This window comes from Geotrypetes seraphini, chromosome 17 (genome assembly GCF_902459505.1).
Source record: "Geotrypetes seraphini chromosome 17, aGeoSer1.1, whole genome shotgun sequence".
NCBI classification, from domain to species: Eukaryota; Metazoa; Chordata; class Amphibia; order Gymnophiona; family Dermophiidae; genus Geotrypetes; species Geotrypetes seraphini.
The window spans coordinates 45,576,526-45,864,883 of NC_047100.1; the positions used below are offsets into that span (position 1 = coordinate 45,576,526).

A 288,358-nucleotide genomic window follows, 5' to 3' on the forward strand; every position below is an offset into this window, starting at 1 on the left:
TGTATGAGATGGATTTGCATGCACTGCCTCCTTGAGATGCAAATCTATCTCATGCATATTTATTGTGGATATCCTGAAAACCTGACCTGGCTCCGGCTCTCGAGGACCGGAATTGCCTACCCCTGGTCTAGTGCAGTGGTTCCCAACCTTGTCCTTGAGGACCACCAGGCCAATTGGGATTTTGGGATAGCCCTAATGAATATGCATAAGGAAGATTTGCATGCCTTTCACCTCCATAATATGCAAATCTCTCTCATGCATATTCATTAGGGCTATCCCAAAACCCGACTGGCCTGGTGGTCCTCCAGGACTGTCGGGTTTTCAGGATTTCCCCAATGAATATGCATGAGATCTATTAGCATACAATGAAAGCAGTGCATGCAAATAGACCTCATGTATATTCATTGGGGAAATCCTGAAAATCCGACTGGACTGCGGCCCTCGAGGACCGACATTGGACACCCCTGCCTTAATGAATATGCATGAGAGAGATCTGCATATAATGGAGGTGCCAAGCATGCAAATCTGATCCATGCATATTCATTACGACTATCCTGAAAACCTGACTGGCCTGGTGGTCCTCCAGATTAGGGTTGAGAATCTCTGGTCTAGTGCAGACATGGGCAACTCCGGTCCTCGAGGGCTGGAATCCAATCGGGTTTTCAGGATTTCCCCAATGAATATGCATTGAAAGCAGTACATGCAAATAGATCTCATGCATATTCATTGGGGAAATCCTGAAAACCGATTGGATTCCGGCCCTCAAGGACCAGAGTTGCCCATGTCTGGTCTAGTGTATTAGGACAAAGATGGTGAACAGTATGACAAGGTGTGGAAGAACATTGAATGAGAAAACATGGTATGGGACAAATCACATAGCATTTGAGATTAGAGGGTCAGGGCACTTTGTTAGGTTAGGAGAATTTGGATTGCCTTCCTGAAGTTCTTTTCCAGGCGTTCTCAAGGTGAAGGGAACGTGTAATTGCTTTTCATTTTGCAAGTGGAGTGGTCAATTAGGGCAGAAGTTTGGAGGCCATATAGGCTGGTACCATGTCATGGAAGAGTTTGTAGGCCATTACTAGGCCTTTGAGTATACATCATTTGTCAATCAGTAGCCAGTGGGCAGCACGCAACTCCAGGGCGATCAAGTTTTGTATGTGGAGGTTCTTCAGGAGTTGGATAGCGGCATTTTGTACTCGGAATCGATGGAGTTTTTTTTGCAGCGCGCCCATTTAGGAGTTGTCCATAGGGGAGAAGACAAAGGCATAAAGTAGTTGAATGAAGTCTGGCTTTGAGAAGAATTGTCTGATTTTCAATAGTTGTTGGAAATAGTAGAACGAGGCGGATACTACTTGGGAGATATGGTCGGAGAACGTCAAATATCACCCCTAGGCTGCATACTTTGTCTTTGGCTGAGAGGGTGGTTAATTCCCAAGAGATCGACAGGCGGGTAAGTTCACATCATCTCTCCATATCCAGAGGAGCTTGATTTTCTCTGCATTTATTTGCAGTTTGTTTTGGGACATTCAGCTTTTTATTTCTGAGAGGCAGTCGTGTAGTTTGTAGCATCACAGAAGCTCACTGACACTAGAAATACAATATTCTTTATGGCCCAAAGGGCTGACTGACATCCAAGCTACAGACTTGGAGAATAACAAACTGAATGAGACAGTAGGCAGACGCAAAAATGACAGGGCGGGGGTCCAGAATGACACACCTATCTATTGGAAAAGATATTATCAAGGTAAGAACCTAATCTCTTTTTCCAGTGTAATAGGTGTGTCATTCTGGACAAGTGGAATGTACAAAAGCAGTTCCAGAATTAGGGCAGGATGACTACATCAACACGTAGCAATGAGGACCCTCCCTGCCACCACATCCACTCTTTAAAACTTAGCAAATGTATGCAGAGTGGACTAAGTCGCCACCCTACAAATCTCTGCTGGAGAAACAGCCCTAGCTTTTGCCCATAATAAAGCTACTGTTGGTCGAATGTGCTCGTACAGAAACAGGAGACTGTTTCCCACAAACAATATATGCTAATGAAATGGCCCTTCGGATCCATCTGGAAATCATGGCCTTGGAAGCTGGCACCTCTTGCTTAGCTGGACTAGTCAGCACAAAAAGATGGTCAGAGAGCCTAAACTTGTTGGTGTCCTCCAGATATCAAAGAAGTGCACTTCTAACATCCAACTTCTTTAGAGTCCAGTCCTGTTTCTTGGACTCTAAGGGAAGCCACAGTGAGTTCCTTGTCCAAGACCACAGAAATCAGAGCTGAAAGCAGCTCCACATGTTCTTGGGTTCACCAATGCTAGAAAGTCTCCCATGCTCTAACATATGCCGAGACCATAGAGGGCTTCTTAGACTTGAGAAAAGTGGAAATGACCACTACTGAGTATTCTTTACGTTCTAACGCTTCGCGTTCAAGAGCCATGCCATAAAAGCAAAGTGATCCAGATCTTCGATGAACACTGGACCTGTGAAAGAAGAACAGGATGCACCTGTAGCCCGAGACCGGGATCCTTCTGAAGACGTACCAGATATGCATACCAAGGTAAGTGTGGCAAGTCTGGAGCTACTAGAATGACCTTTCCTTGATTACTTTCAATCCTTTGAAGGATATGACCTATCATGGGCCATGGAGGAAAGACACATAAAAGTATATTCTTTGGCCATGGCTGGACTTGAGTGTCCAGATCTGCGCTTCCGGGCTTGGACCTTTGAATGAAGAACCTGTCCGTCTTTATGTTCTATGCTATTGCCATGAGGTCGAACTGCGGCCAACCTCAACAGCAAACAATGGCTTGAAATGCTGATGCCGACAGCATCCACTCTCTCAGATCCAAGGTCTGTCTGCTGAGGAAGTTTGCTTGTACATTGTCCACTCCTACTATGTGCGCCACTTAGAGCAACTGCAGGTGATGTTCCGCCCAGGTGAAGAGCTGGTGGGCTTCCAGAGATAGCTGGGCATTCTTGGTGCCGCCCTGGTGATTGACATAGGCTACCGCTGTAGCATTGTAAATTCACCAGAGCCAGCTGAATGGCTTAGAGTTCCAGTCAGCTGATCGACCACTTCCTCTGGGAGGGCAATGTTTGACGGTTACAATAAGCTCCCCAGCCGATGAGACTGGAGTCTATCATTATTACTATCCAGGAAGCTATGTGAACGGACATGCCCTTGAAAAGGAACTGAGAGCGGAACCACCAATCCATGCTGGCTCGGGCCTCTAGTTGGAAATGTTGTTCCAGCACATGGAAATGCAAAAACTTCCTGTGCTCTTGAAAAATGGGAATGTGCACATAGGCCCTCCATCAAATCCAGGGAGGTGAGAAATTCCCCAACGCCACTGACACAATCACCAACCTCACCATCTCCATCCAGAAACGGGGCATCTTGATGGATGCATTCACTGCATTGAGGTCTAGAATCAGCCTCCAGTCTTCTAAGCCTCACTTGGGCACTATGAAGTATATCGAGAATCTGCTGGAACCTGAGTCTTCCTCTGGTACAGGCTCTATGGCTTTCAGATCCAGCATTCTTTGTACTATTGCTCGAACTTTGACCACTTTGTCTGGCTTTCCAGCTGGATATTCCAAAAAGAGATCTGGGAGGGGATGAAAGAACTCGAGTTTATACCCCTCCCGTATAATGTCCAGCACCCAGCAGTCTGTAGTGATCTCAGCCACAGCATTCCAATAAGCCAATAACCTCCCTCTGATGCATGGAGGCATAGCATCAAAACTGCTTCTTGGGAGCTATTGTGGAGCGGGATCCTGAAGATTGGGGGCACCTGGCCTCTCCAAATACTTGTCTCGAGCTTTGAAATGATCTCTGGCCCAAAGGTCTTTTCGAAAATTGGCAATATCTTCTGGAGGCCTACTTTTGATGGAGCAGAATCTCGCCATGGCTTTGGCCACTCAAAGGGGCTCCTCTGGGACCTCCCAAAGGTCTGTGAGCATTTTTGTAAACAGGTGGTCTGAGTTTTTGTACTTCTCATAAGTGAGCACTATGTAGCAGAGGACTGTGGAGTCTATCTTTAATTCCTGGAGGGATTCCGTGATCACCTCCAAAAGTGCTGAAGGCTTAAACAGCCTGCATATAGTCAGGTCCTTTCCAAGATGAGGGGCCGCCACCAGATATGGATCCAGTCCCCCTAGACATGAAGCAGCCTATTCTGCTAGAGCAGTGATTCCCAACCCTGTCCTGGAGGAACACCAGGCCAATCGGGTTTTCAGGCTAGCCCTAATGAATATGCATGAGAGAGATTTGCATATGATGGAAGTGATAGGCATGCAAATTTGCTTCATGCATATTCATTAGGGCTAGCCTGAAAACCCAATTGGCCTGGTGTTCCTCCAGGACAGGGTTGGGAATCACTGTGCTAGAGGACCCTGTCTGGGAGAGTAAAGGCATTGGAAATAGGGCCCTCTTCATCCCAGTCTTCCTCAGACTGGATCTTCCCATCTTGATCATGGCACTGTTGCTGTTGAATTGCACTCTTGGGGGTGAACCCCTGGCACCAGCATAGCTGTGATCCCCGACGGTTCCATTTGGCCCTTATTAATCATGTAAACTTCAAACATCATAATGATGAATTCAAAGGGTACTCCTATCCAAGTCATCTACACAGCCCCTACATACACTCACAAGCTCCTTTCTGGGGTTTTGCGGCAGTGCCATGACAGCGCTGTGCTGGAGACGCACTTGAGCTCCCGGCTCAATCTTGGTCTTTCTCCCCTGGTCCTCGCACCAGCTGGGTATTAAAACCCCACGAGGGACTAGGGAAGGCTAAGCCATTGGCGCGTAGCATGTGGGACATGGCCAATCCTCAGATGGCCATCCATCATGAATCTGGCATGAATCCAAGGTATCCTGGCCTGAAGAGTCCATCACACCTGTTTTTAAGCAAAATCGAGGTGTTTTGAAGCACAGGCTTTTATTTTCAAATTTGAAAAAGCAAGATGAGCACTGTGGCTGTGATTTTAGCACCAAAAACAGCCCAGGGGAGTTACACTGGGATCCAAAAAACTACCAATATTGGGATTTTAGAGGTGGAGGAACTTGATGGCCTAACCTCAAAACCCACAAAAATTCAATTTTAAAGACTCTCCAGATTTTGCTATACAGGCTGTCAGCCAACAGGCTGTATACGGGAGGGGTATAAACTCGAGTTCTTTCATCCCCTCCCAGATCTCTTTTTGGAATATCCAGCTGGAAAGCCAGACAAAGTGGTCAAAGTTCGAGCAATAGTACAAAGAATGCTGGATCTGAAAGCCATAGAGCCTGTACCAGAGGAAGACTCAGGTTCCAGCAGATTCTCGATATACTTCATAGTGCCCAAGTGAGGCTTAGAAGACTGGAGGCTGATTCTAGACCTCAATGCAGTGAATGCATCCATCAAGATGCCCCGTTTCTGGATGGAGATGGTGAGGTTGGTGATTGTGTCAGTGGCGTTGGGGAATTTCTCACTGTTCCATGTTGTGCTGGGAGCTGCATTTTGCTGAAGCTGTAGATAGCTTACAGGGAGAACTTCTGCCTCAACAATCCTGGAATTTGGACTGCTTGCGTCTTCAAGCTGCCTCTAGGGCTCAACAAACCGGTCAGAGATCTTAACTCTCACCAGACCTTGTGCACGCAAAAGGGGGGGGGGGAGGAGAGCAAATCGGCTCCAATCCTGGAAAAACCGCCATGGAGCCACTCAGCCTGCGCTCAAGCCCACTGCAGACAAACCTGGGGTGAGTCTTGTTCCCAAGGGATCAGTCCTTGATCCTTGAACCTTTTAATGCAGGCTAAGGGGGTGCACTGCAAAGCAGTCTGCCCCTCGGAAGCAGACTCTCAGCATCAGAGTCTGCACTCTCCCACAGCCAAAGATGTCCTACAATTTGGATCCCGGGCAGCTCCAAAACGCCTCACAAAACTGGTCAGCAAAAAAACAAATTTAATTGAGAATAAGAATGAGCAGAAAAGACAGACTCCTACCATCTCTCTTGTAGAGAGACAACTGAGAAATTGGAGCAAAAGAATGATAAGCATTCTCCAGGAAGTGACTACCCACAGGTTCAGGAATGCACCAGTTTGCCATCGCCAGTAAAAAGAAAACAAGGCACTTGCCAGTATCCTATAAAAAGGAGGATAAAACCTATTGTTCCAATTTTGAAGAAACAACAGTAGGGCCCTGAACTATCTAGTTTGGAATCAGGTTGCCCTTTCAGGTCTGCAATCTTTGCTTGAAATCGTTGTTACAGCACTAATCACAATGGAAGAGGGTTAGAATGCGATTGAGCCTTTATTGCAGGTCTCTAGGGTTTCCCTCATCCAGGCCGATTGATTGGAAACTACCAACAGACCAGCTGACGTACCTCGGGCTAAAGCCAGTAGAACGTCAGTGCGCAGCTGCAGTCTGTTTCCACGGCGACGGCGTCTTTCAGTTTATGCAACGCTGCAAACCGGCAGCAGGGATGCCCCACGCCCTCCTCTTCTCAGGCTGCGCGCGGAGGATCCTGAGGCCCTGATTGGCTCAGGCGCCTAAGGCCCCTCCCCTTTGCCTTAGGCGCCCCGGACGCTCGGTGCTTTTCCGTTCGCGCTATGGACGCGGTGCCGGTGTCTGTATTGCTGCCCGGGGAAGCGGAGGGGATGGTACGGAATTTACACGTTTTCCCTCTGCAGGAAATTGGCTCTAAAGGGTGAGAATCGAAACATCGGGGTCTCAGATGAGGCGTGGAGATGATGATTTGGAAGTTTGCTTAGGAGTTAGATTCTTTGTTTAGCTCAATCTGTTTATTGAGGTATATCAGAAAACAAACATTTTAGCACTATCAGGGTGTGAGAGATGAGTTTCCTGGAACATGATGACATCGGGATTAGAGAATGAAACGGTGACAAAATTCATCACCGTCCCCGTCCCGCGGATAACCGCGGGAAATAATCCCATGTCATTTTCTAGTGTCTATTTCGACCTCAGTCCTTCTACACCAGCATTCTTCAAAGCAAAGCTTGCGGGTTAGAGGTTGTCGCCATTCATACTCTGATTCTTCCCTCTCTCTTTAAAGAATGACATGAAGATGGTTTCCCACGGTTATCTCACCGTGTCATTCTCTAATCGGGATTTAAGGGAGGTAAATAATTGGCCACATTTTTACGCTTGATACAGTGATTAAGACCATTGACACGGAGGGGTCCTTTTAGCAAGCCGCGTTAGCTGGGTTAGCGCGTCGGACATTTTATCACACGCTAACCCCCACGGCCGGCTAAAAAACTAACGCCTGCTCAATGCAGGCCTTAGCGGCTAGCGCGGCAGTCGGTTTAACGCACGGTATTACGCGCGTTAAACCCCTACCACAGCTTGATAAAAGGACCCCTGAATGTTAGGATTATGTAAACTAGTCGTGCAGCTATAACAGATAGGAAACACACATTATGCTGAATACGGAAATTAGCTATCAAAATTAAATGCATGAGGCGATCCTGATATTTGGAATGTAAATAACATAAAACTTTTGGAACAACTTGAAAAAAACTAAAATGTCATATCTAAAAAAAGGACAAAAATAATGAAATTGCTCCACTTATTAGGCTGAGAATATTATTCCAACGAAAGAAAAAGCCTCCAAAAAAAGGCAAACCATGCCAGAGATATGACATTTCAATACAAAGAAAAAATCCGGGTGGGTTTGAAGCCTCTAACGGCTGACCACGCTGTATAGCGTCTCCAGAGACGACAAGGCAATCTAACAAAATCATTCTATGCCTTACACAGCTGTGAAAAAAGAGCAGTAGAAGCAAAAGCACAATATGATCAGTTAGTGCATTTTTACAGAGTCGATATCAAGCTCTTATTATTGTGAGTGACCAGCATCCGGGCAGGGTAAAGAAGACCGAATCTGGTCCAGATCTCTTTGAGGTCCTGTTGTTGTCCTAAAAAATGCTTCCTGCAAGCCGCAGTCAATTTAGCCAGGTCTGGAACAAACAATATTTTCCTGCCGTGATAAAGGACCTGTTTTTTTTCCTTCCCTGCTGAAAGAATTTGGAGGTTATGTTGGTAACGCAGCACCTTAGCCACTATTGGTCTGGGCGTTTTCTGATTCAGGATAGGCCTCGATGGAACCCGGTGAGCCCTCTCCAATTCCAGGGGTGGATCAAACTAGATGCTCAATAAAATTGGAATAAGATTATTGACAAATATAATTGTGTCTGTTCCTTCCAATGATTCTGGGATCCCCAAAATTCTAATATTGCTGCGGCTTCTGTTTGCCAAATCTTCGACGTCGATTTTTAGCACTGCAATGTTGCGATCATGTTTAGGAATGAGGGAGACATTTTGAGCATGCTGGGCCTTAAAGCTTTCCAGCGCATAAAGACTATGGCGGGCATCTGTAAACTGTGCATTAAGTGTTTCAATCTCATTCCTGATTAATTGGGATTCTTCCACCTGCTGTGACATAATATTTTTGAAAGCGTGCATTTTAGACAGTAAGAGTTCTAATTGAGAATCAATTGATTTTGGCGGTTGTTTTTCAGGGGATGAGACCTCATGATTAGGCCACTTACTGCTGGGCGCTCGATGACATATTTCGGTAAAGGTGGAAATCATTTCTAGTTAGAATGCTGGGCTGCATCCACACTGTGGTTCCATCAGTGATGCCACCCATATATGGGTCACTCAAACAAAGGCATGCGACCTGCATGAAGACAGCCTCGCTTCTAACCCAGAACCTTAGCGGAGTGCACCAACTAGCAGAGAGAGAGTCACTACCTGATTTTTAAAAAGGGCATGTAAGCTAGATAGGTTAGTGTATCATGGTGCAAAGTCCAACTGGTCTGCGTAAACAATAATGAAAGCAAAACAAAGAACAACTGCAGACATGGGTACAAGATGCAGGCTTAGTTTATTAAAACAATTAGGGTTGCGGTTTTACAAACCAGGGGACCTGACACGGTCCATGTTTCAGTTAACACGCCTTCTTCAGGGGTCCCTAATTTGAAAGGTATCAAATGAAACCGCAACAAAAATAAACTTGTGCCTTATTCAGATAAAATGTCGCTGGAGCAAAGAGTCCGTGGAGTAATTGCAATCTTGTACCCCGTCTGCTGTTGTTTTTTGTTTTGCTTGTGAACATCAAAGACATAAACTTGGATTGGGGATTTCTGGCTATATGATATGAAGGAGTGAAGACAATCGGAGCGTTTTCCCAAAATTCAGTCCATTTTTTGGTCGATTTTAAGCCATGTGATTCATCAAGGCAAGGTCCATTTAACGTAGCTTATTCCTATGCCAATAGGTTATAGTAAATAAATATTGCCTTGATGAATGAAATGAATCACATAGCTCATGACTGACATAAAATGGACAGAGTGAGTTCTGGGAAAGTATTCTTCAATTGTAGCTCTGGGAAATAGTGATATCAGCTTTAGAGGCTGAAAGACAAATTGATCCTAGAATATGGAGGAAATAGGGACTAGGAAAAGGAAGGAGGGTCTGAAGTTGAGCTTGTGAATGGGTCAGGACTCCTCCGTTTTCAGAGACTGCTTGACAGGATGTTTTTTTTTCTTATTGTTTTAGGTGGTTCAAACAGCATGAATATATTGAGAAACTGAATATGCAGGCCATCTTAAACGCTTCAGCAAGCCAGGAGGAGTTCATCAAGGAGTTTTTGGGAACTTATGGAAAGGTAATCCTCTTCCAGTAGGGCTGGCAAATGTCCAGCTCTTACAACTGTTTATACCAGGTTGCCTGCTACATTTAAGTTTGGGAATTCTAGTTAGGTGGAGATTTTTTGTGTTTTTCCATAATCATATTACATGTGTGTGTGTGTGTGTGTGTCTTTCCCTCGCCACTCAGAATTGTTATAATAATAATAATAACAGTTTATATACCGCAATACCGTGAAGTTCTATGTGGTTTACAATAGATTAAGCGAGGTACAAATTGATTGAATTTAAGAGGGGGGAAGAGGAGAGTTAATAGGACCGGAAATGCGTTGTTGAGGAGAAAGAGATTAATAGGACAGAGGAATCACTATGGCGGAGAAAGAAGACGAGTGGGTCAGTTGTCTAGATACTTTAGGAACAGTTGAGTTTTTAGACGTTTTCTGAATTCCTCATAAGTAGTGGGCGAAAGCAGTTGATCTAGGTCTTTACCCCACAATGCTGCTTGATGTGAAAGAAGGTGTTCATTGTTATGAGACAAAAATATCCTTGTACCTACCCAACTTTGATAAAATTAGACTCCACTAGCTACATCAGTCATAAGAACATAAGAATTTGCCTCCGCTGGGTCAGACCAGAGGTCCATCGTGCTCAGCAGTCCGCACTCGCGGTGGCCCATCAGGTCCACGACCTGTCACCCCTCTTTCTCCAGATTAAAGCAAAATTTCTAGAGTTCAGAAAAAGTGTTGGGTTGTTCCATGCAATGAAACCTAAAAGAACCCTAAAAAGAAGGAGGCTGATTATATTTGACACGCTTTAAGTGGGCAGGAAAGACTCTTTCCCACTTAAATCACACTGAATGGGGCAGTTGAAAATATTCAATTTCAACTGGGCAGTGCCATTGAAATTGGGTTCTGACCACCCAAGAACTGCCCAGTTAATCCCAGGGTGGTCCAGGGGCAGAATTGGGGAGGAACCAGGATTTATGCAGGCACGAGTCATTTACAGTGCAGGTGTCTGGTCAGCTAAGTGGCTAGATAGGACCACAGAAAAGGTAGTCCTGACTAGAGCCACCTAGCTATGCTGGTGCCAGCACTAAATACTGACTGATGCCTACACAAATTCTTAGTTACCACCTGATGCTTCCCCCCCCCCTGTCAAATATCCTTTCCAGTTGTACTCCTTGGGTCCAATTTAACCCCTCTATTTACACTTTCCAGTCTTCCATTCTCATACCCCCTAATCCCTCCCAGATCCCTTTACACTCCTAGGACTTACCCAGAGGGACAAGACAGGTCCAGTCTCATTCTGCTTCTACCCCATTTTGCTCCAGGTTCAAAATGGTAGTGCTGACCCTAGCGGTAGTCTTAATGATACTACTGCTGGGGGATAACCTTCAAAAAGGACAATTTAAATAAAGTCAAAATAAAAATTTTGCTGGAAACAGATTGCAACATGAAATCCTTACAGATAGAAATTCCATATATGAAGGGAAAAAGAATAGTAGTGGGGCTATACTACTGTCTGCCTGGCCAGAATAAACTGTTAGATGGTGACATGTTAAATGGAAACTAACACATAAGAGATTTCAATTACCATAAAATCTATTTCTAGTGCAATAAGTGTGTCATTCTGGACAGTAGGGCATTCTCCCCACGCTCGTGAGCTGTGCAGAAGGAATTATGCACCTGTCTACTAGAAAAGATATTGGTAAGAACCTAATCTCTTTATGATATGTAGAGCTCAAAAGAATATGTTTTCGTGTTGTCGAGGAAAATGAGTGGATAAACGGTGGGCATAAAGAAATGGAGAAAAAAAGAACTCATTCAAAAATGCTAAAGAGCTGCTAACCCTCTCAACAGAGTATCCACACAGATGCACTTGTGCAGAAAATCACTCTATTTTTATTAGTAATTTGAATATAAAATCAATCACATCAAATTACAATTAGTATCAGCCTTATTTTGAGAAGCTAAATCAGCTATAATATTCTGCACAAGGAGGAATCGTACCATGCAAACACTACACAGCACTGTACAGTGATACAAAGCATGAGTCCTGACTTTCTATTCTAGCTTCACTTCTTATATACTCTAAACCAGTGTTTTTCAACCTTTTTACACCTATGGACCGGCAGAAATAAAATAATTATTCTGTGGACTGGCATCGGTCCGTGGGCCGGCGATTGAAGAACACTGGGCTAAGTCGTGGGCCAGACCCCGCCCATCTCTACCCAATCTCCACCCCAGACCCCGCCCCATAATAGTACTAATTGCACCTTGCACGTCCCGTGCCTCATCTGGAAGCCTTCTCTCTGACGTTGCAACGTCCGAGAGAAGGTTTCCGGTTCAGGCGCAGGATGCCCGTAGGAGCCACTGCCCGTGGCTTTGTGCACTGAATCAGTGAGGAAGAGGGAGCTGGCTCAAAGATAACGCCGCATCGATCGCACCATGGACCGGCGGTTGAAGAACACTGTTTTGGGCCTGATGCACATGCTGGCCCTGTGGACCGGCAGGAAATTTCTGTGGACCGGCACTGGTCCATGGACCGGTGGTTGAAGAACACTGCTCTAAAATGCTTGCTTTGTGCCTACTCATACATCCCCTCCCTTTAACAACTCCTTAGCAACCATCTTTGTCCTAGTTCCTCTTTCATGCCTTTCTTTTCGTTTTTTTATAACTTTCCCAAGGCCTGTTCTTTCTTTCAGCCCGTCTTTCCTTGTGCATTGACCATACTGTGTAGATACCTCATCTGTTGCTTTTACACATTCCATTCCAGAACTGGCTGCCTCAGTTCCTTGCTTATCTTTGCAACCTTCCCATCCTGTCTATATACTCGGAGCTAGCATGTTGCCCCCAGACCTCTCTTCCTGCACATACGGGACATTTGCTGACGTCCATCTTGTTAAGCCAACAGAAAACCCACCTCATCAGCCCCCGCTTGACTGCCGTCACAACTCCTTGCGATGGGTGTCACAGTAATACTAGTGAGTGTGATTGACGCTAAGTCCGTGCCAGGGTTGCATTGAGAAAATCTGGATGAGTTTCAGACTAGAAGTCAGTTTAGAGAGGCAGCCTTTCCAAAATGCATCAGAAAAGATGAGCAAAAGCAGAATAAGATCATAACTACAATGAGGCCAAGCACAAAACTGAAAAGGTCTTTGCCCCAGGGTCCTAACGAATAAAACCATCCCGTTATAGTGTCCCACCAAGTCTCTACCTGTATACCATCCTGAAAATCTAACCTAGCTAAGTCAGCAATCTTCTTAATAGCATTGGTTATAATAATAGGCCCATTTCGTATCACCGTGCAACATTGGGTATCATTAATAAGATCACAGATGCCTCCAGAGGCAGCAAGCATATGATCTAATGTTCTTTTGTTTTGCATGGTCATGTGTGTAACATCATGTAATTGTTGTTGCATTGCTAAAAAAGCTTTCTTATATTCTATGGATTGCTTATGAAACAAATATTATAAACGCCTAATAGCCATTCCCAGTTCAGCAGTGACAGCAGGAGTCTCAAAAATAGGAATCCATGAAGTCCAAGAAAGGGCAGAGGGACCTTAACAACTTGGGCCAATCAGAGCCTCAGGCCCCTCTGCAATGCATCCCAAAATGCACCAGGGAGGGGAAGACTCATGTTAGATGACACAGGCAGCTGAGAGGAGGGAATCTGTGTCCCTCTGGGTCATCTATTTAAGGTAAGGTGGGAGAGGGTGGCAGAGATGGGAGAGGTGGGGTCATTTGTCAGCGGGTAGAGTGGGCATCTCTCCTGCTGCAGGAGGAGAGGGTTCGGGTTGTGGTGGGGATTTTAGGGCAGCAGGAGAGTATGATCAATTTCTCCCGCTACAGGGGAGGGGGTCGCATCGCATCGCAGCAGGGATTTTAGGGCAGCGGGAGAGTGTAGGCATCTCTCCCGCTGCAGGGGATGGGTTGTTGGTTGACAGTGCAAGAAATTGAACATCTCTCCCACTATTGTTGTGTTGTTTTTTTTTTGGGGGGGGGGTTCTTGACGCATTTTTTCTGCGCATGTGCCCATTGCTATCACCAGCGATAGGCACATGCAAATCTAGTGAGTGTTCGTTGCTGTCTGCCGACCTCATTTGCATGCGTCATTTTTTGAGAATGTCTTGCTTTTTTAGATTTGCTATCAAAACGGCTGCGTTTTTAACGCGGATTTTTGAGAATCTTGGCCTTAGTTCCTTACAAGTAATTCACTTTTTCTAAGGACAGCAATTCATCAATCAGAAAAATTACCCCCTCCCTCCCCTCTGAAGCTGAGCATTTTAGCTTAATAAGGAGCCTGAAGTGTGGCATGTATCCAGTGGAGCTTTACAACCCTAGAAGATACTGCTTGATTCAGTGCATGAAGATAATAATAATAATAATAACTTTATTCTTATATACCGCCATACCCATCGAGTTCTAGGCGGTTTACAACAATTAACAAATGATCTGCATTGACAAGCTTATTTACAACATGTTACAAGCAGATTTACAAACAAATTACTAGCAGATTTACAGTAGATTACAACAATTTTCAATTTACAACAGTCAGCAATGAAGTTACCACAATGACATTCCTCCAGAGAAATTTATATTTATATACAGTCTTTTGTAGAAAATAAAACTATATTGTCCTAGTTGCACTGATATCTCGCCTCCAGGTTTTCAGGAGAAGTAGAACTTATCAGTTGACATTAGTTAAGGATCATAGAGTTAATCTAGTTTGCACTAGTTTCTTCCTGTGGATCTCTGCCTATTTCTTCACTTTTTTTTCAATTTATATTCTCTCTTCTTATCTGTGTAGATCCCAATTCTCATCCATGAATTGATCTGTGTGGAAGTCTGGAAGCAAAAAGTGTTTTCTAGGATCTGCCAGCTGCAGGATTTTAAACCCAAAAGTACCTTTCCAATCTATATAGTGGTGAGTACAAGGATCTTGTTGAACAGAACCTCTTCTTTCTCCCCATAGCCCCCACCCAAAGAAATCTCTTTAGATCCCACTGTCCAAAGCTGGATTTATGCATACTGGTCCTTAAACTAAGAAGTGCCTCTCAATTAAGTAGGAAGTACATTTTAGGTTTAATAATTTTGCATTCTAGTGAAATGTGAGGCCCCGGTGCCATTCTCATATTTTCATCACAAATTATAATAAAACCATTAAAGTGAATGATGGAACTGTTTTTGTATTTTTGTCCCTTTATCATGGCCTTTTGGAAATCAATTTGGTCCCAAATTAATTGTTTATTAGAGAATCATGTAGCATTGTCATATGATACGATTCTATTCGGTACGTCAATGAGAACAAGGAGTCAGATTTCATCAAACAACAATAAACTTTTATTGATTATGACAGGAGTCGCCATTCAAAATATCACAAGTAATTGGAAAAACTGCAGTAGATTAAATTATATCTTCTGGTGGAATTCGTTGTGTCACATTTATAAAATGGAAAGCATAATTGCTACTCAAAAAGGGAATTATAATAAATTTAAAAAGATATGGGGGCCATTGACAACTTACTGTAATGAATAGATACCATTTTCTATTGAAAATATATTTGCAGATGGGGGGAGGAAGTTGGTTTGTAGTTTACTGTGGGTTTGATCAAAAGAAAAGAATATTTATATTTGTATATTTTGGATTGAATGTTGAAGGAAAGGGTGGGTGGGAAGGGAATAAATTTATATATTGATGTTATATTAGAAAGAAATTCAAGTGATGTATTTAATTTCAAATGATTGGATAAGGCCCAACTTAGTACAGGAAGAGGCAGTCGGAACGTACCGCAAGTGATTTCTTGCACTCGCCGGCGCTCCGGATGCTCTCTCCTGCGTCTCCCGCTGCCCTCTCCTTGTCGGCAGTTCATGGTCGGAAAATACCGCAAATGACCGGGACCGCGAACCACCGACCGCGAATGACCGGGGGAACACTGTCATCTAAATAATATTACTTCATGCTTCATTTTGAACCAGTATTGAGTTTTTTCTTCTTCCCTCCTCTCTATGCAGATGCATCATGAGGCAACAATTATCAACCTCCTGGAGACTGTCTTTTATCACCAGGTAAAGGATTCAGTTACTTAACCCTCCGTTGTCTCATGTACAAAATAAAAAAGTTCTTCACCCAGAGAGTGCTAGAAATCTGGAACGCTGTTCCGGAGGCTGTTATAGGGGAAAACACCCTCCAGGGATTCAAGAACAGGTTGGATAAGTTCCTACTGGAACAGAACATACGCAAGTACGGCTAGACTCAAATAGGGCATTGGTCTTTGACCTAAGGGCCGCCACTAGGCACGATGGACCACTGGCCTGACCCAGCAGCAGCAAATCTTATGTTCTTATACCAGTGATTCTCAACCACTGTGTCACCAAGAGATGGCAAGTGTGCTTTACTTACCTGTGCTTACAAGCTGAGAAGAGCAGAGAGCCAAATACTCAAAATCCCCATTATGATAACTACTGCTACTGGCCTCAACTAGAAATGGTACAGATCTGCTATTCATAGGCTCTGTTGTTGTTTTTTTGGTGGGGGGTTACAAGGTTTCTGGGTTTTGTGTTACTCTGTACAGTATCTGGCAGTGGAGGAATAATGTTGTGTTTTTAATGTGAAGTGACACCAGAATTTAAATTGTATATTTGGTTTGTATGGGAATCTGTAAAGGGAACATCCTAGTAATGTACTCTAGAATGGGTAAATGTTTGTTGATGTTGACAGTGAGTTAGTATGAATTTGTCTACCATTCAGTCCCATATCAACATTTTTATATAGTCCAGATAGCACTCAACTTGTATTTCTTTATAAAAATGTAAAATTTACAGGAATTGGGAAAGAACGGAACTCTAATGGAATTATAGAAATACGTATGAAGAGAGGTTAGAGGGCTTAGTGTACCAGAGAGGGAAAGAAAAGTTACATTTTAGAGAATAGCCAAGTTTTCAGATGCTTACGGAATAGTTGAAGGGAGCTCAAGTTCCGAAGTGGGGAGGTAAGATTATTCCAGAGCTCCGTGATTCTGAAGGGGAGGGAAGACCCTAGTTTACCAACATGGGATATGCCTTTTAAAGAGGGGAAGGATAATTTTAGTTTTTGGGCGGATCTAGTGGAATTTGGATTTGAGGAATTCCAGGATAATGGAATAAAAGGAGGGAGGATGCCGTGTAGGATCTTGAAGGTTAAGCAGGCACATTTAAAGTGGACCCTGGAGATTACAGGAAGCCAGTGGAGCTTGGATAGGAGTGGTGAGACATGGTCAAATTTACTTTTTGAGAAGATAAGCTTAGCAGCGGTATTCTGGATTAGTTGGAGTGTATGGAGGCTTTTCTTTGTTAGGCTTAAGTAGATAGAATTGCAATAGTCCAATCTGGAAAGGATGGTAGATTGGACGAGGACGGCGAAGTGTTTTTGATGGAAGCAGGACCTTACTTTTCTCAGCATGTGAAGGCTGAAAAAGCATTTTTTTATCAAGGAGTTAAGGTGGTCGTTGTTGGATAGTGAAGAATCAATGGTGATGCCCAGAACTTTGCTACAGAACTCCAACTGTAGTGAGGAGCCTGAGGACAATGGGATGGAGGTGGGTAGTTGGTGTAATTTAGGGCCGAGCCAAAGTAGCTTCGTTTTGGACTCATTCAGTTTCATTTGAACAGTGAGGGCCCAAGATTGGAGGTTCGTTATGCATGAGGAGATGTTCGCTGCAAGATTAGTGAGGTTCGAGTCGGTCTTGAGGAGGACCAGGATGTCATCGGCATAAGTGTAAAGTGTTTCTAGGGGGGATAGATGGAGGAGTTTCAGGGAAGACATATAAATGTTGAAAAGAATGGGAGATAGGGGGGAACCTTGCGCGACTCCACATGTCGGTTTCCATGGGGAGGATGAGGTGCCATTCTTGGTAACGGTGTAAGAACGGGAACGTAAGAAGTTCGAGAACCAATCAAGGACTGTAGAGCTAATGCCTATCTCGGAGAGTTGGAAGATTAGAATGTCATGATGGACAACGTCGAAGGCTGCAGAAAGGTCGAATTGAAGGAGAACAGCACATTTATTATGAGAATGAAGTTGTTGAACCTTAGAGATTAGTGAGGCCAAAAGGGATTCAGTGCTGAAGTTGGGTCTGAAGCCGTATTGATAGGGTAGGAGAATAGAGAATCTTTCCAGGTAGGATGAGAGTTGGGAGGATACGATAGACTCTAGCAATTTGGTTAGGAGAGGAATATTTGCTATTGGGCGATAGTTGGATGGTGTGGAGGGATCCAGGTCAGCTTTTTTCAGTAGGGGGGTCAACGCAATATGTCCCATTTCTGGGGAGAAAAGGCCCAATGATAGGGCAGAGTTTATAAGTTTGGTAAGAGATGAGATGGCCTGTGCGGGAATTTTCTCAAATAGGTAGGATGGAAATGGGTCCAAGGTACATTTGCGGGATTTCAGTTTCAGGCAGAGTTTAAGGACTTGTGGTTCGGAAACTTGCTCAAAGGCAGTCCAGGATCTGTTTACTGGGATAGGGTAGGAGACATTTGGGGTAGGGTTGGGAATGGCGGACACCAGAGAGTTGAAGGAGGCTGCAGGCGGGAAGGAGCTTCTTAAGGTGACCTTACTGTTGAAGAAGTTTGCTAGGACATCGGACTTTGCAAGAAAAAAAAGTAAGACAAAATTATTAAGCCATAAATAAAATGGAGAGATATTGATTGATGACCCTCACAAAAAAACACTGTAACAAGAAGGTGAGTGCTTTATGGTTAATAAACAAAATGGAAGCATACCGAAATAAATATTATTTTCCTTCTTACTGTAAGTTTTGTTTAATTTTGAATTTTCGATAAATACAATTTTATATTATGGTTTATTACTGTTTTAGTGTAAGGGGACACCAAAATTAATTAGTGTTTAGGCATTTAAGGGTCTTGGGACAAAGACAATATAAGACCCAACTCTAGAATGCTCTGGTTCCATGAGTGGTCAAAGGAGTCCTGCTAAATATACCAAAACAATACTCTGTCCCTCTCCCCATAATAGTATAAATCAATGTTATACATATGGATGAAAAGCAGTCAAGAAAAAAAAAACCAAAAACGTAGATCCGTTGACAGTATAAATATGCTACTATAACGAAAAAAGAACAGCATTCAGTATGTAATACAAATAAAGATCAAGCATCCAAGCTTACCTAACGGGAGAGGCCCCAACAGGACCAAAATGAAAACAAGGAAATCAGGGTCCTGGACTCTGATGGGCCCCGAGAGACACAATACAGGACCTCTTCCCTGGTTGCCATAAAAGATCTGGGTTGTTTTGCTTTTATGGCTTAGCTCTTGAGCGCGCAGCTTTAACTTTAAAAAAAAAAACCAAAAGGGAATTCGGAGCCTGTCATAGCTAAAGCTTCTTAGGTCTACCAAGTCGTCCTTGGTGTCGACTTACGCTAAGGCGTAGAAGACCTTTAGATCAGTGTTCTTCAACCACCGGTCCATGGACCAGTGCCGGTCCACAGAAATTTCCTGCCGGTCCACAGGGCCAGCACGTGCATCAGGCCCAAAATAGTGTTCTTCAACCGCCGGTCCACAGTGCAATCGATGCGGCGTTATCTTCGAGCCAGCTCCCTCTTCCTAACTGATTCAGTGCACAAAGCCATGGGCAGTGGCTCCTACGGGCATCCTGCGCCTGAACCGGAAGCCTTCTCTCTGACGTTGCAACATCAGAGGGAAGGCTTCCAGATGAGGCACGGGATGTGCAAGGTGCAATTAGTACTATTATGGGGGCGGGTCTGGGGTGGAGATTGGGTAGAGATGGGCGAGGTATAAGCCGTATATGGCCGTTTGGTGGAGGATGGGCTGGGGAGGGCTTCAATGGCTGGGAGGGTGTAGATGGGCTGGAGTAAGTCTTAACAGAGATTTTGGCAGTTGGAACTCAAGCACAGTACCGGGTAAAGCTTTGGATTCTCGCCCAGAAATAGCTAAGAAGAAAAAAAAAAAAAAATTTAAATTGAATCAGGTTGGGCAGACTGGATGGACCATTCGGGTCTTTATCTGCCGTCATCTACTATGTTACTATGTTACTATGTTAGGTCTGGCCCACGACTTAGCCCAGTGTTCTTCAACTGCTGGTCCACGGACCAATGCCAGTCCACAGAATAATTTTTTTATTTCTGCCGGTCCATAGGTGTAAAAAGGTTGAAAAACACTGCTTTAGATCACTGGAGTGACCAAGAACAGGTGGACCCTTCTTCGACAAAGGCAGGAGAGTCGGGGCGGAAAGGTAGAAGAATCGGGGCAGCAAAAGCAGGAGAGTCGGGGCAGCAAGAACAGGAAAGGCAGGCAGGGTGGCAGAGAGGCAGGAAGGACGTGAGCGACTGGTCCTCAGCTGTCGCTTCTTCTTGATCGGTCATCCCAGTCGGTGTTCCTGAATTTTGTTTAGTGAATCGAGGCCCTTCCTACTTTGCATGCTGTTTCCCCTCACTTGCATGGGCGGATTGGATCAGGTGCGGGAGGAAGGTTAGTGAATCGGGTTGGGGTCGCAAAGTGGTCGGGATACGATCAATGGGCTTAATGAATCTAGCCCTAAGTGTCTCAGGATTAAGTGTCTGAATACCATCCTCCCACTACCATCAGTGGCAAGATATGTATACTAGTAGATGATCCAACACTTTTTTCTTTATAGCTCCAGAACTTTGGAATACCTTCCCTGAGTTTCTTCAAGAAGAACCTGAGCATAAAAGGCAGGGTATCCTTGAAAACTCATTTTTATTTCTTGGCCTTTGGCCCAATGGTATTTTAAGATTTGGGGAAGGAAGTGCTGCCACACAGAGACCGTATGTATGTTTCCACTTATATGTTTTGGTTTTTTTTACTGAAAATTCTTGTCCAGCCTAATGAATTTGCAGTTATCTGTCTATGTACGGTAATTACATTCTTTCTTATTCGGTTTGATTGTTTAGGTAATTTTAACTATTTACAATAGGAGTTCCTTTCTGTTTGCTTTTAATTGTAAGTTTTTGTGTGTAAACCATTCTGAATTTTATTTTTCTAATCATTTTGTTCCATCTTTAAAATCACCACACAACAATGGTAAGAAAAATGATTTTTAATTTTAGTAATTAAAACATGTCAGTTCTGAGAATTTACTTCTGCTGTCTACATTTGCCACTGTATGAGTATAGAAGGAAATGTGAGGGGGAATGGTTTATACATAAGAACATAAGAAGTTGCCTCCACTGGGTCAGACCGAGGTCCATCTCGCCCAGCGGTCCGCTCCCGCGGCGGCCCATCAGGTCTGCGACCTGTGAAGTGGTTTCTGACCACTTTTATAACCTACCTCAAGTTCTATCTGTACCCCTCTATCCTTTTATCCTCCAGGAACCTATCCAAACCCTTCTTGAACCCCTGTACAGAGTTCTGGCCTATCACTTCCTCCGGAAGCGCGTTCCATGTGTCCACCACCCTCTGCGTAAAAAAGAATTTTCTAGCATTTGTTCTAAACCTGTCCCCTTTCAATTTCTCCGAGTGACCCCTAGTGCTTGTGGCTCCCCTCAGTTTGAAGAATCTGTCCTTATTTACTCTCTCTATGCCCTTAAGGATTTTGAAGGTTTCTATCATGTCCCCTCTAAGTCTCCTCTTCTCCAGGGAGAACAGCCCCAGCATTTTTAACCTGTCAGCGTATGGAAAATTTTCCATACCTTTTATCAGCTTAGTCGCCCTCCTCTGCACTCCCTCGAGTACCGCCATGTCCTTCTTGAGGTACGGCGACCAGTATTGAACACAGTACTCCAGGTGCGGGCGCACCATTGCGCGATACAGCGGCATGATGACTTCCTTCGTCCGGGTTGTGATACCCTTTTTGATGATGCCCAGCATTCTGTTTGCTTTCTTTGAGGCTGTCGCACATTGCGCCGATGGTTTCAGTGATGAGTCGACCATCACCCCCAAGTCCCTTTCCAGGTTACTCACCCCTAGCAGTGTTCCCCCCATTTTGTAGTTGAACATCGGGTTCTTTTTCCCTACATGCATGACCTTGCATTTCTCCACGTTAAAACTCATTTGCCACTTTTTTGCCCAGTCTTCCAGTCTCGTTAGGTCCTTTTGTAGGTCTTCACAGTCTTCCGTGTTTCTAACCCTGCTGCAGAGTTTGGTGTCATCAGCAAATTTGATAACCTCACATTTTGTCCCCGTTTCCAGATCGTTAATAAATATATTGAATAGTAGAGGTCCCAGCACCGACCCCTGCGGAACTCCGCTCGTGACCCATTGCCAATCTGAGTATTGGCCCTTGACTCCAACCCTCTGTTTCCTGCCCGCTAGCCAGTGTTTGATCCATCGGTAGATATCCCCTTGCACCCCGTGGTTCCACAGTTTTTTAAGTAGCCGTTCGTGTGGTACCTTGTCGAAGGCTTTTTGGAAGTCAAGGTAAATGATGTCTATGGATTCACCCTTATCCATCTGACTGTTTATTCCCTCAAAGAAGTACAGCAAGTTCGTGAGGCACGACCTTCCCTTGCAGAAGCCATGCTGGCTCGCCTTCAGTTGTCCATTGTTTTCTATGTGTTCGCAGATTGTGTCCTTTACCATTGCTTCCAGCATCTTTCCAGGAACCGAGGTCAAGCTCAGAGGCCTGTAGTTTCCCGGGTCACCCCTTGATCCCTTCTTAAAGATGGGCGTGACATTTGCTATTTTCCAGTCCTCTGGGATCTCCCCAGTTTTTAGGGAGAGGTTACATATTTGGCGAAGTGTCTCTGCTATTTCGTTTCTCAGTTCTTTTAGTACCCTTGGGTGGATGCCGTCCGGGCCTGGTGATTTGTCGCTCTTTAGTCTGTCTATCTGTCTGAGGACATCCTCTTTGCTTACCTCTAGTTGTACCAGCCTTTCGTCGTGTTCTCCGTTTATAATCACCTCGGGTTCTGGGATATTGGATGTGTCCTCTCTGGTGAAGACTGACGAGAAGAATTTGTTTAACCTTTCAGCTATCTCTTTTTCCTCCTTTTAAACTGGGAAGGTGAGGGAGATGCTGGACGGGGACCCTGGAGTAACTGTTTGTGAATTAGATCATGGGAGGGGCTCACTGAAAGGGGAAAATGCTGGACCAGGGTTGAGGCAGGGTGAAGAAATGATGGGCCTGGAAAAAGAGGAGGGGGGAGAGAGAGAGTGTGGACAGAAGGGGTGAGGAAAAGAAGAAGGGAGGAATATTGGACACGAGTGGTGTGGAGGGAAGGAGACAGATGGGATGAGAAGGAGAGACATGGGATGGGTGGGCACTTGAGAAGAAAGAGAGAGATGGTGGATGTGGACCTGGGGGGGTGGGAAAGGAGGAAGAGATATGGAATGGGAGGGCAGTTGATAGAAGGAGAGATGGTGAACCTGGGAGTGTTGGGGAGGGAGGGAGAGACGATAGATGGGAGGGAAGTCTGGAAGAAAGAGAGAAGTCAGAGCTGGGGATGGGAAGGAAGAGAGAGGGAGAATTATTGAGTCTGGGGGTGGAAGGGAGGGAAATATGCTAAAAATAAGATGGCTGAAGGAAAGAGATGCTGCATCAAGGAGTTGAGGAAAGAAGAACAAGAGTAGAGAGGGAATAATGTTGGACCGGGGAGGTGGGAAGAGAGAGGAGGAGAGACAAATCCACAGAGGGGCAAGAAGGAAGAAAGGTGAGACAGGAAAATGCTAGGGGTAGAAAGAAAGGGACTGGGAGATGTATGTAGCCCACCTCATTCTCAATGCCTGACATGGGTGGAGAGAGGGAGAGGAGATTCTGGAAATGATTGAACCATATGGGAAAGGTCAAAAGGGAGTGGCAAGAAAATGAGTGAGGGATAATGGTGAATACAGAAATAGAAATGTGGCAATGAGGAGTAGATGGAAGGAAATAGGAGACTGGGAAAGGAGTGAGTTGGGAATTGGAAGAGCTAGGGACTGAGAGGAGATGGAAAAATCAATAGTTGAAAACTAAAAAGAAGGGTTGAGTAAGAGGGTGAAATTTGAGCAGACTAAGGCAGAAAAGAATCAAAGGGAGGAAAGAGCTGACAGGGAAAAATCATTATATTAGAGACAGTCATAGTGAGGAAGTGGAACATAAGAACATAAGAATTGCCATCTCCAGTTCAGACCCTGGGTCCATCAAGTCCGGTGATCCGCACACGCGGAGGCCCCGCCAGGTGTACCCTGGCATAGTTTTAGTCCCCATATCACTGTATGCTTCTCAAGGGAGATGTGCATCTAATTTACCCTTACCCATATCACTCTATGCCACTCTTAAGGAGATGTGCAAGAGAGAAGAAAAGATAAATGGATAGCAGGCACCGTTAAGATAATTAGCAGACAGACAAGAAAGCAGAAAGAAAAACTGGGACCAAGATAATGGGAAAACCAAATGTTCACACAACATAGGTAGAAAAAAGTGTCTTATTTTGAATTTATTAACTGGAGCTGTTGGTTGTGGGATATGTGCATCACAGAGAAGCAACTTTTCCACTGTGATAATATTCCATATGTAAACCTAATTTATGTTCAAAAACACATACTGGTATTTCTGACAGAGGAATTTTCAGCTGTTTCTGCTTTGTAATTCCTATAATATTCTAGAGCTTATGGTAATACTGTGGAACCCAGAATATAAGACTGAAGAATGTCATTCAGATTTTCTCTTGCTATGCAGGATGTGTGTGAGTCAGCTGAGGATACAGTTATGGACTTGATCGATTATTGTCACAGGAAGCTAACCCTATTAGTGGCTCGAATCAGTACAGACACCTTGACTGAAGACAGGCTTATTCCTGGTGAGCTGAGCGTCCCATCATCTTTGCAGGTCTGTATAACAGATAAAGCAAGATCTGAAACAGAAAAGTTTTAAACTGGCACCTAAAATTCATAAAATGCCTTCTTGTCGTTTGTCTGTCTCTTTTGTGTTTTGATGTACAGTGCTGCGTATGTCTAGTACCGCTATAGAAATGATTAGTAGTCTTGATAAATATCAATTTGGGATGTATTGTCATTAGAGATGACTTGGAAAATGATGACATAAACTATCTTTCTAGTGTAATGGGAACATCATTCTTGAATATACGGCTTTATGCTCCCCTGGTTGCAAGAGCCTCATTTACATTTTTCGACTCTTCCTCCCTCCCTCTGTCCTGAATCTCCTCAGTTTTTCTCTCTACCCGAGAGATGGTAGAAGCATGTTTGTTCTGCTGGTGTTTCTATTCTTTTAAGTTGCGTTTTTTTAATCCGATTGTTTCCAAGTTTTATTTAAAATTTGATAAAACGCTTATAAAAATTTCTAAGTGATTTACATTAAAAAGTTAAGACAAAAATCACATAACCAGACTGATACATAATAATCACTTACTGGAGAGTTAAGGAAGGAGGGTAGAACTACAATTGTGATAGGAAAGTAACATAAAAAGGGTAAAAACATTAGGGAGGGATTAGTAGCTGCCTAGGGAAGGCTAGTTTGTAACTGTGACTGTGCTAAACTAAGGATCTGTAGTTTATCTCTGAATTTAAGTCTCAAAAGCGTCATTATAAAGAAAACTTGTGAAGCTTTCTAGTGCTGCAGAGAATCCCAGTTTGCGGGACAGCTGTGGCTGCGAAAAGACACAGCCTCGGTGGACACAAGTCTGTAGCCAAGAGCCAGCCTGCATTGCAGGACACTTACTTGGCCAGTCCGCACTAACGGTTCGGGAGCTTAGGGACCGTTTCCTTGGGAGTATATCTCGTTCCAGGTTTTGTCCGCAGAAAGCATGAGTGCAGTCTAAGCAACCCTATGGCGGTATTGCACCTGGATTGGGTCTCAACTGCATTTTTCTCCCCCTTTCCGTGCGTATGGGTTTCAGTGGGGGTTGAGGTCCCAGTCCAAAAAGCAAGCTATTCGGTTTCCAGGCTTGTCTGAGGCAGGTCTTCTCAGGAATCTGACTGTAGTTTCCAGCTCTGATAGCTCCCAGCACCCACTTGGCACAGTGAGTAAGGCTGTCTCAGCCTGTGAGACAAAATCAGGGGAATCTTTAGAAGTTTGTTTTTTTTTTTCTTGGGCTAGGGACAGGGTCTCCCACCTCTAAAATCCTATTCCTCAAAATTTTTTACCTTTATTTTGGCTCCCATAGGCCGTTTTTAGCACCAAAATCTTGGATTTCCTGATTTTGAAATAAAAGGTTCTGTCTGTCTCAAAACATCTCAATATGACTTAAAATTAGTCTAGATGGACTCAGGCCAGGATATCCTGGATTCATGCCAGATTTGCACTGGATGGTTGGCTGAGGAGCATCTGTGTTCCACATGAAGTACAGCACATGGGGTGGAGGGCATAAACCACCAGAGTAGCCCCATCAAGTTCCTCTCATGGTATAGGGTTCCAGATAGCTTGAGCTCTAAGTAAAAAATCCTGGTGGGCGCTGGAAAATGGTAAAAGTGTGTCCTCAGCGAAGTGCAGCTGCGCCCTTGCTGGAAAACCCCAGAAGGGACAGCAGGAACACCCACAAGAGCCCTTGGAGCATCTTGGTCAGGGTTTCACGCCAGAATTTATCAGCATTATGTATGAGGCATACTTAAATTACAGCAGCTGCAGAGATTCCTCTGGAGCAACGTCTGTAATAGCCAGAGGATCTTCAGTCTAAGATTGCAATTCCCCTGTAACAGGACCATACATGAGGAGGATTCAGATGAAATGAATTCTCTCTCCATTCCTTTACTTTCCTAGTCGAGGTCCTCAGTAGTGGGTGAATCTGTCTCACACCTGGGAGGGCTAGGTCACAATCAAGTGGCAGACCTGGATCTTGGAGAAGACCTCACTGTGCGCATGTTTAAACCCTCAGCGCTTTTGGAAGTAATTACCGAGTCCCTCCAAGAATTAAAGATAGAGACTCTTAATGCTCAGTGCTCAGACCACTTGCTTTCTCTCCCATCTAGACGTTACTAAGATGTTGACAGATCATTAAGCGGTCCAGAGGAGGGCGATGAAAATGGTAGGTTTGCGCCAAAAGACTTATGATGAAAGACTGGAAGCCCTGAATATGTATACCCTAGAGGAAAGGAGGGGCAGAGGAGATATGATTCAGACGTTCAGATACTTGAAAGGTATTAACGTAGAACAAAATATTTTCCAGAGAAAGGAAAATGATAAAACCAGAGGACATGATTTGAGGTTGAGGGGTGGAAGACTCAAGAGCAATGTAAGGAAATTCTTCTTTATGGAGAGGATGGTTGATGCGCTTCCGAGGGAGGTGGTGGAGAGGAAAACGATGACAGAGTTTTAAAAAAGCATGGGATGAACACAGAGGATCTCGAATCAGAAAATAATGGTATATATTGAAGAACTAAAGCAAGTACTGGGCAGACTTACACGGTCTGTGTCCGTATACAGCCATTTGGTTGAGGATGTACTGGGTGAGTTTTGATGGAGACTTCAATAGATGGAATCTAAGCACAATATCGGGCAGAGCTTTGGGTTCTGGCGCAGAACTAGCTAAGAAAAAGGAAAATTTAGATTATATCAGTAATTTAAAGAGAAGGTAAGGTTGGGCAGACTGGATGGACCATTCGGGTCCTTATCTGCCATCATCTACTATGTTACTATGTAAGAGGTCATTTGAAAATATGTTTATTAAAGGATCAATGCATACGAGAAAATACAGAGTATGACCATACAATAGGGACATCATGTACAATGATCAAAGGTGCAGGCAAAGAATGAACAAACATGAATAAATCCACAACATATCAACTCCCATGCAGATCCAATTTTGAAATGAAACCCTCCCTTCCAACCCCTCCCCCCCACCCTGTGCACCCGGGACCTCTAACCAGCCCTAAAAGGAGCTCCAATAATCCAAATAGGTTATAGATTTCCAGCTCGCTGCCCCCCGGCGATGCTGCCGTTCCCACCCAGCCATCAGAGACATATGAGCCCGCCACTGTTGCACTGTTGGCCGCGTTGTACCAATCCAGTGGCGAAGAATTAGTTTCTTTGTGATTCCTAAGGCCACTAAAAGAAAGCGCCGTCCAGGGTCGCTAACACCCGCTTCCACCAGGGGACCTGTGACACCCAACAGCAACGTCTTGTAAGACCAGTCTATAGATAATCCTATAACGTTTTCCAGCTCCCGAAGCACAGAAATCCACAGGGGCCCTACATGTGAGCATTCCAAAAAGTGATGTACCAGGGTGTCCCGACGGGCCGGACATCTGGGGCAGCAGTCATCAGGCCATAGCCCCATTTTGTGTCCCTTACATCTCGTTAAATAAGATTGGTGCAGAATCTGCAGATGTACTTCCCTCAAACTCACATTAGGGGAGGCAGAGGCACATTCCTGAAAACACCGAACTAATTCATCAGCAGTGACCTGCTCTCCCAATGCTGAAGTCCAATCCATTGCCATAACATCAAGAAACCTATCAGACCGTCTTTCCCTCCCCACTTTATACCACTCTGAGAGCGTGTTAAGGTCAGATGGGGCGGACAAAAACTGGTGATCCAAGGAAGTGAAAGTGGGCAAGCTGCCCTCCGGCGAACGGAGCGCCAAACAATAACTGCGCATCTGCAGGTACGCAAACATAGACCCTGCGGTCCAACCCCAGCGGTCCCGACATGCCGTGAAAGAGGGAACCGATCCTGACCCCACTTCAACCACCTGCCCCACAAAGCGACACCCAGACGTCCGAACTGAGGCAAAAAATGCGTGCAACGAACCAGCAGGAAACTTAGGATTACCCACCAATTCCGTAAAAGGCGAAGGACCCACCGCGCCCCCCAAGGAAGACCGCCACCAGCTCCAGGCCATTCGTAAGGGTCGAAGCATAGAAGGGCAGGGTCCCGCCCCATGCCACAGGAGGTTAAAAACTGACACCGGAGCTGACAAAATGTACCAGAATCCAACCGGGGCAAACCTGGCAACTCCCGTATATAATTCATGCACCCATCTCAACAAAGCAGCCACATTGTAAAGACGCAAATCGGGCAAATTCACACCACCGTGCTCTCGCCCCCTAATCAGTTTGTTATAGCCAATTTTCACCCGGCGGGAGCGCCATACAAAGGACGAAACGACCCCCCGATAAGCCTGCACATCCTTCTGTTTAACCCAAAGGGGCACCATTTGTAGTGGATACAGGAGTTTCGGCAAGAGGACCATTTTAATAAGGGCAACGCGTCCCAGGGGCGAGAGGGGAAACTCCATCCATCTCCTACATAGAGCTCGGACAGCATCTAATTTATCAAGTACATTCTTCCGATATACCACCCCCGGATCCGCATGCAGATATATTCCCAGATATTTGAGCGTACCCTTAGACCATTGCAACGGAAAGGAAGAATCATGCTGCAAAACACACGGTGAGCATGTCATCCGCAAACAAATTAATTTTAAATTCTTGGGAACCCAACCGAATACCACGCAAGTCGGGGCTCTGACGGAGCTTAGCCGCAATAGGCTCTAGAGCCAAGACAAAAAGCATCGGGGAGAGGGGACAGCCCTGGCGCGTCCCTCTCTCGAGTTCAAAAGAAGAGGTAAGCTCCCCGTTAATCAAGATTTGGGCCGTAGGATGAGCGTATAATGATCGAATCCCATTCAGATAGCTCCCCATAATGCCGAACTGAGGAAGAACCCAAAAAAGATAATCCCACAACACTTTATCGAACGCTTTTTCCGCGTCCAAACTAACTACTAGAGCATTCTGCTGTCCCGGGTGTTGCCCAACAAGTTCAGGATTCTGAAGCACCGAAAGCGCCCTCAGCACATTAGCAGATGAATAGCGGCCCGGCACAAAACCTGCCTGGTCCGAATGAATTAAATTGGGCAAAACCCGACCCAGGCGAGCCGCCATAATAGCAGCAAACAACTTGATATCTTGATTGAGCAGAGAAATAGGTCTATAGGAACCCAGCTGATCTTCCGCTCGACCCGGTTTCGGTAGAACCACAATATTAGCGTGAGTTAGTCTATGCGGAGGCAGTTCACCTCTACTAAGAGCCCCACACAGGGCTTGAAAGGGGCCCACCACTCGTATCCCCAACAACTTATAATATTCAGAACCCAGTCCGTCCGGCCCAGGGGCTTTAGCCAATTTTAAGGCCCGAATAGCTTGTTGGAACTCCAACCCTCGCACCGGGGCATTTAACACCTCCCGCTGCTCATGTCCCAGGGACGGAAGCTGTAGGTCCTTAAAGAAAGTCGTCCTCTGTTCAGTGTCACAGATCCCCTTATCATATAGAGCCCTATAGTAGTTAACAAAACTCTGCTGTATCCCAGCTTGGGCAGTTATCTCTCTACCATCAGGCGCCCGAATCTTTGAAATTATTTGCTTCGGGGCCCTGGAGGTAACCAAAGATGCAAGCAGTTTCCCTGCTTTGTTACCCCAGCGGTGGAGCCGATATTTATACAATCTGATATCTCTGAGGGCTCTGTCCGCCAGCTAGCCATTAATTTGCCTACGTAGGTCAAAATATTGAGATCGAGCTGCCGTGGCACCCGGAGCATGTAAACTCCCACGCAGCGCGGCCAAACTTTGTGTTAAGTTTAACAGTGTCTTATCTTGGGCTCTGCGCTTGCGGGCAGTGTACTCTATAATTTTACCCCGCAAGACCGCCTTGCTCGCCTCCCAAAACACCACCTCTGATACATCAGAAGCAGGGTTGTCGTTCACAAAGAAATCCCATTGTTGTTCCAGAAAATCCTTAAACTCATCATCTTCATATAACGTGGGATTCATACGCCAACTGGTAGTCGACCCCCGGGGCCCCGGCCTATCTATGAGCTCCAGCCAAACCAAGTGGTGATCTGACAAAACACCGTCTTCAATCACCACTCGTGGAGTATCCGCCAGCAGAGAAGGAGCCACCAACAGGTAGTCCAAACGGCTATGAACATCATGCACTAGAGAGTGAAAAGTGAAGTCAGATTCAGTAGGATGCAGTGTGCGCCAGACATCAATCAGACCCAGTTGGTGCATCACAAAGTTCACCCCCTTGTGATCGCCTCCTTTCAGTCGGGGCTTAGGCGGCTTGCAATCAACAAGTGGGTCTGCAGTGATGTTAAAGTCCCCACCTAGCACCAATTGGTATTCAGAGAAAGGCGTCAGAGCCGTTACTAATACAGAAAAAAAATCTATGAGAGTATACATTAGGTGCATAAAGAGAACAAAACACATATTTCTTCCCCCAAAAAATTCCTGCCCAGATCACATATCGCCCCTCAGGGTCCTGTATTACTTTGTGCATAGTAAAAGGATGTTTTTTATGAAAGAGGAGAGCAATACCTCGCTGTCTGGAGTTATAGGAAGCAAAAGCTACTTCCCCTACCCACTCCCTCTTCAGTTTAACATGTTCTGTCACGCTGAGGTGCATCTCCTGAAGCATCAAAACATCTACTTTTAATTTCTTACAGTATTGAAATAATTTGCTGCGCTTCACCGGGGAATGCAAGCCATCAATGTTAAAGCTGGCAATCCTAACAGAACTCACAGTAGCAGCTGGTAAGAAGTAAGTTCCCCCAGTAACAACAGGCCTGTGGGGCAGCAGCGCCGGCCTCCCAGCCAAACCGGCACGCCACCCATTGAATCATCAAAACATTGCTGGTCATAGACCCCCGGGTGCTCCCAAGATACAGCCCACCCTCCCACCCCTCCCCCAACAAAACTTCCTGTTCCTTCAGATAAACCCCCCACCCCCCACAGATATCTCCCTTATCCAGTCCCCCCTTCCGTAATCCCTCCCCAACCCATAACCACACTCTCGTCCACACTCTCATAACACCAACCCCTGCAGGAAGCAAACACAGATACTCTCACTCCCCTCCCCAAAACTCCCCCTCCCCCCCATCTACCCCCGTGACCTTAAAACAAATACCAGAACTGTCCAGAACCTGCAAAAAACAAAGCTATGTGCAGGGACACATAACTAGAGACATACAACTGGAGACCTGGAAGAACAACAACACAGACCCCCTCAGAACCAAAGTAAGTTCCCGGGGAGGGTAGGCATTCCTGCCGTAAAAATCTCCATTGAAAGTGCTCCCCGAGAGGTCCCCTCCAACCAAAAAAAAAACACCAGAATCAAAAATAAAACACAGTCTCTCACAAACAGTCCCACACGCTGAGACCGGAGACATCAGCAGGGACCCCAAGGGGCTTCTCCCCTCGAGATAGAAACGTAAAGATGAAGAGGGGAACAACACAGCTTCGTCAGGTCCAGATCATCCAGAAGGTAAAGATCGGTCGAGTCTTCAGATGAGGCCTACTGGGCGGGAAGGCTCTCGATGAAGCGCTTGAGTTCCTCCGCCTGGGACACAGTGAAGGTGCGATTTTCATGGGTCAGGCGCACCTTAGCTGGATATAAGAAAGCAAATTTTATTCCCCTTGCGACCAGCTGCGAACAATATGGTGTGAAGGTTCTGCGCTGTTCAGCCACCTTAATAGAGAAATCTTGGAAGATCAAAATCTTGGCACCCTCATATTCTAGATGCCGGGACTTCTTAAATAGCTCAAGCAGACGGGCTTTGATAGCATAATTATGAAAGCGGGCCAGCACAGCTCTCGGTCTACCAGCGCTCTCGTGCTCTCGTCGCTGTCCCACCCGGTGGACTCGTTCCACCACCACTGGGCCCGCATGCTCCAGGAGGCCCAACTCCTTCGGCAGCCACTTCTCCACAATATGGAGGAGCTCAGGGTCCTTAACAGACTCTGGAATTCCGATGATCCGGAGATTCTTCCGTCGGGCTCTATTTTCCTGATCTTCAACTTTCTCCATGAGCTGACCAACTCGAGTTTCCAGCAGGTCTAGCTTCCCGTCTGCTACCCCAGCACGATCCTCCTGGGCTGACATCCTCTGCTCCACGTGCTGCAACTGAGCAGCTTGTCCCGTCAAGGTGTCCTTCAGTTCATCCATAGAGGCATGCAGTTTAGCTAGTTTGTCATCTAGCAACTGTGACAAATGCCTCATGGACACCTGCAGCACATCGTCGGATCGATCCATCGGGACGTCGGTTTGCGTGCCGGCCATCTTGCACGCTGGGCTCCCACACTGCTTCGCCGGCCGAGAAACTTTCGGCGGCATGCCCCGCGGCCAAAACTGCGTTCTGCGCCTCCCCGAACCGCAACAATGTGCCCCTGCAGTAGCGCCTGCACTGGCGTTCAAAAAATTGAAGTTTCACCCGACATGGGCGGTGATTAGGGGGGAGAAACCGGGAAGTCGGAGCGGAGCTCTGTGCACGGACGTCCGCTCAGGAACCCGCCATCACGTGACCCCGTAAGAGGTCATTTGAAGTTGCGGCGTTGGTGTTGAACGTGGCAGCAGTGGCTTCGTATGTCGCACGCGCTTGCCACTCTGTTATGTCATGCTCTGGGAGCAGATGCAGACATAAAACTACAGTTCCTTCTGTCAGAAGTGGATTATGTTGCAGATGCTCTATATGATCTGTTTAGGTTTCTGAACAAGGTCTCTACTTATGCTATTTCTGCCCGGAGAATGCTCTAGATTCATCTTCAAAGGTTACTGTGAGCAAATTATCCTTCTTTAGCAACTCTCCAGACCGGTATAGCTATTGATCTTACAGATGGTGCTTCCAGTGGATATTTGTAAGGCTGCCGTTTGGTCTTTCTTGCATTCTTTTGTCAGGCCAATCAGTGGGTCCTGGAAGTGTTTCGGGATGGTAATGCTCTGGAGTTTGTCCACTCCCTGCCAGATCATTTTCTAGCTTCTTCTTGTCAGGCAGAGTGGAAGAAGCAGATGCCAGTCTTCTCAGTTGGGGAGCTCAGTGTCTAGGTCACTCAGCTCAGGGCACCTGGTCTATGGAGGAGGCGTCCTGGTCGATCAGTGTTCTAGAGACCAGAGCCATCCGTCTGGTGCTGTTAACCTTCCACTCCTTCTTGACCGGCAAGTCGGTCCGGGTTCTGTCGGACAATGCTATGGCGGTGGCCTATGTCAATCGTCAAGGGGGCACCAAGAGTACTCTGGTGGCGCAGGAGGCAGCTTTGCTCATGGTCTGGGCAGAGTCTCATCTTCTGAATATCTCGGCCTCCCTCATAGCAGGAGTAGAGAATGTTCAAGCGGACTTCCTCAGTTGTTACGCGCTAGATCCCGGAGAGTGGTGTGTAAGCCATGTGGCCTTTCAGTTGATAGTGCAAGCTTGGGGTCAGCCCCCCATGGACCTGATGGCCACGAGTGTCGACGCCAAAACACCCCGCTTCAGTTGTCGTAGAGACGGTCAGGCCGAGGGTCTATATCAGGGGTGTCAAAGTCCCTCCTCAAGGGCTGCAATCCAGTCAGGTTTTCAAGATTTCCCCAATGAATATGCATGAGATCTATTTGCATGCACTGCTTTCAATGTATGCTAATAGATCTCATGCATATTCAATGGGGAAATCCTGAAAACCCGACTGGATTGCGGCCCTTGAGGAGGGACTTTGACACCCCTGGTCTAGATGCTCTGGTTCAACCATGTCCAACGGAGGGTCTGTTGTATGTGTTCCTCCATGGCCATTAGTGGGCAGAGTTCTTCTCCGCATTGTTCGTTATCCAGGCCTTGTGATTCTAGTGGCTCCGGATTGGCTCAGGTGCCCATGGTATGCAGACCTGGTGAGGCATCTGGTGGCAGATCCTCTGCCTCTGCATAAGGAAGCCACTCAGCGTTGAGCAGCAGCGCCAAGTCACACTCCTGCTCGTGCCGCTCAACAGCCGAAGAAACTCGATCTGCGGCAGCCAGTTAGCAGCGGGGCAGGATTTCGGAAAGTTTGCTCCTGCCCGCTGAACCTCCACCAGAGATTGACAGAGGTATGAGGATAGAGCAGGGCAGGGGGCAGAGCCTGGCAGTGGCCTGCCAAATTCTGGGAGGGGGACATTGGCTTGAATATAAACCATTTTTAGGCTCATCGAGATAGAAGAAGAGATTCTCTTTCTCAAAGGACCCTCAGCCACAAGAAGGCATCCGCTCAAACTCAGGGGCGGGAAATTTCATGGCGACACCAGGAAATATTTCTTCACCGAGAGAGTGGTTGATCCTTGGAACGAGCTCCCGGTGCAGGTGATCGAGGCAAACAGCGTGCAAGAATTTAAGAGCAAATGGGATGCCCATGTGGGATCCCTTAGAGGTTTAAGCCAAGGGAACCTGTCACCAGGAGTGGGATCCCTAGGATAGTAGACTTGGGGGTGGGTCAGTAGAATGGGCAGATCTGATGGGCTTTGGCCCTTATCTGCCGTCGTCTTCTATGTTTCTATTTTTTGGCCCCAAAATCCAGGTTTATATTCGAGTATTATGTAATATTTTAAATAAATGACTTTCCAAGATAGTGGCAGAGACAGGTGCAATCATCTGTCCTGCAAAACTATTCTTGTTGATGGGCAGTAGGGCAAAGTTGGAAATTCAACCTGTTTCATATGAACTAGCTCTCAGTGGAATGTTAGTGAACAATAAAGCAGAGAAAGATTAGACTTGTTTCCTATATTCCTATATTTGTTCTTCATTTATTTTTTCTAGGAGTTGAAGTTGCAGGCGGAGGCTTTGGAGTTTGATATTGCATTGAAGGCAATGGTTGTGCTTCGTTATATTACTGATAACATAGACAGGTAATCTTTATCTGAAGGCTTTGGTGTATATTTCTCTATTGACTTGATGCTGAGACGGAAGTCTGGCACTTGTTTGTGATGACTGTCATACTTGGTCCACTTTACTCTGCTTTCCCTTGTTCTTCTCACTCATGATTCCTCTGCTTACTCTCCTACATTTCCTTTACTGTGTCTTTATAGGGTCACCTGGAGGGGGGAGGGGGGTTACGGGGCAGGGATTCTCAGTTTAGGTTGAGGACCCTGGCTGGTGAGGGTCCCCAAGCCCTGCCAGCTGAAGGACTCTGCCTACATTTTCCCTGAGTCACTGTCACCTCACTGGGCCTCCACTTCTGCCATGCATGCTCAGTTTTCACAAAACAAAGCGTGCAGTGGGGGAACAGGCCTCTCCTGAGCATGCTCAGTTTCATGGAAATCGAGAACGCGCAGAGGGACGGGCCACTCCCATCCCTCTGCGCATGCATTAGGGCGGAGACCTGGCACGGTGATGCTGGCCCAGGGAACATGTAGGCTGTGGGTGGAAGAGTTTACATAGTAGTAAATGACAGCAGATAAAGACCTGAACGGTCAATCCAGTCTGCCCATTACTTATTCTCATTAAAAATACATTAAATTAACTTGTCTCTTCTTTGATAGTTCTGGGCCATAGACTAAAGTCCACCTGGAGTTGTCCTAGGTTCCAACTGCTGAAGTTGCCATCTAAGCATGATATCTGGTGGCTCTGACTAATTAAGGGCTGTTGAATATCAGCAGTCGGCACACTGAACTCAGTTGAAACAGGCAGGATCCTCTCCTACCCGATTAATTTGCTTTAAATATTGTGCTTGAACTTTTCAGGGATAAAGTCAAAGACATAGTTTTACATATCAAGTACAGTGTCTGAACCCTATAAGAATTCTCTAATCAGCCTCCAGATCAAACATCTTCATTTCAGAGGGGACAACAACCATTATATAAAAGAGCTTAACCACAGCAATTCTTCCAATAATTATATCCCTGCAGGCAGTTCCAGCCCTACACCAGATCACTGCAGCAATGTACAATTATTCAATTGTATTCTCTGCATTAGAGACAAGTGAATACAAACAACAGCCTGAAACGTCACAAAAGTCTGCCAAGCTTGTCCCATCACCATGTCCTTGAGCCAAGCACTTGTTATGGATTTCCATCTTTTCCTCTTACCTCCAGGGTCCTACATATGATAATTCAAAACAAAGCCCACGTGATTTTATAGTGCTTTATTGGCTGAGACAAATATGGTTTCCTGGCTCCCCGCCTTTGCACAGGATCACCCTCTAATGCTGGGAACACATCTCTAACTGATGACTTCTACAGGAGGATTGAATATTACACCCCAGTCTCAAATAGTTGTAGATATCCCAGTCTGCGAGAAATTAAAGAAATCCTCCTTGCTGTCGGGAGATTATGCACTAAAAATCCTGTCATCTTAAACAGAATTGATTTACGTGCTGGTGCAGAGAGAGCCTTCAGGATCCCATAACATACTCTATACCCACCCTTTTGGTGCACCTCTTTCATCACAAGGAGGCCTCAAGACCAGGTCAGTCTGTTTGCATCGTTTAGCTATCACAGCCTGTCTTGCTATATGGATTCTAAATAGGTTTCAGTTCATCTGATGATGGCTTGTTTCATGTGAGAACAATGAAACATAATGGCTCCAATACACAAACCAGCCTCTTCTTGGGATCTCAGCATAGTCCTCACTGTGTTGATGGAACCACTCTTGCTTTGAACCTTCGGTTGAAGCACCACTCAAAATTCAGAATAACTAGCTGAAATTTCATCAGCAAGAAGAGTTATCCTAGGACAAGCAGGCAACATATTCTCACATATGGGTGACGTCATCATGACGTCACCCATATGTGAGAATATGTTGCCTGCTTGTCCTAGGTAAGGACAGTTTGAAAGTGAACTGTCACTTTAAATTTTTTAAAGTGCTTGCAGCTATCCGCACAGAGCATGCTTGACTGCCTTCCTGCCGGAAGAGGCTCGAGGTACCTCAGTTCTTTGTTTTCCGCGGAGCAAAAAGTCTGTTTTTGACTGAACTCTGTTCAGTCGGCGTTGCCTTCCTGCTTCGCATAATTGTCTTCCTTTTTCATTTGTTTTTCTTTCCTTTCCTTTCGTTAAAGTCAAGTGAGTAGAGAAAACTTTATTTTCTTGTTTCCTGTTTTCTCGGGGAGGGGGGGAGGGTTTCCTTGGTGAGTTTCGTGCTTCAGAATTCAGTTTAACTGTATGGCCGCAGGGGCATGCTTTCTTTTGAATTGCGTTGTGTATATACAGTGGTGCCTCGCATAACGGACGCCTCGCACAGCGAACGCTGCGCACAACGAACTTTATGTCTTGATCCGTACAACGAACTTCGTTTCACACAACGAAGTGGCCCGAGCTGCATCCTTCCGCGCAGGCACTGCGCTTAACTGCCCTCTCTCCGCCTGGTTCCCTCTTGCCCCCCCCGACTCCCCGACACGATCGGGGCAAAAAGGAGCCCAAGCCCTCTTGCCCCGCCGATTCCCCAACTCCCCACACAATATCGGGCCAGGAGGGAGCCCAAGTCCTCCTGGCCACGGCGACCCCCTAACCCCACCCTGCACTACATTACGGGCAGGAGGGATCCCAGGCCCTCCTGCCCTCGACGCAAACCCCCCCTCCCCCCAACGACCGCCCCCCCCAAGAACCTCCGACCGCCCCCCCAGCCGACCCGCGACCCCCCTGGCCGACCCCCACGACACCCCCAACCCCCTTCCCCGTACCTTTCTGTAGTTGGCCGGACAGACGGGAGCCAAACCCGCCTGTCCGGCAGGCAGCCAACGACGGAATGAGGCCGGATTGGCCCATCCGTCCCAAAGCTCCGCCTACTGGTGGGGCCTAAGGCGCCTGGGCCAATCAGAATAGGCCTGGGAGCCTTAGGTCCCTCCTGGGGGCGGGGCCTGAGGCACATGGGCCCAACCCGACCATGTGCCTCAGGCCCTGCCCCCAGGAGGGACCTAAGGCTCCCGGGCCTATTCTGATTGGCCCAGGCGCCTTAGGCCCCACCAGTAGGCGGAGCTTTGGGACGGATGGGCCAATCCGGCCTCATTCCGTCGATGGCTGCCTGCCGGACAGGCGGGCTTGGCTCCCGTCTGTCCGGCCAACTACAGAAAGGTACGGGGAAGGGGGTTGGGGGTGTCGTGGGGGTCGGCCAGGGGGGTCGCGGGTCGGCTGGGGGGGCGGTCGGAGGTTCTTGGGGGGGGCGGTCGTTGGGGGGAGGGGGGGTTTGCGTCGAGGGCAGGAGGGCCTGGGATCCCTCCTGCCCGTAATGTAGTGCGGGGTGGGGTTAGGGGGTCGCCGTGGCCAGGAGGACTTGGGCTCCCTCCTGGCCCGATATTGTCGGGGAGTTGGGGAATCGGCGGGGCAAGAGGGCTTGGGCTCCCTTTTGCCCCGATCGTGTCGGGGAGTCGGGGGGGCAAGAGGGCTTGAGCTCCCTTTTGCCCCGATCGTGTCGGGGAGTCGGGGGGGCAAGAGGGCTTGAGCTCCCTCTTGCCCCGATCGTGTCGGGGAGTCGGGGGGGGGGGGCAAGAGGGCTTGAGCTCCCTCTTGCCCCGATCGTGTCGGGGAGTCGGGGGGGCAAGAGGGCTTGAGCTCCCTCTTGCCCCGATCGTGTCGGGGGTGCCAGGGACCACACGGAGTCACCCACCGTACCACCCGATTCGGGTAAGCGCAGGTATCGGTGGGTGGCTTATTTGCGGGGGGGTGACTTATTTTACATTTTTTTCTAAAAAGGGGGGCTGTCTTATTTGATGGCCCTGCCTTATCATCGGGGAAACACGGTAGAAAAAAAAAAAAAATGAACAGTTAAGTCCCAGTTTTTGCCGCTGAGACTCTGCCCTCTCACTGTAAAATTAGACTCTACTTAGTCTGTCTTTAAATTTAAAAAATGTGTGTTGTTTTAAAAAACAATTATGTTTTTAGATGTATCTAAATAAAAATAATAACCAAAAATTTATCTTTTTTTATGTCATCTTAGCATATTTTATGCTACAGAACGAATTATTTTTTTTAACATGTATTGTTATGGGAAAACGCGTTTCACACAACGAACGTTTCACATAACAAACTTGCTCCTGGAACGGATTAAGTTCGTTGTGTGAGGCACCACTGTATTACAAAGTTCCATTTTGATGCCATTAAACTGTGTTATGAAACCAGTCAAAGAATGTTGTTATATCGTGGTCACTGAAAGGCATTACATTTAAAACCTCGTTCTTTAGCACTCTCCAGACCAGTAGAGGTTAACTTTACGAATGGGTATATATCTAATCATGACCAGCAGGTGGAGACTGAAAACAAAACTTTGGGACAGTATATCCTAGCCCCTCCTCTCTATTTCCCTCAGTCTTCTTTCAGTCTCCAGCAGGTGTTGAGTGATCTGTACCCATCTCCCTTGGTAGGGCTGTTGGAATTTGTTTAGGGGGTTTATTGTCCCTGTTTTTAGCCGGACGGAGCTTGGGCGGACTCTGTTTGGGGGTTCGTCCGACCTCGGGGGTGTCAAACCTGGCGGGTCACGAGCGGGGTCCCTCCCCCCACTTCCTCCACCTCCCCACATTTTTTTAGAGGAGCCTCAGCAGTAAGCCTTGCCCCCTAAATCAAGCAAGGCTATTGCTTTGAGAGCCTGTGGAGTCTGTTCTGTAAAAAAAAAAAAAAAAAAAAAAAAATCCTGAGGTAGTGCTGGTCTGGAGGGTTGTATCCCTTTAAGAAAACTGTATTTTACTGTAATTTTTCAACTAACCGGCACTTTTTTACAGCTAGGTCGCGTATGGAGCAATGAGCACTTCTAAAGGGAAAAAGTGCTCATTGTGCTCCAGACGCGAGGCACTCGCGGCCGGCCTGTGCAAGCGGTGTTCAGGCCGGTGCGGTGGAGGAGCTCCGTCGGCAGCGGCTGCAGGCGCCCAGAGCTCCCCGCCGATGGTCTTCTCCGTCCGCCCACGGAGGGATTCCCCAAACCGCCGACGGTCGGGTTTTAGAGGATTCCCTCTCAGCTGATTTTTTGACAGCTGATGCCGGCTTGCCTGCTTTAGCGGCTGAGACTATTCAGGTTTCTCAGCCGCTTCAGGCTATGGAGGGAGTTTTTTTGGCGGGAAAACCGCCATCTTCTCTGTCTGGCCCCTCCATTTTGTCTTCCACCTCAGGTGACCTTCCCCCTGTTTTGACTATGTTTTGACCCTTCTGAGGAGTTCCAGGACTCTCTGGAGGGGACGGAAGCTGGCGGCGGGTTGTCGGATTTCCCGTTCTCCAGTGACGAGGCGTCCGTGGTGCGTCTTTTTCAGAAAGATGAGCTGCCTGACCTTATTCAGCAGGTTTTTTCGGTCTTGCGTTTTGAGGACGCGCCGCCGGAGACTCCGCGTGTGGGGGACCCCCTGTTGCGGGGGATCCGTTCCGTTTCCCGCTCTTTTCCTATGCATCAGGATATTCGGGATATTATTCTGGAGCAGTGGAAAACGCCGGAGACGCCGTTTCGGCTGGCGCGCAGCATGGCTCGCCTGTATCCCATTCCTGAAGGGGATCGGGCTACGTTAGCTTCGCCGGTCGTGGATGCGGTGGTCTCGGCAATTTCCAAGCGGCATACCGTGCCTGTTGAGGGCGGTTCTGCCTTGCGGGACCCTGAGGAGCGCAAATTGGAGAGCATCCTTAAGCAAAATTTTCAGGTCTCTGCCTTTGGGGTCCAGGCGGCTATTTGTGGGGGACTGGTCGCTCGCGCCGTGTTTCGGTGGGCGGAGCGGGTCTTGGATCGAGAGTCTGACGACTGGTCTCTGGTGGATCAGGAGGTAGCGAAGATTGAGATGGCGGCCTCTTTCCTCTCAGATGCTCTATATGACTTGGTGCGGATCTCGGCTAAGTCTATGGCTTTTGGCGTGGCCGCAAGGCGTGTGTTGTGGCTGCACGCTTGGGCGGCGGATGCTGCGTCCAAAGCTAAGCTTACTAAATTTCCCTTTCGGGGGTCGTTTTTGTTTGGAGAGGACTTGGATAAGTTGATTCAGACGCTGTCGGACTCGAAAGTTCCCCGTCTGCCGGAGGACCGTGCCCGCCCGGCGTCTCGGGGGGGTGCGGCCCGGGGGCGTTTGCGGGATTTTCGCAAGTATCGCCCTGGGCGTGGGGCTGCTTCTTTCCAGTCTCCGGGATTTTCCCGGGGTCGGTTCTTCCAGCGCATGCAGCCCTTTCGGGGGGCCCGTCGGGGGGCAGGGAATCCCTCCGCCGGTTCCCCCGCTTCCCGTCCTGCACAATGACGCCTTGCCGGCGCCCCCTTTGGTTCCGGTGGGGGCCCGGCTGCGCGAATTTTTCCCCAAATGGGCCGAGATCACGTCCGATCAGTGGGTCCTGGAGGTGGTGCGGGACGGTTATGCCCTGGAGTTCGCCCGCTCTCTGCCGGATTTTTTTCCTCGCTTCTCCATGTCAGACTCCGGGGAAGACGCAGGCTTTTCGCCAGACCCTTCAGCGCTTGCTAGATCTCAGGGCAGTTGTTCCGGTGCCCCCTCTGGAGTGGGGCACGGGCAGGTACTCCATTTACTTTGTGGTGCCCAAGAAGGAGGAGACCTTTCGGTCCATCCTCGATTTGAAAGGGGTCAACAGGGCTCTCAAGATTCCCTCTTTCCGTATGGAAACTCTGCGGTCGGTCATTCTGGCGGTTCAGCCGGGGGAGTTTCTCACTTCTCTCGATCTGACGGAGGCCTACTTGCATGTTCCCATTCGGGCCTCTCATCAGCGTTTCCTGCGCTTTGCGATCTTGGGTCGGCACTATCAGTTCTGTGCGCTTCCCTTTGGGCTGGCCACGGCTCCTCGGACGTTCACCAAGGTGATGGTGGTCGTCGCGGCAGCCTTGCGGTCGGAGGGCATCCTGGTACACCCCTACCTGGACGACTGGTTAATTCGGGCAAAGTCGTTGCAGGAAAGCTCCCGGGTTACTGCTCGGGTGGTGGAGTTTCTCCGGTCGCTGGGCTGGGTGGTCAACCTTTCCAAGAGTCGGTTGGTCCCGGCTCAGCGTCTGGAGTACCTAGGGGTGCTGTTCGACACCTCCTTGGGGAAGGTCTTCCTCCCAGAGGGCCGGGTGAGCAAATTGTAATCTCAGATTCGCCTGCTTTTGGCGTCCCGGTGTCCTCGGGCGCGAGATTTCCTCCAGGTCTTGGGGTCGATGGCGGCGTCCCTGGACGTGGTGAGGTGGGCGCGGGCCCACATGCGTCCTCTCCAGTATGCTCTGCTCCGGAGGTGGTCTCCCCAGAGGCACGGGATGGATGTTCCGGTTCCCCTGCGAGGCTTGGCGCGCTGCAGTCTGCGTTGGTGGCTCCAGACCCCTCACCTAGTTCAGGGGGTGGGTCTGGATCTCCCGCAGTGGACGGTGCTCCTGACGGATGCGAGTCTCCTGGGTTGGGGGGCTCAGTGTTTGGGTCACTCAGCTCAGGGCACCTGGTCCGCGGAGGAGGCCGCCTGGTCGATCAACGTGTTGGAGACCAGAGCGGTCCGTCTGGCGCTGTTGGCTTTCCACTCCCTGTTGCTGGGCAAGTCGGTCAGAGTGCTGTCGGACAATGCCACGGCGGTGGCTTATGTCAATCGTCAGGGGGGCACCAAGAGCACCCAGGTGGCGCAGGAGGCGGCTCTGCTCATGGTTTGGGCGGAATCCCATCTGCTGGACCTCTCGGCCTCTCATATAGCCGGAGTAGAAAATGTTCAGGCAGACTTCCTCAGTCGTCACTTCCTAGATCCAGGAGAGTGGTGTCTCGGCGCCGAGGCGTTTCAGTTGATAGTGCAGGCTTGGGGGCAGCCCCTGATGGACCTGATGGCCACGGGTGGCAACGCCAAAGTGCCCCGCTTCTTCAGTCGTCGCAGGGACGGTCTGGCCGAGGGTCTGGATGCTCTGGTCCAGCAGTGGCCAACGGAGGGGCTGTTGTATGTGTTCCCTCCTTGGCCGCTGGTGGGCAGAGTGCTTCTTCGCATTGTTTACCATCCGGATTTGGTGGTGCTGGTGGCGCCGGATTGGCCTCGCCGTCCGTGGTATGCGGATCTGGTGAGGCACCTGGTAGCGGATCCTCTTCCTCTGCCTCTCTCGGACGACCTTCTGATGCAGGGTCCCATTCCCATGTTCGACCCGTCTCCCTTCTGTGTTACGGCGTGGCTCTTGAAAGGGGTCGCCTTAGCAAGAAGGGATATTCAGACAAGGTGATCTCTACACTGTTGGGGTCCCGGAGGCTTTCTACCTCTCGGGCTTATGTGCGGGTTTGGCGTCTCTTTGAGGAATGGTGTCGGGCACGGGGAGTGACCTCTTTTCGCGCTTCTCTGCCTAACATTCTGGAGTTCTTGCAGGATGGCCTGGATAGAGGCCTGGCTTGGTCTTCTCTCCGGGTTCATCTTGCGGCCCTGTCGGCCTTTCGAGGGTTGGTGTCAGGTCAGCGTTTATCGGCTCTTCCTGATGTGATTCGGTTTTTGCGGGCGGCCAAGTTGCTTAGGCCTCCCCTACGGCCCTCGGTTCCCTCTTGGGATCTTAATCTGGTTCTCTCTGTTTTGGTGCGTCCGCCTTTCGAGCCCTTGGACGACTGTTCTTTGAAGGACCTTACTTTGAAGGCGGTCTTTTTGGTGGCCATTATTTCTGCTAGGCGTGTTTCTGAGCTGCAGGCTTTCTCTTGTAGGACTCCCTTCTTGGAGTTTTCTAGGGATCAGGTCGTCTTGCGGCCTGTTCCTTCCTTTCTGCCTAAGGTTGTTTCTCCTTTTCATGTCAATCAATCGGTGGTTCTCCCGGTCTTGGGTGGTCGGGAGGGCTCTTCTGAGCAACGGCAGCTGCGCAAGTTGGATGTCGGTCGGGTCCTTCGCTCTTATGTGCAGCGGACCCAGGAATTCCGGAAGTCCGATCATCTCTTTGTCCTCCTGGCGGGTCCTCGTCGGGGAGCTGGCGCTTCTAAGGTTACTATTGCGCGCTGGATCAAGGAGACGATTGCTTCCGCTTATCTTCTGAAACAGCAGCCTGTTCCGGAGTTTCTCAAGGCTCATTCCACTCGGGGTCAGGCGGCTTCTTGGGCTGAGTCGTCGCTCGTGCCTCCTGTGGATATTTGTAAGGCTGCGGTTTGGTCCTCCTTGCATTCCTTTGTTCGTCATTATCGGGTTGATGTGCAGGCGCGTCGGGACGCGGTGTTCGGTGAGCGTGTACTAGTATCGGCCCTTCGGGGGTCCCGCCCGTGAGAGGGACTGCTTTGGTACGTCCCATTCGTAAAGTTAACCTCTACTGGTCTGGAGAGTGCTAAAGAAGGAGAAATTAGGTTCTTACCTGCTAATTTACTTTCTTTTAGCTTCTCCAGACCAGTAGAGGTCCCCACCCTGTCTGTTGTTGTTGTTGTTGGGGCTGTTGCGCGGGCAGTTTTTGGTTTTTGCTGCGGTTTCTAGTATTTTTCTAGGGCCGGGGAGAATTGAAGAACAGCGGCTGTGGCTCGGCTGGCTTAGCTGGCGAGCTGTGGGGACATTCTTCCTTCGGGAATTTCTCCTCTGCATTTTCCAACAGCATTTTGGGTTTGTTATTTGTTACTCCTTTCGGAGTATTGTTTTTTCTCTCTGTTGTTTTCCAGTTCTTGGTTCTGCTTGGCTATTCGGCAGACTGAGGGAAATAGAGAGGAGGGGCTAGGATATACTGTCCCAAAGTTTTGTTTTCAGTCTCCACCTGCTGGTCATGATTAGATATATACCCATTCGTAAAGTTAACCTCTACTGGTCTGGAGAAGCTAAAAGAAAGTAAATTAGCAGGTAAGAACCTAATTTCTCCTTACCTGTCTTTTTCCATCTCATTCAGTTTTCTGTCCCCTAGGATCTACTTTTATGTCTCACCTGCCTGGAGAGCATTTTCAGTGCCTCCTATGTGGATGAACGATCCCCAGTACCAGCTCAGCACAATCCTATATTGCAGGTCTTATATTGCAGCGCCCTGCAGGCTTGGTCCCTCCTGCTCACCATCTGCCCCAGCTCCCAGGTGGAAAAGATACTGGTGACGTAAGTGACAGACTACAGTCATTGAAGAATTTGTACAGGTTCGTGAGGGGCGTGGCTTAGCGCGAGGCACGAATGGAAGTGTAGTCGCAGAGCTCCTCACCATCTAGGCACAAAATAAAAAAAAATAATTTTCCTTCTGGATAATTTCATCAAAGAAATAATCGACAAAGAAGAAGAACATAATATAAATCAGATGACCTCTTTAACTGAAATTAAAACGAAGCCTGAGGTAACTGGGAGCTGAGAAAGCAAAGTACCGTTTTTTTTTATCTATAACGATACTGTGAGATTTGAAATGCAGCGCTGAAGCAGCCTGTGAATGAAAAGCCGAAAGAGAGAAATACCGGCTTTAGAAAAGTGAGTCTTTTATAAAAAAAAGATAAAAATAACTCAAAGTTAATTGAAATAACAGAATACTTGAGTAAATTTCGCTCTCCTCTATCACAGCTGCGATTGGGCTTGTGAGAGGAGCTGCAGGAGGATTGCCGATTTTTTTTTCTAAGCATTGAAACGGCGCGATATTGAAGATAAGTGACAGATCGGTGTACCATCGGAGACAAATAAATGACAGAGGGAAAAAAAGTTTAAATAATATGGTGAGTGACTGACAGCGAAAGGATTTGGAGAGAGAAAGAGAGAGCTGACAGTTTGAATCTACCCCCTTTAAAAACTGTGAAAAGACTCAAAACTGCAGATTTTATTTCACTGCTGAAACGGCAAGACATCGAAGAGCTGGAATGGTGAGGCAATAAAGAAGATATGCTGATATTGAAAAGAATAGTAGCTAATTAAATAAAATTTGCTGATTCTACCAAAATGTCTTTAAGCTAATGTGAAATGACTGTGAGGAAAGGCTGATATATTGAATTGGCAAACGGAAGGAAAATGTTTCAATACAGTTTTAAATTAATACTGCTAAAGCTATAATTATTAGAAAATTTATGTAAAAGTAAAAATACTAACTAAAAAAAAAAAAGTATAAGAAAGATTATACTCTTAATGTGAATGTTGTCAATAGAATTCTTAAGTGTGGCAGTTTAAAGCGGCCATTTTCAGCTTAATGAAGAAATGGAACACAGAATAACTAACTGAACTTCTGTCTGAAACCTATCTATTTGTTCATTTTTCTTCAATAATAGATAGATATTGAGATATATTACAAACAAGAAACTGCTGACACTGAAAAAAAAAAAAAAAAAAGACTGAGAAGAAAATAATTTTTAACAGCTTTTCTCTGACTGATACAGAGAGATAGTGAAGCCAAGCTGGGGAAAAACTGACCAAAAAGAGGAAAGTTTCAAAGCGGTACTAAAATTAGTACTTTAAAAAACTGAAGCAGCAAGACATCGTGGCAATTAAGAGAAGCTGAAAAAAAAAAAAAAAAAAAAGACAATTGCTTCAAATTGCTCAAAATAAAGGAAAATAATTCTATAAAGTGTTGCTCTCCTCAATCGGGGCTGCGATTGGGCTTGTGAGAGGAGATAAAAATAAATAAATAAATACCAAGAATTTTTTTGTCAACGCTGAAACGGTGTCTCATTGAGAGAGAGAGTGAAAGTCAGGAGAGATTTAAGAGAAGGAAATGTTGTTGGACTGAATGTTCCCTCCTTCATTGAAACAGTAAAGTGAGAAAAATAAAAGAAAAAAGGAAAGATTTTTTAAACTAACATAAGAAAAGGGCTTAAAAAGAAAATTTCTACTTCAAAAGATAAAACTAAATCTTGGAAGAAAAGAGATTAAAAACCTAAGAATATCAAATCTAAACCTAAGAGACTAAATATAAGAAATAAGAATAACCAAGAAAAAGAAAACAACAACATGACAAGTACCAGACAAAACAAAAATGAGGCTGGTACATCTGCAAAAAGACAGAAACAAGACCAAATAACACCAAGCAAAATACCACTTCCTATCGAAGAATCAGACACATTAAGCAAAGCTGAAGTCATGGAAGAATTAAAACAAATCAAACAAATGCTTAAAGAAACTATAACTAATATGTCTGAAATGAAAGAAGAAATTTTAAATATACATAGACAAATGGAAGTTAACAACAAAAGAACAACTGAACTAGAATCAAAAATGGAAACTATAGAATGTGAATCAAAAAGATGTAAAAACGACAGCCTAGAATTAAATAAATTAAAAGACCAACTGGAGGATTACGAGAATAGAGGAAGAAGAAAGAACATCAAACTCTTTGGAATACAAGAAAATTTAGAGGGAAAAAATACTATCCTTTTCCTTGAAAATTTAATTCCAAAAATTCTACAATTAGACTTGAAACAACCAATTGAAATTGAAAGGGCGCATAGAATCCCAATTAAAAATTTAGAAAATAAAAACAGACCAAGACCAATCATTTTCAAAATGTTGAGATACCAACAAGCACTAGAGATACTAAATGCTGCAAAAAAAGATAAAAACTTAAATTATAAAGGATCAAGATTATGGTTTTTACCAGACTTCGCCAAAAACACAGCAACTAAAAGGAAAAGACTACTAGATATGAGACCTCTACTCAAAGAAAAAGGATTTAAATATGGTCTATACTACCCGGCGAAAATGAGAGTGTCATCTGGAGACAAGTCCTTATATTTTGAGGATCCCGAAAAACTAAAAGAGTTTCTCTCTAAACCAGAACCTATGATATATTAACATAATATATTAAGATGGTTTTGAAAACTCTATGAAAAATTAGAAAATATAACATATCGAAATATTTGAAGAAATGGAGGAAAACAATACAAAGAAAAGACAATAATAATTATATGAAAGAAAGAACAGAATATAGGAAAATTATTAAATAATACACTGCATATATGTTTAAAATAATTATATGTTGAAATCATAATACTAAGGAAATACAAATTAACATATTGTTAAATGGAAAATGATACATTAATAAAATGTTATGGAAAATGATTAAATAAATATAAAAGATCAATATAGATAGATAGAAGGGAAATTTGTTTAAACAATTGAAAATTGATTGCCTGGAATGGGGAGAATGTTAGGATTACAGTTCCAATGTGTATCCTTAAGCAGCCAATGTATTGGGTGGGAAAGGGAGGGATAAGGAGAATATTTATTAGAATAATTAAGGGAGATACATTAGGGTTAAATATGTGTGTCATGAAGAAAATTTTTTGGATATTAAATATGAAAGAGGAGAGGAAGAAAAAGATAATGAAAAGTATTAAAATATATAATGTCTTTTAAAATATATTCTATTAATGTCAATGGCCTGAATCACGTAATTAAAAGGAAAAAAATATTAACATTTTTAAAAAAACAAAATGCAGATATTTACTGTCTGCAAGAGACCCATCTTAATATGAAGGAATCACAGAAATTATCAGGTGGATGGATAAAAGAATGTTTTTTTGCTCCAGCAGTGGGTAAAAAAGCAGGGGTTGCAATCCTTATAAATAAAAAATGTATGGCCAATATAAAGGTAAAAAATTCAGATCCACATGGAAGATGGATACATATCGATATAGGTATGGGAAATGATACCCTGACGTTATTTAATATATATGCCCCTAATTCGAATCAATCAGAATTTTTCAAAAAGCTACAAAATATGTTATTACCACTGGCTGCCTCTAATTTAGTGGTGGCTGGAGATTTTAATGCTGTAATGGATCCATTATTGGATAAAAAACCAGGTAAAAATATTAAATCTTTAGGTCTAGATAATTTAGTTCGATCATGTGATTTGAAAGATATATGGCGTATTCTTCATTTTAATGATCAGGAGTATTCATTTTGTTCACAGGTTCATAAATCATTTTCAAGAATAGATTATATTTTTGTTTCAACAAATAAAGTGCAACAAGTGATTAAAGCCTCCATTGATCCTATTATCATTTCGGATCATGCGGGAATATGGATAGAATTACAATTAGATCAATTAGAAAATAATAGACCTCTTTGGAGATTTGATAATGCATTGCTTGTGGATGACAAATTTTTGGAAAATTTTAAAACACAAATTAATGAATTTTTTCAAATAAATTTAGTGGAAGATACATCTATAGAGAATGTATGGGATGCATTTAAAGCAACTATGAGGGGTAATATCATATCATATTCAGCTTTTATTAGGAAACAAATTAAAAAACAATATATAGAATTAGAAAAAGAAATAAAAATATTAGAAGCTAAATTGATAAGTAAATGGGAATATGAAACTTTGCAAGCTCTTTTGAAAGTAAAAGGTAAATATAATGAATTAACTTCAAAAATGATAAGAAAAGATTTGTTTTCCAAACAAACGGTGTATTATGGAAATTCTAATAAGGCGGGAAAATTATTAGCAAATTATCTTAAGGCAAAAAAAAGGAGAACTAATATTAATGGAATAAAAGATGATAATGGTATAATAACAAATCAAACAAATATAATATTAAAACAATTTTTAAATTTTTATAAGGATCTATATTCTTCCGAACCTTATTTGGAGAAACAAAAAGATGGAAAAAAATTTCTAGATTTAATAAATGGACCTAAGATTCCTGATCATATAAAACGAAGTTTAGAAGAACCTATATCATTAAAAGAATTAGAAACAGCATTGAGATCTCTTAGAGTTGGATCCGCTCCAGGTGGTGATGGTTACACAGTAGAATTTTATAAAACATTTCAAAATATCCTCTCCCCACATTTATTAAAATTATATCAGACACAACTTATAAAAGGTAATATAAAAGGTACTATGGCTGAATCAATAATAATTGTTTTGCCTAAGCCAAATAAAGATCCTACTTTGGTTTCGAACTACAGGCCTATATCTTTGATAAACGTTGATAATAAACTTTTGGCGAAAATTTTGGCTTTGAGATTAGCCAAAGCTCTCCCACATATTATAGATATGCATCAAACGGGTTTCGTTGCTAAAAGACATTCCTCCAATAACTCTAGACTATTATTTCACATGCTAAACTTATCAAAAAAAATGGATGAACCGGCATTTACAGTTTCATTAGATGCTGAGAAAGCATTTGATAGGGTAGAATGGAATTTTATGTATCAGGCTTTAGAATGGTTTGGTATAGGTTCTGGATTTATACAAATGGTAAAAACATTGTATAGCTTCCCGATTGCAAGATTAAATATTAATAATAAGATATCTGATGGTTTTCAATTGCAGAGGGGAGTTAGACAAGGTTGTCCTTTATCTCCTTTGTTATTTGATGTTGTATTAGAACCCTTATTGTTAGCAATACAGCAAACGAGGGAGATACAAGGAATTCCATATTCAGATATGGAATATAAAATTTCGGCTTATGCTGATGATATTTTGCTTTATTTGAGAAATCCAGAGTCTACCTTATCTTCTTTATTGGAATTAATTGATAAGTTTGGCAAATTTTCAGGTTATAAAATTAATTGGAATAAATCTGAAATTATACCCTTGAATGTTTACTGTGTAAAAGGATTATTTGATATTTTTCCATTCATATGGAAAGAAGAAGGATTTAAATATCTAGGCATTCAAGTTAAAAAAACAATTGAAGATACTGTAAAAGAAAATGAAAAATATGTATTAAAAAAAGTAACGGAGTTATGTGAACAATGGAACCCATTACATATATCTTGGTGGGGCAGAGTTCAAACTATTAAAATGATGATGTTGCCTGTGGTTTGCTACCAAATGAGTATGATACCTATTTATTTTCAGGGGTCCTTTTATAAGAAGCTTAATAGAATTTTAACAAAATTTCTTTGGCTTGGTAAAACACCTAGAATAGCTTTAGTAACCTTACAAAAATCAATTAAGGAGGGAGGGGTAAATTTTCCAAATTTCTATAGGTACCATCAAGCCTATATTCTACGTCAGGGTATGTATTGGATCCTCCCAGAACTTATAGATAATGCACCAGATTGGTTATATTTGGAATGGCGCCTTATGTTTCCCCTAAATTTAGTTCATTTACCAAGTATTAATATACCTAAAAGATACAGAGAAAATAAAATAATAATGGATACTTGGAAAACATTGAGATTTATTGATAAATTAACACCCATCCCAATATATAAATCAACTAATCAATCCATATGGATAAACTCCAAGATCAAAGTAGGCGGAGCTCAAATCCTTTGGAAGAACTGGATTATTGCAGGAATTAGATCTCTAGATGATATTATTTCAGAAGGTAAACTGCTGGATTTTTCACAATTGCAACATAGATTTGGTCTTAATAAAACACAAAGTTTTAAATGGTTGCAATTGAAGCAGGCCATTCAGGTTGGGTTCCCTGAATGGAAATCATTAAACAATCAATATAGTTTAAAGTTCTTATGCTTTAAAGCAGACTTCCTAGGACATCAAGCCGCATTGTGGTATAAATTAATATCTGGATATTTGAATAAAAAACCAAAAAATGGTCTAAGAGACATTTGGAGCATTGAGATTGGACATCAAATTAATGCATCTCAATGGCCACTAATTTGGTCTTGGAGAATGGGATGTACAGTGTCAGCGTCTATGAGACAAACATGGTTCTTTTTATTACATAGAGCTTTTTGGACCCCTACTCGTTTACAAAAACTAGACAGTTCTAAGTCTAATAGATGCTGGCACTGTAATCTAGAACCAGGGACATTAGATCATTTATTATATCATTGTCCTTATATTAAAATATTTTGGAATTCAATTTGGCCACAAATTAATAAATTAATGGAAAATCATATTGCAATATCATATGATACAATTTTATTTGGAACAATGATGAGAAAAAAAAGTCAAATTTCACCAGAAAATAATAAACTTTTATTAATTATGACAGGGGTTGCCATTCAACATATAACTAACAATTGGAAAAATTACAACAACCTAAACTACACATTTTGGTGGAATACAATATGCCATGTTTTTAAAATGGAAAGAACAATAGCAATACAAAAGGGGACATATAATAAATTTATAAAAATATGGGGGCCATTGACAAAATACTGTAATGATTAAATAATAGAATACTTTTTCTTCTTTTCTTCTTTTAGAGATTTTTTTTTTTTTTATGACACACATATAGGGGGGGTAAGGAAAACAATTTATATATATATATTATAATATATGATACAAAATGTAACAAATGATAAAAAAAATAATAGAAGGGTGGGGGGAGGGAAAATGAATAAAATTTATCCAGAATATATTGTATTAGATATAAATATGTTATTGAATAATTATCAATTGTATTCTAATATGTTGTATACTTTTATAAAATTTGAAAATATTATATTAAAGCAATAAAAGGGTGGGGGGAGGGTGAAGGGGAAAATCAAATTCAGACATACATTGTGTTAGATATAAAAGTGATACCATGCATTTATCAAATGTATTTTATTATTATGTACACTTTTTGTAAAATTTGAAAATAAAAATATAATGGAAAAAAAAAAAAAGAAGAATTTGTACATTTGATTTTCATATGGACTGATATGTTGAAGAATGATTAGTATTATCTTTGGTTTTTTTTAATTTATTCATTTTGAATTCTTACAAGTGAATTAAACATAATACAAATGATTTTCACATATCACTTGTATTTACAAACAAATAATCTTGTAATATAAAATAAATACTCCCTTTTTTATCAATATTCCTAATTCCATATGATATACATTTCCCACCCCACCCCCACATATTTGGATATTTGGAGTATTGAGATTGGGCAGACAATTTCTGCATCTCAATGGCCACAATTTTGGTCCTGGAGATTAAGGTCTACAAAGTCAGCATCTATGAATCAAACGTGGATGTTTTTGTTACATCAAGTTTTATGGACCCCTACGCGCTTACAAAAGATAGATAGCACTAGATCCAATAGATGCTGGCATTGTAGAATAGAAGTTGGGACGTTAGATCATTTGATTTTTTTTTGTCCTTGTGTAAATGCTTTTTGGAAACTAATTTGGCCCCAAATTAATAAATTATTAGAAAACCATGTAGGACTCTTATATGACACTATATTATTTGGTACAGCAATGAGAACTCAGAGTCCGATTTCTGCAAATAATAACAAGTTATTATTAATATTGACAGGGGTCGGCATGCAACAAATTACTCAAAATTGGAAAGATTATACTAAATTAAATTATACATTTTGGTGGAATTCAGTTTGTCACATATATAAGATGGAAAAGATGTTAGCGATACAAGGGAATCTTCATAATTTAAAAAAAATATGGGAACCATTGACTAATTATTCTAATGATCAGATATCATAGCACATAGATATCTTTGTTTTTTTGCTTTTGCTTTATGTATGTTTACTTGAAAACCGCTGTGACTTCAGGTGGTATATTAAGCTTTTAAATAAATAAATGAAAATATGCCAATTAGGTGCACACAAAGGGACTCATCCTCCAGCAAAAGTTTTCTTCACAATCACCGTTCCAAATATTCCTGACAAGGAACCTTGTTTTACCAATATCTTGGGATAAACACAGCCATTTTCTTCTACCACTACTACTATTTTTTCACTTATATAGTGCTGAAAGGCATATGCAGCGCTATACATTTTGACATTTAATAGAAGAGCTTACAATCTAACTTGGACAGATAGTCATGTCACATAGGGTTAAAGATGCAGAACCCAAGGTGAGAGGAGTTAAAAGCAGTCTCGAAGAGGTGGGCTTTGAATTTGGCCTTGAACACTGCACAAGTCCACATCAAACAGTGGTTAGGAACAGCAGGACATCGATATTTAATGGCTTTAATATCTCCAACACTAGCCAGTTTCCCACAAAATTCAAAGTTCCAAAAAACTGAAAAAGCAAAAAACCAAAAGAAAACCTAAACACCCCCAAAAATGCAAAAAAAAAAAAAAAATATATATATATATATATAAATATATATCTTTAAGCAGAGCATATAGGGGTGAAAATTGCATAGTTCAGCAGATACAACCTAGATTGACCACAGTCAAAAACAATACAGTGTTCCCCCGGTCGTTCGTGGTCGGCGGTTCACGGTCCCGGCCATTCGCGGTATTTTCCAATCGCGAACCGCCGACAAGGAGAGGGCAGCGGGAGTGGCAGGAGAGAGCAGCCGGAGCGCCGCGAGTGCAGGAAATCACTCGCAGTACGCTTCGACCGCCTCTTCCTGCACTAAGTCGGGCCTTATCCAATCAGGAGCTGCTTTGACACGCAGCTCCTGATTGGATAAGGCCCGACTTAGTGCAGGAAGAGGTGGTCAGAGCATATCGCAAGTGATTTCCTGCACTCGCGGCGCTCCGGCTGCTCTCCTGCTGCCCTCTTCAGGCTCCCCCATGAAAAACCGTATTTGTGTTTTTTTGAGATTCGCGGGGGTTCCTGGAACGGAACCCCCACGAATATCGGGGGAGTATTGTACTGGGCTCAATGAAGCATGTGCCAAACCCAGCAAGGGATTTCTTTTGTCCTTGGTTGCTCCCATCTCTGTTCTCTCTTCCTCATGGTCCTCCCTCACCTCTCCTCCATCTCTCTTTTCCCTTCACTTGGGTCTGTAGTACACTGTTAAATGAGTATTTTGCTTGCCCTCTTTTGTATTCTCTGATTGACACTTCAGTTGGTTTCTCTACAGTTTGCCCCTGAGTGCTCTCAATCGGCTGCTGACTACTCATAATGTTCCCTGCCTGCTTGTTCAAATGATTGAGCACCATCCCTGGCGTCGCTATGAGAAAGGTACGGAGCAGTTCATTTTCATTGTCCCTTCAGCTTCTGCCTCTCCCCGACTCCTGTTCACGTTTACTAGTTATCTCTGTTGTCCCTCATGTTCCCTTTTTCAGTTTTTTTTCATGAATGCTTTTTTTCTTTTCTCTTTCCTTCACCACCTCTTGAATTATTCTACTGGCTCTAAGGTGTGAATGCATATTTTGTAAAATATATCAAAACACAAGTGTTTAAGCCTGTTACATTAACAGGTGCTAGAGTAGATGTGTTTGTCTGTCTTTCTTTCTTTCTCTCTCCTTTTCTGCTGTCTGTCTGTCTTTCTTTCTTTCTGTTTCTCTCCTTGGCCGCTTTCTACACTCAGGCCCAATTGTCCCTTTATATTCCCTCCCTCCTTCCTTCCTATGTCCTTAGTGCCACCAGTGTCTCCTTCCTATATCCTTAGTGCCCCCAGTGCCTCCTTCCTATGTCCTTAGTGCCCCTTCCCATGTCCTTAGTGTCCCCAGTGCCCCTTCCCATGTCCTTAGTGCCCCCAGTGCTCCTTCCTATGTCCCCCCTCACTGTCTTCCAGCCTTTGTCCCACCCCCCTCCCCTGAAGCTAGCCAGCCTACCTCCCTCCCTATCTGCTGCGCTAAAGCCAGCCTGCCTGCCTCCTTCCAGCGCCGAAGCCTGCCCCCCCCTCCATACCGGCCCGCGCTGCTGCTACCTACCGTCTGGCCTACCGCCGCTTCAAACACCCCCCTCCCAGTCCGCTGCTGCTGCCGCCCGCCAAAACTAAACCAAAAGGAAAAGGGTCCGCCACACACAAACCACTGAACATGTCGAACACTGCCACGGAGCTACGGATCACGGAGGTAGAAGTACGCATGCACGCTTAGGGTTTTATTATTATTGATGGATAGAGTACAGATACATGTACACCTTTGGAGCAGGTATAAATTTATGTCTGAGAATTTGTAGGCTACCTATGATTCCACTGTCAAATAGGGTCCTTTCTGGGCATTTCATAGAGGTGCCTTTTTATAACATTACCCTCTATCCTCCAAATTCTGTACATGGCACCTTAAGCTGTTTGCACAAATCAGTGTCCATAGCGAATTTGCACGCACGACTTATTTGATTAATTGGCCTAATCGGATCAAATAATTGGCAATTAACACCTTGTAAATTACATTAATTGGCACAAATTAAAAGTTATGCACATAACTTGGAAAGTGCGATTCTATAAAAAGTATGCACTAGTTCTAGTACATGAATTTGAAAAGGGGGCTTGGTCAAAGGAGGGCCATGAGCGGATCATGGGTGTTCCGAAAAGAAGTCGCACCATGGAGCAATACAAGGGCATTATGATATTCTTAGTCTTGTTAACCATCTCTTTTTTAATAATTCCCAGCATCCTGTTTGCTCTGGGGGGGTCAGGGGATGTTAGTTTTAGGGGGGGAGGGGATGCAGAAGAGCAGGATTTAGGGGGGGGGGAGGGGATGCAGAAGAGCAGGATTGGTTTAGAGCTATTGAGGGGCTTGGTAGCTATGTTAACCATCTGCTGTCTGGGACATTATTTTGCAAAACTTGAAAAACTGAAGGTGGACAAAGCCATGGGCGCTCAGAGTTTCTGCTGGGTCCTCTTAAAGATTTATTCAGTAAATCCTTAGAAAGGAGAGGTTCTATAGGGCTGGAGAATAGTGGATGTAGTCCCTTTTCACAAAAGTGGTCATAGAGATGAAATGGGAAACTATAGGCTGGTAAACCTCACTTTGGTTACTGGAAAAATAATGGAATGAGCGCAGAACCATGGGATCGTCCCCAGGATCAAGAGTCATCATAGACTCCAAAGCGCCTGACTGTGACCCGGTATCCCCCGACAGGGAGGGTGCATCCTGAGACAAAAATGGTATAGTAAGAGATCCATTATCATCTGAATCGCCCTCTGAAAGGTCTCCTAGACCCTGGCTAGATACAGTCAGTGATGTAGATGCAACCTGGGAGTCTCTGCCCCCTCATGCTGTGTCTGAGATACTTCCAGACTTCTCTTTGAAAGGACGGCTCCCCTGAAAGGCTTGCTACATCACATTAATTCTGGGGAAAAAGCCTTACTAGGCAGTGCTGAGTCTCCGGTGGATAACTCCAGCTTGCATCTCTTGGGCTCTGCAGCTTCTGTGTCCCTCCATGCCAGGATGGCTGCTGTTCCGGGGACCAGAAAGAAAAATGGCCTGAACCAATGGGCTTTCCACCTGTTCCTCAGCCCTAGAGCACAAAGGGGAGGTTAAGTCAGATGCTTCCACCCCTCCCCTCCCTTCACTTGCTGCGCAGTATGTGGCGCAAGGACGCTCTTTGGGCTCATAACCTGTGCAATCCAGGCATGAATTAGGGACCAAGGAGTCTGAGGACTCCATCCCTGCCTTTTTTGAGGCAAAATGAGGTGTTTTGAAGCTTTGGAAGGACTCAGAAAAAATATCGGGAAAAATCTAAGATGGCCACTAGCAGTATTTTGATACCAAAAAATGCTTAAAAACAAAAAATTAAACCCCCACGATTTTAGAGGTAGGGGAACATGCAGAAACCTTGAAGATTCACATTTACAGATTCTCTTCCCCCCCCCAATTCTCCTCATAGGCTGTAACAGCCTTACTCACTGTGACCTGTGCTGGCAAATGTGCTGCAGCCTGCCTCAACTCCAAAGATAGTTGGACCAGGGAGAAGAAATCGTTGCCTTCAAGCCTTCTAGAAAGCATCCTTCCAGTGATGAATGTTCAGGCTGCCAGTCTGACTGGTGTGTGACTGAGCTTCTACCCTGCGGACACAGAAAAACCAAGGGGGAAGGCAAAACACAGCCGGCACCCTGTGAGACACTGCTGAGCCTCCTAAGGATACCTAACATCCTGTGCTCAAACTCCTGCAAGCGGTAGATGAGCAAGCTACAAAGGGAGGGCCCTGAGCTCCAAAAAATGCTTCTGCAGACTGGCTAACAGATACCACAAGGTATCTGTCAGCTGCAGACTGTAGTCTGCTTCTTCATGCAGGCAGAGTTGAACCCTCAAACAGGGGAGCTCTTAGCACCAAAAAAATGAAGAAAACACCCCCAAAAAACCGACTAAAACAAATAAATAAGCAGAGCAGAACAGAAACACTCCTTCAGGCTTGCGTGCAGAAGGAAAAAACTGTAAGGGGCAGCAAAGTCCTCTGTGAACTAGGAGGGATTCAGGAAAAATCTAGAGTGGATTCCTTCTGCAAGGCTTGTGGCTACAGGGAAATTACCGCTTGTCCAAAAAGACACACCTACTGCATTAGAGTTTTAGTGCCAGATGTTAGACCATTCTTTTAACTTTTGGCAGATCTTTTTTCATGTTTTCCACTCCCTCTGGGGTATGCACTCTTTTACAAATCTTGGTATCACACTAGGGCAAAAGGGTAAACCTTACCTTCTAACCCTTTGACAATGTTGCTCACAAACATATTAAAAGAATCAGCCCTAGCACCAATCCTTGAGGCACTCCACTACTCACCTTTCCCTCCTCTGATTGAATTCCATGAATCACTGCCCTCTAGTATCTGTTTATCAACTAGTTTCTAATCTAGTTCACCACTTTGGGTCCTAACTTCAGCCTGTCAGTGTTTATTCAAGCGCCTCCTTTGAGGATCCATGTCAAAGGCTTTGCTGAAATCTAAGTAATAACTGAAGTGAGGCTTACGGGCCTGTAGTTTCCCGCCTCATCTCTGTGACCACTTTTGTGAAGAGGGACCACATACACTCTTCTCCAATCCCACAGAATATCTCCTGTCTCTAAGAGGCAGTGCTTTAAACGGACTGCTTGTGGCCAGCCCCGGCAGGGCCTTTCCTATGCCATGTTGGAAGTGACGCTGCAGAGGAAAGGTCTGCTGGGGTGCGAGGGAGGGGGTGTTGTCAGTTTGGGAGCACGGGAGGCAATTTTTTTTTTTGTCAGTTGGTTGAGAGTGCCAGTTAACTAGGATTCTACTTTATAAACATTGTACAGTATCTGTAACCCCTTATCCCCAGAGCCTGTGAATGCTGCTTTTGCAGCATCCATGGGCCTGGCTAATCTGGAGAGCAGAAGCCAGACCTGCAAATTGAACCCTGGTCTCCTCAGTGCAGGCAATCAAACCATCACTGAACTTTTAGAATGAGATGGTGCTTGCCAATTTTATCTCGCTCCCTCATTCTCCAGTTGTCGTTTACCTGCGTGTTAGTTTTCTCTGTATTGCTTACTCATTGTTTGTATTGCTGTCTTAGGCCAGCTGAAGAAATATGAAAATGGACGATGGTATCCAGTGCTCCCTGAGGACTATCTGAAAATAAACAAACTGGACGGGCAGGTGTGGATTGCCCTTTACAATCTGCTCCTTCGAACTGAATGCCAGCAAAAATACAACTTCAACAACTTTAACAAGGATCAGCTCTTAAAGGTGTGGCACTGAATAATGCTGGAGCAAAACTTGTCTCTTTTCCCTGGCAATTCCTGTGCAAAGCCATTTCTTCTAAGAATGCTGTTGTTTCTTACTGTGACTGCAAGATAACTTTTTTGTTAGAAACATAGAAAGATGACGGCAGAAAAGGGCCATAGCCCATCAAGTCTACCCACTCTATTAACCCTCCCCAAACTACCCCCCAAGGGGTCACTCACAGGTGGCATCACCTCTACACAGCCCTCGTAGAGATCCGACGTGGGCATCCCATTTTTTCTTAAAATCTTGTATGCTGCTGGCCATGATCACTTCCTCTGGGAGTTCGTTCCATTGGAGAAGTACTTCCTGGTATCCCCATGAAATTTCCCGCCCCTGATTCTTAATGGATGTCCTCTTGTGTTGTTGTTGACGAGGATTGAGTCAGGTGCCCAAGTGGATGGCTCTGAACCTGATGTAAAGTTCTGAAGATGCTCTGTGCTTCCCATATGCAGCTGTCATCACAGTCCCCTCAGATTTGTTTTTTTCTGCTCTGTGGAACAGACTTGAAAAAAAAATCTATCTTAATTCTTTTTTTTTTAATAATTCTTTATTCATTTTAAAACTGACAAACAAGTGATAAACATTATAACAATTATAAGAATACAATACAAATAAGATATACAACACTTGATATTCTTATTCATATAATCCCTTAATGTAAAAATTATAACCCCTCCCACCCACCCACCAGTCTTTTAAAGAATATAACCATAATAAACCCAAATCAAATCATTATTTTAAAATCTTAAGCATCCAATTTCCCCCCTCCCCCCAACTAAATAGATGTAACAATCAAAAAGGAAAACAGTGTTCATTCATTACAATAATTTTCTAATCTATCTTAATTCTTGATAAGAAGTTTAATGTGTATGTTCTGGTCCAGCAGGAACCTATCTAACTTTTTCTTGAATCCCTGAAGGGTGCTTTCCCCTATTACAGCCTCCGGAAGAACGTTCCAGATTTCTACCACTCTCTGGGTGAAGAAGAACTTCCTTATGTTTGTACAGAATCTATCCCCTTTCAACTTTAGCGAGTGCCCTCTCGTTCTCTTCACCTTGGAGAGGGTGAACAATCTCTCTTTCTCTACTAAGTCAATTCCCTTCAATATTGTGAACATTTTGATCATGTCCCCTCTCAGTCTCCTCTTTTCAAGGGAGAAGAGGCCCAATTTCTCTAGTCTCTCATTGTACGGCAACTCCTCCAGTCCCTTGACCAATTTTGTCATTTCTCTCTGGATCTTTCAAGTAGTACTATGTCCTTTTTCATGTACGGTGACCAGTGTTGGATGCAGTATTCCAGGTGGGGGCGTACTATGGCTTGGTACAGCGGCATGATAACTTTCTCAGATCTGTTTGTGATCCCCTTCTTAATCATTCCTAGCATTCTATTGGCCTTTTTCACCGCCGCCACGCATTGCGCGGACGGTTTCATTGACTTGTCTACAAGTACTCCTAAGTCTCTTTCCTGGGGGCTCTCTCTGAGTATAGCAGCGGACATCCTGTATTTGTGCATATGATTTCCATTACTGACATGCATCACCTTGCACTTATCCACGTTGAACCTCATTTGCCATTTTGCTGCCCATTCCTTGAGTGTGCTGTGTACGCCTTTCAGCTCTCTAGAAATAATAAATAGTAGTAGTTCTCAGGACTTGCCAAGTTTTTCTGGCTTTCAAGATATCCACAATGAATATGCATGAGATACATTTGCATGCAGTGAGTCCATTGTTTGCAAATCTCTGTAATGCATATTCATTTTGGGTATGCCAAAAACTTCACTGGCTGTATGTGTCCTGAGGACTGAGTTTATGGTTTATTTGTTTCAAGTCCACTTTTTACAAAGCAGATCACAAAATCCCATACTTAATATAAATAACAAACACAAATAAAATCAAACAGAAAAAAAATACATCTTCTCTTATCCCACAACAGAATAAATCATTTTTCAGCACCTGTACTTCATTTCATTCATTCAAATCTCCTTGCTGCCTTATATTTATCAATCATTTAATTTTTATTTTTTTTATATCTTTTTAAAATATAAAATATGCAAAGTATTTATTGTTATTATTAAATGGACTTATCTTGAATCCGATAAATTTGTTGTAAATCTACAGGTCTATGCGGATCCTAATCTAATTAATGTAAACCGCCTAGAACTCGCTGGGTATGGCGGTATATAAGAATAAAATTATTATTATTATATAGGCCGGAAGCCTGTTCCATTCTGCAGGAGTTGCACATGAGAAAATGGCCACTCTGGTTGGTTGTAATCTTCTCTTATGGTGTGACCCATGCTTGGAGTATTGTGTGCAGTTCTAGTTGCCCCTTTTAGAGAAGGGAAACCAAAATGATAAAAGAGATGGAACACCTTCAGCTTAAAGAAAGGCTTCTGCTTGGAAAAGAGATGGCTGAGAGGGAATATTGAAGAAGTTTATAAAATCACGAGTGGATTGGAACACTGAAATAAGGGAAAGTTGTTTAACCTGTCAAACACTAAAATGCAAGGATTCTCCATGAAACTAAGAACCAATATACTGAAAATAAATTGTCAAATAATTTTTCATACAACACGTAAGGTCCATTTTATTCCTAGGAGGGGCTTACCTTTGTAAAAGCCTGTGTTGCTGGAGGACATGCACAAGGCAGCTATCATTGTGTGTTTCAAAAGAAGTTTGAACAAGTTTCTGGAGTAAAAGTCCACAAATCTTCCCTCTCCTCCCCTTTTATCAAGCTGCGCTAGAGGATTTTAGTGCAGGCCAGTGAGGTAATTCAATGCGTGTCGGAGCATTTACCGCACCAGCTCACGCTAAAAACCTTTAGTGCAGCTTGATAAAAGAGACCCTTTATTAGCTAGATCAGTGGGGTCTCCAACTCAAACCCTTTGCAGGGCCACATTTTGGATTTGTAGGTACTTGGAGGGCCGCAGAAAAAATAGTTAATGTCTTATTAAAGAAATGACAATTTATAGATCTTTCCTTTTGGCTAAGTCTTAATAATAATATTGTCATTTATAGCTAAAGAGACATATGATCAAAAAACTGTTTCATTTTACTTTTGTGATTATGATAAACATACCGAGGCCCTCAAAATAGTACCTGGTGGGCCGCATGTGGCCCCCGGGCCGTGAGTTTGAAACCACTGAGCTAGATAGATTTGGGAAAGCCATAATTTATCCCTTTAAATGAGCTAGGAAAAGTTTAATCTACTAGATACTCCTGACCAGGACTCTCAGACGGAATATGGCTCATCTTCTGCTCATTTGACTCTTTAATATGCATTTTTCCTGTTTAGCTCCGTGGTTTTCTGACAGATGTCCTCATTGATCAGTTGCCAAACCTAGTGGAGCTGAAGCATTTCCTGGGCCACCTCTCTCTAAGTGTGCCTGCCCCATCCAAAAAGGATCTTGTGCTGGAGCAGGTAGGCATCTTTCAAATGGCCTTTAATACATATAGATTCACTTACTTGGATTTAGAGATGTTTTCTGACCTCAGATACACATAGAGACATTGGATTTAGCTCCCACTTTTCTTAGTAGTTTGAGGTGAGTTAGATATTTTCCTGTCCCTGTAGGGCTTACAATTTAGGTTTGGTACCTGAGGCAATGAAGGCCAAGATCACAGGAAGTAATAGTGAGATTTGAACCTGGCTTTCCTGGTTCACAGCTTGCAGCTTCCATCAGATGTCTCCACCCAAACTACCAAATAAGGGAGAAATTGCTTTATTTAGCAGTCTGATCTCTCTTAGCGCATTATAGGATAAGAACGTAACATAAGAATGTAATATTTCTATGAAATTTATGATTATAATATTTGTGGGAAGGATGGGTGGGGAGGGAATAAATTTATGTATTTAAGATAATAATAGAAAGAAATTCAAGTGATGTGTATGAATTTATGATGATGTAATATTGTGCACTTGTTATAAGATGAAAAATGAATAAAGATTTTTGAAAAAAAAGAATCGCCATACTGGGTTAGACCAATGATCCATCTAGCCCCAGCAGAAACCCAAACAGTAGCAACATTCCATGCTCCCGATCCCAGGATGATGTTCCGCATGGGGGTCGGGTGCTGCCATTTTCCAAGATGGAGGTGTGGAGGCAGGAACAACTGGCTATCATTCCTGCCTCTTGAAGGTATTCTTGGGGAGAGGCGCTGGAGGAATTGAGGGATGCCACCAGACACCAAGGATTATATTTTTTTTAATTGTTAGTGGAGCAAATGAGGCTGCTCAACTACCAGGGAAAGGGGGGGGGGTTAGATCAAGGGACCACAAGATTATTTGGGAGCAATGCAGATCCAGTGATTTCTTTGTAACATGTCTCACTTCCTGCTCACATACTGACAAGAAGAGAAACATTTTGGCAATGAGCTGCGTATTATGGCACATTCTTAATGGAGCAAAAATTTGCATGCTCATTGTTTACTGTATCATTGTAGTATATTTTGGAGCTAATTTTGCAGCAGAAGCTGCACATTAAGCCAACGGCTTATAATGCTACTAGATGGCAAGGCATTGTAAGTTAGGTGACGATAGGCGTCCTTCTGCCGCTTAATTGTTTTAATTGGTGATAAAGGGTATTGACCGCGCCAATTAAAGGCTATTTCCGAGATGTGTAGTCTGCTCAACAACAGATTCCTCTTCGATTCCACCATGTGGGCATTCGAGACTGCCAACCAGGCCCCAACTTTGATATTTTAGCAGCAATCTGGGCTGAGGATCTGCAGTGTGCTCTTACTGCTCAACAGGTGCAGCAAGTGGTGAAAAATATGAGGAAGGTATCCTCCAATATCCTGCACTGGGAACTACAACTTAAGATTATTCTCCGCCTTTATATCGCACCCATGCGAGCATACCGAATGGGTATCACTCCTGTACATCATTGTCCGAAATGTACTCAGGCTCACGCCTCCTTGGGTCATATGTTTTGGTCCTGCCCTCAAATTCTCCATTTTTGGCATCGTTTGGGTCAATATACTACTACCCTCTGGAGCCGGCGGTGGACTCCAACTCCCAGAGCACTTTTTGAATTCTATACTTTTGCTTCTCTTAAACCTAAAGGAATGTCAGCCTTTGTGGCTAGAGTGATGTTGCTTGGCAAGAAGGTCATTCTGTTCCAGTGGTTGGCCAGTGAAACTCCAACTTACAGTCAATGGAGATCGTTGATGATAATACATGCCTCTTTGGAGCGTAGACATTTTGCAGATCTTGAAACTGGCCCTGGCCAGCGTTTCTGTTTGATTTGAGAATGCTTTTGGATGAGTCTTACTCCTACTGCTAGGCGTAGATTATTGAACTCATAACTTGGTTAATTTTTTGCTTTCTGTACTCATGGACTGCTCTGATTTGTTTGGGGGGATGGGGTTGGGGGGGAACTGGGGGGGGTAGGGGATTATATTGTGCTTATATGTAAGTGACCTGTTATGTTTTGCTGGAATGCGCTCCCGAGAGAGGTGGTGGAGAGTAAAACTGTGGCTGAGTTCAAAGAAGCGTGGGATGAACACAGAGGATTTAGAATCAGAAAATAATATTAAATATTGAACTAAGGCCAGTACTGGGCAGACTTGCACGGTCTGTGTCTATATGGCCGTTTGGTGGAGAATGGGCTGGGGAGGGCTTCAATGGCTGGGAGGGTGTAGATGGGCTGGAGTAAGTCTTAACAGAGATTTCGGCAGTTGAAACCCAAGCACAGTACCGGGTAGAGCTTTGGATTCTTGCCCAGAAATAGCTAAGAAGAAAAAATTTAAAAATTTAAATTGAATCAGGTTGGGCAGACTGGATGGACCATTCGGGTCTTTATCTGCTATGTTACTATATTTGTTTACTTGCACTTTGAAATTTAATAAATAATAAATAAAGCCAATTAAAAAGTCATTAGAAGATATAGGCATCTGCAGGCATCTACAAAAAAGGCCACCTAAATCCCATCTATAGAGGCGCCTACGTCAAAAGTAAGCATGGCTTGCACCAGAAGTAGACATAGTTAGGTGCCTCTGTAAACGTGATTTCTTGTCCTAAATATAGGCCTGTAAAACCCTGGCCTACATTTTTGGTGCCTAGTTTTGATGTGGCCACAAATCTGCAAACAGTGCCATTTCTTGACACGCAAAAGGTGCCTTTTTTTGTAGGTGGCCGCCAATAACGGTGCTGTTTGCAGAATCTGGCCCTTAGTGATCGTTAATCCTTCTTGGGTAATTGCTGACAGACTGACTTTCTTTTGATCAGATTCCAGAGATTTGGGACCGCATTCTTAGGGAAAATTCTGGGAAATGGAAGGCCATTGCAAAGCATCAGATGGAGCAGGTTTTTAATCCTTCAGAAGAGGACTTGCGCCATCAGGCCCACCAGTAAGAGCACCCTTTCAGTCACCACTTCCAGGATACCTATGAGAATAAAGTTTCTTTTTGTGTGAAATGAAGCTAAATTTAAATCCTACCTACATTTGCAAACCAGATCTTTGACAATAACATACTTTTGGTACTTTCTGGTTCATAATATATAGATTTTTGTTTGTTTACGTTCTTTATCTGTGAAAGGTCCATGCCTGGTTGCTAGCCCATGCTACCACAGTTAACCAAAGCAGTTCTGCTTTAGTTATCCCTGTGGAGATCCTGTTCATTCTTTTTTTTTCTGACAGTACCTTACTGGATCAGACCTATGGTCCATCAAGCACAGTAGCCCGCTCTCACGGTGGCCAATCCAGGTCACTAGTACCTAGCCAAAACCCAAGGTGTAGCAATATTCCATGCTACCAATACAGGGCAAGCAGTGGCTTCCCCCATGTCTTTCTCAATAACAGACTATGGACTTTTCCTCCAGGAATTTGTCCAAACCTTTCTTAAAACCAGCTACGCTATCCGCTCTTGTCGCAACCTCTGGCAATGCATTCCAGAGCTTAACTATTCTCCGAGTGAAAAAAAATACCTCCTATTGGTTTTAAAAGTATTTCCATGTAACTTCATTGAGTATCCCCTAGTCTTTGTAATTTTTGACGGAGCAAAAAAATCGATCCATTTGTACCCGTTCTACTCCACTCAGGATTTTTTAGACTTCAATCATATCTCCCCTCAGCCGTCTCTTTTCCAAGCTGAAGAGCCCTAACTGTTTTAGTCTTTCCTCATAAGAGATGAGTTCTATCCCCTTTATCTTGGCCGCTCTTCTTTAAACCTTTTCTAGTGCCACTATATCTTTCTTGAGATAAGGAGACCAGAATTGAACGTAATATGCCAGGTGAGGTTGCACCATGGAGCACCCCTACAGTAGATTTCTTTTGCGACGTTACTCCCAGTATCAGATCAAATTTGATCACGTTATGATCACTGTTTTCCAGTGGACCCAACACAGTTGACTCCTGTACTATGTCTTGCAATCCACTTCAGCCCAAATCTAAAATAGCACCCCCTCTTGTAGGTTCCCGGACCAGTTGCTCCAAGAAGCAGTCATTTGTGACATCTAGAAATTTTACCTCCCCGATGTAACATTTAACCAGTCAATTACCACCAGGGTAATTTTTCCCTATCTGTCCTGGTGGGCTCACACTCTATCTAATGTACCCGGAGCAATGGGAGATTAAGTGACTTGCCCAAGGTCACAAGGAGCTGTGTGGATTTGAACCCACAACCTCAGGGTGCTGAGGCTGTAGCTCTAAAAACTGCACCATACACGTGTCGGACCATGTTTTTCCAACCACAGACAATCAGATACAATGTTTTTGTATTGATGTGCTAAGCCTGACTGGAACCTGATATACACACCTCTGTGTTGCTATCTAAATGGTTGAAGATGGGGTAGTTGATGGGGGGGAAGGGGAAGAGAATCAAGGGGTTGATGGCATTATATCTAGTAGGGAAGGTTGGTATTCTTAAAGATTGTGAGCCTGCATGCATCCAGTGTTGCTCAGGGACCATTCTGTGATAAAGCAATGAAACATTTGTTGAAGGGAAAATTGTGATTGGAGAGTAGAGATTGACAGTATCACATGGTCAGACTATACACCAGTATGGCTTATGTGGACAGGGATGGCAAAACAGAATGGAGTTAAATTTTGGCGATTGAATAAGTCTTCTTGAAGACCAAAATATTATTGAACAAATTCAGACTGCCGTCAGGAATATTTCTAGTTTAATGACCTATGAAACATTCTCCTAAGGTCATTTGGGAATGTTTAAAAATAGTTCTTCAAGGTTAAATTTAGTGTTATTACATCTCATAAGCAGAAAGAAAAAAGAGCAAAAGAAATTAAATTGAAGGGGACCATTCAAGAATTAGAAGAGACTTATCGGAAGGAACAGGAGGAAAACCAGAGCCTTAGGAAATTAGATGCATCTTGGAGTCAACTTAGTGCTTTGCAGATAATAATAATAATAAACTTTATTTTTGTATACCGCCATACCAGTGAGTTCTAGGCGGTTTACATCAAGAAAAGCTGGACAATTAGCGAATCATATAACTACACCACATATCCATATCATAAATACAATACTAAAACAATTTTTAAAAAAAACAAGATTTGTCTGGGTAACCTCCAAAATCACCTGATCAGATCTTTGGAATTTCAGTCTCCTTTTTTTTTCCAGAAAGCTCTAGCAAATTTTTTATGGTACACATGATCTTATAATCCATATGTGTAATTAGAATGCCTAAAACAGATAATCAGCTTTGTTTTATTCCTCTTAGGTGGGCAGAGACCTATAACATGAATGTGATGGAGTCACTAATGTCAGAGAAACCTAAGTGTGGCTTCTGTGGCTCAGAGGCAACAAAACGCTGCTCCCGCTGCCAAAATGAATGGTACTGCACAAGGTAACTAATGAATGCGGATGCCATCTCTGGAATGAATGAAAATCCACAGAGACGGCAGTGTGGTGTTCCTAATAGTATGGCTGACCACAGGGATGTGGAAGTTTGCAGATCATCTGGAGGATGATGAGTGGGTGGGAGGTTCCTTTGGAAGTTGAGTGTCGTGTCTGTCTATGTAGGCCATCTTCCTGCTGCCACCACTGCTGCAGTCCCTCCGTTCCCCCCTCCCCCAACACACAAACATACAGTACACATCCTTCTGCACTGTGCGGGCTCTGAAGTGCTGCCCTGTCCCACTCTAAGGTTGCCAACTGGATCCAGATTTATCTGAAAGGGTTGATCCAGTCCTGGGTTTACTTCATTGTGTGCAGAGACTTGTATTCTTGCTTTACTTAGGGAATGCATTGAGGAAATTATAACTACAAGTCCATGCATACAATGAGGTAAACTGGATCAACCCTGTTGGGCAAATTTGGATCCACTTTGTAACCCTATATCCCCCCCCCCCCCTACGGCTTCAAAGCAGACCCTGTCAAAGGGGAACAGGACACATCAGTGCTTCAGTGTTGCCTTACTTATAGACCCAAGCTTAAAGAAGAGTGAATGGGACCTTAGCATTCCAAGCAGGATTAATGAATTCATGTTTGAATCTTCTCGTTTCTCCATTTCTTACTTACTATCAGTTTCGAAAAGATCTTAAAACCCACTTATTTAAACAATATAATATATATTACTGATTTTCATATTATCATGTAGTTATATTGTACTTTTAATCTATATTTTAGTCTATATTGTGTTTTTTTTTATTCATTAGTTTTAATGCTTGTATTAGTTACTTAGAATGTTATTATGTATAATGTTATTAGTATATTGTATGCTGAGTACCTATTGGGTAAACCGTTATGAACTGCTGGTTATATAAAAATAAATTATTATTATTATTACTGCATGTATTTTGTGCAGAAGGAAGTGTAGTGTAGTGGCAGGCCACAAAGCAGGAAGGGAAGAGGGGGATATGCTGAATACAACTTGGGAATAGGGAAAGGAATATACAATTCTAACCAACTGGGGGGGGGAAGGAAAGATGCAGACCACTTTGACAGGTTGGAGAGGGGAAGAGGATACAGAAGGGAAGGGCGGATGCTGGCCTTCGAGGAGGAGAGTAGAGTGGAGAAGGGGAGATGCTGGCCAGTCGCTGCTTGGCTGGCTTGGACCTTCTCTCCGATGTCAGAATTGATGTCGGGGGGGAAGGCTTGTGGCCGGCGGCATGCAATCACTGCACACGCCTGGCCCTTCCTTGCCCGGAGTTGCGGCGGCAGGGGATAATTTAATGGAGCTGGTGGGGGGGGGCAGGCAGGCTTCGGCATGGGTTGGCTTTGAGGAGTGGCACAAAGGCTGGAAGGCAGTGAGGGGGGGCACGAACTTGGGACACAGAAGGAAGGGAGGGGGCATGAACGTGGGACACAAGGGAGGGAGGAAGGGACATAGGACGGAGGGAGGGAATAGAAAGGGACAATTGTTGGACCTGAGTGTGTGAGTGAGAGGGAAAGAGATGGTGCACATAGGGAAAGGAAGAGGAAAATTGGGCTTAGAGAGAGAAAGGAGTGAGGTAGAGATGCATGGGGAATAGAAGGATGAGAGGGAGAAATGTTGGATATGGTGGTTGAGAGGGAACAGAGGGATAGATTTTTTTTTTTTTTTTGTTTTATAAATCTTTATTCATTTTCTTATGTTACAAGTGTTTTAAATAAATTCATTATAAACTTGAATAATCACACTTGATTAACTTACAGATTAATATCAAATTTAAAATTTCTTTAGAAAATCAATATTTTATAAAGTTATAATATTATGTAAGAAATTTAAATTAATATAATTATTATTGAATATAATAATTTCCCCTCCCTCCCTCCCTATCAATACTGAATGAGAAATCTTTATTCATTTTCATATGTTACATCAACAATATAAATTCATACTAATATTTCAGAAAACTAAATTTATATAATTCTTAGTTAATATAATAATATCCCATCCCCTCCCCCCTCCCTTCTATTCAGTAATACATGAATAAAATTTTTAAATGCTATTCTTTCCATATTTCATATTATACATATTATACAGAGGGATAGATTGAAGGGGATGCAAGGGGGAGGAATGGTGGGCATAGTGATGGAGGGAGAGATGTGGCATGATATTGGAAAGGAGTGATAGAAGGAGAAATGAGCATGGAGCTGATGGTTTGTTGCTATTGTTGATTCCTGGTTGGATTATATTAGATTTTTCTTGTATTACTTTATAATAAAAACAGATTTGAACATAAAGTCATCTGTTTGACATCTTTGAAAAAACCCCGAATATAAATGATAATTAACATTTTATCCCAGGACAAGCAGACAGCATATTCTCTACATGTGGGTGACGTCACCGACGGAGCCCCCTAGCGGACGTTTTCGCAAGCAGACTTTCTCGAAGACCTTCAGGCTTGTGACTGGCCCGCGCATGGGCGCGTGCCCCTCCCACCCTGCCTAGGCCATGCGTCTCCTCAGCGTGTCCTCAGTCCTACGTTTTCCGCGGAGCCAGAAGCACTGCTTCCTTGCTTCGCCCGATATCGTTGTCCTTCTAGCACCGCAGCTTGTTTGGTTAGTTCCTGTTGAGTCGCTGTGCTCACGTCTTTCATTTCATTTATTTTCATTTTTTCCAGTTCGTATAATTTTGACCAGGTTCCCGGTCTTTCTCTTGCCGCCTGGCCTCGCGGGGCTGCATCCATCTTGTTTTCTTATGTCCCGGCCTCGTTCCGGCTTTAAAAACTAAGTGCAACCAGGTTATCTCCATCACCGATTCTCATCGTTGGTGTGTGGAGTGCCTGGGTGCTAAGCACCGCGCTGAGTCATGTCCCCGTTGTGCAACTTTGCAACCGTGGGCCCTTAATCGCAGGGTGGCTAAGATTCTTCAACTCTTTGGCCCCATGGATCCTGCAGGACAGGCCTCGAGCTCGGCCTCGGCGCCCTCATTGGGTGCCTCGGCCTCGAAGTCCCCATTGGCCTCCTGCTACTCCGGCCTCGGGTAAGTCTCATCTTTTCTCCTCAGGTGTGCCGGCAAAGAAGCCTACCTTGGAGTCTCATGTCAGAGCCGCCTCATCGGCGTCTTCGAAACATCACTCTAAGTGTGCCTCCTCACGTAGGGAATACTCTTCCTCGAGGTCGCCCCTGAAGGAGCGCACTGCTGCACCTCCGACTCACCTACCTATGGTCTCGGTGCCTATGTTAGAGGGCATGCTTAAGGCTATTATTACCACACAACTTTCCTCGATGGTGAGCCAATTAGTCCCGACTTCGACATTTTTGACTTCAGTTTCGACCCAGTCGCGGTCTGACCAGTCTGAGCGTCCCCTCGTCTCTCGAGGCCTCACCCATAAGACTCGTCGGGTTCCCTCGAGTGATTCTTCATCCCCTGAGTCGCCGGTGACCTTTTGGGGGTCCAAGCCAGGGGCCCGTTTTTCCCCCGCTACTGCGGCGAGACTTCCCTCTTCTAAAAGACCCTTGCCTCTTCTCCGCCCTGTCGGGGCAGGTCTCTGACCTCAAGGCCATCCAGACACACACTTGTCCTCGAGTTGGACTCTAGTATATGTTCCCCATCGAGGAGATTGCCAGCCTCTAAGGTGCTTGCTTCAAAGCTGGTTGGAGAATTCTCCTTTACCCCTTCGTCTCCGGGGCTTCGCCAGTGGATCCCTCGAACCCCGGGGTCTTCCCCGGTCCATCTGGCACGGGGCCATTCCTCGACGCCCCCTAGATGCCTTAGTCGAACCTCTTTGGTCTCCCGTTCACGGGACTCTGAGGCCCCGGCATACTATTACAGGGAGGTTTCTCCCTCTTTCTCAGCCGCACCCAGGTCCCAGTCGGAGTCTCCCCCAGAAGATGAATCTTCTTCTCGGACCTCCTCCTTTTCTCGTTTCATCTCTGACATGGGCAGAGCTTTGAACTTGGATCTTCAGTCCAACGGTATAGAAAAATAAAGTTATTATTAAAGCACCTACAGAAATATGATTCTGGTGCCGATTCTTAGGCGCTGGTAGGCACCTTGAAACTCAGTTAAACATGTTGTTTAAACAGTGTTGTTTTTTACTGAGCTTGCACACCTACCGCCACCTAAAAAACTGGTGCCATTTAGAGAATCTGGGCCTTAGCGCCTATCTTGAAATTAGCTATTTGGGGGACATTCCTGGAATGGAATCGGAACTTGGCCAGTTAAGTGCAACTATAAAGAGAACCACATAAATGTCAGTTCTATCTTTAAGTGTGTCCCAAAGTTGGTCAAATGCTGAATATTGTACTTAACTGGCTAAGCTTTAGCCAGCTCCACAAACCCAGAAATTCATTGCCAAAGCCCAGACCCAAATAATTTAGCTAGCAATCTTTTCAATAATCCACATCAAAACAATTTTATTTTAAACTGCGGAATAAAAGCATTGTATTGTATGATGTGTAGCTTGCTTTGATATATAATACAGTATATGCGTCTGTCTCTTTGCAGAGAGTGCCAGGTGAAGCAATGGCAGAAACACAAGAAAGCCTGTGAATTGATGGCTGAAGCCATGAAGAATGCGAAAGAGGAGCTAAAAATGAAGCCCTAATAAGAAGGCGCCATGAGACGTAAACAGCGGCCATTTTCTGTCGTTGGTTTCTAGGTGCAGACGGAAACACTAATACTTGCCTGCCTCACATTTTGGCATTTCCTTGCCTGGCATAGGGCTGAATGTAATAAGGCGTGTGTTACAATAATATATTAACACACATACCCCCCTTTATCAAGCTGTGCTAGAGGTTTTTAGTGTGGACTGGTGAGGTAAGTGCCTGCCACGATCAGTTTATGGCTGCTGTGGCCTGACTTTAGGATCCCACGGCAGCATAGACAGGCGACGGAAATGTAGGCCAGGGTTTTCCGGGCCTACATTTCAGCTGACTTATCTTGGCTGAATTTAGGCGCAATTCTGTAACCGGCGCTGTCGAGTGATTGACACACAATCGGTGACTGCTTTTAAGATGGCCACCGCCATAGGCGCCAGTTACAGCATCCGGCCCTATATATATGGATATGATGTTTTTATATCTGTTCGTATTACACTTGATAATATATTGTTATGTAGGTTTTTATATTGTAAGCTGCTTAGTCATAGGCAGGGTATAAAATTTAAAAATAAAGTAATAAAATAACGTGTATGGCGACAAAGATTTCAATATGTATACTTTGGAAGAAGGTGACGGGGGGAGTTATGATAGCGACATTTAAATACCTCTGTGATTTTGACTGGAGTTGCCATTACTAATAACTGGAAAGATTTTAATTGTTGGTGGAATTCAGTATTAGCGGTACAGAATGGAAATTATAACAATTTTATTAAAATATGGGAGCCATTAACATCTTTTTGTCATGATTAGATGCCATTTTTCTATTAATTATACACCATTTAGTATTGGGTGGGGGGAGGGTTTCAAGTATATGATCTTATAATGAATAATGGGCTTTGAGGGAGGGTGGGGAGAGGGTTATATTTGTATTTATAGGTTATAATGATAAGATGTTCAAGTGCTCAGATTAATTGTGCTTATTATTAATTTTTTTTTTTTTTTTTATTTATTCATTTTTTAATTCTTACAACAAGTGAATTAAACATAATATAAACAATTTTCACATATCACTACAAACATTTTTGTACACTTGATGAAAGTTTAAAAATGAATAAAGAATTAAAAAAAATAAAATAAAATACCTCTGTGGCAGAAATGCACAGGACAATGTAACGTAAGAACATAAGAGTTGCCGTACCGAGACAGAATGAAGATCCATCAAGCCCAGTATCCTGGCCAAAACCAGGTCACAACGTAAGTACCTGGCAAGATCCCAAAGAGTAAACCAGATTTTACACTGCTTATCCTAAGTCCATCTTAATAATGGCTTACAGACTTTTCTTTTAGGAAATTATCCAAACCTGTTTAAAACTCTGCTAAGCTAACTGCTTTCACCATGTTTTCTGGCAATAAATTCCAGAATTTAATTACATGTTGACAAAAATATTGTCTCTGCTTCACAGCTTCATCGCAGGTCTCCTGGTATTTTTGGAAAGAGTAAATAAGCGACATAATCTATCCATCCCACTCAGAATTTTATAGACCTCTATCATATCTCCCCTGAGCTTTCTCTTCTCCAGGCTAGAGAGGAGTCTCTGAATTGAAAGGATGCTCTAGAACAGGGGTATCAAAGTCCCTCCTCGAAGGCCGCAATCCAGTCGGGTTTTCAGGATCTATTAGCCTACAATGAAAGCAGTGCAAGCAAATAGATCTCATGCATATTCATTGGAGAAATCCTGAAAACCCAACTGGATTGCGGCCCTCGAGGAGAGATTTTGACACCCCTGCTCTAGAATGAAGGCATAGGATGAAGACGAAAGTTTCAAGTTTTTATTAATATTTGATGAATCGCTTATTCAGTTTGCTAAGCGATGTACAACTTCAAAAAACAGAGATGCGAAGACTAACCAAGTAACTTCAGACTTACGAATCTAAAACAGACATGAGTCAGGCGGGTAGAAGGGAAAAGGAGTAGTGTAAAGAAATATTTATTTATGGAAAGGTGGTGGAGAAATTAAGTCTGTGCCTGAATTCGAGAAAGCATGGGACAACCGCATAGGATCTCAGTAAGATGGCATGGATGGACAGACTGAAAAGGTCATATGATCTTTACCTGCCTTAATTTTTTTCCATGTTTCTGTTGGTAAGGGAAAAGATGGGTAAGACAGTTTGAAAGGTGTATTTATTTTGTATTACTCAGTGGCAGCTTAAGGGGTAAGTCAGTGAGGTACTCGAGCTTAAGAGATGCTGAAAGCTTGCTTCATGGAAGGAGCTTGTTACTTCACGCCTCTCACTGTGTTAGGCTGGTGCTGCTAGCCCTAAAGCCTTAAAAGATGAAGAGAGGCCCTGAAAAGGTAATAGAGCACGTAGGTTAGGATGGAAGAAGTAGAACGAGTAATAAGACCTTAAAAAGGTAGCAACAAACTCAGAAAGCAGGTTAGGTGGAGTGTGTGGCGCAGTGGTTGGATCTACAGCCTCCGCACCCTGGGGTTGTGGGTTCAAACCCCGCACTGTTCCTTGTGACCCTGGGCAAGTCACTTAATCCTCCATAGCCCCAGGTACGTTAGATAGATTGTGAGCCCACCGGGACAGAGAGGGAAAATGCTTGAGTACCTGATTGTAAAAACCGCTTAGATAACCTTGATAGGCGGTATATAAAATCCTAATAAACTTGAAACTACTGCGGCTGTAATATCCAACTGAAAAGGAATAATGGTCATATTTTTGGTTTAAGAAACTGAGCCTCCTCCCCCTAAAAGAAAATTTGGCAATGAAGTATTTGGCCTGGAAAATAGGGGGTGATGTAAAATCTGAGATGCACATGGCCTGAAGCGCTGAAGTTAACAGGAATTCCAGGCCCCAAGGAGGTTACTCAGTGTTTCCTGGACTGGAATTACTCCATGAAGCCAGTTCTATTCTTAGATTCCCCTGATACTTTCAACTTTTTGTCTTGGAAGCCATCTCGCACAAGAAATTACTGGACTCGAGAAAAACATTAGCTGCATTTCCCAAATTTTACAGCAGGCAAAACAATGTGGTCATGGGCGCTTTAGAAGCCATAGAATATCAGAATGGCTGCAGCACTGTACAGACACATATTTTTAAAAAACCTGTTTCTACTCCAGAGGACTTACGTCTAGATATGACACATAAGAGCAGTGGGGGTCCATGTTGGTAGGGGCACCGGCACCCTTCCTCTGTCTCCCCGTCTCTTCCACATTCCTCCATGCACATGCCCCCTGCCCCCCCTCATACCTCTAGATCAGGGATCTCAAAGTCCCTCCTCGAGGGCCGCAATCCAGTCGGGTTTTCAGGATTTCCCCAATGAATATGCATTGAAGCAATGCATGCACATAGATCTCATGCATATTCATTGGGGAAATTCTGAAAACCTGACTGGATTGCGGCCCTCAAGGAGGGACTTTGAGATCCCTGCTCTAGATGAAGTTGTTTGTGGCGGTCAACGTGCTCTTTGCGACCCCGTTGGCTCTCCCGCTGACATCACTTCTGGATGCCATGCATAGGAAGTCCATTGAACCTAAACTTGCCAAACAGAATACACTTCTCCCTCCGTATTCGCAGTTTTGATTATTCATGGTTTTTAGCTTGCTGGCTCCTCCCCCCCAAATTACGTCAGCTTGCATAGAGAAATTGCTGATTCCAAGCGTTTACAGAGAAAATTGCCGATTCCCAGCACTTTCTTCACCGTGTTTTGCCTCTCCTTCAGGAACAGGCCAGGTCTCCCACCATGTTATTCGCGGTTTCACCATATTCACGATGGTTTTTAATAGAAAACAGCGAACAACATATGAAAAAGTTATTCACGGTTTTTCTGTATTCGCGGGTCTGTTAATCCCCTATCACAGCAAATACGGAGGGAGAAGTGTACCAATAAAAATTGTCAATTAATATAGAAAGAGTACTATATAAGCCAAAATGAGGAAGTACAAAAATGGAACAGAAAAATGAAATCAACAATGAACCGAAAGAGAGAGACCTCAGTACTGGGAAACTGCAATGAATCACATCCCTAGCAGTAGACCCCTGGGCAGACAACTCATGTTTAACTTGAAGACTATAGCCTAAATGAGTTTGCCCCTTACGTCATCATGTCTCCTCTATGGTGAAAAAATAATAATGTGAGAAATCTTTTTATATACAATGTACTCGCCTCCTGATCACATTTTTTGTTAATCATTTGAGCAGCAAAGAAAATTTAAGACAGTATTTGTCTGATGAGGAGACTACATTGTATATAAAAAGATTTTTCACATTATTATTAGATAAAATTTTGGCCTAAAAGATATAGCTTCTGTTCTAATCTCTTGTATAATTTATTCATATTTTGTTAACTGAGTCGAGCCCTCCTGCTGGGATGAATTGATGTCTAAAATCAAAGATTCGATTCGATTATTTTTTCGCTTATTTAGTATTATTTTTTCACCATAGAGGAGACATTATGAAGTACGGGGCAAACTCATTTATGTTACAGTCTTCAAGTTAAACATGAGTTGTCTGCCCAGGGATATGATTCATTGTAGTTCCCAAGTTCTCTCTTTCAGTTCATTGTCGATTGATTTCATTTTTTTGTTTTATTTTTGTACTCTCCTCATTTTGGCTTATATAGTGAGGATTTTTGCTCTTTCTATATTAATTGATGATTTTTAATGGCATTCTGGTGCCAATGGGCTCGCAAAGAGAACGTTGTTGACCACCGCGAGCAACAACTTGAACTAGAGGTACAAGGGAAGGAGCGTGGGGGAGGGGGGCGCCTCTCACCCTCACTCCACCACTGCATAAGAGAAATGTTATTGGCCATGATCTGACAGCTTCCAGAAGGTGGACTCGGAACACAGCGTGATGCAGGTAGCCCGTAGGCATTTTGACCTATCATTCATTTCAGTGCCCTTTGCCATTCCAAAAACTCATTGGGCCTTACTTTCACTCACCAGCTGAAATACTGTTCTATTTCATTCCCTTCTACAATTTCCAGGTCCTCCTTTCCTTCTAATGCCCTCATCACAAAGGGCCAGGTATACATTTTCCCCATAGGGGAAAAGGAGGCTATTGTATAACTGGGCACCTGGTATGAACCTATTCTATAAAGAAATACATTCTCCTGGGTTAAAATGGAAAAATACACACCTATAAGCTATTTGCTTGCATTTATATTCCGCTGTAGAGCTGGCATAAGTGGATGCATCTAAATTCTGCTGATATGTGCCTGTTTGTATTCTATAAGTTAAATTCACTCCTGCCCAGGCTCTTCCTACCTGTAAAATATATAGTATGCTATGTATGTGTGATGGGGTGTGCGTCCTATTACCAGAAAACCTGAATTTAAAGTGAAAATGCATTACTCAAAAACAGCATGGGTTTAAAGCCGGGAACAGAAACCATTGTTGAAACTCATTTGTACATAGATTTACATATGGACACTGCAAAGATACCTGGGAGCTCGCTACTCACCCCGAAGGAAAAAAGGAGTTAGAAAACAAGACTCCCAGAGTTAGTCACATGGAAAGGAAGAACAGACATGTCAGGAGCTCAGGCAATTCTTGAAGGGATGAATGCTGGAATTTGCCTAATCTTTGATAAACTGAAAGGATTCTAATGTGGTCAAGGACTTTGCCCTATGGGAGCCATAGTGGGCGCAAAAAGGTGGATGATATGTGCATATGATAGAATAGTACTTGGGTGGTTTTTGGCATTAGTGCACATATTTGCCAGTATTAAATAGGTGCATAGCTGTCAGCATTTACTTTGTAGAATTGCCCTGAAAATGTCTGGCCTATATGGTGTTCCAGAAATATGTACAAGCATTGGCTCTTTCTGTTGCTGCAGCAAGGTTTTCCTTTGGATGAGTCCTAGAGAATGACGTGACAGAATTTATCCCCATCCCCATGGATAACCACAGGAAACCATCCCCATGTCATTCTTTAAGGAGAGAGGGAAGAATCAGAGTATAAATGGGCCCAGCCACTGACCCTCAAGCCTTGCATTGAAGAATGTTGGTGAAGGACTGAGGTTGAGATAGACACGAAAGAATGACCTAGGATGGTCTCCAGCCATTGACCCTCAAGCTTTGCATTGAAGAATGCTGGTGTAGAAGGACTGAGGTTGAGATAGACACTAAACAATGACATAGAATGGTTTCCCATGGTTATCCATGAGGACAGGGATAAATTCTGTCCTAGTATGGAATATGTAATCACAAACTAACCCCTCCCCCTTTCACACAAATGTAGTTTGTTTTTTAGCCATGGTGGTAACAGTTCTGATGCTCACAGAATTCTGAGCATCAGAGCTGCTACCACTACGGGTGGCGCTAAAAAGCACTCCACAGTTTTGTAAAAGGAGGGATAAAATAGAAATACATAGACAAAGGTTAAATTGAACCACCAAGAAGCTGGACTCTGCATACAATGCAACACCACAGAAACAGTGACACATGTCTCCTAAAGCAATAAATAAATAGAAACTTTTTTTTCTACCTTTGTCTTCTCTGGTTTCTGCTTTCCTCATCTTCTTGTTACTCTCTCCCTTCCATCCACTGCCCTCTCTCTGCCTCTACATGATATCTTCTCTCCCTTCCATCCACTGTCTGCCCTCTCTCTCAGCCTCTATATGGCATCTTCTCTCCTATGCCCCTTCCAGAAACTATATGCCTCCCCCTTCCATCTCTCCCTTCACCCCCATTGGTCTGGCATCTCTCTCCTCTCCTACACATCTCTGCAATCCCTTTCCCTTTTCCCCCTCATTTTCCTTTTCAATTTATTTTCTGCATCTGTCTAGATTACGTTCTTACTACCCTATCAACCTACAGCTCACCACCTCTTTCCCTCACCCCCTCCAGTATTTCAGTAACTCAATCCTTTTCCTCATCATGTGCCCTCCTTTTATTTATCCCCTCCTTCCATCATGTGCCCTCTTTCTCTACCCCTTCCATCTAGTATCTTCTCCTCTCTCTGTCCACTTCCATACAGCGTCTGCTCCCCTCTTTCTCTCCTCCCCATTTCCTTCCTGCATTTGCTCCCTTATCTCTCCCATCCAGCATACGCTCCCCCTCTACCCTCCCCACTACCATCCAATGTCTGCCCTTTCTCTCACCATCCACCCCTCTTCAATTAGCATCTACCTCCTTTCTTTCCCTCCAATCCAATTCCATCCAGTATCCTTCCCCCTTATGTCTCTCTCCCCTTTCCCTGCACACCAATTCCATCAGCACCACCCTTCCATACCACTCTGCCCCCTTTCTCTCCCTCCACCACTCTTCCATACCAGCAGTCATGCACCCTTCTCTCCCTTCATGCAGCAAGGTCCCATGATGACTGTAGCTGCCGGTCCACCCCACTCTGACGTATTTGCTCTGGAGCAAAGTCAGCAGCCGCGCTGAGGTGCAGGAAGGTCCCGCAATGACTATGTCTGCCGGCTGTGCTCCGGAAGAAGTAAGTTACGTTGGAGGGGGTGGACCCGGCAGACGCAAGGAGTTGCAGCAAGGTCCCGCGATGACTGTATCTGCTGGGTCCACCCCCTCCAACGTAACTTACTTCTGGAGAACTGGAGACAAACTGGAGAAAAAAGAGCAAATTTATCAAATAATTAAAATGGTCCATCAGAGTTCATCAGAGATCACCAAAGGTGAAAAATGTGCATAAATAGTCTTTCAAAACAGAGTCAACATGGGATAAAACCAAAAGATGGCTTAATGTTGATCTGTTGTAGAAACATTTCAAACAACGATCATCTTGTACAAAGGTGGCTTTATTTGCTCTATAAGGGGATATACTGTAAATCATCACGTTGTCAATTTATATTGCACTTCATAAGAATAGCCTTACTAGGTCACACCAATGGTCCATCTAGTATACTATGCCGTCCTCTTGGAGGCCAATTCAAGTCACAAGTACCTGGTAAAAACCCAAATAGTAGCAGCATTCCATGTCACTGATCCAGGGCAAGTGGTGGCTTCCCCCATGTCTGTCTCAACAGCAGACTATGAACTTTTCCTCCAGGAACTTGTCCAACCTTTTTTTTTAAGCCAGCTACATTAACCGCTCTTACCACATCCTCCGGCAATGCGTTCCAGAGCTTAACTGTTCTCTGAGGGAAAAAAAATTTCCTCCTCTTGGTTTTAAAAGTATTACTCTGTAACTTCATTGAGTGTCCCCTAGTCTTTGTAATTTTTGATGGAGTGAAAAATCGATCCACTTGTACCCGTTCTACTCCACTCAGGATTTTGCAGACTTCAATCATATCTCCCCTCAGCCGACTCTTTTCCAAACTGAAGAGCCCCAACCTTTTTAGTCTTTCCTCATACGAAAGGAGTTCTATCCCCTTTATCATCTTGGTCGCTCTTCTTTGAACCTTTTCTAGTGCCGCTATACCTAATTGGAGATAAGAAGACCAGAACTGAATGCAATAGTCAAGATAAGGTCGCACCATTGAGCGATACAGAAGCATTATAACATTCTTAGTCTTGTTTACATAAGAACATAAGAACTGCCATCTCCGGATCAGACCCATGGTCCATCGAGTCCGGCGATCCGCACACACGGAGGCCCAGTCAGGTATACACCTGATGTAGTTTTAGTCACCCATATCCCTCTATGCCTCTCGTAAGGAGATGTGCATCTAATTTGCCTTTGAATCCTAGCACAGTGGATTCCTTAATAACCTCCTCTGGGAGAGCATTCCAGGCGTCCACCACTCGCTGTGTAAAGCAGAACTTCCTGGCATTTGTCCTGGACTTGTCCCCCCTTAGCTTCAAACCATGTCCTCTTGTCCGTGTCGCGTTGGACAATGTAAATAATTTATTTTCCTGCTCTATTTTATCGATGCCTTTCAGCATTTTGAACGTCTCGATCATGTCCCCTCGCAGCCTCCTCTTCTCAAGGGAGAACAGTCCCAGTTTCTTGAGTCATTCCTCATATTCCAAGCACTCCATACCTCTTATTAGCTTCGTTGCTCGTCTCTGCACCCTCTCCAGCAGTTTTATATCCTTCTTTAGGTTGGGAGACCAATGTTGGACACAGTATTCCAAGTGTGGTCTGACCATTGCTCTATAAAGCGGCATTATGACTTTCTCCGATCTACTCGTGATTCCTTTTTTTATCATGCCTAACATTCTGTTTGCTTTCTTTGCCGCTGCCGCGCATTGTGCTGACGGCTTCAGGGTCCTATCTATCAGTACACCCAGGTCCTTTTCTTGTTTGCTCTTACCCAGAGTTGCGCCTGACATTCTATACTCGTGTTCCTTATTCTTACTACCTAAATGCATTACTTTGCATTTCTCCACGTTGAACTTCATCTGCCATTGCTCTGCCCATTTCTCTAACTGATACAAGTCGCTCTGGAGTTCCTCGCTATCCTCCTGCGATCTGATTGCCCGGCATAGCTTTGTGTCGTCTGCAAACTTAATGATCTCACTGGATACTCCTTCTTCCAGGTCACTGATGTAAATATTAAATAGGATCGGCCCAAGAACCGAGCCCTGGGGCACACCACTAGTCACTTTCTCCCAGTCTGAGAACTTCCCATTTATGCCCACTCTCTGCTTTCTGTTTTCCAGCCATTTGCCTATCCACCTGTGTATATCTCCCTCTATTCCATGGCTTTGTAGTTTCCTGAGAAGTCTTTCATGTGGAACTTTGTCAAACGCCTTCTGGAAGTCCAAATATATTATGTCCACCGGCATTCCACTATCAATTTGCTTGTTCACGGTCTCAAAAAACTGAAGTAAATTCGTTAAACATGATTTCCCTTTCCTGAACCCATCCCTTTTCTAATAATTCCTAGCATCTCGTTTGCTTTTTTGGCCGCCGCCACACATTAGGTGGAAGGTTTCAGCGTATTATTCACGATGACACCAGATCTTTTTTTTTTAACGCTGACCCTAGCATCTGGTAACTATGATTTAGATTATTCTTCCCAATGTGCATCACTTTACATTTGTCCACATTAAGTTTCATCTGCCATTTGGACGCCCAGTCTTCCACTTTCCTAAACTCTTCCTGCAGTTTTTCACATTACTTGTTATAGCAGGTACACTAAATAGGCAATTTTTAATCTGGCCTCCTCACCACACCTTAACAATGTAATATATTCTAAAAAAACAAACAAGTATCTAATCAAAGTGGATTATGCTTAAAAACCAATTTATGGCTCTTCTGCTCCAAATGAAGCCGTTTCAGTGTTTGTGCACTGGAGTGATACTTCATAAATCCATGAAGGGGAACTTTGTCACCAGTTGTTGTTTTTTTTTCTAGGTTGATCCTTTTCATGAGTTAGACATTATTTTAACATTCTCCTTCCTCCTTGCCCAGCCCTCTACACAAAACTATGAAACTCTTAGGGAACTAACACAGTGCCTGCATTACACATTATGAAGACAAGGCGATGGCCTGGAGCAGCGTGAAAAGCAACTGAAGTGGATGCAAAACTGTAGATTCCGATGCCAAGTTTATTAAAAAGTGACTATCCCGCACCTAGGGGGTTGCCTTCAGGGTGGTTTAGGATCTCCCTCCTTACCTCCCTAGGATTCCCCATTCCTCCCCCTACAATCACCCATCAGAAAGGCCACCATCTAGACTTAATATCCTTCTCCTCCAAAGACCCCCGTACTTTCCCCATATCCATTACCAAAGAAACCTGGACTGACACCATTTTTTCGGACCACCTTCTTGCAAACTTCCAAGTACTCTGGAGCAACACGAAACCCAACGTAAACATCAACCACAGAAAGGAGGCTCCTACCACAACCTTCAGACCCACCCTCAACCTCACTGAATTCTGGACTCACTTCACACTGCTACCTACCCCCGACACTAATAAGGACTTCACCGAATACTGGAACAACTCCTGTAATATGATCCTTGATAAAATTGCAACGCTAAAGAAAGGCAAAAAAAGACGACACATGGATGGCATGACATGAAACTAACTACACTAAAAGGAAAGAATCTGGACCAAAACAAAAAAATGAGAAAGACAAAGGAATCTGGAGATCCAAGATTCACGAATACAAAAGAATCTTAAAAGAAAAACTCCATGCTTATTACTCATCCAAAATAGGTTCTCCCTCAACTAACAGCAAGGAACTCTTCAAACTAATCAACACGCTGTTCGAAGATAACCATCATAAAAGATCCCCCTCCACTCAACTCCCAACTGCTGAATCCTTTGCTACTCACTTCATGACAAAAATCCTCAGGCTAAGTGCTCCCATCCAAAACTCCCTCCCCAACCCCCCCCCCCCTTCCCCACCATTAACCGCCACCCTGATTTCATCCCTGCTGACATGTGCTAGGATCACTTTGATAAACCCAACTGGTTCCACTTCCTTCAACTATACAACAAATATTCCAGTTCTTACTGCCGCCTCGACAACTGCCCATCCATCATCATGAAATCGGCACGATTGGATCTCACTACAGATGTCCAATGGCGAATTCCCAACTGATCTCGGCCACATCCTCATCACCCCTATCATAAAGAACCACAAGGACCCCATATCTTCAACCTCCAACTACAGACCAATAGCCAGCATCCCCTTCTTCACCAAACTGATGGAAGGTCTGATCAACACCACCCTAACAAACTACCTGGATAAATTTTCTACCCTACACGAATACCAATCGGGATTCTGCAAACATCACAGTATGGAAACCGCTCTAGCCTCCATCATGGATCACATCTTGTACATACTTAGTGCAGGGAACCAAGCACTAATCCTCCAATTTGACCTCAGTAGAAATCACGGGAGTAAGGAAGCCGCTCAGTGTTGAGCAGCAGCGCCAAATCGTGCTGCTGCTCGTGTCGCTGAGATGGACTAAGTGGATCCGTGCAGCCAGTTAGCAGCCGGGCATGAGTTCAGAAAGCTTGCTCCTGCCTGCTGCACCTCCACCAATGATCGGCAGAGGACCTTCTGCACCTCCACCAGATTGGCAGAGGTAGGAAGATAGGGCAGGGAGGAGGAGGGGGGCAGAGCGACCTTAAAAAATTCTGGGAGGGGGCATTAACCCGAATATAAACCAGGACCCCCACTTTTGGGCGACTCAGAACCTCTTGGTAGTACCCCTTGGTGATGGTTGATGATCCTACATCACCAGGGTTCTCACTTGGTCAATGACGATCTCATTTCTGGATGTTGAGGGCCTACCAGAACGTGCTTCACTCTCCACTGATGTGCAGCCATCTCTGAAGCTATCTATTCATATATTCCTCTTGAGCAGACGGTAGTTGTACCACTCCTTTATCTGTGTGTTGCCTATTGCTTCATCCCTGAAGACCTGTTCAGTCTTGCAGATCGTTTCCACTTGGGAATCTCCAAGCTTTGCACAAAATTGAATGCAGTAGCGTTGTTCAACTTTTTCTGCCATTTTGTCAAAAACGAAAATCCAATGGTGCTCACTTATACTTCCTTACTCATCAGCGGTCTGCCAGCGACTGACAGCTTCTGTAGGTGGGAAAAAATTCAAGCATGTGCATTAGGGTCGCCTACGTACGTGCACCAAACCACGTCTCCCTAGCTTTATTTGTTTATGCAAGAAAATTTAAGGTCTGATATTTTTTGAACAGATCCTAGTATATCTTTCTGACCTAACCCTGCATAGAGTGAGTTATAGTAGTCAAGTTGTTGGATCACTAATGAGTGTACATGAATGTTCAGAGCTTCTGGAACCAATATTTAATCAATCAATATATAAACAAATCAATATAATCAGATGCAATTTTAAAAATTGAATTCTTAACAACCTTAGAAATTTGTGAGTGGCATGTTAGTTGAATCTAAGATTACACCTAAAATATGTCATGTTTGTTTGTCCAAGTGAGATTGTAAACTCTTCTGAGCAAATGTCAAAATGTACAGCGCTGCGTACATCTTTCAACGCTATATAAGTGATAAGTAGTAGCAGTGCTTGATACAAGTGGGATTGGCGTATCTCCCAATATCAAAGAACCAACAGAGTTTACTTTTACCTAAAGGGAGGATGAATGATTTTCAAACAGCCCATTTACCTGGATAAAACATTTTGGGGAAACTGTCATTATTATTGTATATATAAAACATAAGTTTAATATTTAAAAGCTAATGATGGCTAATGTATTCTTATAAGTTCGTTCTGGGAAGATGTTTCAGTGCTCAGTACTGCTCAATTTGATAATCTACTGGAAAGGAGCCATGAGCTTCAAAGTTCAGTGAAGTGGCCCAAAGTGGAAGGTTTTGTCTAGGGACCTACACCTGGCTTTGTGCCCAAAGCTAGATCCTAGCTAGAAAAGTGACAGCTCTAGGTCTTTCCCTCCTCATACACTCCCTTCCGAGCCGCAGAGATTTTCTGTGAATTGGGGGGATGGGCCACAGGTGCCAACATTACAAAAGAGGATGTTTGTTTTGTTCACTGATTTATTTCTAAATCTGGGCCTTATTTCTGACTCACTGGTAGGTTGAGACCTGGGGGCAGGTTTCATCTTTGTGACTCGGATTCCCTGATCTCCTATTTTGGTTAATGAGGAAATCAGAGATGCCATGGGTGGCATTGTATTATTTATACTAGTCTTTAAACCCGTTACATTAACGGGTGCTAGAATATATGTCTGTCTGTCTTTCTTTCTTTCTGTCTCTCTCTCTCCCGCTGTCTCTCTCTCTCTCTCCTTGGCTCCCTTTTTCTGTCTATCTTTCTGTCCCTCTCCCTGCCCCTGTGTCTTTCTTCCTTTCTGTCCGTCTCCCTCCCTCCTACTGTCTGTCTGTCATTCTTTCCCTCCATTTCCCTGTGCAGTAGTATTTCCACCCCACTTCCCTGTGCAGCAGCAACAGCATTTCCCTCCCCCCCCCGACTTCCCTGTGCAGCAGCAGCGGTATTTGTCTTCCCCTCCAAGTCCCTGTGCAGCAGTTGCAGCATTTCCCCCACCCCTTCCCTTCTCTTACCGCGATCTTGCCTACTCCATTTGGCCCTTCCCCCACGTTCTGGCCTGCTGCGATCTGGCTGCTCCGTTCGGCTCCTCGCAGCTGGAGTCCTCTTCTTTGTCGCCCCCCCCCTTCCCTTCCCACGGTCTTGAGCTTCGGTCTGGTCTGGCCTGCTCGCCTTGCCGTATTTTTTTTTTTAGTTGAAAGGTGCGGCGGTGGCTCCTCTCATGATCCCCACCTGCGTCGGAAGTCCGACGCAGGTGGGGATCGTGAGAGGAGCCACCGCTGCGTCTTTCAACTAAAAAATGCAATACGGCAGGGAGCAGGCCAGACCGAAAAACAGAACCGTAAGCCGCGCATGCGCACTCCTACCTGCGGGTTGCTACAGCTCACGGAAAACCGGCGCACGCATAGGAAGTGCGCATGCGCGGCTTACCGTTTTATTATATTAGATGTTACATATGATCATTTTATATGTATCTATTCATATATTCCTCTTGAGCAGACGGTAGTTTTTGACCAGCGTGGGGGATTAGCGCGTGATGAAAAGTCACGAGCGTTAACCTCGCTAGCATGCCTTTGTAAAAGGAGCCCATAGTGTACATTCTATTATTTTATTTATTGAAAAAAAATGATTGGGGTGCCAAATACAATCAAAAGTGGCCCCCCCCCCCGAGTACAGTGAATTGGGGGGTACTTTCCGGTCCGATTTCCCCTCACCTGTGGCCTGAAGAGGTTTCCTATTCGGGCACAGGGGGATGAGAAGTCTCACCTCAGCAGAGACAGTCTGGGGTGCTTTTTTTCTGCTCTGCCGAGGGGAAGCCTGCCCAGAATTTTTTTTTTTTTTTAAAGACAAACTCCGAAAACAGAAACGAGAGGGAGGGAGGAAGGGAAAGTGAGCGAGAGAAAGCCTCGGCGGAGAGGGAGATGCCAGGGGCCGCTTTAAGCGCTTGCGCCTAACTTTGGCGAGAACGTTTAAGCTAGGCGGGGCCGCCGCAGCCCGGTTTAGCGACTCGGGAGCTCGGAGCGGCGCTGCCTCCCGGAATGGCCGGCCACACGGAGCTGATCGAGCTGCGGAGCCTGGAGGCGGGGGAGCAGATCGAGCTGATCCGGAGGCCCAGCCGCCTGGAGCGGGCCAACGCGCTGCGGATCGCCCCGGGGAAGGTACCCGAGCTCCTGCGGCTGCTGGGCTCCCCGAGCGACCCCCGGCTGACGGGGGACCGGGGCGAGGGCCACCGCTTCCAGCCCTGCACCCACACCCGGCAGACCTGGTGCGACCTCTGTGGGGACTTCATCTGGGGCATCTACAAGAAGAGCCTGCGCTGCATCCGTGAGTGGAATGGGCAAGGGCGGGGGAAGATTGTGGTGAGAAATCAGTTAGCTTAGCAGGGTTTAAAAAAATAAAAAAGTTTTCCATAGGCCATTATTGAGATGGAGAAGCAGCATAAAATCTGCTCTACCGAGTTTCCTGTGTGTTATATTAATTTGAGGTCCAAGAAACGCACTAGTTCTTATTTTTGGGGATGTATTATTTTGTTCATGTACAATGATCTTTCCCTTCTCTCCCCCACATGTGCATCATCTTTCCTCCGCTGTCACCCCTCCCCTTGTGCTTTCCCTCTGCAGCTTCTTTCTAGCCCTCCCTCTCATCCCCCCCATGCAGCAGAACCCTTGCACAGCATCTTTTTCTATCAGTGCCTCCCTCCCATCCCCCCCCTGTGCAGAACCATACCGACATACCTCCCTCCAAACTGCAGCGTCGGCAGCACTCAAAACAGGCTGCTTCACGGTCTTCTCCCGCTGGGGCCTTCCCTGTGCCGCATCAGTGATGCGGCGGAGGGTAGGACCCGGTGGGAGAAGGCCGCAAAGCAGTCTGGGAGGGTCAGCAGGGTACAAATGGGAGGGAGAGATGCTAAGATGCTGCACAGGGTGGGAGCGTTAGTGAGTGTTGGGGGGGGGAAGCGCTGTTGCCGGCAAATCCAGGGCTGGAGTCGGGGACTTTTGGAGGGGCTGTGGGGCGATCTAACTAGGGCTTATTTTTGTGGTAGGTCTTATTCTCAGGGAAACAAGGTACTTGGGACCTGGTTGGCCACTGTTGGGAACAGGATACTGGGCTTGATGGACCTTCCGTCTGTCCCAGTATGGCAACTCTTCTATTCTTAGTCCTAAATCTCTCCAAACTCAAAGGGCTCCTTTTACGAAGCCACGTTAGCGACTTTTAATCACGCGCTAATCCCTGCGCTACCCAATAAACTGCCACATGCTCAAGAGGAGGCGGTAGCGACGAGCAGGCGCGTTAAACCACTAAAAAGGAGCCCAAAATGTCTGCTTTTAAGTATGCCTGAAACATGTGGCAGAGCAGTTTGGAGGGCTGGCTGGATTTCAAACTCAGGGTCCCTTAAGGTTACTAAGCTGTGCTAGCTGCTAACCTGCCTAACAGCAGCTTAAAATGGCAGAACTGCGCTAAAAAAAAAAAAAAAAAGGGTGAGGCGGGTTGAGGGGGCAGAGAATGGGCATTCAATAAGCTGGCAGTGAGTTTTTAGAATTTTTTTTTAAAGTTCAATATTTTTATTATATTTTGAAAAAAGTACATATTTTTAAACCAATAACAATCAGAATGCTGCCGTCCGTCTCAAAACATCGGATCATGCAAGCCCATATTACAAGAAACTACACTGGCTGGTAGAAGCAAGGCTCTTTTTCAAGTTTGCCTGCCTCTGCTTCAAAACCATAACAGGTTCATCCCCAATCTACCTGTCGCACCATTTTGAATTTCCAGGCACCACTTGAACACGTAATGCCTACCTGTTTGCTTTTCCATCCTTGAAGGGCTGTATCTACAAGAGATTTCTTGATAGATCATTATCATTCCAAGCAGTCAAATGGAATAAATATTTAACCAACTTCATTTCAAATGCACCCTCCTTCCAAACCTTCAGGAAGTCAAACCAATCTCTTTGATAAATTTCTCCGACTCCTTTCCTGTCTTGTTGTATCTATGAAATGCTTCCGGATAAATCTTGACATGCTAATGTAATTGGAAAGTCTTTTTTGTAACATCGCTGTCTGTATACAGTCTCTTCCTTGTGGTATTGCGGTATACAACAATAAAGTTATTATTAATAAAGTCATGTATACATTAACAATGTTATCAGGTCTGTGTAATAAGATTTCAAGTCCAAAAGAATTTAGGGTAACACAGAAGAAATCTTTAGATAGTTGTCAATGGGCATCTTTAAGTGAATGGAAAGTAGATTCAGTTTGTATTTTTTTTAATAAACAAACTGAGTTCCACCAAAAAGTGTCGTCCAGAAGAGAAGAAGCAGTTTTCCAATTTTGTAATATTTGTTGGATACTAAAGAGTCAATTAGAGTTTTAGAATTTTACCAGGACTATGGCTTGTGTTTTGTTGGTTTTCTTTTAATCTGGCAGTGTGCTTTCTTTGGAGTTATCTCCTTTGCAATGTATAGGAGAATCTTCAGTATTAATACCTTCCCGACTGTGATATACAGTACATGTAATTTGCATCACTTTAACCCAGACAATTGGTTGGTTGGAGCAGAGCCCTGCTCTCCAAACTATCGTTCCTAAATTCTAAGCATGCGGTCAGCTACCCTGAGCAGAATTTGGAAAGTCAGCCCAATAACATATGATTGTGAACACCGAAATAACTGGTTATAGTCCTGAGAAGTGGCGTTTTGAGTCCCCCATAGAACTGTGAGCATGTTATAACATGGGGGAACCCTCCATTTACTCTCATAAAATCCATTCTCTGTTCATTTGTTTCTCAGGGCCTTTCCCTCCTGCTTCCTTGGGCCCAGTGGCTTAGTAAGGGAGTTGCGGGGGATGTAGACCGCCCCAGGCACCAAGTCGGTAGGGGCACTGGCACCTCTCTGACCTGCTCTGCCACACCGTGCCACCCTTATGCCATTCCCCCCTGTATCTCCAAATTATCTTTGCTAGCGCAAGCAACTTCTACCTGTTGCTCGCACCAGTCTGGTTTCCCTCTGAATCACTTCCGGGTCACAGGGCCAGGAAGTGACATCAGAGGGAGATCCAACACTGGGTCACTGTTTGGGCCATCAGCTTACCCTGGATCTGTCCAAGCTTGGACTACGGAACCAGGAGGCTTTAGTCAGAGCTTATTAGAGATTTCCCCTCTCTTTCCTCTCCCACAGTCCAGACAAAGTTCACTGGCTCTCTGTGGTCTGATTTTGAGCCGCTCAGTAAGCATTCGTGTCCCGCATTGCTCAGGATTCCCTCGCTCTCTGTGAGGCTGTGACTGTTGTCATCAGGGCGTTCTTCCTGGCCCTACCAGCCTGGAAAGCCATCATGTTCTCCCACACACAGATGCACATGGCACCGCCAGTGGCTCAGCCTTTTACGTACTGTCTGAGTGCAGTACAAGTATAATGGTTATTTCCCTGAAATTGCAGTTTTAGTGACTCTTTTTGCAGGGGGCAGCATTTTTCTGTAAATTGCGCTTTCTAAAATTGATATAAAGCACTGATAACATCTCAGAACAGTCTGTACACGAACGAACCCGTTCGGTTTGCTTCTGGACATTCATCTTAGGTAGAATTATTAGATTGCAATGTTAACTTTGTGTTACAGTTTTGAGAGTAACCAGCAATTGAACGTAATTCAACGTTACATTGGTGTCTTCTATCCCGCCAATACCTTTCAGTTCTAGGCGGTTTACAACAAGAAATTAGCCTGGGCATTCCCAGAGAGATTGCAAGGTTGATAGCTATAGTTTGCGTTTGGATCTGGGAAGGGTCGATATGGTTCGGTTAGATCATTTGACAAATTTCTTGAATAGTATGGTTTTCAGTTCTTTCCTGAATGTTTTGTAGTTGGGCGTCGTGGTCAGCAGATCTGAGAGGTGGCGGTCTATTTTCGCTGCTCATGTGAATACTGACTGGTGTGTCCATCCTCTTCTGGACTTTCCTGCTTCTTTCACGTGCTAGATTGACCTTTCTTTTTCCTCTCTTGGATCGTCTGCCTTTCCCTCTGGCACTAAGGATAGGCTAGGAAAAAAGCATTTGGCTGAAACTTTTAGATGCAGTAGCAACTGGAACTCCAGTCATGGTCCGTGGGCTTGTCGTGCCACTGAGGCTTGCACACATTTGAGAAATTGAAAACTATGCCGTCGGTAGTTTCACTCCCAGCAGAGCCTCCCAAGGTGGAGAGGTTTCAGAGGAGATGTCAGACTAACGATGTACCACCCATCTAGGCAGCAGCAGCAGCTGGGAAGTGTTGGAGGCAGAGAATCGCGTTTGATGCAACAATGGCGACAGCGCTGAATTTATACTGCGGAGAAGAAAGGCCCGGCAATCTACTTCTGTATTCTGCCACGAAAACTTGATGATGGCCATCAAGTCGCTAGGACTCGAATCCGAGTCAATGGCACCTATAAAGCAACTGGAAGAGAAATCAGCATTAGGCCTGTGAACTGTGGCAGAAGGGACCTAGACCGCCTCGGAATTCCATGATTTATTCCTGTTCCTTGGGGGAACTCTTAAGAAACCCACTCTCTTGTATTTGCGTTTGATACTCAGTGCTTGCCCTTTCCAAATCTATGCTTGAGTTACCTATTCTTTTCTGGTATACACCACCTTGGGTGAATCTCTTCATAAAGGTAGTTAAGAAATCCCAACAAATAAATATGAGTTATTTCCCTGCCTGTATTTCCCTGCCTGGTCTCCCTACCTAAAGAAGGATATAAAACTGCTGGAGAGGGTGCAGAGACGAGCAACTAAACTAGTGAAGGGTATGGAGAAACTGGAATATGAGGATCGACTTAAAACACTGGGATTGTTCTCCCTTGAGAAAAGGAGACTGCGTGGGGATATGATCGAGACCTTCAAAATACTGAAAGGAATCGACAAAATAGAGCAGAGAAGATTATTTACATTGTCCAATTTGACACGGACAAGAGGACATGAAATGAAGCTAAGGGGGGGCAAGTTCAGGACTAATATCAGGAAGTTCTGCTTCACACAGAGAGTGGTTGACATCTGGAATACTCTCCCAGGGGAGATTATTGTGGAATCGACAGTCCTAGGCTTCAAAAGCAAACTAGATGCATATCTCCTTGAGAGAGGCATATAAAGATATGGTTGGATATAAAATAAGCCAGGTGTATACCTAGCAGGGCCTCCGCGTGTGCGGATCGCCGGACTTGATGGACCGAAGGTCTGATCCGGAGATGGCGCTTCTTATGTTCTTATGTACTGGCAGTTTAGATATAGCTGAATAATGGAACATAAAAAGATTTGGCCGAAGTCGTGGAGATGGGATTTGAACTTTGGCTCCAGTCCAAACTTTCTCTTCTGACTACTAATCGACAAGGGTGGTTTGAAAAGTTGGATGCAAAAACAGGTTAAACAACGTAGTCTCCATTGAGGGCTATACACTAGAGAATGACACGGCGACAAATTTGTCTCCGGCCCTGCAGGAACTCAATTTCTCGGCTCGTCCCCATGAGTTTTGCCCCTGTCCCTTCCCCACTCCTGTAAGCTCTGCCTTAACCGCACAAGCCTTGAACCACTTTATGATTTTAAAGTGGTTGAAGCTTGTGCAGATGAGGACGGAGCTTGCAGGAATGGGGCAGGGATGGGAAAATGAGTTCCCGCAGGGACAGGGTAAAATTTGTCCCCATGTCATTCTCTACGATACACTTAGTCCAGCGAGTTTCCTTTTATTTTTTTTATAGCAAAGGAAAAATAGCTTATGAAAAATCTGGAAACTCGTTGGATTAAGGGCGCTAACCCCACGCTACACGCCAAAAACTAACGCCAGCTTAATGGGGGCGTTAGCGTCTAGCATGTGCAGCGAGCGCTAAGCCCGCTAGCGCGGCTTAGTAAAAGGAGCACTAAGTGTTTAGCCCTCGATGGAGATGACGTTGTTTCACCAGCTTTTTTATCCAGCTTTTCAAACCACCCTCACGCTCTTCTATTCCTGAATTGGCTCTTTGACATTGCACAGAGTTCTCAGCTATGTTGTGATCTAAAATGTACTGTCATGCTCTACATCAGGGGTGTCCAACCTGCAGCCCCGGTCAAAGGCGATGCAGTGATTTCCTCTGCTGCGCCCGGGTGTTTACCGTCTTGCCGGCTCCCTCCTCTGTCTTGCTGCAGCGTTTGCGCGGCCCCAGAAACATTTTTTTCGGCCAGTGCAGCCCAGGGAAGCCAAAAGGTCGGACACTCCTGCTCGACATTATACCCTGTTCTACTTTATTGTGCAAGCTCTGTTACGTTTTATTATGTATGTAACCCATTTCGAGCTCTTCTGGGAGGACAGGACATAAATCCAAATACTGTAAATGAGTTCCCAAAGAAGGGCCCGATTTGGTAGAATCTTTTCTCATTCTATGTCTATAGGAAAAGCCCCTAAATGAGAAAATTTGACTTCCCGACCGCTGAACATTTTCATTTGAGGTTTCAGAGTTCTCAAATTCTTTGCGATGTAGGACTGCAATTCGATGCTTGAAGTCAGCTCATTTTTATAACTCTTTCTCAAACATGCACCAGCAGGATGGTACAGTTACACGGATCAGTGTTGTGAAATGATTTCCAGGCCTGAGGCCACCGTGAAAAGTCTGCAGTGCTCAAATTGCTTTCTGTTGGACCCTTTCAATCTGCTTAAATGTTCCCAATTGTACTTACACTGCTGTTTAATAGACTTTGAGGTGGAAGACTTGGTTATTTTTCTGGTGTAAAAAGGTGCTGAAACAGAATTTCTTGCTTTATCTTTTTGAATTATAAACCATATTGGGTTATTATCACCCACCTACTTTCACCAACTGGAAAAAAAACTGCAGAATCTATTGCCAAAGGATGTAGCGAAGATTACAAATGTACGCCCCCCCCCCCCTCCTTAATCAAACTGTGCTAAAGGTTTTTTGCGTGGGCCAAAGAGTTATGTGCTTCTTTGAGTGTTGGAGCATTTACCACGCCAGCTCGTGCTGAAAACCTCTAGCACAGCTTGATAAAAGGGGCCTCTAGTTTGGACAAGTTCCTGGAGGAAAATTCCAGAACACAGTAGCCCGGGAGACTTAGGAAAACCATCACCTATCCTTGAAAATAGCTTTTGGACACTAGTTTCCATACTGCTTTGGCCGACACCTCATCAGCGCTTGACCCAGAGTTTCAGCACGTACTGTACCTGCTTTCAAGACAGACTCTTGATAAAGGCACAGACGCCGAAACACTGCCAGTGTCGAGTCTTTGAGCCATAGTGGCATATCTACAAATATTTTTGGAACCATACCCCCTTGGCTGAATATTTGACATCTTATCCTCACGACTCCTTTGCTGTGTGTTCTTGCTCCCGTCGTTGAGGCCTGTTTTTGGCTTCCGGAGCAGTTATCACGCCAGCTCGTGCTGAAAACCTCTAGCACAGCTTGATAAAAGGGGCCTCTAGTTTGGACAAGTTCCTGGAGGAAAATTCCAGAACACAGTAGCCCGGGAGACTTAGGAAAACCATCACCTATCCTTGAAAATAGCTTTTGGACACTAGTTTCCATACTGCTTTGGCCGACACCTCATCAGCGCTTGACCCAGAGTTTCAGCACGTACTGTACCTGCTTTCAAGACAGACTCTTGATAAAGGCACAGACGCCGAAACACTGCCAGTGTCGAGTCTTTGAGCCATAGTGGCATATCTACAAATATTTTTGGAACCATACCCCCTTGGCTGAATATTTGACATCTTATCCTCACGACTCCTTTGCTGTGTGTTCTTGCTCCCGTCGTTGAGGCCTGTTTTTGGCTTCCGGAGCAGTTATCACGCCAGCTCGTGCTGAAAACCTCTAGCACAGCTTGATAAAAGGGGCCTCTAGTTTGGACAAGTTCCTGGAGGAAAATTCCAGAACACAGTAGCCCGGGAGACTTAGGAAAACCATCACCTATCCTTGAAAATAGCTTTTGGACACTAGTTTCCATACTGCTTTGGCCGACACCTCATCAGCGCTTGACCCAGAGTTTCAGCACGTACTGTACCTGCTTTCAAGACAGACTCTTGATAAAGGCACAGACACCGAAACACTGCCAGTGTCGAGTCTTTGAGCCATAGTGGCATATCTACAAATATTTTTGGAACCATACCCCCTTGGCTGAATATTTGACATCTTATCCTCACGACTCCTTTGCTGTGTGTTCTTGCTCCCGTCGTTGAGGCCTGTTTTTGGCTTCCGGAGCAGTTATCACGCCAGCTCGTGCTGAAAACCTCTAGCACAGCTTGATAAAAGGGGCCTCTAGTTTGGACAAGTTCCTGGAGGAAAATTCCAGAACACAGTAGCCCGGGAGACTTAGGAAAACCATCACCTATCCTTGAAAATAGCTTTTGGACACTAGTTTCCATACTGCTTTGGCCGACACCTCATCAGCGCTTGACCCAGAGTTTCAGCACGTACTGTACCTGCTTTCAAGACAGACTCTTGATAAAGGCACAGACGCCGAAACACTGCCAGTGTCGAGTCTTTGAGCCATAGTGGCATATCTACAAATATTTTTGGAACCATACCCCCTTGGCTGAATATTTGACATCTTATCCTCACGACTCCTTTGCTGTGTGTTCTTGCTCCCGTCGTTGAGGCCTGTTTTTGGCTTCCGGAGCAGTTATCACGCCAGCTCGTGCTGAAAACCTCTAGCACAACTTGATAAAAGGGGCCTCTAGTTTGGACAAGTTCCTGGAGGAAAATTCCAGAACACATTAGCCTGGGAGACTTAGGAAAACCATCACCTATCCCTTGAAATTAACTATATCATTCACACTACAAGTACACTAGAAAATCACTGTTGTGTGTAGAAACTTTCCACCCAAAAAACACCACAAGTCCACTCCTCATTCAAAATAATATCTTGAAAAAATATATATGTTTAAAAAATATGATGTGCTCAGATGATCTAGGGTGACTGCTATTTACCTGGATACAGGTTCAGGAGAAGTTCCACAGGATGAAAATTCCTCTCTTACGCAGAAGAGAAGATTGAACTGCAGAACTAATTTCACTGATGCGGCTCGGTGACCTGCAGGAAGATTTGAAGCGCTGGAAACGAAATGGGGTGTACAAAAATTTCTGGACTCTGGTTTCAACCAGCTGGGATGCCCTGTGTCTCGAAACATACGTTGCAGCATTTGTTAAGCATTTATCACTAGGGTGATGGGCATGTTTCAGCTGCCTGTATGGCTAATGATGCAAAACAGATTTGTTGGACTCCAAATTTAAAAGCTTTATGGTCAAACTATTGTTACACAGTGTCCCATTTGTTTCACTAATACTCCATTTAAAAGTCAACCAGTGCCAGCTGGTGTTATACCTAGGCCACAAGGACCGTTCATGCATTTGTAGACATGATTATGCCATGTAAAGGTAAAACCTTCTCTCTTAGTATTTGTAGATGCATTCTCCAGCTGGACAGAAGCATTCCCAGTGAAGCGAGAAACAGCTGGTCAGGTTGTAAAAGCACTGTTCGAACAGATTGTTCCAAGATATTATCATTAGCGATAATGCCACACGTTTTTGAAATTCATTAATTGATTTAATTTCCAAATAGGCTATGATGCAGTGGAGATACGTATCTGTGTATTCCCCCACCTCTAATTCTTTGGTTAAACGGGCCAATGGGTTGATAAAACAACAACTCCGTAAGCTAATGGTTGAGCTGAATGATAACCCACACAGGAAAGCTAGGGACCTCCCTACACTTCAAAATCACTGAGCTCTGGAACAACCTTACCTCCCCTCTTCGGAACTTGAGCTCTCTCCAAGTTTTCCGCAAACATCTGAAAACCTGGCTTTTCTCAAAAATCGTAAGCCTCTCTCCAACTTAGGTACCAAAAACTCTCATATCTGGCATCCCAAGTCCTCTAAATATTCGTCACACTTCTACCTCTAACCCTTTGTTGTAGTTCCTTCCTATTTCATCTACTGTAAACCGCACCGAGCTCTACGAACGTGGAGATGATGTGGTATACAAACCTAAGGATTAGATTAGATAATTGGCTGAAATGCCTACCGGCTTGTATGTACATTCTCTGAAATAGACCTATTCAGAGGTTGGGCCTGTCTCCACATGAACTCCTTACTGGAAGGCGTATGAGAATTCCCAAATTATTACAAGACCAAACTGATGCATATGTTTCTTACTTTGCATGGTATAGTAGACCCATAACCAAAATGCCACAGCGTAGGCAAGGGTTACCACCGGGCCATCGTAGCCACATCAGTATCTCAACCGGCTATACCTTGTCACACTTTTACAATCTTTTTATCAAGGACTCCTTGAGTTTGAGTGTTGCAAGTTAAAAAAAAAGGTGTTCATGTCCAGGTGGCAAAGCATGCCATGAAATGGAAGAACCGCCAGTCACACTTTAAAGATAAGTGCAGAAAGTTTCCGTTTCAGACAAAAATGCACAAGTATTTTCAGCCAAAGGCCAAATCCAGTTTTTGGGTTGGTTTTGGTGTCCAAACCGAAATTTAGTCAGCCTTTAAAATCCAATATCATAATGCCTCTGTATCGCTCCATAGTGAGACCACATCTTGAATATTGAGTGCAGTTCTGGTTCACATCTCAAAAAAGATATAGTGGAACTGGAAAAGAGAGAAGGGTGACCAAAATGATTAAGGAAAGGTTAAAGTGGTTAGGGTTCTTCAGCTTAGAGAAGAGATGCCTGAGGTGAGAAATATTTGAGGTCTATAAAATTCCTGAATGGAGTGGAACAGGTAAATGAGAATCGATAGTTTACTCTTTCAGAAAATACAAAGACTGGGGGACACTCCATGAAGTTACATAATGACACATTTAAAATAAATAGGAGAACGTATTTTTTCACTCATTGTAAACTTAAGCTTTGGGATACTGCTGGAACAAGTGGTAAAAACAGTTAATGTACAGTAGCTGGGTTTAAAAAAAAAAAAGTTGGGACAAATTCCCGGAGGAAAAGTCCATAATAAATAGAAAAGTGGGGAAGCAACATTACACATCAACCAGAGATAAAATAAACGAGGTTTTATTCCAACACAATGAAACAATATTCTGAATGAAACATTATAACATTAAATCCAATCTGTATAATAGACCCTAACATCAAATCTAGATACAGATTGGATTTAATGTTACAATACACTTCCCCCTCCCCATTCACGGTTTCAACACTCGCGATTTCACATATTCGAGATTTTTGGAGGGGGAGAGGGAAAAAAAAACAACAAACCCATAGTTTATGACGTTCCCGCCTCTCTCCAGCCTTCCTCCTGGCATCCCGGCCTTACCTGGTGGTCTAGCAGGCTTTTGGGGCACGAGCGATCTTCCTACGCTCCTGCCCTGTGTAGATCGCCAACAGGAAATGGCTGCTCGAGAGACTACGGGAATTCACGGCAGTCATTTCCTATTGGCGATCTGCACGGGGCAGGAGCGTAGGAAGATCGCTCCTGCCCTGAAAGCCCGCTAGACCACCAGGTAAGGCTGGGATGCCAGGAGGAAGGCTGGGGTGGGTCAGAGCCGGACGAGAAGTTATTCGCGGTTTTTCTCAATTCGCGGTCCGGCTCTGCCCCTATCCCCCACGAATAACGAGGGAGAAGTGTATTCCATTCAGAATATATATGGTTTCATTGTGCTGGAAAAAGCTGGTTGATGTGTAATGTTTCTTCCCCACTTTTTATGTTTATTGAGTTTTTCATGGGGTTGTTTTCTTTGTGTTTTGGCTTGTGGAAAAGTCCATAAATCAGTATCTTTGTATTTAGATTTGGCATTCTTTTCCTTTTTTAATTGATGTATACCGCACATGGCTATCCCTCCTCCTCTCTTATCGGATCTTGAATGAGAAAAAAGTTCAAAATCTGAAGGAAGTGCTTGAAATAAATAAGCTTCTTCCTCAGTTCGTAACCATGTCTCTGTAAAGCATGCAATCTCCACACCCTTATCCTCTACTAAATCCAGAATAGCAGCCATTTTAGTCTTTATGCCCTACAGTTTACTAACAGAAATTTTACCTTCCTATCTGTTGCCTTTCTAATCCTTTGGCCACTGAGCTTTCGATTTAACATTTATTGAGATTACACCCTACTTCCAGCTAATTCTTACATCCACCTTACCTCGGTGGATGTAAGCCTATTCCCTATTATTATTGGTATTGAACACATCATACCAACAGCACCCAATAAACAAATAAGATAAGATTTTTAAATGAATTACACATATCTTTTTTTTTTTTATTTTTTCCATCTAACAATAATCAAAATCTGAAGTTAATCCCCTGTCACCCACCCTAAGGAGCATGACCTCCTTTTAAATGCTCCCAATCAGAGGCTTACATTAAGTGGCCACTGACCACTTTGAAATTCGCAGCTGTGTTGAACCAGCTGATAGAATCCCCAGGAAGAGCAGCATTTGGGAGAGATGAAGGAAAACATAGTTCCTCAGAACCTGATGTGCTTTTTCTCAAGTGACTTGGCACCAATGGACAGCCTTAGCGTGGTCCATCTATGCTGCTGTGTTGAGCCAGCCCCAGGAAGAGCAGCAGTTGGGAGAGATGAAAGAAAACACAGTTCCCTCAGAACCTAGTGTGCTTTTTCTCAAGTGACTTGGCACCAATGGACAGCCTTAGAGTGGTCCGTCTATGCTGCTGTGTTGAACCAGCTGATAGAATCCCCAGGAAGAGCAGCAGTTGGGAGAGATGAAGGAAAACACAGTTCCCTCAGAACCTGGTGTGCTTTTTCTCAAGTGACTTGGCACCAATACACAGCCTTAGAGTGGTCCGTCTATGCTGCTGTGTTGAACCAGCCCCAGGAAGAGCAGCAGTTGGGAGAGATGAAGGAAAACACAGTTCCCTCAGAACCTGGTGTGCTTTTTCTCAAGTGACTTGGCACCAATGGACAGCCTTAGAGTGGTCCCTCTATGCTGCTGTGTTGAACCAGCCCCAGGAAGAGCAGCAGTTGGGAGAGATGAAAGAAAACACAGTTCCCTCAGAACCTGGTGTGCTTTTTCTCAAGTGACTTGGCACCAATGGACAGCCTTAGAGTGGCCCGTCTATGCTGAGATGAAAGAAAACACAGTTCCTCAGAACCTGGTGTGCTTTTTCTCAAGTGACTTGGCACCAATGGACAGCCTTAGAGTGGTCCGTCTATACTGCTGTGTTGAACCAGCCCCAGGAAGAGCAGCAGTTTCTCCGTTACTAAAAGACGCCCACTGGCTACCGATCGGCCATAGGATTATTTTCAAAATAATGTTACTCATTTTCAAAACATTAGCATCTAATGAACCACAATTTATTTCTAGATCTTTAATCCCACACAATACCCAACGTTCACTTCGATCATCTGATCAAAATCTGCTTTCAGTACCCTCTTTGAAAACCAATGGAATTTCAGATATAATGGAGTTACATGATCATGGATGTGTGCGTGACCTAACAGCCGAATTGCCGCATTTTGTAATATATTTTGCAAATACTGCTTGTAAACGTTTCAGTTGCCCAACTGTTATTCCCGCATATACCAAGTTGCCATAATCCAATTTAGATAGAACAAAAGCATGGCTTAAAGTATGTAATGATATCCAGGAAATCTCGAATATTTCTAATCTGTCTTAATGACCCAAATCCTTTCGCAACTGTAGATGAAACCTGATTCTTAAAATTCAAATGACAGTCAATTATAATTACCAAATACTTAAAATTATCTACTATCTCTATATGCTGATGGTGTAATGAAAGATCTAGTTTTGGTGTTACCTTGTCACACAGGATTCTATCAGCAGGTTCAACACAACAGCATGGATGGCTGTCCATTGGTGCCAAGTCACTTGAGAAAAAGCATACTAGGTTCTGAGGGAACTGTGTTTTCTTTCATCTCTCCCAACTGCTGCTCTTCCTGGGGCTGGTTCAACACAGCAGCATAGACGGACCACTCTAAGGCTGTTCATTGGTGCCAAGTCACTTGAGAAAAAGCACACCAGGTTCTGAGGGAACTGTGTTTTCCTTCATCTCTCCCAACTGCTGCTCTTCCTGGGGCTGGTTCAACACAGCAGCATAGACGGACCACTCTAAGGCTGTTCATTGGTGCCAAGTCACTTGAGAAAAAGCACACCAGGTTCTGAGGGAACTGTGTTTTCCTTCATCTCTCCCAACTGCTGCTCTTCCTGGGGCTGGTTCAACACAGCAGCATAGACGGACCACTCTAAGGCTGTTCATTGGTGCCAAGTCACTTGAGAAAAAGCACACCAGGTTCTGAGGGAACTGTGTTTTCCTTCATCTCTCCCAAGTTTCAAGTTTATTTATTCATTTGATGAATCGCCTATTAAAATTGCTAGGCGATGTACATAATCCAAGTAGAGAATAAAACAGAGAAACTAACATATTAACAATATAATTACATAAAATACAAACACGAGGTGGGAGGGAAATAATTAAAAGTTACAATCTTAAATTTGGTAGAAAAGGTAAAAACAAAAGGTAAGGGGTTGTAAAACCAAAGCACAGTTTAAGAAGGATCTCTAAAGCATATAAAAGTTTCAAGTATTAAAAGCGTCATTAAATAAATAAGTTTTAAAAAATTTTTTAAATGTTACGATGTCCTTTTCAGTTCTAATATATTGAGGGAGGGCGTTCCACCATTGTGGTCCCATCACTGTGAACATGTCTGATCTCCCACGCCTCTGACTTTGTGTGTCCAAGTGACCTTTCATTAGTACATATTTATTGAAATTATTATAAGTTAAAACTAAACGTAAAACATAAAATGAATTGGTCCGATGACGAATTGGAGCATAAAGCCAAGCACGATGAAAAGTAATTGAGTGTGTGGTGGCCCCGCTGAGGATCGGGAAGACTGATATATATGATATCAAGTTAATGAGGTGCAATACGGATGCAAGATTATGGGGTCCTTTTATCAAGCTGCGGTAGGGGGTTTAACGCGTGTAATACCGCGCGTTAAACCACTAGCCGCTAACGCCTGCATTGAGCAGGCGTTAGTTTTTTTAGCCGGCCGCGGGGGGTTAGCGTCTGATGAAATAGCGCGACTTGATAAAAGGACCCCTATATCTAGCATTCTCAGATTTAGGTCAAATCTAACACCTACACGTATATACAAAATACAGACATTGCATTAAGTACAGATGAAAAATATTACACTACAATATATATAGAAGCCAGATATTACATATATACAATATTTAAGAGTATCTGTGAAAATTCAACATATCTCAAATAGAATGATTTTATTTTTTACAAGTCACACGGCTTATGAAAGTACCTACAAAAACAAAGACATAAACCCCCAGAAAGCCCATGAAAATGCAAATAAAAGAAGAAAAAGGAGGAAAGAAAGAGGTGCCGAGTGAGGATCTGCTAAGGGGAAGAAAAATTCCATTGGAATCTCTTACCTGCTGGCATCCAAACTTGGGAAAAGGTAAAACTTGGGTTCAGTGGGTTATTTCATTGTTCTTCTCGTTTACTTTTTTAGTTCAGTGCTCTGCTTTTTCAGCAAAGTCAGTGTAGCCTTTAGAGTTAGGGTTTTTATATAAAATGTGTTTTAGTCTAGATTAGTATTTTAGGCTGCATGTCAGAGCATAAATTAAGATCAGATTAGGGCACAGATAGCAGTTGTGGAAAGTCTTTGTTTAGTATTTAACATTAGTTTAAAATACAGCTAGAAAAAAGTAGCCGTACAGAGCATATATATACAATATACACTTCTTCCTCTGTATTCGCGGTTTCAGCATTCACGGTTTTTGGCTTGCTGGCTCCTCCCCCCAAATTACATCAGCTTGCATAGAGAAATCGCTGATTCCAAGCGTTTCCAGAGAAAATCGCTGATTCCCAGCACTTTCTTCACCGTGTTTTGCCTCTCCTTCAGGAACAGGCCAGGTCTCCCACCATGTTATTTGCGGTTTCACCATATTCACGATGGTTTTTAATAGAAAACAGCGAATAACATATGAAAAAGTTATTCACGGTTTTTCTGTATTTGCGGTTCTGTTAATCTCCTATCACAGCGAGTACGGAGGGAGAAATGTATCTATATTTTTTCAAAGGTCTTTTCAGTCAGGCAGTTAGAAACTGCTCTTTTGTTTAGTTGCATTTCAGTTAAACAATAGTGCCTGATTAAAGGGAAAAGTCAAAAAGGTCAGGATCAATGCAGGGCAACTCATCCAGGAGGTGTAGTTGTGAGAAGTTCCTTCCCTAACCATGTAAACCGTGTCGAGCTCCATCTGCGGAGATGATGCGGTATATAAACCCAAGATTTAGATTAGATTAGATTAGATTAGAAGACTTCCAGAAATTGCTTACAAATTTGGGAGAAGGGAATCCTGAGAACATAAGCAATGTCTCTGCTGGGTCAGACCAGAGGTCCATCATGCCCAGCAGTCCACTCACGGGTCGGCCCATCAGGTCCAGGACCTGTATAGTAACCCTCTGTCTATACCCTTTTATCCCCTTTTTCTTCAGGAAATCATCTAATCCTTTCTTGAACCCCAATACCGTACTCTGTCCTATCACACCCTCTATCTATACCCTTCTATCCCCTTTTCCTTCCTAATCCCTTCTTGAACTCCAAAACTGTACTCTGTCCTATCACACCCTTTATCTATACCCTTCTATCCCCTTTTCCTTCAGGAAACTATCTAATCCCTTCTTGAACCCCAATACTATACTCTGTCCTATCACACCCTCTGGAAGCGCATTCCAGGTGTCCACCACCCTCTGGGTGAAGAACTTCCGAGCATTGGTTCTGAATCTGTCCTCTTTTAATTTTTCCGAATGCCCTCTCGTTCTTTTAGTTTTTGAAAGTTTGAAGAATCTGTCCCTTTCCACTTTCTCTATGCCCTTCATGATCTTGCAAGTCTCTATCATGTCCCCTCTAAGTCTCCGCTTTTCTAGGGAAAAGAGCCCCAGTTTCTCTAATCTTTCAGCATATGAAAGGTTTTCCATACCTTTTATCAATCGTGTCGCTAAATAGCTCAACTCAGGAACTTATTTTATTTAAAGTACTTGCTCACTTGGCAAGGGAGTTTTAGGGTTAGGGTTCTTTTTTCTTAACATAGGAAGTCTCCGTTAGTGTACATAGGCTAGCAGTTTAAGGGGCTATTTTTAAATTGCTATAGTATCAGTATAAAACACAGCTAATAGGCACAGGCAGCTTCAGTTTAGACTTTAATCCCAGGACAAGCAGGAAGCATATTCTCACATGTGGGTAATGTCATCCACGGAGCCCTGACGTGGACAACCTTGCAAGCAGACTTGCTTGAAGAACTTGAAAAAGTTTGCAACTGCCGCACTGCGCATGCGTGAGTGCCTTCCCGCCAGTGCAGGGCGTGCATCTCCTCAGTTCTCAGTTTTCCGCGGAGCTGAGAAGATGTGTTTCGATGCTCTGTGCTAGACTCAGTTCTACTTCGTGCCTTCTCTCACCGCAGCTCTTGTTTTATTTTCTTCAGGGTTGCTATGTTTCTTGCAAGTTATTATTATTTTTTTTTATTTTGTGTGTGTACCAACGTTGGACCTACCGCGATATCAGCATGCGGGCTTGATTGCGTTGTGGCTTTTCTAGTCTGGGGCTCCATCCTCCCTTTTCTCCGGACGCCAAGTTTCGGTTCAGCAACTTGGATGGTGTGACTAAGCCTTTCCATAAGGCCCTTACCCTGACTTCAATCCTGGTCTCGACTAGTCAGGTCTCCTGCGGGGCTTCCGTCCTCTACCTCGTCCTCAAGTTTACTTCACCTTTTCTCGACTGAGAAATCCTAGTCCAACTGCTTATTTGAGCATGAGCAATTGCTTCCTTCTACATTGTCTAAGCCTTCTACGGCATTCATACCTACTAGACGTTTTTGTTTTTCCTCAGAAGGTGCCTCCTTTTCACCTCTCAGTCTTTTTCAACACCAGAGCAACACCTTCATTGGTCTCGCTCTGTCCTTTCCTCTCCCTTGGGGAATAGTTTTCATTTTTTTTTCTGACCATTGGGAGTTCTTTCTATCATATTTCTGGATCATCTCTGTGTTCATTGCAGATTACTCTCTCCATTTCAATCAGGGCCACCAATCCTTTCTTCAGGAGAGTATTCTTCCCATCCGTCGCATTGCCTCTGTCCATCAAGCATGTTCCTTTGGAATGTTAGAGCATAGCAATTTTTCCCCGTCCTTCTGTATTCCAAAGGAATTGGGGAATCTGCGACCTATTTTGGATCCAATTTTTCTTTCAGACCACTCCTTTCAAATGCTATCTCGGGCATACTTACCGTATATCTCCTTCTGACTCAGCATGTTTCGTTCTGCTTTCTGGATCTCATGAGGCTTACATTTCCCCAGCCTCTCGCAGTTCCTCAGATTTGGGTGGGATCAGAGTGCTCCCTTCAACCTGGCTTCATCTCTGGAGCGTTCACCAGGTGCCTAGTTGTAGTGGCTGCAGCTCTGCGGAGCCACAGTTTTCAGGTGTTCCTTACCTGGATGACTGGCTCATCACAGTTTCATCTCTCAGGAGGTTTTTTATAGTGAGACAACCGAAGTCCCAGTTATGCCCCTTTCAGATTCTGCAGTTCATCAGAGCTGTCTCTGGTACTGTGCCACTCAGAGCCTTCCCTCCTCATCAACGTCAGGGGGCTCTTTTTCAACTCTGCTGCAGTGTGTTTTTCCTCACTTCAATTTCAGCCAGTCACATGATGGTTCTTCCAGGTCACATGGCTTCTGCCGTTCATTTGACTCTTTTTGCCAGATTTCACCTCGGAATTCCTCGGTGAGCCCTGGCATCTCAGTGGCCTCAGGCTTTCGACCCACTCTCTCAATATAGTCTCTTCGCTAGTGGATACTATCTCCCACTTTCTCCAGAGGCTTGCTGTTACAACTGCCTCTTCACTGGTTAGTCTTCACGACAGACTTTTCAAACTCTGCTTGGAGGGCTCTTCTGATGGATCTCTTTGAGTTTCCCCACTACCACTGCATCAGTTCTGCTCCGAGATATACTTTCCTCACCAACTGTAGGCAGATATTTTCTTGTGGGAATGGACGCTTCAGTTCTTCTATGCGTTTCATCTATTCCTTCTTATGACATTTGTCGCATTCAACCAGGAACATGCCACCCTCATTCTAATAGCTCCTCGGTGGCCCGGGTACCTTTGGTTCTCCCTTCTCCTTCAACTGAGTAGCAGGAAGCCTTTTCTTCTACCTGTTTTTTCCTCTCTCTTTTCACAGAGTCAAGGGCCTCTCCTTCACTACTTGCAGTCTATGCACTTGAATATTTTACTGTCAGAAATGCACTTTTCTGTTTGATCTTCCTCTCATCACAAGGAGCTTCAGTCTACCTCCTTGTGTTCACTTTTGGATTATTTCTTCCATTTCTCTGCCTCAGGCCTCAACTCTTCCATTCGAGTCCATCTCAGTGCAATTGCTGCCTTTCATTAGCCTATTGAAAGGGAACCCCTTTCAGCTCATCCTGTGGTTTCCAGATTTATGAAAGGACTTTTCAATGTCAAACCACCTCTCAAACCTCCTCCAGTGGTTTGGGATCTCAATGTTGTTCTTGCTCAATTGATGAAGCCTCATTTTGAACCAATGGATACGGCTCATCTTCAATATTTCACTTGGAAAGTGGTTTTTCTCATTGCTCTTACGTCTGCTCGCAGGGTCAGCGGACACACCTTTCACAGTATTCCATCATGACAAGGTGGTCCTTCGTACTTATCCTAAATTCTTACCTAAAGTGGTTCCAGAATTTCATCTCAACCAATCGATTGTACTTCTAGTGTTTTTTCCAAAGCCTCATTCTCATCCTGGAGAAACAGCTCTGCATACTCTGGACTGTAAGCATGCTTTTGCTTTCTACTTGCAATCTGCTCCTCAACTTTTTGTCTCCTTCGATCCAAACAAGTTGGGACATCTAATCTCTATTAGCTAGTAATTAGTTCTTAGTCTAAGAAATCCTTGGAGGGTAAGCTACCAATTACAACATTACAAAATAATAACAAAAATTAAACATTACCATAGCCTAAAATATAACTAGCAATCTTAGGGGACCTTAGTGTACATATTCCAACTCCCTTAGCAACTTAACAAAGAAATCACCAATATTAAGATGCAGTCAGCAGTCCAACAGCAAAATGGGGGCTATCCAGTGTTTTGCACTTAGTGTCATATGTTTGATTATCTCCAGCTGGTAAGAGATCTTATGTGTGTGCTCAGTGTAAAGAGGTCCTAGCAGTCGGAACGGGTCCGATCTCTTGAGGCTAGAGCAGCAGACTTGGAGGAACTGAGGGAAACAGGGAGATACATAGAGGAGACCTACAGGGACATTGTAGAAAAATCCCACCTCCAGTCTGGCAGCTTCTGTGCTGCCTTGGAGGAGAGAGGTCTTCTTAAAGGAGAAGATCACCTTGGTGAAGAAGGAGGCAATCCTTTATCCAGGACCTAGCCACCAAGGGATGTAATGTCCTTTCACACCGAAGATGTGTGTCCAAGGGTTTTTTGCCCAGGAGGGAAGGGTTAGGACGGCCATTATAATGGGAGATTCAATCATTAGGTATGTAGATAGCTGGGTGGATGGTGGATATGAGGATTGCTTGGTTACTTGCCTGTATGGTGCGAAGGTGGCAAACCTCATACGTCACCTAGATAAGATTTTAGACAGTGCTGAGGAGGAGCCTGCTGTCTTGGTACATGTGGGTACCAATGACATAAACAAATGTGGTAGAGAGGTTCTGGAAACAAATTTAGGCTCTTAGGTAGGAAGTTAAAATCCAAAACCTCCAGGGTAGTGTTTTCTGAAGTGCTCCCTGTTCCACACACAGGATCCAAGAGACAGGCAGAGCTCCAGAGTCTCAATGCATGGATGAGGCAATGGTGCATGGAGGAGGGTTTTAATTTTGTTAGGAACTGGGCTACATTCTTGGGAAGGGTGAGCCTATCCCACAAAGATGGGTTCTACCTTAACCAGGGTGGAATCAGGCTGTTGGCATCAACATTTACAAAAGAGATAGAGCAGCTTTTAAACTAGAAACTGGGGAAGACCAACAGCTTCTCAAAAGTATGGTTCAGAACGAGGTATCTTTAAAAGATATCATAATAAAAGGGAAATGTCGAGGGGTTGTGTGCACGGAAGATAGTGGCGCTGAGGTTCATCATGGGGGGGGATGTATGGAGGTTAACTATGCTGATGTTTAGTGGGGAGAGTGGGGGGGCCTCATCCTATTAAAGATTACAGCCCTGGTGGTCATCAGGAGCTGAATGGAGGATAGCTGCGCCATCAGTCGGGTGGTGGCTCAAATATAAACTGAGACCCCCATTTAAAAATCTCAGTTTATATTCAAGTATGTATGATAGCTTTAAAAAAAAGGAGACTGATAACATAAGGAGAATGGTAAAATATAAACTTAGAGAAGCAGCTGCAAAGGTCAAAAATTTTACATCAGGCGTAGATGTTATTTAAAAAATACTACCCTGGAAGCCCAGACTAGATATATTCCATGAATTAAAAAAAAGGAAGGAAGGAAGACCAAATGGCAGCCAGCGTAGTTAACAAGTGAGATGAAGGAAGCTATTACAGCTAGAAGAGAATCCTTCAGAGAGTGGACGAAGGATCTGACTGAAAATAATTGTAAGCAGCACAAAGAATGGCAAGTCAAGTGCAAGGCACTAATAAGGAAGGCAAAGAGAGACTTTGAAAAGAAGATTGCGCTGGAAGCAAAAACACAGTAAAAACTTTTTAAGGTATATTAAAAGCAAGAAGCCAGGAAGAGAATTGGTTGGACCACTAGACAACCGAGGGATAAACAAGGCTATCAGGAAAGACAAGGCCAATAGCAGAGAGATTAAATGAATTTTTTTGCTTCAGTCTTCACCAAGGAAGATGTATTGGAGTTAATGATGCCAGAAATGGTATTCAGCTCTGATGAATCAGAGAAACTCAAACAAATCTCTGTAACACTGGAAGATATAATGAGTCAATTTTATAAACTGAACAGTAGCAAATCACCTGGACTGGATGATATACATCCCAGAGTGCTAATAGAATTGAAAATTTTTCTCTACAATCCAGCATAGTACTGGAAGATTGGAGGGTGGCCAACATGATGCCAATTTTTAAAAAGGGTTCCAGAGTTGATCAGGAAATTATAGATTGGTAAGTCTGACATCAGTGCCGGGCACAATGGTAGAGACTATGATAAAGACAAAATGACAGAACATTTATATAAGCATGGATTAATGAGTGAAAGCCAACATAGATTTAGTCAAGGGAAATCTTGCTTCACCAATCTACTGCATTTCTTTGAAGGGGTGAATAAACATGTGGATAAAGGTGAGCCGATTGATATCGTGTATTTGGATTTTCAAAAGGCATTTGACAAAGTACCTCTTAAAAGACTTCTGAGAAAATTAGAGAGTCACGGGATAGGAGGTAATGTCCTATTGTAGATTAATAACAGGTTGAAAGACAGAAAACAGAGAGTGGGTTTAAATGATCAATATTCTCAATGGAGAAGGGTAAATACTATAGTGGAGCTGGGACCACTGCTTTAACATATTTATAAATGATCTAGAGATGGGAATAATTAAAAAGTTTATATACTGGATATAGCCTATGTGGTTCACAAAAAAAACATGCATAAAAATTTGACAATACAGATGTAGTGGTTATAAAGGCAAATCATACATAACTTTAAATGACACCAAGTTGTTCAGAAGTTGTTAAATTGCAAGAGGATTGTGAAAAATTGTAAGAGGACCTTGTGAGACTGGAAGACTGGATGTCAAAATGGCAAATGTCGTTTAATGTGAGCAAGTGCAAAGTGATGCATGTGGGAACGAGGAACCCGAACTATAGCTATATGATGCTGGATTCTGTGTTAGGAGTCACTGCCAAGAAAAAGATCTAGGTGTCATTGTTGAGAATACATTGAAACCCTCAGCTCAATGTGCAACAGCTGCTAAGAAAGCAAATTGAATGTTAGGAATTATCGGGAAAGGAATGGAAAACAAAGATGAAAATGTTATAATGTCCTTGTATCGCTCTATGGTATGGCTGCACCTCAAATACTGTGTGCAGTTTTGGTCGCCGTATCTCATAAAAAATATAGCGGAATTACAAAAAGGTACAGAGAAGGGTGACAAAAATGATTAAAAAAACCAAAGATGGGATGACTTCCCTATGAGGAGAGGTTAAAGCGGCTAGGGCTCTTCAGCTTGGAGAAGAGACGGCTCAAGGGTGATATGATAAAAGTCTTTAAAATACTAAGGGGAAGATTCTCAAATGGTCGCAGTAAAATCCAGCGGACTGAAGTCGCAGCCACTACTGTAATGATTTCAAAAAGGCGAGTCATTCTTTAAAAAAACCACATTTGCTTGGAGTTTCTCCTCCCCATCACCCTCGCCAGCCTGGTACAAGGGCTTTCCTGAGGTGGTCAATTTTGTCTGCCCTTAAATGTATTCTACTGCAATGGTTGGAGCCAGCAGCTCCGACTCTTTCCTTGTAGAGGATCCAAATGATTACTTTGCTTGCTTGGGAACGTCGGAGTGTTCTGGACCTTTCTTCTGCACGTGGTCTCCGTTTTACGGCTACCTGGGAACCCTTCTGGAACACTATGACTCCGGTGGTCAGGAGTCGGATTTGGAATTGCTAATTGTGTGGCTCTCCATATCTGTACTTCCCCTTTGTTTTTAGTAGTGGGACTCCGGACGGGGGGGGGGGGGGATAGGTGGGGGATGGGTGGGTGTTTGTATATTTGAAAATTGTTTGAGCTCTGTTTAAATGGAATGATTGGTTGAATTGTGCATTATCTTGGTTCAATAAATATCATTTAAACATAAAAAAACATGCATGCAAATGAGGTTGGCAGAGGGTGTGGCGGGAAGAAGTTGGCATTCCTCTCGCTGCTGAGGGAGGGGGGTTGCTCGATTGCGGCAAAAGTTTTTGGCAGGTCTGAGCTGTGAGGCCTTACTTTCCTGTCAATGCCTGAGCCAATCAGTACTGAAGCACTGACCAGAAAGTAAAGCTAGGATAGCTCAGATCTGTCGGAAAATTTTGTTCACAAACGTGGGACAGTGAAGTTAGGGAATCACTCAGTGATAATAGAGAATCGCCCTGAGTGCTTGTTTAAATATTAATTACCTCGCATGGGAGTGTCGGAGACTGCTAGGAAGTTTGGAAAATAACACGGTAAGCCGTTTTGATAATCCATCGCTAAAATACCTGAATGCTAAACCGACTGGAACCAGTTTAGCGACCGTGTTAAAGTTTTGAGAATCTTCCCCTGAGTGGAGTGGAAAGGGTAGATGTAAATTGCTTATTTACTCATTCCAAAAATACAAGGACTAGGGGGCATGCGATGAAGCTACTAAGTAGTAGATTTTAAACAAACCGGAGAAAATATTTCTTCACACAACGTGTAATTAAACTCTGGCATTCGTTACCGAAGAATGTGGTGAAATCAGTTAGCTTAGTCAGGTTTAAAAAAAAGATTTGGATAAATTCCTAAAAGGGAAGTCCATAGGCCATTATTGAGATGGTCTGGAGAAATCCACTGCTTATTCCTAGGATACGCAGCATAAAATATGTTTTACTACTTGGGATCTAGATAGGTACTTGTGACCTGGTTTGGCCACTGTCTAGGCTTCAAGGACCTTTGGTCTGTCCCAGTATGGAAATTCTTAGGTTCTTAAATAAGGAGAAGAAAGAAAAAAAAGAAAAGGAGACAAAATAAAACCAGAAAATCTATGGCTAAGGAAGTAAAATAAACCAGATCCAAATGGGATGGTGGGGGGGGGGGAGTAGGGATGGGGTAGGGAAGTATTCAAAGAGAAGGTGGTAAAAGTCGACGGCAAAAGCTATGACACACATTGCAACAGTATTTAAAAAATTCTTAAATTATGATAAAACTACATTGAACACTTGAATTATGACCATATACCATATGCCTCTTTTTTTCTCCCTTAGCTCCTTCCTTTTATTTTTCTCTTTTTCCTTCTGGTTTTTTTCTTCTTTTATTTGTCTTTTCATGGGCTTTCTGCTTTTGTCTTGTAGGTACTTTCATAAGCTGTGTGACTGTTAGAAGAATTTGATTTTTTACAATCATATTTGAGGTATGTTGAATTTTCACAGACACTTAAATATTGTACAGGTTTCCCTCCATTTTTGAAGTTTTAGAATTTCACAATTTTGGTTATTCGTGAGTCTCCAAACAAGTAGCCTCCCTCCCACCTTCCCAGCTTATCTTTGAAGCCCTGGTGTTATAGCGGTGAAGTGGGACGGGAGCAATCTTCCTACGCATCTACCCCATGCAGATCCATGATCAAAAATGGCTGCCGCAAGTTTCCGCATCAGTCTTGTGAATTTCCGTGGTCTTGCGAAACTGCTGCGGGAACATGAGGCACCCATTTCTGACAGCAGATCTGCAAGGGCAGAAGTGCAGAAAGATCGCTCCTGCCCAGCTTTACCGCTACACCATCAAGGCTTCAAAGGTAAGCTGTGGAGGGGTCCAGGAAGCAGGAGGGAGTCAGGGTGGGGAGCCCTAAAGTTATTCGTGACTTTTTTAATATTTGTGAGGGAACTGTACCCCTAACCCCTGTGAATTTATGTAAGATCTGGCTTCTATATATACATTTTTTGTTAATTTTTTTCATATATACATACGGTATATGTAATGTCTGGCTTTAATACATATGTGTAGGTGTTAGATTTGAAACATTTTTTCATATGCATATATATTTAATGTTCACAATCTGTATATATGTTTAGGTGCTAGGTTTTAAATGGTTATAGATATGCCTAACAACCGGATGCCAATACTGCCATGACTTGTGTGCATATACGTCTAATGTGCCTTCCCATGGAAGCACACCTATTTCCCCTATATCCTTACTATTTGGTTATTGCATTGGGAAGCAAATTTTTGGCATTACAGTCTCAATCTCAGTATTTATTCATTTAGCGCATCCTCCCAAAAGAGCTCAGAACGGGTCATAGGAGTACATCCACAGAATAGTTAAGACAAATATGGACAAAACGTATTTGGAAAGTGAGTTGTAAAATGATTGAGTTATGGAGATAACCTATAAACCACCTAATCCCAAAAACTAGTTCAAAAAGTTAATTAAAGTAAGAGATCAAAGATCAAAATACAATCAAATAATATACAAAAAAAGAGAAATACAAATACTAAAAAAGCAATCGCGTCTCCTTAATGGCCTACTCTAGACATTTCTAAAAAAGAAACAGAGCATAAGAAGTAGGAAACTGGGCACTAACCATTTATGGCTCTAATACTTAGGCCCCGAGCTCATGAAACCTCAGAGATCATTCTTTGTTTCGTGACCCTAAACCAAAGACTTTCCCTAGACACAGTAAGGTGGCTGCAAAATAGGCCGATGACGCTTTCGAGAGCACACCATTCTGAAGGTAGAAGGCAACAACCCGTTTCTCAGAACATGACTTTGCGTGGAGAGCAGACTTTTGCAGCAACGAATCTGTCAGTAAATACTGTGCATAGTTTGTATGCTTGCAGTCTATCTGTGTATGCCCTTGCAGATGTGTTCATGTTGGCTTGGGTCTGTAGGTCTGCGTAGGCGTATATTATTTCATCTCTATAACAAAAGCTTTGAGGGATGATGATACAGACTGTTGGAGCCCTTGCCAGGAAATGACTGAGTCGGTTGCTTATCTGATCAAAGACAGCCACAAGATGCAAAGAGAAGCGGTTCATGGGCAGGTGAAAGAACGCAGGCAAAATAGACCTCATCTGTAAAATCGAGCTGAAAATAGCCTACTTCTACCACGATTATTTCTGTGGTGGTACCAGACACACACAGTGCTGTGTAATAAACGTGCAAGAGACACTAGTTCTAGAGATGCCCTGCAGAAAATAGTTTCTGCTGCAGCATTCTGGATGAATTGCAGACTGAATTAAAATATGTCATTTCATTATTTCTGTCATTTGTTTAAATTTCCTCCTTCCCATTTTTGGACACCTTCAGTGGCTGCAAATACTGGAAAACTCACTGAAGTGTCTCAAACACGGATGGTGAGACTTAGGAGAACCGAGCTGTAAGGCTGAGGGTGATTTTTTTACTCATTCTAGGCCGGATTCTCAAAACTCACTGGTAAAATCCGGCGGGTCGATGTATTGGCTGTAGTGGGAGCGATTTGTCTTTTACTGACAATTCTCAGCATAATAGCATACAAATTATATGCACGCTATTTGTGCGGAAAATCACTGGTAAAGGGGGGCTTGCTCAGAAGAGTAATTGCTAGGTACAGCTCCTTCCTCCTGTCAAGGCTGCTCTCCCTGCCCCAATCAACTGAGCCACAGGTCTCCCTGAATTCTGACAGGAAGAGTGCCCCTCTCGTCGACACCCTCCGTCGCCTGCCTCTACCTGGCCCCCTCACACCCTGTACAAGATCGTCAGGAGGGATGCCCACCATCTCCTGCCTTGGTCGCCAATGCCTAAGCCCGCCCCCACCCGTACAGCCCCGTGCCTTTACAAACCACACAATGATGTATACTGGTTACGGGCTCTGCAAATTAGTAATCAGAAAGAGCAGGAATGAACTCCAGCAGAGAAACAGCTGAACACCAAATTCAATTCAAAACATTTGCCTCAAACACCAGTACTATTAGGCGATCTGAGCTGAATCAGTGGGTTTACACAGGGATTAAAACTCTTTATTTCCCAGTACTTAATACCTCCTTTTAGCAACAGGAGTCAAAAAAATCCAGTTTAAATTCTGAAATACACATCAAAAGTTCTATCACTTTTTCTGTGAAATAATTCCAAACTTCAGGACAATGAAAAGCCTACATAAAAAGCAAAGTCTTCAAGGCTGCTTTAAAATTTAATTGTAAAGATATAGATCGAACATCTGGAGGGAGGTTATTCCAAAGTAAAGGAGAAGAGCAGAAGGCTGGTCCCGAGAGGTATCTAAGGGGCACCTGGAGGAATCACCAAAAGATTAGAGAGTTAGCTGATCTAAGCGGAGACTTAGAGGAGACATGATAGAAACCTTTAAGATCATGAAGGGCATAGAAAAAATAGACAGGGACAGATTTTTCAAATTAAGGGGATCAATAAGTACAAGGGGGCACTCAGAGAAATTGAAAGGGGAGAGGTTTAGAACAAACGCCAGGAAGTTCTTTTTCACCCAGAGGGTGGTGGATACATGGAACGTGCTACCAGAGGATGTGATAAACAGGAGCACGCTACAGGGGTTCAAAGAAGCTTTGGATAGGTACTTGGAAGACAAAGGGATTGAGGGGTACAGATAAGAGTAGAGGTAGATTATAGGGATGGGATTAGAGGTAAGTTACAAAATTAATCAGGGACCACTGTTTAGGCACTAGGCCTGATGGGCCGCCGCGGGAGCGGACTGCTGAGCAAGATGGACTTCTGGTCTGACTCAGCGGGGGCAACTTCTTATGTTCTTATGTAAGCATATGAGACACACTATAAGTAGTTATGAGCGAGGCCAGACAAGTAGGGACCTCAGAATAAAAAGCACAGCAAGAATTCAGGCAAATCCTAAACAAAACCAGGAGCCAGCGCTGTTCAAACATGTTATAGGGATATAATCGCACTATTTTCAATAAGCTGAAACCAATGGATTCAATAAGCTAGAAGTCCTTCTAAAAATTAGTTACAAAAGTCCGGTGGACTCAGAACCAGGGCATGACCAAAGTACAAAAGACTGTTGTCTACAAATGGTTTCAGGGAAACAAATTCTCCTTAAGAACATAAGAATTGCCATACTGGGACAGACCGAAGGTCTGTCAAGCCCAGTATCGTTTCCAATAGCGGCCAACCAAGGTCCCAAGTACTTGGCAGAACCCTGAATAGTAGCAACATTTGCGATGTCATAATGGCTCATTCCACCAATGCCTAAGAGCCAACCTCATCTGTGATGTCACAATGGCTTGACTGTCCTATTCTTGGCTTACATAAGAACATAAGAGTTGCCATACTGGGACAGACTGAAGGTCCATCAAGCCTGGTAACCTGTTTCCAAGAGTGGCCAACCCAGGTCCCAAGCACCTAGCTAGATCCCAAGTATGGTAGTAAAACCGATTTTATGCTGTTTATCCTAGGAATAAGCAGTGGATTTCTCAAAGCAATCTCAAGAGGGGGGCGCTGTTGAGCCCACGTGTGATGGCTGCTTGAATGTGGAGCTCCTGCACCCGATCGAGTATCGAACGTTGCTAGGCAGCACTCGCGGTTACAAACGCGCTAAATTTTACAACACAGGCAAGTTTAAACATTTTACTTTCGAAATCGCTATTCTTTAAGGGCAGAAATGGCTGATAAAAAGATCAGCAAGAGACATAAACCGGACCCCCCGTCGCCATCGAAGGTGCCGCTGCCGGGACCCGAAACCGGAAGTGCCTCCGAAATACTCGCCGAACTTCGCGAACTAAAATCCCTGGTCTCTGACACTAAATTAGCTACTGAAGAGATCAATGAAAAACTAACAACCCTCACTAATGATTTTTCTCAACTGCAAACTCGAGTAGTAACCCTGGAAAACAAGATGGATGCCACCACTCAGCACATGGCTGAACTGAGAGCCCAGACTAGGAGAATTGCTGCCTTGGAGTCAGAGCTGGAGGACAACAATAACAGATCTCGTCGCTGCAACATTCGTCTTTTGGGGCTCAAGGAAGGGTCACATGAGCGAGATCTGGTCAGACACCTGGAAGAGCTGATACCTAAACTTCTGGACCTTACCTTTCCTAGGGAATTTGAAATAGAAAGGGCACACAGAGTGCCTTCATCCAAGAATCCGAATGACCGTTATCCTCGCCCTGTGGTTCTTAAACTTCTCCGATATCAACATGTGCTGGATGTAATGCAGCGGGCAAAAATAAGAGCCCCTATTATACATGAGGGAGCCACCATTCTCTTCCTGCCTGATCTGAGCAAAACCACTGCAGCAAGGAGAAAGAAACTGCTCTCATACCGGCCACAATTGAAGCAGCTTAATGCTAAATTTGGTATGTTATATCCGGCCAGGATGAGAGTTACTCTTCATAATCAAACTAAAGATTACATTAATCCGGAAGATCTAGCTGCCTTTATTGAACTGCAGTCTCCTACACCAATTCATCAGGTTTGAATGTATTTGCCATGCTGCCAGAATGTCTCATCTCTGCCTGTATATGGTATGATGTCTGCTGTCTGCAATTGTTCTCTAATGTTCTGTTAAATATGTTTTATTATTATTATTGCTGCAGGAATTAACTTATCATTTGATGCTAAATTATTTAGCTGCATTGTAATACATGCTTCCTGCACATACAGTACACTGCTCCGTGATATGGGTGCTCCACAGTAGCAGCTGCTGTTACACTCTCACAGTGCACATAGGAATGGTTATGTTTGACTTTAGGTCAATTCTTAGGTATATTGGTCCTATTCAGATGCAGCTCACAAGGTATGCTAACATGTCTTTTTTCTTTTTCTGGTTATGCGGTGTGTCATATGAAATGAAATGTTTAGATCTCTATTTGAAGCAGGTTAATGTCAATCTTTCAATTACTCGCAGAGAAAATTTCCATGTCTCTTAATATCATTTCTCTGAATACTAAAGGGCTGAATAATTTGATTAAACTGAAGAAAATACTAGCATACCTAGACCAAATGAAACCTGATGTCATCATGTTACAAGAGACACATTTAGATGGTGTGGCTTCTGACAAAGTCCGTTTTGGGTGGGCTTTACCTGCATACTATTCTCCTGCTATTGATAAAAAAGGTGGAGTCCTGACTCTGGTCCGTAACACACCAGACATTACTGTTACGTCCTCTTCTCATGACTTGCATGGTAGATGGGTTAAGGTAACCATTGAATGTGGTGGGCATAAGATACTCTTACTCAATTTGTATGGCCCAAACACTGACACTCCTGATTTCTTTAATGCCATTACCTCAACGGTTCTAATGGATTCGGATTCACATTTGATCCTGGGCGGTGATTTCAATATGGTCTTGAACCCTGAAATTGACAGACGCTCTCAGTATAGATACAAAAAAACCAAAGCATGGTTCGCTCTCCAACATATGATTTCAGAGCTTCACCTGACTGACATCTGGAGACATAATCATGGATCTGACCGCGCTTACACATTTTACTCTAACCCACACATGTCTTATTCCCGTATAGACTTTTTTCTACTCAATAGGTCGCTATGCGACTCCGTTACTTCTGCAGAAATTTTACCCATATCAGTGTCAGATCATGCAGCCATATCATTGCAGATCACCTGTAAAGTACAACAGTCTCCACATAGACAATGGCGATTTAACTCTTCCCTTCTACAAGACCCTCAATTTAAAATATCCATTCGCAAAGCAATAGAGGAATTTTTCTCTTTCAACTCACCGGAGCATACATCTTGGATTACGTGTTGGGATGCCTTCAAAGCCTACATTAGGGGAATCATTATATCCTACGCAGCTACTACACGGAAGAGACAGATGGCTACCTCCTTGAAGATGGAGAATGATATCAAGAAGCTGGAGCTAGTTCATCAACGGGATCCAACAGATGTCAGTACTCTTCATAAACTAGCGAAGGCTCGTTTTTTATATAACTCCATGTTAAGTAAATCAGCTGCAAATTCCGTGTTTCTTCAATCTGCCTCATACTTTGCAGACAACAACAAATGTGGTCACTTACTAGCCACATATCTCAAAAAAAAAATTGACAAGAAAAACATCACGGCCATAGAACTAGATAATGGTAAAATATTAACTACCGACCAGGACATATCTCAAGCCTTTAAAAGCTTTTATGAAACATTGTACACCTCAGAATTGGATAAGAATGAACCTATTCCACAGTCTTTGGAAGAACTACCCCATCCTACAGTTTCTCACGAAGACAACCTTAAATTAGATGAACCCCTGTCTATCTCAGAGCTCTCTCAAGTGATCGACTCCATGGCGGTTCGTAAGGCTCCAGGGCCGGATGGCCTAACTGTAGAATTCTACAAAGAATTCCAGGATGTTCTTAATCCTTATTATCTTCAATTCCTTCAATCTATCATTGAATCAGGTCAAGTTTGTGGCTCGTTTACAGAAGCTCATATCATTGTTCTACCTAAACCTGATAAAAATCCACGTTCGGTGTCCAATTACAGACCTCTGTCTCTTATAAACGTGGACGCGAAGATTTATGCCAAACTCTTATCCACTAGGCTACAGGGAGTCATAACCAAACTCATCAAGACAGATCAGAGTGGCTTCATCACTGGAAGGTTTGCAACCGATAATTCCAGAACATTTGCACATATCATATCTCAATCCCAAGATCATACAAAAGATCTTATAGCAGTGGGTCTGGATGCCGAAAAGGCCTTTGACCGTGTGGAATGGTCATTTCTTTTTAGTTCCTTGGAATGGTATGGCTTCTCTGAAGAATTCATCAAGAAGATCAAGATACTATACTCCTCTCCCTCAACCAGAACATTTATAAATGGAACCTTATCTTCTGTATTTCATCCGACTCGAGGTACCAGACAGGGGTGTCCACTATCCCCTTTGCTGTTCGACCTGGCTCTGGAGCCTTTATTGATAGCTATACGTGAAAATAAATTCATAGAGGGTTTCACAAACAAATCATCGGAGATCAAGATATCAGCATATGCTGATGATATACTCCTATACATCACTCCAGCCTCATTTCCTCATCTAATCTCCACGATCCGTCATTACTCAGCCCTATCTGGTTACAAACTGAATATGTCTAAGACAGTGGTTATGCCTATTAACTGTCCAGAGGCTAAGCCAGTTGTAGAATCATATGGTGTACAATGGTCTGCTACTAAAATGAAGTATTTGGGAGTGTTTTTTGGACCCACTTTGGAGGAAACCATTCAACTCAATATTGATTACCTATTACAGATAGTGCGTCAGGCAACAACTGCCTGGTTCCCATTAAAACTATCTTGGTGGGGTAGATTGGAGTCGATTCGCATGATGATTGTACCAAAAATTAATTATGTCCTAAATATGTTGCCGTGCCTTTTGCCCCGTTCATTTTACAACAATGTGGATTCTCTCCTCACGCAATTCATCTGGAACAAAAAACAACCTCGTATAGCTCTTAACAAGCTCAAATTGGCTAAGAAAGATGGTGGAGTAAATTTCCCAGACTTTTTCAAATATCACAGCGCTTTTATCATACGGCACTGGTTTCATGGTCATATTGACAATAGTCTTTCAGAGATACCAAGTTGGATTGAATTAGAAACTCGCTTGTTTGGAGCATCACGACTGAAATTCCTTCCTGGTCACTCTGTATCCCGTAAAGATAAAAACGATCAAATTTTACGGTCATATAAGATAGCTCTCCAGGTCCTCGAATCTAACATGTCTCTGAAATGGGATCAATCCACTGAACTTCCCATCTGGAATAATCAGAGATTTCTGATTCAGTCAAAACCCTTCCTTTGGCCTCTTTGGCAAAGAGCTGGCATTGAGACAATAAAGGATTTGACAAATGCAGACGGTTGGCTGTCCTTCCAGGACCTCTCCAGAATATGGAATATTCCTAGGAATCAACATTATGCCTGGCTCCAACTCCTACACTGCTTGCGGGCGGCTGTTCCTGACCTGCAGGTCCTTGGGGACACACCAAGCCTACGTTCATTCCTTGACAAGCCCTCATTGCTCACCCATAAGGCCTCCTTCTGGTACAAGGTTATTCAATTGTCAGAGGACAAACCACCTCTCTCTTCAGAAGTAAAATGGCTATATATACTGAATTTACCTTCTGATGCCATTGACTGGAACAATGTTTGGTTGACCTTACATAAATCCATAAAATCCGCCTCAGTGTTACAGTCCATCTTCTTCTTGTTACATCGAGCTGTGTGGACTCCTGCTTTATCTCACAAAATTGATATCTCTTCTTCCTCTAAATGTTGGTCATGCGACAGTGAAGATGGGTCTTTGGAACATTTGTTGTTTCGCTGTAAACACCTTGTCATTTATTGGATTAAAGTGTGGGACACTAAATGCAATATCCTAGACATAGTTGAACCACTCAATATCAAAATTCTTATATTTATGTCTCATGGTCTGCAAGCACAGCTAGATAAATACGAGGGACACCTTTTGACAATTATGTTGTCTTTAGCAATCCAAAATGTACTCTTTTGTTGGAAAAATCTAGATAAAATTGAGTATCATACTTGGTGGAACTCCTTGTGTCTTCATGGTAAATATGAACAAGTGCTAGCTGAAAAAATGAATGCCCTTAGCAAGTATAAAACTATTTGGTCTCCTATTCATCAATACTGTTTGAAAATGTAATCTTGTATTAGTTCATTGATATCAGTTAGTGATGTTCCTGCTTAAAGATGTTATGTCATTTACATCACTGCTCGGAAATTGGCATACCCATAATGTTTTTGCATACTTTTGTTTGTTGCTTACTTGTATTTGACTTGAATGTATATTGTACTACAAATATGACCATGTACTCTGTAATTGCGTTTATGTTTTGTTTCCTTTGCATTACGCCTTATGAAACTTAATAAAACTTTTTGAACACTAAAGCAATCTCAAGAATGGCCTACGGACTTCTCTTTTAGGAAATCACCACCATACTTCCTGCCTGGCTACCCCACTAGATTCCCTGAGATCATAAACTAGGCCTGGAGGGGCCTACTTTTTCTTTTGAGAATAGGCTTGAAATATGTATCTGTTCATTCTCAAGTGTCCTGCTATAGAATTACCTTCCAAATACCATTCTAACACAAAATAGGGCAGAGTAACACGAGACAAATTTCTCCAAGTATCCCTAATGCTGAAGCCTGATCAATATATAGCAGACAATCAAAAGGCATTTGAGAAATCCCTATGGAAATACTTAACTTCACATTCCCTGGTAGATTTCTTGAATCCTCAAACATCAAAATTTAATTTGAGATAGACATGATCTGAACGCTCAACTCCAAGCTTCTCAATCAAACTTTTATTTTATTTATTCGATTTTCTATACTGTTCTCTTAGGGGAGCTCAGAACAGTTCACATGAATTCATTCCGTTACTCAAGCATTTTTCCCTGTCCTGGCGGGCTCACACACCTTTCAGCTAGGCATGGCCTCCTATTACAACTGCCAAATGTATCTGATGCTACTAGGTGACCTAATTGCAGACACTAGCAACGCCTAACTAAAATCCGTGCACAGCTAAATTGCTTTTTAATTGGTTATATGGTGTGGTGATTGGCCACACTGTTAAAAACCGATTTAAAACAATTTTTTTATTACTAATTAAGGCCTTCTCTTACTCTTCTATGAATGTCAGAGCAGCGTCAGGGCATTTAGTGCTCCAGGATGCGGTAGAAACCTCTACCGTGGCTTAGTAAAAAAAAAAAATTATTTTTGCATAACTGTAGAAATATGGAATGAGAAAGAAAGTTTAGAATCCAAAGTTACACCCAGTGAATGAATCAATTTCCTTAGGGGAACTTTTTCTCTATCTAGAATAGGCTGAAAAGATGTTGGCGTATCTTTGCTTAAAAAACAAAATGACCTTGCATTTATTATAGTTTAGGAACAATTATTTTTCTCGAACCATGAAGAAATACTCTGTTAACTTATTAGAAAGAGACAGCTGAGATGGACTGTCCCAAGAATCACAAGTTATTAAAAGCTGCATATCATCCACATAGATATATGGAGATATTCCTAGCTAAGGTTACCAGATGTCTGGGAAAATCTGGACATGTCCTCTTTTTGGGAAACTGTCTGGGTGCCCGGACAGTTTTTAAAAATTGGGGGTTGGGGGGGAGGTCTGTCCAGATTTAGCTGGTTCTCCCAACTCCCCCATCTACCTCTTCCCCAGGCTGGCTGCTGTAGTTTAATCTTTGGGCAGTCAACAGCAGCGACATGAGCCCACTTCCACTGGCCTGCCCCGGAAGCCGCCTCTCTGCAGTGACTTCCTGTTCCCGTGTAGGCGGGACTTTCAGAGAGGCGGCTTCTGGGGCAGGCTGGCGGTAGCAGGCTCACCTCGTTACTACTGCTGCCGACTGCTCAATGATTCAATTACAGCGGCCAGCCCGGAAAAGAGGTAGGTGGGGGAGTCGGGAGCTAGAGAGCAGCGTTGGAGGAGAGAGGGGAGGGGATTGGAGAAACAGCGTGGATGGAGGGAAGCAGGGAGGGGGGCTGACAAATAGCATGGAGAGAGGGAGGGCTGGAGAAATAGTATGGAGGGAGGGCTGGAGAAGCATTATGGAGAGAGTGCTAGAGAAAAGAGCATGGAGTAGGGTAGTGCTGGATAGGAGGGGAGAGACAGAAACAACAGGAGAGGAGGTTGGAAGGAGAGAGAAGTCACCCACCGGAGGGGGGTTGGGGGTTGGAAGGAGAGATAGAAAGAAGCACCCATGCAGGAGGAGGGTTGAAGGGAAGGAGAGAAAATTTAAATAATCCTCCCCCAAAATGTCCCTTAGGCATTTAATTATAGCAATGAAAATGTGGAATAGCATTTTAGAAAGGACGTCTACTCAGAATACAGATCTCCTTACAGACGGCTCAAAAAAGCACAGTTACTTACCGTAACAGGTGTTATCCAGGGACAGCAGGCAGATATTCTTTACGCATGGGTGACGTCACCGACGGAGCCCACGGTACGGACCTTTTTACTAGAAAGTTCTAGTTGGCCGCACCGCGCGTGCGCGAGTGCCTTCCCGCCCGACGGAGGAGTGCGTGGTCCCCAGTTAGTATAAGCCAGCTAAGAAGCCAACCTGGGGAGGTGGGTGGGTCGTAAGAATATCTGCCTGCTGTCCCTGGATAACACCTGTTACGGTAAGTAACTGTGCTTTATCCCAGGACAAGCAGGCAGCATATTCTTTACGCATGGGTGACCTCCAAGCTAACAAAGAGGGAGGAGGGATGGTTGGCCATTAGGAAAACAAATTCTGAAGTACAGATTGGCCGAAGTGCCCATCCCGTCTGGAGAAAGCATCCAGACAGTAGTGAGTAGTGAATGTGTGAACTGAGGACCAGGTGGCCGCCTTGCAGATTTCCTCAATGGGTGTGGAACGGAGGAAAGCAACAGAAGCGGCCATAGCTCTTACCCTGTGGGCCGTGACAGCACCGTCTAGTGACAGACCGGCCCGAGCGTAACAGAACGCGATGCAAGCTGCAAGCCAGTTGGATAGCGTCCGTTTAGAGACCGGTCGACCCAAACGATTCGGGTCGAAGGTCAGGAAGAGCTGAGGGGACAAGCGGTGAGCCCTTGTACGATCGAGATAGTAAGCTAGGGCACGCTTGCAGTCAAGACTGTGCAATGCCTGTTCCCCGGGATGTGAATGAGGCTTCGGGAAGAACACAGGCAAAACAATGGACTGGTTGAGGTGGAAGGCTGAGACCACCTTTGGAAGGAATTTTGGATGGGTGCGCAGAACCACCTTGTCATGGTGAAAAATAGTGAACGGTGGATCGGCAACCAGTGCATGAAGCTCACTAACCCTCCTGGCAGAGGTGATGGCAATGAGGAAAAGAACCTTCCATGTCAAAAATTTGAGCGAAGTTGTGGCAAGAGGCTCAAAGGGAGGTTTCATGAGGGCAGACAAAACCACATTCAGGTCCCAGACGACCGGAGGAGGCTTCAGAGGTGGTTTGACGTTGAAGAGGCCCCTCATGAATCGGGAAACCAGAGGGTGAGCCGTGAGAGGTTTTCCTAGGACAGGCTCATGGAATGCCGTGATGGCACTGAGATGGACTCTGATTGAGGTAGACTTGAGGCCTGCGTTGGACAGGGAGAGTAAGTAGTCCAGGACAGTTTCCACCGCTAAGGAGGTGGGATTGTGATGATGACGGAGGCACCAAGAGGAAAACCTGGTCCACTTCTGATGGTAACATTGGAGGGTGGCCGGCTTCCTGGAGGCGTCCAAAATGAGACGGACAGGCTGAGACAGATTTCCTGAAGAGGTCAGCCCGAGAGAAACCAAGCTGTCAGGTGGAGGGAAGACAGATTGGGATGTAGTAGAGACTGATGTTGCTGTGTAAGTAGCGTAGGAAACACAGGTAGAGGAATGGGCTCCCTGGAGCTGAGTTGAAGTAGAAGGGAGAACCAATGTTGACGAGGCCACCGGGGAGCTATGAGGATCATGGTGGCTCCGTCCCTGCGGAGTTTGGACAAAGTCCGCAACATCAGAGGCAGAGGAGGAAAGGCATAGAGGAACCGATCCGTCCAGTCGAGAAGGAATGCATCCGGGGCCAGACGATGAGGAGAGAAGAGTCTGGAGCAGAACTGGGGCAGCTGATGGTTGTGAGGAGCTGCAAATAGGTCTATCTGCGGAGTGCCCCAGCGAGCAAAGATGGAGTGGAGCGTGGGAGGATCCAAAGTCCACTCGTGAGGTTGAAGGATGCGGCTGAGATTGTCGGCCAGGGAGTTCTGTTCGCCCTGGATGTAGACAGCCTTGAGGAAGAGACTGCGGGCCGTGGCCCAGGTCCAAATGCGAAGAGCCTCCTGACAAAGGAGGCGAGATCCGGTGCCGCCCTGTTTGTTGATGTAGTACATGGCAACTTGGTTGTCCGTGCACAGGAGCAGAACCTGAGGGCAAAGAAGGTGCTGGAAGGCCTTGAGAGCATAGAACATGGCTCGGAGTTCCAGGAAATTGATGTGATGGAGACGCTCCTGCGGGGTCCAAAGACCTTGGGTGCGAAGGTCTCCTAGGTGAGCTCCCCATGCATAAGGGGAGGCATCCGTGGTGATGATCATGGAATGCGGGGGCAGATGGAAAAGAAGGCCCCTGGAAAGATTTGAGGAGTCCAACCACCATTGTAGAGATCGCTGAAGAGACGATGTCACAGAGATGGGATGAGAAAGAAGATTCGAGGTCTGTGACCACTGGTTGGCCAGAGTCCATTGAGGTGTTCTGAGGTGGAGTCGTGCCAGGGGAAGCACATGTACCGTCGAGGCCATGTGGCCCAGGAGGACCATCATTTGTCTGGCAGAAATGGAGTGATGAAGGAGCACCTGACGACACAGGTGTAGCAGAGTTCGCTGACGATCGGAGGGGAGAAACGCCCTCATTAGTGTGGTGTCGAGAACCGCTCCGATGAACTGAAGTCGCTGTGTGGGAAGCAGATGCGACTTGGGGTAGTTGATCTCGAACCCCAGCAGATGGAGGAGAGAGATGGTATGATGAGTGGCTTGTAGCACAAGTGGAGACGTAGGTGCTTTCACTAACCAATCGTCCAAGTAGGGAAACACCTGGAGGTTGTGAGACCTGAGGAAGGCCGCCGCCACAATGAGGCATTTGGTGAACACTCTGGGAGATGATGCCAGGCCAAAAGGTAGCACCTTGTACTGATAATGGCGATGGTGCACCTGGAACCGTAGGTAGCGACGTGAGGATGGATTGATTGGGATGTGAGTGTAGGCCTCCTTGAGGTCCAGGGAACATAGCCAGTCGTTCCGAGAGAGATGAGGGTACAGTGTGGCAAGGGAGAGCATTCTGAACTTCTCCTTGACGAGACACTTGTTGAGGTCCCGGAGGTCGAGAATGGGACGCAGGTCTCCTGTCTTTTTTGGAACTAGAAAGTAACGGGAGTAGAATCCCCGGCCCCTTTGTTCCAGAGGTACTTCTTCGATGGCATTGAGGAGAAGGAGGGATTGGACCTCCCTCAGGAGGAGGGGGGTTTGAGTTGAAAGAGAAGCAGACTCTACGGGAGGATTGTCTGGTGGAAGAGTCTGGAAGTTGAGAGAGTAGCCGTGGCGGATGATGTTTAGGACCCACTGGTCCGATGTGATGACCTCCCAACGGCTGATGAAGATGCGGAGCCTGCCTCCGATTGGCTGAGGAAGAGGCAATGAGGGTGGAAGACTGGCTAAGCCCTGGAGAGAGGAGTCAAAAGGGCTGAGAAGGTTTGGCAGGAGGCAGAGCCTTGGCCGGTTGGTTAGACTGGGCACGAGCCTGGGCGTGCTGGTGTTGGCGGGCCCGCCTGGGTTGCTGTGGAGGTGGATTGAGCGGCCTAGCGGAGAACCTGCGCTGGTATGAGGTCTGTGGCCTGAAAGGGCGAGCAGGTGGAGCCTTTTTCTTAGGTTTAATGAGAGTGTCCCATCTGGTCTCATGGGCAGAGAGTTTTTGCGTGGTGGTATCCAGGGACTCTCCGAACAATTCATCACCAAGGCATGGGGCGTTGGCTAATCGGTCTTGATGGTTGACATCCAGATCAGAGACCCTGAGCCAGGCTAGGCGGCGCATGGCCACGGCAATGGCAGATGCACGGGAGGTGAGCTCAAAAGAGTCGTAGATAGAGCGCACCATAAATTTTCGTAATTGAAGCAGGCTGGAGACATGCTGTTGGAAAAGTGGGACTTTATGCTCTGGCATGTACTTTTGCATGGCGGAGAGTTGCATTACCAGATGTTTGAGATAGAATGAAAAATGGAACGAGTAGTTGTTTGCCCTGTTGGCAAGCATGGCATTCTGATAGAGCCGCTTGCCAAACTTGTCCATAGTTTTGCCCTCTCTGCCAGGAGGGGTGGAGGCATAGACACTAGAGCCCTGAGTCTTTTTTAAAGTGGACTCCACCAGGAGAGACTCATGAGGGAGTTGGGGTTTATCAAATCCTGGGATTGGTATAACCCTATAGAGGCTGTCTAATTTACGGGGAGCCCCAGGAACAGTCAACGGGTTCTCCCAATTTTTATAAAAAGTTTCCCGTAAGATATCATGCACGGGCAACTTTAGGAACTCCTTGGGAGGTTGATCAAAATCTAATGCCTCCAGGAAAGCTTGTGACTTCTTAGAGTCAGATTCCAGTGGCAAAGACAAAGCACCCGACAACTCCCTGAGAAATTTTGAGAAGGAAGATTGTTCAGGTTTAGATGCGGTATCGGGTGCCGAAGGCTCTTCGTCCGATGACGATGCATCCTCCTCGGTACCGGTGGGGGATTGTTCCCATAGGTCCGGGTCTCTGACATCGGTATGTGCGTGTCGAGAGACTGGAGTGGAAGGCTCGGCATGGTGAGTTTTAGACAAAGATTTGCCTGAGCGTACCGAGACGTTACCGGGTGATGTAGACCTGTGTCTGTCTCGGTCCCGAGAAGTACGGTGCCGGTCAGAGTCGTGAGGAGACCGGTGCCCTGCCCGGTCCCGAGGAGGATCGGTCGTCGTCAAGGCCATAGCCTCGGCATGGGAGTGGAGATGCGGTGCCGAGAGAATGGGCATGGAGGAGTCCATAGGTACCGAAGGGGTGGATACCGGTTGGACGGTATGGGGCTCGGGCCGGTCTGGTACCGAGAGCAGCGGTGCCAAGATAGAGGGTAAGAGCTGCTTAAGTTGCTTGTGGAGTTGTTCCTGCAACTTGTCCTGGAGGATGGCCGCAATGCGGTCATCCAAGGGAGGCACCGGAACCACTTTTTTCTTCTTTGGTTCCATAGGTGCCGCTCTACACTCCGGCGATGAGGGGGCCAATGACGAGGCACTCACCGAAATCGGAGTGGAGCGTTTTTTGGCTCGGCGTGGGGCCGAAAGGACTGGTGTCGTCCCCGAAGAGGGAGGGCGCTCAAGGGTGGAAGGCTTCTTAGCCGGCTTACCTGGCGCCGGGGGCGCCGATGTGGACTCAGGCGGTGTCGAAGTGGTCGGTGTCGATTTCGACGGTGCCGCAGATGAAGAGGTCGAATCCATAGTCGGGCCGGTGCCGAAAAGTAGATTTTGTTGGATTTGACGATTCTTCAAAGTGCGTTTTTTAAGAGTGGCACAGCGGGTGCAGGAATCCGCCCGATGATCCGGTCCCAAGCACTGTAAGCACCAGTTGTGTGGATCAGTGAGGGAGATCGGGCGTGCACACCGCTGGCACTTCTTAAAACCGGGCTGCGGGGGCATGAATGGGAACACGGCCTCCGCAAAATCAAACCCCAAGGCCTGGATCGTGCTCACAGGCCCCGCCGGGGCAGGAACGAAAAATAAATCAAAAGAAAGAAATTTTTTTTTTTTTTTTTTTGTAATAGAAAGAAAAAAGCACCCGAAGGTGAAAAAATCGAAAAAAGAACGTGAGCGGGAAGGCAAAAAGGAGTATTTCAACGACGTTGAAAAACACACGTCTTCTTCGCTCCGCGGAAACGAAGAAACTGGGGACCACGCACTCCTCCGTCGGGCGGGAAGGCACTCGCGCACGCGCGGTGCGGCCAACTAGAACTTTCTAGTAAAAAGGTCCGTACCGTGGGCTCCGTCGGTGACGTCACCCATGCGTAAAGAATATGCTGCCTGCTTGTCCTGGGATAATACATGAGAAATGGACATCTATTTGCTGGTGATGTCCAGCTTGAACATCCATTTCAAAAAATACAACGTCTACATTTTGAATGGGGAATAAGGGGTACGGGCATCTTTGTGGGAGCATTGGTATGATCACAAAGACATTCATGTAGAGTAGAGGGTTATTTTGAGAACTGTGGGTCTGAAGCCTTGGGAGTGATCTATTGTCTTGACTTTCACAGGCCCTTTTTTTCAGTCCGCTGCCCTCTCTATCTCAGTTTATTGTAGATATTATGAAATAGAATCTAGTGTGCTGTGGTGAGATTCCAGTTGTGCCATCAGGGAATGGCATATAGTGAATGCTACTGCTGGCGTCTCTCCTCCTTTCAGCCCCTGGTGTACCTCCATAAAGGTTCTGCCAGTACGAGAGCTCAGGGCTGCCCCCGCATGGGCCTCCGAGCCTGCGTGGATGTTGGCATGTAACATCATTTCATTGACATCTGGGCATGCTCAGGCCCATGCAGGGCAGCGCTGGGGGTGGAGCGGGGCAAGAATGGGGCAGGGTCACACGTCCTCTTCTTTGTTTTCCGCAAAATACATTTGCTCTGTTAGTGTGTCGGAGCTAAAAAACCAGTTTGCAAGGCACTGATTTAACTCGAACCCATGCAAATCAGAGGCCATGTGGTTTTACAAGGACTATTTCTCAGTGTTGCTTGCACCACCAGTTTCCAGGATAAATCTTCATAATCGTAACCACAGCAATTACAAGTTGCTCTATCCCAAATGAAGTTCAACGATACGTTGTCCTCACCTGGATTTCAGAGCTCTGTTATTGCATGGTTTTCTTCCATCGCACTTTTAGCATATGCTGTGGTGAATCCTCCTCCACCGTCATCCCGCTGTCAGTCGATGGACCTAAGGGCTGTGTCCTGGGACCTCTTCTTGCCTTGGTGCTCTAATCTCCTCCCATGGTTTTCAGTATCACCTCTATGCCTACGACTCGCAGATCTATCTCTCTACACCTGAAACCTTGACAGATATTCAGTCCCGGTTTTCAATCTACTTGTCTAACATCGCTACTTCGAAGTCGCACTGCCATCTAAAACTAAACAAGTCCAAGACTGAGCTCCTTATATTTCTACAGTACCCTCCCTGAAAATAATTAATACAAGACGTAACGACGTTCCTCAGTTATGGAACTTTATGCCTTCTTTTCTCAGAAGCGTGCCATCTTTGGACAAATTCAAGTGTTCCTTAAAAACTTTATTATACAAAGATGCTTTTGAAGTTTAAATCTCTGTTCGACTCGTCTTCCTTTATCTTCAAGGATAAGAGCCTAAAGAGACCGTGCTTTTTTTCCTTCCTTTAATCCTAATTGACCTTTCCCATATATGTTACTTTCCTATAACTAATGTAGTTCTTCCCTTTTTTTTCCCTTCTATATCAAGTTAATTCTTGTCTGAGTTGGTTTAAATTTTAAGCTGTAAGATAATGATTATATTTTTATTATGTACATTGCCTAGAAGAAATATAGGCGATATTATCCAATTTTAAATAAACCTGAAACCTCTACCTAAACCTGTCTCTTCTCTTTCCCTCTTCTCTATTTCTATGAATAACACCCTCATCCTCCCTGTCTCGGCTCGCAGCCTTAGGATAATTTTTGATTCATCTCTCTCCTTCTCTTCACATATCCAATAGACTGTTATTTCTTTCTCTACAATATCGCTAAAATCAGACCCCTTCTTTCTGAGCACACTGCCAAGACCCTCATTCATACCCTCATCAGCTCTTGCTTCATCTCTCCCGCTGTTGTTATTGGGGTTTGTTTGGTTTTTTTTAGGGGGGGGGGTCATTTATTCTGTACATGTGCCCATCACTATAACCAGTGATGGGCACATGCAAATTTTGTGAGTCTTCACTACTTTCCGTCAACCTCATTTGCATGAGTGTTTTTTGGAGAATGACTCGCTTTTTTAAAATCGCTACTATAACGGCTGCGACAGCAGTCTGTCGGATTTTTACGTGTTTTTTTTTTTTTTTTTTTGAGAATCTAGCCCTATGTTTTAGACATTGTTTCAGATCTTTCATTGAACCATATCCACTTCATTCTTTTCTTGGTTGGGCCGAGAACTTTTCAGCACCCCCTTGTACGTCAGTAAAAATACTCAAATTACAATACAAAGTATGTTACAGTCTGCATTGACCAGCATTTAGAATTAAGAGTCTGCCAAGCATGTTTAAGAAATGCCATAATATTCAGGCTGGTATATCAAGATAAATATAAGGGAGGAAAAATTATATGAATGTTTCTGGCATTTCATTGAAAAACTTGTTCATTAAATTTTAACAATACTGTCTTTTGTTCTTTCTAGACAAGTCAGTTAATTAATGAACTTTACCATTTCCTTTCTTTTTCCCTGAAGGCACAGATTCTATTTTGATCTGAAATAAGACTCCTGCCCCCACAGCTGGATGTCAGATGCTGGCATCCGTGGAGGCTTCTCTCCCAGAGATAATAGAGAACGGTCCTAAAAGGCAAGCAGAGCCAGGATCCTGTTCAGTCCAGGTGTTTGTTGCCTTCAAAATTGGACTCCCTAGGCAGCTGACTGCATTGCCTGAGTCACAACAGGTGACTGCCTTCCCCTCTTTGCTTCCTGCTAGCTGAAAGGGTCTGGCTCCCACGTGTCCCACAGAACAGTCAGCCTCATGTTCTGCGCTGGTGCAAAAGCACTGGTGTCAGCAGTCAGGAGACCTCTCTTGGTGATGTGTTTAGGACTTTCGGGCCAAACAAGCAAGTTTGAAAAAACAAAACAGGATGTGATGACTAAATGCATTTTCTGATCAAATCTAAAAATGTTCGATCCGAATTGAGACAACAGGCAGCAGAATCAATAATTAACCATGATTTTTTTTTTTTCTTCTCTTTTATGAGTTATTTCCCTGTACTGAGCCCCAAGCATTTACTTTTGTAATAGGTATTTATGAAAACCGCCATCCTCAACCACATATAGGTTCCAGAAAATACACATTGGAAACAGACACGCTCTTGTGAGTGAAGTAAAGCCAGGCATACAGCATAGCACTTCCTCCCCTGCCTCCCAGACAAATAGCAGATGTAATAATAATAAACTTTATTCTTGTATACCACCATACCATTTCGTTCTAGGCGGATCACATTCTTAGAGAATACAGAGTATAATTGATGTTTAATTTACAAATTTTTCAAAAAAGGTGTAATAATACTGAGTCTGGGAAATTATTGTACTTAACCAATTGTTCAATTTGCCTGCCCAAAATACAAACGTTTTATCAAGAAATCTTTTATAATAGCAATGTTTTATTGTAGGAAAGGCAAAGAAATTGATTCTTCGAGCAGACCTTTTTATCCCATATAGTTCAAACCGTGAAGATAGGTAAGCTGGAGCCAAGCCGAACAACGTTTTGAAGCAAATACAAGCAAATTTAAATAACACCGTAGCTTCGAAAGGCAAACAGTGTAGCTGCTGATATGGGCTAATATGATCATATATATGGACACTTTTAGTTAGGGTTACCATATTTGTGAAGACAAAAAAAAAAGGACAAATAACTCCACCCACAGCCCAGCCCACATGCCACCCATTTCCTTGGTCCCCCTTTCCATCCTCTGTAATCTTATAGTGCTTCTCTTTCCTTCCTTCCAATCACCCTCTCCTGTGAGTGTTTCCTCCTTTCTTTTTCTCTCTCTCCTTCCAATCCCAACCTCCCCCCACGGGTGCCTCCCTCCCTCTCTCTCTCCTTCCAACCTCCTCTCCTGCTGTTTCTATCTGTCCACTCTCATTCAGCACTACCATACTCCATGCTCTTTTCTCCATCATTCCCTCCTTTCCATAATTCTTCTCCAGCCCTCCTTCTCTCCCTGCTGTTTCTCCAGCAACCTCCCCTCCACTCTCCCAATACTGATTCTTCAGCCCTTCGGCCCTCCCTGACCGCCAATGCTGCATACCTCCCTTCACAACCTCTCTCTCTAACTCCCGCCTCCTCCACCTGACTCCTCCTCAGCCGCTATCATTCAATCTTTGGGCAGCTGGCAGTGGCAACGAGGTGAGCCTGCTACTGCCAGCCTGACCCAGAAGCTGCCTCTCTGCAGTGACTTCCTGTTCCTGCGTAGGCAGGTCCTACAGAAAGGCAGCTTCCACGGCAAGCTGGCAGCAGCAGGCTCACCTCATTGCTGCTGTCGGCAGCCCGAAGATTGAATTACAGCAGCTGGGGAGAAAGTAGGTGGGGGAGTCAGAAGAACTGGTTAAACCCAGACAGACTTCCCAAAATCCATCCAGATACTCAGACAGTCCTCTAAAAAGAGGGCATGTCTGAGTTTTCCCGGATATCCAGTAACCCTACTTATAGCATATGGGTGATATCTACTTGGATGCTACTGTTCTGAACAGGAACCATTTTCTGTCGTCTGTGTATTGAAGTCTAGGTAGGACTATTTGAGTAGCTGGCTCCCTCCAGAAGGGAATCCACTAGATCGATAAAATATAATGGTTTGGACGGAATGGGTCCTTTTTCTCCTCTTTTCTGCCTTGGGCTGTGTGGAGGGTTGACTCTTAAGTACCAGAACAGGATAAAGGAAAAAAAGGAGCAATTTGGATCTTAACTTTTTTCTGCCTGAAAGGGAAACATAAAAACATAAGGTTTTCCATACTGGGACAGACATCAAGCCCAGTATCCTGTTTCCCAACAGTGGCCAATCCAGGTGACAAGTACTAGGCAAAATCACAAGAGAATCAAACAGATTTTATGCTGCTTATCCTAGAAATAAGCAGTGGATTTTCCCAAGTCCATCTTAATAATGGCTTATGGACTTTTCTTTTAGGAAATGATCTAAACATTTTTTTAAACCCTGCTAAGTTAACTGCTTTCGCCACATTCTCTGGCATTGAATTCCAGAGTTTAATTACACGTTGAGTGAAGAAATATTTTCTATGGTTTCTTTTAAATCGACTACTTAGTAGTTTCATTGTTGCCCCCTAGTCCTTGCATTTTTGGAAAGAGTAAACAAGCGATTCATGTCTACCCTTTCTACTCCACTCAGTGTTTTATAGACCTCTATCATATCTCCCCTCAGCCATCTCTTCTCTAAGTTGAAGAACCCTAGATGCTTTAGCCTTTCCTCATAGGGAAGTCTCATAGTCTCATCCCCTTTATCGTTTTTGTCACCTTTCTCTGTAGTGTTTGTACTTCTGCTGTATTTTTTAAGATGCACTGACCAGAATTACACACAGTATTTGAGGTGCATTTGTGGGTGCGGAAAGGGGGGTGGCGTTTGCAGGCAAAGGCTTGCAGAGGAATTGCAGGCAAGGGATCCATTTGGAAGTATTGAACTGACGTTTGGTACCAGAAGTGAACTCTTTGGGGAAAAAGAATTGCAATTTGGGTGTTTAGTGAGGAGGTTCGTGCTTAGACAAAGCAGGGCGTTTGGAGAGACTTACAAACTAGAATCCCCAGGATTCATGGAACCTGTTGTTAAGGGACAACGAGAGAGAGAGAGAGATTCCTGGAAGTATTTTTCAGGGCCAAGAAGAGCTTCTGCTGAAGAGTTGGTGGATGGCAGAACCAGAGTCTTGCCAAAGGTTCATAGACAACCCCGCGAAAGACAAAGGCGCGCGCCGACAACTGAGCGCAAGACGGAGGTGCGCGCCGAAGAAAATTACAGTTTTTAGGGGCTCCGACGGGGGGTTTTGTTGGGGAGTCCCCCCAGTTTACTGAATAGAGATTGCACCGGCGTTGTGGGGGGTTTGGGGGGTTGTAACCCTCCACATTTTACTGTAAACTTAACTTTTTCCCTAAAAACAGGGAAAAAGTGAAGTTTTCAGTAAAATGTGGGGGGTTACAACCCCCCACAATGCCCCCACAACGTGGCGTGATCTCTATTAAGTAAAGTGGGGTGGTTCCCCCTCCACGACCCCCCCAGAGCCGTAAAAACTGTAATTTTCTGCAGTGCGCACCTCCACGCTGCGCTCAATTGTCTGCGCGCGCCTTTGTCCCGGCGCACTTTTGACCTGACACCCTTGCCAAATGCTCCCAAAAGTGCCAGGAAGAGGAGTCAGGATGGAGGATAGAGTATAGGAGCTATTTTGTGGGACTGGTTTTTCTAAGATCATCACTAGATGAATATTCCAGATCTGAATCTATTCTGTGAGAATGGTGTACAATACATAAAGCAATTAATACTTTAAATAAAACAATGCATTGTGGTGCATAAAACCTGAAGGAATGGTATAGTTTAAGGGATGAAGAACTTATGTGCATAACAGAAGAGCAGGGCTTGGGGTGATTATATGTGATGATCTTAAGATGGCCAAACAGGTTGAAAAGGTGACGGCGGAAGCTTGAAGGATGCTAGGTTGCATAGGGAGAGGTATGGTTAGTAGCTGCACCATCAAAAAGATATAAAAAGGCTGGAGTTGGTCCAGAGGAAGGCTACCAAAATGGTGTGTGACCTTCGTGATAAGGCGTATGGGGATAGACTTAAAGATCTCAATCTGTATAATTTGGAGGAAATGCGGGAAAGGGGAGATATGATAGAGGTGTTTAAATACCTACCTGGCGTAAATGCACATGAGTAGAATCTCGTTCATTTGAAAGGAAGCTCTGGAATGAGATGGCATAGTTAAGAGGTGATAGGCTCCGGAGTAATCTAAGGAAATACTTTTTTACAGAAAGGGTGGTAGATGCGTGGAACAGTCTCCTGGAAGAGGTGGTGGAGACAGAAACTGAATTCAAGAAAGCCTGGGATAGGCACGTGGGATCTCTGAGAGAGAAAGAGATAATGGTTACTGCGGATGGGCAGACTAGATGGGCCATTTGGCCTTTATCTGCCATCATGTTTCTATGTTTCATTAATAAAGCTCTCACCAACACTAAATTACAGACACGCATACAAAAAAAAGAGAGAATGGCTAATTCTCCATTAGAGAATGACACGGTGACAAAATTCATCACCGTTCCCGTCCCCGCGGATAACCGTGGGAAATAATCCCATGTCATTTTCTATTGTCTATTTCAGCCTCAGTCCTTCTACACCAGCATTCTTCAAAGCAAAGCTTGAGGGTCAGTGGTTGTGGCCATTCATACTCTGATTCTTATGTGAGCCAAGGTTAATGAAGCCATTGTGACATCATTGATGTGATTGGCTCTTAGGCACTGGTGGAATGAGACATTATGACATCACAATATCTGCTCTGGATACCAGAGACTGTCATTCTTCAGTGTCTGTTTCAACCTCAGTCCTTCTACACCAGCGTTCTTCAAAGCAAAGCTCGAGGGTCAGTGATTGTGGCCATTCATACTCTGATTCTTCCCTCTCTCCTTAAAGAATGACATGAAGATGGTTATCCGCGGGGACGGGAATGGTGATGAATTTTGTCACCGTGTCATTCTCTATTCTCCATTAGTGGACCCCCTCAGTTGCCTTTTCAAAACCAGAAGTTCTTCATTTCTTTTTAAAATGCAAGTGCTCCTCCTGCAAATTCACAGGACGACCATTCCACAAAACAGAAGCTTTCCCCCAAAATGCTCAACTCTCTTGTAATGTCAACAGTTGAGAACCTACAGACCGTAATGTCCTAATCGGGAAATATTCTCTCATCAGGCATGCCAAATAAGGGGGCTGACGGTCATAAGAAGCCCTGTGGATTAGAACTAAAAAATGTATATACTGGCCGAAATTTTAGCGGCAACCAATGAAAAGTCATAAACAATGGCAATACTGAATTATATTGTTGGATTCTACCCAACAAGCGAAGCCCAGCAATTTGCAAAGTGCACAATCGCCAAAGTAGATATCGAGGCAGTCCCACATACATGACATTTCCATAATCAAGTGCAATTTCATCAAAAAAAGGACGCTCTGCCTGCACCATTCATAATACAGTAAACCTGTGCCCTACCTCCTATGAAACCTGTTTCTCAAAACTCAGGTCTGAATTCAGGACTACCCCCTAAAAAACGAAAACTATCACACAATTGCACATACCCTTTCAAAAAGGTGCAGGAGAAGCCCCAGTCGTGGCCTTCTTCAAGTTCAATATCAAGTGATGTTGCTGCATAATAGACAAATTTGGGCTAGCAGAATCACAATAACCAACTAACAATATATCATTAGCATATACATAAACCCCTATCAAATATTCCTAGATCTTAAATATCAGTGGCACTAAAAGCAAATTAGGCGAGAGGAAAGATCCTTGATCATCTCTTCCTAAAAACAATGTAAGCCACCTCAACAAAGTCTTTTGTAATTCCAAGAAGGACAACATTTGCAACAACAGTTGATGATTCAACACATCAAATGCTGCCACGAAATCCAAACAGCCAATGCCACCTGACCTTTATATATATATCTTCATCTGCATATCACACAATCATATCCCAGAGGAGGTTATTGCGGAATCCACCGTTCTAGGATTTCAAAGCAAACTAGATGCACATCTCCTTACGAGAGGGATATGGGTGACTAAAATTACGCCAGGTGTACACCTGGATGGGCCTCCGCGTGTGCCGAAGGTCTGATCCGGAGATGGCGCTTCTTATGTTCTTATGTGCCCTATTCCAAAACCTGACTGCACAGGATTTAAGACTTCAATTTCAGAACTAAATCCCCCATTTGGTTCAACATAAACGGAACTGCACCCACCTACCTCAACAACCATCTAAATCTCAACCGCACTTCCAGAATAAAGAAGAACCCAGATCCTATTCTCCTACCCACCGCTCAAGGGAACTCAGCGAAAGAAGATGTATGACGGCCTCCTAGCAACGCAGGCAGCGAAACTGGACCCCTGTATCTCCAACCTGTTGTCAACTACAAGTGACTTTAAATCATTCTGAAAAGAAATCAAAATCCTGCTATTCAAAAAAAACGACCCTAACAAGTAACCAACCCTAAACTCCTCTTCCCTACTAGTATTCCTCAATTCTCCTCCCTTCCCTAACCTCTCCCCTCTGCCTCCTCTATTTAACCTCCCCTAAATTGTAATTCCCCTGCTTCTACTGTGTAAGTGTCCCCCAAACTGTAACTTCCTGGAAATGCCCAGTTATCTTATACTGTAATCCGCTTAGAACTGTAAGCATCCCCTAAATTATAACTTCCTGGAAATGTCCAGCTATCTTATACTGTAATCCGCTTAGAACTGCAAGGTACAGGCAGAATAGAAGTCACTAATGTAATGTAATGTAACACAATCCTCTCCACGATTTTAGTGGTCAGGCATAAATTAGATGTAGGTCTCTACTTTGCCACGTCCATAACATCACTCTTTAAGAACTGGGCAAAGCACTGCTGGTTTCCAAAAGGAGGGAACCAAAGCTTCCATTAAGCCTCTCTGCCCCTTGCCAAACAGTTCTTCCCAAAAGCCTAACTCTGATCTCTTAATCTGGGCAATAGGAACAGGGTTCAACGATAAAGCACTCTTCAGGTGAATCATTTTGAATATCAGGCCCATTATATATAATATTTCTTCTGCTATTATTAGTTGCATACTCTCTCTCACCTCCATAAACTCTGTTATGATTTTTCTGCAACCTAACACTTCGGGGGGGGGGGGGGGAGTTCCCACTTTTTTTGTGTGTAATCAGCTTATTTCTTTTCCCTTCCCAATAACATGCTGTAAGTTTGCCTCTGATTACTGTTTACATTCTGTCCCCCTCATATCTTTTGAAAATTCTCCCATGCCTCTTAGGGCTCTTTTTTCAAAACCTCACTAGAGATTTCCACACGGAAAATCCGACAAATCCCATTCAATTCCTACGGACTTCATCACATTTGCCGTGCAGGAACCCTTAATTTGTAATATTCACCCTCAGTATCTAAGTTTTGAGCTAGACTTTCCATTTCCATCCAGCAGGGGGAGGCATCTGACTAATATTTATTTATTGTGCACTTTTAACAGTGACTATCAATGAATAGACAATATGAGAATGCAACCTTTTTTGCTTTGGATATAGAAATCTTCACACATTTAAAGCCCCATAATCTTTCAATATTTTTTTCAAAATTAACTGCAAAGGATTCAGTTTCAAATTATTTCCAGAGATAATATCCAAAGACGGAGTTAAAGCAGTTAGGCCTTCTCAGAGTAGAGTTGCCAGATTTTATGATTATAAAATCCAGACACATGGCCCTCCCCCAGGCCCACCCAGTTCCACCTTGTTCCACCCAAGTCACGCCCCATTCAACCTCAGCCTCGCCCACGAACTTCTTCTCGAGCTCAGAGCCACATTTGGAGGATACTCTATATACTTTATCATGCCCAAGACAGACCCAGATGACTGGAGACCCATCCTTGATCTAAAGTCAGTCAATGCAGCACTGAAAGTGCCCTGATTCTGTATGGAGACCATTTAGTCAGTCTAGCATCAGTGGCTCCAGATGGAGCTCCTCTCGTATGAGGAAAGACTAAAAAGGTTAGGGCTCTTTAGCTTGCAAAAGAGACGGCTGAGGGGAGATATGATTGAAGTCTACAAAATCCTGAGTGGTGTAGAACAGGTACAAGTGGATCAAGTTTTCACTCCGTCAAAAATTACAAATACTAGGAGACACTCGATGAAGTTACAGGGAAAAATTCAGAGATCCAAGATGGCTGTTACTGCCCGACTACTAGCAGATGTCTGGTTTGGGCAAATTCCTGGAGGAAAAGTCCATAGTCTGTTATTAAGACATGGGGGAAGCCTCTGCTTGCCGTTGGATCGGTAGCATGGAATGTTGCTACTCTTTGGGTTTTGGCCAGGTACTAGTGACCTGGATTGGCCACCGTGAGAAAGGGCTAATGGGCTAGATGGACCATTGGACTGACCCAGTAAGGCTATTCTTATGTTCTTATGCACTTAGGGGTCTGCTTCAACATGGCAGAGGACCATACATTTTTACCAGAGCTGTGCAAACTGAAGCTAAAATGTCAGATTTCAGAGATTTTGACAATGCTAACTCTTACCCCTTGGCACTATCTACAAGTGCTACAGTTGATGGTAGTGATCATAGAGGTTGTTCCTTGGGTGAAAGCTCATCTCCGTCCTCTCCAGGATGCACTGCTGTCCCACTGATCTCCACAGATGGACTGTCTCCAGAAGTCTCTGACCTGGACAGCAGAGGTGCATCACAGTCTGTGTTGGTGGATGCCAGAGTCATTGGCAAAGACTTGCCTCTCCGCATATCCTCTTGAGTGATCCTGACGACAGATGCCAGTCTTTATGGCTGGGTAGGTCATTGCAAGGGTCATCCAGTCCAGGGTCACCCTCCAAGAGGAAGTAGCCCATCAACAGATTGTAGCTGCGACCCATTCGGCTAGCACTGAAGATATTGGAGAATACCCTAGAAGGCAAAGCGGTGAGGGTTTTCTTGGATAATGCCACGGCTGCGGCATATGTCAGCTGTAGGGAGGCACCAAGAGTGACCCATTGAGAATGGAGGCCCAGTTGTTTCACTGGGCCACAACCCTCCTGCAAGCTCTATCAGCAGCTGCTGGATCTTACCGTTAAGATGGTTTTCCTAGTAGCTATTGCCTTAGGAAGAAGGGTCTTGGAGCTGCAGACGCTGTCGTGCAGAGAGCTTTTTCTCAGATTTATGGAGTCTGGAGTCTCGCTGCGCATGGTGCTATCATTTCTACCGAAGGTAGTTTCAACCTTTCACGTAGTTACCCTTGTTCCATTCAGCAGGTTCAAAGAAAAAGGATAAAGTTTTGATGTTGCTAGATGTCAGGAGAGTTCTCCATGATCTTGAGGTTATGAATGAATTACATCTCTCAGATCATCTTTTCATACTAACCAGTCCTCTTTCTTCTCGAAAAACATTGAAAGGTTTCCATGGCAAAGCTTCTTCAAATTCTGAAACATCTCGCAGGACCAATTGTTTAAATGTCAGTAATCCTGGATCTAAAAGTCCAGGAGAGAACCGATGTGATGGTTCTTTAACCACTGATCGACCCACTTATTCATTAGACTGAGTGTCAAAATAAAACTTTAGTTGCAACTTCCAAATAAACTGTTCTAATTCAACCCTAAATTAAAATGGATCATGGGTGCTAGAAGGTATGAATGAAAGTCCTTTCCTCTATTGCTGTTAGACACCTAGAGGACAGATTAATCACTACTGATTACAACAAAACTGTGATCTATCTCCTTGGTCCCTCTGTCCCAAGTGCACCATCCTCCCCTCTTGAACCTTCTCTTCCCCTCTATGGGGTCATCCGTCCGAATCACCCATCCTAGCCTCATCTCCACTACTAGAATTTTAACAATCTTCCAACTCTGTACATCAGCATCTTTTCTCATCCAGGGATAAATGTAACCTCCTTTACAGTCTTGTTCATCCCTGTGAAATTTTATTTATTTTTTGTTGTTTCAACTCATGTTTCAATCTTTCAAGTTTGATCTTAAGGTCCTGTAACTGAGTTTCAAAAGATGTTTCATTTCTCTGTGTAACCAAACCTTTTTTTAAAACCAGCTACATTAATCACTCTTACCACATCCTCTGGCAATGCATTCCAAAGCTTAACTATTCTCTGAGTGAAAAAATGTTTCCTCCTATTGATTTTAAAAGTATTACTCTGTAACTTCATTGAGTGTCTCCTATTTTTTGTAAATCTTGATGCAGTAAAAAACAAACACACAAATCAATCCACTTGTACCCGTTCTGCACCACTCAGGATTTTGTAGACTTCGATCATATCTCCCCTCAGCCATCTCTTTTCCAAGCTGCCCTCCTGCCCAACAAGAGCAGGAAGCAGGGGGCATGGCTGGGGCAGGGTAGGGCGGTTTTGAGGATGTAATGGAGCGGGGATGGGTGGGCCTCAGGATGGATCTAAGGTCCGGATTTTCAAAACAGAAAATCTGGTAACCCTATGTGCACAGATTCATACAACTCTTACTAACTAGCACCTCCTCCCTCTCTCGCCACCCTTTTCTTGGGTCTCTGTATCCAAAGCTGTACCAGTTATTGAAAGCTGTTTACGTACTTGTTCTTCTTTTTATGTCAAATTACCGTACCATGATTGCACTGACCTTGTCATGCTCCTAAGTTATTTGTACTCGTACCCTCGCCACTCATGTACGGTCTTCTACTTAATTCCTGTTAACCACATCGAACTTCATGGTGTATTGCGGTATACAAATAAAATGTTATGTTTTATGTCCACCATGTCTCTCTCTCTCTTTCCCACCCCGTTTCGTAATTTGTTTTTCTAGTCCCTCTCCCCCCTACCTCTGGTCTGCATTTTCGCATCTCTCTCATCCCTCCCCACCCCTGGGCTAACTTAAAACAGCTCTAGGAGGTCCCACAGTCTGGACATCTCTTCTCCTCTGACACAACTTCCTGTTTCTGCTTGGGCAGATTGTGGCAGAGGGAAAGCTTTGGGACAGTCACTGGCAGCTTGTGAGAAATGACTACTGCACCAGGGCCCTTCTGAAAAGGAACTTTTGGATGTTGAAATGAGACTGGGAGATGGACAGAAGAGGAAAAGATGTCTGGACTGCAGGGCCCCTTGGAGCTCTGGGGCCCAGGGCAGCTGCCCTGTTTGCCTTCCCTTGACACTGACCCTGAACACTAAACCTTCTGAAATCACATCCAGAGCATGTTAATACTGCTCTGTAGTGCCCCTACAGCAGGGCTACTCAATTCTGTCCCTCAAGGCCCTGCTGGCAGGTCAGATTTTCAGGATAGCCACAATGAACAAACACGAGAGACATTTGCATACCGTGGAGGCAGTCCCTGCAAATCTCTCTCATGCAAATTCATTGTGGATATCCTGAAAATCTGACCCACCTTTGGACTTGGAGGACCGGAATTGAGTAGCCCTGCTCTACATTTTTAGTACTGAGACTCCCAAACAGCTCTATCAATGCATCTCAATCCTGACTAGCAACACACTCCTGAAAAGCCCCACATCACAGTTCTACCCATCACCTCTCAGACTCCGAGTCTAGGAGAAAATGAAAGCTCACTAGAATGGTTGGAAAGGAAAGAGTTAAAGGAACACGCTTCCTCCCTCCCTGATTTGATCTTTACAGTATAATATTTAAATCTGGATTTCATGTGGAATTGCTGTCCCATGAGCTCACCCACTGTGCCAAGCTGATGCAAGCAAACAGAGCCAGCTGCTGTACTGAAGACCAGGCTGTTAATAGGGTCTTTGTCTTAGCATAACCTGGAGCAAAACGCAATGTGTCTGTCACATGGGCTACGTGAAGATCAATCAGCTCTTTTCCATCTCCTCACTTCATTCTGCGTTTCTCTGGAACTAGATGTTTAGGGTAGATATTGAGAGTTCCGCTTGCTCAAAAGCTGTGGGTTAATGATGAGTCATCTTTTATTTCTATAGAACAAGTCTTCTGTCACATGGTTTTCAAATTCTGGTACTACTCCAACAAATCATACAAAAAAATGACTGAATATACCATAACAGCACTAACTCCCCAGGACAAAGCGCAACAACCCTACATATTCTAACAGATTCTAGTACACCAACACGATTCCTCTTCGGAGAGAGATGAGAAAACAGATCCCGGCATAAAAACGATGAGTGTGCTTGCAGAATCCCTTACACTACTCATACTGGCAGAAATTTCTAGACAAAAGACAAAAATCAAAATGGAATTCCAAGAAGGCAGAGTCTGCCTACCATGCAACGACGGAAAATTAGAAACAAATGCATTTCCTTCTGTCAAAAGCTGCCGAGTAAAACTAGTTCCAGAAGGGAGATTTTAGGCCAGTCTTGGATTTCTAACAACCTGGGGACCTGTACAACTGATTTAATGGATTACAAATATATGTTTGAAACCAGAACTTGTCAAAAAATACCTTATTGGAGCTGGGTAACATGACAACTTTGGATTCTGTGGCAGAAATAAAGACTCCACATTAAAAATGATTTTCTTTCATAGACTGTTCATTGCCACCTACAACTTCTACTTTACCACTGGCAGTCAATCTGCAACTTTTTTCAAGTCTAAGATTCAAAGAATTAAGGATCAATTACCTCCTTATGACCCTCTCGGTATTGTTCAATCCAGTGATGGATTATCCATTCCAGCAGATAGGATCTGGTAGAAATTTGATCAAATTCAAATTAAGGATACCAAACACATACTTTTTAAAATATGAAAAATCTTTTTGCTGTATAGATCCTTATTCCCCGTATTTAATTAAGTCAGCATCTCCTTTATGTTTTGCTTCACTCACACAATGATTGAATTATCAGGTACCATCTGGTGTTTTTCCGTCCTCTTGTGGGGTCGTTTTGACACCTATACCTACAACTAGCCCAACAGAGATCAGCAATTATCGTCCTATTGCTTCCATCCCGTTATATGTTAACGTAATGGAGGGATACATTACAGAACCTACTGCCAACAATTTGACATCTATCAATTGCAGTCAGGATTTAGGAAAAATTACAGCACAGAGACTGTAGTGTCAACCTTGGTAGCCTATGGTAAAGAATTTCTCTCTAAAGGCCAATGTGCCATTGTCACTCAATTCACTCTCAATAGTGCCTTCGACTTAGTTGATGATAGCTACCTTAAGCCATATTGGAATTCAAGGATGGGCATTGGAGTAGCTTAGTGGGTTTTTTTTAAGGAACGACTTTACATCATGAAGAAGGGAAAGAAAATTGGAGACCCCTTAGTGGGATGCCCCAGGGCTCTTCTCTTTCTCCCTCACTCTTTAACTTGCTTCTCCAATCTCTAGGTGCTGGTCTTGATCAAACTGGTTTCCAACACCATATATATGTAGATGACATCACAGTTATCCTTCCAGTATCATATTTATTTATAGTCTAAGTGGTTTACATTCAGCTACTCAAGCATTTTTCCCTATCTGTCCTGGTGGGCTCACAATCTATCTAATGTACCTGGGGCAATGGGGGGATTAAGTGATTTATCCAGAGTCACAAGGAGCAGCGTGGATTTGAACCCACAACCTCAGGGTGCCGAGGCTGTAGCTCTAACCACTGCGCCACACATTCCTTATACAGAGCCTAGGTGCCCTGTTATAGGATAACTAGTTCTCACTGCCCTGAGATCTGAGGTTGACTGGAGATTGAAATTTTGCCCTCTGTGGGTCAGTGTTAATGGCACTAGCAGCAATGGAGGGAATTCAAGCGCAGGCTGGATGCACACCTTCTGGCATATCATATTGAGGGATATGGTAAAGTCGGGTCTCCATAAAGGAGTACCTAAATGGGCCGCCGCGTGTGCGGAGCACCGGACTAGATGGACCTCGGTCTGATCCGGTGAAGGCGTTTCTTATGTTCTTATGAATAGCAGAGTAGCACAGAATTACTGGTACCAGTTAGCTCTGTTTGTTACTAACAATTTGGTGGATCCTGGTTTTGACACTGTAGGAATGAATTTGTAGTTCCATTTTCTTGAAAAAGGCATCCCTGTTTTAGAGACGTAGTTAATTAGGAATGATTGCTAATAGGACAGACAGAACTAATAGAACCAATCTGAACTGAAAATAAAGAAAATCTGGATAAATACAAGAAAAGGCCATATGAACTGCAGATCTTATTCACTACTTTAGCTTCCAGGTTCTATACAAACGTGACTGACTTGGACATATTTCGCCAAAGGGGCTGCTTCAGGGTGAGAGGTTACTGTGAACATATGTCTATGCATACAAGAACATAAGCATTGCCATATTGGGACAGACTGAAAATCCATCAAGTCCGGTATCCTGTTTCCAATAATGGCCAATTCAGGTCACAAGTACGTGGTAAGATCCCTTAAAAGAGTAAAGCAGATTTTATGCTGCTTATCCTAGAAATAAACAGTGGATTTTCCCAAGCCCATCTTAACAATGGCTTATGGACCTTTCTTTTAGGAAATTATCTAAACCATTTTTTTTAAATCCTGGTAAACTAACTGCTTTTACCACTTTTTTTTGGCAATGATTTCAGAGTTTAATTACACATTTAAGTGAAGAAATATTTTCTCCGGTTTGTTTTAAATTTACTACTTAGAAATATGTATAGACTGAACACTGAATAAATATGGCATTGCATTGTCCCTATGGGTGAATGTAATGACGCCATAAGATGAAGAACTCCAGCTTGATAAGTTTGATTTGTAAATGTTAATTTTGTTTGATGTACATTTGGTTTGTCTTTATCATAAGTATGTTATTTTGTACATTGCTTTGATTTTAAGCGGTTTATACATTGTAAGAATATATAATAAAATAAATGAGTAGCTCCATTGATGCCCACTAGCCTTGTATTTTTGGAAAGAGTAGACATGTGGTTTATATCTATCCATTCTTCTCTCAGTATTTTATAGACCTCTATCATATCAGCCTTCTCTTCTCTGAGGTGAAGAGCCTTTCTTCATAGAGAAGTCATCCCATCCTTTTTATCATTTTTCGTTGCCCTTCTCCGTACTTTTTCTAATTCCACTGTAGGGCTCATTTGTCAAAAAGAATAATGTCCATAAAGTGGCATAAAGGGGCAGATGGATGTTTTTCCCACCAAACCTCCCAATTCGCTCTTTTTAAATGTATTTGGTGGACGGATTTCTTTGGTAACATAGAAACATAGAAACATAGAAATAGACGGCAGATAAGGGCCACGGCCCATCAAGTCTGCCCACTCCAGTGATCCTCGCTATCTATCTTTGCGGATAGATCCCACATGTCTATCCCATCTGGCCTTAAAATCCGCCACACTGGTGGCCTCAATAACCCGAAGTGGAAGACTATTCCAGCGATCAACCACTAGTGTCACTGTGCAGTTTCCCGCCCCTGATTTTCCACGAATGCCCCCTTGTTGCCGCGGGACCCTTGAAGAAGAAGATGTCTTCTTCCACCTTGATGCGGCCCGTGAGATATTTGAATGTCTCGATCATATCTCCCCTCTCTCGACGCTCCTCGAGTGAGTAGAGCTGCAAATTCCCCAACCTCTCCTCGTACGGGAGCTCCCTGAGTCCCGAGACCATCCTGGTGGCCATCCTCTGGACCGACTCCAGTCTCAGCACATCCTTGCGGTAATGCGGCCTCCAGAATTGCACACAGTACTCCAGGTGCGGTCTCACCATGGATCTATACAGTGGTATAATGACTTCAGGTTTACGGCTGACGAAACTCCTGCGTATGCAACCTATGATTTGCCTTGCTTTGGATGAAGCTTGCTCCACTTGGTTTGCCGACTTCATGTCTTCCCTGACAATCACTCCCAAGTCTCTTTCTGCTACAGTTCTTGTCAGGATCTCGCCATTTAGGGTGTAGATCTTGCATGGATTCTGGCTTCCCAGGTGCATGACTTTGCATTTTTTGGCATTGAAACTGAGTTGCCAGGACCTAGACCAGTGCTCCAGCAGAAGTAAGTCATGCACCATATCGTCTGCCATTGCTTTTTTGTCTGTTGTGCTTTTGCTCACTACATTGCACAGTTTGGCATCATCGGCAAACAATGTTATTTTACCTCGAAGCCCTTCTGTCAGGTCTCTTATATAGATGTTGAACAAGATCGGGCCCAGGACGGAGCCCTGTGGCACTCCACTTATCACCTCCGACATCTCGGAGGGAGTGCCATTCACCATCACCCTCTGAAGCCTACCTCCAAGCCAGTTCCCAACCCATTTGGTTAAAGTGTCGCCCAAACCTAAAGAACTCATCTTGTTCAGCAACCTGCGGTGTGGCACGCTATCAAATGCTTTGCTGAAATCCAGGTAGACGATGTCCAGGGACTCACCAACATCCAGCTTCCTCGTCACCCAGTCAAAGAAGCCGATCAGGTTGGATTGGCACGATCTCCCCTTAGTAAATCCATGTTGACGGGGATCCCGCAGATTCTCCTCGTCCATGATCCTATCCATTTGGTGTTTGATTAGGGTTTCCATTAGTTTGCTCACTATTGAAGTGAGACTCACTGGTCTGTAGTTTGCCATCTCCACCCTGGAGCCTTTCTTGTGTAGTGGAATGACGTTAGCTGTCTGCCAGACCATCGGGACGTTACCTGTACTAAGGGAGAGATTAAAGAGCGCGGATAGTGGTTCCGCCAAGACATCTCCCAACTCCCTGAGTACCCTAGGGTGTAGGTTGTCAGGCCCCATTGCCTTGTTGACCTTGATTTTTGACAGCTCGCAGTAGACGCTGCTGGGTGTAAATTTGAAATTACTAAACAGGTCTACTGATTTAATCCTTGTATGTGGTTGAGGGCCAATTCCCGGCACCTCGCGGGTGAAGACTGAACAGAAGTATTCATTTAACAGTTGGGCCTTTTCCGAGTCCGTCTCCACATGGTCTCCGTCTGGTTTTCTGAGTCGTACTATCCCACCCGAGTTCTTTTTCCTGTCACTAATATACCTGAAGAAGGATTTATCTCCCTTCTGGATATTCTTTGCTAGAGACTCCTCCATGCGGAATTTGGCCTCTCTAACTGCCGCTTTGACGGCTCTTGATTTGGTCAGATAATCTACTCTGGAGTCCTGTGTCCCTGATTGTTTGTAAGAGATGAATGCTTTTTTCTTCTCTTTGATGAGGTCTGAGATCTCCATAGAGAACCACTGAGGCTTGTTGTTCCTACTCCGTTTGCTTACTGATTTAACATAGCGGTTTGTTGCTTCCTGTATGGTGGTTTTCAAAGTTGACCACATTTCTTCCACGCTGTCGGTATCTGCTTGGGTTTGTAGCGCCTGGTGAACGAAGTCTCCCATGTCCTGGAAGTTTGTGTCCTTGAACTTGAAAACCTTGGTCAATGTGGTAGATTTCATGAAACCTTTCCTGAGATTGAACCATATCATATTGTGGTCACTGGAGGCCAAAGTTTCACCCACCGAGACCTCTGTGATACTTTCTCCGTTGGTAAGTACCAGGTCCAAAATTGCCTGATCCCTTGTTGGCTCAAATACCAGTTGCCTGAGTCCTGCTCCATTCAAAGAGTTTAATAGCTTCCTGCTGCTGCCGGAAGCAGAGGAAAGCGTGACCCAATCCACATCGGGCATGTTGAAGTCACCTACCAATACTGTGTCCCCCCGTAAGGTGATATTCTCTATATCACCGATTAATTCCAAATCTAGGTCTTCTTGATGTTTTGGGGGTCTGTATACCACGCCAAGATACAGGCATTTGTCCTTCCCTCTGGCCAAATTTACCCAAAGGGATTCCCCAGTGTACTGTACATCTGTGAGTCTGGTGACCTTAATGTCATCTTTAGTATATAATGCTACCCCACCTCCCATTTTGCCCTCCCTGTCCCGACGAAGCAAGTTGTAACCTGGTATGACCATGTCCCACCCGTGGGAGTCTGTGAGCCAGGTCTCAGATATCGCCACCACATCCAGGTCGGCATTCCTCATTTCTTTCTCCAAATCTAGGATCTTGTTTCCCAGACTGTGGGCGTTGACGTACATTGTCTAGAGTGTGCTTAAATCTGATGGGGGTACGTTGGAGGCATAGCTTGGGTGGGACTAGAGCAAGCTTATCATTTGGACATTTTGCTGCAATAATCAAACATTTTAGAAAATGTCCAGGGCACAGTGTAGATGTTTGAGGCTAGGCCTGTTTTAACAATGAATAAGAGCTAAAAAGATGCCCTTTTTGACCAGATGACTACTTGAGGGATGCACCATGGAGGGGAAGGTCCGCAGTTTTGAAGAAGCAGGCCTGCTGGTCAGAGGGAGTAGGCATCCCTCTGGCCTGCCATCATAAGTAAGGTAAGGGAGAGGGGGTGGGGAGTCATTGGAGGGAGTGAGCATCTCTCCTGCTGCTGGGGGGGGTGTCTGGTGGGGGGTTGCTTGACGTCGGTGGTGAGAGGGAGTGGGCATCTCTCTCACTGCCAGAGGGTGCATTGCTTGGCAGCAGGAGAGAGTGGGCATTTCTCCCACTGCTGGGTGGAGTTTGGGAAGTCGTTACTTGACGGCGGGAGTGGGCATTTCTCCTGCTGCTCGGGGAGGGGGTGACTTTCGCTGCTTGATTTTGTTTTTGCATTTATTCTGCACATGTGCCCTTCGCTATCACCAGCAATGGGCACATGCAGATTTAGTGCATTTTCGCTACTCTTCGCCAACCTCATTTGCATGAGCATTGTTACAATAACGGCTGAGACAGCGGCCCATAAGTTTTTAATGCAAATTTTTGAAAATCTAGCATGACTAGAATTACACACAGCTCAGCTGATAGAGATTCCTCTGCTATGATTAGACAAGGTAGTTGGTGGGTATGTCTACAAAACTTGCTTTTGTACGTTTTTTACGTGGACGTTTTTATTTTTGAAAATGGGCAAAAAAGGTAGACGTCCTAAGGACCAAAACTTATACCTAGCTCATTTTCAAAAATAAAAGATAAACGTTTGGAAGCTTAAGAATATAAGAACATAAGAATAGCTTAACTGGGTCAGACCAATGGTCCATCAAGCCCAGTAGCCCATTCTCACGGTGGCCATTCCAGGTCACTAGTTCCTAGCCAAAACCCAAGGAATAGCAACATTCCATGCTACCGATCCAGGGCAAGCAGTGGCTTCCACCATGTCTTTCTCAATAACAGACTATGGACTTTTCCTCCAGGAACTTGTCCCTCCAAACCTTCCTCATTTCTTAAAACCAGCTACGCTATCCGCTCTTACCACAACCTCTGGCAACGTGTTCCAGAGCTTAACTATTCTCCGAGTGAAAAAATATTACCTCCTTTGAAAATGGAGGCCATAATTTTAGGTTGAGGGGTGGTAGACTCAAGAGTAATGTAAGGAAATTCTTCTTTACAGAGAGGGTGGTTGATGCCTGAAATGCACTCCCAAGGGGAGGGGGGGAGAGGAAACAGTGAGAGAGGTCAAAAAAGTGTGGGATGAACACAGAGGATCTAGAATCAGAAAATAAGGTAAATATTGAAGAACTAAGGCCAGTACTGAGCAGACTTGCACGGTCTGTGTCCGTATATGGCTCTTTGGTTGAGGATGGGTTGGGGAGGGCTTCGATGGCTGGAATGGTTTATATGGGATAGCATGAGCTTTGACGGAGACTTCAGTAGCTGGAACCTAAGCACAATACCAGGCAGAGCTTTGGGTTTGGCCCAGAAATAGCTGAGAAGGAAAATTTAAATGAAATCAGTAATTTTAAAGAGTGGGTAAGGTTGGGCAGACTGGATGGACCGTCATCTACTATGTTACTATGTAAAACATCCAACCTCAGACTTAGGCACACTATCAATTACGCCCCTCTATGTGTGTAATATATATACACTGTTAGTATCAATCATAATGAAGTATAAACAGTTCACATTCAAATGAAATTATGTGTTGAGTTAGGATAAAAACTTGTATCTTATAACTTGTACTGTAATTATGGCAAATCATAACCTAACTGTATATTATGTATGTTTAACCTGTAACACATTCTGCGCTTTGGGGACAAGGGGACAGAAAATTAATTCAATCAATCAATCAAAATATATACAAAAAGTTTTAAACCATATATACAGAGTAATTTCTTGCCCCTGAAACAGTCCCTTGGGCAAAACATGGCTGTGTTAGAAGCTGGAAGCTAAAGTGGTGACTAGAGTCTGCTCTTCTTAACTACCCACATTGGATCTTGCAAACTGTCGGCCGCTGAAACGTTCTCAGCCCAACCAACAAAGTTGAGGCAGTGTCCATCAAGAGCTACACGTTTAGTCCAGCAATTTTCCACTTTTTTCATTCCATATATCATCTGGGAAGGTAACTGGGTTCTTTCAGACTTGAGTGTAGACGGTGGTTTAGCGAGGGTGAAAGGTGCCCAGGGCAGTGGCGTTCCCCCCCCCCCTCATCTGCTCCTTCCCCGTGTGCCCCTTCCGTGAACTAAGTGTACAGCCCTTGATGGAGACAGCCCTAACTTTGTTGGTCTGAAATCTTTTTAGCGGCCCCTCGTAATGCTTGAGAGTGACAGTCAGACAACCAGAGGTGGAATTAGTCTAAAGATCAGTCTGTCCATATGACATGAAGTCCTGGGTATCCTCACCAAGGAGAATGCAAGGAATTTGGGTGGATCTAGCATCAGACTTACCAAATCTGACCTACCAACAGTCGGAGTTTCAGGATCTAAGTGTTTTTCTAGAATACTAGCATAAAGTGGTGTTAGTACGCCTAAAAAGAGGCATGTACATTTACATCAGATCTATGACTGGAATAAATGGACATGCCTAAATGTGGAATTTACCCACAAAGGGTATTTTAGAAGTAGCCCGTGCAAATGTTGGCCTCACTTATGACATGATCCCCCTTTAAATACCGCCTTTGCATGTACATGCAAAGCCATTGTAGCATATGATTACGGTATTCCTGGTTGTGCACATACCGTAACTATAAGTGTGCACTTAACCCACATAAATGGCAGGATTGTATATGTTCTGGAAGTGGTGCTTAAATGTCGGCATCCTGTTCTAGGAGACAGGGTTGATGGCGGGTGTCTGATTCTTTTCTCTTTAAACACAGACTGTAAATTCACCTGTCACTATCGCTGCCGGGCCCTCATCCAGCTGGACTGCATTGGGCCAAGTTACCAGAGCATTGACCAATGCGATGAAAATGAGCAAACCCTGGAAAAAGACACCAATGTGGTAAGAAGACCTGTAGACAAATATATATTTGTACTGTGTGAAACTCCTTCGTCGCAGCTTCAGCCTAGAGAGTTGCACGGGGACAGAAATCCCACCCATCCCCGCCCGTCCCCGTCAGGATCCTCTCCATCCCCACCCATCCCCGTCAGGATCCTCTCCATCCCACCCGTCCCCGCCAGGATCCTCTCTGTCCCAAGTTTCCAAGTTTCCAAGTTTCCAAGTTTAATATATATTTGATTGATCGCTTTATCAATTTCAAAGCGATTAACACATGTTTAAAATTACAATATTTAAAACGTACAAAGAACAAACAAACACGACAAAACAATTTAATTGCAGGACTAATTGGAAACATTAGGGTAAGTAGGGGGAGAAATTACAATATATTTGAGCAGAGTAAAAAAAACAAATAATGGAAAACACATATGGGTCCCGTCAGGATCCTCTCTGTCCCCACCCGTCCCCGCAAGAAATTACCTTCATCCCCATAAAAAGCAGCAATTACTTCTGACAGGATCATCAATTCCACAGTTTCTTTTGTGTTCGCGCTGCTGTTTTCCTTGTGGAATCTCTTTGGTGGAACCCTTTTTTTGTTTTCTGTTCAGGTAATTAACTTATAAACCCCTCTTTTACTAAGGCTGACGTGTCCATTATATTATATGGACGAACCCTGCTTCCAAAGCCTTCCATCCCCTTGGGAGCCCCGTTGGCTAGAGGGGGGTCCCCGTGGGAGTCCCGTGGGTTAGGGGGGATTCCTACGATCCCTGTTCCCATGCAGACCTCTACTTCAGCCGTGTACTGTCACATATTAATAAGACATTGGAACTGCGCAGGAGCTACGGGAATGTCTTAGCTACGAACTGTGGGGAAGCTCTCAAGACCTGCTGTCCCAGTTTCTCCCACCATTCCTTATAGCACATTTCTTGATGTACTGAGCAAATTCTACGAGTTTTGATTTGGCCTCTTATTGACATACGGCATTGCCATGGAATATTTTATCACTAATGTTGTGGGAGAAGCTGCATGCACAGCCATTGGCATGCTACTCTACTGCACGACTTTTTGCATCAATCCCCCCTCCTCACAGTACAACTATACCACTGACCTCAGAAAGAAACTGTTTTATGTCTGTTGTTTTGAGTATATTTTAATTATGTATGTTTACAATTGTGATACACCTTGAACTGTGGAACGGGTAGGAATAGAAATATTTTAAATAAATAAAACGATACTAGATCTTTTATATTTGTCTAGTTACATTCTCTATATTCTCGAACTGATGTTAATTAAAATAATGCTACGAGATAGGAAAGAATCTGTTGACACTTTTTTCCATCTTCAAAAATTTAATTAACATTACAATGTTGGAAATAATTCACCCTGAATTGACTCAAGGGGACTTGATTAATAACTCTAGGTTGCGATGTGCACTTAGTGAAAGCCCTTTAATGGAAAACTTAATGCTGTGTAGCCCACAGCTGGGTCCCTGCTTTTGTGATGCATCCCTTGATATTAAGTTCAGCCCAGAGGGCAGTTTTCTGTAGTAGCTGGTAATATGATTACCACAGTTTCCTGACTCTGCATCCATGTCTTGTGCTCAGGAAAGATCTGGTTGTCCCTTTGTAGAGGGGGAGAGGATGGCAGGCTGCTTGTCTGGAAACTGCAAGGGGGAATGGCATTCTAGTCTTGGAGCTGGGTTTTGTACTGGAATCTGATAAAGAGGCTCCTGAGAAAATGAAAGAGTCATGGGATAGGTGGCAGTTGTGTATTAGGAATTGGTTATTGGATAGAAAACAGAGGGTAGGGTTAAATGGTCATTTTTCTCAATGGAGGAGAGTAAACAGTGGAGTGCCGCAGGGGTTTGTGCTGGGACTGGTGCTATTTAACTTATTTCTAAATGATCTGGAAATTGGAATGACGAGTAGGTGATTAAATTTGCAGATGACACTAAACTGTTCAAAGTTGTTAAAACGCATGCGGATTGTGAAAAATTGCAGGCAAACCTTTGGAAATTGGAAGATTGGGCATCCAAGTGGCAGATGAAATTTATGTGGACAAATGCAAAGCGGTGCTCATGGGAAGATTAAACCGAATCACAGTTACCGGATGCTGGGGTCTACCTTGGGGGTTAGCGCCCAAGAAAAGGATCTGGGTGTCATCGTAAACATATACGATGAAACCTTCCGCCCAAGGTGCGGTGGCTGCCAAAAAAGCAAACAGGATGCTAAGAATTATTTAAAAAAGGGATGGTTAACAAGACTGTTATAATGCTCCTGTATCGCTCCATGGCGAGACCTTATCCGGAGTATTGCATTCAATTCTGGTCTCCTTATCTCAAGAAAGATATAGGGCTCCTTTTACTAAGGTGTGCTAGTGTTTTTAGCACACACAGGATTTTAGCACACGCTAAACCCGCGCTACGCTTCTAGAACGCACGCCAGCTCAATGCTGGCGTTAATGTCTAGCGCACGCGACAGTTCAGCACGCACTATTCTGCACGTTAAAACCCTAACGCATTTTTGTAAAAGAAGCCCATAGTGGCGCTAGTAAAGGTTCAAAGAAGAACGACCAAGATGGTAAAGGGGATGGAACTCCTCTCGTATGAGGAAAGACTAAAACGGTCAGGGCTCTTCAGCTTGGAAAAGAGACGGCTGAGGGGAGATATGATTGAAATCTACAAAATCCTGAGTGGAGTAGAACAGGTACAGGTGGATCGATTTTTCACTCCATCAAAAATTACAAAGACTAGGGGACACTCGATGAAGTTACAGGGAAATACTTTTAAATCCAATAGGAGGAAATTATTTTTTCAATCAGAGAATAGTTAAGCTCTGGAACGCATTGCCAGAGGTTGTGGTAAGAGCAAATAGCGTAGCTGGTTTTAAGAAAGATTTGGACAAGTACCTGGAAGAAAAGTCCATAGTCTTATTCAGAAAGACATGGGGGATGCCACTGCTTGCCCTGGATCAGTAGCATGGAATGTTGCTATTCTAGGGGTTTGGCCAGGTACTGGTGACCAGTGTTCCCGCTAAGCTGCGCTGGCGTGCGCTGGCGCACAAAATATTACATCGCAGCGCACAAGTTTCACGTCACAGCGCACACTCGAGCGGAGGTGAGAGGAAGCGGCGGCGGTCTGCCCTGATCGCCTAAGATGCAGCAGCGGCGGCTCCTTTCATGATCCCCGTAAATTACGGGGATGCCGCCGCTGCTGCATCTTAGGCGATCAGGGCAGACCGCCGCCGCTTCCTCTCACCTCCGCTCGAGTGTGCGCTGTGACGTGAAACTTGTGCGCTGCGATGTAATATTTTGTGCGCCAGCGCACGCCAGCGCAGCTTAGCGGGAACACTGCTGGTGACCTGGATTGACCACCATGAGAAAGGGCTACTGGGCTCGATGGACCATTTGTCTGACCCAGTAAGGCTATTCTTATGTTCTTATGTAAGAGGAAGGCCTGAACTTTAGGGTATTCTGGGCCCGAAAGCTCTTATGTCACTTTTCACCGTCTCCCATGTAGTCTGCCCTAGGCTGCCTATCTCGGATGAACCATGGAGCTAATCAGACTGCTGTGACCAGGGTTATGGAGTCCGAGTTGTAAGCAATTTTGGATGAAATGGGAATCCAGGTCGGTAAAAATGTACCAACTCTCTAACTCCAGCTTCAAAAAAACATTATAATATATGGTAAATTTATAATTTTATTCTTGTATATACTCATCTTTATCCTGGATCTAAAGTTATATATACCAGTACTTTTGATCCAGAACAAAAAATGTAAAATCTAACACCCCACCCCCTTTCACAAAATCGTAGCACAGTTTTTAGTGCCAGCCATGACAGTAACAGCTCCAACGTTCATAGGAATTCTAAGCGCATCAGAGCTGTTACCACCGCGGCTGGCGCTAAAAACCATGCTATGGTTTTGTAAAAGGGGAGGAGGGGTAATATCGGTAGGAATCGGAGTCGGAAAGTAGAAAAATAGGTTTGGTGTATTATGAAATATTAACCTCCTCTTTTACTAAGGTGTGCTATGCTTTTTAGCGCACAGTAAACACGCGGTAACGCGTGCATGTTATCCTATGGACGCGCGTGCACCTTAGTGAAAGGGGGCCTTAATGTTTGACCGAAGATGCAGAGAAAAGACTAGAAACGTGCTATTCCCAAACAGACTACTTCCTCTTCTTGTTCCTCTTTCCGTTTCTCCCTACAGTACTTCGTTTTATTGTTTGGCATAGTGTGAATCACTTTGATGTGTCTGTGGTGAGACTTGCAGTAGAACAAGTGCTTATACAGAAATAAATAAAATGTCTGATTATATTGCAGATAAATTTGCAAGCGCCTCCGCAACAGATCTGGTGATAAGTGGTAGAACTGTGTTCCAGACCTTTTCTACAGAAATTCAAGGCATTAACCACCCCCACCTCCCTTTTCTGAAGCCATGTTGGGGGTTTTTTTTAATCACCAGCTGCGGTGGTAACAGCTGCGACACTCATAGGAATTCTTTACGCTTCGGAGCTTTTACCGCCGCAGCCGATGATAAAAAACCCTAACACAGCTTCATAAAGAGGGGGGAAGGGGGTGTTAAATTAGTCCAATAAAAAGAAAATTGCCTTTATTCTTCCCATTTCTATTTATTTTAACATGCACACAATGAGCCAAGTTCGCTGCTAGGTAAAGAATGACATGGGGGACACATTTTTCCCCGTCCCCGCCAATTTTCCCCGCCATTTTTCCCCATCAATTTCCCTGTCCCATCCCCATTGGTTTTGTTATCGTCCCTGTCCCATTCCTGTAAGCCAGGGGTGTCCAACCTGCGGCCCCGTGAAATATTTTGTGCGGGCCCGGTTTAGGACAATGCAGTGTTTTCCTCTGCTGCCCCCGGGTGTTTACCGTCTTGCCGGCTCCCTCCTCTGTCTTACTGCAGCGTTTGTGTGGCCCCAGAAACAGTTTTTTCGGCCAATGCGGCCCAGGGAAGCCAAAAGGTTGGACACCCCTGCTGTAAGCTGTGCCTTAACCACACAAGCCTCAAATGCTTATGATTTTAAAGTGTTTGAGGCTTGTACAGATGAGGTTGGAGCTTTCAGAAATGGGGCAGGGACAGGAAAAGAACTCGCTGGAACGGGACAGGGAAAATTTGGCCCCCGTATCATTCTCTGCTGCTAGGACTTGACTTGCGAAGGCTATGCCATTCTGTGACTGCAAATAATTCCTCATTTATGGGGCCTCACTTATAGAATGCTCTCCCTGGAAATCTGCGATTTTGTATATCGCTCCCACATTTTCAACTACAGTAGTCATAAAGGTGTCAGGTCAAAAGCGCGCCGGAACAAAGGCGCGCCCAGACAATTGAGTGCAGCGCGGAGGCGCATGCCGCTCAAAATTACTGTTTTTAGGGCTCTGACGGGGGTGTGTGGTTTACTTAATAGACATCGCGCCGCATTGTGGGGGTGTTGTGGGGGGTTGTAACCCCCCACATTTTACTGAAAACTTCACTTTTTCCCTGTTTTTAGGGAAAAAGTTAAGTTTACAGTAAAATGTGGAGGGTTACAACCCCCCAAACCTCCCATAACGCCGGCGCGATGACTATTAAGTAAAGTGGGGGGGTTCCCCAACAAAACCCCCCGTCGGAGCCTCTTAAAACAGTAATTTTGAGCGGCACACGCCTCCGCGCTGCGCTCAATTGTCTGGGCGCGCCTTTGTCTTTCGCACCATTGTCTATGAACCAGTCATAAAAGCTTGCACAAATAGGTGTGTGTTTGAAAAATGTTTTGTTTATTGTACTAGAGATGGACACAGTACATCATCCTAGTGATGGTGATATGAGGATTTGAAGATTGTGTGTTTGTATTCATATGCTTTATTGTGCGAGTTATTTATTTATACATAGGCTATAACTGTATAAAATAAATAATGCTGGGTTTTACTAAACGGCGCTAGAGAATTTTAGCATGGGCCAGTGAGGTAAATGCTCCGCCGCTCATATATGAGCGTTGAAACATTTACCTCATCAGCCCACATTAGAAACCTTTAAAAGGAGCCCTAAATAAATAAAGTTCAGAAATTAAATACTGATTTTCTGTAAAACACAGCTTGGTAAAGAGGTCCCCCTACACTTTGGTACCTGAGGCGACGGAAGGCCGAGTGACTTGACCGAGGTCACAAACAGCATCAGTGGGACCTGGCTCGCTTGGTTCTCAATCTATTACTCAAGCCATTAAGTTCCTCCCCCACTCCACTATATTATGGCAATGAACAATATAACCAGCTCCAGGATGATTCACTGACAGATTCATGCCCCCAGGCTCCCACAGAACATTTATTTCTCCTAGGCCTGTCCCCTCTTTGTTCAATAAACACACTCTTCTCTAAGGGAACAGATTCTTTCCAGGGGGATGGGAAAGGATTTCCCTTCAAGGCCCAGAAGTCTGGTCAAGCATAGACACAGATAAGTGGTGCTCTGACTCAACTGAAAATACACATAAAGTTTCTGCTTTATCTTATCTATCTATATTCTCCATCTTTGCTTACATCCTATGCTGCTTACTAAAATGTTTTACCATGTATTGTGTTGACATTGTAAGTTAGCATGCATTGCAATACTTTGATTGTAATTTTAATATTTTTACTGCTGTAGTTGTCTAGTGCTTATATTTTATTTATTTATATTTTTAAAATTTATACACTGCTTAAATCTAAGTGGTGTACATATCAAACATACATAATTATAAAAACAAACAACATAATAACCAATCAGGTCAGTGAACCCGCTATTTGCAAAGTCACACTGCAGACTTCAGAGCATACCCTGAAGAAAGCCACAGCATGGTGGCTGAAACGTTGGTTTCTACCTGACAAAGATGCAGCGAGACCCGGAAACTTGCAACAAGCACAATGCTAGCTGCGGAAACCCTGAGAGAAAAGTGTCTATTAAATGTTGGAAATGCTTCTTGGTGCAAGTAGCGATGGATGAATCCGTTGCAGTAACAGTAAGACACTTGAGCAACTGGATACGTGATGGAAGGACGTTGAAGATGGTAGGAGTCTGATGAGCAGATAAGACTCTCATTGCCATATCAAAGGCAGACAAGATGCAAAAAAAAAATGTCATTTAACAGTACACTTCTCCCTCGTCATTCGCAGGGGATAACGGCAGAGCCGGACCGCGAATGGCGAAAAATCGTGATTATCCGGCTCTGACCCACCCCCCTGCCGCCTTCCCGGTCTTACCTGGTGGTCTAGAGGGCTTTCGGGGCAGGAGCGATCTTCCTACACTCCTGCCCCGTGCAGATCGCCATGAGGAAATGGCTGTAGGGAGTTCCCGACGTAGTCTCGAGAGACTACGGGAACTCCCAGCAGCCATTTCCTCATGGCGATCTGCACGGGGCAGGAGCGTAGGAAGATCGCTCTTGCCCTGAAAGCCCTCTAGACCACCAGGTAAGGCCGGGAAGGCGGCAGGGAAGGAAAAAATATGGGGTTTTTAAAAGTTTAGACTGTTTTTTTTATTTTCCCCCTCCCCAGAAAAAAAATCGCGATTATTTGAAACCGTAAATGGAGAAACCGCAAATGGGGAGGGGGAAGTGTAGTTCATTGAAATCCAAAAGCAGTTTCTGCTGGGTTTTTTAAATCATTGAATTCAGTTGCCAATTGTTTAAGATGTGTTAAGTTTTTATATATTGATACTAGCCTCAAATGTTTAGAGAATGAAATTGGGATAAAGTTTGACTCTGTCAGCTCTGTCCCCATCCCCACCTTGTCCCTTGCTCCATCACCATCCTGTCCCCATCGCGTAGACTCTGTGTCAGTCCCTACCTTGCAGTTAACCGTGGGTACCTATCCTGTGTCATTCTCTACTTGGAAGAAAGGCTCTTGCGATACCATTTGTATTTAGCCCTGTCAAGCCTACAGGTGCCATACTTCACAGTTGCTAAAAATGCTGTCAGATTATTTACAGGATCTGACATCCCCGATCATTCCTCGTATCTGTTGATGTCAATTCTAGGAACCATTGTTCTGTTCTCTTAGGCTTCCGCAGGTGGCATCATGATTGTAGCAGTTTTCCGGGTCTGTGTAGAAAGAATTGACAATTCAGCCATCATGCTGTGGCTTTCTTCAGGGTATGCTCTGAAGTCTGCAGTGTGTCTTTATATATAGTGGGTCCACAGACCCGATTGAGAACAGGGCAATTTGTGGGTTAGAAAATTGGGGGGGGGGGGAAGTTTGTTGGGCTGACCTAATTGAGAACATGGAAGTCTGTCGATAATGAATTTGAATTTTGGCGGGGGAAAGTTTGTGGACCCAATTTTTTTTTTTTTTAATTCTGGAGAGAGAGTGTGAGGTCCCACTGTTAAATTCTGTCAGAAAAGAGGCTGGAACTTTTGAGATGGAGGAAAAAGGCGTTTGTCCTCGGCCCCAGTCCTTTTTGCACTAGGTTTCTTTTGGATGAGAGTTTGCCATGCTTTGTTTATGGAGAGCCCTTTATCTGCATTGAAGTTATTGGGGTGTCTTGCAATTTCTATTGCCTCTTTGATTCTTCTGGGCCACCAGTGGTCTTCTTTCTCCAGGACTTTTGTCACAGACATGGCAAGACCTGGAAAACTGCTACAATCAACTATTGTTCTGCTCTCTCCCGGTGCTGGATATGCAGAAGGATAGGAACTGTATTAATCCTGGGGAGAATAGGATACTTTGCAGCTTGGACCAGCATAAGAATGATGAAAGATGACATTGTACATAAGCTTTTGAAACCTCAGACTGCTGCTGCAGAAGCCATTTGATCATAGCTCTTTTAAACTGGAGTGAATGGTGCCACCACACTGGGCCCTGGCAGTAGGAGCATTGGCTGAGATGGTTGCATCACAGGACCACCAGTAAGAAGAGGAGGAAAAGCAGATCCATTCATGTACCACTCTTTTTTCCTCACCCTTTCTGAGATGAAAAATTTGCTGGTTTTTCCCCTAAAATAGCTGAACATGTTCTATGTAACAGTAATTTAAAAAAATATAGGAAACTAAAATCCCAGAGACTGATTTTTTTTCCAATTGCAAAGATTGATTTAATCAAGTTTTTCCAGTCTTTCTGTGTTTGACATACATCCTCAATCTGTTCCATTTCCTCTTTGTTTATTTTTCATCTTTTCAAACAGTCTTTTTTTTTTATATTGAAGTATTGCTCCTTGTCTTCTCTTTCTCAAGCAGACACCCTCTCTCTCTTCCATTTGTAAATTTTTTTTACTTCTTTTCCTCTCCTCGCACTCCCCCCTTCCCCTTTTTCTGGACTCACAATTAGAGAATGACACTGGGACCGTTTACCATGGTAAACCGCGGTCACCGCAGTAAATCCACAGGAATGGAGACATTTGCAACTGGGTTACCGCAGGAATGGGGACAAGACCTTTTACCGCCCCGTGGGAGCGGTGAAAAGTCTTACTCCTGTGGTTTAAAAAAAAAAAAAATTGCACCTGTTTCAGGCTCGGCATCTCCTCCCCAGCTCCTCTTGCGCCTATTTTACCTTCAGGAGCCAGCCATGCCACAATGAAGACAGAAGGAACCCAAAACCAAAGCCTGAGACCAATGTGATTTGAAGAATAAAATTACCAGACAACAAAAGGCAGGAAAAAAAATGTATTTTATATTTTGTGATTAGAATATTTCAGATTTGAAATATGTATCCTGCTAGAGCTTGTATTAGACATAACTAGGGACCACAAAACCCAGGCTGTGCTTCTTTAACTTAGCTTAGGGTTTTCTCTGACCAGGGGGCAGTTGCCCTAGTTGCTCTCCCCTAACACTATTCCTGTCATGTGTGACTGTGGTATTCTGTTAGCTTGATTTTTCTATGTAGCATTCTGTAGAAATTTGGTTTGTTCAGTTTTCACAATAGTGGAGGGGATATTAGTGAAAGGGAGGGGAGACAAGGGTTTTGTTGATCCTTGCTCTGTATTATTTGTGTTTATAAAATGACAATTGTACAGAATAGTCTCTTTTTATACTTTAATAAAATAAGTTCAGTATAAAATCATAACTATTCAAGGCTTGTGCGGATGGGATATGACAGTTTGCAGGACGGGGACCAAGCTCATGGGGACAGGATGAGTTCACGGGGACGGGGCAGGAATGGTGATAAATTTTTTTCCCCCGTGTCATTCTCTACCCACAATTACCAATCCAGCCTGCACACCCTGTTCTTTCAAAAGTGTCCTTCACTGAAGGGGCGATGCTCAAAACCTAATGCTTGCGCTAAAGATGTTAAATGCGGTCATATAGTACCCTGCAGCAATACTTGAAAAGAAAAGAAAAAAAAATTAAAAGCTGTCAGTTGCTGTGACGACCTTCGCCACCTACTCGAGAGTGTAGGCTGAGTCCTCACAGTTACTCTGATCAGTCGCAGCCTACCCACAAGTGTAGGCCAAGTATCCTGGTCCCTCTTGGACTCTCACTTTGGTCACTACCAAGTACCCTAGACTCTCTAGTCACTCTGGCTACATCTGAATAGGTTGGCTTACCGAGTGTTAGGCAAAAAGCCAGCATTCATCTCCAGGGAGCTCATGACAAGCTCTTCTCTTCATGGAAAGAGTCCAGAAGTCCTTTGGAAGCCCCCGTAGTCAGAGTGAGTCTAAAAATCATCATCAGAATAAAGTCTTTTCCCCTCCTGTGGATAGTCTTTCATCCGCCAGGCTGGTTCCAACTTCCCTTCTCTGTCCACTTTTCTCCAAGAGTCCTTTATGCTCCAAAACCAGTCCTAGTGTGGGACTAGGAATCCTGGTCAAACCCAAACTGTCTTCATGTAAGGACTACCATGACCCGCAAGAGAGTTGTGGCACCCTTTTTGTGAAGTTCACAGCAATACCCTGTAAGGTGCCATTTCTGGATGGCCAGTCCATCACTTTGTGTTCTAGGCAGAGGATTTCCATCCATTATTTTAGTGGCTCCCATACACTGAATTCTCTCCAGTGCTGCCTTTAAAAATGTGCAAATGGAAAGACCAATGTGCTGGGCACTGTCATTAGTTGCATCATTTGGCCTTTGTCTTCAGCTCCTGGAGCATTCATTTTTCAACCTCCAAATGAAACTTATTGAACTCCAAGGCAGCCTTTAAATCTTTCAGCAAATGAGGAGAGTGCTGGAGTCTTGGCGAGAAAGATGGGCTTTGGTTTTAGGGAGAGTTACAGATTTCCCCAAGGGAAGACTAGGCAGTTACTATCCCTGACACATCTCACACTTTTTAACAGTTTTCCGTGTGTTTAAAAGAATGAGGACCGGTTCTGCATTTTCCATGTGTCTTCTTAAGGCCCGCATTGGCTCTGGGTGGGGGGGGGGGGGGGGGTAGCGCGCGCCCCCCACGCTACGTTTCCTGTTCGGACGCCCCACCCAGGCAGCTGTTTTGGCGGTGAGATCAGCTCGAGCCCGGCTGACGTCACCGGAACGCCCTGGCTCCCTCTTCTGCCGCAGCAGAGCCGAGCGCCTTTCAATCTTGCAACGGACGCCGGGTAGCGCGAGGCAGCAAAAGGAAGCGGCGGGCGAGCGGCCTTTGGGGGCATGTGCGAGGTGGAGACGGGCATCCCGGCCTTCGAGATGACGTGGAGCAGCACCACGAGCAGCGGCTACTGCAGCCAGGAGGACGAGGACTCGGAGCTCGAGCAGTACTTCACGGCCCGCACCTCCTTCAGCCGCAAGCCCCGCAAGGAGAAGGTGAGAGGGGAGGCGGGGAAAAGGCGCCAGCGGGGGGCGCTAGAGAGGCCATTTTTAAAGGGTGCAGAAAAGTAAACAAGAAGAGAATTACATTACCTTAATTAGGATCAATTGTAAGTTCTTGTTAAATTGTGTTTATCTGTTGTGAAAACTGCCCTCAATATCTACATTACTTGTAAATCTAGTTTCTTGTCATTTCGTATTAAACTTTGTTTAATTGATGTGAACCGCCTCGAACTCCCTGGGTATGGTGGTATACAAGAATAAAGTTATTATTATTACATTAGTGGTTTCTATTCCGCCATTACCTTGCGGTTCAAGGCGGATTACATCCAAACTAAAAACAAGAATTACATTTCAACTTTGAAGTAATAGAATAAACGATGAGATAAAATGTTAAGGGAGAATTATGGGTTTTAGATAATGTTTGGTCATTAGAAAAAAATTTGAGAGTACTAAGGGTTTCTATATGGTTCAGTCGATGATCTGAAACAGTCAAAGCATAGAATTTTGTTTCTGCAAATTGGCACTTAAGGAAATAAGGTTGCAGAGCGCAGTGGTTAATGCTACAGCCTCAGCACCCTGAGGTGGTGGGTTCAAACCCCGTGCTGCTCCATGTGATCCTGGGCAAGTCACCTAGTCCCCCCTCCCCCATTGCCCCAGGTACATTAGATAGATTGTGAGCCCACTGGGACAGACGGGGAAAAATACTTGTTAATTTAAACAGTTCTTTTTTTTTTAATTCTTTATTCGTTTTTAAACTGTCATCAAGTGTACAGAAATCATAATAAACACTATTAATTAGATCACTTGTATCCTATAAATATAAATGCAACCCTCCCCCCAAGCCCATTATTCATTATAAGATCATAAACCCTTCCCTTCTGAGCTCAGAACAGTATAGAAAATTGAATAAACAATCAGAATTTAGGAAGTTGGTTGGTTGGGCTGAGAACTTTTCTGCACCCCTTTGTAGTTGGAATAAACTGCTACTGTATATGTGTAAGTGGAATTCATCGCTGTTTAACATGGGTAACAATTTTACCTCTTTTACAAAACCGTAGTGCGGTTTTTAGTGTCAGCCAGGGCGGTAACGCCTCTGAGGGTCATAGAATTCTGTCAGCATCGCAACTATTTTGTGAAAGGGGGGTTTAGTGTTGAAAAAGGAATTTGTAGTCCATTAATTTTAAAATACAGTTGAATAAATAATCATTTTGTGAGTTAGCTTATGTCATTATTTTGCTTTTCCTTACGCATCTTTTTATTTCATGTAGGATAACTCTGTTTTAAGGGATATGGTTATGCAAAGTAACTTCATATTACAGAAAATGTACAATGATGATCTCTCTATCACTACAATGCAATAACCATGCTAGAAATAAAACTTGTGATTTAGATTCTAGTACCAACTGCAGTCCTTTAGGCTTTTTGTAGAGGGGAGAATCAATATCCGACTTGTGCCTGGAAAACTTGTGCCTCAAGTGTCTGGGGGTCACGTCCACAATCGCCTTCATCTCTCACCTCCTCCAGCACCGGACACAACCGCCATCTTACATCAAGCAGTCACCGCCAAAAGAGGTGCTGAATTTCACAAGAGTTCATTAGATTAAATACACACGCACAAGCCGCACTGCCTCCAATGGTTACCTTACATTCTGGAACGTTGCCCACCTCATTGCTGTAACCTCACGTAAGTGCTTTCCTGCGTTTTTATGCGATTGTCCTCTCCACTCCACTTCATAATCGCGTATAGATGCAGGAAAGCGCTTGCATGAGGTTATAGCGGTGAGGTGGGCAACGTTTCTGAACAATGGCAACATACCAAGAGCCTCAAAATAGTATCTAGCAGGCCGCATGTGGCCTGTGGGCCACGAGTTTGAGACCGCTGAGCTATACTGTACTTCAAAATATTTGATAAACTGTCAAATGTTAATAGTAGACACTGAATGATAATTTAAAGGCTGATGCAGAAAACCACTTGCCGATGGAGAAATATATTGTTTCTAAAGTGAGCACAAGAAAGTTTTGCCTGCCGTTGGGGTTAAACTAATAAGTAAATTTGAAGCAAACAGATCTTGCATCCTGTACGCACATCCTTATTTGTGCACAAAGGGATTAGAGCAGAGAGCAGGTCTCTTCTTTGCAGGGCAGTGGCTCCAAATGGCTGAGTTTGTCACAGTGAACATCAGCGCTAAGTCGTGTGGCGTATGATCTAGATCTTGTAAATATAATGCCAAGTAGTCCTTGGCATTGTGCCAGAGAGCTTAATTTTGAGGTTCATAAAATGTAAAGTATTGGAAAGGTGTGCTTGAAAATTCCTTTTAATAAAGCCTGTAGCACCCAGTATGTTAGGAAATATTTCTGTATCTTTGTGCCATATTTTCTTGGTCTCTGGCTTTATTCATGTTCACTTGGTATAATACATTTAGTTTAAAGATCAGAAACAATTTGGTGTTTCATACATGTGATGCTAGGGGAAATACAAGGGGGCTGGGATTGAGAGGTATTAAAATTTATTTATTCTATACCGTTCTCCCAAGGGAGCTCAGAATGGTTTACATATAAAATATAATAAAATATGGCAGGGCTGGAAATATTTAAAGAATTGAATGGGCAGATGAGGAAAAGAGGGGATTGGAATACTACGGAAGGGTGATGAGGTAATTTGAGATGGAGGTAGGTAGGATGTGAAGATTTGAATCTCCACAGTTTCTAATGGAAACTTGTGCTATTGAGTTTGAAAAGTTGTTCATGTTTCGCAGCAGGGCCAGGGAAGATTGTAAAGGAGAGAGGCAAGGTGAAAGGGGAAGAGGGTTTGGAAGAAAAAAAGAAATGATGCAGTTAGAATACAAGAGTAACTAGGGCTACAGAGTTAGGAAATGGAGGTAGAGTGGGAGCAAGAAATCCAGTGGTAGAGAAGCATGAAGATCTGGGATGTGGAAGGGAATGTACATGCTGGAGATAGTGTTGGAGAGTGTGAAAGTAGGAATGAAAAGGCCAGAAGTGAACAAATTTGATGTGTTAATTGAAAGGAGATGTAAGAGTTAGATGTGGTGATAAGGGGGTTAAAGAAAGAGGATGTTGAGTTGTGTGAGAATCGCAGGATGATAATGGGAGCATGAGGGCAAATGATTAGGGATTAAAAGTCGGAGCAAGGATAATGGGACTGGTCGAACTTGATAAGGGATGACTGGAGATGATGGAATTAGCAGGGTGGAGACAAGGCAAATATTTGAAACAGGGTTAGAGTAAAAGGTTAGGGAAGTGTATTACTATGAGGAAATGGGGAGGATGGAAATATTGGGACAAGGAAAACTGGAGGGTGAAAGCAACACCTGCAAGGGTGGTAGACAGGTGGATATAGTAGGTTTTGGGGGAGTTTTGGAGGGCTCACCATACACTGAAAAGGGGGGTTATGGTGAAATGTGTAAGTTCACAGCTGTTCCCCACTGCTCTGTTGGCATGTCTGTGTGGCTGGTCCATTAAAATGCTAGCCCCTCATGTCTAAATGGGCTTATTTCGGATGTTTTGGTTTAGAAAAATGGCCAAAAATGATAAGACAGCCTAATGGAAAATACCTGCTTACTATTCAGTGTATTGTAAATCGCTTTGATATCTATGAAACAAAGGAGGTATATCAAATAAAGATGACTATAACCAGTAATATAGATGTGCAGGAACACTTATGGATATCATAGGGTATAAGCAAAGATGAAATACACAGATAACAGCGTAACAGGAGTTAAAAAATGAGACTACAGTAATATAACAAAGTTGAATGCAAAGTCAGAAAGTTGCTCACATTTAAAAGGTGCACTTGAAACCATTTGAAATGGACGTATCTTTGATAATGCTAATATAGCATCCCATATTCAGTTTAAAGGAATATAATTTTGTTCTCTCTTCAAAATTTTAAATAAAATTCTTTTTTCTTTAATGTGTACTTTAAATTCCTTAAAATAACTTGCAAAACAGACTCTCCAGTAAAAATTGGGGGGGGGGGAGAAATTGCTAAATCAATTCTAAACTTTCAGAAAATTCATAACATAAAATTTTATCTGTATACCGCAAAACCTTACAATTTTATGCGATTAACAAGATAAAGAGAACTAAAATAGAAAGCATCAATCCTCAAGAATTTTACAAATAAGTTTTCAATAATTTCCTAAAGTGTTAATAAGAAATAGAGCTGCCTAGAATCCAAAATTGTGGAAGAAAGGTGAGCTTAAAGGTATGTTTGTGTTCTTCCCGTGTTGTCTTCGGTCACTGCATGATATGACTGCTGCCTGTCTAATTATTTTGCGTTCTAGCCATAGTAGCCTGATCACTTGTAAGCTATTCCTTATTTGTTGGCCTTATTGCCTTCCTTGTTGATTCCCAGTCTTTGTTTAAATAATTTGAGCATATACTGTAACATAACACTAATCTTCAAACACACAATTTCAATGTAAGAACTGCATAAACATCCAACCCTCCCTCTCTCCACCCTACCAACTATATTACATAAATAAATAACTATGTCACATAAGGTGCACTGAATTCTGAAATGTTCATGTCTAATTGAGGAATCTGCTTTGGGCTGTGGGTATCATTGCATTCCAAAAGGATCTCAATTTTGGCAAAACTGAGACTCTATAGATGCTAAATCTTTAATAGAGACACCTTCTAAAGATACTACTGTTATCGGAATATGCCAATGCGGGAGACTCTATGAAAATTGTATTCCCTGCCTTCCCATCAGGATGGCTCAATGTGAAAAGCCACAGTATCCCTTTTGGTGCTGGAAAATCATGAAACTGTATTAAATAATAACAGGCTACAGTCTCCAATTGCATTTCCACATAGCGGAGAAGCGAGTGCCCAGTGCTGCCCAGAAGAAGCAGGTCTTTGGATAAGTCTAAAATAATCTAATCTAATCTAATCCTTAGGTTTGTATACCGCATCATCTCCACATTCGTAGAGCTCGACGCGGTTTACAGTAGGAGAAATAGGAAGGAACTACAACAGAGGGTTAGAGGTAGAAGTGTGAAGCAAATTTAGAGGACTTGGGATGCCAAGATATAAGAGTTTCCTTGATTCCTAAGTTGAAGGGAGACTTACATTTTTTGAGAAAAGCCAGGTTTTCAGATGTTTGCAGAAAACTTGGAGAGAGCTCAAGTTCCGAAGAGGGGAGGTAAGGTTGTTCCAGAGCTCAGTGATTTTGAAGTGGAGGGAGGTCCCTAGCTTTCCTATGTGGGAATAAATGACCAAGAGTGGCATGAGGTGGGAAAACGATCTCCCAATCTTAATTTAGTGCAATAGGTGTGTCATTCTGGACAAGCAGGTAATCTCCCCATGGCCCTGAACCTTTGCAGAAGGAAACCACTCTGGATTTTTTCTGCAACCTTCCTACTTCAGAGAGCTCTACTGCCACCTACAGTTTTTCCATTCTGAATGCTAGCCTGAAGGAGTTTCTGCTCTGCTCTTTTCTTTATTTTATGCAAGTTCATTTTGGATGTTCTTTGGTTTTTCAGTGCTTGGAGCTTCCTTGTTTGTGGGGTCAGCTCTGCCTGCTTGGAGAAGAAGCAGACAGTGATCTGCAGCTGACAGGCTAATCCCTCTTGTGGTACCTGGTTTTGTTTTTATTTATTCAAATTGTCAAAATATAAACAAGTAAATCTACTTGAATACAGCTTAGAAATGTGATAAAATAATACAAAGAAAAAAACTGGTTGGTCAATACACAGCCAATCTTACTAGGAAAACAATATTAATTTAATCCACAATATGTATATGATCCAAGAATAAAGAAAACAATAAGAAGAATTATACTTATATCATTAGGACAGAGTAGAAAGAAGAAAGACAACCCTCAGCAGCTGGTTCATTAAACTGCAGGTAATACTATTGAACCAATAGTCGCGCCTCCCCCCTCTCTAGCCACAACAAACTCTGACAATTGTTTCTATTTTAAAAAGGAAATATTTCCTCTCTGAGACACAGCAATTAGCAGGAAATTTCGAAATAAAAAATGCACCCAAAGCCAAAACCCTTGGTCTATAGACCAAAAAGTATTTTATTCTCTTCTGTATCACTTGAGATATGTCCGGAAACATTTGGATTATTGAACCAAAAAAGTATTATTCATATGTAAAGTAGGTTTGAAGAATTACTAAGTACTGTAGTCCAGAAATATTTTTTTTCAAGCTGAGGCAAATCTGATCAATTAGACATCTAATAACATGGAATGCTTTACAAATCCTTCTGATTGTCTTAGTGATCTCACATTTGAGTTACTGTAATTCTGTCCTAAAGGGTATCTCTGAGAAGGACATGAGCCGCCTCCAGCTCATACGGAATACAGCAGTTAAGCTTGTTATTAGATTGCTGTGAATTTTGATCATGTGAGCCCATTGCTACCAATCAAATTTAAAATACTTTTAAAGGATAATTTTGTTTTTTCAAGCATCATTTTTCTATCTACACACAATTATTCCTTCAGGTGCCATCGGTTCACCAGGTCTCCACCACTTCCCTTAGGAATACATGGTGGCCGGTTGTGGATCTAGTTCTCTGGAATAAGCCACCAAGTACTCTAAAATATCTCCTCATTAATAAGGTGTAAGCAGCAACTTAAAAAGCTTATTTGTTTCCAATTGCTTTTCCAGAGGTTGACTGCTGGGCCCTGTGGGTTGGTTTTTGAACTGGGAGCCAGAAAAATTGTCTGGGAGATTACATTTTATTTTTCTTTCTTTTAAGTAATTGGTGTGTTTTCTTTTTTGTTGTAAACCAGCGTATGAATATTGAATCCCTAAGCGGATAAAGAAATAAACCTGAATCTGAACCTAAAAGAACAGTACCATTTAGAGTTTTGATTTTCCGAGTGTACACTTGGAGAACCTAAATAGCTAAAGCCACAGAGGAACAGGAGTAGGCAAGTGTCAGTGTCCTCCTGGCAAAATACATAATCAGTCAAATTGCCTCTGAACTATGAAAAAAATAGTAACACTTTAAAATATTTTAATGGCATCCTATGACTTAACTTGAGCAGTGGGACAGTAAACAGAATATGGATGAAAATTTCCTCTCATCTTCAGGTGCTCATTCAGGTATACTGTATTTGTTAGATACAGGATCTAGTTTCTCATGATGCTGGAAAGCATGTGGGCAGATATTGGAGGTGGGGGAGCTTTATCAGGTAAGTCTGAGGAGGACTATTTTGTTTATTGCTGAGCAAAGGAATCCTTTTAACTAATTGCACGTAGAGTAAAAGAAAATCTATTTTCCTACATAATGATAATTGAAAGCTACCAAGGTATCTCAAGAAATTGTTGCTTTTGGATAGTTATGGGAAAGATGGCTTGTCCTTTTACTTTCCCAGGCCAAGATGGGGGGTAGCTGCAGTGCCCTTTTCCTGTTGCTGAGAAATGACATGAGAAAAGGGAAGTTGGAAAGTGTCTGTATCCTGTGGAAAGGGCTTGGGAGGAAATAGGACAGGGTGGGTCTGCCTGCCCCAAGAGAAAGTTTGTCCTGCTGTAAGAACACAGACATCCGGTTGGCAGAACAAAGGACAATGGTCTTTCTCTCCCTTGCACTCCCCCTCCCAAAAAAAGGGTCAGGGTATCTTTATCTAACTCTACCACTCCAGAAACTGCAGAGCAGAGTTAATTCTTATGTATATATGCAACCTGCTCAGAATTGGAGACGGTGCAGGATATAAATATTTTTAAATACATGAACACCAATTAGTTTTTAGAAAGAGAGAAACCTGAAAACAGGTATTTTTAAAAGCAAAATTTGACATATGCGCAGAGCTGATTTGGGGAAGCCTGAACAGCTGAGCGGCAGGGGAAGCCCCAAAGCAGCCTCCTACAACTCAGCTGTTGGGGCTTTTTTCTTTTAATGATACAGATGTGCATGTGTTACACATGCACAATATCTGTCCCATCAACCCCCCCCCCCAAAAAAAAAAAAATGCAAGCTTACACCTGACCCCTGAACCGACCCTTCCCCACTTTCCCAAATCAGCAGGAGGGATGTCCATTCCTGCTGCCACCGTGAACCCCTCCCCTTCCCCACTCCCCTTCCAAAAAAAAAATAAAAAATTGGCAGCAGGGTTGCCCACTCCCTCATGCCATCGGATGCCCCCCTGGGCTCCTCAATACCCACCGAACTTGCCTGTACCTCCTCGCAGGCCTTCCCCTTCCCAGTGCATCCCGGGATGCATGGGGAAGGGCCTAAAGCTCCGATTGGCTCGGATGCCTAAGGCCCCTCCCCTGGGTCCTTAGGCATCTGAACCAATCTGGGCCTTAGACCCATTCCCATGCATCCCAGGATTCACCAGAAAGGGGACGGCCCACCATTTTTAAGCAGCGGGCCTGCAAGCATCTCCTGCTGTCATCTAGTTTTGAGCTATGGGAGAGGTTCGGGGGGGGGGGGGGGGAGCCTCTAGCTAGACTTGGGTTTTCCAGGTCGGTAATACCAATCTGATTCTGGCATGAAGTTTCAGCCATTGATTGGATGGCTGATTTTAATATCAATGACCTCATTTGCATATCAATGTATCAAAACTACACTCTCAAACCATTTGCAGCACGGCAGACGGAAACCACCAAGCGTATAGTTTAAAGGCCACCATGTTCTAACCCGGAGCTATAATGAAAGATCACCTTTACGTTCTGAGGCAGCTTATTAGAAGTGAAACGCTAGCCATCATCCATGTGTGATGTGCTTTTTTCTTTTTAAATGAGCATTGCTCCACTGTGATCATTTGAGCACTAGTTGCTTCCCGGTGTGTTGTTGGCAAATTGGAGACCCCTTTGCATTGTACACGGCTTTTTCTTGGTGAAATATTACACGAGGAGGTTTTTCATGCCAGTGATTTAAGTTTACCCCGCTTATTTACAACTCTAACAGTTGATTCGGTGGAGGAGGGGTTCTGAGACTTTTTCCTACCGCGTGGTAATTTTCACAGTAACTGCCTTTAAACTATGCGCTTGGTGGTTTCCGTCTGCCACATTCCCAGGGAATATAGAAATATCTTTTAAACAGCCCCGCATGTTTTACATGGTTTATGCGTTTGCTGTGCTGTAAATGGTTTGAGTGTGGTTTTGATATTATTGTTTTTCTCAAGTAGGCTTGTGTTTGTTGGGCATATAAATCACGCGGTGAGCCATTTTGTGCATTGGGTTGGCAAATTCAATCAGTCACTAAACTGGTCAAACCAGTTTTGTGACGATTGGGGACACTCTAGCCCTGTGTTTAAAAAAAGACTCCAGAGCATATGAGCCACCTTTTCCAAAATAGAGCCCTATGCTCCTAGGGTGAAATATGCCTACATTACTCCACCAGGACATGCCCTCCAGCTCGACAACTATCTTGCTCCCATTTCCTACCACCTTTGTAATAACCTACCCTCACACATCAGATCCTTTGAGGGACATCTAAACTTCTGGAAAGCTATAAAAACCTACATCTTTGCCGAACCCTATTCACTCAAACCATCCTACCCTATCGCTCTATATTAGCCTCTGCAGATCACTTCATGGACCAGGGGTACCCATACATTCCGGGGTTTTTTCCAAGAGGTCAAGGCAGACTACTTTATGCAATGTCACCTTAGTAACAACTACACAAAAATAGACAAATATACCCCCTCCCTTTTTACTAAACCACAATAGCGGTTTTTAGCACAGGGAGCTGCGCTGAATGCCCCGTGCTGCTCTTGACGCTCATAGGCTGCTTGCACTAAAAACCGCTGTTGCAGGTTAGTAAAAAGGGGTACATAGTGCAAAATATAGACAGCAGACATAAATTCCCAAAAATGGACACATTTTGATCACTAAATTGAAAACAAAATCATTTTCCTACCTTTGTTGTCTGGTGATTTCATGAGTATCTGGTTGCACTTTCTTCTTCTGACTGTGCATCCAATATTTCTTCCCTTCTTTCAGCCTCCTGTATGCTTCCTCTCCTCCAAACCTCATTCCCTCCAAGTTTTTCTTCCTCTCCCCTGCCCCCTTCTTTCTTTCTATTTCCCTGCCCCTTTTTCTGTCTGTCTTTCTCTCTCCATGCCCCCTTTCTTTTTGTTTCCATCTTTCTTTGCCTCCCTGTAACAAATAGTGCAAAGTACTTATTGAGCTAAGGTTGCATAAGACAGAAACAAAATATTATACACCTGGTAATGGATTGTTAGCTACGCTTGTAGAAGCAGGTACCAGGGCTTCTGCACAACTGGGCAGATAAATTTATTTCCAATATACAATCAAGTATAAAAAACTTAGCTTAATTTGTGAGGATGGATGTAGAGAATTTACCGTACTTCTCTATTAACTTGTCTGTCATGTGAAGCTTCAGTTATCCTAGTTTTTGCCCCCTCTTTCCACTTTCATCCTGGTGTGGTAGGGAGGATGGTACTTTTGTACACATTAGGGCATGGATCGTTTCTCTCCACCCCTCTTTCCCTTGTAACATACGTGCAGATTCTAATAGGTTTATTCTTAACAGGGCTGTGGAGTCGGTACACAAAGCCTTCCCTTTATTTATGGTATCTCCATTTTGACTCTTTATATAACTGTATAGGAGTTCGCGGAGACAGGGGACAAACTTTGTCATTCTCTAGGTGCACTTTCATAAAATATATTACATTTTGTAATCAAAGAACTTGATATCAAAATACATTCTAAAAGTAAAACATATCCTGAATTAAATCTGTGAAATAAGAAATTTCAGCATTATATTATTTGAATGACATACAATTTAACTCTATTAGGAGTCTGAATTGGAATCAGCACATTTTCTCTGACTCCCAACTCCCACGGCCCAAAAATTGCTTCACACTCCTCGGCCCTGGTTCTTAAGGTAAATTATGGTTCTAGAAATCAGCCATTCATTTTTATTGCTGCACAGCCTTAAATAACCACAGTGTGTTTTTAGCATCAGTCACAGCAGTAACAGCCCCGTCACTCATAGGAATTCCTTGAGCATCGAAGCTGTTACTGCTGCAGTTGGTGCTAAAAACCACGCTACAGTTTTGTAAAAAAAGGGGGGGGGAACATTTGAGGGTCTGGAAGATGAACTCTGAAGCTACATTTGTGCTTTTGCTGATGCAACTCAAGTTATTGATATATCTAAATCTATAAGATTAATGCCTTTTTTAAAGATTGTTGGCGGTATATAAGGATAAAGTTATTATTATTATTATTATTATCCTGTGTAATTATAGGTTGAAAAAAGTTTGATTTTAGACTTTGCTTCACAGGAGTTTCTTAAAAGCGTTAATCCCCTAATTCTTGTCCCTAGTTCTGCTTATGTGGTTGCTTTGGCATTGGTGAGAGAGGAAATGGTTCTCAGCAGTGTGCAGGGGTTTCTGATTGGATAGTGATGATGTCATCTGCATCAACCCTATACACTCCCTACTAGGGAAATTGAGGTCAGCAGAAAGTAAGTCTGATGCAACTGAGTGCAAAAAGGCAGTGAAAAAGACAAGAGAGATCTGAATATTAGAGGCAGTAATCAGAGATCTCAATTTAATTTACTGACACTGCTTATTTAAATCCTGACAGGGTCTTTTTTTTTCTGGCCATTATTTTAGAATCCTATATCTCGTGGTCTTCATCATAAGGCTTATGAGGACAAAGATCTCAAGCTGTATACTTTGGAGGAAAGGCGGGAGAGGTGTTTAAATACCTATGTAATGTAAATACGCATGAGTCGAGTCTCTTTAATTTGAAAGGAAACTCTGCAATGAGAGGGCATAGGATGAAGTTAAGAGGTGATAAGCGCCAGAGTAATCTAAGGAAATACTTTTTTACAGAAAGGGTGGTAGATGCATGGAACAGTCTCCCAGAAGAGGTGGTGGAGACAGAGATTGTGTCTGAATTCAAAAGGGCCTGGGATAAGCATGTGGGATCTCGGAGAGAGAAAGAGATAATGGTTATTGCAGATGGGCAGACTAGATGGGCCATTTGGCCTTTATTACATTACATTAATGACTTTTATTCCGCCTGTACCTTGCAGTTCTGGGCGGATTACAAAAGAAACTAGCTGGACATTTCCAGGAAAATTACAATTTAGGGTTTTGGATTACAAAAAGATGACTGGACAGTTCCAGGAAATTTACAGTTTGGGGAGCTGTTTACATGATTGAGACTTTGAGGAGAAAGAATTACGGAGAGGGAGAGACTTTGAGGGAGAATTTGTAAGGAAGGAGGAGAACAGGGGGTAGAGTTAAGACATCTGGATAAATTTTTTGAATAGCAGGGTTTTAATTTCTTTTCAAAAGAAATAAATTGGATAAGATAAGGGAGGGTGGGATTATGACGGATAATATATTGATAGTTGTTATTTATTGATATATGGGTGGGAGGGATGGGTTTCTTATATAATTATTTATTTGGAATAATACAAATAAGAATGTCAAGTGATGAATTAAGGTATTTCTGAATGAATGTTGTACACTTGTAATTTTTGAAAATGAATAAAGATTGGAAAGATCACAGCAGACTTAACTTTAATTTCTGGTGGAATTCACTTTGTCATCTATACAAAATGGAATGTTCAATAGCAATACAAAATGGAAATTATAACAGGTTTAATAAAATATGGGAGCCATTGACATTGTTTTGTGATGAATAAACACCATTTTCTTAACATAAATTATGAATGGAAGGGAAAGGGGAGGGATTGTATAAATGAAGAACTAGGTAAAAGAAATTATCCCAGGACAAGCAGGCAGGTATTCTCACTAGTGGGTGATGTCATCAGACAGAGCCCCGGTACGGACGTCTCACAAGCACGTGTTGCTTGTAGAAACTTAAAGTTTCTAGATGCCCGCACCGCGCATGCGCCGGTGCCTTCCTACCCGGAGATCCGGGCGTGTCTCCTCAGTTCTTTCTTTTCCGCGGAGCTGAGAAGTTCAACTTCATCATGCGCTAGCTGAATTCAGTTAAATTTGCCTTCCTTGTCCGCGTTTTCGCTTTTCTTTTAATTACAGTTAACAGTTCTTTTATTTTCGTAAAAAAAAAAAAAAAAAAAAAGAAGATTATTTCCTCCGGCGGGTCGAACGGGCCGGCCACGTGGCTCAGGCCCACGGGCTTCGACCTCGCGGCGGAGATTTTCCGGCCTATGTCCCGGCCAACCACCGGGTTTAAAAAGTGCAGCAAGTGCCAACGCGCGATTTCACTCACGGACCCTCACTGGCGCTGTTTGCAGTGTTTGGGCCCTGACCACATCCCGAAATCGTGCGGGCCTTGCTCTACCCTTACGGCACGCTCATTCAAGCGGCGTTGCCTATTGTGGGAATCGATGTTCAAGATGGACGCAGCTAAGGATCCCACAGCCTCCACTTCATCTGATACCTCCCCGGTTCGGGCGAAACCGGCATCGACCACCCCTGCATCGAGTGTGGTGAAACCGGCATCGCTCGCCCCGACACCATCCACGAGCTCGACGTCGGTGCCTGCCCCGGTCTCCTCGGTTCAGGTACCTCTTCCTTCCACAGTGCCACCAATGGTCATCAAAGTGCCGAAAGCTACTAAGCAGAAGCACTCGACCTCGAAGGAGCGCGATGTCCGTGCAGGAGGACCCCCTTTCGGTGCGGATCCCTCCCTATCGGCTTCGCTACGGTCCGTGCTGGAAGCTCAATTCGTTGAGCTCATGCAGACCATCGGACCCGGGCTCATCGCTGCCATACAGGGTGACCTCCCGGTACCGATCCAAAGGGGCGGTCCGCCCCCTCCCCCTCCCCCACACCGTTCGACCTCGACAACCGACGAGGACGAACGGGGGAGGGCGGCGATGCCCACGCGGCAAGCCTCGCTTACCGATATGCCGCCATTAGAACCCATTACGCCTCCGCGCCAACATGGGACCAGACCCCCGCTCGATACTCGAAGCCCTGGGCATAGTCAGGAAGAGTTCTTCCGCACTCCTTACCAGACTTGGGTAGCATCGCAAGAACCCGCATCGCAAACCCAGTTGCGATCCACCGCTTCCAGCCCTATCCACTTGGGGGCCTCGGGAGACCATGCGATGCACAGACGATCCCGATCCCCGTCCCGCCACCGAGACGGGCACCGATCGAGACACTCATCCTGGCACTCCTCACGCCATTCGGAGGTGTCACCGCAGAAAAAACTGCAACGTAGGGGATACTCCTCAACAGAGGTGTCCCCTCCGAGGGGCCCGGAGTACGAGGAGACACCGGTACCCGATTCTCCTTGTCACTCCCCGATGTCCACAGACCTGGAGGCCTCATCCTCCTCCAGCCCGTCCCACAGACCGACGCTGGCGGAACAATTGTCCTTCTCATCATTCCTCCGACAAATGGCGGATGATCTGGATGTGACCCTTGACACGGGCTCCAGATACTCCAAAGAGTATCTGGACACCATGCACTTACCTAACCCTCCAACGGAGTCGCTTCGGCTCCCCCTGCATAAATTACTGGACCAGACCTTTATGCAGTGCTTCGAAACGCCGTATTCCATACCGGCGATCCCCAGCAAACTCAATGCTCGATACCGCATCGTGCACCATAAAGGGTTCGAGGGCCCCCAACTCTCCCACCAATCCCTACTGGTCGAGTCCTCCCTCAAACGCTCTCATCCCTCCCAGGTCTACGCTTCTGTACCGCCGGGCCGAGAGGGAAGAACGATGGACAAATTTGGTAGAAAATTCTACCAAAACTCCATGATGGCGTCACGGGTGCTAAACTACAACTTCTTTTTCTCTTCCTATCTGGAGTTCTTCTTGCCGGTACTCCGCAAGTTCACTCCGTTCATAGACAACCAAGCTCGATTCGAGTTCGAGGAAGTGGTAGCCTCCCTCTCCCAATTACGACTCCAGCTGATGCAATCCTCCTTCGATGCATTCGAACTCTCGGCACGCGCCGCCGCAAGCGCGGTAGCTATGCGTCGCCTGGCATGGCTCCGTACTATCGATATGGATCCCAACCTACAGGACAGACTCGCCAACGTACCATGTGCTGGAGCCGACCTGTTCGATGAGTCTATCGAAACTGTTACCAAGAAGCTGTCGGATCATGAAAAATCCTTTCAATCCATCCTACGGCCCAAACCCAAACCTCAACAGTCTCGACCTTCCAGGCCACCCCTGATTTACCAGCGGCGTTACATGCCCAGACAAACGCCCGCGGCGAGACAGCCTGCGAAGAGACAACCCCCCCAGAAGTCTCAGCAAAAAGTCCAGCCACCCGCTGTACCTAAGGCTCCCCAGCCCTTTTGACGCCCCTCCCGGGAGCATAACCTCGGCCTCTCCCATAGGGGGCCGCCTCCATCTTTTTTACCACAGATGGGAGGCCATAACCACGGACCTATGGGTCCTCTCCATCATAAGAGAAGGATACTCTCTTCAATTCCACCGGGTCCCCCCGGACCATCCTTCAAGAGAGTATCCTTCAAGCTCGACGCAGACCGCCCTTCTTCTTCAGGAAGTCCAAAACTTACTTCAGCTTCGGGCGGTCGAGACGGTCCCGTCTGACCAATTGAACCGAGGGTTTTACTCCCGGTACTTCCTCGTCCCGAAGAAAACGGGCGACCTGCGACCCATTTTAGACCTTCGGGCCCTCAACAAGTTCCTGGTCAAAGAGAAGTTTCGCATGTTGACTTTGGCTTCTCTATACCCCCTCCTCGAGCAGAACGACTGGTTATGCTCCCTGGATCTCAAAGAGGCCTACACTCACATCCCCATTCACCCGGCCTCCCGAAAGTTCCTCAGATTTCGGGTGGGAAATCTGCACCTACAGTATCGAGTGCTACCATTCGGCCTATCTTCGTCCCCCAGAGTCTTCACAAAGTGCCTGGTGGTAGTGGCCGCAGCACTCAGGGACAGGGGTCTACAGGTCTTTCCATACCTCGACGACTGGCTCATCAAGGCCCCGTCAGCCCCAGAGGTCACTTCGGCGGCCTTGGCTACAACCCACTTCCTCCAGAATTTGGGCTTCGAGATCAACTTCTCCAAGTCCCATCTACAACCCACCCAGTCCCTCCCCTTCATCGGAGCGGTCCTGGACACCACCCGACTCCGAGCATTCCTGCCCCGGCAACGCATGGAGTCTCTTCTTCATCTCTGCCAGTCGGTGATCACTCACCAAACCATACCGGCGAGACAACTGATGGTGCTCCTGGGCCATATGGCCTCCACAGTACACGTGACACCCTTTGCCAGACTCCACCTCAGGATCCCCCAGTGGACCCTGGCATCACAGTGGAATCAGACATCCGATCCACTATCCAAACGCATCGTAGTCACACCTGCTCTTCGGCAGTCTCTACTTTGGTGGATGACCTCTTCGAATCTATCCAGAGGTTTGCTGATGCACTCTCCCCCCCATCAGAAAGTTCTCACAACCGATTCGTCGAATTACGCATGGGGGGCCCACCTGGAGGGTCTCCGCACCCAAGGATTCTGGACCAGTGCGGAAAGACTACACCAAATCAATCTATTGGAACTCAGAGCCATCTTCAATGCGCTCCAAGCTTTCCAACATCTACTTCACGACATGGTAATCCTCATTCGCACAGACAATCAGGCTGCCATGTATTACATCAACAAGCAAGGGGGCACGGGCTCGTCCCTCCTTTGCCAGGAAGCTCTACGAGTCTGGGACTGGGCGGTGCGCCACAACGCCCTACTCAGAGCAGTATACATCCAGGGGGAGAACAACGTCCTAGCAGACAAACTAAGCCGTCTGCTACAACCGCACGAATGGACTCTCCATTCCAACCCCCTTCACCAAATCTTCACGCAATGGGGGACGCCTCAGATAGACCTCTTTGCGGCTCCCCACAACGCCAAACTGCCTCAGTTTTGCTCCAGGATCTACACTCCTCATCGCCTCGAGGCAGATGCTTTTCTACTGAACTGGGGGAAACGATTTCTATATGCGTTCCCACCATTCCCGCTGATCCAGAAGACTCTGGTCAAGCTGAAACTAGAACGGGCCACCATGATTCTAATAGCCCCTCGGTGGCCCAGACAACCTTGGTTCTCCCTCCTACTTCAACTCAGCAGCAGGGAACCAGTACCACTTCCAGTGTTTCCTTCACTACTTACTCAACATCAAGGATCACTACTTCATCCCAACCTGCAGTCTCTCCACCTGACAGCTTGGTTCCTCTCAACGTAACCCCTCACCAATTCTCACAAGAAGTGAGGGAAGTCTTGGAAGCTTCCAGGAAGCCCGCCACTCGACAATGCTACTCCCCGAAATGGACCAGATTCTCCTCATGGTGCGTTTCTAAGTCAAAGGAACCTCAACGAGCTTCCTTATCCTCCGTGCTGGACTATCTCCTGCACCTATCTCAATCTGGGCTCAAATCCACATCCATACGAGTCCACCTGAGCGCTATTGCGGCGTTCCACCAGCCTCTACAAGGGAAACCCCTCTCGGCCCATCCGGTGGTCGCCAGATTTATGAAAGGACTCTTCCATGTTAACCCTCCTCTCAAACCACCCCCAGTGGTTTGGGACCTCAATGTAGTCCTTTCCCACCTCATGAAGCCCCCGTTTGAACCACTCAACAGGGCCCCTCTGAAGTATCTCACCTGGAAAGTGCTTTTCCTTGTAGCCCTTACGTCCGCTCGCAGAGTCAGCGAACTCCAGGCATTGATGGCGGACCCACCATTCACAGTATTCCACCATGACAAGGTGGTCCTCCGCACTCACCCGAAATTCCTGCCTAAGGTGGTCTCCGAATTTCATCTCAACCAATCCATTGTACTTCCAGTATTCTTCCCTAAGCCTCATTCTCACCACGGAGAATCGGCCCTTCACACTCTAGACTGTAAACGTGCCTTGGCTTTCTACCTGGATCGCACCAAGCCACACAGAACCACTCCTCAACTTTTTGTCTCCTTCGATCCTAACAAGTTGGGAAGACCCGTATCAAAGCGCACCATCTCTAACTGGATGGCGGCTTGTATCTCTTTCTGCTATGCCCAGGCTGGATTATCACTCCCTTGTAAGGTCACAGCCCATAAGGTCAGAGCAATGGCAGCCTCAGTAGCATTCCTCAGATCAACACCAATCGAGGAAATTTGCAAGGCTGCCACCTGGTCCTCGGTTCACACATTCACCTCACATTATTGTCTGGATACCCTCTCCAGACGGGATGGACAGTTTGGCCAAACAGTATTGAAAAATTTATTCTCTTAAGTCGCCAACTCCCCCTCCATCCCACTGAGGTTAGCTTGGAGGTCACCCACTAGTGAGAATACCTGCCTGCTTGTCCTGGGATAAAGCAATGTTACTTACCGTAACAGTTGTTATCCAGGGACAGCAGGCAGCTATTCTCACGTCCCACCCACCTCCCCTGGGTTGGCTTCTCAGGCTAGCTACCTGAACTGAGGAGACACGCCCGGATCTCCGGGTAGGAAGGCACCGGCGCATGCGCGGTGCGGGCATCTAGAAACTTTAAGTTTCTACAAGCAACACGTGCTTGTGAGACGTCCGTACCGGGGCTCTGTCTGATGACATCACCCACTAGTGAGAATAGCTGCCTGCTGTCCCTGGATAACAACTGTTACGGTAAGTAACATTGCTATCTGAAAAAGATTGAGTCAATTAAGAAGAATAGTATGGAAAGGGAGGGGGAGAGGGGTTTAGATATATATACATTTGTTATTATCTTGATAGATTTATCAAGTGTTGTTTTTAAATCTATGTATCACTCTTATTGTACACTTGTTGAAAGATTAAAAATGAATAAAGAATTATAAAAAAAAAAAAATCATAGCCTCTTCAGGGTTTATTTATAGTAATTTTTTTACAATACATATTGCATGATGATTGCCCATTAAGAAGTTGGAGTTCAGATTTTACTTTTAATCACAGTTCCACCCAATTCCTCATCATAAAACCTGATGTGCCAGCATCCAGAAAATTAGGTGTTGAGGCAGCTTTATTTTTCTGACTATTTAAATGACACCTACTCTTAGCACAGGGAGGTTCCGGTACTGCACATGAAGTTATATCATCCACAGCAGTGGCCTCAGGACATGGTGGGGCATACATGAAGCCTGCCATTCCAGAAAGAGTGCATTGCAGTCTTTCCTGAAAGATTTCCATATTAAGTAAATGAAAGAGGGAGTTGTTGGGCCGGAATAGGGAAATAGCAGTTTCATCTGAATTAAATTCTTCAAGAAGCAGCCAATCCTTCAGGATCTTCAGAGCTTAATGTTTTTCAGGGATTATTTCACATGATTTCTGATCCTTTCCCTCAAAAAGAGGAGATTGAGAGGGGACATGATTGAAACATTCAAGATACTGAAGGGGATAGACTTAGCAGATAAGGACAGGTTGTTCACCCTCTCCAAGGTAGGGAGAACAAGAGGGAACTCTCTAAAATTGAAAGGGGATAGATTCCGTACGAACGTAAGGAAGTTCTTCTTTACCCAGAGAGTGGTAGAAAATTGGAACGCTCTTTCGGAGTCTGTCATAGTGGAATACACCCTCCAGGGATTCAAGACAAAGTTGGACAAGTTCCTGCTCGATTGGAAAGTATGCAGGTGAGGCTGGGCTCATTAGAGCACTAGTCTTTGACCTGGGGGCCATCACGGGAGCGGACTGCTGGGCACGATGGTCTGACCCAGCAGCGGCAATTCTTATGTTATTTTGCTATTTAACGTCCCCTTTCATCAAGCTGTGCTAGAGGTTTTTAGCATGGACCAGCGCAGTAAATGCTCCAGTTCTCATAGAATTCCTACAAGCGTTGGAATATTTTCTGTAGCTTCTTGGGCCAAATGCAATAGGGAAAATAACCCAAAGTAAACAATTGAAGGAAACTTCATCTTCAAGGTTGATTTCTTCCTGCATAGGCACCTTGTTAGAAACTCAAATTGAATAAATCTGTTCTGTATCTCAAAAACTAGAGTCGATAGGAGAAAACTAGTGCCATTTTTGGAATCAGCAGGTCAAATATACTCAGAAACAGGCCTAATATTTGAGGCACTAAAATGAGTGTTGGCCAGTGTTATAGCTGAGAATTCTTTTGCCTTCAACATAAGAAATGCAAGTAATTTTAGCAATCATTTTACCAATTTTGTAGGAATTTCATGAGTTTTTTTTTCTTTCCTAAGGATGAAAAGATTGATTGGGAGAAGCCGGTCCTATCCCAAAGTGAGATTGAGCAGAAGATAAAGGAATACAACAGGCAGATCAACAGCAACCTTTTCATGAGCCTGGTAAGATCCAGAAGGAGGGCGCTGAGAGGAGGTAGAATGTGGGGAAGAAGAATGTCAACTTTCCATCCCATCGACACAGAACTGTAGTCTAAGGTAGTGTTTCTCAACTCAGTCCTGGAGTACCCCCTTGCCAGTCAGGTTTCTAGGATATCCACAATGAATATGCATGAAAGAAATTTGCATATAATGGAGACAGTGTATGCAAATCAAGTTTATGCATATTCATCGTAAGGTTTCCTTACAGGACTTACTTAATTTAGGGTTTTTTTTTGCTCCCCATCCCCATTTTCTGTGCGATTTCTCCCTCATTTACCTGGGTTTTCCTGAATCATCTTTTTTATCCAGGCCATGGCCAGAAAGTGCCTTGTAAAGGATTCTGATGGTCTGTTGACGATACACAGGAGTCCATACTCAAGCTGTTGATTCTCATTTTCCGTGATTTGTTAAGTTTGTTTCCCTTTATTATTATAAATTGTAAAATGCTTAGAAATTCTGATTTGCATTCGATCAAATTTTTAATAAACTTGAAACTTGAACTGCAGAAGGATATCCCTTTAAGAATTTGAGAACTCCTTTCCAGCAGGGCAGCACAGCACCCTCCTCAGTTATTCTCACCTGATGGGCCGCCGTGTGAGTGGACTGCTGGGCATGATGGACCTCTGGTCTGACCCAGCAGTGGCACTGCTTATGTTTTTATGTTCTATAAGCAAACTCAGAAGGTGTGTTTTGCTTTGCTCTAGTTTTTCTTTTCGTTTTTATCCGCTGGATTTTTGAAATTCTTCATGACATAGAAACAGTGAAACATGATGGCAGATAAAAACCAAATGGCCCATCTAGTCTGCCCAGCCACAGTAACCATTATCTTTCTGTCTCTGAGAGATCCCACATGCCTATCCCAGGCCCTTTTGAATTCAGACAGTCTCTGTCTCCACCACCTCTTCCGGGAGATTGTTCTATGCATCTACCACCCTTTCTGTAAAATAGTATTTTCTTAGATTACTCCGGAGCCTATCGCCTCTTAACTTCATCCTATGCCCTCTCATTGCAGAGTTTCCTTTCAAATGAAAGAGACTGACTCATGCACATTTACATTACGTAGATATTTAAACGTCTCTATCGTATCTCCCCTCTCCCGCCTTTCCTCCAAATTATACAGATTGCGATCTTTAAGTCTGTCTCCACATGCCTCATGACGAAGATCACACACCATTTTAGTAGCCTTCCTGTGGACTGACTCCATCCTTTTTATATCTTTTTGAAGGTGTGGCCTCCAGAATTGTATACAGTATTCTACAGGGGCATCAATACCTCATTTTTCCAACTGGCCATACCTCTCCCTGTGCAACCTAGCATCCTTCTAGATTTCGCCATCACCTTTTCAACCTGTTTGACCACCTTAAGATCATCACATACAATCACACCTAAGTCTACTCTTCTGTCATGCACATAAGTTCTTCACCCCCTAAACTGTACTATTCCCTCAGGTTTTTGCAGCCCAAATTCATTACCTTGCATTTCTTAGCATTAAATTTAAGCTGCCAAATTTCAGACCATTCTTCAAGCTTCACCAAGTCTTTCTTCATGTTATTCACACCATTTTGGGTGTCTACACTATTGCAGATTTTGGTATCATCCTTAAAGAGGCAAATCTTACCCGACAACCCTAGAGACTCAATGGCACCCAGCTGAAGGGGAACAGATCCTGCTCAGATGAACTGAGCGATGATGGAGTGAAACACAAGTCCGTAGTGGCAGAAGATGCATCTCCTCTTCTCCAGTCTGGAGTTATGCAAGGGGCCTCTGGTTCCTGTGAAGCAAAACTTCTCAGATTTTGTCAACCTTTTATGGAAAGCCTATTTAACAGGTCCGGGAAATGCTGCACTGCCTACAGTGTCTACTCCAAATAAGGGGGTTTATTCTCCCAAATAGGTATCCCTGCCTCATATCACACCAGTTCCCAGTGTCAGTGACCCTTCAGAGCAGGATTGGGATGATTGGAAGTCCCTTTATATGCATTTGTTGGTCTCTTCTGCGACAGTGTATGACATGGGATACATTTCGAGATCCAGTATCCAGGGGGCAGGTGCAGCAGCAGTTCACAGTGATGATCCCTCTGTGTGTCACCTTTTCAGGTCTGCTTCAGTCTCCCATGACATTTCTGACACCCTGTCTACACTGAAGCTTGATGCCCAGCAGCCTTCCACCTCACAGTACTCCGTCATGTGCGGCACTAATGATGGAGACAAATTTTTTCTGGCTTGCCCAGATCTTACCTCTTTGGTCATTGACCAGTGGGAGAATTCTGAAGGCTCACTTAAGGTGGCAAAAGCTATGTCTCAGCTCTATCCTATGGCTTCGGACGTTTGGCAGCTGTTTGTCCAACCGAAGGTGGACTCTGCAGTGGCACAGGTGACTAAGCACATCTCCCTTCATAGTGAAGGTAGAGTAATGTTGAAAGATGCACAGGATGGTAGAGTGGATGCAGTCCTGAAAAGATTGATGTGCTGGCTTTGGGTATCAAAGCTGCAACAGCTGCCTCCTTAGTGGCATGTGCCTACCATACCAGACTGAGGACGAGTTCTTCAGAGTTTGGGAACTCCTGTCCCCACATGTTTGAGGGAGTGGATTACATGACTAATGCTCTTTATGACATCATTATTGTCCTAGGTAAGGTTTCAGCGTACTCAATTTTGGCTCTCTGGATGCCCTGGATCAGACAGTGGGCAGGTGATTCAGCCTCCAAGGCCATTCTCAGCAGATTATCCTTCAAGGGGCAGATGCTGTTTGGTAAAGGACTACTAGACAACCTCATGGCCAGTGTGGTAGATTGCTGCCCCAAATTCCTCCAAGATAGTAGAAGCCGTTGACCTACTGGAGGCAATAGAAGCGATTTTGGTGCCTCCAGGAGGGCTCACCAATTTTCCTCTGGCTACTCCTCTGAAGCCCTTTCAGGGCTCCAGACAGATTTGGCAGTTATCAGCATCAGCAGTGATGCCAGGAGGATGGCTCTCAGTATTCAGGGATAAATGGGAACAGATCTCGTCTGACTGTTGGGTTATGAACATTATTGGAGAGGGGATCAGGATCGAGTTTTATCGGTCCCCTCCAGATCTGTTCCTCAACTTCCCAGCCAGAAAGGCAGGTCAAAAGTCCAAGTGACAGTGCAATGACTTTTAGACAGTTCCAGAAGAAGAATTGGGCTTAGGCAAATACTCTTTATACTTCATAGTGCCAAAGAAAAGCAAAGATTGGAGGCCCATTCTGGATTTGAAGTCTGTAAACGAGGTAAAGGTCCCCTGCTTTCGTATGGAAATGGTCCGCTCTAGAATTTCTTGCTTCTCTAGATTTGACAGAAACGTATCTTCACATTCCCATCTTTCTGGCTCACAGGAGATATCTGAGATTTTACTTGCCTAAGCACCACTTTCAGTTTGTGGTGCTTCACTTTGGTTTGGCCACGGCTCGCCACACCTTTACCAAGGCGATTGGCTGATCAGGGCCCTCTCACTAGCGGACTGTGAGCGCGCAGTCCAACAGGTGGTGAGCCTCTTTACAGGACCTGGGCTGGATAGCCAACTTTTGGAAAAGCTATCTTCAGCCAATTCATTATTTCCCTAGCAACAGCAGCAGATGAATCCAGAGACCAATGGGATAGCTCACATCTACCAGCAGGCGGAGATAGAGAAACTGATTAACAGGTGGTCCTATTGGCTGGCACTCCTTCTGTCTCATCAGTATTCTCTATCTCCCAGCAGGAAAAGGTCGCTATTCAACTAGCTCCTGAATTCTGGCTGTGGCTGGAACTTTATTTTCTCCTGTTGAGGTTTCTCTTCAGTGAGACTGCCATTCTGTTTCTCCTGTTGAGATTTCTCTTCAGTGAGACTGCCATTCTGTTTCTCCTGTTGAGATTTTCTCTTCAGTGAGCTGGCAGTGCTATTTCTCCTGTTGAGATTTTTCTCTTCAGTGAGACAAGGGTGTCCGGCTGAACGGTGCCGGCTTTAGAGGTTACACTTGGGCCCCCCCTTGTCCCTGCCTCACCCTCCCTCCATTGCTAGAGGGTCTGACTGGGTCTCAAATTTTTTCTTCTTTCCCTTCTCTGTAAAAAAAAAAAAGAGACCACAGTTGTTACATTCTGCCATGCTTTTGCTGCAAACTGGCTTCAGCCGGCCCTAACAACAAGCTATGAGTATGTCTGGCTTTTACAGTTGTTTGAACTTCAGGTTCTGTTTGGGAGTCTTAGTACTGTGGGTTCGGTCATCATACATTTAAGGTATGGATATTTTATTGAGGCTAAGTTTTATGACTAGAAATCCATGGAGGGAGCCGGGACTTCCCGCCCTTTGCATGCACGCGCTTTGTTTCCTTGTTGGTTACAGCGCAGCAGTAGCAATGCGATTTCATGCTCGTACTTGTTCTCTTTGTTGGGTTTCAGTGCAGCAGTAGTCCTGTTTATTCTGAGGCTCTCTTTCATCAGTGTTTGTCACGGCCATGTGCAGCTGATTGTGCAGGTGCCGGTTTATAGCAGCGCGCATGAGATGGGATATGTTTTTTCCGGGCTGTGGGCCGTTCTTCTGGTTATTCCCCGAGTCTGATTTTCTTTCTATGCAAGCCGCGGCAGGGTAAATTTTGCGGGGCTTGAATCAGACTATGTTTCTAGGAGCGTTGATGCAGCGGCCACGTGTCAGCGAGAATCAGGCGTGCGCACGGGTCTCCAGCGATGGCGGGAGAGCTGCAGCGTTCCGGTAGTTTGTTTCCAGCTGACTTTGGTCAGGGTATGCCGGGGCTTCTCTCCTTTCCGGTTCAGACAAGTTGTATGTGTTTCACCAGCTTTGGGACAAGCTTGGGCAGCTTTATATGTCTATGTCTGTGTTCCTGCTGTATTCCCTTGAAGGAAGCTGCTTGTTTAATCGGACTCTGGGGTTAGCACTCAAGGGGTTTACCAGAGAGACTCTGACCTATGCTAGGTCACCCAGTCTCGGTTTGTCTCCAGACTGGGGCGACATACGGCAACTCACGGCACAGTGAGATCAGCAGTAAGATAGTGCCCTGTATTTCACACAGGTATCTCATTGTCTCTCTTGGGGTCCCTGCAGATTTAGCCTTTGTCTATTGGTAACTGTCCTTGTTTGGGCCTCTGTGCTGAGCTGCATGTGTCTAGTAGTGGCACAGGATATTTATGCCTAAAGGTAGTACAAGCAGTTTCCAAGTTCGGGCTGTCTCTATGGGCATAATGACACTGCGCATATTCCTGCGGCCAGGACTCTCTTTCTCTATTTCTGAGGGGGCCTGGACTTCAGATTTCCATGCTTATCACGCTGGTTTCTCCTGTCACCATTTTCTCATGGCACATGCTAGACGGGCCCCCCAACCAGACAGAAAAGGCTGTACAGCTCCTTTTAACCAGGAGCCAGTTACCTATTCTATCAAACCCATGGAGGATCACGCACTATGTGGCTGTTAGCCTCATCCCTGAAGCTCTCATTAACGATGTGAGCTTTGTCTGATACCTGTAAGGATGCTGTTGTTTTCCACGGGGCGGTAGATGCAGCATCTTGATTGAGTCTAGTACGTATTCACTTTAAAGGACATACGTATTTTGCTCATGTTGCATGGGGTTAGTACTGTTTTCATGGTTCCAGTATATTCCTCTTTACATTGTGAACCTCGATTTTTCCTAGGAGAATCTTCTTGCAGATCCTACAGTCTTATTCTGCCATTCCCTGACCTTCTGCACTTCAATCTGAGGGGATCTTGACTTCTTCCAATGACTCTTCAGGCTTTCTCATGAGGGAGAAGACACTATAATGTCAGGTCAGAGGGCTGTGAAGATTTTTCAGATTTTTCACATCTTTGCATTCTCCTCAGGTTTTCCAGTTCGTTCTTGGAGTCTCTATGTTTTGTGTTTCCCTTTTCAGTGTTTCTGGTCCTCAGGACGGTTCTTGTAGTTCTTCAGGAACTAAGGGACGTTGTTCCATTTACCGCATGGTGCCCGAGATAGGGGGCATTGGGCAGGCTGGATCCCATTCTGCTGAATTAGTTTCTCGGGGTTACACATTTCTGCAGACAACCTGGGAGTATATTTACATTTTCTCTATGGACTCCGAATCGGCACTTGGTTTGCCTGCCTCTCTTGGAGCGGCGCTTTCGGTTTTGGCACACGCCATTTTGCCTACCCAAGGCTTCACGAACGTTTTAGGTGATGTGGGCAGTGGTACCGTTTTGGCGCTACCAGGCGATTCATCTAATTTCTTCTTGACTGCCTGCTTGATTCAGACGACTTCCAGTCGGGCCATTTGACTGACATGAAAAGGGTGATATCTTTTCCTCAGTTCTTTACACATGCATCTTTGAATTTGCACAGCACTCTTTTCTCCTGTACTATTTATAGGTATATCGCGGTGATGTTTTTATTCATATAGGAGAGACATGTGTTTCTTTCCGGAGACTTGGGCGTGGGGTCTCGGTCTCAGATTGGTATTCTTCTTCGCTTACCATGACCAAGAGTATGGGATTCTGTACAGTTTCTGGGATCCATATTGCTGACTCCACTGGGGACTTCGGCTTGCTTTCCCCTTCTTATGCTACAGCAGTCGCTTTTGTTCCGGTGGTTCCCGGTATCTCAGGGCACCAATTATTTGGTATGCTCCTCCTGCATCACTCTGTATGATTTGGTGGCTCCGCGCGATTTCTCTTTTCAAGGCATGCCTCGGTCTTTGCTGGACTATCTCATGACCACCGACCATCCCGGGCTGTCGGGTTGGGGGGCTCCGTGGCTTCCATTCTCAGCTCCTGGAGTCTGGTCTTCAGAGGCGACTCAGTACTTGTTCATTCTTCTGCTCTTGAGCAGGGTCAGGCTACCTTTCTGGAGCTTCAGATCATTCTTCCGGATTGCCGCCGAGGGTCCTTTTGGTCAGTATTAGGATGGGGGTATTTCTCTACTGCTTGGGCAGTAAGTGTTGTACTCATTGGCAGGTGAAGTTGTTCTGCTTCAATGGGTGGACTCTCATCTTCGTCTTCTGTTGGCAGATCCTTTTATGGATCAGGATAAGAGTTTGGATAGACTTTCTCTCCGTGGAATCTGAACATGGCCCATTTCTTGTATGTTACAGTGTACAGCGCTGTGTACGCTCTGGAAAGTGTGCATGTTAGTAATAGTATAATCTTCTGCATCCTGGATATTGAGATTTGTGGCTCAAGCGTTCTAGCTCTTTTTATGGAAGTGAGATCTGCTTGACCTAGACCTCATGGCCTCGTCTCTCAATTCTAAGCTTCCTAGCTTCTTCGGCGGGCCCAGGGAGTGGGAGTTAGAGGGGGTAGCTGCATGGCTCCTTTCTCGCTTCTGCCTTCTCTTTTTCAGTGTTTTCAGATGGCTTGGATTTGCCACCTCGAGCTCGCTTTCCGGGCACAGTATGTGTAGAATCTCTGGATTGGCGGCGCCATCCTTACTTTGCGGATTTGATGAGTCTTTCAACAGCCGGACTAAGAAGTTTCCTGGTATCTCCGGCTTTGCTCGCCTAGGGTCCGTTCAACATGGATATTTGTACTACTTTAGTATTACGACCTAGTTTTTTGAAAAATCTTGGCTGACGTGTAAGGATTATGCGAAGCAGGTTGTTTCTTCTCTTATCCAGGTGATACGGACGTCTTCTCCTGTGGCTTCTGCTTCCTTTTGGAGGTTTTTCCTTTCTTGGGTGCTTCTTAACGTTTGAACCACTCCAGAGTTCCTTTTTGGCACAGGTGTATTGCCGTGGGCTTAGCTCAATTCCCTTCAGCTTCTAGTGCCATTCTTAGCTTGTTACAAGGGCTAGGTATATTGCTCTTCGCTTACTTCTCAGCTTCATGTAGGTCAGGTCCTAAACAGAGTGCGGTATATTCATGCGCCTCTTAGAAAGCCGGTTTGGAGTACAATCTTCACGTACTTCTTCTCAGTATACCGAAGGCTTCATTTCATCCTTGTCTTTTGGGACTCTAAAGGGCTGTGCCGTTGAACATGGGGTTTCTTGTGGCCATGGCTTCAGCTCTGCAGTTTTCTATGTTGCAGGCCTTGTTCAACGGGGATTCCTATTTCTGATTTCCGAAATATGGGGTATCAGTTCGGATGGTACCATTATTTCTTTCTAGGGGGGTGTCATCCTTTCTTTTATGTCATGCTCGCTTTTCCTTCCTTCTTCCTGAGAGGGGAAATTGGGAGCAGTGCTTTTATTCACTGCATTTTTTGATATGTACGTAGCGTTCTCTGTGAGCTCGGTTTCTTACGACTTTTAGTTGTTTATATCTCCTTTTTGCATTCTTCAAGGGACGCCTCAAACGTTTGGTGGCGTCCGAAGCCTCCATCGCTCAATGGGTCCAGGAGGACATTCTTTATGCTTGCTTGCTGGCAGGGAAGCGGTTGGCGAAAGAACTTCATGACCATTCCGCTGGAGCGATGGCTACTTCTTGGGCTCGGCCCAGAGGTTTTTTTCCTTGGAGGAGATTTGTCTCGCGGCTAATTGGTCTTCCGAGCGTGCTTTCTCTCCCCATTTCTGCTTGGATGTGGGGGCGCATGCGGTAGGGGCGTTTTGTGCTTCGGTTGTTGCGGAGACGACGTTTGCTTCCCACCCAGATTGAGGATTGCTTTGCTACATCCCATTGGTCTCTGGATTCATCTGCTGCTGTTGCTAGGGAAGGAAAAATTGTTCTTACCTGTTAATTTTCTTTCCCTTAGAAGCAACAGATGAATCCAGAGCCCCACCCTTTCTGGATATTGTCTCTCGGTTTTTTCTTTTGCAACTTTCGCAGTTTGTTATTATGGCAGGTTGTTTTCTGTATTATTGCATTTTGAGATTTGTTATGGGAAAGAAGTTTTTTACATGCTATGCCTATTGCTGGTTACGTGTGCTTGGTCAAGGAGCTATACTGATGAGACAGGAGGAGTGCCAGCCAATAGGACCACCTGTTAATCAGTTTCTCTATCTCCGCCTGATGGTAGATGTGAGCTATCCCATTGGTCTCTGGATTCATCTGCTGCGTCTAAGGGAAAGAAAATTAACAGGTAAGAACATAATTTTTCCTTATTGTATCTGGGAGTCCTCTTTTGACACTGCACTGCACAGTGTTTTTCTTCCCGAGCTTTACAAGCAGTTCAGGATGCAGATCTTTGTGATCTTGGCTCTTCTGAGCCCCACTGCCTGGCAGAATCTGCAGGTGCTGAGCTCGATGGAAGTGGTACCCTGGGTGAGAGCTCATTTGCGCCCTTTCTAGCACTCCCTTCTGTCCAGATGGTCCTCTACATCACTCCCTGCAGATGTGCCTCTCCTGGATGGCGGAGGAGAAGCGCAGCCTGCGTTGGTGGCTTCAAGGGGAGAACTTGGCAAGGGGCATGCTACTTCAAATTGACACATGGGTGATCTTCATGACCGATGCCAGCCTCAGCGGTTGAGGGACTCTCTGTTGTGCTCCCCGTCAGAGAGCAAATAATCCATCATTAATCTGGAACAGAACGCCATTTGGTTGGCTTTGCTACAATTGCAGTCTTTCCTGATAGTGAAAGTCGGTGTTTCAGACACTGTCAACAGCAGTGCTTTAAGTGCAGCCCTTCGTTTGGAGGCTCAGATGCTGTTTCAGTGGATGGAACTTAACTTGCAGGCCCTCTCAGCAGCCCATGTGACAGGAGTAGAGAACATCCAAGCCAACTTTCTCAGCCAGCAGACACTGGGCCCTGGAGAGTAGTCTCTGTCTCAAAGGTCGTTGTCCCTCATAGTCCAGACTTTGGGCAGACTGGGCATGGATCTCATGGCCACAGCCAAGAATGCAAAAGTAGCCCTCTTGTACAGTTGCAGAATCGAGTGGGGAAGCACAGGGCTGAATGCCCTGGTCCAACCTTGACCCATAGATCTGCTTCTCTGTGTTTCCACATCTCATCTGCAGGATAGCCACCCATTGGGGTCTGGTGATCTTGGTGGCACTGGACTGGTCCCAAAGACTTGGTGCGTCTACAAAAAGACAAACCATTGAAGCCTGTTCATCCAGGGCTTCTCAGTCAAGACCTGGTTCCGATGGAGAAGCCAAAGTGCTTTGGTCTTATTATCATGACCTTGATTTGGAAGGGTTATTTGGAGGTTATGATTATGATTCTCATTAGGGCCAAGAAGCCGGAAACTGTTGTGGCTTATGCTAAGTCATGGAAGATCTTCCGATTATGGTGTGCCAAGGAGCAGGTGGAACCAGAAAGCGCTACTGTTTGGTGATCCTTGCCTTCCTTCAAGCTGGCCTTGAAAAAGGGACTTGCAGTTTTGTCCCTCAAAGTGCCGATAGCTGGTATCTTGTGCTTTAAGGTTCAAAGTGGCCTTTGGTCTCTGGTGTCTCACCCAGATATCATTCAGTTTCTGAGGAGGCTCTCAAGCTGAAACCCCTGATGCACAGATCGTTCCTGTCTTAGAACTTCAATGTGGTCTTGAAGGGCCTAGTTCCTGCTCTTTACGAACCTCTTTTGGAGGCTACCCTGCTAGACCTTACAGTTAATACGTTATTTTTGGTTGCCATAGTCTCGGCAAGAAGAAAATAATCTCAGAATTGCAAGCTCTTTCCTGCAGGGAGCAATTTCTCCATTTTACAGAGCTGGGTGTTTTCACTGTGCACGGGTTCCTTCTGTTCAGCCAAAGGTGGTTTCCGCCTTCCATGTTAATCAGGAGCATAGTCTTCTTGCCTTTCAGCCTATGGATTTGGCCAAACAAGATAAATTGTTGCACAAGCTGGATGTGTGCAGGACTCTGCTCAACTACCTGGAGAGGACTAATGACTCTAGGTCAGGGGTGTCAAATGTCTCAAGGGCCGCAAGCCAGTCGGGTTTTCAGGATTTTCCCAATGAATATGCATGAGATCTATTAGCATACAATGAAAGCAGTGCATGTAAATAGATCTCATGCATATTCATTGGGTAAATCCTGAAAACCCGACTGGATCGTGGTCCTCGAGGACTGACATTTGATACCCCTGCTTTAGGCCTTCTGATCATCATTTTGTATTGACCAGTCACTCAAGGCAGGACATGCCAGCCTCCAAGGCAACCGTTGCCAGATGGATCCATATGGTGATTTCCTCTATGTACTGGGAAACAACCACCTCTTTCCCTAGCAGCACATTCCACTAGAGGGGTAGCGACCTCCTGGGCAGAACCCCAGGCTGTTTTGCCTAATGAAACCTACAAAGCTGCTACTTGGACTGTTCTTCAGAGTGAATGCTGTAGCTCGGGAAGATGCTGTTTTTGGGTCCTCGGCTCCATGGGCAGGCTCATCTGCTTAGCCCCCCCTAGATGTTTGGCACTAGTTTGGTACTTTAGTGCCTGTGTATCCGCAACAGGTTCTTACCTTGATAATCTGGGTTCTGTTAGGATACACATGAGTTCATACTGCTCTCTCTCTCTGTGGACTTGTTTTTGATTCGCCTGATTTCAGCCTTGGACATTGCTGGTGTCCTTGGGACTTCTGCTATTGTACTTAAGATAAAGAAGAAATGCATTTCAGGTATGGCGGGGGGTTTCCCTTTCTCTTTCCTCCTAGGAGGGTCCCATAATAATTGTTCTATTCCTAAGTTACAGAGCAAGTTTCTTGCCGGGGAAGTTACCCGTGCCTCTTCGTCTCTTTTCTTATGTTTCAGTGGTGTTTGATTGTTTTGATACCAATTTAGGAGGGTGCTGTGCTCCATTGCAGAAGAGGAGCTATCAAGTTCTTGAAGAGAGATCCTTCTGCAGTTCGCAGGAAACGGGAATCAACTACTCAAGTATATGGACTCTTCTGTATTCTAACAGAATTCATATTACTGAGATAAGAACCTAATCTGTTGAACTTTACCCTAACTCCTTTCCTCCCCATTATCTACCTAACATACTTGTTCTGCTGATCCCACAACATGTAAATTCAGGTGTCTTGCAACACATTTATGTGGCTTCACAGAGCCCTTCCTTGCGTACCAAAGAACTTGTTCCATTATCTCTAGCAGCTCAATTCAGATGAACATTGTAGCTAACTGGGATGTGGTTGTACAGGGCTAGTCATGATGAATGGGATGCAAGCCATTGGCAAATACAAAGATACAGTGGCTTGGACAAATTCCCCTATGTCTTAACTCCCTCTTCCTTTCTAGAACAAGGATGGCTCCTACACTGGCTTCATAAAAGTGCAGCTGAAGCTGATCCGTCCTGTGTCTGTGCCAGCCTCCCGAAAACCACCTTCCATCCATGACAGCAGGAAACAATCTACACGCTCTCAGGCAGTGAAGCGACGTACTTCTTTCTATTTGCCCAAGGGCACAGCAAAACACCTGCACGTTAGTGCGCAGACTAGGGCCAGTGAGGTGATTGAGGCCCTGCTCAAGAAATTCATGGTAGTGGACAATCCCCGCAAGTTTGCACTTTTTGAGAGAACAGAAAAAGAGGACCAAGGTAAGTATTACATGCTTCCCTTCTCCTGAATGCATTCTTGTATTTATGAAAAAATATATTTGCCACTTTTCTAAACGAACAGCCTTTCTGTACTTGTGGAAAGATGGTGTCCAGCAAATGGTTAAATGCAAGTTTTCCTCCAATGTGCAGTTCTACAGGTTAGCCTTGCCTGCTCCCAGAATCCTGCCTAGATTGAGTCTAAAGTCTGGTAAAAATCAAGTCTGCAAGGACCTAGTCAACAATGAAGAAAATGACCAACTGATATGGCAACAAGGTGTAAACAACAATTATAAATAAGGATCAAACATATAACTTGAATTGGCCCCATTTTGGAAGCTTTCTGCATTAGGACTATAGTAAAATATTGTCTAAAGTTACAAAATATGATTCTATATTTGCTCCTCAGCTTTAAAAAAAAAATGCAGTCTCTCTTGCTATGTATCTGAATGTAAAGAGCAAACAAAACAAAATACTGCAGACTTTGAATGTAAAGAAACAGGAAGCTGAAGTGGCATCACTTGGTAATCCTTTCAAGAACCATGCAGCCATAGGAGCATCCCCAGTATTGAACAAACTCCTTGACTGTCCAGGGAGAGATAATTCAGTTGGGTTTAGCACCCCTAATAATTTTGAAAAGTTGGCAACTATACATGTGACCCTTTGGTCCTCTGTGGTTTCTTTGCATTTAAGCATGTAATGAAACGTGGTCACCTCAGGTTATCTGGTTGGTTTTTTTTTTAAATCCATATTTAATCAATTTACATCTTGTTGCCATACTGGCTGGTAAATTTTCTCCTTCATTGTTAACTAACTGGTTTCTTCCAGGCTTGTTTTTATCAGACTTCTTCACCTTTGGTGGTTCTACAGCCTCTTTAATTGCACAAATTGAGTTCCGAACACATTCTTGCAATGTACCATTTGCCAATACACCTGACTTAGATCACAAGCCTTTGTTGCAGCTCGTTGCTTTTCCTGGTAAAGGTCAGAACTGCAGAGCTACTATCCCCTCACAGTGCCACCATCTTGGCCTGTAAGACTAATTAATATTAGTGTAGGTTTACATAATATGAGTCTTGAAATATTTAAAAAGTATTAGTCACCATTTTATAAATTAAATGAAGGGAAAATTCTCATAATTTGGTGGGGTATTTCAAAAGGTTACCTAAAGTGACACTTTTGAATTATTTCAATACCTTTACTCTTGCACCCATGAAAAGTGAAAGTGTAACACTTTTTTTTTTTAAGCCGAGTCGCAGTGCTTAAAAGAAGTGTCTACTTCCAAGTTTATTTATAGTTTGATATACCGGCCATCGACATGTATCTGATCGGTTTATAATATTAAAATTTTAGTTATAAAATAAAAATAAGATCGGGCAAAGTATATACAAGACAAAGACAGATTTTGTCCCACAAAGTTGCTAACGCTGTACTTAATAAAAATCTTTTGGCACTGGTAGCTAAGGGGTTTTCAAATAAAGAAAATTCAAGTTGTCAAAGCTCTGAAGCAGATTCAGAAAGCTCAATGCCAGTTATTGAATGTAACTTAACTCCCTTTGGCCCTTCTTGCAGAAACAGTACTAATAAGACACATAGAACTACTAGTTTTGTTAGAAGTACTGATGTTTTTTTTGTTTTAAGTATCAATTGTTTCTTGGAGGAAAAACAGGAGGGCATCATATACTCGCATCTGGGTGATGTCTTCCGACAGAGCCTTCAGTAAAGACTTTTCTCAGCATTCTAACTTCTAGAAACTTTTGGGACTGTCAAGCGCACATTTTCGTACATGTTCCCACCCTGCGTTGCACAGGAGCAGGCAGTAGGGTCCCCTCCACTCCCTTGTGTTGCTAAGATGATGCTGTTCATCCATACCATCTTGATCTTTTTTTTTTTTTTTTTGGAAAAGGGGAAGAGTTTGCCCAGTTGTGATTTGCCTGTCTGTCTTTTTGTTCCATTTTTTGTCTGGATCTATGATCCCCTACATCTCTACATATTGTTTTTTTCTTGGCGTTTTCAGTGATTTTGGTAAGTTTCTTTGTTTTCCCATGGCTCTCGTGGCCCTCTAAAGCCCTGAGCACCCAGTTGAATAGATTTCTCCTTTTTGACCCAAATTGAGGCATCTGATTTCACTTCAGCCATTTTTACCCAAATGTTCAGGAAACTCCCAGTGGTTTAAAGGTTCCAAATATGTTCCTCATGGACACTGACTCGGTGCTAGCAGTGTCTGGGATTGGACCATAATTCTCCTTTGTTTAGACTCTTTGCGGATGATGACAGGCAAAATCTGCAATAGAGTAGATGCGCCTGATAGTGTGGAAAACATAAGGAAGGACCTAGTGAAGCTTGAAGAATGGTCTGAAATTTGGCGGCTAAGATTTATTTATTTAATTTTGTTTTCTATCCCGTTCTCCTAAATGAGCTCAGAACAGGTTATAGGAAATGCAAGGTCATGCATTTGGGCTGCAAAAACCTAAGAGAATGGTAGAGCTTAAGGAGTGAAAAACTTTTGTGCATAGAAAGTGAAAGTGATAGTATGTCATGATCTTAAGGTGGCCAAACAGGTTGAAAAGGTGACGGCGAAAGCTAGAAGGATGCTTGGGTGAATAGGGAGAAGAATGGCCAGTAGGAAAAAGGAGGTATTGATACCCCTGTATAAGACTCTTGTGAAACCTCATTTAGAAAATTGTGGACAACAGTTCTGGAGACCACACTTTCAAAAGGATATAAACAGGATGGAGTCGATCCAGAGGAAAGCAACTAAAATGGTTTTATGGTGTACGACATAAGGTGTATGGGGACAGACTTAAAGATCTCAATATGTATACTTTGGAGGAAAGGTGGGAGAGGGGAGATATGATAGATGTTTAAATACCTACTGTATAAATACATATGAGGCAAGTTTATTTCCACTGAAAGGAAACTTCAGAGTGAGAGGGCAAAGAATGAGGTTAAGAGGTGATAGGCTCAAATACATTTTTACAGAAAGGGTGGTAGATTTTTACAGGACGTGGAATAGTCTCCTAGTAGAGGTGGTGGAGACAGACTTTGTCTGAATTCAAGAAAGAGTGGTACAGGCACATGAGATCTCTTAAGGAGAGGAGGAGATAGTGGATGCTGTGGATGGGCACACTGGATAGGCCATTTGACCTCTATCTGCCATCATGTTTCTGTGTTTCTCCATGGCTTGGCTATTAAAAGGCTACAAGTTGAATCCTTCCAACTGCATGAGGGTGTCTCCTACATCTTGCTTGCTTCCAGAAAGGATTCCACTAAGATGTGTTATAATTTCAGATGGAAAAAGTTTGCTATCTGGTGTGAAGGCAAGACCCTAGATCCTTTTTCTTATCCTTACTCCACAGGGGGCTGCTTCAGATGATGTTGCCCAGATTTGAGAACACCTGCTACCAGGTGAGCTAATTTCACTTTCACTTCAGCTTTATTTGATAGGATGCCTCCCTTGCCTCTTTTGCTACATTGTATGTATTCGAGGCGAGGTGTTTCTTCTTGTGGCTCCAAATAGACTCCTTATTGAGGGGTGTCCACTCCGAATCACCTTATGGGTGATCTTCACAACAACTACCAGCCTCTCAGGCTGGGAAGCCCATTGTGGCAGGCATCTGGTACAGGGCAGATGGTTTCTCAGTCAGAGAAAATGGTCCTTATATCTACTGATTCATTCGGGGCTATTCTGTCAGTGTTCAATTCGCATGGAGAACCCAGATCACTTTGGTCTTACAGCATAGCTATTGAGCACTCTGCCTTAATATGCAGAGGATATTCAGAGGTAGTCATTTCTACTCTCTGAGCTAAAAAGCTTTCAACTGTTTCAACCTATGCTAAGGTCTGGATGGCTTTTCAGCTTTGGTGCACCAAAGATGATGTGGAGCTGTCAAGGCTCCAATTCAGATGATTCTTGACTTTCTGCAGGCCGGACTAGAGAAAGGCCTGGCAGTGGTATCTCTTTCAAGGTACAAGTGGCAGGCTTCTTGTGCTTTCAAGCCCAAGTGGGAAAGGTTTTGCTAGCATCCCATCCAGATGTGACCAGAATTTGAAAAGGGTGCTAAGTTTGCGGCTTCCATTACGCCAGCCTTTTCCAACATGGAATCTTAACATCATCCTGAAGGGACTTTGTAAGCCTCTTTACAAGGCCATTCAAGAGGTATCCCTGCTGGATCTCAGTGAAGACAGTGGTGCCAGGATGTCTGCTGGCAATGGTCTCAATTGCAGGCACTCTCATGCAGAGAACCATACTTCAGGATCACAGAAACAGGAGTTATCCTACGCATGATACCTTCCTTTGTATCGAAGATTGTTTTGGCCTTTCATGCTAACCAAGAGGTTTGTCTAACCGCATTTCAGTCTACAGGTTCGGCCAATTAGGATAAAATATTGCAGAGACTAGATGTACAGAGTTTTACTCCTCTATTGGAACAGACCAACAACTTTCGTCATTCTGATTTGTCGCTTTGTTCTAATCAGTCAGTCAAGATGAGGCAGATCAGCTTGCAAACCATCTATTGCCAGATATGGCAATCTCGTCAACATACATTGCCTGTGGCACAGCCGCCTATTTCTCTCATTCGATTAGAAGTATGGCGGCTTCCTGGGCAGAGACCAGGGCAGTACTGTCTGAAGAGAGAGGGGGTGCTGAAAAGTTCTCAGCCCAACCAAGAAGAGAATGCCATGGAATATGGTTCAACTAATGATCTGAAACAGTGTCAAAACATAGAATTTAGGTTTTGCAAATTGGCACTTAACGAAATAAGAACTCTTTTCAGCTACAGTGGCAAAATAATGCTCAGAATTTAAGAAGTTGGTTGGTTGGGCTGAGAGCTTTTCAGCACCCCCTTGTACTTGCAAATCTGGTTTTTAGAATTTGTTGCTCGCACATAATTGCCTAGATTGCTAGATAGGCAGTATATAAAAATAAACTTGAAACTTTAGAACTTGCCGTTCACAGAAAATAAAATTAACACACACCTGGCCAATCCTTAGAGGGAGCATTGTTTTCAACAGAATGGAGCTCCAGCGCATTGAGCTTACAAAACAGTTAAGCTCTGAATTAATGAAACTCCAGTGTCAAGTTCAAGTTTCAAGTTTTATTAATTTTAATATACCGACTATCAAATTAATATCTGGCCGGTTGACAATAAATTTAAAAGATAGGAAGACTAAGATTGAATTAGCATATTAAAAATATTGTGTGAACATAAATAACAATTACAAGACAAACTAGAGAGTGGGGGAGAGGAGGGGAAAAGTTACATATTTGAGAAGAAGAAGGGGATAGTGGGGTTAGGATAAGACATAGTGGGTTTGTTGCTGGTAAGAAGATGGGAGATGAGAGGTCTAAGTGTTAGCGAAAGCATCGCAGAATAGAAAAGTTTCAAGGATTAAGGACAACACTTTGAACACAAATTATGAATTACTAAGAATAAAACTTAATTTTTTTTTGTCCCTGTGTAAATGCATTTTGGAAATTAATTTGGCCCCAAATTAATGAATTACTAGAAAATCATGTAGGACTCTCATATGATACTATACTATTTGGTACAGCAATGAGAACTCAGAGTCCGATTTCAGCAAATAATAACAAACTATTATTAATATTGACAGGGGTCGCCATGCAACAAATTACTCAAAATTGGAAAGATTATACTAAATTAAATTATACATTTTGGTGGAATTCAGTCTGTCATATATACAAAATGGAAAAAACAATAGCACTACAACCGGGAAATAATACAACCCGGGAAATATTCATAATTTTAAGAAAATTTGGGAACCATTCACTCGTTATTCCAATGATCAGATTTCATAGCACATTAGTAATAGTTATATTAGAATGGGGAGGGGAATGTATATTATGTGGAATTAAGAAATGAAAAAAGGGGAGGGTTATATTTTATATGATAAGATGAATTATTTGCAATCACAATTTTCATGTATTAATTGAATATAATATGTATAATTCAAATATTGTAAGAATGCAAAAATTTATAAATAAAAATTAAAAAGAATAAAACCGTTATACTAATATATTTTCAAAGGTCACAGTAAATGTTTAAACGGTTTCAAAATATTTTGAAATAGGTCTTGTTTTTTTTCCAGACTCCAGATAGATACATAGTAAATGTAAATCATCGGCATATAATTGACAGTGAAGTGTAATGTTAATTAACTTACAGACTAGCTGGTGGTGGTATACAGTATGTTGAGATTATCTACCCCAGAAATAACTGCTTACTTAATTAAGATACAGTCCAAATGGATATGTGTTATTTCCTTTTTCACAGTGTACCTGCGTAAGCTGTCTGATGAGGAGAAGCCTTTGCATCTACGACTCCTGGCAGGGCCTAGTGAGAAGGTTCTAAGCTTTGTACTAAAGGAGAATGAGACAGGAGATGTTAATGTAAGTATGACAGGAGCAGAAATAGGTAGACTTGGGGGAATAAAACTGTCTTTAGTGTTTAGCATCCACTTAACGTGCTCAAATGACTGCATTTTGTACTACGCTGTTCAGCCAACTTTAACTTGGATAATAGAGGGACAGGGGAGATACGATTCAGACGTTCAAATATTTGAAGGGTATTAATGTAGAACAAAATCTTTTCCAGAGAAAGGAAACTGGTAAAACTGGAGGACATAATTTGAGGTTGAGGGGTGGTAGATTCAAGAGCAATGTTAGGAAAGTCTACTTTACGGAGAGGGTGGTGGATGCCTGGAAGGCGCTCCCGAGAGAGGTGGTGGAGAGGAAAATGGTGACTGAGTTCAAAGAAGCGTGGGATGAACACACAAGATCTAGAATCAGAAAATAGTAAATATTGAACTAAGGTCAGTACTGGGCAGACTGCACGGTATATGGCCTTTTGGTTGAGGATGGGCTGGGGAGGGCTTCAACAGCTGGGAAGGTGTAGATGGGCTGGAGTGAGCTTTGACAGAGAAAGCACAGTACCGGGTAGAGCTTTGGATTCTTGCCCCAAAATAGCTAAGAAGAAAAAATGTAAATTGAATCAGGTTGGGCAGACTGGATGGACCATTCGGGTCTTTAGCTGCAGTCATCTACTATGTTACTATGTAACAGCAGCCTGGTCCTCTGATATCGCCACATACTGTGCTTATCCTTAGCCACAGAGATGGCTCCAGTATTTTAAATTTTATTTTTAAATCTTCTTCGATATCAGTGCAGGAGTTCTCCCCAGGGTTTCTTATGCTACTCCTAGTGGAATACTGCACAGTGCAGAATTCCCCATCCATGCAGAATTCTGTGCAAACCTTCCATTCAGCCCCTGTCCCTGTCCCCTCTCCCCCGCACATGTCTGGCCTCCCTCCAACCAAGGAAGTAGCAGCATTGGCGGCCAGCTGGCAGAGGCAGCACTGTGAACAAGCTGTTTGCGGCTGGCCCCATCAGGGCCTTCCTTCTGCCACATCACTTCCTGTAGATAGATGGCAGCAGAGGGAAGGCCTTAGCAGGGCCGGCCACAAGCAGCCTGTTCAAAGCGCTGCCTCTGCCAGTCAGCTGCCACAGCTACTGCTGCTATAGGAGACTTGTAGTATATCTGATCTCATGGAGGGAAGGGTCGGTTGGTCAGAGGGAGGCCAGACCCACTTGGGGGAAGAGGAGAGGATGGAAACATGGAAGCTGGGTCACAATTTAAGGGAGAAGGAGGGAACATGGATGCTAGGCCTGTGGTGGAAGGGAGAGAAGGGGACATGGATCCTGAACTACAAGTGTGTGGGGGGAGGAGGGGACATGTATGCTAGAACTGCAGGGGGAGGAGGGGAGGGGACGGGACATGCGTGCTGGACCCATAAGTAGAAGGGAAAGGGCGTGAGAAGGAAACTGAGGCTAGGAAGGGGGTTGAGAAGGAAGAGATGCTTGACCATAGAGAGAGGGAGAGAGAGATGCTAGACCATGGGGAGTAGGGAAGGGATTTAGGGTGCTAGCGAGAGGAGGTGGGGTGAAGGGTCATGGGGTTGGTAGAGGAAGAGAGAGGGGATGGGAAGGGAGGAAGAGATTCTTAGCCAGGGGAGAAGAGACTAGGGGCTAAGGAGGGATTCAGGGAGCAAATGAGAGAGTGATGGGATTCAGAGGGAGACAGAACTGTAGTTGGAGTGAGAGGGGGAATGGAGGAGGCTGAGAAAGGAAAAGGCAGGAAGGAATTTCAGACCTCAGGCTAGGAGAATTCTGTACAAAATAAACTTTGCAGAATTTTGAAATATTGTGCGCAGAATTTTCAAATATTTTGCGCAGAGTTCTGCCAGGAGTAACATGTGGTATGCAGAACTGAAGGCTAGAAGGATATATTTAATCATGCCTTATATGTTTATACACTATCCCAAGTATTCTGGAACTTGTAGTTCTATAATTCACATATGTTAAAACGAGTAAACAGATCTAGAATGCTTTGAGCTGTGCAAAACCAGAAAAGCATTCAGAATATCACTTTTTTCATCATTTTGACTTTTGCTTCTTTTGGCATGTTTCACGAAATTATCTTAAACATATGATTTTCAAATCTGACAATGTAAAAGCCTCTCCTTGAGAGAGTCCTTCATTGAGGACAGGAGCAAACTGCATTGATCTTGAAAAATATCTGCAGTTTTGACTTTATTTGTATTTATAATCTCAGAAATATTATTATACTTCTGATGTGGATATGTAGAAGCAGTGGGAAACCATACGCTTTAACATTTGTCTGTCTCTGTCTGGGGGCAAAGTAACTCTGAAAATGTAATGGAATGAACTGAAATTTGGCATTAGGTTAAAATTGGTAAAACGTCACAAGTTTGAAAATGAGCCAAAAGGGACTGTGGGCTCCAGAGAAATGAACCACCTAAAATATTGTTCCAGTTCCTGTAACATAGAAACTTAGATTAAGTATAGTAGTTACAGGACAAGGCAGTTTAAAAGGTGGAAGACCCCACTCTTCCAAATACACAAACCGCCCTTACTCCCTGCAACTCCTATGAAATACTCCTACTCCTATGAATTACCCCTACATGCCATAGGCAGGGCCAGAGTTGGTCGCTTGCAAACTTTGCACATACTTTGTGCACAGGTGTCAGTCGGTCCTCGAGGGCCGCAATCCAGTCGGGTTTTCAGGATTTCCCCAATGAATATGCATGAGATCTAATAACCATACAATGAAAGCAGTGCATGCAAATAGATCACATGCATATTCATTGGGGAAATCCTGAAAACCCGACTGGATTGCAGCCCTCGAGGAGGGACTTTGACACCCCTGGTTAGGGGAACCTTGTGAGACGTGCTCAGGAAATTTAGGATTTTTCAGAATATACACAGGGCTGGAGAGAATTCCATGTGCTGTGTTCTGCATGCTTTCCCTACTTGGTGCATATTTGTCATGTATATACTGTACAATTTGCTCTGTTATAAAATACTACTGTGTTATCATGATGGTTCATTACTGAATGAAAGAAACAACACAATCACTTCTCAAAAAAATACTATTGTATAATTTCAAAACGAGTGAATGCCAGGCCTCAGAGACCAATTATTCAAGCCACTCTTGCTGAATAATGATTCGGTCAAGATCTCAATCATTGGCCTTTGGCATACAAAAGCTATTAATCAATGTGTGTATTGCCTTAACTTTTTTATAGCTTTTGTTGTTTTTTGTTTTTTACTTTTTTATATATATAGTTTTATAAAGCATCCAGCGATACAAAAAAGTGCAAGAAATTTGAAAAGCACTTAGCTTAAATGTGGAGCGGCTTTTCAAATTTCTTGCACTTTTTTGTATCACTGGATGCTTTATAAAACTATATATATAAAAAAGTAAAAAACAAAAAACAACAAAAGCTATAAAAAAGTTAAGGCAATACACACATTGATTAATAGCTTTTGTATGCCAAAGGCCAATGATTGAGATCTTGACCGAATCATTATTCAGCAAGAGTGGCTTGAATAATCGGTCTCTGAGGCCTGGCATTCACTCGTTTTGAAATTATACAATAGTATTTTTTTGAGAAGTGATTGTGTTGTTTCTATTATACTTGACACTTCTTCAGTACTTGTTTTTGGTCATTACTGAATGAAAACATGACGAGTAAATGATGTCTTACTCCTCTCCTCCTGTGCAGTGGGATGCATTTAGCATGCCAGAACTCCAGAACTTCTTGCGGATTTTGCAGCGTGAGGAAGAGGAGCACGTGAAACAGATCCTTCAGAAGTATGCTTGCTGCCGGGAGAAGATGCAGGAGGCGCTGGCAGCTCGCACCCCAGGCTGAGCTTGCCACAACGTTTGGTCCACACCACTTGGGTCTGGTGTTGGAGCAAAGAGTAGAGAAGAGGTTGGAAAACCTGGCCGCTTCATGGGTCCATGTGAATGGAGTAGAGTGAAAGAACACATCTGCAAGTGTATGTATGTGTGTGTGTGCGCCTGTGTACAGCGCACTGCTGCCAGGAAAACTGAGGAAGAAATTTCGACGAGTGACATGTAAACTTCAGGGGGGTCCGAGTGTGTGAATGAGCCCCATGGAAGAAGTAGTCTGTTTGCTGCATACCCCTACTGAGCAGGGGCAGGGAAGGGAGAGAAGTCCTAGTTGCAGCCAACTGGCAATTTGGCTTGTTCTGCTCAAAGCAGGCTTATTTAGTTCTGGTTTGATGGTATATATGAACTTTAATTTTGATTTTTTTTTTTTTTTAATGGGTGCAGGTACTGCATCTGTGTATTATGGAATTAATACATATGTGTATTATAGATTACATAAACTGACTGTAGACCATCCAGCTGGAAATTCTTTTAAATTGTTAACTTCAAAATTACTGTCTTTTGAAAGACTACATTCTATATTTTAGGGTTTAATAAGTACTGTATGAAACCAAATAAATAGCAAAGAAATATCGAGGAATACTGCCCATCAATAGGGTCTGTTAAGCCTGCAATTGAGTCAGACATTTCTTTAGCAGATGGTTTTATTTGACCCTACTTGGATAGGGCTTTTCTTTATTTTCTTTGATTTGTTGTGGCTTATTTTCACAATTCAAAATGAAATGGAATTACACGTTCAGGTTAATATAGGATGAATAAGGAACAGACTTGCTGTAGAATTGTTAGGGTGAAATGAGACTATGTAGTGAGTGGGTGCGCACCTGTGCAAGGTATTAGTATAAAGAGGAGGCATAGCCTAGTGGGCTAGTGGTATGCGTGTTAGAGCATTAATCCTCCTTCTCCCATTGATGCTTTTTATCTTGGGTGAGTCACTTCACTCTATTGCCTCAAGCCCAAGCTTAGGAGCCTATTTACTAAAGTTGCTCTCATTTAGTGTCTATGGGAAAGGAATTCTTGAAAGGTCCCTTAAGCACCCTGGGGGCAGGAGAGTAACTACTGTGCCTGTACGTAACTACTTCTGTACTACCAATGACAAAGTGAGCTACATGCAAAGGCTCTTACGTCAGAAGACGGCTCTCTATTTAAGCAGAGTCTGGTGCACTAATACACAAGGCACAAACAAAAGCAAAACCTCTCCTGCAGATCTACAAATACTGGAAAGGTTTAGGAAAATCAGCAAATTTGAAACTGAAAGTCATTTTGAGTGGGTGACACAAAAACCCTAGGCTTTGATTTGTAGAGAAATAAGGTGGTAATTACATCTTGTTAACTCTTTTTGACCCATTGAAGAAATTTTGTAACAACAAAATTGTGATATCCTTACCAAAAAAACCAACAACAAAACCAAACCGAGTTGAAAGTTTAACATTTTCTAGCATTGTAAGATGATATATTTTGCTTTTTGGATTGTAGTCACCCAGGGTATATAGAGTCTCTTTAGCATCAGTCCCTAACTAAAATTATAAAATGCATGTATTTTTTTAATATAATCTTAATTTTTTCAGCACTGTAGGGTACAAGGGCATTTATGCAACTACACACTTCTGCTCAAACTGTTCTACATCAGTTTAATTTTGCATGTTGATTGCTCACCAAGAAACTCGGCTGGTTGCCACATCTTGAATCTGCATGTGACTTAATATAGTGATTCATCCACTTCCTGTCCTTTCCTAAATCTCACTAGATAAGCCCACTGTAATAATAAAGGTTGGAATTCTTCATCCAGTCTGAAATGTAAATAAGCTGTATTTTCTCAAATGAAGTACTGTAAAGAGTTAAACTGTATACCAAAAGGTCTATTTTTAATCTTTTGATATTTAAATGTTTTTAGTTTCTTGGATACACAGTCATAGCTTTTTAGCTACGACACCAATAAAGTATTTTTGAGATACAAAATGGTCTCTCTAGTTTTAACTGGCTTTGTTTTATATTAGGGTGCTCTTGTGGTTTAGGGTGCATGTGATCGAGCGATTGTTTTGCTCTCAATTAGAATATTCTAAAATAGTGAGATTTTATTTGTGTAATCAAAGAAAAAAATATCATTTTAGGAATTGTTTTGGAGCCCTTTTGCTAAGCTGTGCTTAAAAAGTGGCCAGCACCGCAACTAATGCAGAGCTTTCCCACACGCTGGGACCAGTTTTAGCATAGCTGCAAAATGGCCACACTTCCCATTTTTGCTAATGAATATGCATGAGGCAGATTTGCATATAATATAGGTGACAGGCCTATGAGGAAAGGCTGAACAGATTGCAGCTATACTCACTCGAGGAACGTAGAGAGAGAGAGGAGACATGATTGAAACGTTTAAATATATCACGGGCCACATCGAGGTGGAAGATGATATCTTCTTTCTTAAAGGTCCTCGGCCACAAGAGGGCACCCGCTGAAAATCAGGGGTGGGAAATTTCATGGCGACACCAGGAAGTTTTTCTTTACCGAAAGGGTGGTCGATCATTGGAATGAACTTCCACTTCAGGTGATTGAGGCCAGCAACGTGCCAGATTTTAAAAGAAAATGGGATACACATTTGGGATCTCTAGGGGGGTAAAATCAAGGGGGGTGGGTCATTAGAGTGGGCAGACTTGATGGGCTATGGCCCTTTTCTGCCGTCATCTTCTATGTTTCTATATTCATTAGGGATATCTTGAAAATCCAACTGGCTGGGGAACCATCAGGACAGGTTTAAGAATCATTGTATAATCTAGGCCAGGGGTGTCCAACCTTTTGGCTTCCCTGGGTCGCATTGGCCAAAAGAAATGTTTCTGGGGCCGGACAAATGCGCAAACGCTGCAGCAAGACAGAGGAGCCAGCAAGATGGTAAACACCCGGGGGCAGCAGCAGAGGAAAACACTGCATCGTCCTCGACCGGGGCTGCACAAAATACTTCACTGGGCCGCAGGTTGGACACCCCTGATCTAGGCAGTAAAGGCTCCTATGCGAATTGATTGGTGTGGTGATGAGCACAGAATACACCTACTCTAAGATGCGCTAGCTGATTTAGCACATGCTAAAGATTAGCATGCGCTAAATGCTAACATTCCCTTAGAATATAATGGGCCCGTTAGCATTTAGACCCTTCTATCTCTAAACATGCCCCCAGCACTAAAAACCCAAAATGCGTGCTGGTCCAAAAACTAGCACAGGACACCCGAGTTTGCTCTGCAGTAGTGCTTTTTAACCTGGGTTAAGTACACGTTAGCAATTGTTTCAAAACTTACATTCCTGATTTTTTTTTTTTTTTTTCCCCCACATTTGTAACCTCAAAACAGCTGAGAACAAAAATCATTCAACTTTTAAAGACTCACTTTTTGCATTCTGGAGCTGCGTAAGGCTCTTAAAATGTCCATCATCATCCTTATCATTATCATATTATAGAATTTTAATTTGTAATGAAATGTTAAATTTGATGCTTATATGAGAGTTAATCAAGTGTGTATCGTTAAGTTTTAAATGAGTTTATTTGCTACACTTGTTGTAACATACGAAAATGAATAAAGAATTAAAAAAACAAAAACATTTCCATTAAGCATGCGCTTTTTTAAAAATTAATTTGAGCACTTGTCAGAGCCCCAGGCAAACTGCACCAATACATCTAAAATATTATTATGATAGCTAAAAAGAGGAAATGGGAAGGCCACAAAAAACAAAGCTATCTGAATAGGAAATCTTTATTTAAAATCAGAGCACTTAGAATATAAACTTAATATGTTAGAAATGCCATTAGGGTTCAGCAGCTGAGGGTAATGTATAAGGAGAGTGTGGTGCAGTGATTATAGCTACAGCCTTGGCACCCAGAGGTTGTGGGTTTAAACCCTGTGCTGTTCCTTGTGACCCTGGGCAAGTCACTTAAACCCCCACTGCCCCAGGTACATTAGATTGTGAGCCTACTGGGACAGATAAGGAAAAATGCTTGAGTACCTGAATAATTTCATGTAAACTGTTCTGAGCTCCCCATTGGGGTAGGGGTGAACCCCCCACTTAGGAAACTAATTTTTCCCTAACAGGGATAAATTACACTTTCCTCTGTAATGGGGGGGGAGGTTTCCCCTTCTAACCCCCCAACGACAACGCCAACACTTCTAAATAAACTGGGCAGGGGAGGGGGTTCCCCCCACACACCCCCTCAGAGCGCTTTAAATTTAATTTTTAATCCAGCGCACTGACATCATGCGTGCATTTGTCTGAGCTCCTTTGTCCTCGCACCACATATTCAAATAATTCATATGGCAGGGCGGTGAAACATTTTATTTAATTGCAAGTATGATTATATAATTTTAATGTGACACTGGACAGCACTTTATCACACAAGAACTTTACACAGATTAATTCAAAGCGGCTCATGGCACAGGATAGTTAAATGCTGAACAAGGATGGCAACAAGAACAATAAGATAAGTACAGTTTCCAACATAATTTTAATAGCAAGTTTAAAATAACTGTATAGGTAATCGGAATAACAACGATTATTTTTTTGAGTAAAAATTAAGCCATTGCACATTATGGAAGGAAGGGAACAATAAAGTGCAACAATGGTTCCATGACTATCGTGGTCTCAACTGCATTAGCAATGACTAGGTGGTGTCACTGAGCACTTTGTTTGTTTATTCATATTTATATTGGCAAAGTAGCTATTTGATCATGATTTCAATATTTAAATATAAGAAAATTGAATTATAGTGGCATTAGTGTTAGTAGAACTATAGAATGCCAATCACAATGTCAACATAATACTCATTAAAGCATCCAAATAGACATCTTAGAGAATAAGAGGAAACAGAACATATGTATACAGATAAGATAAAGTAACAAGGGTTAGGGTAAGGGTGACGTCCAGAAAGTGCAAGGAAACAATCTTGGCTAAAGTAGGAGTAGCTAGGCAAGTCTTGTTAACAGTATGTGCAGCTGGGGTTAGTCATTTTGTATGTGACTAACTACTTAGATGCTTGTTCCATCAAAGGCTTTGGAGAAGTCGAGCTTTTGCCTGTTTCCTGGTATAGAAAGGCTTACCATAAGACTAGGAATGCATGCCAGAGTGTGTGGGCTACTTCAGAGAAGGTTTATGGCTGGGTGGGACGTTATGATTTTCTTTGCAGTGGATGTGGTTAGAGGTATTGAGAGTATCTTGCAATGCAAGAGGGACAGGAGTCCTGACTATTGGGTTCTTTCCCCTTACCTCCAATGATTGCAGAAGGCATAACTTTACATTTTACTTCAACTCTGCCTCCTTGTGTCACTAGGCAGTGCCTCGAACCCCAGTTTTTCCTTCTGAAAGCAAGTTGAGAAGGTGTCCTTTTGTTCTACTCTTCATCTGTTTTATTGTTTTGGGTTATTTTAAAATCTGATCTTGAAGCTTTCTGGTGCTACAGAGGTTACCAGAAATCCTCGGCCAGTTCTGCCTGGGAGAAGATAGTCTCTGGTTCAGAGGACTATAGCTGGGGCGGGAGGTGGGGGGGCAACCCTTCAGGGCACCTGCCTGGCTGAGCTGCACTAACTTTGGGACAGCTCAAGGAGGGTTCTCCTGGAAGCGCAGCTCACGCTGAATTTTGTCAGGCACTTGAGGGCAGGCTGAATTGCCCCTTGATGGTCCAGAGGACTGTAATGAATGTTGGCTGCGCCTCCCCCCCCCCCCAGACGCACAAGGAGCTAGTGGGGTTGAAGGTTCCAGATCTGTGAGGTCTATGTAAAAGGCGGCCCAAAGAGACAAGCCCCTGGAGAAACTTCAGGCTTGTGTGAGGCAGAAACCTTCTCCATGTTGGGCTGCATTAAGAGTTGATGCAAGCACAAAGCACCTTCCTGTTCTCACATATGGGTGACGTCTTCCATGGAGCCCCAATGCAAACAGCTGCAAAAGCATTTTGCTTGAAGAACTTTAGAAAGTTTACGACTGACTGCACCGCGCATGTGTGACTGCCTTCCCGCCCGATGCAGGGCGCGCGCATCTCCTCAGTTTTTGTTTTTCCACAGAGCCATGAAGTCATACTTCAAACGTTCTGCGTTATTTTTCTGTGCCTTCTCACCGCGGAATTCTTCCCTTAACTTTTTTTTTTTTTTTTTAAAGAATCTCTTTTTTACTTTTTTTGGCCGTTCGACGGCAGGGCCTTGTCCTTTGCCTTAGCCTTTGGACTTGAATTGGCTGAGGCGGTGTTTCTGTCCATGTCCCGCCCATTAACCGGCTTCAAGAAGTATAGCAGATGTCAGTGCACGATTTCACTCACGGACCTCCACAAGTAGTGCATTCAGTGTCTGGGCCCAGACCACTGTGTGAAGTCTTGTTCGCGCTGTGCCACACTACAAAAACCATCTTCTACAACAAAAGCAGATCTTCGGTATCATGGATGCTGCTTTGGTACCTCAGACACCGGTAAAACCATCAACATCGCCAGAGGTGCCAGTGTCCAAGTGGGTATCAACGTCCCAGTCAGGAAAGCCAGATAAGCCACCAGCTTCCCAGGCAGGATCTTAGGCCATAAAGATACAGAGTCCATTCATACAGCTCTTTGAACCTTTTCTAGTGCCACTATATCTTTTGTGAAATAAGGAGACCAGAACTGAATTCAATGCTAAAGGTGAGGTTGCACCATTGAGCGACAGAGGCACCATAACATTCTTAGTCTTGTTTACCATCCACATGTGAGAATATACTGTATACCTGCTGTCCTCTGAGAACACCTGCTCCAGGTAAGCAACTGTTTTCTCTCTTCCCTCCCTCCCTTCTCTCTGTCCCCTTTGACCAACAACTGTTCCTCTGTCTCTCCTTCCCATCAAGTCCCCTGGTCTACCTTAAATGTTGTCTTCTAGAAGTCCCCAGCAATGACAGAAGTTCACAGATGGTGCCTGTGCTGGAGTCTCTCTCTGCTGTGTCTTATCCCCCTCTGAATCAACTTTTTGTTTAGATAGGTAAGGAGAGGCTTAGGTGTGCAGCAGTGTCTGTGAATCACTGCTGCTTCCAGGTACTTATTTATTTAAACTTTATAGCCCGCTACATCTACATTTAAGATAGAGGAGTGGGGGGAGTGGTAGACACATGGAGAGGTGCTATGTGGAGAGAAGACACAACATTAAGATGCTGGCTCATAAAAAAGAAAGTACTGGGGTCCCTGCTGCTCTGGACCCTCAAGACACTGCTAGTTGCCTGAATACATTAAATTACATTACATTAGAGATTTCTATTCCGCCATTTGGGGTTCAAGTCGGATTACAAAAGAGATGAAAAACGTTGGATTACAATGGAAGAACATTTGTCCTTTTTAGAGAGGTAAAGAGTAGGTTATGAAGTTTCTGTGTGGCAGGAAGAGTGGGGGAGGGAGGACAGTAAGTTTGAAGTTAGGGCTGTTTCAGGAATTTCTTGAAGAGTATAGTTTTTATTTCTTTTCTGACCCTTAGTTGACCCTTAGTTATTACAGATGATGATACAGCTCCTGATAGTTGCTTATTCCTAGGATGGTCAGCATGGAATCTGTTTTGCTACTTGGGATCTAGCTAGGTGCTTGGGACCTGGGTTGGCCACTGTTGAATACTGGGCTTGATGGACCTTTGGTGTGTCCCAGTACGGCAATTCTTATGTGAGCCAAGTATAGGACAATCAACCCATTGTGACATCACTCATGAGTTTGACTATTAGGCATTATGACATCACAATCTCAGCTCTGGAATGTTGCTACTATTTGGATTTCTGCCAGGTACTTGTGACCTGGGTTAACCACTGTTGGAAACAGTATGCTCGGCTTGATGGACCTTTGGTCTGTCCCAGTATGGTAATTCTTATGTTCTTAAGTGTTGAATCTATCTGTACTTCAAGGTTCCCGACCTGTGCTTTAAAGGGGAATCTAGCTGCCAAAAGAGGCAGGTACATGAGCACTTGTGTTAGGGACCCACAAGAACTCGGTTGTAGTTGGTTTCAAGGAAAGTTTGTAGTTTTAAGCCCAATTTTTTTAACATTTTTCAACCAAGCAATATATGTACAGTGAGGCAGTGCAAGGGGTTTCTTCAGTGCACTACAGATCAACAAACCCCACCTCACCTGTACAAAAACGTGTGCTGCTTCAGGGCCTAGTCCTGCAACAAACTCCACTTTTAACTGTACTAGATAGCACTTCAATCCTACTCATGTTAGCAATGGTTCCTGTGAATCACTGAACATTTGGAATATAAGTTCACATAAAACCAGCAACAATTTGGGTGAGTCATGGGGCTGTGATTCTCCGTGTGAAATGAGTCACCAGCTGAGGTTTTATAAAGATGTAAGAAATGCCATAAGAAACTGACAAACCCCTGAAAGCTATGATTAAATTGTTGAGGAAGTTTTGCAGGCATGTTCAACAGGTAGATCGCCAGTCCCACTTGGCTCCATCTCTCCAGCAGCTTGCCCCATCGCTAGGAGAGAGCTTGTGCCGGCAGGTCGTCTGCCGAGGGCTTGCCGCCACTACTGATCCTTTGCCTGTCTTTTTCCCTGCCTGCAGGTGTATTGGAGGCTCTTGTTTTTGTGCCAATATTTTGGAGTACCCCAGAGGGCTGCCGCCTGCCCCCGCGACGATATGCCACAGACCCAGCGTCATACCTGGTCTCCTGCCTCTCAGAATCACCAATTCCTGCCCCCGCCCCAACACTCATTAGAAGTGTTTTATACACTGGGCGATATCCGATCGCTCAGGCTTTACCTGAATACACTTACTGTAATAATTGTGTTGTGTGCTGGTCATTGGTCGATTTATAGTTCGCTTTCATTAAATGTTTTCGGGCAGACACAACAACGTGTCAACAATTTGGTGATTTTGGCAGGCTTTTCCAATTTTTTTTCTAATTTGCCTATGCCTTGCCAACAAATTGGTTCAAACCACTGTAAGTTTTGCTTGCCTCTGCAATTTTATTTTGCCTTGCCTTGATTCTACACTGTGTGCAGAATTTATTAAATCGTGTGCGGTGGTATTTGAACTTGTTTGGTGGTATTTGATTTTATCTGATTTGCTGGACAGGTATTTGAGGTTTTTTATGATTGTTTGGTGGTATTTGATTATTGGTGCCAGTATGATGAATTCTTATTTTTACTTTTAGAACTGCATGTGTGGTTTTGGCATCTCCAGTCCTTGTATTGCATATTAGAGAATGACACGGTGAAAAAATTGGTCCCCGTCACCGCCCCGTCCCCGTCTCACCATCCTCTGCACCGCCCCGTCACCGCCATTCCCTTCACTGCCCCGTCACCGCCACTGCCACCCCATTCACCGCCCCGTCACCGTCACCACTGCATACATAAAAGCCTCAAACGGGTACGATTTTAAATACTTTTCTTTATTTACGTATAAAGGAAACATTCTTTAAAACTTTAAAACTTAGTTAAATATTAGTTAATAACTATACAAAAACAAACACGACATGTACTTTTAATGCTTACAATGTTAGCCTACATGGTAAGTAGACGCGGCCGCTGTACCTAATCGCGGCAAAGATCTCCCTGCCGTGATTAGCATAGTGACCGCGGCTACGGCTGCAAGTCTCCCCTCCCCCCAGCGATCACGGCAGGAGGGCACCCAACCCCTCCTGTAGACCCCCCCCCCAACGGCCCTCCCGACAATCGCAGCAGAAGGGTACCCAACCCCTCCTGCCGGTCCTCCCAATGGCCTCCCCTAAGATCGCCGGCAGGAGGGTACCCAACCCTTCCTGCTGGACCCCCCCCAACGAACCCTCCCACCCCGGAACCCCCTTAGTCTTACTTTCCAAGTTGGACCGGACGGCTCCTCACACGTATGGCCAGCAGGCTTGCCTCCGTCCAAATGAGGCGGGCCCGCCCCTACCCTGCCCAACCCACAGGATCCTAGGGCCTGATTGGTCTAGGCACCTAAAGCCACTCCCGCTATAGGAGGGGCCTTAGGTGCTTGGGCCAATCAGGCCCTAGGATCCTGTGGGTTAGGCAGGGGAGGGGAGGGGCGGGCCCGCCTCATTTGGACGGAGGCAGGCCTGCTGGCCAGACGAGCGAGGAGCTGTCCGGTCCAACTTGGAAAGTAAGACTAAGGGTGGTGTTTCGGGATGGCGGGGTTTGTTGGGGGAGGGTCCGGCAGGAGGGGTTGGGCACCCTCCTATTGGCGATATAGGGGGCCGTTGGGGGGGGCCGGCAGGAGGGGTTGGGCACCCTCCTACCAGTGATCATAGGGGGGCTGTTGGGGAGCTGGCAGGAGGGGTTGGATATCCTCCTGCTGCGATCGTCGGGGGGGCTGTTGGGGTAGGCAGGAGGGGATGGGTACCCTCCTGCCGCGATCGTTGGGGAGGGCTGGTTCTGTCGGCATGAAGGGCTGAGCACCTTCCTGCCGGCGATCGTCGGGGGGGAGGGCGGGTTCTATTGGCAGGAAGGGTTGATCTGACAAATGAGGAGCCAGTATATTGGGGGGCGGAGTCAATGCGGCAACGTGCAAGTTGGATCGAGAGTTGGAGGAGACAGACAACATGGCGGAGACATCAAACACCCGGTCACGAACACGGTGAAACACAGGTAAATAGCGGTTCCTAGAAGGGGGTACATTGGCCTGCGGGGACAAATCTTTTCACCGTTTTTGCGGGCGGTGAAAACTTTTGTCCCTGTGTCTGCGGCGATTTGGCTTTGGAGTCTCCATAACCCGCAGCCACGCCGCAGCTCCCTGCGGGGATCGCTCCCCGTGTCATTCTCTATTGCATATCATCCAGAGGTCTTCAGTTCCTGTTGATCTTTAAAACTTTGGGACAGTGACAGTTTTGGGCCAGATTCAGCCAGTGTTTACACTAACTTAGCAGATTTGGCCTTCTTACATTCAACCACCCTAGTATAACAAAGATGAGTGTTCCAAAGAGCAAAACCTACCACTTTCATGATGAATGGGAAATGGACTACTTCATCATGGTAAAAGACAAGTGTGTTGTCTAATTTGTAACGCCCCAGTATCCTTGCCCAAAAAGGGTAATCTGGAATGTCATTATAAGGCTCTGCATTGCAATAAGTTTGATGCTGATTTTCCACCCAAAAGTAAAATTCATAAACTGAAGCTCAAAGAACTTAAATCGAAATTGGCTACTCAGCAACAGTTGATGGCGAAGCCAAGGTCACAGTCAATGCAACCATAGCATCCTTCAAGGTCAGCAACCTGATTGCAAAGAAATGCAAACCTTTCACTGAAGGGGAATTTGTAAAAGATTGTATTCTTGAAGCAGCTGACAATCTTTTTGAAGGATTTAAAAATAAGAAAGAGAGCATAGCTGCTATTCAAGATGTACAATTGTCAAGAAACACCGTCATGTGGCGAACAGAAAAGATGTGTGGAGACACAACTGAACAATTGTTGGAGGATGTTTCAAATTGTGATGCTTTCTCACTCCAACTGGATGAATCTACAGACATAAGAGACATAGCCCAGTTACTAGTCTTTATCTGGATGGTTTTTTAAGACTTCAGTGTTAAAGAAGAACTACTTGGAATGATTTCTTTAAAAGGGAGAAGTGCCAGTCAGGAAATATTCAGTTCTTTCCATTCTTTTGTGACAAAGTGTAATCTTCCATTGCATAGACTTGTTTCCATCACTACTGATGGAGCCAGAGCAATGACAGGTGAGGTGGACTAAGGAAAACGTCTGGGACACTGTGCTACCGGGATACAAACTATACCGCAGAGACAGAGTGGCTCAAAAAGGTGGGGGCATTGCTATATACGTCAAAGAGGTAATTGGATCTACTGGAGAGAACAAAATTCTGGGAACAAATGGACTGGAAACAAAGATTGGCATCTACTACCGACCCCTAGGGCAGTCCGAAGAAATTGATGGAGAAATGACGGACGACATTAAACACAACATTGTATATCTGGATTTTCAGAAAGCGTTCGACAAGGTTCCACATGAACGACTACTTCGGAAAATTGTGAGCCCTGGAATCGAGGGTGAAAAACTCATGTCGATTAAAACTGGCTGGAGCATAGGAAACAAGAGAGTGGGGGTAAATGGACAATACTCAGACTGGAAGAGTATCACCAGTGGGGTGCCGCAGGGCTCGGTGCTTGGACCTGTGCTCTTCAACATCTTTATAAATGATCTGGACATTGGTACGACGAGTGAGATGATTAAATTTGCGGACCATGCGAAGTTATTCAGAGTAGTAAATGGTTGGTTATGCGTATCTTTAAGTTGAATGTGCTTTTATTATAAACCAAAAGCAAGAGAATCTAGATAAATATTATTAAAGAATTAATATGCATGAATGCATAAATTAAATAAAATATGTGTTCAGTGAAATCATCAATAAATGCCAGTGGAAGGCTAAAAAAAAAAAAAAAAATGTTTAATAATTTACATAGCACGTGCCCTCCCTACCTCCATCAAGCAAGCTTCTACAAGTACAATATAAAAAGATAAGAAAAATACTTATCTCAGCTGTTTCTCCGTTGTCCTGATCAGGAAGGCAGCAGTAAAAGCGCAAAGGCGCCCTATCCCAACTGGCAAGCAAGCCGGTGTGTTCCCAAGTCCCCAAATATCCTCCATGAAAAAAATCAAAATCACATCAAAAATAGTCCATAAATACTCCACATCCACAACAGTAAAATCCAAAATGAACGCGAACTCCACAGATCGTGTGTCAAACTGTTCTTTCTCAAGAGGAAGAATCCAACGCTGAAAGAGAAAAACACAGCTAAAAAATTCAGCACAAAACTCAAAAACGTTTTGTCATACCTAAACCAAAATCATTCAAAAACAAAATGCAAAAAACAACTACCGACTATCTTACCGGGTCAGAGAAAAAAAGACCGCAAACTCTCAAACTCAGCAGGACCACACCCGCTGGGCAAAACCTGACCTAAAAGGCAGGTCTGCCATTATGTTCAGACACCAGGGGCAGAAGCATTAGGGGAGGAAGATCTATCCCTACATGTAGAAAAGGCCTAGAAATCTCTCTCTGCTTTTGCAAATGAGGCTCCGCAGTGAGTCTCTGCACCTGGCCCCAGATGCCTTCACCTATCTTATAGGCTGCCCCCTAGCACGGCTTTATGTTATATTTATTTATTTAAAAAATTTATCAACCGCCTATATCTAGCCAGCCTTGCAGCAATAACATGCAACATGCACATAATATGAGTGCCTGCCCTGGTAGTTGGGGGCATTTGTATTAATGTTATTCATATAAAAGAATCTGGTTCTTATATAGTGAATACAAAGGGGAAACAATCTAATTCTGCTCTAAACCCGTGGCTGGAGTGTTTCAGTGGATATGTCCTATTTGTCACAGAACCGGATGTGCAGGGTTGCTATCGGGGTTTTGCTTCCATTCTTTTTGTATAGTTATGAGTTAATCATATATCCCACACTGATTCTGTATAATAGTTTCACTGATGGGTTAAAAGTGGATAGGGATTTCTTAATTGCATAAAGGGCCTTTAGAAATGTGTCTTGCAACAAGTCTCTTCAGATTTCCTGCGGTAACAAGACCTTTGCCAGCATCCCCACCCCAATAGGTTTGATAGTAGTTTGATCCTTACATGGGATCCATTCCCCAAACCTCTGCAAAGAGCCACATACTAGACTACAAGGGGGCTAGCAGTACTGAAATAACACCCCTAGTGTGGAGACAATTTTCCCTAAGGGACCATCTCAAACAAATAGCACTTCCCAGAGTTTGGGAGGAGTGTGGCGCAGTAAAGCTACAGCCTCAGCACCCTGAGGTTGTGGGTTCAAACCCACACTGCTCCCTGTGACCCTGGCCCAAGTCCCTTAATCCCCCCCCCCATTGTCCCAAGTACATTAGATAGATTGTGAGCTCACCGGGACAGATGGAAAAATGCTTGAGTATCTAAATAAATTCATGTAAACCGTTCTGAGCTCCCTTAGAACAGTATAGAAAATTAAATAAATGAATTTAAAAAAAAGCTGACGGCTAAGAATTTCCTAGAGGCCTTGGACTATCCACATATGGATGAAATGACAACTACATTGTCAAAACATGTTGAGATTTGGAATACACACTTAGCTAAGACCTCAGAGAAAACAGAACCACTAAAAAGCACAGTTACTTACCATAACAGGGGTTATCCAGGGACAGCAGGCAGCTATTCTCACATTTGGGTGACGTCATCGACAGAGCCCGGATGCGGACGCCTCACTAGCAGACTTGCTTGAAGGAACTCGAAGTTTCAAGTCGCCCGCACCGCGCATGCGCGAGTGCCTTCCCGCCCAGTGCACAGGGCGCGTCTCCTCAGTTCAGATAGCTAGCAGAGAAGCCAACCAGGGGAGGTGGGTGGGTTGTGAGAATAGCTGCATGCTGTCCCTGGATAACACCTGTTAAGGTAAGTAACTGTGCTTTATCCCAGGACAAGCAGGCAGGTATTTTCACGTATGGGTGACCTCCAAGCTAACTAGAATGGGATGGTGGGAGTGTTGGCAACTTAGGAGAATAAATTTTGTAAAACTTCCTGGCCAAAATGGCCATCCCGTCTGGAAAAAGTATCCAGACAATAATGAGAAGTGAAAGTATGAACTGAGGACCAAGTGGCAGCTTTGCAGATTTCCTCAATAGGAGTAGATCTGAGGAAAGCCACTGATGCCGCCATGGCTCTGACTTTGTGGGCTGTGATTCGACTCTGTAGATGCAGTCCTGCCTGAGAAAGAGATGCAAGCAGCTAACCAGTTGGAGATGGTGTGCTTGGAAATCGGATGTCCCATCTTGTTTGGATCAAAGGAGACAAAAAGTTGAGGTGCAGATCTGTGTGGCTTTGCAAGTGGAAAGCCAAAGCACACTTACAGTTCAGACTATGAAGAACTGTTTCTCCAGGATGAAAATGAGGCTTTGGGGAAAAACACTGGAAGTACAATGGATTGATTGAGATGAAATTCTGAAACCACTTTAGATAAGAATTTTGAGTTTGACAAGTGTCTTGAGAATGAGAGGGAATGGAGGGAACACAGAGAAACCGATTCATCCAATCCAGTAGAAAAGCATCTGCCTCCAGTCGGGGAGGAGAGTATATCCTGGAATAGAACTGAGGCAGTTTGTTGTTGTGGGGAGACGTGAAGAGATCTATCTGAGGAGTCACCTACTGAGAAAAAATGTGATGCCAAGAGGCAAGGAATTGAGTGTCCATTCGTGAAGTTGTAGAAGACAACTCAATTTGTCCGCCAGACTGTTTTTCTCTCCTTGAATGTAGACAGCTTTGAGGAAGATGTTGTGAAAGATTGTCCAATCCCACACCTGTAGAGCTTCCTGGCAGAGAGGGAGAGATCCTGTTCCTCCCTGCTTGTTGACAGTACATGGCGACTTGGTTGTCCGTCCAAATGAGGACTACCTGGTCGTGAAGATGTTGAAAAGCTTCTAGAGCAATGAAGATCGCTCTGAGTTTCAACAGACTGATGTAACACTGACGATTCGTGCTGGACCAATGGCCTTGAATATGGATACCACTGAGATGAGCCTCCCAAGCGTAGGTCAAAAAATCTGTCATGAGGGCCTTCTGATGAGAGGGTGTTTGAAACAGTCAACCTCTGGAGAGATTGGAAAAGAGCATCCACCAGTGGAGAGAATGTCTCAACGAAGGAGTCACTCTGATGTGTTGAGAGAGTGAGTCGCAAGCCTGCGCCCACTGAGGAATTCTGAGGTGAAGTCTAGCAAAAGGAGTCACATGAATTGTAGAGGCCCTGTGACCTATGAGAACCATCATGTGTCTTGCTGAAATTGTAGTCAAGGAAGACACTCTGTGGCAGAGATGAATGAGAGCATCCTGATGTTGTTGAGGAAGGAATGCTCCGAGTTGGACAGTGTCCAGAACAGCTCCGATGAACTGTAAAGTTTGAGAGGGCTGTAGTCGAGACTTAGGAAAGTTGATTTCGAACCCCAAGCTTTGTAGGAACCACGTAGTCCGATGGGTCGCTACAATAACCCCTTGATATGTTGAATCTTTGATGAGCCAGTCGTCCAAGTACAGGAACACCTGTAGCCCATAGTTCCACAGAGCTGCTGCTACCACAACTAAGCACTTGGTGAACACTCTTGGAGATGAAGCCAGGCTGAAAGATAGCACTCTACTGAAAATGCAGATTCCCCCACCCTAAATCTGAGGAATTGTCGAGAGGCTGAATGAATGGGAATGCGAGTGTAAGCCTCTTTGAGATCTAGAGAACATAACCAATCGTTCTGATCTAGAAGGGGGTATAATGATGCCAGAGGCAGCATCCAAAATTTCTCTCTGACAAGAAATTTGTTGAGGGCTCTGAGGTCCAAAATAGGTCGCAGATTGCCTGTCTTCTTCGGAACTAGGAAATAATAGGAGTAAAACCCCCTGCTCTGCTGTTCCAGAGGAACCTCTTCGATGGAACGAAGACGAAAAAGAACTTGAGCTTCCTGAAGAAGAAGGGCGGTCTGGGATGGATTGGAAGGATACTCTTTTGGAGGCAGATCTGGAGGAACCTGGATGAAATGATGTGAGTATCTTTCCCTGATGATGGACAGCACCCAGAGGTCTGATGTAATCATCTCCCAGCGGTGATAAAAATTATGGAGACGACCTCCAATGGGAAGGAGAGAGGACAGATGCAGAACGATGGAGGTTATGCTCTGTATTAGATGGTCAAAAAGTACTGATACCTGAGGCCTGAATATGCAAGTATAGACGACTCACTGAGAGAATGGATAGAATCCTTTGCAGGAGAAAAAGAAGAGGTATCTGGGAGGTGGTGTCCTCGACTTCAGAGTTGGAGACCTCGAAGAGTCTCAAGGCTTGGACCTAAGAGGCTTGTCTCGAGAAGAGGATTTATGCCTTGATGAATGCCTCGACTGATGTGGAGAACTATACCTCGAACCAGGCAGGTCTCGCTGAGAAGAAAGTCGAGGAGTCTTTGCCTTATACGAGGAGGGAGGGCTGGAGATCGAGATACCAAAAAGGATTGAACACCTGGTGTCGAGGTATCTCGAGGCACTGACAAGGACTCGTCTCCTTGAGTAGTATGTTTATGCTCCAGACGAGACACTCGCAAAGGCTCGACTCCTTGCCTAGAGGCACACCCAAGGACTCAACTCCTTGTATACTGCTAAGTGCTCAGGCTGGATTGCAGGAAGCAGAGTCGAGGCAGGAGTATGTTTGGCAAATATATTATCAAACTGGCGATCCAAGATGGTCTGGATCATAGCCTCCAAATGCAACACCAAGACTTGAGGATCTGGTACATTTGGTGTGGCTATAGTCTCTGATGAAGAATGACTCTTCGACTTAGAGACATACTTCTTGGGTAGCTTGATAACTACTGCTGGCACCTGACCTGAAGGAGGCAGCGAGGCAAGCGTCTCGTCAGGAGAAGACTTAGCAGATTTACTCGAGGACAAGGACCCGCTGAACAAGGATGGCTTGATTAAAGTTGAAACCAAAGTCACGGCAGAAGGTGGAACCCCTGTAAGCTTGACCAGATTTGAGGTCGAGACCGGGGCAAGTGGATCCATACTTCCAAAGAGTTTTTCCACCTGACCTCAACGAAGTTTGCGGGCACGAGATTGGATGGCGCAGTGGGCACACGACTTCGGACGATGGTCAGGTTCCATACACTGAAAACACTACCAATCTAGGTCAGTGAGGGAAATTGTGCGTTGGCAACAGCCACACTTCTTGAAGCCTGTAACCAGCTGGGACATAAATGGGAAAATAGCCACAGCTAAGTCGAAGCCCGGAGGCCATGAGGCAGGCCCCGCCATGACCAAAAGAAAAAAACAAAGTAAATCTTTTTTTTTTTTTTACTAAAACACGCAAGAAAAACACAGCGACCCTGAAAAGAAAACACGAGCCGCGGTGAGAGAAGGCACGAAGTAGAACTGAGTCTAGCGCAGAGCGTCAAAATAGGACTTCTCAGCTCCACAGAAAACTTGAGAGCTGGGGAGAGACTCGCCCTGCACTGGGCGGGAAGGCACTCGCGCATGCGCAGTGCGGCAGTCGTGAACTTTCTAAAGGTCTATATGAAGTCTGCTTGCGAAGCTATCCGCAACTGAACTCCGTGGATGACGTCACCCACGTGAGAATATGCTGCCTGCTTGTCCTGGGAAAAGAGGTCTTACACCCCACTCACAAATGCTCACATTGGGTTTCTCCAGAACTTTGGACCCTTAAGTGCAAAGGACAGAAACTGGAAAGGAGATGGTATAAACCTTTCCTAGATGAGGACAGGCTAAGCTGTAGGTAATGCACGACAAAGTACCACCAAGCCAGTTCAATTAAGTTCAGCACAGTAAACAGCCTACTGCAAGAGAACCAGCTTGCCCAGTCAAAACTGAACCTCCAACAAAATTAAGAGCCCCTATCAGAATTTACAGGAAGTACCACCCAGTCTCCAATCAGCTAACTAGGAGCACATGAACTCACCCCCTCCTGACACAGACAAATGGGACTCTTAACCCAATAACAGAGGAGGACTTTGACAAAATCCTAAGAGATCTTCGACCAACTACCTGATCCCTTGACCCCTGCCCATTAGAGATAGTGCAGCAGATCAAGCAGGGATCTCACAGAAAGTTCTACAAAAATCACAAACTCCTTGAGCAGGCAAACTTTTAAAGTTACTGGCCAGTATTTAACATCCCGTTTATATGAAAATATATAGAACAGTCTGTGTTCAATATACGTAGATCTAGCTAGTTTCTCAGTCAATCTGGATTCAGACCTGGTTATGGAACCAAAACTAATTGATTTTCATAGAAACTAAGACAGGGGACTTGCCTCGATGTTAATACTGCTAGATTTCTCAGCAGCTTTTGACACTGGATCATAACACTAGAGATTGACACGGGGACCGTTTACCACGGTAAACCGTGGTCACCACAGTAAATCCGCAGTAATGGGACATTTATAACTGGTTTACCCCAGGAATGAGGACAAGACCTTTCACCGCCCCATGGAAGCAGTGAAAAGTTTTGCTCCTGTGGTAAAAAAATTGCGCCCGTGTCAGACTCGGCATCTCCTCCCCAGCTCCTCTTGCGCCTATTTTACCTTGATGAAGACAGAAGGAACCCAAAACCAAAGCCTGAGACCAATGTGATTTGAAGAATAAAATTACCAGACAACAAAAGGTAGAAAAAAAAATGTATTTTATATTTTGTGATTAGAATATTTCAGATTTGAAATATGTATCCTGCTAGAGCTGATATTAGACATAACTAGGGACCACAAAACCCAGGCTGTGCTCTTTTAACTTAGCTTAGGGCTCTCTCTGACCAGGAGGCAGTTGCCCTAGTTGCTCTCCCCTAACACTATTCCTGCCATGTGTGACTGAAGTATTCTGTTAGCTTGATTTTTCTGTGTAGCATTCTGTAGTAATTTGGTTTGTTCAGTTTTCACAACAGTGAAGGAGATATTTGTGAAAGGGAGGGGAGACAGGGGTTTTGTTGATCCTTGCTCTGTATTATTTGTGTTTATAAAATGACAATTGTACAGAATAGTCTCTTTTTATACTTTAATAAAATAAGTTCAGTATAAAATCATAACTATTCGAGGCTTGTAAGAGTGGGATCTGACAGTTTGCAGGGTGGGGACGGGGCAGGGACGGGGACCGAGCTCGCGGGGACGAGGTGGAACGGTGATACATTTTTTTCCCCGTGTCATTCTCTAGATAGCACGATTGGCAGAAGCAGGTATCAATGGAACAGTACTTGCTTGGCTCAGATCCTCTCTCTCAGACAGGCATCGGACCATACTGCTCAGCAGCTTCTCATTGCCACCATGGGCACTGGGATACCACTAGGATCAATACTGATACGATACCGACATTTACATATTTGAAAGGTATTAATATAGAACCAAATCTTTTCCAGATAGCAGTATGTTTATCCATTCCTACCCTAGCTAAGATAATAGTCAAGCAACTTTCTTTAAATTAGTCCCCATATTTTTTTTTACTCTGTCTTATCTATCTATAATATTCCATCTTGGTTACATAACAATATAAAACATAAAAAAACTTGCTTTTATACCGCATACCCATAAGGATCCATGCGGTTTACAAAAGAATAAGACAAGCAAGAACATATTAAAATTGACCAGAAATCTAGTAAATAGATATGTTTTTAGATGTTTCCTAAACAAAATCAGGGAATTCAATTCTTTGTCCCAGGAGGCTGCTTGGTAAGCTAAGAGACGTTGGTCATATTTCTTAAATTTATATCCCTTGATGGAGGGACATCCCTTATGCCCTATATCAGGGGTAGGGAACTCCGGTCCTCGAGAGCCGTATTCCAGTCGGGTTTTCAGGATTTCCTCAATGAATATGCATGAGATCTATTTGCATGCACTGCTTTCAATGCATATTCATTGGGGAAATCCTGAAAACCTGACTGGAATACGGCTCTCGAGGACCGGAGTTCCCTACCCCTGCCCTATACGGTCTATTAAATGTTTTATTGCTATTGTAGTGCAGCATGCGTTGCCATACTTTGTTATTATAATGTGAATATTTTTACTTTTGTAATTGTCTGTTTAATTTATTATTGCTGTACATCGCCTTGAGTGAATTCTTCAAAAAGGCTATAATAAATAAATAAACAAACATGCAAACAATTGAGACAGAGAAATCATAGCCCTGTCCAACAGCGCCACCGTGTGGAAACTTTCTTTTCTGTGTAGCTAAGTGGCCTGCAAAAAACTCTTCCAAGCTCTTACTGGCCTAATGGATGGTCTGTGTCACGAAATTGCATTTTGAAAATAACCATTCAGTTATTTATATACTTTCAATACAAAGTCCTGTATTTTCAAACAATCCATAAAAACACGTTCTGCAATGCTAGTTACCCAAAGACATCCACAAAATGGGCATTCTGTGAGTGTTACGTAGGCATGGTGTGAGCTAGAGTCTGGGAAAACCTGGGCATGTCCTCTTTTTATAGAGGACTGTCCGGCATTTTTTGCTTTTTAATTAAGCAAATTTGTATTTTTCCAGGTTTTTCAAAAGTGAGTTGCCTGCATGTCTGCCCATGCACTTTGAGCTCAGCATAACATAGATCTGCAAAAAAATTTTCTCAAGAGCTGTTATGGTTATTCCATGTAATCTTTAGGTTTTTTGGTGCGCTGAATCCGAAAATGACCTCTATTTTGTCATAGGACATCACGTTTCCTGACAATTTAAGTAACTATGTTAAATAAGGCAATACCTCAAAATAAATGGAAATAGACTTTTAAAATTAAAGTTTTTACAATTTTTTTTTTTTAATCCTTTTTTTAACTGAAATGAGCTCACCTACACACACTAAACTCGATTCTTCTTCCCTGTGAGGCTCCTCTTGGTGCATTTACGCTTGTGAGTAGCATCTGGAACGTCTCTCTGAAGCATCCAAGTAGTCTGCCATCATTGTAATGCTCCATTTTCCCTGGTACATCTCTTTAATGTCTTGATGGAATTGTTCACCTTGTTCCTCACTCACAGCTCCCAAATTTTCAGGAAAGTAGTCAAGGTGGGACTGGAGGAAATGCACTTTCAAACTCATCAGGCAACCTAAAGCTTGAAATGCTTTCAGCATTTGTCTGACGATCTTTTTGTAGTGAGGATCTTTGTTATTGCCTAAAAATTTCTGTACGTCTTCTTTAAATGCAATCCACCCTTCTTTTTGAGGATCCGTCATGGTATTGACAAACTCTTGATCAACTATAAGCCTTCTAATGTATGGTCCGAAGACACCTTCTTTCAATTTTACCGCCTACAGGCCTGGAACCTTGGTGACCAAGTATTTGATGCATTCTCCATCTCTTGGAAGTGATTTTACTAATTGCTTCATCAATCCCAATTTTATGAAGAGAGGTGGTAGAAGAACTTTATGGGAAGGTACAAAAGTTTCTTGGACGACATTTTTTTCACCAACTGTTAGTACCCATGGCTGCCAACTCTTCTTGGTCCAGTGATTTTGTCGGACTCGACTGTCCCATAGACATAGAAAACAAGGGTATTTGGTATACCCAGTTTGTTGCCCGAGCAGCATGCACAAGACCTTCAAGTCCCCACACACTTGCCAACCATGGTCTTCATATTTAAGTTTACGAAGAACCAATTCCAAGGTCTCGTAGGTTTCCTTCAAGTGTATGGAATAACTTACTGGTATGGAAGTATAAAAACCACCGTTGTTAAGTAAAACTGCTTTGAGACTTCTTTTTGAAGAATCTATAAAAAGACGCCATTGCTTTGAATCATATTAGATTTTAAATTGACCCATCAGACCTTCGACACAATAAACCAACTTGTCTTCCTGTGCAAAGTAAGGAACGAACTCCATTTCACAATGTCTGAACCATGAAGATGACACACCTGGCTTTTCAGCCTTGATCCAAGTAACTCAGCGGCATCTTTGGGAAGATTCAAGTCTCTTACCAAATCATTCATCTCCTCCCGAGAAAACAATTTTGGTTTTGTATCATCTTCAAAGTAAGAACTGGTTCAAGTATGACTTCACCTTCATTGGAGCTAGGTATCTCTTCCAAGGTAGCAGGGAACTTGGGTACTGGTATATCTGTGCCATGGGGGATGGGACGAATTGCTGAGTGAAGATTGGGATATGAAATGGAATGCTTCCATTTGGAATTAAACCCTTTCACATCGCATGAACAAAAGTAACAGTCGTCACTATGGTTCTTTTGCTCTCGCCATACCATAGGAATCCCATAACGGAAATATTTTTTCTTACCCTTGAACCAGTTTCAGAGGTCCTCAACACACTGTCTGCACACTTTATGAGGCGCCCAAACTTTATCTTGATCTCCAATTTTTAGTCCAAAGTATACTTTTTTCACAAAGTCTGTAATATTCTGCTGTTGCTTCAACACTGTATATTCACCACAGATGAAACAGAAACTGTCTGGCGAATTAATACACTTTTGCAGAGCCATAACATAACGGTTGAAGAATGACGAGTTAATACAAACTGCGATAAAAAAGTGTGAACAGCCTAGAACCAAGAACCTGATGATGATTCATGCACAAGTGTGGACTGCAGGAGAGAGCAGCTCTTTGTCTTTATACGAGTTGTCACAGTGCTGGCTATGCCCCCCTGCACTGACTGGAGCTGCTGCTATCTGCCCTGAGTCTCCCTCCCACTGGATTCTTCTACCATTAAAAGCACAGACTCAGGGCTGAGGCTTACACATACAGCATGCTGCAGTGCTGAGTATCCCAGTACTCAGACATGTCACTCAGAGCAGCACTTGTATTCACCCCCTTTGCAGGGGGGGGGGGGGGACAGAGATTGTTTACCTGCAAACAACAACAAAGAGCCAGAAGAGAACTAGGGAAATAAGGAAACAATTTTTTTCCCTAAAACTTGCTTAACTTATGTATATATTGCTGACCATCAGATTTACAGTGCTAGATTTTTTTTACCTAACTCGGACAACCCCTTTAAGGTTTTTTTTTGCATTTTATATCTTAAATGCACTTATGTGAATTAATTAATAGTAATTTGGACTTTAAATTTGGTTAAAACCCATAATATAAAGAAATTAATAAATTTGAAGACAATTTTGCATTTTGTGGCAAATCATGATGTCTAGGAGGTTTTTTTTCAATATTTTATTTGTTTTCAGCACACCAAAATACATAGAAATTAGATGAAAATAATCAAACAGCTTTTTAGTCGCAGACTTGTGTTATGCATCCAACCTCTCCCCCTTTCCAAAGTCTATCTTGTTTTCAGTTTTCCTCTCCTCCCAGCTGCCCTGCACTTCCTCTCTAGTTCTTACCCCCTCTGCGGTCTTCCAAGGCTCAGCTTGGATGCTGGCAGTGTCAATGATCAAGACCACCCTAACCCACAGCCGGCTCCTCCTGAACATCCCACATCCTGTGATGCAAGTTCCTGTTCCCGCGCAGGTGGGATGCAGCAGAGAGAGAAGTTCAGTAGCTAGCAGGCAGTGGGTATCTAAATCACTGACACTGCTGGCAATGTGCCACAGAAGTCAAAGACCGCAGTGGGAGGGACCAGAGAGAAATACAGGACATGACAGAGAAAGATGCTGCTCAGAGGGGGGAGAGGAGGAAGAAAGGAAGGAGAGCTGGCAGGGAGATCAGAAGAGAGGGTAGGGGGCAGGATGGAGTGGAGAGGTTATATTGAGGAATAAAGGAGAGGGGGGAGGCATTAGAGAGACAGAGATTGATGCTGGGAAGGGGGTCAGCAGAGAAATATGGAGAGAGGGAAAAAGATGCTGGATCTGATGCAGGAGAGATAAAAATGGAGAGAGCCAAAGCTGGAATGAATCGTAAAAAAGAGATGGATTTACAGGCTGGATGGAAAGGGGAGAGGGCAGACGTTGAAAGGAAGGGAGTGAAGAGAAGATGAGGAAAGCAGGAATCAGAGATGACAAAAGGCTGGACCTGGCTTCTGGATGTCCAGCAAACACTACAGCCGCTGGCCACAAGGGAAGCTGTGGACTTTGATCCTATGCTCCTTTCTTATGCCTCTGTCCTCCCACTTGGTCTGTCTTGTGCCTCCTCCCTCTTTGTGTGTCCTGGGCCCCTCCCTCCCACTTTTATCTGTTCCGGGCCCATCCTCCTCCAACTCCCTTTTCTTTTTATCTGTCCTGCGTCTGTCCTACACTACCTCACTTTCCTCTCTATGTGTCCTGGGCCCTTTTCTCTCCCTTGGTCTATCCTGTGCCTCCTCCCTTGCCCTTTTTTGGTTCTGGATCTGCTCCCTCTCCCTTTAGCTGTGTTTGCTCCTCCAGAGGCAGAGCAGGGGCCTCCTCCCCCAATCCTAAGGTCCTCCACACAGAACTGGGGTATGCTGCTCCACTCCCAGCTGACGCAGCTTCCTCTTGCAGTCCATGGTGTAGGGTCATCCTGGCTGCAGTCCACTACATTCCTCTGTGCTTTGGCCCCCTGACCACTAAGCTGATTCTCTCCACTAGCTAGGCACACCTTCTGGCCTGTGCCTGACAGGTTGCTGTGGTGGATCAACAGACATGTCTAGGAGTGTTTTCTGCTCTCTTCCTCATGTCTATAGTCTATATACTACTACTACTATTAATTATTTCTATAGCGTACCAGACACACACAGCACTGCACAGTCACAAATAAGAAGAAAACAGTCCCTGCTCGAAAGAGCTTACAATCTAAACAGCCAAGACAGACAAACAGGATGTCATGGATATAGTTAAGGGGAACGGTTAATCAGCTGGCTGGGTTGGAGGGCAGAAGTGTAGGGTTAAGGATTGAAGGCTATATCAAAAAGATGGGTTTTCAGTCTGCTTTTAAACAAGGGAAGGGGCTTGACAGACAAACTCGGGTAATTCCAGGCATAGGGGGCAGCTAGATGAAAGAACAAAGTCTGGAATTGGCAGTAGAGGAGAAGGGTAAAGCTAAGAGCAACTTATCTGAGGAACACAGTTCTCTGGGAAGTGTATAAGGAGAGAGAAGTGAGGAGAGATACTAAGGGGCAAGTTTCAAGTTTATTTGGGATTTGATAAAATTGCTTTTTTATAGATTACAAAGCGATGAACAATTTAAAAAAGGGGGGGGCAAACAATTTTGGGGTAAATCACAGACACACTTCCACGAGAGGGAAATAGAGGAAGGAACTCACTTGTAGGTCATTAATAAGACCTTGAACTGTATGCGATGGCAGATAGGGAGCCAGTGAAGTGATTTAAGGAGAGGGGTGACATAAGCATAGCGAGGTTGGTAGAAGATGAGTCGTGCAGCAGAGTTTTGGACAGATTGCAAAGGGGAGAGGCGACACTACGAGATACCAGTTAGAAGTAATCTAAGCATGAGATTACGAGAGCTTGGACAAAGTATGCTCAGAGAGGAAGGAGAGAATTTTGGCAATATTGAAGAGATAGAAGTGACAGGTCTTAGCAGCTTGTTGGATGTGCATAGAAAATGAGAGGTCGGAATTGAAGACCACTCCAAGATTGTGAGCAGAGAAGACTGGAACAATGATAGTATTATTTACCGAGATGGAGAAAGGAGGAGGAGAAGAGAGTTATGGGCTATTTGTGTCCATTCTCTCCCTTTCCCTCCTTCAGCTGCCATGTGTCAACATTCAGAAATCTGTTAGCATACTCTCTGTTACCCATGAGCTTACATTTTCATCTGCCTATTGGTTAATTGAAATCGGTATTTGTTAGCATCATGTTTGACATGTGAATTGATGTCACATGTTAATCTGTATGTATGCTTCTGACAATTGTCAACCTCTGTACCATCTCTCTGCTCTTGCCAATCTGTTTATCACAATATGATCTTGTCACGTTTGCATTAATATTCTTAACTTATCCCTCCCTCCTGTTACATCTCTTTATTGTAAACCTTCTCTTTGAAGCAGCTGATTGTGCATTTGCTAAAGCCACAGCCATGTAGGTTGGGCCACAAGTTGCAAGGTGACACACAGAGCAAAGCCTTATCTGTGCACTCCAGTTGCAAATCTGGAGGGTTTGTCCCTCATAGGTTGGTGGTGCAAGACTAGAAACTAGAAACCTTTTCAGCAGACCATTTCTCCTTCTGTGATGTGTGCGACCAGAGGGTGGAGCTGCAGCGTGTTGGGGGGAGAGCTGAAACTAACTCTCTCGCTCAAAGTTGTGAGGATCAAGCAGGAACACTTATTCATGGGAAGATACATGGACAAGGATGTAAGCCCCCATCTGGGGGCCAGTAACCCATCTTGCTACCTCTTGTATGTGGGCAATGACACTCATTGTTGGACCATGGATGCAGGCCCCAGCATGAAAGTGGCCTTATGAAGCTAGCTATCACACATCATGCAGTGCCTCCCCTTTCACTCAGATTCAGCTGTAAGGAAACAAGGCGGGAGCTGGTCTACTAGATCACGGCCAAGATGGGTGAACTAGAAGTCATGGCAAATGGGGAGGACTTGGATATAATTGGAATTGTAGAAACCTGGTGGACAGAGGAAAATCAATGGGATGTAGCGCTGCCGGGGTACAAGCTCTATAGGAGGGACAGGACCCACAAAAAGGGGGGAGGCATAGCACTATATATAAAGGACTCTATCCACTCGGTCGGGATGGATATGGCAACGAAGGCAGAGGGGCTGGAATCGATGTGGGTCAAATTACCGGGAAACAAGGGTGCGGGCATAAAACTGGGGCTGTACTATCGACCACCTGGTACACCAGAGGGAGTCGGACACGACTTGGAAGCGAAATTGAGACAGGAGTGCAGGACTGGAAATGTAACAGTGATGGGGGACTTCAACTACCCAGGGATAGACTGGAGTACGGGTCACTCCAACTGCAATAGGGAGATAGGATTTGTAGAAGCTGTGAAGGACTGCTTCATGGAGCAACTAGTCAAAGAACCGACGCGAGGGGGTACTACTCTTGACCTCATCCTAAACGGATTAGGGGGGCCTGCAAGAGGGGTAGAAGTGGGAGGACCACTAGGCAACAGTGATCACAACACGATCAGATTCACATTAGAAAGAGGGACACCCATAGTTAGGAGGACCGCAACAACTGCGCTGAACTTCAAGAAAGGGAATTACGTTGCTATGAGGGAAATGGTGGGGAGGAAGCTCAGAAACATCTTTAGGATGGAGACTGTGGGAAACGCCTGGACCCCTGCAAGAAGCACAGAGAATGTACGTCCCCAACTTCAGGAAAGGCTGCAAGAACAAGCGATCAAAGGACCCGGTTTGGATGTCAATAGAAGTCAAGAGGGCGATAAAGGACAAAAAAGTATCTTTCCGGAGATGGAAAAAGGACCCAACAGAGGAAAATCACCAGGCGCACAGGAAATGCCAAAAGGAATGCCACCGGGAGGTTAGAAAAGCAAAAGGGAAATACGAAGAGGGGCTGGCCAAGGAGGCAAAAAACTTCAAGGCATTCTTCAGTTACGTTAAGGGGAAGCGACCAGCGAGAGAGGAAGTAGGGCCGTTGGACGATGGGGACAGGAAGGGAGTGATTAAGGAGGATAAAGAGGTAGCTGAGAGGTTGAACACGTTCTTCTCGTCGGTTTTCACGAGCGAAGACAAATCTAATATACCAGACTCAGAGGAACTCATGAGTGGGGAACAGACTGAAAAATTAGAGCACATAGAGGTAAGTAGGGAGGATGTCCTCAAACAGATAGACAGGTTAAAATGCGGCAAATCACCGGGCCCGGACGGGATCCATCCAAGGGTTCTGAAGGAACTAAGACAGGAAATAGCGGGCACAATACAACATGTTTGCAACCTATCCTTGAAAACTGGTGAAGTGCCGGAGGACTGGAAATTGGCAAATGTCACACCCATCTTCAAGAAAGGATCGAGGGGTGACCCCGGGAACTACAGGCCGGTGAGCCTGACTTCAATTATAGGGAAGATTGTTGAAGCTATGATCAAGGACGGCATTTGCGAGCACATCGAGAGAAATGGCCTACTGAGAACAAGCCAGCACGGATTCTGTAAGGGAAGGTCGTGCCTAACGAACCTTCTGTACTTCTTTGAGGGAATAAGCAGTCGGGTGGACAATGGGGAGCCCATAGACATCATTTACCTCGACTTTCAAAAGGCTTTCGACAAGGTGCCACATGAAAGGCTACTTAAGAAGCTGTGGAACCACGGGGTGGGAGGGGATGTGCACAGATGGATCAAGCACTGGTTGTCGGGAAGACTGCAGAGGGTTGGAGTAAAGGGTCAATATTCTGATTGGCGGGGAGTCACGAGCGGTGTGCCACAGGGATCGGTGCTGGGGCCTTTACTCTTTAACATATTCATCAATGACCTGGAAAAGGAGGCAAAGTGCGAGGTTATAAAATTCGCAGACGATACCAAACTGTGCGGCAGAGTTACGACCAGGGAGGAGTGTGAGGACCTACAAAGGGACCTGGACAAGCTGGAAGACTGGGCAAACAAATGGCAAATGCGCTTCAACGTGGACAAATGCAAGGTCATGCATATAGGGAAAAAGAACCCGTTGTTCAGCTACAAATTAGGGGGGGTATTGTTGGGAGACAGCAGACTCGAGAGAGACTTGGGTGTGCTGGTGGATGCATCACTGAAGCCATCTGCACAGTGCGCAGCAGCCTCGAAAAAAGCCAACAGGATGCTGGGCATCATAAAGAAGGGCATAGCAACCAGAACACGGGAAGTCATCATGCCTTTGTATCGAGCGATGGTACGTCCACATCTGGAGTACTGCGTTCAGTATTGGTCGCCGCACCTCAGGAAGGACATGGCGGTACTTGAGAGAGTCCAAAGGAGAGCAACGAAATTGGTAAGAGGGCTGGAACACTGCTCATATGCCGAGAGGCTGGATAGGCTGGGGCTCTTCTCTCTGGAGAAAAGGAGGCTCGGGGGAGATATGATAGAGACTTTCAAGATCATGAGGGGCATAGAGAAGGTGGATAGGGACAGATTCTTTAGACTGAAGGGGACAGCAAATACGAGGGGACATTCTGAGAAACTGAAGGGAGATAGGTTCAAAACAAATGCAAGGAAGTTTTTTTTCACCCAAAGGGTAGTGGACACTTGGAATGCGCTACCGGAGGAAGTGATCAGACAGAATACGGTACAAGGATTCAAACAGGGATTGGATGGATTCCTGAGGGATAAAGGGATCGTGGGATACTGAGGGAGGAGCTGGGAGGTAACACAAGTATAGGAAGTAAATCAGGTAATGAGTATAAACTAACCTGGTCGTGCATGTGCAAGACCGGAGGGCTAGGACTTCGATAGGAAGGCAGGACTTAAATGGGAAACCAAGGTGGCAAGGGAGCCCCTTCTGATGATTCAGACAGGTCTTGACCTGTTTTGGGCCGCCGCGGGAGCGGACTGCTGGGCGGGATGGACCTGTGGTCTGACCCAGCGGAGGCACTGCTTATGTTCTTACAGTAATAAAGCAGCAAATCAAACAGAATACAAAGCCACAATCTTTATTAACCTTCTCCCATGACATGAAACGTGCCCTAGAAAAAGACAGCATCTTACATACTGCAGTGTATGTAATACTGCAATACACCAATTGTAAAACTAAACAAATCAGACTAGTACAGATCAATCCAGCACAGTCAATCCTAACAGAAAACCATGTCTTTCGAACACACCTTTGCCTAGAATGGAATATGTAATCATAAACTAACCCTTCCCCCTTTTACAAAACTATAGTGTGGTTTTTAGCCACGATGGTAACAGGTCTGACGCTCATAGAATTCCCAGCATCAGAGCTGCTGCCACCACAGCTGGCGCTATAAAACACTCCACAGTTTTGTAAAAGGGGGATAAAATAGAAGGCAGGAGAGAGCAAAGGGCATCGGCAAGAGGTAGCTCCGCCCACCCCATGTCATCCACTGGAGCTCCTCCTTAAAAGGGGAGGGGCCAACGGCGCTCAGCCGTTCCGCGAGAGCATCTTTGCGAAGGGCCTTAAGAAGGGACGAGCAAAGAAGAAAAACTAAGGGAGGTCACTTACACAGGCAAGCACCACAAGGGCAACAGTAAAACACAGTAGTAGCAGAGGGCAATCACAGCAGACAGAGGACACACACAAGCAACAGGGTAGCAAGTTTAAAATCAAGACAAGGACTTCACAGTAACACCAAGGACGCTATACAGCTACCTACACAAGGAGAAACCACTTCAGGCGACAGACCGGCAAGCTGACAGCAATGGATGCAGCAGACAGAAGCAGGATGTTGAGCTACCCAGTTTTCTGCACCGTTTGCCATATGTATGACTACCTCCTCTCTGGGAGGCGGTCTTATGTATGCACTCGATGCAAGGAACAGGAGAGCCTGAAGAAGCAAGTCAGACTCCTGGAGGGCAGAATACTGGAACTAGAAGCACTTCGAGCAGTGGAAGAGGACAGAGGCAGAAAACTTCATGACAGAGGAAACCGTTGAGAAAGAAGTCATGAGTTAGAATTCACTGAACAGGCCTACAGGGAGGCCTTGGAAAATCACAAACAACAGTGGAGCTGCCAAGATAAACCTACAGTGAGCGAGGACCAAGATACACCTACAGTGAGTGAGGACCACCTGGAGGACAACCACAAGGAAGACTAGTCTGGTGCAGCCAACGACAGGATGAGGGAAGATGAAAGTGCACCGAGGACATTGACCTACGGCTGAAAAGATGGTCATATACCAGGGACACAGACCTGTGGCTAGAGAGGCAAGAGAAGATAGAGAGGACAGCAATCGTCGTGGGGGACTCCATCATCTGACAAGTCGACAGCTACATAGCGGGAGGAAGACGGGATTGGCTGCTGACTTGCCTACCGGGAGCAAAGTAGAAGATGTAGTGAGCCGCATCGATAGGATCATCGACAGCGTGGAAGAGGAAGATACAGCGGTGGAGATCCATGTGCGGACAAACAACGTGAGCAACAGGAACTACAGCAGGGAAGGACTGAAGGACCAGTTCCGGATGCTAGGAGGGAAGCACAGCGTCAATCATCGGCGTGCGTATCATGCGCAGCGTGCGGGTGGGGCAGCGCTCGGCTGCGTGGGCTCAGGTTGGGGCTCTCCAGCATGCGGGGGGCATCCGACGTGGAGGGCTGGCCGGCGGATGGAGGAGGCATCCCTCTGAAGCGGCACTGCAGGGTTCTCCGGCGGCTGGTGGACATTAGAGGCATCCCCCCCGAAGCGGCACTGTGGGGTTCTTCTTCGGATGATGGACAGAGGAGACGGCGCTGCAGCACCCAGCACCCGACAGGTACAGACCCCGGGTTCTGGAATGAATCTTCGGTGTTGCCACTATTTTCTATGGGGAACTTTGCTTTGATAAACGAGCATTTTGTATTACGAGCATGCTACTGGAACGGATTATGCTCGTAATCCAAGGTACCACTGTACGTCGGAGGGGGTGCACCGGCAGTCACGCTAAGGTGCAGGTCCTGTTGCACAGTAGAGTGGGAGGTTCCGAATCTGGATGCCTTTGCACCCTCCTAGGGCATGCACCTGGGCGGTCTTGCACCCCCCCTTGGTACGCCACTGGTCCATTACAATCAACCAAGCAACCATGTGATTACAATCTAACATATCTAAAAGGCAAATCTGGTATTTGCATAAATAATAGGTTTGGAAAGTTGGAATCATATAAAATACAAAGAAAAACAAGAATATCAATTCAGTCTTTAAAATATTAACTATATCATATCATTCATAAAAAAACAAACAAACCATGATTAGAAATCAACTTTAAAACATTTTTAAACCCCATGCAGCTGTGCACAACGGGTTGGGTCTAAGAAAAAAAATAGTTTTATCACTGGAAATAAACTTCTAAAAAACAACTCTTGAGATGTTCATCATTCCATACCACCTAAAATTTCTGTTGAAAAAGACCTCAAAATGTTTAAAAACATTATTAAAAGGTGGTGGAAGACATGGAACCAAGTCTTATGCTTTCAAATGATGTCATCTTAAGAGACTCAGAATAATACAGAACACAGCAGTTCGCCTGATTTTTGGTCTTAAAAAACATTTATTATTTAAAGCTCCATTGGTTGCCATTTGAGGCTAGAGTTTTGTTTCAATTTGGCTGTATCTGTTTTAAAGTTTTTATTTGGATTGACTCCAACCTACCTCTCTTACAACTTTGAATTTTTAGTAAAAGCATGTAATTATGTGCAAATATATTTTATTGAGCAAGTGAAAAACACCAACAAGGGAACATTCAAAGAACAATCAAGCTCAGCATTTTTAAAGAAAATCCTACCCCACAAATCAAACCCCCCCTTCCCAATACAACCCTGCCCAAAACATCACCCTCCCTGGGGTCCTCCTTCCAAATACAACATGACCATAAAAAACATAGAAGTGTCAGTCATACCAAATGTAACAAAATGAAACAGTATACAAAAATTCAACAGTTCAGCAAGCGGCTTCGAGCCAGCAGGGTCAATGTTGTCCAAAATGGTTAAAGCATGTCATTATAAGAGATTCTTAGGAGAAACTTTTGCATTTCAGGCTAGTGCAATGAATTCACGTTGGCGTACGCTTATTCCCCAAGCGCAGTCTTATTTATTTAGAAAAATTCTTAAAAACGTACCTGTTTGATAAATATGCAACTTAATTGCCATTGTGTATTTTCTGAGAAATTTTGCTATGCTTATGTAAGTAATTCACCGTTTGTGCAGTTCCTTCTTGCTGTAAACCGCCTTGAACTAATGGTTTGGCGGGTATGTAAGAATAAAATGATTATTCTTCCAACTAGGGAAGAAACCTGTAACTGAAAAAAACAACAACAAAACAACTAGATTTAAAAAAGGGATCTTTTCCAGATAAGCCCCGCCACTACTGGAAAATGTGGACGCGCCGAAAGTTAAGCCCCGCCACCTTTTGCCAGCGCACGCAACCTTAACCAGTGAAGTTCTCAGCACAACGGCCCCACAACGCAGCGCGATGTGTATAAAGTAAAGTGGGGGGGGGGGGTTTCCCCCCCACACCCCCCGTCGGAGCACCCAAAAAAGATAATAAAAAAAGAGGATATGAAACTTAACATTATAAAAAAAATAGGATAAACTGTCGACCATTTTTTAAGGGCTCCGACGGGGGTGAGGGGGGGGAACCCCCCACTTTACTTTCTACGGATCGTGCCTCTTTTTTATAATTTTTTTGGGTGGCGGGGGTTAACTTTTTGGCAGGGCTTATCTGGAAAAGATCCCCAAAAAGATGGAGGAACCTTGAAAAACTACCTCATATAAGTATTAAACCATCAAAACTCAATAAGATATGGTGTCTAAGATGCCATAAGTATAAAAATGTCAAAATGGTTGGTAAAAGTGGGCCATTAGCGGGCCTCACCTCTAACCCCACCTTCACGTTTGCTATTGTAAATTGTCTTCTATGTACACACCCCTTCTTACTCATAAGTAGTACTTTTTATAAGCATTACTCCTATTCTTATTTTATCATTTTATTGTAAACCGGATAGATACCAGTTGATGGTCGGTATATTAAAAAAATTAATAAACTTGAAACTCTATGGTTGATGTTCAGTACCGGTTCCCGCGGGAACTCCATTTCCCCGCCAAATTCCTGCAAACGTTCAGTTTCAGAAAATGAGTAAAAACAAACTTGTTTAACCGATTTGTAACCCAAGACCTGTTCTAAAGCCTTATCTCTTCAACTCTGTTTCCCAAGACCTTTCATGCCTCTGTGTCCTACTCACCTGTACCTATATTCGCTGATTGTCCAACCCTTCTTTGTGGTGAACCGCCTCCAACTACCACGGCTTTGGCGGTATATAAGAATAAAATTATTATTAAACTGTCCTTTAACCGCACAAGCCTCGTTAACACTTATGATTTTAAAGGGTTTGAGGCTTGCGGGAAAGGGACGGGGAAAACGAGTTCCCGCGGAGGAAAAATAAATGAGTCTCTGCGCAGCTGCGACTCACCTCACTTCAACCGCCAAGAGCGCGCCGCTCGGCGCCTCGTCACGTGCTGCGGCAGCTGGCCGGAGACGGAAGTGACGTCTGGTTTCCCTGGTTGCAGCGCCGTCGGTTGCTTAGGGCGTGCGTTTACCGGGCGAGTGACCGCCTCTAGGCGGGTTGGGCCTTCGGGGGGCCCCGCTGGGGGCGGCGAGTGACCGACGCTGTCTCTCTGCCCTCGTGGGAGATGCCTCGGTGCTGACCATGGGCGCCAGTGGCTCCAAGGCGCGGGGCATTTGGCCTTTCTCCTCGGCGAGTAGCACCGACAGCTCCTCCAACGGCGGCAGCAACTCCGAGCAGAGCCTGGCGCGAGTCAGGCAGGCCACGCCCTTTATATTCACCCGAAGGGGGTAAGACCGGGGGTGGGGCTGAGGGAAGAAGTTCATGATCTCCGGTCGATGCAGGTTTATTCTTTTGCCAGTGACTGATATCTGGTGTTTTCTATGAATCGCTTTTTATTTAATTCTATTTGACCTGATTAAGGGAGGATAACTCCTGAAAAATAGTGAGCAGTGTCAATTATGTTCCTTATACAATGGGATATATTCATATTTATCCCAGGACAAGCAGGCATGATATTCTCACATGTGGGTGACGTCATCTACGGAGCCCCAGCGCGGAAAAGACTGAACTGGGGCTCCGTAGATGACGTCACCCACATGCTGTCCCTGGATAACACCTGTTACGGTAAGTAACTGTGCTTTTTGGTTGATCCTTATTTTTTCATATCCCAAGTGGACTGTCAGAGAATTAGTTATTAAGGTGTTCCGCCAATGGGATTTATGTGTATTTTTTTTTTAACCTTGCATTTTCCTGATTTGCTGCAACTCGTACAGTTGGATTATATGTAGAACTGAATTCCTTCAAAGAATGATGAGGGCTCATGATAGATGGTCAACATTCATTATTTAGGGTTTTGTCATTCAGATAGTTTTCAGGGAACAGAAAGTTATACACTGAAGGGAGGATTAGAGTCCCCTCAGACTCCTCTTACTGGTAAATTAAGGATTTCTTGTGGTAAACAATAGATTTGGCTAAAAATAGATGAATTGCATATTAAGCATGCAGGAATTTTATGTGCATTTCTGTGATTCAGGAGGGCAAGTGCTGTTTTGTTTGCAATTCCTCACTTCTAGGCGCAGATGGTCTTTTCCATTTTTTCCCCAGTGCTGGGGATTCCACCACCACCCCTCTATTTTAATAGACCCTTCTTTTTACTGTTCAAATGTGGTCGCTGTAGCAGTTGTCCTTCTGACTGGCGGCAGCCCCCCAAAAGCAAACAAGATGCTAGGAATTATTAGAAAGGGGGATGGTAAATAAAGACTAAGAATGTTATGCCTCTGTATCACTCAATGCTACAACCTCACCTTGAGTATTATGTTCCGTTCTGATTGCTGTATCTCTAGATATAATGGAATTAGAAAAGGTTCAAAGAAGAGTGACCAAGATGATAAAGGGAATGGAACTCTCTCATATGAGGAAAGGCTCTTTAGCTTGGAAAAAAAGACGGCTGAAGGGAGATATGATTGCATTCTACAAAATCCTGAGTGATGTAGAATGTTTACAAGTGAATCAATTTTTTTACTCTATCAAAATTTACAGACTAGGAGACACTCAATTAAATTACTGGGAAATACTTTAAAATCAATAGGAGGAAATATTTTTTTCACTCTGAGAATAGTTAAGCTCTGGAATGCATTGCCAGAGGACCCAGTAACAATGGTTAATGTAGTTGGTATTTAGAAAAAGGTTTGGACAAGTTCCTGGAGGAAAAGTCCATAGTCTGATATTGAGACAGACATGGGGGAAGCCACTGCTTGCCCTGTGGTCAATAACACTGAATGTTGCTACTATTTTTGCCTGGTACTTGTGACTTGGATTGGCCACTGTGGAAACAGGATACTGGGTTAGATATATCATTGGTCTGACCCAGTATGGCTGCTGTTAAGTTCTCTTTGTCAAGAATAGTTTCTGGACTTTATGCCAGTTTTGATTTGGGTACCCTTGTTTTGATAAGGCTGCCCAGGTCACAATTTCATATGCCTTCAGAGTATCGAACTTGGATTACTGTAGTGTCAACTATGTTGGAACTAAGTCATCAAAATTCTGTCATTTGTGTCATCATGGAAAGAGAAGGGGTGACATGACTGAACCTATTTGCAATACCACTTATAAGCGCCATCTTCACTTCCTGATCCTTATCCTTAAAGCTATCTGTGCTTGTAATCTGTCTCATCTTGCTTCTTTTGTTGTTCTGTGTTCCTGCCCATGACTTGCATTCTTTACATGGTGGTAGGTTGGCCCAGTGGCATACCTAGTGAGGTGGAAACCTGGGGTGGAGCACTTCTTCAGGTAGTGGGAAGGTGCATGGAGTGCTCATGGGGTTGTGGCCTGCCTGTAGCCCTGTGACATCCCCCCTCCCCCCAAACTCCCTGCACCCGGGGTGGACCACCCACACTGTCCCGTCCTTGGTATGCTACTGAGTTTGTCTGTGTATTCTGGCATGCCTAGACTCCACAAGTGTGTGCCTTCTTTTTCTTAGCCCTAATGTTTGGAATGCTCTTCTGCTGTGGTAATGGATAGAATCATTCTGTTTGTTTTTATAATGCCCTAAATTTATATATTTTCACTCAGGCCTTCATTGTTTCTTCGATAGAGTAGGTTGTAAGAGTACAGGCATAGATAGTCTGGCTGTCTGTTATACTGTGCCTTTGTGCTTATATCCTATCGGTGCATTTGTATTTCTTTCTAGGTTCCTATTAATGACTGTACACTGCTTTGTTTTGCCTAGCAATAAAGGCAGTATAATAAGTACCAAAAAACAAACACATTTTCACATCACTTCCCTCCCAAAATGAGCAAACTAAGCAACCCACCACCTCCAATGAATAGTAGAGTCGGAAGAGAGAACAGAAGGGTCCCCAAACCAAGAATGTGGCTGGAGATTTCTAGTTCTTTTCAACACGGCCCACCAACAGCAAAATCCCAACCCTCCTTGATTTATTTAAGAATACTGCAGCTAATAAGCAGAAAATAGGGCAGCCGGTATGTTAAAACAGTCTCTTTATCTTAGGTCAGGTCTGTAGCAGGCACAGAAGTTGGCCCTGGAGATTTAATGCTAGTTTTTTTATTATTAGCTTCCTTGGTAGCATAGCAGCTCCCTCTGTATTGGATTCTGCAGTAAGGAGGCAGTTATCTAACTAGAGACCCCGAGACCATGTGGTAAGAGCCTGTTCTCTATTAGATCCTAGATGCCTATGTTCTGTTATGGAATGCTATCTGTAGTCTGATATCTTTGTGCCTAACATTTAGTCACAGAGCTGGGGGGTAAGTGCTACTGGTAAAATGCAGCAGGTGACTATGTAACTTAAGATTATGCACATAAGCGAAAGCCTTCCCTTGTCTCACCCATGATTTGCTCCTGTGAATACTACCCCTACACATATGCACTATGCAAGTTAAGCAGATGTTTGCAGAATAGCACTTAAGATCCCATTTACACATAGGTGCATAAGTGCTAGTATTCTAAGCATAGAAACATGAGGGCAGATAAAGGCCAAATGGCCTTTCAGGTCTGCCCATCTGCATATTTCCTACTCTCCCTAAGAGATCCCACATGTTGACCCACGCATTCTTGAATTCAAACACAGTCTTTGTCTCCACCACCTCTACCAGGAGACTACTCCATGCATCTACTATCCTTTCTGTAAAATAGTATTTCCTTAGCTTATTCCCGAGCTTATCATCTCTTAACTTCATCCTATGTCCTTTCACTCTGGAGTTTCCTTTTAATTGAAAGAGACTCGCCTCATGGGTATTTATGCTACATAGGTATTTAAACATCTCTATCATGCCTCTCCTGCCTTTCCTCCAAAGTATGTATATTGAGATCTTTAACTCTGCCTCATACACCTTATGACAGAAACCACCAACCATCCTATCTAAGTTTTAGAAAACTAGTAAAAACAAAGTTGTACAACCAATTTGTAACCTAAATACTCCTATTGCCCTATCGCTTTACTCCAACCGATTTTTACCACGATCTCTCATCCCTCTCTGTTCTCTGCCTACATGTATTGATGACTGTTCTGTGCGCCTATTCTCGCTGATTGTTCGTTGACCGGTCTAGCCCTTCCTATCCCTGTATTCCGCTCGCATGTACTCTGTCTTTACATTGTACCTATCTTCGCTGATTGTCCAGCTCCTCTTATTGTAAACTGCCTCAAACTACTACAGCTTTGGTGGTATATAAGAATAAAATTATTATTATTATTATATCCCTCCTGTTTTTCTTGCTCCACTTACAGTGGTTTTCAACTGCTTTGGTATAAACTGAGGAGCTACAGCACAAGCCCAGGGATGCAGGAGGTGGAGCTGAAAAATGTAGATGATGCCCTCTACACAACTCACAATTAAAGGAGAACTACTACTCTTCTAGAAAGATTATTGAGGTAAGAACCTAATCTTCCCTTATATCACAACAAGCTATATTGCTTAACTGACATTCTAAGATTTCTGCTGTATTCCTTGTGCTGTTTTAGTTATTTAATATGTTATCAGGATTTGAAATAAGATTTATGTTGACTCCTGATGAAGGCTTCCTTGCTGAAAAACAGCCGTGTTGAGTCCTTATTCATTGACCTTGCACATTAAAGACTTGTATGACTTTACCATTGTCTGGAGGCCATTACATTACATTGGTGTTTTCTATCCTGCCAATATCTTTCAGTTCTAGGCGGTTTACAACAAGAGTTGGCCTGGGCATTTCCAGGGAGAATACATGGTTAATAGATGTAGTATGCGTCGGAATCTGTGGAGAGTCGATCAGGTTTAGGAAAAATTTCTTGAATAGAAAGGTTTTAAGTTCTTTCCTGAATGTTTTGTAGTTGGGCATTATAATCAGCAGATTGGAGAGGTGGCGGTCTAGTTTCGCTGCTCTGGTGACTAATAGTCCGTCGTATATTTTTTTCTTTGTATACCTTTGATTGGGGGGGTGGGTAAAGTATGCATGAGTTCTCCTTGGTCTGGATGTGTTTTTCCTGTTTAGGCGGTTGCTCAGATAGCTTTGAATAGGGTGCAGTAGAATTTGTATTGTATACATGCTTGGGAGCCAGTGTGAATCTCGGAAGGCAGTGGTAATGTGGTCATATTTTTTCAGTGAGTAAATCAGTCTAAGAGCTGTATTTTGGACTGTTTGTAATTGTTTTAGCATGTTGGTTGGGCATGACAGGTATAGGAAGTTACAGTAGTCCAGGAGTCCTAGGATTAACGCTTGTACTAAGAGTTTGAATTGATTTTCAAGCGTTTGAGGCTTGTGCAGATGAGGACAGAGCTTGCAGGAATGGGGCGGAGACAGGAAAAGAACTCGTGGGGATGGGAAAATGAGTTTTCATGGGGATGGGGGAAAATTTTGTCCCCATGTGATTCTCTTCTCTCAAGTGGGGAAGGAAAAGCGAGAGGGGTCTCTGCTGCTGGTTCCTAGATTTAAAGAAAATTTGTGAAGGTCTGCTGTCTTACTCTTTTTTTTTCTTTTTCTTTTTGTTTCCCTGTCAGAGAGCACTACTTTGTGATCTGAGATATCGAATGGCATGCTCCTTGGTCAGTCTGTATTCTCTATCTCCAGCAGGTGGATGGATGGATGGATGGCTTCTTCCATGCTCCTGTTTTGGTTCTCCAACTCATTTAAGCCTGGGAATTAGGCTAACTGGGTACCTTGTGGGGTGGAAGCTGGTGGGGCCAGGGAGCAGGAGAACTCGCCACCCTTCATGTGCCCCTCCCCCTTGGTGGTTGCATTTTCTGCATTCCCTCCTTGCCTCAAAAAAAAAAAAAAAGAGCCAAAAATCCCAGGTTTAAAAAAATAAAAACTATAATAACATCAGATTCTGTCAGACAAAGGGATTCCTCACTTTCTTGCTCTTTTTTTCTTTTCACTTCTTTTACTTTTGTATACATGAATATATTTGGCAATAAACACAAATCTCACTGCTTAATGCACTCAAGCTAGCACTCTTCCTTGCCAAGCAGATCTGACTCTGACCTATGAGTTAACCCACAGTGGCACTTAGACAGAAGGATGCAAGAGCCAGTTGTTGCTTCTATAGTGCACAGAGCGGAACTAACTTGGCAGAATTCTCCCATGTTTCCTGTCTACAGGAAATCTACTAGATTTACTCAATAGGTGGCAGAGGATATGGTAAAAAAATGGAGAAATGTTTGCTTCCCATCCACCTCTTCCCCGCTGATACGTGTAAGTTCTCATGTGCACCTCTTTTTCTTGCTACAGATCGATGTATTTTGATGAAGATGGGGATCTGGCACATGAATTTTATGAGGAGACAATAGTCACCAAAAATGGGAGGAAGAGAGCCAAGCTGAAAAGGGTCTACAAGAACTTGATACCTCAGGTAATGGATCACTTTGAGTCCCATATCTGTATGGCAGAACTTCACAGGAGAGCCTAACAAAGCCATGCATTTTTTCCTCACTTCTTCCCTGTTAGGTTAGCTCTCAGATCTTTTTTTTTTTTTTCTGTTGTGTTAACAACTGAGAATGTTCATGTCTGTGACACACTGAATGCTACAGTCTGTGACTGAAGAAAAGAGCCCAAATATTTTGTTGTCGTTAGTGATAAAGGGAAATGTAAACTGTACTTAATGGAATCTACCGTATATTATTTAATAAACCAATATTTAAATCAAAGTTAAATTTTAATCTTCTTATATCATCAATGGGAAATCAGGGACTGATGTGCTACATTTTTTTCCATGTGTAGTTGTATGGAACCAGGCTGCTGGTGCTAACGTTTAAAAAGGAGGTATAGCAGCTTTTAAACTGAGATGGGGGGAAGCGGATGGTTCGGGTGGAGTATCCTTGGTGGGGGAGTCCCAATAGAGAGGTTTCAATAATGGTGAAAGAAAGCGAGGAGTGTTTAAGAGGAAGGCAGAGTAAAGGACTCCAATTGTCCCTGTCATCTTCTCAGCAGCCTGAAAATACAAGGAGAAAACACAATTTGAAATGTCTGTATACAAATGTTAGAAGCCTAAAAAATAAAATAGGAGAGTTAGAATATATAGCACTGAATGATGAGGTATATATAATAGGCATCTTGGAGACCTGGTGGAAGGAGGACAATCAGTGGGACACTGTGTTGCCTGGGTACAAATTATATCAAAGAATAGAGTAGATCAAATTGGGGAGGGGGGTGAGCTGTTTGTTAAAGAGGGAATTGAATCAAACATTCTGCAGACATAGCAGTGAGGAATCCATATGGATAGAAATCCCATGTGTGAAGGGAAGGAATATATACAGGTAGGGGTATACTAGACAGATGAAGAAATGTTTTCAGAGATTAGGAAAGCTGGCAAATTGAGCATAAGTGTAATAATGGGGGCGTAATTTGCAGTATCCATATTTGATCCCTCAGAAACTGGTTAGCAACATAGTAAATGATGACAGATAAAAACCTGAATGGTCAATTAGTAAGAATATTAATCAAATGTGGAAGAAGGTCTTTTCAAATTGTCTTCACCATTCATCCCAATTAGGCATACAGAAAGCCAACATAGGTATGCGTGCATGCGTGTGTGTGTTTATATGTATGCGTATACACACATGCAGGCACAGATAAACACCATATATGTGTGCACATTCTCGTACAGGGATTGGAAAGAATCCCATGAGCTCCGCTCTGCATGCTTTTCTTACTTGTTATAATAATGTGCATTAGTGCAGGTTAGCAAATCTAGCTCTGAGTTTGTACTTGAGGCCCAAGATCACAAGGTATGTCGCTGGGAGACCTTCCATAGCACAAAGCCAGTGATTTACATTTACACTCTCAGCATCCTCGGATATATGCCTAATTGCATCTCTTTCTTCCTTGCAGGGTATTGTGAAGCTGGAGCACCCTCGAATCCACGTCGATTTCCCTGTCGTTATCTGTGAGGTGTGACCTGGAAGTCCCAGGAGAGATGTGAATGAGGTCCATTGCTGTGTGTATAATCATGCAGCCCTTCCGTAACCTACATATATTCAGAGGACATACTGGCATCTATGCCTGAAGAAGGAACAGTGTACAGTAAGACTTTGGAATGCCTCCTGACAGTTGAAATGGGGAGACAGCAGAGACCACCATACATAGTCTTCTGTTAAGCTGCAAACGGAATGTGTAGAGACCAATGCAATGAATAAGTATTCCCCTGTGTCACACAGCTGGGGAGAGGGTATCTACCTTCCGTGAAAATAAACCATCAACTAAGCATCAGAGATAGGTGCAAAAAAAAAAAAAACTTCCTTCTTAATGCTGTGGAGATTGGTTTCCCAGCCCTAGAATGGTTATGAAAGAAAAGATCAGAGGTTTCGGAAGGCAGATGAGTTATATATGAGAGAGAGAGAGAGAGGCAGATGGAAGGAGAAAGTGCCTTCTCTCATTAAAACAAAAGACTTAATATGCAGGTAAAAACTTAAAATCAAATTTAGTTGGCTACCTCTATTTTACATGGGAGCCGAAAATAAGGCAATTATTTTCATTGGTATATTCAGCTGAAAATCTAGAATGGTAAAGTTGTCCAAACATTCTATATATATATTTTTTTTTTACCCCATCCTTTCTTTTGCCTTGCTGCCTACTCTCCAATCAGCAACAGGACCCAAGTTGGATATTGGAATGGTAACTGTAGCTGTGTCCTCTAGGAGGAGCTGGGGATGCTCATCGTACATTGTCCTTCTGTTGGCTTTGGCAGCAAAGAACTTGGGAAGTAGGTCTGCCACGGGTTGCATTTTCCACCCCAGGAACTGTTGTCTGAAGGGGAGATGGATCAGCAGAAATTTTCCCCCCTTCTTCTGTCCAGGTTTCTTCTCTGTTCTGTGCATTTCATATTAACATATTCTCTCTTCCATGAAGTAGGACATGAGGGCTGCTGGTGAGCCTAGTTCTGCCCAGGAAGCAGGATAGGTTGTTAACTGTTACTGTGTCTATGCTAGTAATCGTAAACATTTTCTTAGCATTACTCCAAGTAGCTGCTGTGGTGACATCCTTCACTGTGATGGAGGTGGGGAAGGAGCACTGGGCATCAAATTGCATATTTTCAACCCAGTCCTGTGCAGATACTTTACACATATTTATTAGCGATACCTTGAAAACAGCACTGGTTAGGAAGGGCCAGAGGGCTAGGTTGAGAACCCCTGGTGTAGACTAAAGATCTTCCATTTTGCTCTGTGTTTAGTGAGACTGAGCTCCCAGAATTGCTGATGTGAGTGGGACTATCACTTCTGGGTTTGGGAGTTTCCTCTAAAACAATGAGAGAAATGTTCTTGCTTTAAATGCCACCCTCATTCCAATTTGCCTATTTATTTTGCTGATCTGTATTCTCTTAGTGCTTAAAATTTTGTGGATTCTATCAGCTTGTCTTCTGAGTTGGCTGAAGTTCTTCTTTTCCTCTGCGTTTATTTATTTAAAAAAAATTTGTTTTATTTAGATTCTCCATCAAATAGAGAATGAAAGAGGAGGAAAATTTTAAATTTCAGGGTACAAAGTCAGTTGAAAACGATTGGGGACACCATCTTATCCATTTCATGTGAAAAATATGATTGACTGATAGCATTAGAGTTGGCAGTTATTGCTACTTTCTCTCCAGCTTTTTGCTCTGAAATTGTAAACTGTAGTATGTAAGCATTGAAGGCTATTGTGTTGTCGGTGTTTTGTTTCTAGGCATGCAGGCCAAAGTTAAGCTAACAATGAATTAACCTACATTTTATGTCAAATTTTTGCAATAGAATACTGTTCTGGGATGTTAGTGTGGCAAAAGCTGCTTGGTGGAACCACCAGTAACTCTTCTAATATGTAGAGCTGGGATGTATGCGTACTGGGTGTTATTTCACTGGCTAGGATAGCTTGAAAAGGAGTTTTAAAATAACAATTTAATGCTCCTTATGTTAATGCCCCAGTGAGCTCTGATTTGAGGAGTGGGAGGGAACTGTCCCACTACCTAGAGTTAAGGTGTGACCAAACCATTTTTCATTTTCTGCTATAATTGACTCTTATGTGGCAGGAGAAACAAACAAACAAACAAAAAAAAAAAACCCCCCACTGGAGTGACGATGTTCCTGAGATGGACTTTATTGAAAATTTCAAAGTTCCAAAGGTACAATTAAGCAATCCACATGAAAATAAAATAATCCACATAAAAACCTAAAGGATCTCGTCCGCGTTTCAATAAGATAGTCTTCTTCAGGTGTCCCTGAAAGTCCTATGGTGGTAGATACGTGGAATAACTGATATGTGGAGAGTTGTAAGAAAAGCGCTGCTTGAAACCCCCGATGAAAAGCCAGGATACATATACAGTATAGCAGGGCAGTTGGACTGCAGCGCAACTGTTGACCTGAACCATGCAGTGTGACTGCTCAGGGGTGCAACAACATTTCTCCCAGTCCACCATTTCTTCTCACTGCTGAGAAGGAAGCAGGCGGAGCAGGAGCACAAGTGGACAAGTTGCAGAAGACACAACTAGCATTTGGTATGATCCTGGAGCCATGCCTGGGTTATCTGAGGTCTGTGTCTGTCCCTCATCAGTCCATTAAATATACAGATTTTTTTCAGCACATACCTGCTGAGCCCTCTTTAGGTGAATATAAATGTTATCAAGCCCTCTGGAACAAAAAAACCACCACCTTTTCTGCCAAAATCTCTTATTTTGAGCCTTCTGTGATACTAGAAATCTGGTTACCTGGCCATCCGGAAAAATCTAGTGACAGTGATTTCTAACATCTTCACAAGAGAACTTTCACTTCTGCCCACATTCCTTTTAAGCAAAATGCACATAAGTAACAGTTTATCATGCAGCAAATGAAATAGGCTTTTTGCAATAAGATCCTATAAGTGCCACTGAATTAACTGCAGAAGTAGTTTTTCCTGTACAAACAGTATACAATTCTTTATGGATGGGTTCTATACCCCAGCTCGCAAGTTGGATTGCAGAAGATGTCAATCATTTTTCTCAGCCCCTGCTCCTTCCTAGCCAGTGTCCTTTCTCTTCAGTCTTAACTTTTGCAAGTGAGCTGAGAAGGCATTTTTTCATCTGCTCTGCAGTGGATTTCTTCTTTTTGGGTTATATCCAATTATTTTTCGAGAGGCTTTCCTGTGCTAAGAGGTTCCCAGTAGTCCTAGGACAGCTGCCTGGGAGAGGATCCAGATGTTGGGGTCTGCAGCCAGGAGGGCAACCCTTCTGAAAGAGTACCTGCCTTGCCAGCCTTCAGAATTACTTGAAAGCTCAGGGATAGGTCCCCTGGGAGTGGTGCTTGCTACTGTGGAGATCAGCGCAGGCTGAATTGACCCCATGACTGGTTGGGAGGCTTGGCAGTGGTCGGCTTCATCCCCCCCCCCACTGAAAAATTGTGTGGGAGAAAGTGGGGTTGAGGGTTTCAGGCTCTCTGTGACCTGAGTAAAAGGCAGCCCAAAGAAACGAGCCACCCCTGCCCATCTGAGGTAGAAGATCCTCCTCCATTTCCAGCTATAGCAAGAAGCTGAAGCAGGCACATGGCAGTTCTGTGAGTACAGATTATTGCTGTCTATTGGGAGACATTGGGGTGGGTCTGAATTTAGCAAAACTAAAGGATTTTTGGGGTTGTCCCAAGAAACATATAGAAACATAGGGTCTGCAACCTCTAAAATCCTATTTTCATGATTTTTGAAAATTAGTTTTGCTCCCACGGCTGGTTGGGGTTTTTTTAGCACCAAAAAGCACCTGCTGCAGCCATCTTGGATTTCTCTGTTTTATTTTAAAAGCCTCTATCTGCCTCAAAACACCTCGATTTTGGTTTAAATCAATTATAATGAACTCCCCAAACAGGTGGTTTGATCTTTGTATCTTGTAAGGAATATGTTGGATGGTTGCCTGAGAAGCATCTTTGTACCGTGTGCCACGGGGCATGCGAGGGGGGAGGGTTTGAGAACTGTGAGTTTAGCCTCCTCTAGTCCCTCCATGGGTCTGGGGTTGCTGAAGCCTCCAGATTAGTCTGATGGATTGTCATCCCAAGTCCTTGCCAGACAGTAAACCACAAGGATCGGGGGGGTTCAGCTGTAGTTCCTTTCGTGGCTACAGGAGTCCAAGTTAGGAGTGTGTGGGGCCTGCATCCCAAAGGTCCTTTCAAGGATCCAGACAAAGGAGACTGTCACCTAACAGCCAATTCTAAGAAGTCCCAATGATGCCAGGTCATCCTCCAAATTTCCCCACATAGGGGAGTTCTGTGAGACTTGGACACAGATTTCCACAGACCAATGGATACTGGACATCATACATGAGGGATACAAGCTAGAGTTCAGTTGACTGCTCAGGGCGATTTTTCTGGACTCTCTGAAAGGACGACCGGAGAAGGCTGCCAAAGTCAGAGTCACTGTACACAGATTGTTAAAAGTTGCAGACTTGGGCACCAGGAGATACTCCATATACATTTTCATAGCCAAGAAAGATTCAAATGATTGGGAGTCCAGTCCTGGATCTCAAGGCTATCAAAGTGGCCTTGAAGATGCCCAGATTCAGGATGGTAAGGTTGGCAGGCAAATTCTTGGCTACCCTGGATCTGATGGAGGCCTACTTGCATATTCCTATTTTCCTGGAACACAGGAAATTTTTCTGGTTCCGTGTTCTGGAGAATCATTTTCAGCTGTTGGGGCACTGCCTTTTGGTTTGGAAACTGTACCTCACACCTTCACCAAGGTCATGGTAGTGGCAGCAGCATACCAGCATAAGGCAGGAATTCAGGTTCATCCTTACTTGGACGATTGGCTGATCAGAGCGCCATCCGTGCTGGACTGTCACCGGGTGGTGACCCAGATAGTTCAGCTTTTGGTAGGACTTGAGGTGGATTATCAATTTCAAACAAAGCCACCTGCAGCCAACTCAGTGTCTGGAGTATTTGAGTATCCTAATCAACATGGCAGAGGGCTGTATCTCACAGAACCACACAAACTGAAGATGCAGCAGATCAGGGAGATTTTGACTAGGCCAACTCTTATGGCCTAGCATTATATGCAGGTCCTAGGGTCCATGTTGGAAACCATAGAAGTAATTCTGTGGGCGAGAACTCACCTAAGCCCTCTATAGCATGCTCTACTGGTGTGTTGGTCCCCCTGGTCCAACTTTTTCCAGACAGAGTTAACATGGACAGTGGAGGCATGCCAAAGTTTGCAATGGTAGTTCTGGCCAGAATTATTCTCAAGAGGTCCTCCTCTCCAGATAAAGCCCTGGGTGATCCTAACGACCGATGTCAGTCTTTATAGCTATGGGGGGGGGGGGGGGGCGGCGGAGGTCATCCAGCACAAGGCCGATGGTTGCTCTCACAGAGTACATCAACAGACTGGAGATTTCTTTAAGGTTCACATGGCTAGTCTTTCTCTGCATCAATGGCTTCTCATATGGATGTCTCCAGTTCAGCAGCCCTTTCCTACATGGAATCTTAACATGGTCTCCAGGGCTCTCTCTAAGGCCCCGAATGAGCCTTTATTGAAAGCATCTCTTGTGGATCTTACCACAAAGACAGTCTTTTTAGTAGCAATCAGGTCAGCAAGGAGGATGTTGGGAGCATGTGCGAATCACCGGACTTGATGGACCGAAGGTCTGATCTGGAGATAGCGCTTCTTATGTTCTTATAGGCTCTATCATGTAAAGAGCATTTTCTCAGAAAAACAAGCAGGGATATCCTTGCGTGCTGTGCCTTCTTTTCTGCCAAAAGTAGTTTCGGCGTTTCACATCAATCAGGAAGTTCGACTTCTTGTATTATGGCCCACGAGCGAGAAGCAGGACAAGATTTTGCAGTTGCTGGATTCATCTTTTAGATCACCTGTTTGTCTTATCCAGCTCTAATCATAAGTAAAAACCAGCCTTTAAGTCTTCTATGTCACAATGGATATGCATGGCTATCTCAGTAGTGTTTATTGGCTGTGGTAAGCACCTACCAGTGGCCTTGAAAGCTCACTGCACCAGAAGTGTGGTTTTGTCTTGGGCCAAGTCCAGGGCTGTGTAGATTGCAGTTAAGATTACTGGGGAGCTCCCCAAATCCCTCATTGTAATTTCTCTCTTTTAAGAGTTATCACTTGCTTTGGTATGGACTGAAGAGAGAGGGCACTGTCCAAGGAAACAAGGAAGCGGAGCTGAAAAAAAGATTGACATCTTCTGCAATCCAACTCGCGAGTTGGGGTATAGAACCCATCTGTAAGGAATCATATGCTGTTCTACAGAAAAGAGGATTATCAAGGTAAGTACCTAATCCTTATTCCCTTTAAGCTGTAATTTGCACTGAAGATGTTTGTTTTATTAACTGTATTGCAGAATATACCAGTTATTTGGTAGCACAAAGTAAATAAGCCACCTTGGCTCATTTACTTTAAAAAGTACACATTGTTGAAATCAGCTTGGGGCTATGTGACAGCACATTATAACTCCTCCCCTCAAAACTATATTGCAAAGTCTGACTCGGCCAAACCTCTAAGAATACGAGTATACTCAGAAATTAGCTCAGACTCTTAAGTCAAAAAGAGTTGAGAAGTGTGGAGTAACCCTTCAAAAACATAGATCAGCAGCTCACTTTTCAGTTATTTTTGTATATTGCTGCACTCTGATTTATGGATGACTTTGCTAATGGAAGAAGCTCATTAGTGCATCTGTCCTGTGTGTGTTCCTGTTCACTTGAGGGGTATTGTTTACTAGTGGGCTAATAGTACAATTAGCAGTTTGTTCACTGCTCTAATGAAGCTATGGCATCACAGCTACCTTAGGCTGTAATATCAGCCTGGCTCAGTTCAGCAAGTGGTGAAGTTGCGGAAGATCCCGAAAATGGGGTGTTGGAAAGATGAGTTTTTCTTGTTAATAGCAAAACAAACAAGCATAATTCAACCACTTCTATTTACATTTCTCCCTTGGTTTGAGCCATCTGTTCAGTAAAATGCTGGCATCAAACAAGTCCTGCGCTCATTTTTGCATGCTTGCGAAGGGACCACGGGGTAAAATGCACAGCAATTCTGTATATTTTAACAAGGTCTAGTTTTTTTGGGGGGTCTTAACCCCATCATCATTTAACTATGAAGAATGCAACCTTCAGTATATATGCTTATGAGGGTTTTGTGTCTTACCACAACAGGATGCATTCCCTCTGATTCCTAGATTATCTGCCACTACTTATATCTTTAAGCTCTTTCACCTCTTTTGGTAGCGGTGAAACCCTTCTATGCTTTTATGAGGACCAGGAAACTTGGCTCTCCTTTCTTTGCTTTTACTTTTTAAAGCTCCTCCATCTTTTCTGTAAAGAGGGCATCTCATTGCTGTCATTAGTATACCAAATATTAGCACAAGGGGGGTCATAGTTTGTGGAAAATGTATTGAAAGTAATCCCAGCTTTGCTAAGCTTGTCTTCTGTTCAGAGAACTCTCCAAAGGCTGAGTTCTGCCTCTTAGATCAGTGCTTATCAGTCTTTTTGTATGGCTGCGACATCGTGATTGCATCCAAATAAAATTATACGAAACCCTCCTCTCCCAAGGCTCAGAACAACAATGCATCTATGGCAGGGGTGTCAAACTCAATCACATTAAGGGGCCAAAATCTAAAACACAGGCTAAGTCGTGGGCTAGATCTCGCCCAATCTCCGCCCCCACCCCCATAATAGTACTAATTGTAATACCATTTTTTCCATTCATTTTTCATATATACACACAATATAATCTTATTAACAACACATAATGGTTAACCACAAAATTAAAGAGCAACAAGAGGAAATCCAACCAAATCTGCAGTGAAAACGCCGAACCAAGAAAACCAAAAAAACTGCAGACAATGTACAAGATGCAGGCAAAATTTATTGTACCAAAATTAAGATGCAGTAATATAAAAAAACCTTTTTACCAACCAGGGGACCCGACACGGTCCGTGTTTCGGACAACACACCTTCGTAAGGGGTCCGTGGTAAATAAGGTATAAAGAGGAGCTTCACTTTTGGCAGCGACCCTTGGCGAACTAATCACACAGGCTTTTGTTGTTACCTTTATTCTTTGCGGTATTCTTTATACCTTATTTACCACGGACCCCTTACGAAGGTGTGTTGTCCGAAACACGGACCGTGTCGGGTCCCCTGGTTGGTAAAAAGGTTTTTTAATATTACTGCATCTTAATTTTGGTACAATAAATTTTGCCTGCATCTTGTACATTAGTTTTTTTGGTTAACCACAAAATTAAACCACACAAAGCACACTGTATGCTTCTCAACATTCATTTCTACCAGAACACAGATAACCCCTAAGCAGATAGAGGACACAAACTAAAAGTACTAATATATACAAACAAAACCCTAAGATTCAAGACTCTGCATGCAGTACAGCCCCAGAGAAATAGAAACAAGTGCATTTCTTTCTGAACAGTGCAAAATATTATAGACAGCAGATGTAAATTCTCAAAATTGATACAATTTAATCACTAAATTGAAAATAAAATCATTTCCCCTACCTTTGTTGTCTGGTGATTTGTTTCTCAAACCATCTTTTCCCAGTCTCTGGCTGCAGTTCCTTCTGTCTGTGCTCTTAACTGTGTATCCAGGGCCACCTTCTCCATTTGTTGTTTTCTCTCCTTCACTCCATCTTTCAACTATAGTGGGACAGGGTACTATGGTTTGTATGAGGAGATAAGTAAAATATACTAAGATGTATACTGAAGTATAAACAAATAGAACTTACTCCTATATATATGAAAGATGCTATATGTCTCAGTGGATTGATCATTTTTTTCTTGAACGCTCAGAGATATGGAACTCTAATGGGGAGTGACAACCTAGGACACTGTCACGCAATACTGATCAGCCTAACTACGAAATGATTGCAGAATCCCGTACTGAACAAGTCACACTATCATTAATCGGAAGGGGTGGAAGTTTTTTATTCGGGTCTCTGAAGCAGATTCCGAGTCCAGGGCTGTGCCACCTGATGAAAGTTGTAGGGTAGCCACTTGATCCAGTTTCCATACCTTTTTTATGAAATTTTACAGAGTGGATGTGACGGTACAAACGGGCACAGATTTTGGGTCCTCGGTGCTAGTCACAGGCTCATTTGTCCTGCCCTAGACTCAAGGGACTGCTCTCGTAAGTCCCTTCCATAAGGAATAATATGCTGAATGCACCGGAATGAAGGATTAGGTACTTACCACAGTAATCCTCTTTCCCATAGAACAGCATACAATTCCTTACATCCCTCCCTGTCAGATGACAAACACTCTGGGTTTGAATTTCCAGTAGCTTGCTTCAGGGCAGCCAAAAAGATGAGCATTTTTGGGTGGCAGAATATCTGAGTCACTCTGATTTAAGTACACTGTTTGTGAAGAGCTATACAAAAGTGTTAATACTGACTGCACACAGATAGGTAGAGAGATTGATTCCACCTTTACATTGACAGTTCTTGCTGAATGTTTACTGCTTTTTTGTTTTCTTGTGCAGAGCAGATTGAAGTTAAGATTACTGGGGAGTTCCCCAAATCCCACGTTGAGAGACCCCCGGACAAAGTCTAAAGCTAAGTGAAGATTTTTATAGATTTGTGACCTTTTTGCTATTTGATTTTTGCAACCCCTTTTAAGAAATATAACAAAAAAGAAGTAACATAATATTTAAAAAATGAGAATATTATTATGTCTGAGAGATTGATCACATGATTTAAATTCTATGACTGGATGGTGAAGTCCACAAGAGGGGTTGTCACTCCCCATTAGAGTTACATCTCTGAACGTTCAAGAAAAAACTGATCAATCCACTGAGACATATATCTTCCATATATATATATATATATAAGTAAGTTCTATTTGTTTATACATCCATCTTTAGCATTAACTTTTAACTTTTAACATTCAACTTTTTTCTCAAAATCTATCTACTTTTCCATGTCTTCCCTTCCCATCTATCCATGTGTACCATCTCCTCCCTCTTCTCCCCTATTCCCATCTATCCTTAAGAAGCATTTCTTATCACTTCTCTGCCGCACCCATTGTTGTGCACCATCTCCTCCCTCTATCTCCCCTTCCCCTACATCCCTGTGTACCAACTCATCCCTCTCCCATGATCAGACAACTCTATCTTCCCCCTTCCCCCCTTATATAGTCTGGCATCTTTCTCCTCTCCTTCCCATAGACTGGAATCTCTCCTCTCCCATGGTCTGGCATCTCTCTCTTCTTCCCTCCTTCTTCCCGAACTCTAGCATCTCTTTCCTCTCCTTTCTACAGTCTGGCATCTCTCCTCCCTGCAGTCTAGCATATCTCTCCCTTCTTTCCCTTCCATTCTGTGGTCTGGCATCTCTCTCTCTCTCTCCTTCCCATTCCAGTGGTCTGACATCTCTTTCTTCCCCATACATCTCTACCTCACTCCTCTCCTGTCCCAAGTTCATGTCCCCTCCCTCCTTCCTTCCATCATTTGTCTGAAGTTTGTGCTCCCTCCTTCTCCAGTCCCAACACGCCTCTCTCCCTCCATTCTGTGCCTCAAGTACTTGCCTCCCTCCGGCGGATGTTTACCTTCTGGCCGGCTCCCTTCTCCTCACTGCCGCAGTCATTTCTGTGCACAAAGCCACAGGTGGCAGTTCCTACACGTGTCCTGCGCCTGAACCGGAAGCCTTCTCTCTGATATTGCAATATCAGAGGGAAGGCTTTCGGATGCAGTGCAGGACATGCAAGAAGCTGTCGCCCACAGTTTTGTGCACAAAAACGATTGCAGCAGTGAGGAGGAGAGAGCCGGCCAGAAGGTAAACACCCAGGGGTGGCAAATAGCAAAATGTCGCATCACTTTCAAGCCAGCTGCCTATGGCCCGCGGATTGGACACCCCTAGTGTAGTATAAGGCGCAGAGTTGCTGCGGGCCGCATAAAACAGCCAGGCAGGCCGGATTCGGCCCGCGGGCCTTGTGTTTGGCACATGTGATCTATGGAAAACCTACCCAGATCCCAACCCCCAAATGCAGATTTTGCAACTTATTCGGTGTTCTGACCCATAATTTGGGAAGTTCTGTTGCAGAGCAACTAGATTTTGCTTGTGTAACAGTATATTGGTGAGCAGAGCTTACTCCTAAGACTAAAGTAATATTTTGACTCCCTCTAAGTTACTATTTTTATTCCATGTGTGCAGTGGGAGCAAAACAGATTTGATCAGCTTGTTCAAGGTGTCTGTCTATCTCAGGAAAAGTTGGTGATGTTTTTTCAGCTTATGCCACGTTTCCCTTTCCGTCACGCATAACCATTATCTTAGTGGGATTTCTTTGGTTCATCATCTTTTTCCTGCAAATAAGGCTGTTCTTCTAATCGGTAATGTGTACTACAAACAATAATTGCTGCTTAATGATATAGAAATCAGAATAGGCCCCTGCTTCTCACCTTAGGAGAGGTAAACAATTGGCATATCTGCTTAGTCACATCCTACTGCAAGTTACTAGACTGTTTTGAAAGGGTGCCAGTTAGGTTGTTGGCAGTAGGCTATGCTCCTTGATTAAGCAATAAATACACCCATCCTGGTGGACATCTATGACTAGTAGAGCTGGCCAATTGCTAAGTGGTCCTTGAGCATTATGTTGGCAGTACATTTACTTGAACAATATAATTTTCAAATGGATAAGAGTGTGACCTCACAATCAATAATTTAACCTCAAAACTTTGGAGAAAAAGAGGTCTCAAGAGTAACTAGTTAGATAAACCATATATAAGTGAGAATTTGACTGTAAAAAAAACCCCAAATCTTGCTTTCAATTGCTCAGCTACTCATGAAATCCTTCATTAATATGGCCAAGCCCTTGCTACTTGATTCAGGTCGAGAATTATGATTTTAAGGTCAGCAAAATATTTTATTACTAGGTTGACTTTGCATAGAGAGTAGCTAGTTTTCTTGAAACATTTGATGATGTTCATTCACAGGGAAGATGCCTTCTCCAGCCTGCTGTGACATACTGGTCCATATACTAAAGCCGCATTATACAGAGAAGAGTCCCATGCCTGGACGATGCCTATGAGATTGTGCCTCACCCTTTCACTTATCTGGGCTCAGGTGCTGTTCTGTTTGTGGTCAGTCATCCTTTACATACAAGGGGACAAGAAGTGCTAAGCAGAATTAGAACTCCTGAGATCATTTTCCAGAAGTACTAACTAGTACTTTTGACCTTGACCAAGTTACGTTAGCTTTTTATTTTTTTCAACATTGTCACTGGCTCTCCTAGAACTCAGTAACTTGTTTCTTCTCATTAGAATTTTGAAGAGCTTTGAGATCCACTTACAAAGTACAGTTTAAGGCATGAATGACTTTTTTCAATAGGCTGCAAACCACTTCAGACCCGATAAGGCAGAGTTCCTGGCCTAATTTTGATACCATTGGTTGCCTGATGAGTCAGCTTGGCTGACATAATCTTTCTTCTTCACTGTGTCTGGTGTTGTGAAATTTGACTCAGTCTGCATTTCTGTAATTGATTTTTTGTTGTTGTTTTTGAAACGCTAAAAAGAAAAAAAAATCAATTTGGTAATCTGTTTAGTAGTTCCATTTTTGGAAGGGGGAACATTTTAAACATTTTCAAAATGTAAGTTTTAAAGGGGAACATTTTGATATCTTATTAATTTTTGGGATCTAAGTATGTGATCTCTAGGAAAAAGGTGACTAAAGTGGCAGATCCAGAATGTTGAAAAGAACTAAGTCATGGATCCATAAGCAGTCTGAAAAAGTTACACAGTTGAACTTCTGTAACATTTTTTAATTTTATCAACACAAGAGAGGCAGGTATGATCCCTAGACCATAGTAACAAAAACCAATGGATCAGACAAGATGAAGAGCAAGATGAAGGCTTTTATTAAATAGCCTAATGCAGAAAGCACAAAAATATCCTTTAAATTCCTGACTCTGCTATAAGCTACTAATCTTTATTAGAAAAAAAATCAATATTCTTTATAAGGGGCCAGTGTTTTCCTTAATATTTTTACAATATCCAGGGAGAACTGGTTCAGCTCGATTTGGTGCATACGATTCCGTTTTCTTCCAGTAAATGTATTGAGGAGTGTCTGAAAGAGGCACAAACATGCGATAGAAGAGAATTCTTGAAAAATAGAAAGGAAGAAAAGCATGCGCCACCGAATTGAACCAGTTCTCCCAGGACATTGTACTGTAAAAGAAGCACTGGCCCCTTATAACGTAATGTCATTTTTATTAAATGTATCATGTACAATAGATGAATACAAAAGTGAACATGTCTTAAAGAATAACATGAACACAACTGTATTTCAGATACAATAACAGAAGAAAAACATAACTACATAACTACCCTTCCCCCAAAAAACCTCCCCAGCCCCCCTCCCAGGACCACATAGAAAAGAAATAAGCCAAAAAACAACTTAAGGTCTAACTAATAAAATACAACTGCGAGCAGTAGGGGGTCAAGGTATCAAAAAATGGTTGCCAAATTTTTGTATCCAAATCAGAAATAGACATAGCCTTCATGAGCACAAGATGTAACATACAGGCTCGCCAGTGACCATAAATCGGACCTGTAGGCCTTATCCATAAATAGAGAATAGCTTTCCATCCCAAAAGAATCACCCGTTTCAAAAAACCTTTATTCCCTTAGGTATCGGACGTTGAATATCAAAAAGCCAAAATAGGCTATAACTATTACAAAGCCACTTAACATGCCACATACGACTAACCTGGGAAAAAAACTTCTGACCAAAAACTGCGAATCAAAGGACACTTCCAGAACATATGAGATAATATCGCTTTAGAGTGACTACATTTCAGACAAGAACCATAGGATAGGCTTGCCAAGGTGCCATAAATAAGCGACAAAGAAATTTGTATCCCATCTCAAAATAAGAAAGGTCAGGCAGTAGACTATGAAGCAATGACAAAAAACGTTTAAGGTGAATACCTTGTAAATTTATCTGCAATTTAGCATTCCAAGCTTGGGCCACTTTATCATAATCCATAAGGAGAGAACACTCCAACATTGAATGTCGAAAGTACTTTAAAGGTACTATCATCTGGGCCTCCAACCAAAGCACCTCTGATAAGAGTCAACACAAAAATTTGGAGGGCAGGGAGGATACATAATGCCATAATTGGAGATATGAAAAAATATCTAAATGAGGCCACCCATATTCAGTATGCAGCTGAGAATAGGTTGGCAGAGTACCATCATCTCCGAGGATTTGATACAAGTAGGTAAGAATCCCTCTCCTATCTGCCCTGAAACCAGCAGGTTGAAAGGATCCGTTACCACTAATAGGCAACAAAGGAGTAATTTGAAAATTAAAAGCCAATTTTCCGCAAATTTGATGCCAAGTGGCTCTTAAGTGGGCAAGCAAAAAGTAATAAGGGTTCCTCAGGACAGCAGAATCTAACTGAGAGGAATGAAGAAGATATCAAGTGATAAGGCTTCCAAAAATGAAGCTCCACCAGAGTCCAAGAAAAATAAAACGTGGAAAGAAACCAATCATGTATGTCTCTCATATGGCAAGAATCCACAAACTGACGTAAAGGCAGCAAACCAAGGCCACCCCTATCAATCGGCAAAGCCACCATGTTCAATGGGAGACGAGGCCCCTTATAAAGAATATTGATTCTTTTTCTAATAAAGACTAGTAGCTTATAGCAGAGTCAGGAATTTAAAGGATCTTTTGTGCTTTCAGCATTAGCCTAATTTAATAAAACTTCGCTCTTCATCTTGTCTGATCCATTGTCACCTTCTGCTACTTAAAAAAAATTTTTTTTCCCCCACATAAAGAGGATAGGATTTGGACTGTTATATTTACGAATTGTTTGCTCTGACAGAATTCAATAGAACCTCGGAGGGGGGGGGGGGGTTTTCTGGTGACTTTAGTCACCTTTTCTAAGAGATAGTCACATATATACATTCTTCCCTCATTTTTGAACCCCCCACTCCCAAGCTCCCAAACAATTTGGAAGACTTGAAGGGGCATCTTGGAGCTGAATCATCCGTTGCCTCCCTTCCCTGGTCTCCACAGCACTATGACCTGAGACAGAGGAAGATTTTGCACATAGAATCAAAACCATGATTCAGAAAGGGTTGAATGTAACTCCAGCTTGAATTTTGGCTTGGTTACCTGTAGTCAGTCTAGTAGAACACCTCTACACCACTGCAGCCAGTGGGGGTAGGATGATTTGACTGGATCTCCCTTAAAAGGGGATGTTTCACTATGAAATACTGTAAATAGCTGTGTCCAAATCTTGCAAATGATTGGGCAAATGTAAAGCAGTGTTTTTACTCAAGACAGTGCTGTTTGGTGCCTGTCCTATATGTTAGTATTTTTTGTGCATTAGGGAATGTTAGAGTCGGCGTTCGACTCTGCATTACACCCTTTAGCCAGGTCTTTTGGTGATATATCACTATATAAACAAAATGAGAGTTGAAATGTAAGTAAAAGTCCAAAAATAGAGAAAATGGAAAAGAGAGCCATTTATGCTGTGGCTCCTTTAAGTTTGGCTGCTGCCCAAGGTTTCTAACATTGTCCAGCCCTGTAAATGTTTTACATTTGCCCAAACAGCATTATGTCTCTGTCTCTTTTTTTTTAATTCTATGCTGCCATGTGCTTTTTCATCATTTTGGACGTTTTCTTCTACTCGAGTCTATATGAAGCAAAAATATGTAAATAATATTTATGATGGTTTCCTCTGCTATATGTTGACTGCATCTGTTTAATTTGTTTGAATCTTAATAAATTAAATGAATACATAATTTGTAAAGCAGCAGAGTATTTTTTCTTTTTTGCTTAAATTCTGCACGCTCATATGCAAGGCCAGTGTTCTCTCCAGAAATTTTTTCCAGCCGGGTGGCACGAAAAAGTAGCCAGGTGGGGTGGGATGGGGAAATTTGGTGGCGGGGAAAATTAAATGTGCACTATTTTAATTAATTAATTATTTTTCCAATGCTCAATATGACTTCAAGGTTTGACACTTAGGCAGTGTTCCAGTAGCATTTAAGCCACCCTTGAAAAAAAGCAATGCAGATCCTCTTATTCCAAATAACTACTGGATAGTATCAAACCTTCCATTTCTTTCAAAACTACCGTACTTGAGCGAGTGGTATTCAACCAACTTCAAACTCATGTTGAATCTAATGCCTGCCTTAGGGCTCCTTATAGCAATTCTGCCACAGCAAATGCACTGAAGCCCATAGGAATTGAATGGACTTTGGTGCATTTGCCATGGGAGAATTGCTACTATAGCTTTGTAAAAGGGGCCCTAACTGAGTGAACTCCATAGTCACCTAGGCCAGTGTTTGCCCTCCTTCAGTGGGCCCCCCCTGACGATTTCGAGCCCTAGGCACGCGCGTACTAGCCTATCCTTTAATCCGGCCCTGGTTACAAGTAAAGCTTAACATGGTATAAACCGGCCTTCTTTTCTTTACAGCTCTAATACTATTGCATTAATTTTTTTGCATCCAAAAAGGTTCAAAGTTGCTCTGGCTCAAATACATTTACATGGATTTGATAACAAGAAATTTGCTCCCATTTTTACAACTTCTTCCTTCATAACTAAAAACAACTTTCTGCAGTCCTGTTATTTTAGTAACATCTGGGAAAATTCTAATTTTTTGTCCCATAAAAAGACTATGGAGAAATCGAAAAAAGGCCTTCATAATTAATTCAGGTCCTGCTCAAAAACCAGTGAAATAACCAATGTTCCTTGGTATTCGATTTCCTCCTGAGAATTTTCTAATAAGATGCACACAGTTTGTATACAGCACAGACAGCTGAAGAGTAGATCTTCAGAGCCCTATGCAAGTGTCCCCCTGATAGTCATAACAGCATGAACACAATACAGATAGCTGGAAAGCAGATTTTCAGCAGAGTCTCATGCGACCATCACACATCTAGAAGTTGGAAGAATGTGATACACAAGTATGACAAATGAAATGATACATGTAGAGAATGAATGGAATAGGTAGCTGAAGGCAGTAGAGAGGGTGCTGCAGGGCAGGAATAAAGTGCATTGGCAGAGCTCTGTGTATGAGGGTCTCCGAACCAGGGAAGGAGTGAGATGCATTGGCAGAGGGATCTCTTTGTGTGAGGGTCTCAGAAATGGAACAGCAGAGCAGAAAGGAGGTGCGTTGGCAGAATGCTGTTTGTGTGAGAGAGGGTCTTGGCACTGGCGATGTTGAAGGGCAGGAGCGAGGTCCGTTAATAAAGCTCTGTGTTGGGGGTGGGGGGAGGCTCCATTCACATCTCACTTGCCCATAAGCTGATTTTCGACTGCCTTCTCTTCCTACTCTAATCTTTATTCCTTCTAGCATGATATGAGCTCTCCCTCCTATTAGAGCTTTTTATCTGCTTTCATAAGTTTCTGGAGCTAGTGGACTTTGTGAGACTCTGGACTCCTGTATGGTTCAGAGTTATTGTTTATTCTGAACTTATTTGTAATAGAAGTCAAAGGGGTTCACAAATTAAAATTCTAAAACCAAATAAAGAGGGTGGGGAACCCCCTCCAATTAACCATAATACAGGTTAAAGCCTGCGCAGGAGAAAGCAAATGCAGCTCCCTCTTTAAAGTCATCGGAAATCCATCCCTGACCATTGCCCAGAGTCACTGCTGTCAGACAGAGGAGGAATGAGTGCTGTACCTAAAGACCTGAGATGGAACTTCAAGTCTTCCACTTTTCATATCAAAAAAGCTAAGTTATCGATGTGAGCTATGCAGTCCTTTGCAGGTAAAGTGACGCTTTTATCAAGTGGAATTTATATTTCCTCTATCACACACAAATCTCAATGACTTGGGGCCTCTTCTATCAAACTGCACTAGCAGTTTTTAGCACAGAGAGCCACGCTAAATGGCCTGCGCTGTTCCCGACGCTCATAGAGTTCATATGAGTGTCGGGAGCAGCGCAGGCCATTCAGCGCAGCTCACTATACTACAAACTGTTTAATAGAAGAGAGGGTTAGTGAGTGCGAGGCAATACAGAAAACACCCACATCTACATAGCAAAATACAAAAATCAAGTTGTAGACAAATTAAGGGTGAGAAAATAAAATTAAAATAATAAAATAAGCTGAAACTACTGGAAAAATATCTATATGTGTAATAGGAAATACTGGATAATAAAAATGTAGTATATATATCGCCATCTGGTGGAGATAGTGAAAAAGACAACGAATGATGAATTGACTAAAGTGAAAGATTTTCCAAATAATGTGGTATTTACGCCATCTAGTGGAACCAATTAAAAAAAAAAGCAACGAATGAACTGCAAAGTGAAAAGAGATGTAATATTTTTTAAAGTCTCAGTATTCAGACGGAAAAGGTGAAGGGCTTCAAGCTCATGACTCTCTGTTCTTGTCGACGTTGCCTCACCTTAAAAACAAACACAATCAAACATTATGACACAGTTAACGAGCAACCAGTCTGAAACGGAACCAAAAGAGGTGAACGAGAAAAAGGAACCGCGCATGCCCGAAGCCATTCAAAAATCCCCCAGGGCTTCTCTTTCAAAGCTGCAGTAGGGAGTCCCCTGCGAGAAATGCACCAAAGCCCCTAGGGACATGCAGAGAAAAGACTTGGCCCTCTTCTATTAGCTATAGCAGTTTCGTAGAAGAGGGGGTAAGTCATCATATATCATAAGAGAAGATCCGGAGATGCCATGTGGCTATATAGTCAATACAGAAAACATCCACAAATACATAGCAAAATAAAATCAAAATCAACCTGTAGGTAAATCGTGAACATACAATTTAAATAAGAGGACACTGAGGGGGAAAATATATGTATAATAGTAATGTAGTAATATCGCCATCTCGTGCAGACGGTAAAAAAGACAATTAACAAAAAATGGGCTGTAAAGTGAAAGATACAGTATTTCTAATACAATGGCGCCATCTGGTGAAAACAATCACAAAGTTCAACGAATGGTCTGCAAGTGAAAAAATGATATATTAAATAAATAAATGTTTAAAAACAGTTGTAATATGTTATGGACCCCGACGCGCTTGCAAAAGATAGATAATACTAGATCTAATAGATGTTGGCATTGTAAAATAGAAGTAGGGACATTGGATCATTTAATTTTTTTTTGTCCCTGTATAAAAGCTTTTTGGAATTTAATTTGGCCCCAAATAAATATATTACTAGAAAATCACGTAGGACTCTCATATGATACCATATTATTCGGTACTGCAATGAGAACACAGAGTCCAATATCAGCAAATAATAATAAATTACTTTTAATATTGACAGGAGTTGCCATGCAGCAAATCACACAAAATTGGAAAGATTTTACCAAACTAAATTATACATTCTGGTGGAACTCGGTATGTCACATTTACAAAATGGAGAAAATTTTGGCTTTACAACAAGGAAATATTAAAAATTTTAAGAAAATATGGGATCCATTGACTAATTATTCTAGAGATCAGATATCTTAACACATTGATAATAGTAATATAGGGTTAGGGTGGGAAATATAGATATTAATATGAAAGAAAAATGGAAAAACAATTAATAGGGGAAAGGGATGAATATCTATGATATGAATTTGTACATACATATATATTTTATTATACATTTTATAATATGTGATTCATGTATTGAAAGAATGAAAATTCTATAAATAAAAAGTTTATAAAAAAATAAAAAAAAAAACAGTTGTAATATGTAATGTTTAAATGTTTTAAAAAGGCAATCTAATAAATATCAGCATTCAGACCATAATAGTGAAGGGTATTAAGCTGATAACTGAGTCTCTTTTCTTCCCTATATAAAATATTGTTGATGTTGCCTGGGTCGCCATTCATGCTTTAAAGGCGAGGCCCATACGAGAAACAGGAATCTATGTGAGATCTATTTTACCTGGCTCCGACACTCAGCTACCTGCACACACTGGCCAACCAGCCTGCGGTTGCTGCTCTGTCTGCAAACATGTGGTATGCATTGATTCCTTCACAGATCCGCAAACTAATAAAGGTTTCAATATACATCATTCATCCGATTGCAATGCCTATCAAATTGTTTACATCATAATTTGTCCATGTGATAAACTATTCTATCCAAACTGCTATCGCAGTTTTTAGCGCGGGAGCCAGTCCACTCATTGCCTTTTTTTATTGTTTCCACCATTGTATTAGAAATACCGTATCTTTTACTGTTCAGCCTATTCACATTCACTGTCTTTTTACCGTTTCCACCAGATGGCGATATTACTATTTCCTATCTGTTATACATAACATTTTTTTCCACCAGTATCAGCTTATTTTAATTTTTTACTTTCTCGCCCACGATTTATCCACAATCTGATTTTATTTTATTTTGCTATGTATATGTGGGTGTTTACTGTATTGACTTGCACTCACTATATATCCACATGGCTTTTCTTGCTATTACATTTTAGCATCTCCTGTTCATCATATGATTTGTTCTTTTCGGTTTTTGATATTTACTCCTGTTTTGGCATACGTTGTATTTTCTGGACCTTCATTTGTGATAGACGTCACTTTGGGCACCTTTTATCAAGCTGCGTTACAGGTTTTTAGCGCGGACCAGCATAGTAAATGCTCCAGCGCTCATAGAATTCGTGTGAGCAGTGGAGCACTTACCTCGCTAGTCCGCACTAAAAACCTCTGCTTACACATCACATTGCCTCCTTGGGGATCTTCTCGTAAAGCTAGCACTTGAGTGTTTTAAAGGTGAGACACTGACTAGGGGGGAAGCGCATCATTCAAGGAAGACAGCCGGGCGCTCACCTAAATTAGCCGGGCGGAGCGCCGGCTAAAAGACGCTAGGGAGAACACTGAAGGCCTTCTCTTGGCATCTTTTGTAGCTTGGTATGCTACTCATTAATCTCTTACAAATATGCCAGAGGCACAAGTGCTGAGCATTAGTAATAGTGCTGGGCCAAGCTATAGTAGAACCTTCTACCATGTCCATTTATAGTTGATCGAAAGTGCCACAATCTCAGATCAGGAATGGAACCCAGAACAACTCAAACATCTTTATGACCACTCTAAATTAAATTATCCTAAGCCCAGGAGAATGGCTATTTTCATACGCAGATGAAATTTTCTTCTAATTCTTGTGGATTTCATTTTAACAAATCTGTCCACCAAAATGTCTAGTGCTCTAATTAGAGTGCAAGAATGGTTGACAAAACACCACCTTAAACTAAACACTGGAAAAAAAAAAAAAAAACCTACTGTGGTTTAGACTACAGACACACTTGATTCAATCTTCTAATATAGGGGAAGATTCTTAAAACTTTAATGTATTAGATAAACCGGTTCCAGTGGCGGATTATCAAAATGGCTTGCCGTGGCAGTCTCCAACTAAGCCATGCAAATGTATTACAACAAGGTCATTAATATTTAAATGAGCACTCTGGATGATTCTCTCTTATTAGGATAATTCCCTAATCTCGCTGTCCTACATTTGCGAACTGTCCTAGCCTTACTTTCTGGTCAGTGCCTGGCTCAGACATTAACAGGATAGTAAGGCTTAACAGGTCAGACCTGCCAGAAAATTTTGCTCTTGTCAACCCCTAGCACTGGTAGTAGGAGGGATGCCCAGTCACTCTCGCCGCTTCCATTGAGCAACCCTCCACTGCAACACACCCCTGGCAGTGGGAGAGATACCCACTCTCGTTACCGCTGTCAAGACCCCTCCCACCCCCTTTACCTTGTTTACAAATGCCGGCCTGAGGGATACCTACTCCAGCTAACAGGTCTGCCTCTTCAAAATGGCAGGCCATCCCCTCCCAGTGCATCCTGGGGTGTCGGGGGTGAGGGGTTGCTTAACGGCAGCGGAGGAAATGATCATCCCTCCTGCTGATCTTTGATTTGGGGGTTATTTTTTTATTTGTGGGTTTATTCTGTGAATGTGCTGATCGCTATCGCCAGCAAACCCTCCGCGACTCTCTGCAAACCTCATTTGCATGTGCATTTTTTAAAGAATGACTTGCCTTTCTGAAATCATTACAGTAGCATAAAAACATAAGAATAGCCTTACTGGGTCAGACCAATGGTCCTTCAAGCCCAGTAGCCCGTTCTCACTGTGGCCAATCCAGGTCACTAGTACCTGGCCAAAACCCAAAGAGTAGCAACATGTCATGCTACCCATCCAGGGCAAGCAGAGGCTTCCCCCATGTCTTAATAACAGACTATGGACTTTCAGCTACACTAGCCGCTTTTAATTGGACTTATTATCCACAATAGCGGCCTGTCAGATTTTGCCACGAACGTTTGAGAATTTTCCCTATAGTAAATGGAGTTAGAATCAATATTGAGAAATCCTCTGTGAGATTTTAAAATCATGTCAACAACTTAGTCTGAACTCCGGTCCTCGAGAGCCGTATTCCAGTCGGGTTTTCAGGATTTCTCCAATGAATATGCAGGAGATCTATTTGCATGCACTGCTTTCAATGCATATTCATTGGGGAAATCCTGAAAACCCGACTGGAATATGGCTCTCGAGGACCGGAGTTTCCAACCCCTGGGTTACACCATACTTTGTTCAGCAACATTATAGTATTAGATTATTGTAATGCTCTACTCTCAGGAATCTCAGTAAAACTAATGAAAAAAAAACTCCAGCTGATACAAAACAATGCAGCAAGATCAAAATTTGATCATGTTACACCACAGTTAATAGAGCTACATTGGCTCCCGGTAGACAAATGGGTAAAATTCAAACTATGCTGTTTAATATTTAAAATCTTGTATGGAGAGACTCTTGACAGTTTCCATAGATTCACTGAACTACTAGGCAGATCTATTGAACATCACAACTCTGACCATTTGATATTATCTCTTCCATCTCTGAAAGGTGTAGAAGATGATTCACTGCAATTCATTCAACTCCCAAAAGTATGGAATTTACTAACCATAGAAATGTGTAAATTTGTACTACTACGAAGTATGCCCTGTTTTGCAAAATCCTGAAAACCATGTCTCTTCCAGAAGTCTTGGTTAAAGGTTTTAGCATGATCCTGATTTCGCATTGTATGTCTACCTCCATTGAAGCAAATATACTATCTGTAACCCACTGTATCAGAAGTCTTTGTTAGGAATCTAATCTGATTCTAACTTGTATGCTCATTGCTCGAACTCTGTTCCGGAGGATTGGGTGGGATATAGGATCATATATAACAACTGTCCCGGTGGACTCACACTATCTAATGGAGGATGAAGTAACTTGCCTAGGGTCACAAGAAGCAACATAGGATTTGAACCCACAAACTCAGGGTGCTGAGGTTGTAGCTCTAATCACTGCGCCACACACTCCATTCTTGGGGGTCGAGCCCACCTGGAAAGCCTTCACGTTCATTCAGGGCATTTGGAGTATTCAAGAAAAATCTTCCCACATCAATTCTCTGGAACTGTGAGTGATTCACAATGTTCTTCAAACCTTTCGAGATCACCACCTCGACCAGGTAGTACTGATTCGGACAGACAATCAAGTAGCCATACATTATATCAACAAGGGGGTACAGGGTCTTGTCCACTCTGCCAAGAAGCTATACAGATCTGGTATCTTGTTTCAGCTCCTGCGAGACTGCAAGAGAGAAGTCAGACATATCAAGAGAAGTCAGGAGTTGTCAAGCCTTTAAGTCATTATTTATGAAAATATTTTATTTATTTCTTTATATATCACTTATATCCTAAGTGGTTTACATTCAGGTTCAAACTATCTAGTGTACCTGGGGCAATGTGGGGATTTAGTGACTCGCCCAGGGTCACAAGGAGCAGCGAGGGATTTGAACTCACAACCTCAGGGTGCTAAGGCTATGGGGCTCATACTCAAAAAAACACAAAAACATCTAAAAAGTGGCCTAAATGGGTACTTGGACGATCAAAAAGCCTGATCGTCCAAGTACCCATAATCAAACCAGCTTAGGCCTTTCCCCTGCCTCTAAACGCACAGAGAGAAAAGAGGCATTTTTAGAGGAGGGGAAAGGGCGGGCGGTGGGCCAACCTAGACCTAGACGTGCAGCAGGTATAACCAAAACTTTAGGCAGGTTGCCTAGTCGGCACTTAAATGTTTTGACTTATACCATGTCAAAACAGGTATAAGTGCCAAAAAGGGGCTGCTGAGCTGATCATGGCTGCTGCAATCAGCTCAGCGGCCCCAGCAACCTGCCTACCCCAGCCTACAGCAATGATCGCGGCAGGAGAGATGGCTCATCTCCCCTGCCGTGATCCTCCCTTTCCCCCCCCCAACAATCAGGGCAGGAGGGAGGCCAAGACCTCCTGCCCCGCGGCACCCCCGAATTCCCCACACTATCGGGCAGGAGGGAGCCCAAGCCCTCCTGCCCTAGATGCAAGGGCCCCCCCGAATCCCCGATCGCCCTCTGCTGACCCGCGCCCCCCCCACCGACCCCATGACCCCCCACCCCCACCCCCCTCTCTGTACCTTCAAAAACGTTGGTCGGACGGATGGGTGCCAAGCCCGTCCGTCCAACAGGCCAGCCATCCGTTGAATGGCTGGCCTTAGGACCTGATTGGCCCAGGCAGCTCAAATCCCGCCCACAGGTGGGGCCTGAGACGCCTGGGCCAACCGGAATAGGCCCAGTAGGCTTAGGCCCCTCATGTGGGCGGGGCCTTAGGCATATGGGCCGGGTTGGTATGATGTTGGATGGTTGCTAGAAGTATCTGGAGCCATGTAGACTGCAGTGTGTCCGTCAGGTGCTGACAGGTGCAAGGTGATAGACCTAGTCATCGAAATGTCGATCGAGGTGGTCTCAAATATGTTTGATGGAGTTACGGTAGGGAAATTCAGAGGCAAGTCTTGTTCACGCTCTGCGAACCACTCACAAACAATTCTAGTGGTATGACATGTTGCATTGTCCTGCTAAAAAATCCCATTGGCCATAGGGAAGACCGTCAACATGTACAGGTATATTTGATTGGTAGGGATGGAGAGATACCCATATCGGTTGAGCGTGCGTTCCAGAGGTAGCAAGGGACACAGACCATAATGCTGCTGCCACCAGCTTGTGTATGTCCAACAATAGTTGCCGGGTGTTTGTTCTCGGCGGTTTCACGCCTCACACACCAACATCCATCTGTTCGATGGAGCTCAAAATGTGACTCATTGGAAAAGGCAACCCTCTGCTAGTCAGTGCAAGTTTGATATTGGTATCCCTGTGCAAATTGCAGTCATGTTTTGCAATGAACCCTCGTGAGAATGGGTGCAGTCACCAGCCATCTGCTCTGAAGCTCCATTTGCAACAGTCATTTTGGACACACATCTGGAAGCTCCCTGGTTCATGGATGGTGAGTTGCTCCACAGTAGCATGCCAATCGGCCCGAACCAAGCTGCGCAGCTGACGTTCACCTCTTGCATCGATGGCTCGTGCTGCCCCATAGTTACCACATTCGGTCATCGAAAAGGTTCCATTCATCCACTCATGGTACACTTTGACCATAGCAGCCCGTGAACAGTTCACAAACTCCACCGATTCTGAAATGCTGCCGCCCTTGGCCTGGTAGCCGATGATCATGCCTTTTTCAGTTTCTGATAAAAATAGCGCTTTTTCCCCATGAGAAGCACAATATTGGCAACTGGCTGACATCCCACCTTATATACCCATGAAGTTTGCACGTGACATATACACTCATTCATTGGCTGTGCATCCCTGATGTCAGAGGTAGGTGGTGATCATAATAATGTGACTCAACCGTGTAATGAGGAAATTAAAAACTTTTTTGTTTAACCCCAAAGCCCTTTAGATCCCTATTGACTTCGGGGCAGTTACCGCAGCAGTCTGTGCTAAAAGCCTTCGTATAAGAGGCACTTAAAATTGTTAAAATAAAATTTGGATATTCCCAAGTACATTTTTTCTGGTTCCATTTTGTATTCTGCATTGAATCTTTATCAGATAAATCAAGAATATAAGGGCAGTGTTGTATTATATTGTACCCAGGCCCCTGCAGAGGGCACAGGAGCATTCGGCAAGCTTAGGTTTTTGGTGATTTTGCCAGCCTTAGCCCACAAAACTGAAGTACTGAAACGTTTTTGTTTCCCTCAGTTCCCAGCAGGGAGGTGTCAGCCTGCCAGGCATAAATAGAAACCGCTGCTGTCTCTTCCCACTGAAGTCTCAGAGCTGTTCTGCTCCAGTTGCTTCAGATTGGCATCTGAAAACTCCTCTCGCTCATTGTGGTTTCCATCATCGCACGTTTTACACGGCACTAGCCAACTGCAGCACATTGTTCCAATTCTGTCCAAACACACTTCCTGGATGAGTGCAGAATAATAGTGCATGCCTGCTGAGGCTCGGTGCCTGCTCATAAGCTGTGATCCTGTCCTGTAACGTCTGTCTGTTATATTGACTCGTTTCTTGTAACTACTACTGCTAGGACAGACGTGTGCGGCTGAGCTCAGTGTCAGCGCCGCTTCATCACCTCTCTGCTCCACTGTTTGGCCATTTCTAGTCCGATTGTGACTTGGATATTTACCTCTTATCCGAAGCTACTTCAGTAGCGAGGTCAGTATTTTTTCGGGCCCTGCGCTGCCCGACTGTGAAACTACCTGTTGCCTGATCATGATCGGTGTGTTCTAGTGCGGCTTTCACTATGGGGAAGAGGAAGGGTGCTTCTCGACCTGGACCTCTGGCGGTTGGAAGCCCCAGGAACCTGGTTCAGATGACACTGGACGCGGCAGTTACAGGAGATGCCTCAGACCTTGGGGGAAACGCCGATTTCATCGGCAAACCTTAGCTTCAATTGAGCTTCACTGAGCTCGATCCCGAGACAGGCTCTCTCCAGCCTGGGAGCGGGTGTGACGCGGAGGAGGCGGCAATCCAGTCTGTAAATATGGCAGCACAGCTAGTGAGCCCCGGAGGAACAGCGGGAGTAGGGAAGTTGGAGAGAGTTCCCTGTTGAAGCCTGACCAACGGTACCCAATGCAGAAGCAGGTGAGATCTTACCCTCTCTAGAAGAACAGTGTGGAGAGTTAATTAAGCCTGCTAAAGTTAGTATGGAGGATTTATGGAAAGCCATTGTGACCATGGACTCCAACCTCAAAAAAGCTGTGACTATGGTACTCTATTACTACTCAGGGGTAATGTTTAAAGAACAAAGTGAATCTATCAAGAAGCATGAAGAACAGATTTCTCAAATAAAGTCCTTGGAATTGGAAATAATTAAAGAAAGATCTTCCATTCAAAGAAAATTGGAATATATGGAGAACCAGCAAAGGAGAAATAATTGAAGGTTGTTGAACTTTCCTAAATCTCCGATAATTTCTCCAGTGGAAATGATGTGGAGATATTTAAAAGAAGTCTTGTTAATACCAGAAGAAAGTTTACCGCCTATAACAAGAGCTCAGTATATCTCAATTTTATTGTGGCTAAAGAAGGGGGGGAGTAGTTATTGGTCCAATGGCTGTACCATTAATCTAATGAACCGGCTGTTTGGGATTTAAAACAATATCTCCTATTCTGTCCTATTAATTTTTTGTCATACCTTGTTTATTTTTCCTTGTTCTTGGATCACAACTTTGTGGACTAAGGCCCAGATTCACTAAAAGACAGCAAACTCCCTGACTCAATCGCTCACTGAGCGATTGAGTCGGGGAGAGCCCTGACAGTAGTGACAGGGGAAGTAGCTTCCTGTCACTGCTGTCAGGGCTCCTGTCAACCGCCCGCCAAACTTATGGCAGGAGGGATGCCCACTCCTTCCCCCCAATAAACAAATGGCAGGTGGGATGCCCACTCCCTCCTGCCACTGGACCCAGACAATGCTCCCTCCCCTCCCTTTTTCTTACCTTTAAAAGTTGCGAGCATGAGGGGTGCTCAGTCTCTCCTGCTCCTCCGGACTCCGGTGACACAATGTAGCCTTAAGCCCCACCCCGGTGCATCACATGAGGAGGAGCCCGTGAAATTCCCTACCATTCCCCATTTTCACACTGCATATATACAGTATACCACCCACCCCGCAGCATCCCTTACCCTCCCTCTCAGCAATAACAGAACATGCAGATTTTGCTAGGTAATTTAGGTAGTTCTATGTAAAGCTATATAGCTCTGAGCTTACATGCCCCCCAAAGAGAAAGTTCAAAAGTTTGTAGATGGATTTGGGCTTTCTAAAATATCTGAGGCAGACTTACAGATCTTAAAGGTCTCATCACAGCTCAGGAAGTAGAAATAATAATAAAAGGGATTCCGAGAAGTAAAGTTTTGGGGGAGATGGGCTCCCTACTGAATACTATGAGATCATAAGGCAGGATGTAGCACAACATTTGGCCAGGCTTTTTAACAAAATCACAGATGGGGCCCTGCTTCCACCTTCTATGTGTAAAGATCCGACCCTCTGTGCCAGGTATAGGGCGATAGTTCTCCTGAATAATCAATATGAATATTTTTGCAAAGGTTTTAGCCAATAGGTTGGAGAGCATCACCCCTAGGCTTGTACATTGGGACCAAACAGGGTTTGTCCAAGGTAGACAACTAAAAGATAATATAAGAAGGACCCTGGACTTTATTGACACATGAAGACAAGAAAAAAGGCATTTTACTGGGTCAAATGGCTCTAATTCTATGAAGCAGTGGAACATATAGAACTGGGTAGGGGGTCCAATCCCTGTATATCGCCCCTAAAAGTGCTATTTTGGTGAATGGTATTTGGTTGGAGGAATTTCCTCTATCATGAGGAACCAGACAGGGATGCCCAATGTCTCCTCTTTTGTTCACTATTGTGGTTGAACCAATGGTGATGAGGATTAGACAGTGTACTCACATTGCCCCTGTAAAAGTCCAAGGGGAGCAGCTGTTTGGACTCCCTTGTCTTAGCATGGGAAGGTTGGCTCTTTGGTGATAATGAAATGAATGAGGCTGTCATTAGAAAGCACTTCAATAATTATCAATTCCGCCTCAACTGGACTATTGCAATGTCACCTTTTTAGATTGCCCTAAATTTATAATTTTTTTTTTTTTTTAACTCCAAACGCTACAGAATACAGCCATTAGATTAATCTTCAGATTGAAGAAAAGTGATAAGATTACACCTTATTTATGTGAATTACATTGGCTACGTATAGAAGGGAGAATACTTTATAAATTCTATTGTATTCTATTTACAATACGGTTTGGAGAAACTCCTGATTATATGCCACATCTCGTTAAATTTTCTAATAATCCTTTACTAATGCGTAGGAATTCTAGAAGCGTCTGAGCGCAGTTACCACTGCCGGCGGCGCCAAAACCCACCTACACACTAGTAAAGGAGGGGGGATGATACTTTTCAGTATCCAGTCATTAGGTACAATAGAACTTTTAACTCCACGTGGGCATATCAAGCGGCAAAACTTTACCAACTAATATTAACCAGCAATCTAATTTTACATGTGTCAAAAAAGACCTAAAGACCTATTTCATGAATTTGTTACTAATAATACTAGTTTTTAATTTGTATCACCATAATTACTTATGTAAACCGCTGTGTATTGGATTATACTCATACATAATGATGGCATGCAAGAGGCAGATTCATTCTCAAGATACAAAGTTTCATGTTGGCCATATTATACATGTGATGTTTTCCCATTATACTAATTTTTAACTATGTAAAATTTATTGTGTATTTTCCATTAAGTTGTTTTGGCTTCTTCGTTGTACATCACTCAGGTATATTTGGGAATAAAGTTTCTATTAGATGAAGATGAATTGCCCAGGTGGGGGCAGTATCCTTCCAGCTACAAGATCTAACTTCTCCATATTTTGGCAAGATCTTTTCATTTTCCATCTAAGCTCTGTAACAAGTTTCCATGGGCAAGCCAATGACTATTTTCCATCCTGTGTACTATTTTGAGAGCAGGAGTGGGTTTCAACTTCAGTTACATGTGAGGTGACAGGAGAAAGAAGGCATAAGATCTGTTTGGCAGATACTGTCTTACATTTGTAATCTTCATCCAACTCATGTAACATATCACCCCAGAAATATTGAGGGGAACTCAGTTCTGAACATCTGTATATTAGAAAAAGAAATGCATTTCCCTTTTGATAAAAGATGCCAACTAATACAGAAAGTCAAAACATAAAGCCAGTAGAGGGAATTTGTTTAACACTGTGCCTATAGCAGTACGAATGATTGCTGAGTCAGATGAAGGGAGGGGTGGGCATTCCTGGGACACAATGCCTACAGTCAAGGAAAGTATGGAATCTGATGGCTCAGCATCACGAACCATAAGGGCTATTGTTAAAGAATAACCAGAGGATGTCACATGAGGGGCGAGCATGTGAGGGGAAGAGCAGTGGCCCAAATTGTAAATAGGGTCAGAGGTCTAGAGAATAAGAGTAATACGAGAGGTAATTAGGGATGGAGAAACCGGAAAAGTGAAGAAAGGATCTGATAGGTTGTGAACTGTTACTGCTGCAACCAATGAGCATGCAGGCAGGAGGGGTTAAGAAATATTTGTACTTAATATAAAATTAATGGATGTATTGATCTCTGTGTGCCTACCTTGCCATTTTTGTGCATTTTGGGCCAGAAAGAAAATAAATTTATACTTTAACACTTTCTGGAGTTCTTCTTATACTGGTGTTCCATTTCTCACATTGGGCCTACGATAGTATGACCTGAGCAAAGGACACAGATTTTTTTTGCTGTGTCTAGATGCTTGAGGTCACTGGCTTCCGATAATCTCCAGAGTCCACTTCAAATGTGCCTGCCTCACTTTCAAGATCCTACACGGCATCCTCCCTCCCTTCATTCCTCTCACTTGGAACTCCTCTAACCCCAATTCCACCAGATCCACCCAAAAACTGAAACTTTCCTTTCCCTCTCTAAAAGGCGTTTCACTTGTAGGAAAACTAGGTTCTTCCCTCCCTTTCAGAATCACTCAGCTCTGGAACAACCTTACCTCCCCTCTTAGGAATCTGAGCTCCCTCCAACTCTTCCGCAAACATCTGAAAACCTGGTTATTCTCAAAAATGTAACTCCTCCTCCCTCTCTGGTTATTCTAGTCCTCTAAATTTTCTCTTCATTTTGCCTCTTCCCTCCACTGGAGTTCCTTTCTACCCTAACTCTTGTTAACCGTGTTGAGCTTTACGAATGTAGAGATGATGCGGTATACAAACCTAAGGATTAGATTAGATAAGAACATAAGAATTGCCGCTGCTGGGTCAGACCAGTGGTCCATCGTACCCAGCAGTCCGCTCACGCGGCAGCCCTCTGGTCAAAGACCAGCGCCCTAACTGAGTCTAGCCTTACCTACGTACATTCTGGTCCAGCAGGAACTTGTCCAACTTTGTCTTGAATCCCTGGAGGGTGTTTTCCCCTATGACAGATCCCGGAAGAGCGTTCCAGTTTTCTACCACTCTCTGGGTGAAGAAGAACTTCCTTACGTTCGTATGGAATCTATCCCCTTCTTGTTTTTTGTTTATTTTATTTATTTTAAAGGCATATTATATCACTCTCTATTTGTTGAGGTTAATTTGCAAGTCTGATTGGAAATTTTTCTCCACTCTTCAAGCAGTTGTTACTTAAGAATCAGCAAGGGCAGGTTTTCAGCAAGGAGTAAAATCAGTAACACTGGATTTTACATTTGTAAATGATCTGCAAGAAATAGCAGTTTTTAAATATTAGCAAGTCCAACAGGGTAAGCTTACCTTACTGACATGGTCCAACAGGGTAAAGTTATCTTACCGACATGGGCATCATAGTTGTTGGGTTCATCACCCGCAGCTGGCAAGCCTGGTCATGAAATATTGCTGAAAAAGGAAACATTTCTACAATAAGCAGCTGCTCTATGCACAAAATTAAATAATATGATTCCTCTCTTCCAAAAACCAATTAAAAATGTGCTTGAAGGTCAGTAAAACGTTTAAAGGCTTCTTACTCCAGAAACGCTTTGTGAAGCTCCCTGAGGCTGCTTTTCTCAGTCTCGCCAAACTCTCACAGAGCTGTAGCTGTTCAAACAGCAGGACACATCCACAGAACCATGACATCATAGAGGCAGTGGACATGATGCCTGATGACATCACAATCAAAGGGGAGGGGCTCTAGCCAGGTAAACCAGGCAACCAAAACCATGCAAACAACAAGCGTGTTTTCTTTTAATCAGAAGTTCTGGCACGGTTTGGAGGTTCCAGGACGCTACTGAAGCTTCTCTTATTCACATTCTGATTTCCATGGAAGGAAAGAGAGTGAGGTTACTTTCTGCAATCCTGTTGAGTTTCATTGCCCAAGGCTCTTCCATAGTATATGCCAATAGCATATGCCATCTATACAGGGCAATAGAGTTGTTAAGTCCAGGGGCTTGAAATGAAAAAAAAAAAAGGTCATAAGTGAAGATTGACAATTTTCTATTATTTGCCACTGGGTTATCCTATGATACTGTGATATTTGGTATGGAAATGAGAGCAAAAAGTCAGATTTCTGCGAACAACAATAAATTATTACTTATAATGACTGGTGTTGCCATTCAACAAATTACATATAATTGGAAGGATTGGAGAAGATTAAATTATAATTTTTGGTGGAACTCTTTATGCCATATCTATAAAATGGAAAGATTTATTGCAATACAGCAGGGATATTTCAGGAAATTTCAGGATGTGTGGAAACCATTAACAAAATATTGTACGGATTAGTTGACATTGTTTCCCTTAAATTTATCAGTTTAATAGTGAAGGGGGGATATTTTATTATTACATATTCTATATGATAATGGAATATATGGTAGGGAGGGGTGGGAAGGGGGGAGGGATAAGAGTTTATGTAGTGTAACAATGATAGCTTGTAAGTGATGTATTTATTGTATTTATAGAAATATATATTTTTTTTTAATTCTTTATTCATTTTCAAAATTACAATAAGTGTTATATATATTCAATCACGAATATATATAACACTTATTGTAATTTTGAAAATGAATAAAGAATTAAAAATATATATATATATTTCTATTATTTTTGGACTCAGTTTTATGACCATTACTGTACTGTACCTGCAACAGGATTTAGAGGGGAACTGATTGTTCTTGGGGGGTTTTTTAATGGAGGAAATTTCTCCAAATGGGTTATTCTTGTGTATACTATGACAGTAATGAGCCTCACTCCTAAGCCAGGGTATGTGGCATATGATCCAATCTCTCAAATTTACTGTCAATGCTCACCATAATATTTACAGTGTTCCAAAAAGAGCTTCCTTCTGGAGTTCATAAGATATTACACGTATAGGCAATTTATCCAAGTGTGCTTGGAAATTATTTTTAATGAGACCTGAGGCACCCAAAACTGTGTGAAATTTGTCCATATCCTTCTGCCACATTTTCTTGGTCTCAGACTTCATTGCTTGATACTTGAAGACCCTTTCTCTCTCTAAACAATTAACTGAGTAGTTGCTTGGGGCTGACACCTCTATGATCAATATGGAGCAAACAGGTTGGACGGATGATTATACTATACATCTCATAGATCAATGGTTCCCAACCCTCTCCTGGAGGACCACCAGGTTAGTCGGGTTTTCAGGCTAGCCCTAATGAATATGCATGAGAGAGATCTGCATATAATGGAGGTGCCAGGCATGCAAATCTTCTCCATGCATATTCATTAGGGCTATCCTGAAAACCCGGCTGGCCTGGTGGTCCTCCAGGACAGGATTGGGAACCACTGTCATAGATCAATTATTTTATAACATGTCGTTATGACCTATCTGAATATTACCTCCTCCTTTCACACATAACTTAAATCTCCTCCACTTAAGTTATGGTGTGAAAGGATATGAGAAGTATAGTATGATCAGCTGTAATACCTGTTTGCTCTATGTGGGTTGGATGTGCTAGTGAGGCTTGGATTTCTTCTATAACCTCTATGATCAATGCCATTATCCCAGGACAAGCAGGCAGCATATTCTTTACGCATGGGTGACGTCACCGACGGAGCCCCCGGTACGGACCTTTTTAACTAGAAAGTTCTAGTTGGCCGCACCGCGCGTGCGCGAGTGCCTTCCCGCCCGACGGAAGAGTGCGTGGTCCCCAGTTTCTTCGTTTCCGCGGAGCAAAGAAGACACGTGTTTTTTCAACGGCCGTTGAAACTACTTTTTGCCTTCCCGCTCGCGAATTTTTCCTGTTATTTTGCTTTTCTTACCTTCGGGTTCCTTTTTATTTTCCTTTGCAAAAAAAAAAAAAAATTTACTTTCTTTTTTCTCCTTTTTCGAACCAGCCCCGGCGGGGCCTGTTGCCACTATACAGGCCTCCGGGTTTGATTTTGCGGAGGCCGTATTTCCATTCATGAAGTGCCAGCGGTGTGCACGCCCGATCTCCCTCACTGACCCACACAATTGGTGCTTGCAGTGTTTGGGTCCTGAGCATTGGGCGGACTCCTGCACCCGCTGTGCCACTCTTAAAAAACGAACACTTAAGAATCACCAGATCCAGCAGAACATCCTATTCGGCACTGGGTCTGCGATGGAATCCACTGTGTCGACGGCGGTACCGCCAAAATCGACACCCACCACTTCGACGACGCCCAATCCGACATCGGCGCCGCTGGCGCCAGGTAAGCCGGCTAAGAAGCCTTCCTCTTCCCTCGAGCGCCCGCCAGCCACAGTGGCGGCACCGGCCTTACCAGCTTCACGCCGGCCCCGGAAACGCTCCGCCCCAATCTCGATGAGTGCCTCGTCATCGGCCTCCTCATCGCCGGGGCGTGGAGCGGCACCTATGGAACCGAAATAGAAGAAAGCGGTTCCGGTGCCACCCCTGGATGACCGCATCGCGGCCATCCTCCAAACGCAATTACAGGAACAGCTGCAGCATCAACTCCAGCACCTGTTACCCACTATCCTGACACCGCTCCTTTCGGTACCAGACCGGCCCGAGCCCCGCACCGAACAACCGGTATCCACCCCATCGGTGCCACTTAATACGTTCATGCCGATTCTCTCGGCTGAACAACTCCATGCCCATCCTGTAGTTCACTCACATACCACTACAGATCCGCCTCGGGACCGGGCGGGGCACCGTTCTTCCCGGGACCGACACCGATCTTCCTCTCCCGGTACCGTTTCGGTGCGCTCGGGCAAGTCTCTAAGACCCACCATACCAAGCCTTCCACCCCGGTTTCTCGGCATGCGCACCCGGAGGTCCGGGACCCGGACTTATGGGAAGAATCCCCTCCCGGTACCGAGGAGGATGTCTCCTCATCGGACGAGGAACCCTCAGCGCCCGATACCACTTCCAAACCTGAGCAATCCTCGTTCTCCAAGTTCCTCAGGGAGATGTCAGCGGCTTTGTCTCTCCCTCTAGAGTCAGACTCCAAAAAATCCCAAGCCTTTCTGGAGGCCCTGGATTTTGAACAACCGCCTAAGGAGTTCCTTAAGTTATTTGTGCATGACATCCTACGGGAAACCTTTTATAAAAACTGGGAGAACCCTCTTACAGTCCCCGGGGCCCCCCGTAAGTTAGATAGCCTTTACCGGGTTATCCCGATCCCGGGGTTTGACAAACCTCAATTGCCCCATGAGTCTCTCCTTGTTGAGTCCACCTTGAAGAAAACTCAGGGCTCCAGTGTTTATGCCTCCACCCCTCCTGGCAGAGAGGGCAAAACTATGGACAAGTTTGGCAAAAGGCTCTACCAGAATGCCATGCTGGCCAACAGGGCGAACAATTACACGTTCCACTTCTCATTTTACATGAAACACCTGGTCCAACAGCTGTCTGCCCTTCAAAAATATATTCCAGAGAGAAAGATTCCACTTTTCCAGCAACAAATTTCCAGTCTCCTTCAACTGAGGAAATTTATGGTACGCTCTATCTACAATTCTTTTGAGCTGACCTCTCGTGCCTCTGCCATTGCTGTTGCCATGCGCCGCCTGGCTTGGCTGAGAGTATCTGATTTGGACATCAACCACCAAGACCGTCTAGCCAACGCTCCCTGTCTTGGGGATGAACTTTTTGGGGAGTCCCTGGATTCAACCACCCAGAAACTCTCGGCCCATGAGACCAGATGGGACACCCTGGTTAAACCCAAGAAAAAGGCTCCACCTGCTCGACCTTACAGACCTCAGTCCTCATATCAACGCAGGTTCTCAGCCAGACCGCTCAATCCGCCTTCACAACAACCTAGGCGGCCCCGTCAGCAACAACACCACACCCAGGCTCGTTCTCAATCCAACCAACCTGCCAAGCCTCTTCCACCTTCCAAACCCTCTCAGCCCTTTTGACTCTTCTCTCCAGGGCATAGCCAGTCTCCCGCCTTCATTGCCTCTTCCTCAACCAATCGGAGGCCGTCTCCACATCTTCCTCAGCCGTTGGGAGGTCATCACATCGGACCAGTGGGTCCTCAACATCATTCGCCACGGCTACTCTCTCAACTTCCAGACTCTTCCACCAGACAATCCTCCCGTAGAGTCTGCTTCTCACTCCTCCCAAACCTCCCTCCTCCTGAGGGAGGTCCAATCCCTCCTTCTTCTCAATGCCATCGAAGAGGTGCCTCCGGACCAAAGGGGTCAGGGATTCTACTCCCGCTACTTCCTGGTTCCCAAGAAGACAGGAGACCTCCGTCCCATTCTCGATCTCAGGGACCTCAACAAGTGTCTAGTCAAGAAGTTCAGAATGCTCTCCCTTACCACGCTTTACCCTCTTCTCTCTCAGCACGACTGGCTATGTTCCCTGGACCTCAAAGAGGCCTACACTCACATCCCAATCAATCCAACTTCACGTCGCTACCTACGATTTCAAATACAGCACCGTCACTATCAATACAAAGTGCTACCTTTTGGCCTCGCTTCGTCGCCCAGGGTGTTCACGAAGTGCCTGATTGTGGTGGCGGCCTTCCTCAGGTCTCACAACCTCCAGGTGTTCCCCTACTTGGACGATTGGTTGGTGAAGGCACCTACGTCTCCACTTGTGCTGCAAGCCACTCATCACACCATCTCCTTCCTCCATCTCCTGGGGTTCGAGATCAACTACCCCAAGTCGCATCTGCTTCCCACGCAGCGACTTCAGTTCATTGGAGCAGTTCTCGACACTACATTGATGAGGGCGTTCCTCCCCTCCGACCGTCAACGGACCCTGCTCCACCTCTGTCGTCAAGTGCTCCTCCATCATTCCATTCCAGCCCGACAGATGATGGTCCTCCTGGGCCACATGGCCTCGACCGTCCATGTGATTCCTCTGGCGCGACTCCACCTCAGGACACCTCAATGGACTCTTGCCGACCAATGGTCACAGACCACGGATCTTCTTTCTCATCCCATCTCTGTGACATCGTCTCTTCAGCAATCTCTTCAATGGTGGTTGAACTCCTCAAATCTTTCCAGGGGTCTACTCTTTCATCTACCCCCTCACTCCATGATCATAACCACAGATGCCTCCCCCTATGCATGGGGAGCTCACATGGGAGATCTTCGCACCCAGGGACTCTGGGCCCCTCAGGAGCGTCAACATCACATCAATTTCCTGGAACTCAGAGCCATGTTCTATGCTCTCAAGGCCTTCCAGCACCTTCTCCGGCCTCAGGTTCTTCTCCTGTGCACAGACAATCAAGTCGCCATGTACTACATAAACAAGCAAGGCGGCACCGGATCTCGCCTCCTTTGTCAGGAGGCTCTCCGCATCTGGACCTGGGCCACGGCCCGCAATCTCTTCCTCAAGGCTGTCTATATCCAGGGCGAACAGAACTCCCTGGCCGACAATCTCAGCCGCATCCTTCAACCTCACGAGTGGACTCTGGACCCTCCCACACTCCACTCCATCTTTGCTCGCTGGGGCACTCCGCAGGTGGACCTCTTTGCAGCTCCTCACAACCATCAGCTGCCCCAGTTCTGTTCCAGACTCTTCTCTCCTCATCGTCTGGCCCCGGATGCATTCCTACTCGACTGGACGGATCGGTTCCTCTATGCCTTTCCTCCACTGCCTCTGATGTTGCGGACCTTATTCAAACTCCGCAAGGACAGGGCCACCATCTCATCGCTCCTCGGTGGCCCCGACAGCACCGGTTCTCCCTCCTGCTTCAACTCAGCTCCAGGGAGCCCATCCCTCTGTCTGTGTTTCCTACTCTACTTACACAGCAGCATCAGTCTCTACT

General features: G+C 44.0%; 3 protein-coding genes across 6 annotated transcripts; all 3 read left to right on the forward strand.

Moving 5' to 3' along the window:
- The first annotated feature begins 6,554 nt into the window (after nt 1-6,554).
- On the forward strand, nt 6,555-73,514 carry ZMYND10 (zinc finger MYND-type containing 10). Its single transcript, XM_033925723.1, has 12 exons — nt 6,555-6,684; nt 9,561-9,669; nt 14,461-14,577; nt 15,665-15,718; nt 24,282-24,431; nt 35,086-35,174; nt 54,763-54,863; nt 59,098-59,270; nt 62,603-62,728; nt 65,537-65,658; nt 67,988-68,113; nt 72,644-73,514. The coding sequence occupies exons 1-12, from the start codon at nt 6,587-6,589 to the stop codon at nt 72,741-72,743; spliced, it is 1,365 nt and encodes a 454-aa protein (XP_033781614.1). The 5' UTR covers nt 6,555-6,586; the 3' UTR covers nt 72,744-73,514.
- Nucleotides 73,515-87,555: 14,041 nt separating this feature from the next.
- On the forward strand, nt 87,556-209,767 carry RASSF1 (Ras association domain family member 1). 3 transcript variants are annotated; one of them, XM_033926206.1, is made up of 6 exons: nt 87,556-87,974; nt 153,283-153,407; nt 185,169-185,273; nt 197,394-197,691; nt 203,985-204,100; nt 207,796-209,767. In XM_033926206.1, the coding sequence occupies exons 1-6, from the start codon at nt 87,689-87,691 to the stop codon at nt 207,940-207,942; spliced, it is 1,077 nt and encodes a 358-aa protein (XP_033782097.1). In that variant the 5' UTR covers nt 87,556-87,688; the 3' UTR covers nt 207,943-209,767. The 3 variants fall into 3 exon arrangements, with proteins under 3 accessions (XP_033782097.1, XP_033782098.1, XP_033782099.1); XM_033926207.1 differs by lacking the exon at nt 87,556-87,974 and adding an exon at nt 102,932-103,061; XM_033926208.1 differs by lacking the exons at nt 87,556-87,974; nt 153,283-153,407 and adding an exon at nt 164,857-165,090.
- A 32,568-nt stretch (nt 209,768-242,335) lies between these two features.
- On the forward strand, nt 242,336-266,089 carry TUSC2 (tumor suppressor 2, mitochondrial calcium regulator). Of its 2 annotated transcripts, XR_004537327.1 has the most exons (4): nt 242,336-242,712; nt 248,646-248,766; nt 250,245-250,813; nt 262,271-266,089. XR_004537327.1 is itself a non-coding variant. In XM_033925912.1 (3 exons), the coding sequence occupies exons 1-3, from the start codon at nt 242,567-242,569 to the stop codon at nt 250,308-250,310; spliced, it is 333 nt and encodes a 110-aa protein (XP_033781803.1). In that variant the 5' UTR covers nt 242,336-242,566; the 3' UTR covers nt 250,311-252,452. The 2 variants fall into 2 exon arrangements, 1 of the variants encoding a protein (XP_033781803.1); XM_033925912.1 differs by lacking the exon at nt 262,271-266,089 and having other exon boundaries at nt 250,245-252,452.
- Nucleotides 266,090-288,358: the final 22,269 nt, after the last annotated feature.

Bases quoted from the DNA above. Each gene is read 5' to 3' on its own strand.
- ZMYND10 (XM_033925723.1), top strand. From the start codon at position 6,587: ATGGACGCGGTGCCGGTGTCTGTATTGCTGCCCGGGGAAGCGGAGGGG. The intron at 59,271-62,602 runs GTGTGGCACTGA...TTTCCTGTTTAG, and splicing joins ACAAGGATCAGCTCTTAAAG to CTCCGTGGTTTTCTGACAGA. The intron at 68,114-72,643 runs GTAACTAATGAA...GTCTCTTTGCAG, and splicing joins AATGAATGGTACTGCACAAG to AGAGTGCCAGGTGAAGCAAT.
- RASSF1 (XM_033926206.1), top strand. From the start codon at position 87,689: ATGGCCGGCCACACGGAGCTGATCGAGCTGCGGAGCCTGGAGGCGGGG. The intron at 87,975-153,282 runs GTGAGTGGAATG...CTTTAAACACAG, and splicing joins GAAGAGCCTGCGCTGCATCC to ACTGTAAATTCACCTGTCAC. The intron at 197,692-203,984 runs GTAAGTATTACA...CCTTTTTCACAG, and splicing joins AACAGAAAAAGAGGACCAAG to TGTACCTGCGTAAGCTGTCT.
- TUSC2 (XM_033925912.1), top strand. From the start codon at position 242,567: ATGGGCGCCAGTGGCTCCAAGGCGCGGGGCATTTGGCCTTTCTCCTCG. The intron at 242,713-248,645 runs GTAAGACCGGGG...TTCTTGCTACAG, and splicing joins TTTATATTCACCCGAAGGGG to ATCGATGTATTTTGATGAAG. The intron at 248,767-250,244 runs GTAATGGATCAC...TCTTCCTTGCAG, and splicing joins ACAAGAACTTGATACCTCAG to GGTATTGTGAAGCTGGAGCA.